This window comes from Numenius arquata, chromosome 8 (genome assembly GCF_964106895.1).
Source record: "Numenius arquata chromosome 8, bNumArq3.hap1.1, whole genome shotgun sequence".
Classification (NCBI taxonomy): domain Eukaryota; kingdom Metazoa; phylum Chordata; class Aves; order Charadriiformes; family Scolopacidae; genus Numenius; species Numenius arquata.
The window spans coordinates 38477174-38722476 of record NC_133583.1 but is presented as its reverse complement, the minus strand read 5'-3'; the positions used below and the strand labels follow the sequence as shown (position 1 = coordinate 38722476).

The following is a 245303-nucleotide window of genomic DNA, read 5'->3' as shown; positions in this document are numbered from 1 at the left end:
CAGTCCCCGAATCCTTTCCAACCTGTGCTTTAGTGAACGTTGCTCTGTAACCCTTGTTGGTTGAAAGATTTCTTTGTCTGATGTTAGTGATGCACATGTGTAACAGCCCCCCAATAAAACTCAAGCCAGTCATATCCTTGTATACCTTAGCAGCACTGCATCAGTAAGATGCTGTGTTCACCTACTGTACAAGAGTGGCTATAGGACAAAAAGTGTATTTATCCTTTTGTATTCAAATGAAGTTATTTTTCTTGAAATAATGTACAATGTAGATTTTTTGTATTATTGCCTATTTGTGTTACCAGACAATTTGTTAATGTATTTAATTCTAATCAGATAAGAGAAAAATATTACTTTTTATTTAGTCCTTTTCTTTTTCCTTTCATTTAATTGTGCAGAGATTTCTCTGTATGGGCAACGTGCTGGCATCAAAGAATCAGTTTACATATATAACGAGTGTAATAAGATTCCACCAAAGGACATTCTAAATGTTTTCTTGTTGCTTTAACACTGGAAGATTTCAAAGAATAAAAATTCCTGCATAAACAGTTCCAGGATGATGTATTGCTATTTATTAAGACCTTTTTAGAAAACAAAAAAATTCTGATCATTTTATCTCCTAGCATGTGGAAGAACAACAGATTCAACAGTGGAAGTGACATCATAACAATCTAACCTGATTTTATTTTTACTGCTCTCATTATTTTTGCAAACAATTTTAAATGTAAAGCTTATCATTTGTTTGAGGAAAATTTCATCAAATCCCAAGTTTGGAAAAGGTACAAAAAATTGAATAGTTCTCATCTTTGCTCTCTCGATTCATCACAGAAATTATTCCAAGACTAATTTACAAGGTATTACAGAAGCTAGTCTTTAATTCATACTATTTTTGTGGATTCTGGCAGTAATGAAATAGATATAGCCACAGCTTATATTGTTTCTCCAAAAGCTTCATTAAAATGATATGTTTATATATGTACTAGTCTGCCTAAGAAACTGCAAAAACAGCAGCAATCACAAAAAAAAGCACCAAGATTTAACTTTTAATAAAGTCAAATTTAATATTTAGAAGGAGTGTCAAAATATACAGCAGCGAGTAGATAAAAAGTGCTGCTCCAGCAAATAAAGTTTGTTTCAAGTATTGCCCAAGGTGTAATAAATTCTTGTTTCTGCCTTTTATTAGGCCAATTACTGAGTGTGACAGAAAAGGATAGCAGGAATAGAGAGGCAAGCCAAAACCACAGCAGTGTTTCAAAGTCCTGGGAAAAAAAAAATATCAAAAAGGTAGCAAGACTGTGTGAATTCATTTCCTGACAATTTTCATCATAATGGCTGTAAATATTTTACCAACATAATAGCCTAGTACAGAAAACAATTAATCAGCAAAAGAAAAATTCCTGGGAGAAATAAATTCTACCTGGCTGCCTCTTCCAAATGGTGAACAGAGCAGAATTTAGGGCACTGCCTTCTTGGATAAGCTCTTTCCGCTGAGGAAGCAAGTTTTGTAGGCCAGTACCCAGCCTCCAGAAACGGGTAGGTAAATCAGGTCTTCATTTCTAAAAGAATCCTATGAAGATGATGATGATGAAGACCACAAGCTGGTGCTTGGTCAGGCTGTCACCTTGGCCCTTCATGCAGAATGTTTGCTATTCACACTGGCACTCTCTTTTGGTGGGCTAAATAAGATAAGGCAAAGATAAATTCAGAGCTTGGCTGGTTGCCAGCCATAGCCTGCGTGAGATGCAGGTATATATGAGAAGGATGTTCACAACAATAAACAGAAAATCATATTGCAGACTCGATGAGGAATATAAATGCTAATACAGGTGACATGCAGAGCTGGAGATTACCTATAATTAAGTGGATTTCTGATATTAAAATGTGGAATTTAAGTTTTCTTAAAGCTTATTAGCACAGACCAAATTCAGATTGTGTAATTATTGGAAAAGATGCACCTTAATTGTCATTATAAACTCAAGGCTTTATGAGAGTGCTAAGAAAGCATGTTATGTACGTTTGGTTAGAAGGGATTCTGCCAGCTGTGCTGAACTATAATGAATATCAGGTCACAATCAATTCAGCTGCATTCCAATTTCATAAGCTTATGATCTTCAAAACCAGGGCAGAGGATATGGCTTTCCACGTATTTAGCTACCATTTCATGCATCTTATCCTCCCTTACCTATTAATAAAATTACAGTTTTATACAGGAATACATTCAGTGGAAAGTTTTCTTATCAATAATCCTTCAGCTTCATTATTTTTTCCTCTGAACTCCAGAGTACTTCACTAATTGAAAATTTTGAATATAAGTTGCTGCTACTGTACTCCAAGTATATTTGTAAAATTCTGTGTGCATCTTTTGAGAGAAGAGGAGATTTGCATCACTCAGCATTGCCTTATCTGCTTTTTTTATTAAATTCAGTGGAAAATGAAGGCAGAACCTTTTCCCCATTTCAGAACCTGTGAAGAACAATAGATTCTTTTTCTTGAAGATATGATAGGATCTTACCATGAACACGTGTAGTCACAGTATTTGCCTTATTTTTCACCTGAAAATATATACCCCTTCCAACATATTCTAGGTTTCTTGGAGTGGGTATCCTGTCCCTGTGAATGCCTGTAAAATAGCAAACACATACATGATACCAGAAAAATAACAAGAGCAACACAATCACTAACCTTGGATTTTGGTTCTGTATCAGAACGCAGCAAAAGGCACCTACTGCAGAATTATTATTTCCTGTATGACATTTCTTTCCTGGAAGGTTTAGCATCCAAGAACTGACCAGGCTTTACATTTCTTAGTTGTCCAGATTGTAGTTCAGAGTACAATGCCTTTAAACCTAACACTGATAATTAAATTTATGCAGTTATATTAGTTCTAGTTGTTTTGCTAACAGTCAGTCCTAGTCAGCGTGCAATTCCTGTGTTTCTAACTAGAGAATTGGTTCTGATCCAGGATCCACACGTGTTTAACATCCAAAAATGGGGCAGCTTAGGACAAGGTGCTTCTCCCTGAGAAGGGGGCTGCAGAAATTTCCACTTCAAGCTAGCCATCTTTCTCAAAGGGACATTAAGAGAGAGGCATCTGTCTTAGTGCTGCATAACTTTCAAAAACAAACCATCCAAAGGAAAAAAAAAAAAAAAATCTCTTCAGACACATATTGACCCCAGATACTGCCCTCAAATGATAATTGATCTAATACTTTATCATGACTGAGCCACAGATAAGAAGTTATTTCATGTAGTGAACAGAACAAAAAAATAATGTGCAAAAGACTCCTCAAATTTAGAAAGAGATCTTCCGCTTGCATATAATTTTATACATCTTTCTCATAACCCCAAGCCGCCAGGGGGATTTGTTATAGCCTCATTGGGATTCTAGGTTTATTAAACCATTGAATTAACTAGATTTATCCATGCATGCAGTTTATTCACCTGTGAGAAATTTGAGTCATATTTTTCATAGAATATGCAAGACCAGATTTTCAGCCAACCTCCAGCCCAGCCTCCATGTTTGTCCTTGCAAATATTACAGATGTAAATATTAAGACATAGTCAATCAATTCATTACTAAGAAAAACTGTAAGTTTAATTATTTATGGATGCAAACATCTATCCACCACAACACAGATCTGGCATTACAAATCAGAAATCTTATATTAACCAACTTAATACCTTTCCCACCATCATACAGTATAAGAAAGAAGAGGCTGCAAGCAGTGTACGCAAAACAAACACGCAGAACAGCACCATTTTGCACCATATGGTGCATTTCCTTTAATGAAATGAGAGTTCATCACCAGTACAGCATGTTCATCCAGACACCATTTTTGCCACAATATGCAACAGATAAAATTCCAGTACAAAGCATATGTTTCCATTCATTGTTATTCTGGCCATCATTAGCTATACAGACCCAAGCATATACATGATGAAATTCTGCTCAAGAAATTTTACAGCCTCAAAGAGCACAGAGAAGACTAACGTTACGCAATCTGTAGACCTAAAGAGATTGTAAAGCCTTTGGGGTTGAATTCTGGGATGCATTGCTAGCTGATAACCATTTCTGAGAAGGACCAGCAAAAAGATCACAGTATGGAAGTACACTGAATCAGAGTTTCATAGCAGTCAGTAGAACCAAGTGGTAGCCTAGTTATAGAAAGCACAACAGAACCGTGTCAGTCCTGCATCTGTCAGCGGGAGAAAATACATCTCACCCTCAGACATACCCAAGGCATCGCTCCCCCATCAAAACTTGTGTGTGTGTGTTTGCAGATGTGCACATTCTAGCTACGGTTGCTAAAACACCTGCAACGTACATGCTGCTGCTCAACAGAGCTACTGTACAAGTGCACTATTGTCACTGGAAATATACAATTTTTGTACTAGAAGGGAATCATTATTGAGAAATTAAAGTAGTAACAGTGTATTCTGGGAAAAGGAGGTCAGGAGTGGGTTTTGAGGCTATTGCTTATTTGTTTTGATAAAAAGAGACTGGTTTTGGATAAGCATTTTCTATTTCTCATATAGTGTAATTTTCACTCAAGTACTCTGCGCAGGTCTTTGTAACATCCGAGATAAGTTAATTCTGACACTTATATGTCTGAACAAGACCTCTCAAGAATAATGACATCAGTCCAATCCTATATACTGGCAGTCTTTACAGTTCAAGAGTACTCTTCTTCAAAGAGAAGAAATATTAGAGGCCTTGATAGGGGTGAAAGGGACATGAGAAGTCCTACATATATATTTAGCTTTTTACACTTATAAGTATACACACATCCCAACACTGAAGCCAAAATCTAACTTGGGTGCCTTTGCATTCTGAATAGAAACTGCCTATTTTTCACAAGTACTCCATGTTCAGAACTCCCAGAGATTGTCCCTTACTGTTATCACAACAAAAGTACAGTGAAGTGGACTCTTTCTTGTTTTAGTGGAAGAGGAAATGAGAGTCTTTCTACATCATACAGTAATTTGCAAGGCAATATATATGATAATCTATGAAATTAGTGCAATCTTTAACATATAGAAGAGTTATGCAAAGTTTATGGTAGAAATCTCAAGTGGAATATTCTTTAAACACTAAGTTGTTGGTGGTTTTTTTTTTAAAAAAAGGCCCATTCTATTATTTTGGAAAACGCTAAATACAATTAAAAATGAGGTTTTATTCATTACTAACCTAATCCAAGTGATGGAATTTACAGAGCACACAGCTGCAAGCTGAAGACAGAACTCAGAAAGGAGTTTAAGTTTAAATTTCTTCTCCAGAAGAAATATTGCAAATCACAAGTCACATCTAATAGAGTAGAACTGAATTCCAGTACCATCACTGCAGCCTAGAGCTAGAAATACTACGATCACTCCTCACCTTACAGGCATGTTTACTGTTAAGTTTGTAAGTATCTGTATAAATTCAACAGCTTTGAGAATTCAGATTATTGGCCAACAAATTTTGAGTGTCTGTAATGATCATAGTGAAGATTTTTTAATTCTGTCACGCTGTCTTTAGTTCTCTAGTCACATGTGTTCCAAAATACCATTTCTGGGACCACTGGTTACTCCAAAAATAATTTTTTAACCTTAAAATGGAGTCACCAATTTTACTTCATCTGTAATCAGACACTTAGGACAATGCCATAGTAGTTCCCTCTTTTTAGATTGCAGTATTAATTAGATAATGGAAGGGAAAGGTTAACATTTTCCTACACAGAGAATCATAGAGTCATTTAGGTTGGAAAAGACCCTTGAGATCATTGAGTTCAACCATTAAACTAACATTGCCAAGTCCACCATTAAACCATGTCCCTAAGTGCCATGTTTACACATCTTGCATATTTTTGTTCTTCCTCAATGCACAGGTAAATCACAACTCAAGTCACACCACCACTGATATTTTCTTTCTTTCATCCCGTCCATTTTCAGTGGTATCCAAACGTACCTCATTTATTCTACAGAAATTTTAGTATTTTCCAGTTCTTCAATGTATTGCCCAAAACAAAATCTTCTTAGCTATGTTGCAGAAAGTAACATTAGCAAATCACAAAATTAAAAAAAAAAAAATCTTTACATTAATCTCTTTGAAACAAAGTTGACAAAAATTAGTATAAAATCCCTTCAAACCATTTTGCTAAATGTATACCAGTATGGAAAATATCTTAGCAAATATTTTCCATGTAAGAAGTCTAAAAGGGGTTATTTATCGACTTGTGGTATCACAAACCACTTTACATACAGTCAATTGACAAGCCATGAACATCAAAGAGATCTCTGTGTAATCCCAACGGAAGAACAATGTTCACACATTGTTCATAAAAGTGGTTCATAGCTACTACACTAGATTCAAAGTTAATTAATATAATGCAGCAGGATACACTTGGAAGACAATATTGCCTGTAATGTAAAGATCCGTACAAATCTTTAAAAAATAAAAAATTTTGAATAATCCTGTAAGTTCTCCAATTTCTGATTTAGCTCCATAGCATGAACAGATTTTTTTAATAATTTTTTTCTGGTTGGGATATCAGTTGGTTTGAGATTAATGCATTCCCTACATTCAAAAGTGCACCACTCCTCCACAAAACTAGCAAAAACTCCACAAAAACTAGCAAAAACACATTACAAGATGTACACTCATTCAAGCCCTTACTCTGCCAGTTTGTGCAAACCATATTTTAAATTCCCTGATTTTAAGAGGCCTTGATCTAGCTGATGCTTTCACACCTCTCAATAACTGTTTTCAGTGCTACCTGAACATGTTAATGAAAACATTTCAATCCTCGTACATCTACTGTGAACATGGTTCACTTTGCACCTGAAAATAGTTGTGGATGCAAAATTAGTGGCTGCTGTCTGTAATTGTTGTTTATAATTGACAGTACCGAGATCTCCTTCAAAGACCTGGGCTCTCTTGGACTAGATTCTGTAAACACATTGAATGAAAAGATGTATTTGCTTACTGTAACTAAATAAAACACAAGGCAAAAATCATTCTTACAAGATTCTTGTGATACTCAAAATGTCAAAGCACTTCCATTTATCACAATTGAGATACTTCAAAAACCCTCAAGGAGGAGACAATAGGCTAGATTGTTATTCTCCACAACCTATAAATGCTCAGATACTTTGAACAGAAATTCTGTATCATTTATCTTTTAATAGAGATGAGGCAACTGTGATCCGGAGAGGTAAATGGAGTTGCCTGAAACAATCCAAAAAGCAACTGGCAAAGGCAGGGAACAAGTTCAACACACTCAAGCTCCACATCACATTGAAACTGAATAAAGTGTTGCACTACAAGAGTATTGAAAACTTCTTAGAAGCTTTGGTTATACTTACCACTATACATAGTATTAGTGTGTATATATATAACTTGCAATATTATTATGCATAACATATACAACTATTTACAAAATATGACTTTACACATCCTCATTTTAGAATGGGAATCAAACCAACGTGTTCTCACAAGTGATGTGCAGGACAAATCAATGTATCCCAAATGCTGTGAAATTATTCCTTGCCTGAGCAGGTAACTATGACGCTACTTTAAGGGTTATGAACACCGAGGACATTAAGAAATTAGTTTTCCTATTCAGCTTTTTTATGAGAATTAATAACACACACTGGATAATAAATTAACAATAGCAATCATGTTTTTAACTATCATGGTATCTCATAAATGATTTCCTAAAGCTTAACAGAAGTCATTGAATGACAGGAGAATTTAATGCCTTTACAAGGAATGCACTAAAAAATTTGGACCTCAAGCACTAAAATAGCTTAGTTTATTATTTACTTTTTGCTGCTTTTAATGACCTTATGGATAAGTCATCTATTAAATTCTTCCTGCAAAATAGGCCTGCTAAATACATTCCCAGCTCAAAGCTGGCACAAATGCCCAAAACCCAGTAAGCTAAAACATAATACCAATCACATTTATAAGTTGAGATTTGCTCAGCTAATAGAGCTAAAAAGCTTTCACAGGAAATGGGATTTAAATACTAAAACAAAGTCTTCAGCTTCACAGTGTAGAAACTTAAAACGTTAAACACAGAAATGAAGGCTGGAGCCCACACTGCAGGAGCAGAAGTTACTGAAAAGAAAACATAAACCAGAAAGAACAAGATGAAGTAGTATTAACAATTCGGTTCTCACTACCAGTCAGACACAAATTTTACCTCAGTCCCAAACAAAAGTGTATGTGAGAGACATTGGAATCCAAAGGGAAACAGCAAAAAATCCACTTTTCTCAAGAGTTACAATATTTGGGGGAAACCCAACACTGGGAGACTGGAAAGAAAAAGATGCCCCCAGACTAAAAATATACCAGGATCTCATGGAAAAAGCCAATCTAGATACTACATACATACTCATAAATTCATAGATGCAGCATTTGGTATTGTAGTCTCTGATTTGCAAAGCACAGGACCTGAGCCTCGCACAGACAGGACACTCTCGGCTTGAGGATTTCCCCTCCTGTCTAGGTGAAACACTACTCACTTATCTGCTGGAAGAGCCCAGGCCCATCAGCACCACCTCGGTTTTGTCTTTGGCTCCAGCTGTGAAATTAGCAGTGATGGTCTGGCCATCTACTCCAGATGCTCACGAAGCAGTTGGTTTCCAACACCTTTTGAGAAACCAAGTCACAGGCAAAGCAGAGCAAGCTCAGTGCAGGAAGAACCCCATTGCCAAGATCTGTGTAAGGCCAGTGGTTACATCTGCTCTTTGCCATGCACCTCCTAAATCATACACGTAATTCTTACAGGGAGATAGAAAACAAAGTGTGTTCAGAAGAGAACGTTTTTGCAGAATCACGGAATTGTCAGAGTTGGAAGGGACCTCTAGAGATCATCTAGTCCAACTCCCCTGCTAAAGCAGGATTGCCTAGAGCACATTACTCAGGACTGCATCAAGGCGGGTCTTGAAAATCTCCAGAGAAGGGGACTCCACAACCTCCCTGGGCAGCCTGTTCCACTGCTCTGTCACCCCCACCATAAAGAAGTTTCTCCTCATATTTAAATGGAACTTCCTATGTTCCAGCTTGTGCCCATTGCCCCTCGTCCTACCACTGGAAACCACTAACAAGAGTCCAGCTCCATCAACCTTCAACCCACCCTTTAGCTACTTGTAAACATAGATTCCCTCCAGGCCTTCTATTGGCATCTGCTGTCACCATGTTCTACACAGGACTGAACTAGGCTCTGAATGGCTACACTGACTCATTCAATGCATTTCTTGTTAACATCTCTTACCTCTAATTACTGTTGCTTGGAAAGATGGAAGAACCGGCATGTAGAGCACTCTGGTAATTACATTTATTATACTGCTTTCTTTTGCCATCCTACAGCTTTCTTTCTTCCTTTATGTCAGAGTTTTTTCTATGCCCTCATAAAATATATTTATTACTTTGCTCTAGAGATCTCCCACGGGCAAAAGTAGGTGGATTGGTACTTATGAATTAGTCTTGGCAGTGCTCTTTTGCCTCCCTAGATGTGGTAGAGAGTCACAACCACTTTTACAATTCTCTCATTGAGTAGGATGTAAGGAACGATGACTAAACTATGTAGATTTAGCAGTGAACAATTTTTTGACAGGTTTCTCATTTACTGACAATATCTAGTATCTGAGTATCTCCCAAACTTTACTGAGGTTAGCCTCATGACACTGCTGCGAAGTGGGAAGGCATGCTATTTCCATTTTATTCATGGGGACTGAAGCTTGAAGATGTTGAGAGACTTACAAAGTCAATTACAGAAAGGGAGATTAATTCTGACACCTCGTCCACTGCATTAAGTACTGAGACCTACAGTTCCCTACTCCATCCAAATTACACAAATCTGAAGTTAAATAGTCTTCCATCTGCACGTATTTGCCACCCACTTACTTCAAATTATCTCATCCAAGTCAATTTTGTATTACACCTCCCAAAACATTGTCTTTGCCTACCATGCTCAGAGTTTCAATGTTATGATATGGAACTCACACATTTGATTTTGCTGTTTTGGGTTTTTTCTCTTTTGCACTTCAGCCTAAGGCTAGAAGGAAACCTCAACTACTGTTTTTTGAAGGGATGTTATATATGAATTACAGTAACTGGAAGCATCTTAACAGTCTGAGAAATTAAAAGACACGCATACAGAAAAACCAGTAAAACACTAAAATCGTCTTCCAAAAGAAAGAGATGGCTACAGGGTTTTTTTTCCTCTCCTTGTCTGATTTCTTTCTTTATCAGATGTATTAAAGCTCATATAATAATAATAATATTATGATTTTATAAATTAATATATACTATCTTTTATAGCTTGAAATGCCTATAGCTTAGGCATTTAATTTCTTCCATAAATGTCTAGGTACTGACACAATTAGGTTTTGATACATAGATATTTCTGCTTACTGGAAATCTGGTAGCAAAAAGACTAAATTTTGAATGGGCTCATAAATATATATTGAATTTAATTTTTTAATACACAAAATCCATTTCCCTATTGTTTGGTTGGTTTGGTGGCTGCTTGAGAGAAATATTTTCTATAAATATTTTTGTTTTGTACAACTAATTAGTCCATAAATCAGTACATTGTAATATGGCAGAGATTACCCTCGAGCAAATAAAGAGCAACTAATTGAATGTACTTACCTTCTTCATAATTCATTTATCTCTAATGTCTCCGCATTTTCTTCTGCTGCTTTCAAACATTGTCCTGTCATTTTTTTCTCCCTTCCCATTCTTCAAATACATACACCAGTTTAACCAACAAGCATACTTTCTATTAAACACCAGATTTTTCCTGTGTTTTGAACGAAGTGCAGTGCGAAGTACATAAATAAACAATAACCAGATAATCATAGATTAATCAGTTTGATTCTGTAGTAGGAATTTTTACATGCTTTCCATTTTCATATTTTTTTATTAGTGCCATTTACTGATATTAAAAATGTGCCAAGTCTTAAGCAAATACTTGTCTCTAAAAGAGGGCAGACAAAAACTACAAATGTAAAATTCCTGTAATGTATGTCAAAGACTAATTTAGAAGTCAGTTCAGGATGGCAACCATAATTAAAAAAAAAAAGCATAAACACATGCTGAACTTGGAGAATGTACTTGAATAAGACTGAAGCCCCCTTTAGTGTATTTTTTTCTTCCTACTCTATAATGCCTACTCTATTTTCCTCAAATGGCTGGCAATGGCTAAGAAGAGGTTGGATTGTTCTGAGGCAGTATCACTTGTGAGTTGCATGCTATTAGTCATACGGCCCCCTACAACTTTAAAAACACAAAACAACAACAACAAAAAAACCAACCAACCAAAGACAGGCATGGCTTTGTCATTATTTCTGCTGACCTAAATTCCTGAGTGGTAATTCTTGAGTGGCAATTAGTTGGAAGTCTTAGTACAGCTGCTAATGGAGATGCACACACTGATTAACAAAAACTATCAGTTTTTTTCCCCTAGCTGTCAGTCTTAGCAAAGGAAGCCAAGTGGAATTGGAATGAAGATGAGCAAGCCTTGCATCTCTCAAAACCAGGCCTCAGAGAAGGAGCAAGCAGATTGACAAAACAGTGTTAGAAAACATAGAACTTCAGTCTACATGATGCATCTATTCTGTGGACAATTAGGGTTCATTCTCCAAGGACTGACCAGTTTGCATTCATTAATAACCTGCTCCAGAAGCCACTAAATGCAAAGGAAGGCCTTACCTTTATTTCAACAAAACAGAATCAGGTTTTAAATTCGATTGAAAAATAATTTCAGGAGAGGAAAAAGTAATCCCTTAGGCATTATCCCTTTGATCCTACTATAATCTGCAACATTTGTACAGTTCCATGTACTATTTATTGCGCATTATCCTATTGTAGCACTTAAATTATTCTCATTTGAATGTTTATACAGCAGTTCTGGTGACAAATGTCTTAATTTTAAAAGCTGGTCTGCATGGCAGGCACCATTTCTACCCAACAGAGAAAGGAACTCCCTAGCTGAAGTTGTTTGCACCAACAATTTGTTTGCCAGCAGCATGTTTTCCTGTTTAATCCGTGTTAACATTTTGTTCAGAGTTATCCTAACTGGCATGTATTCTATCTGATAAACATCTCCTCTTTTCCCTCACGGAAACATTATTTATTTATGACATTATTGTTACAGACAACTAAACAGCCAAGAGGGAAACACATTTGCTTTTCTACAAATACCTGCACATGCTGTTAAACCTGCGTCATTTTTCTTATAGAAACATCTAAAACTTGGTGAAAGGCTTCCTAGCATGTCTTTGGTATCCACTGAGAACAAGGAAGAGGGACAGACATGCAGCAGTATAAAACCAGCAAGGGTTCGGGAGAGCAGGAGGAAAATAATGACATTTCAGGTTGTTAGGCTGATACATGAAACTTTCTCCTTTCCAGCCCAATTTGTCATGACTCCATGACTAAATGATCTAAATGGACCTGATATAAAATGATGCAAATCAAGAGCTGCTTTCATTCATGTTTTCTACATCTTTGACAACGTAGGAACCAGCTACTGTATTATCAGCAAACCAGTACCTAAACATACACACAGTGAGCTGACACCAAATAATCTACGTTGGAGGTCACAGTGCCCCCTAAGACTGCTTGATGATTGAAGCTAAGAAGGAGGAAATAGTATAAATTAAAATTGCCAAAGTGCCTGAGAAGCAAACATCCTCAAATTCCCTATTACTTTACCAGTTAGTGTCACATGTTGGATCCTTGGTGACAGAAACACATATCCATTTACAAAAGGACTCAAAGACCTGTATCTATTTCATGAATGACACTGAAAGTTGTAACTGGTCATAAATTAAGTCACTACTCTGCACCAGATTGGGAGTGGCAAATCTCCCACATCTTTGAAGATCCTCTTCCATCCAGGATCTGTACTTTTATCAACATATAAAGATTTTAGTGCGTCTACCTGTAGGTTTCCCAGGATCTTTGTCTCAAAGTGCAAGTTTCTTTAGCACACACGTCTTCAAACTATGTGACAGCTCAAGACATAGCACATATCCTCAATTATTATTAACTGACATATTCTTGAGCCTTCTCACTCTGGGCTCAGAATTTTTGAGATACAAAAAGGATAGGCTCTGCAAAAAGACTCAAGTCAAAGGAGCAAAAAGACAAAAACTGGAAGAAACGGAATGCACTGACTTTCGACAGCAGGACAAAGGCAACTTTTAAAGCTGCACTCAACTATAGGTGTATTGTTTAAGTAATACATACTTAGATGCCTTGGAATTACGTAGGTGGCTATACATACATGTTCATATGCTTCAAGTATTTGCTAACCAAAGATTTTATAGGGCTTTCCAAATATTTTAATTCTGCTACATAGGAAAGTATTTGCATATTATGTGAAAATACCCTGGTAATAACTGTGTTTGAGTATCTATCCACCTGCTCATTTGCAAATTTCTAAGTAAAATCAACCTTATCCTCTGTACCTTTTCTCAGCTAAAGGACATTTTTCTGCTCATTATCTGCTTCTTAGTATAGAAGATTTAGAGACCTTCTGGAGTCCCTCATCAACAGAATCTGTGTTTCACCAATATGGCCCTTTGCAGCAAAAAAACAATGCATCCTGGGAATATCAAATACAAGAGTCACCAAATACTCTTTTCCATCCAAAATGATAGCTGCAGCATATAAAGGCACTATAGCCACAAGTGTAAGAGGAAATTCTGGGCAAAACCCAAGCACATACCCATGGTCTGTGACAGTACGAACTGATGTCTCTGTCACTCTGAGCCTGTAACTTGACTATAGTTGCCCACAGTATTTCAAAGAAAGGAAGAAGGGGGTGCTGATATGTGCAATCAAAGCTGCACTCCTCAGAGGCTGAGCCTGTATACTGCAGAGGAGCCCCTGCATCACCTCTCAGCCAGGGACCACAGGGATCTCCACCGGCAGCAAGGGGGAGGGAGGCTGGGAGAGCAAACACATGGGCAGAGGGCAGGTGAGAGGGTCAGTAACAAGGACAGCAGAAATAATGGGGTTTGGCAGGTCAAGGGGGGAAATGGGTACACTTTTCAAAAACATCACAAGCATCATTGACTAATGTAGAAAAATTTTTAGTTTATCCCCTAATTAAAATTTTTCGCTGCACACCTCTACTCCTGAGAGCAGGTCAGGTTGCTGATTAATAAGTACTGCCTGCTTCATGTTTCACTGCTAAATTAGAAGAGCCATCTCTTGTACCTGGAGCAGGTCTTACAAAAACTCAAAAAAAAACCCACCAAACCCACTCACAAAAGAACTGCTCCTGCCTCCTCATACAAACTTGAAAAACACATCTTGTTTCTCATACACTTTAGAACTTTCTAAGTGTAACACTGAGCAAGGGGGTTGTGTGAATGGGTGTGGGGGCGTGTGTGTGTGTGTGAATGGGAAGGAGCAGTGTTTATAAAGCCTTCTTAGAGCCATGTGGTGGTTACATTTTCAGTCTCATTATTTGCATACCTCCACTCCCAGCTGAAGTCACTGGGACCACTGACGCAAAAGACAGCAGGCTAAACTCAAAATCCTTGCATTCAGTGCACAGAACTCGGCACTATTGCAGGCTTTCTACCTAACTGTGTCTTAGCACAAAACAGGAAGGGCTGAGAGTTTTAAATCATTCTAAGGAAAGTGAGTATCAAAGTCTTCAGGTTTTAGAAAGAACTGATTGTCTGGCTTCTGTAGATGCCTTCAAAAATCCACGATTTAATCATGATCTTCATTATTATTTTTACTTACATATACATACACATATATATAAATCTATATGCACACATAGACACAGTACTCTAACCTCTGAGTATTGCTCCTTACTCAGATTAGCCTGACATCATGTGGCGATAAGGAACATAACACTCCGTTTAACCAAACATCTGAATACCATCCAGATGCATTTAAGCATACTAATGCCTGTATAATTAAGGCAAATACAAAACAGCTCTTGAGCAATGCAAGACAATTATTTCATTCAATTAGATGTGATGTGGTGTCAGCATCGTGTTCTGATAAGACAAGCTGCCATAGAGTTGTAAAGGCAAACCACAGTTAACAAATAATGCAAAGCTTTGGTTAAGTGGACTACAGCAGATAATTCTTATTTCAGATTAGATAGGTATATAGGTTTAAGCAAAATATTGCCAGGATATCTGCAGTTGTTCTTCTGATATTGCCATGTTAAATACTACTTTGATTTTTGTCACAGGAACCAAACCACTCCTGCTGCAAGAGCAGAACATTAGTACAGCAGATTACATGGGGAAAAAAATGTCTTCTCAGACAGGAAGATAAATGACTAACAAAGAAGAGTGGTTTTGCCTATATACACAGGCATAACATGGGTACACATGTGGCAGGGGAGAAAGGGGAAACACGCATCTTATGGAGAGTAGCTGCTTTTTCTTTTCTTAAAAAACTTGGTCTATTGATTCATTTTCAAGAAAAATAAATTGAATCTCAGGGGAAGAAAAAGATTGTTCCTTTTAGGAGGATTTGCTGCACTATATGAAGAGGTTTGACACTCACCTCCTGTTCTCCTTTTTGGCGTAGAGAAGAACAATCAAGCAATAACACAGAGAAAATAATTTGTGCAGTTTGATTAGTTTCCACACCAGATGTTCCCACATATATTCACATCTCCCCAACTCTTTCTCCAGCCAAGAGTGTGCACAGCTGGTACTTCTGTAGTCAACACCAAAGCTATTTAACAGAGCTATTAGCAGGAGGGTTTTCATTATGGATCCCACCACTCTTCTCTGGGGGCCTGCTCCTGTTCCCATTGAAGTGAAGGCATCATTACGCTCATTGTCTTCAGGGAGAGGCAGAAAAGGTTGCTGGAAAAAATTTTTACTACTCTGTTACATACCTGCACTTTCACCTCTTCCAGCCTACGATTTCCATTTCATTTTCTTGCTGGTACCATAAGGCACTGCAGCTGTTCACTGACCAGCTCTGGGTTTTCATTCTTTGTGAAGCAAATTCCAATAGCAAACAATCAAAGAATCGCAACAGATAAGAACTGTTGCTTGTTTGTTAATTAAGTTTTAATAACCATAGATTTCAAGAAATGGCAACTACAAAGTTGCGTGTCAGTAATGGTACCAGTGACTGAATAAACCTCAAAGATGGACATGAGTATTCCCAGATGAAAACAAGTCATAGTTTCAGGCAAACTCTCCCAGGGCAAGGACTGTCTGGAAAGCCAGCCCCCAGCTTTCAAATGGCAACATTGCAAGAAATTCTAGATTCCTAAATAAGCTCACCTTCCTTTTTAAAAATATTGACAGAAATGCTACTATCACCTTGGGGCTTTGGGGTTTGTTCTAATTGCTCTGGTTGCAAGTGAAAGGTTTACTGTAAGATGCAGAAAGGAAAAATTTACTACCTCTTCATATCTTATTAAGACGAAAACTACAAGGTTAGGCACATTTGAATTTCTAGGAACTCAGTATCTGTGCAAATTTTGCAGCCAGTTTGTTTTCACAACTTCTGTGTCTTTTTACAGAATACACACACACGTGGCATTCTTTCATGAGGGATTTATGCTTTCTTGATGCAAATTAAAGGTGATCTGAGGTGGAAACATGCTGGTGGAAGCATTGCAGTAACAGCTGGGAAGAAATCATCCTGTATACCCACAGTGCTGTCCATGGGGATTGTTTGCCACTAGGTTCTCAGTGTATGCATCTGAGGACCAGCCTTTCCTATGTGGATGATGACTTGGAAAATAATGTTAAAGATGACTGAAGGGCTTTGGTTATCAGCTGAAAGCTGCTACTTTCCAAAAGGGACATTTTAAACATTTAGATGCCAGGTTAGATAGATTACCATAGGTAACTAAAAGCATAAAAAAAGGAACACTGCTTTTAGAAGGCAAGGGATTGCAGGAACTGGTCAGTAAGAAGTATGTGATTTGAGAACATGGAATGGTCTGTACCTAGCCCTGAAGCCCCTGTAAAGAGAGAAGATGCATTACTGCACTACACCAACACAGTAACACTGGGTGAGTGCTGACAACAGACTGTAAAATGACAGCACGGCCTGGGCAAGTACTACTGGAAGTACGAAGGTGTATAGAAATAGGACACACTGAAAAAGTAGCCAGAGGGGTCTGGGATATGCTTCCCTCAAGCAGCACAGGGAGATGCAGAAAGGAAGATTAGCAAACCCAGTCCTCTCATGCTGAAAGGGACAAGCTGATAAGCAAAGTGGTGGTGTTCCTCAGAGCAAAGAGGATGGTGGGCACCATATGAGTCTCCTGAAGCCTTAAAGGGAAGTTATAGGTACAACTTGTTCAGATAATTAGATATAAACGATCATACTGTTAATTGCCGGTTTGGACTTGATGTGTTAGTATGTTTAAAAACTCTCCTGTGGTGACTGCTACTCCAGTATATGTCTTGCATAAAATCAGGCAGCAAATGAAAAAGACCCACAAAGTAAAGTAAAATAATCCATTGGTTTCCTTCCCCTTGTTGAATGAGGTGAAGAAGGGCAAAGCCGTGCAGAATTAAAGGCAAATTAGATAGCTAACAATGTCTGTATACTAATCAGTGAAAGTAAAATTAACACAGGCATCTGTATTTAGTGTGCAAAATCCCATTTCCTGAACTTTGCTGAATTCTGCCACTAACTTCAATGTAGCCACAATTTCATTCAGAAAATGTATCGATTCAAACTCTGTGAGAAAATGTAGGCTTGCCAGTGTGTTAAGACATGAGGAACACCGCATACCTCAGTCTTAAAATAAATAAATAAAAAAATCTTTGCCATGAGAATTTTTTTCTTCATAGGGAAATAAAATGTATTTGCATCAGCGAAGTAGCTTATTCCCCTCCCTTATGCGCAGCTGATGCAAAATCCCACTCTCCTTGTTATAACAGAGAAAACACCTGGGCCTGTTTCAGCTGTATTAGCAGAACCTGATTTTTAAAGCTCCAGAGATGCAAATATGCCATGGGATTCCCAAATGTATCAGAAAACTTTAAAATCTGGCCCCCAGGTCCACTAGCAATGAAACATGACACAGGATGTTTTATCATGTTCTGAAACACTCTTGAGAGATAACAAGTGAAAGGAAATGTAACACGAGCAGGATAGTAGGGTCTAGCAAAGCAAAGGACATCTTGAACAAGCTGAAACAGTGTAAGAAAATATCATTTAGTCCCCTCTTCCCAGTAATCAGAAAGCTTTGTCATCACAAATGCTTAAAGAGACTATATGGCAACCAAAAGTTCCCCCTTGCACACCCTTCAGCAAGCTCATTTCAGTTGCAGTTATAAAACACGAACATAAAAAAGACTTCAATGAACACAGGAGAGAGCAGATGTTAATTATAGCAAAATGGTATTAAAGCCAAACTGAAATTTGGTTTGGTTTTGTATGATTAGTTCGGCAGCGCTCCCAAATAGTGTAAACTACAGGGCATGCAAACCCCAACCATTTGACAAAGATATATGTAGACTTGCCCATCCTATGTAACTGAATGTCACCTACGTAGTTATTAGCAATTGCCCTTAAGCTAATGCATCATATGTCTTTTTGACAAGAGTAATAGCTGAGTTCCAACAAAGAATAATTGCCGTTTCAATTGAAAATGTTAAAATATAACCGAAATCAAACATGAAATTATTAGTGAAAAATGTAGAGATGACAGAAGTGTATAACTTCACTGGAATTATCAGTAGCCTGACTGACCTTAATTTAGTTCTAATAAGCATTCAGTGCAGCACAAGCCACAAAAGCAAATGGAAATGGCAGTTACAGAACTTTGAGACTAGGGTGCCTTCAGTGCCTAAGGAGCTTCAATGCTAACCAGAGAACAGCAGGGATCCTCAGGAGTTTCCGTTCCCAGAAAATCTAAGGCTTAATGGCCTAATTCTTCAATTTTAAACTAATTTTAAACTGTCAAGCCATTGAAAATCTGAAGCTATACAGTGTACCAAAATGAGGAACAAGGCCACGTCCTTCAGGGTCAGCTGCTGTGCTCCTCCAGCACACCCTTTCTGGGAATTAATGAAAAGAGCTGAACAGTAAGTACTGCAAGTGTCTCCTTCCAAACCTCAGACTTCTGCAGTATGCCATTGTCTCACTTTCAGCAATTGAAATTAAGCTCTCTAAATATTCCAATCAATTACTTTTTGATTTACTGCCTTCCATGGCATTTTCCTCTTTCATTTATTGGTGCACTTGACTTGCATTTCCTACGGGGACATTGTGTGCTAGAATTATATGTCATTCTTTTAAAATGTCTCTTTCCTTCCAGTACAAGTTTAGGCTGCACAAGTTTAGGCTGTAGGGTGCCCCTGAACTAATCTCGTCTCTCCCCAGTCCTAGCAGAGACCTCTGCCTCTCAGGCTAGCAGTTTTTCTCACCAGAGCAACGATTAGAATATTGATCAAAAGCTTCCCCTGAATCCTGTCTCTGTAGGACTGCACTAAGCATAACAAGTTAACAGACTCAAACACCTTCCAGCATGCATTTACAACATAGTACTGTCTGATTTCCTACATTCAAATGCACTGGCTGTAGTCCTTGTCTCCCTCTGAGGAATAATGAATACAAATTGTGAGTGGTCTTTGCCCACGTATCTGTAGTACTGGGCAATCCAGACTTCAGAATTCTCCTTTTTACGCTGGCCACTAATCATTGCCAAACAAGTCAGAATATCCTTGCGCCAGGTGTGGGGCAAATGGGTGACGGAAATATCATTAGAGCAGCTTGTCACAACCCACTGAGCTACGCATCACCTTACAGATCAACTGTTATTTGTTTTGCACTAGTTGGAAATAGGTGTTTGCCTAAAAGTGAACTTAAAATAACCCTTTGCATTTTACCCAGCCTTCAAAATACTCTGGCATTCAGGCCCATTGCTTTGTCATTGTTACCCACATAGATAATTATTCTTGCGCGCACACAGCCCTCACCTCACCCCTCACAAATAACTGTGCTTCAGCAATAGAATTCTCAAATTCTCTGAATCAATCCATTTCCAACATTATTATGAAGAGACCCTAAAAAAGAAAAAGCCTTTGGGAGAGGCTACTCTTCACTACAAGTATCTATTTTTCCCCATGTATAAACATTGCAGAATATATCCTTAAGTCTCAGTATGATGTTACTTGTTCTTAAAGTACTAGAAACTAATAAGGAAACCATACCTGTATTTATAATTCACAAGGCCTAAGAAAGAGACAGGATGGGGATTTTCTGAAATTTTAATTAAACCTAAGAGAATCAATAAAACCATTTGTTTAGTTCTAGCACCTGTTTTTAGGGAAAAATATCTTCATGCTGCTGCTTGCTTAGTTATACCAGAAATTACATGATCTGCTCAGCTGCAAAAAAGACTATTGATTTGTATGTAAAAGCAGGCAAAAGTAGTGGCTGTTTACAAGGGTTTCACAGTTACAGTGAATAGTGTCTGTAAACAGTCACCCGACTCCAGTGTAACATATCAGCATTCCTCAAAGGAAGCAAGCTAAACAAATCAAGAGTTCATATAGCACATAGGAACCACTAAGCCACTTTCTTTGTCAGGTAAGACACTTCCCAAGTCTGACAATATAAATAACACAAAAGAACACGTGCTTTTCAACAGCTCCTAAGAGGAAGATTAGGGAACGGGAAAATTAGAGAAGAGGAAAATAAAAGAAATTTGATAAACATGATCACTTACCATTCAGGCAGCTTTCTGCTACGTTGTCCTTTCTGTATACCTACTAGGAATTCTTAGGTACATGCAGAATTCTAAAAATACAAAAACACTTATCTAGCTAGTACTGACTAACTAGTAACCAGGGAGCACGCACTGGTCCAAGGCACACCAGGGAGCAGCACTCACTGGTTAAAAGTTTTGCTACTGAAAGAATAGTAGTCTGCCCTGGACCATGTCTGCCCATACTAGAGGAAGGAAACACAGACAACTCAAGCGCAATCTTTGTCACAGCCATTACCCTGGAGAGTTCACAACTTTTTCTCCATGGGATTTAAACAGAGTGTCTTAGAATCTTTGTTGACCATTTCTGTGACACCCATAGATTACAAATTCTCAGCAATATTTATTATGTCTTTAAAAGCAAACATAGTCTTGTCCAAGACCACAGTTAACTGCAGTATCATAAGGAAATCCTGGATCCATTCAAGTCAGCAAATTGCCTGAGCACTTGTAGATTTCAATCATCAAGTTTCATACTCCTGTTCACCTGGTTACTGTATAACATTTCTACAAATAGACCGACAGCTCTCTGGTAACCTCATGTTTTTCATTTTAGTATGTTCGGTTTGAGGTATAAGCTTAATTTGAACTTCCTGACTTTGTTACATGTAGGACAGTTGTTGATCATCTTTTATTATTAATAAAGTAGATAGATGGAGGATTGGGGTTTTTTTTGTAACACTAACATATTTATTAAGGATGACATTAGGTTCTCAGCCTCAAGAATTCAAGAACAGAGAGACAGAGCAGCTTCTTTTCAACTAACAGGGCTTTATTGTAAGTGAATCCAACAAATGTGGCAATACTTGGGTTTCCTCTGCATTTACTATTGGAATCAGAAAACCCAAGCAAGTAATACTAAACAGGCAGGAAGCAGTCACAATTAATGCTCCTCAAACTTTTTTTAGCAGATTCTTCATCCTAGAGAGTTTTGTCAAAAATATCCGTCATCTAAATTCCAAAAAGCTGTTCTCAAAACATTTCCTTTAATGGATGACAGAGCTGGGTAAAAGCAATAGATCTTGATTTTGGGTCTACTTTATTTCTGACACTCTAGGATTACTGTAGCTTTTAGGCTCAGGCTTAGGAATGTTTAGCTCCACTGCAGTAATTGAAGTTGAGGCCTCTGTGCAACTTTGGGGTTATGTCTTTAACCTCAGCTTTCATGCATGCTATACAAGGATGCTGACGTGTTCCTCCCTATGCACTGAAGATCAGCTTGCCTGAAACGCAGCTGGAATATAATTTTCTGGACAGTTATTTTATGTGATTGACAGAGAACTATGACTTAGACTAAGACGTCCTCAGGCACCATCACTGCTAAAACTCAGGCAGGTGAGTAATTCTCAAGAGCACAGATCTTGACTGATCCACATGGCTTCAGTTTGCACTAGTCTCTGTCCTTTCGACAATGAAAGGGCCACAGTTACTACTGAACTTATCAGTTCTGGTCAAGCTTAAGCTGCTCGTGAGGTTGTTGGCTATATTCTATGTCTCCCATGGTCTGTGCTTCAGATATTTTTTTCATCTTACAAGCTTAAAAGAAAATATGATTCTAGTGTTACACTAGAAAGTGTAATAGTGAAATCTGATCTTGAAAGTAACGTGACACATTTAAAGGACATTTCAGTTTAGAGTTTTCCCCCTCCTTATAACAAGCTATTTTGTTGCACAGTCATAATAGATCACTTAAGTAGACGAACTGTATAAAATATTTTGGAATAATATAAAACCTCTGGAAACTTCCATTATATGGCAGAATGGTGTTAAAATGCACGTTCAGTTCCCTCTTACAACAAATTTCCTCGCAGCCTCGCAAGAAGCCAAACCCCGTGTCCTATAACCTCTTAGGTAAGGAAATGCCACCATTAAATAGGTGATATGATGATTTTGGTTTGGATTCTGTTCAATGGAGAATGTTAATATTTTTCCAAAGAAATAAATGAAATATACAATAACTACAAGAAATGATCACTTTCAAAAAAGCAGAGGAAATGTCACTTATACTTGATTAAGTGGGTGTTTTGCCACTGAATTTGCTACTACATGTATTCCATAGGTTTTTTTTATCTTATGTGTATGCACCATGCTGCGCTACTGTGCTGGAAAGTGTTCCAAGCTGCTTTAATATGTATATCTCAACAAGTCGAAGTTAATGCTCTACTAAGCACTTTTCACACTGACTATATGAAAAAAAAACAACCCACCAATATTAAATGATTCTTGCACTGGTAAGTTTAATAAGAAACCACTGCCAAAGGCAAGCTACTGCTTGAGAAAACTTAGCACAGGCTGGCAAAAGACCTCTCCGGGTATTGCTTCCTAAACAGGGTTGAGGGGTTGACTGAAGTGTTCTGTTCATGCCGTTAAAGGAGAGGGAGTGAAAGAAAGGAAACAAAAAGGTTTAAGAAACCAGGAAAGCAATATATAGAGAAGCAAGCCACAAATGAGATTACAAGGGTGGGGTTTTTGAACAAAGTGTTCACCAGCAACCTAAATCTCTGGAAAGAAAACTGATTCTTGTTCTGGAAAATGAAAAAAAATTGTATACTTTTTGTAAATATACTGGCTGTGCAGATAAAATACATTTTTTCCCCCCAATTTCTTCTCCTAAAAGCACCAAGATTCTAAATACTGGCTAACCACACAGACCACACAGAATATTCTTTATGCACATCTGAATGCATACTATGTAACGCAATCTTATCATACAGTTATAGCTGTAACTTCAGTGTCTAGATACTATAGTTTTTAGAATTTATTAAAAAATTAATACACCAGTAGAGCAAATCCTACCATCTTGCCTAGTTTTGATGGTAGGGTGGAGCCCCACAAGGACCCATTAGTATCGGCTCCAAAACATGCAGCCGCAATGACAAGAGGTTCAGCTGCCATGTGAAGGCTCAGGCTGATGTGTAGTAAACCATGTATACGCTCCAAACACCAGTCACGTCAACAGGTTCTGGATTTTGAACCCAATTACATTTTGTGAGTGGACACAGCCCAAACTCCAATGACACACGGAAGAACAAACAGTGTCACATCTCATGCCAGCTGTTCTCCAGGCACATTCTGTTATGTCACAGGTTAATCATTGTCACTTCATGCAGCCACACATCACATGGTCTATTAATTATTAATGTCACTACACTACTAAATGGTTTGATGACTTCTATTAGTAATTAGAACTGCTCGCTCAGTGACATTCAAATAAACCTTTTCTCTTCACAGTGCATTCCTGATGAATAGCCAGAAAGAGAAAATACCTAGGTGTATTAGTCTTACTGACTAGATGCATTTTATTTGGACTAGAGCTGTTTTCTGTGCTTGTTGATTTATTTCACTGATAACTACAAAATACTCCCAACAATCTAAAAATTGAGACTAAATTCAGCTGCGTGTTAGACAAACCATTGCATTCCTTTATACACATTTAGAACAGAGAGAAAGGATGTCATGCCAAAAGCTAACACTGTTATTTGTTATCTATCTAGAAAAAGTGAAACAAGATGCATTCAGACACCAGGTAGAATTAATCTTAGCACTAATATTCAATCATTTGACATTAAAAGAAATTGCAGTCAAGCTGATAGCTTGTTTTCTACTCTCTTTTACAGACAAATTTTAGTATTATAGTACTTTTGCAAATTCTGCATGAGAACTAAACAAACTGCCTTTGTTTTATAAAAATATAGTTTCTGATTATTTGAGGGAAGGATGCTTGAAACAAAGTCATCTCTTTCTCAGATCTTTCATTTTCCATCAGTTTGGAACCAAGTAGAAAGACACGGTACCTGAGCTGCCTTCCTTCTTAAACTTCCCTGAAATCAATGCATATTTAAGAAAGTTCTGATTTTGACAGCACTGTAACCTGGTCTAGTGGAGGTGTCCCTGCCCATGGCAGGGGGGTTGGAACTCGATGATCTTTAAGGTCCCTTCCAACTCTAACCATTCTATGATTCTATGAACTCTAATAACGCTGTTTAGCTCGTGCTTCCTACTGTGAACCAACTCTTAATACTGGGTTATACACCATTTTTACACTACTGTGAGCTAAGTATGAGCCAACTGCATCCCCTGAAGAAACTCTTTTAATTAGTAAACATTCAAACTCTTTGCATATTTAGCAACCTGCTAGCTCCACGTTGGACATTCACCTTATTACCTTTTGTATATCTTTTCCTCTCTACGTTGATACAACATTTCTATGGGATTTTGGCAAACATCAGCAGTTGATTGAAGCACTGCACAGCTGAAAGGCAATTACAGAAAGGCAGTTCAGCAGGAGCTCCAAAATAACATGTGGTGTGTATCTTGGGCATCTTTAACTATATATAAACTATCCTTGACATACATTTAGCTAACCATATCTTTAAAACCTCCAGTGTTGGAGATTGCACAATTTCCCCAGAGAATTTTGAGTATAGGTAGCTTGATATTCAGAAAACTTGCCTTAAGATTAAATCTCCCTGTTCCAGTTCAAGCTTGTTTTTTCTGGTACTATTTACACTGACTATAGAAGAGTTCAGGAGAACAGCTCAGTCTCTTTAAGTTGCATAAAACCTTTCACTTATTTGGACACTATTACCACCATGCCCCTTAGCCTGTTCTTCTATAATTTGTTTCAAACAACTCCAGTTTCTTCCCACTTCTTTGTTAGTCTCTTCAGGAATATTTTCAATGAGACTATATCTTATACAAAACTTAGCGCCGAAGTTGGACAAAGTACTTCGGCAGCCTTACTGTAAATGAATGATTACTTCACATTTTACTGAGGATTTTCTCATTACTATACACCAAGATAGTATTTACCTTCTTCACAGTAAAACCCTGTTAACTTATGTTCTGCCCATGATTTGCTTTTACTTTTCTTCCTCAGTTTTTTAATACAGTACTGCTGCTTAGTCAGAAGTTACCCAGTCTTAACTGATAAAGACAATTCTTTCCACCTGTAAATATACTTCATAGATATTCTTATTTAATTGTATCCTCTTTTCTAAATTACCAATTTATCAGTATCTGGGTGAATTAAATCCTACCCTCCAGCCCATGCTTGCATGACATCACCTGAAAATATTTTAAACATTTTCTAGAGAAGAAAAAGTAGTATTTGTGAAGAATTTGTTTGTGGGGGAAGGTCCCGTTTGAAATAGACATCCCTGAGCACAGTATAAAACTTAACTCCCCATAGACAGACTGAGACCCTCAGAGGTTTGCAAGTGAAGAACATGCAAGCAGGTGATCAGAAATATTTTCTGTAGAAATCTTTTGTACACTTATGCAAGCACTTAGTAGCATGCTCCAGAAGATGTAAATAAAAAGGGTTTTGTGCATCTGGTTGTATTGTATGAATCTGAGGAATTGTAATCAGACTCTGGTGACAGGAAGACTAAGCCTGCATTCCCATGTTCAGAAGAATGTAGAAAAAAAGGTATGTTGCCCCAAAGTGTGAATCAAAGTTGCAAAGACTGAAAAGCTGTATCTAGATTTTACTTAGATTGCTGGGGCTTGGTTTTGCACAACTTACTATCTGGAAGAAGTCACAATGGCATACAGATTTGTAGAGCAATCTGCCTTTTAATCCTTTAATTCTTGTCTTTACCCAATCCAACTGGATATGCTTACATTGCCACACAATTGTAAAAACAGTAAGTCTCTCTTTTTAAAATGAAATATGAAAAGACGACCTGCTATTGCATCCACTACTTGGAATTTTTCTTGGGACTAGAACAGTTGATGTAATAGGTAATGAAAGTCCGGTCCCACCCTTCCTTTAACAATAAAAATTAATATTACCAAAACAAATATCAGGCATGATTGCTTTTATCATCTGCCTGTATTTTTCTTCTCTCCATGTTAATATTCCTGATGATTTACATACTTATGGGATTGGGCATGTTGACTTGTACCACGCTTCAGTTGAATTTTATAAGTCTTTGTGATCTTGGGGGCGGGAGGGGGAAGAGAGAAAATGAATGAAAACAAGCCTTCCTTTCCGGGTGTAGGTACATTCAAGTTTTCTTTCAGCCGAAACAGATGGCACCAGAGTGTCACACCCAAAACATTACAGAACACACAGTTCCAGGGAGTTTAATCTTTCATCCATCACAAACACAAGGCAGTCCAAGTTTAATGAAGCTATATTCAGAGATACATCAAATCTAGGGGATAAAACTGGCCTACAAACTCCTCTGAGGTAAGCGTTCCCCTCTCTTACATTAAACCAAAAACTTTTCTGTACCATCCTTACAGCCATTCTGAGTCTTACGCAGTAGGGAAGCAAAGGAGAAAAAGGTCCCAAGCCAGTGTGCTCACACTATATTTAATTAACTGGCCTTTCCGAGATACCAACTTTAAGTAGTACTTGACAAGAAGGGGAAGGGAAAACAAACTCAGGATTTAAAAAACAAAATATCTGGGAGAAGAGGTAGGAAAGGTGTACATCACCTGGTAATTTAGTAGGGTGGGGACTCCTGGCATATTCCACATTAATAGCTTACAAGCTACAGGGACACTGATTGTAAAACTAGCAGAGAAAAAGGTTCCTTCAATTATACATATTTCCGTTAGCCTTATGCATGAGTCAGAATTATAAACCCAGGAATAATATTGCATCTCCTTGAGGAAACCTTTTAATTGCTTTGGGAAAAAACACAACTAATTGAAGACAGATTTATAGAGTTACCTGGTAAGACTGGGACCAAGTCCAAGGGTCTTTCACCCCTCTACCTCATTAGCAAAGTTTTCCCATACAGAAGCATTAGAGAATTTCTTTTTCCAATCCAATGCTATCAATAGACACTTAATATTTTGGGCAATCATTTAGAAAAGCTATCACACACCAGGCTATTTCTAGCTCAAATGATATGGTATCAAGTTTTTACTTCTTGTTCTTTCATATTCTCCATTTCTGTTCTTCCTAAAGCCACATAATATCACACTATTAATATAAAAAAAAAAAAGTTTTCAAAGAAGCAAACCAGCCTTATGCCCCTTGGCAAACAGCCACCTCCAAACCTACCATTTGTTGTAACTATGAGTTTACTTAAGGTCAGATTGCAACATTTTAAAATGAACTCACATATTTTCTGAGAAGCACATTACCAGGTAAAAAAAATCATAACCCAGAAAAAGCCACCGATAACTCAAACATTTCAGGAGTCTTATTAAATAAAATCTAACTTTACAGCCATGTAAACAGCAGAGATCCTTATAATGAATGGGCAGAATATACTACAGCAGATGAGGAATTATAAAACTAAATTAGAAACCCAAATCTCATTTGCTATAAAAACAAACGGCTCTTTGTTCTTGAAAAGGAAGTTGCTACAGTAATGCAATTAATCACCCTTCTGCAGTCAATTTCTGATGCTTAACCCTTTCTATATTTCTATTACTTAATTATACATGCATCATATCCACTTTTTGACAAATTGCTGAAATGTATCAATAACATCTCATCTCACAGCTTTATGAAGTTAAAATTACTCAAAACTACCCTTTCTCCATATAGTTGACACCTAGGTAAGAGCTAAAATTCCATGGCATGTTTCAAGAAAGGCTCCTTTCTCTTAAATGAACACACTCCAAGATTCAAAGTTGTATGCCAGCAAAGACCCTACCTGAATTCGATGAGAACAGATACTACTGTGGCCTGCTAAAGCACAGTGCATTACATATACACAGAGCATCTCTGCCTGTCATTTTCCCTTTATGCCTGCTGTACTGGGTCTGGCTGAGATGGCGTTAACTTTCTTCATACCAGCTCTTACAGTGCTATGTTTTAGATCTGCGACAAAAGCAGTGCTTACTACACATTGATGTTTTAACTATTGCTAAACAGCGCTGCATATCATCAAGGCCTTCTCTCTTTCTTACTCTGTGCCTTCCCCACTAGTGAACAGAAGTTGGGAGGGGACACAACCAGGTAGATGACACAAACTAGTGAGAGATACTCCATGTCACATGACGTCATGCCCAGCAATAAAATGGAGAGGAGGGAGTGCTTCCTCTGTCGCTCAAATGGAATAACCAGCAGTCTTTGAAGAGAACAACTTGAATTTCAGATGAAACAGAAATGTAAGGCTCTCAGCAGCCCAGTTTGTAGCAAAGAGACAAAGGTTAATGTACTGCAGTGTCAATACAGTTGGTGAAACTGTATGACAGTGCCAATACATAAATTATATCTGGTGTTGCAGCTCTTTTTCCAGAGTGTTGGCAATATTGATCGTGAAACAGAAACAAAGATTTCTGCACTGAGCATCAAAGTCAATAGAATAAAACCTGGGTCTGAGGCTGGGTATTTTGTATAAAGCAGTCATTTTTTTCTAGACAGCATCTCTGTCTCACCTTTATGAACTGTTAAAACCTTAAGAATAGACCTTTTCTTCTCCTTCATAGAGCACAGAGAGTTTGGCTGTGAAGCAGAGGAGAAAGCTATCCTGGTTGGCATAATTTTCATTGTTCAAGTTAGATTTTTTCAAGCTGAGATTTTCAAATAAGTTTCCAAGCCTTACAACTGAAAAAACGATTCAGAATGGAGTCACAAGTTGTTCTCATGCCTTAATTACAGTGCTTTCTCAATTTCTCACCCATCAGAGGACATGCATCTCTTCTTGCTTATAAGGGGGAGAATGTCTGTGACTGAGTGTGATATTGTTAACAAGAGAATTTAATTCAGAAACATTTTGCATCTTGCATTAGGTGTGACTCTTAGTTATGTGATATGTTCATGGGTGACAGGAAAATTATGCCTTACATCTGTGGAGATGTGTAAATGCCTCATTAAGTTTAATAATTATCTGTTAGAAGGGCAGTTCCACAAGAAAATCTCTGCTACTCAAAAACAGAAGGGACACAATGAATTAACATTGCAATTGTATCATCACTGACCTTGCTGAATTAATTCACGAGCCCAGAAATATTTTTATAAACATATTAATAATGAATGTTGTATTGTAAGAAATGCATGAACGGGTTACACCATGAAAAGGTTATCAAGTAGCCCATGAAATTAGACACAGACTATATTTTCAGATTTGAGCTCAATTCAACCTGAATTTGTATATTAATTCACATATGACGGAGAAAGCAGAAGATGGAAGAGAAAGAACATTGCTATGAAACATGACATGTAAAAGGAAATTTTTTAAGAACAACTTCTTTTCAATCAAAAAACTTGAATCTTTGACAGACAAAAATTAATAGTATAAGACTGATTCAACAATGTTCTCTATAGCTAAAAAACAAAACAAAAAACCCCACCACCTTTCTGGACATGGTAGAAGGCAAAGCATCCCAACAATGAAAAGCTCTCAAGGAAAGCTATTCTATCCCATTTACATGGACAGCTCAGTTTTACAACTCAACAAGGATTATACAAACCTGGGAAAAACCAAAACAGAACATTATCAACTTCTGCTCACAATGAGAAGGTGGTTAGACAAACAAAGCACAACCTTCATACTAGCCAACTGAGCATTTTGACACATACCATTAAACAAAAAATTAACCATTTTATTATATTTAACATATTTACAGAATAGTACAAATTGAAGTACTGTAACTCCATTATTGCATGACAACAAAATCTCCATACAGGCAAAAGTAGCACATGAAAGAGACACTCCAGAATATTTAGGAAGTCTTTGGTACTCAAAATATAGTTTAAGATGCAGCATTAACTCAATCAATATAGGGCATTAAACACAGACAATGACATGTAGATTTATGCCACAAAAGTAAGTTTAGCTATGACTTTCATTATTCTCAAAGGCTGATGACTAGACTCAGGAATCACTTATAAGCTTTACAGCAACTTTAGGATGGAGAGACTACTCAAAATTATTCTAAAACCAAGCTCTTGGAAATGACTGATGTATTTCTCAACTCATATTGAATTAAACTGCCTCTTCTCAGAACTATATGACAGCAAAGCACTAAACACTTCACAGGCCTAGATCCTATTCCTCTACTCCTTGAGCAGGCAAAACTGTGAAAGAATCAACTTTGTCTACTTAAGGTATATAGGATCAAGCTCCCAATAGACAATAAAACTCCATGGCAAAACATGATCAAAGACAGTATACCCTAGTCTACACTGCTGTACACGTAATTTACAAAATATGTTTTATGCATCATCTACATATTTACAAATGCTTTCAATTGTTCCATCAAGTAATGCACTCAACACAATCACAGTTTATGCAATTTTGAGGTAAATCCTTGAAAAGTTAAGAGCATCAGCAAAGTTTCATCTGCAAGGCTGAATCTCGCAAGTGGAAGATTTCTAATTAGAAGATCCTCTCTTCCACCTGGTCACACAGCAGTGTACGCTAGGTGTAGCAGATGGGCAAGATGGTTGCAGAGACAATGGGGATTATCGTGAATCCTCTGTGCTGTGCTTGGTTCTTCCTGATGGCCAAAAGGAGGCCAGAAAGAAGGAAAGAACACTGGGGGTAGCCAGAAAGACTCTGAAATACGTACTAGCAGATTCTGGTCTGTGGATGAACAATGGCTATTATGTTGCTTGTAGAGTGGGAAAAACTGTGGTGTTAACTCATGCAGTGTGTATGCACACTAATCGTAAGATGCTTATGTGAAAAGAAGACAGGGAAAAGCAAGGATGTGGGACAGGATGAATTAACTTTCTTGATTGTTCATCATTAACCTAGAAAGAAAATGCAATTTATTTTCTTCAAAGTTTTTAAGTCAGGTTAGACATTATCTAAATATTCGAGACTGCACATCTGAAGGCATCACCCACATTTTTTTAGCTTATAACTGCAGCACCACTGACCCTCCATAAATATACTAAAACACTGCCTCACCAAGGGGTTGACACCATTTTACAAGGCCTGATGTTTCAAGCCAGCTAGCCTAGACAAAATTTTCCTTTGGGATGTTCACAACACTGCAACAAGACCACTCACTCATTGAACTGCCATTAACATGCCAGGGAGCAAGAGAGGAAAGGGCACAAAGAAGTCTGCAAGTTCCCTTTGCATTACCTTGTACTCTTACAAAAGGTGATAGAAACTCCTGTCTCACTAGGAAAAGACAACTTAGAGTTGGAAGCATCAAAGATCATCTGAATCAATCAAGGGGTTAAGATAAACAGTTCTGGTCTGAGAAGTGACATCATCTTGCATTAGTATATGCTCCTCCAGAATAGGCCTGGAATATTTATTTTATGACAATGATGAAAATTTTAAAACTCATCTTGCCATGACTATCCTCAGTTGCACTTTTATGGTCAGTTGCTTAAACGGAAAAACCTCACACAAAAAGACTTGGGATGACAAAGAAAGGATCCCACAACTCCACTTTGTGGACGCTTTGTCAAGCGATACCACATCACTACACCTTTTTAAAAGGTCGTTAAACTCATTGGTAGAAGCATAGGCAGGACCTCAAAGCAGTTAGTTAACTAATTACATATGCACAAATGCTACTCATGTTTACTACATTCATATTTCCTTCAGAATGTTTTTGTGAGTGTAAAACTGTTTGTAAGGTGATAAGTAAAGTAGTTAGATGTTTCAAGACAAGTCTACTGACTGTACTTTATGCTCACTGGAATGACTGAACTCTGTTTTCTGCATGCAGTGATAAGGAATAATAAGCCTTCATCTCCTTGTACCATCACAGATGTTAGCTAGAAGAAAAGAGACTTATTAAATATTCAGCCATAGCTAGTATTCATGGTGTAGTACAGGGTGAAATGAAAAGGAGCATGAAGAAATTTTTTTTCCAGAGATCTTCTGGGAAGGTGAGGGTTGGACTTTGTACTGATCCCCAGTGACTGCAAGCCAGCAGGTTGTTTCTTGCACAGCTCTGGGCAAGGTAATAATCTGTCAGCACAAACTTCTGTATAAATCCCAACATTAAGACTGGAAAGTTCAGACAGACAAAAATGCTGCTGTTTAAATACTTAACAAGAGCAATAACACTTTGAAGATATTAAATTTTTAAAATCCCTGAAACTGCTGGTCAGCAGAGGAAAGTTTTAAAGTCATTCGTCCTCTTCAACGTAAGTTGATGGAAACCAGCCCACCTAAAAATGGAAAAAGCAGAACAAAATAATACATAAGATGCACAGGGTTTTTTTTAAATGGCTGAACTAGCCAAAACAAGGATGGATCTGTTTAGTAAATACAAGATTACAAAGATAAACTTGACTGACCTGCCACAGTTAGGGTAAGTACCCCAAATAAAAGAATAACTTGCAGATACGACAATTTGAAGACTAAATCCCCTCCCCACCCCCCCAAAAAAAACACTTTTGCCCAAATTGGAAGTCTAAGCATCCAGAAAGAAAGTCTAGAAATGTCAAGAGCAGAAGCAGTTTTACTACAGGCAGAATGTTGCTATTTTTTGAATGAGCAGTTAAATATTTAACAGGTTTCAGTCAGGTTCAGGGAATCCTCTTCCAAAGGAAATAGCAACTGATTTGATTGCACTAAACAGAGTTCAATTCCATTGCCACCAAGAAGAGTTTTAAATAAGACAGAACTGGAAGGCAGAGTCCAGTGTTTTACACTTCATAAGTTACAATGCTATCTCCATTCTGAAATTAATGATGTGCCAAATAAGGATTGTGTAAGACATACAGGGAAACAATGTCATATATTTCTTATTGTCTTACCTATTTGTTTTAAGTTCTTCACTCAGATGTCTTTATGCCTAAGTCAATTTAACACTCATGAAAGACCTCAAAACCAAACCTAGAGGATGGCTGGAAGGAGCAGCTGCATACATTTTGTTTTAGACTACCTTGCCAAAATAAGTCCGGAATTGAGCTTATGATCTGAAGTCCAGGCTGTAAAAGCTATCAGAAAGAATGCTAGTATATAACAAGGCATCGCTTAGGATGTGGGTAGCTGCATTAGAATGAGATGCTCAGTTTTCTTGACATGTAAAATGTATACAGGATGACCACTATTTCTTCTGCTTCCTTATTTCTTATGTGCAATTGACCATTTCACTTTAAGATCATAACCAGGCTCATGTACATTACAAAAACAGTTCTCCAAATTGCATAAAGCACTAAATCTGGACATCTACTTCAGCTGGACTTGCAACTTTCATTTCCAGCCAATCTGCTTTCTTTCACCTTGCATTCTTTAACCCTGCATCTCAGCCCTTTAGACATGCAAACAGCAGCCTCAAATACTTCTGACTAATCTGCATTAAAAAGCAGTATACTAAGATTGAAACAATATAGCCTTTATAGATGAAAACTGAAACTTTACATCCATGCAAGTCTAAGAGTGCAGTGTAAAGTGACTGTAAAAATCCCTGCTAAATATTCCACTTCATATGAACCACATTTCCAGAGATGAAAGAAACAGCCTGCTATAAAAAAGGTGGCTGATTCCATTGCATTAGAGCCTGGCAGAAAGGTGTGGAAACCATTCTGTGTTAAACTGCTAAACAGACTTCCACAGCACCAGGAACCTGAGCTTTTGACCCTAACTACGTGTGCAACGGTTCAAGAAACTTCATCTGTAGCTGTACTATTAATCCTGGTTATTTTCCAACCGTATAATCTTGCCCAAACATTCAGCCTGGTAGGTCACATTAAATAACCAATTAATTTAGATGCTGGGAAAGCTGCCTGGCAAGAGTTCGGCCTGGCTCCTATGAAACATGTTTTATCTTGTGAATTTAAATATACAAAGAAGGTTTATGATGTAGGAACACGCCTTATTTTTTTTTTTTACAAAATCACTGTCAGTGAATGCACAAATAAGACAAAGAAAAAAATAACAACCTTACCCTTCCATTTACTTCACCTCTCCACCAGCCATTTGCACTCATCTTTGTATAAATTTTGACAACATCCCCTTTCAACAAGGACAGTTCTCTCATGTCTCTCGCACAGAAGTCATACCTGGCTATGGCAATGCCTATCACCTTCGGGCTTAGCACTGAAATGAAACAGACATTGATATTATTAGGGTTTGTTAATTGAAGGATACTAAAGTAATGTAAATAACAGTACTGTAAAACAATGATTTCACCACATACAGTGGCATTCATTTTATGCAAATGCAAAAGCATTTGCACTACACAGATCAAGAAGGTGAATAGTGTAAAAGTTGAGGGGATTTTATGTGATTTTTTTTTTTAACAGTTCTTTTTATTTTTAGAAAAAAGTCAAGCTAGATGAACCTTATAAAGTATCTCCTATCTCCAAATTGCTAAATACATTTGCAATGATTGTATTTTTGTGCTTCATAATAAAACCTGCTGCCAGTTACATGCATCAACATATTTTACAGGTCACTAGTTTCTTTCCAAAAGAATTATTAGCATTTACAGTTGATTTAACTTTAAACCTCTAATGAAGCAAAACCAACAGAATAAGGTGCTGTTCTTTCAAAAACAACCTCCAAGTTAAATATTAATGTGCTTAAAATTGGAAGCTAACACCAGCATGAACAAAAAAGTAAAGAGTTTTCACAGGAAATTTGTAAGGATCATTTGCTACAATCCACATGAACACTGGCTGATGTAAATCTACTCTTTTCAGGAGTTTATTCTCTAAATCACCAATGAATTTATTCTACGAGACTCTTCGGGAAGGAAAAAAATCTTTACAAATTTTCTTCCTAGGTTTCAGTGAAATTAATACTTAAAAATGTTAAGCTACATCAATATGTAAGCACTTTTCCAATGCAAAGCCCAGACATTTTAAGCAATAACAAGTTGTGAAATATTTTTAAAAAGCTAATGTGAAAAAAACCTCATTTCAAAACCCAACCTTCCTCTCCCAAATAATTTTATAGACAATTATGTTTTTAACCCTGATGTAGAACGTCCAAACTTGCAAAAGAAACCCTTGACTCTTCCTATTAGAGCAAAGTGGGCATAGCACCTAAGAGATAAAGACCTTTGACCTGAGAAGTTTAGAAAAAGCAGCTACTACTCTACTGCATTTTGTAGTTGGATTATTTGGCCAAAGCTTTTTTTTTTTTTCCATTAATGCCATTTCCTTTTGCTCATTTTCCTATGTGAGTCACTATAGACAGGAATTCAGGAGCACAAGCAAGCTTAATACTGAAAAGATTTCATAAGAATTCATCATATGATCATGATGGATGACTTCATATAATGTACGTATAATTATCTTTTTTCTCAGAACTCTTTCCAATTTCTTAGAAATTCCCAATCATCTTTAGGAAATACCATTAAGATTCTAGTTCTAGCAATGCCTTCAACAATGTCATACTAGAAGTTTATAGCTAGTAGCCTTTAATTTAAATCAGGAACACAAAACATGGCAAATGAGCTAGAAGAACTTGACAGTATCAGATCTGCTTGTATTTAAGATTTCTTCTGACCCCACTGGGGACACTTTATAGAAACAGAAGCTTTTGCATAACAGTATTAAATATATGAAAATCATTATATATTCAAATATTTTTAGCTTACAGAGACAATACAATTTATTTTAAAATAACTACAAATACTATGTTTACGTTATTATTTACTATAAAAATGGAATGCCTAAAAACTGTTTTGGCAAGGGATTATGCCCTTATTATATCCTACCACTAAAGTTTAGTCCAACATTTCAGACTGCTTATGTAGAGTATGCTTATTAGATACTTCATACCGGATGCAAGGATGCCATGCAAAAGAGAATCAGCATCACAATTCATTGCTTATATTTACACTATGAAGAGGATGTAAAAATCTAGGTGATATATTAAGTATATTAAAGTACAAACATACTTTTCCCCACCTCTAAGTCAGATGTAGATGCTACCTGTTTAGATTCTGACATGAGTGCTATGTCCTATACCTTATCAGGATTTCAGGAATCAATTTTAGAAGGAAAGAGGACATCATGGGCAGCAATTGTTTTGGAGAAAGAAAAAACAAAAAGAGCAGTTATTGATTGTAAGGTCAGTAACTGTTCATAGGTGTGCAGCAATATCACTGGCAGATTTGGGGAAGCGTTGCAGGATAAAAGGAGTGATTCTAGGGAGCAGGGTACCATTTCAGAACTTAGAAAGGAGATAATGGGGTAAGGAAGAAAATTACATAAGGCAAAGATGAACAAATCTGGGAAAACATGGAGGAAAAGAACTAAGGAGGGAAGAAAGGCATGGAAGAATAATAAACAGGGAAAATACCGAGGAAAATTAGACTAGAAAAAGAAAGAGGGGCAGTTCTTGGGGAAAGGAGGACTTCTCCTTTTCAAGCTGTGAAGCCAGGGAAGAAAAACAGAAAGAAGCAAGAGAAATCAAAACCATCTATCTCCAAAAGTCTTGAGGCATAAAGTAGCAGAAGTTAGATTAATTTAGAATCCAACATCCATATTTTCAAATAAAAGTGATGCTCATGATAGGAAATATATAAAAGGAAGCCAGATGAGCAATGGAATACAGGAAAATGGCAGTGCTAATTTTGGAAAAAAAATATTAGCCATATCTCTCTGGTGACATAGTCACAAAAATGACTTGAATAGACACTATCAACCCTGAATTCCCAATCAGAGCTGTCCCAGGATAAATGAAATTTGAGGGAAGACAGTCAGCATGTGGAAAGGACATCTGTACAGATGGGAGAGAGAAGAAACACTGAGTGAAGGAGAGAAAGAGGATAGCTACAGGGAGAAAGAGGAAGGAGAGGAGAATGGGATTAATAGCAGAGACTGATGGAAAGAAAGTGCCCAAAAGGAGAACGTGAACAAGAAATTAAAGAGGGGAAAAAAGAAAAAGCGAGAAAGGGAAAAAAAGAAGCTATTGAGAAAGCAGTAATAAATAAACCTTGTGCACTAGGAGGGAGATACTCAGAGGATTAACAGGAAATAGAGTGAGAAATCTGAGGGGGGTGAATAAAAGGTTCATGTGTGAATAAGAAAAACACACTTTTGCTTAACCTACCCTTTCCTTCTGCAAACAGGAGAAGAAAAGACCCGGAACTCTAGTTGGCTTTGATTCACATTAGAGTATGCTGGAAAAGGTTCTCATTGACAGCGAGACAGATGTGCTACAAATTAATTTTAATACTACTTTGGGCCACTGATGAAGGAACTGAGGTGCCAACAAAAGAGGCTCCATGTGATCACAAGCAGGCTGGTCTAGCTCACGCTTTTGCCTGTGCTTAAATTCCACAAGGCTCCATGTACCATTATAAAAGCTGTGAGTAGTTGTTTCTCTCTACTTGTGGTACAGCCTCCTCATAATTCTGCAGCCATAGCCCCTAAGGATTGCTTTTGTGTATTAGTTCCCATGCTCCTTGAAGCAATGTACATTTACTTGCACTGTTTAACCAAACCTCAGTTCTATTATACAAACATGGGCAGCACCTCCCGTAGTGCTCAGAGGACAGCTTAACCCTTCAGAAGGGTTACCAACTTCCAAATCAGCAAAACTAAGCCAGCTCTGAAGATCCTTTTGAAAAAAATACTTGTAATATCATGAAAAAAGTATTTCTTCATTTAATGTAAGCTAATTCTTTGGTTATTTTAAAAAGATGGTTTTACCAAGAACATATGACATAGCCTGTCTATCAGAATATGAAATCTCAAACAGGTAGATAAGCTTAAATTAAGAATTACTAATCAACGTTTTCCTTTAATATTTTGTACTTTTACAAAGAAGTACTTTGCACAGCATATTGTGATATGCATGACATTGAATCCTTACTTACTGTTATAGTTACTTAAGAATCTTCTGATAAAGCAGTTTTTCATAGGAAAAAAGGAATATAATTATAATTTGAAACCATATGTGGGAACACGTGATAGGATTAAAGTAATCCTGAGTCTTGATTGCTGTTCTATCACTGTAGGCCACTTCACAATTTTGTTTTCATGGAACTGATACCAGTTTCAGTAAGAATGGACTTTATCATCAAGTACTATGCAGTTGAATGAAAAAGATCATCCTCTATCCTCACCCAAAATGACAGAAGTTCACAGTATTTACCTACAACAAAGGGCCAAAACTTAACTCCTTTGTGTTCCCTGATTCAAATGAGGTGAGTGCTTCAGACATTCCAGTTGAATGTCATGACCACAGGGTAAACAGCTATACCAGAATGGCTTTCTATTCACCTTTTTCACAGATATGTATTTTATATAAGTAAATGTCAACTGGAAGAGTGCCTTAAAGCTTGGATTTTGAGCCAATGTTGTGACTACTGAAGGTGAGTAAAAGTATCTGCCTCCAAAAAAATCTATATGTAAGGAGACAGAAATGGAAGAAAGACTCCAAAACAGTGAACAACTGAGGGTTAAAACATTCAAGAGCATTACAGGACACTGAGATTGAAATCCCTGGCATGAATCTAGGTAGGGCTCATCAGAGACACTCTCAGAACAAATAAGCACACTAGCTATTCTACTACCGAGCTGCTCCCTACATCTCCTTTTCCCCTCTAGAAACTATGGAAAGCCTTAAGAATCCATCTCCAAGCACTAAGCAATTTGGATGGCCTCTGTGGGGCAGGTGTAAAACATACTGCCCAATCAGATCTTGATTATGACTACATCTGTGTTTGTGCATGCTAGACACCTCCCTTTCCCCAGTGCAAAAGCCAGCCCCAATCCTGATTTGCACAACCTAGGCCAAGTCCTACACCCCCTGTACACAGAGGTGTGTCGGTGTAATGTGGTGAATGCTGTGTTCTCAATAGTAGTAGCTCCTTCCACATGCTCCTCAAAGGCATTTACCTTCCTACTATCAAAATTCTTCTTCAATCATCCAGTGGTGCAGTTCACCTCTTTGAAGACCACATCTTAGAGACCAGAGCAAATTGTAGCCACACTGATGCACTAATAGAGACTACCACTGCTACTACTTTAAGCATTTTTTTGCAGTCTCTCAGTTGCAAACGTTTACATTTATTAAAGCCAGAGATGGTTAAATGAGAATAAAGAAAACAATATTTAGAAAACAGATGAGTAAAATTAATTAACAATGTTAATACAGAATTTTAAAAAAGCGTTTTCTACAAAAAACCTACTGTATTCTAGGATGCTGCTGCAGTATGGTTTGCTGCAGGGATGGGACGAATACATCATTTATCTACAAGCAGTGAAATTTTCAGGTTTGTGCATTTGAACGAATACATTAATATATATATAGCTCATAGATGTCAACTACATACCAAATTAATGATTAAGTGATCATTGATTGAATCTGCTGCAACTATTGAGCTTTGAAACACCTATTCAAACTTATTGTAACATGCACTTTTTCAAAAGTTTAATGGTCTTTTTTTTGTTACACTCCAAGAATAAAATGTAATAACTCAGGTTTTGGAATCAAAGAAAAGAAGTATTCGATTCGTCCCTTCCCTTTTTTGCTGCACACAGAAACAACAGAAGCAAATTTAGAAGAAATTTAAAAGCAGTAAAGCAGTACCTGACCAGAAAGGAGTGGAGGAAGGGGGAACAAAGCTGTAGTCTGGAGGAGTTACAAAAGAAAACCCACAGAACAAAGAAGGGGCTTAGAGAAAGAAAGAGAAAAAGAGAAAAGCAAAAGAACATTGAAACATTGGCACAAGATTTAAATAATAGTTTTTTAACTATATAATTCATTGATAATAAGGAAACTAAGATTCCCTACTAAGGATGTCTGGAAGGAAATTGACTATAACTACTACAAAATTTGGATCTATGATTTAATTTTTAACAATTGCATTTTTCAAAAAGTAAAGTAGAAAGACAATGCCCATTCAGGGTTTCAGAGAAGCAAATGAAAACTGCAGACTCTAGCAAATATTTTCAAATTTAACAGAAAATTTGTTTTTTCTTTAGTTTTGTGTGCATGGCACTTCTTAACATTGGAAAAAGTAGGAACTCATGCATACGTAGGAATTCCTCTTAAGCCCAGGAAGACTCATCACACACCCTTAATTAGGAATATAGTCCAAGTACCAGTTGAACTGGGGTCTCTTAATATGCATGGGAAAAAGTATGCATTTTGCCCTGATAATCATTAAAATCAATAGGAATTCCACAGCTAAACTACATCCTCCAAGGCCCAGGTAGTATTGCTCGTCTTTGCAGTTTTCCCTGACTTGAGAGAACACCCTTGAGCAAGGAAAAAAAGCTTGTTTGGCCTAGGCAGAACCAGCACATCACCCTAGCCCCTGTAACAGCTTCCTCAGGTGAAAGGTTAGAGGTGCACTTGCTCTATTGCCAACAAACCTAGGGTCGATATATTTTCAAACACAAAATTAGATTAAATGAACTAAAATTCCTTCAAACTGAACTACAGTTTTTTGCACATTTTGTCCCTCTTTTGAAGAAACAATGAAGATATATAGTGTACAGAATCTAACAAAGTTGGGATCTTTCTCCCAGCTGTGATTTGGAAAGGGAAGTCCATCTTCAACTGGAAAAATGATAATGCAGCTTCTAAATAATGCCAAATATCTATAATTACTGACCAAGAGCATTCCTTAAGATTATAGCAGGATTATATTCATCACATACAACTGTTTCCCTGAACTTATTCTTGTGACTACACATGAAACAAGATCATATTTGCTCCAGCATGGCTATTTGCAGGAACGATGACTAGAACTATTTTATGCAAGGAATTAACAAAGGATCCACAGTGGAGGTAATGATACCATTTTGTGCATCTTACCTGGATGAGTATAGATATATTTGTGACAATGAAACCACCAGCATAAATAAACTAAAAAGGACCAATACTGTATTTTAATGTTCATAAGCTGTGGGTTAGTTGTTAAAAAAAGCCTCACAATATAAACCAACAGCAGTTTAGGTTAGTATCTCGAAGTAATATATAAGAAATATACTCCAGGGCCTCATGTGCACTAGAAACTCCCTTCTGATCCTTCACAGTGATGATCCTTTCTCTGTCTCTAACACTAAATGGATTATCTGAAAATGCATGACATTACCTGAGGAACTCCTTTACACTAGAGCTTGTAACACCAGGTGACAGCTCAGTATGGAAATACGTTACACAAAGCAAAAGGGCGACTTGACTGAAGTACTGTGCCCATCCTTAGAGACAAATAACCGCCTTTATTTCTACAGAAGTACAACGACAGTGTGCAAAAGTAGCATGCAGGAGTGAAGAAGGTTAGGTGCTACATAGAGGGTGGGCTGGTCCTTTCCTGTTCAAATATTATCTTAATGTTTCGAGAATTTTCCTGTACAATATAACCGGAGGTTTGGTTTTATGTGTGCAATTCTGGACAGCTAAACCTATATGGGCAAGGAAATCCTACTAGATTTCTGTAGATAACTAGTCTATTTTTAAACATCAGTGATAAGGGTTTTGGTGTCGGCTTTTAAGGAGAAAGGCTGAGTTCTTTTGTTTCCTTAAGGGCAAGGATGATATTTATTTTATTTTACTTTATTAACAGATACTTTTACACAGTTAATGCATTAATTAGTGGAATGATGTGATATAACTAGTTAATGTGCCTACTCTTCGTCTACAGGTGACAAAAAACAGTTAGTAAAATAGTATTCAGCTTTGTGATTTAGGTTATATGAAAATCAAAAAGATCCAGGTATCTCAGTATGACTGTGCTCTGCATCAGCAGATTGCAATAAAGTGCCAAAAACACTCTGTAGAAGAACGTCAACTTTTCTTCCATTTTTGCCTTTATTTCATTAAATGGTCGATCATCCCTCTAATCTAATGTAAGAATTAGTATTATTCTGTGCAGCAAAACAAGATTTGACCATATTATGCCTAGAAAAGCCTAGGACTGAAAAATTAAGAATAAAGAATGTACCATCTCCCCAAAAATCTTCTGAATTAACTTGAATCTCTAGATTGAGAAAAGTAAATGCCTGACAGCTTTTACAACCACATTAGAAGTGTACAATAAATATCAGAAAAGTGGGTGACTTCTGCAAGACTAGGAAACTAAAAAGCAAAGTTCTAATTAAAGTGACAATTACAAACAACAATTACAAAAAATTGATATAATCACATTGTTCTAGAACGTGAAGTTAATTTGGTATTGCCATTCAATTTCACAGCAGCTCAAAGACTTTGGCAGCAGAAAGTGATACAACTCTGCCAAAGTCTACAGTGGTTCAACTCATGCTCTCTAGAAATACTTTTCGCACTTATTCTGTCAATTATATATGCTAAAGACAAGCTGTTTTGAGTAAGAAGCTGATGTCTGTTCATAAGATGGCCTCATTAAAAAAAATCCAGATACACTCATGTGAAAAGCGTAGTGCAAAATACCGAGTTGAAACCCAAAACGTCCTTAAAACCAGCTTCAGATTGCCAAAGTCCACTGCATTCACTAGCTTCAGCCCTATGCTTGTTAAAATATGGTGAGTGCGACACTGCATAGTTGCACAACTGAAAAAAAAAAAAAAAAAAGGAAAAGTGCCCCTCTCTTCTAACTCTTAGCTCTTCAAAACTAACTTATTTGGCTTCCTTTTAACAACTCTTTTTCTTGCACTCAGATACAAAGTGGAAAGAGGTCAAAAAACCAGATATGTGGCCGTTCTCACTGACAACTGTGAAGTGAACTCAGTGTCCAACCAGTGCCCCGTGACTTATTTTCATCCTCTACTAAACAAAACTGCAGCCTAAAGTTTACCAAATTCTTTCCAAATTCAGCCCAGTAGGGTTCACGCAGCCTAGACAAATAATTATTCTAACACCCATTTGGTAAAAACTAACAGGATACCTTTGAAACTGAGCAGTGTGACTCACAGATGGGCTGTTAATCATGGAAATTTTGCTTAAAAAAAAACAAAAACAAACCACCAACACACACTCATGGTGACATGCTAACACTTTAAAAGAAAACTGTCAAATCCATTAAATGAAAGCGTCATCCAGAGTCATTCTAGGTAGGACAGCAGAATTGCAGAAACCTATTTAGATTTTATATGAGGAGTCTAAGAACTGAAAGGTTTTTTTGATCAGTTTGGCCTACGACAAAACCTGCCATTTCACATCAGCATAGTTTATAACATTAAATGGCTGATATTTACTGTGGCAGAGGTGCACTTCCTCATACCCTTGACTAAAACGAGCTCTTGTTCTTCCATTTACTGCCTAAAAGGTCTTGTTAAAGGAGATGTTTTCTTTTCTATTTAGACATAAGGTAATGAGGACATACCATAAGTCTTGTAACCTGCAAAGTCTGAAATGATTAAGCTAATGTGTTTGCAGACTAGTAAATTGGTGGACAGTATAGATAGATACGTTCTAACTGGCTTAAGAAAGGAAAGAGAAGAAATTGGCTCTGGTCACAGTCAATAATAACCAAAACAAATGGAAATTAAAGCAAGCAGGGCATATCCTCTCAACAATTAAAGCCTCAATGCAGTGGGGAGGCGAGGGACGAAGAAAGCACAAGAGATGACAAGAAGAAGAGAGAAGCAAAGGGAGATCACAAACTAAAAGGAGAAGAAAGGACGGGACAGAAATTCACCAAGAACAGAGATATACTGAGATACAGCATAGCAGGGAGATAACTGACAGAAGTCCTGGGAAGCAGTGAAAGAAAAGAGAAACGGAAGGAATAAAGAGGAACTGGGAGATAGAGACAGAGTAAATGAAATGCAGAGACACACTCATTTCTTACAATCATCTGTCCTAAATGATTTTCACCTTAATTAGGAGAGAAAGAAAGTCTCCAAAGTTATAAAAATGTTATGAAGCAGAGGCAAGCAAGGAAACAAAAGCTCACAAACACAGCAAAGAGAGGTAATGCAGCCAGCTTTATCATCACAAAGACTAGACTGGACTCTATGGTCTTTCACAGCAGTCTTCATCTATTGTTAAAATGCCCATTACCTTTTATTTTCCTCTTATTATCTGTTGCAGTACAAAGATACAGCCACTGTCTGCAGAACTGTAAATCTAATATTTGTTCTTTGACAAAATCATCATATACTTTCCAGAGGCCAGCCATGTGGTAGTTTTTATCATTAATGTTGAACCTGTATTAATACGTTAAATCGAGGATACCACATGCATTGTACGTCTTCTCAGTTTGCTTCTAAACTTGAAAACTTTTTAACTGCTATTTATATTGTACAGTAGTTCATGAACTTTCAGAAGCTTAGAGGCCTGTAATAAATGTTAAGGTTAAAAGGCAGGCATAATTACGATACAGTAAATCTAACGAAGGTTTTTTTGAGAAGTTTATGTGTTATTACTGAGATGCTACTTCATATGGCTACATTACAAGGCTGATTTTTTTTTTAAATCCCTTTTTAAGGATCAGAAATTGTCACAGATATTATTAACACTTGTAGCTGTGTGTATGCAAATGTCCGATAAAACTAGGCAGGATACAGTTTAATCTCTCACCAGCATGTCTAATAGATTTTTTTGAGTATCAGGGAGATTTTAAATTTGGCAGCAAGACAAACTTGCTAGACATGTTTATAAACCTCCTGGCAGATCTGAATCTGCTTAGCTTCAAAAAATCCTAGCTAAAAGCATTACCATATTAATTGGCTATATGTCAAAAATGGAAAACGAAGATATTTGAAGTACCTTGTCCTTTTAATATTTACATGACAGAAAATAATATACAAAAGTTACAATACTCACAGTTGCCACCTGTTCTGTTACTCCTTTGTCCCACTGAGTTTTCAGATTCTTTGTATGGAAATTGAAGAGTAGTATCCAAGCTTCGAAAGCCTTCTTTGAGAGAGTGGTGCTTATAGTATTCTACAAGTTCCTTTCAGAAAGGAAAAATCTATGTCATTAGAAATTGAAAGTACATCCTTTTCAACATTCTGGCGTACAGTCAATGACAGTTTTATCATACAAGTAACCTTATTTTATAATACAACATCCCACAGTACATGTTTATTTAAAAAAAAAAATTAAGTATCCTAAATATTGACTGCTTTTATGCTGGGTTTTGGTCTTTGCTTTTGTTGAGTTTTTTTGTTGGGTTTCTTTGTTGGTGTTTTTTGTTGCATTGCATTCATTGCACAAATCACAGTAGAAAGCTTACAAACAGATAACTAAGTAGCTCCTGTCAGCACGGATGGGGCTTCTCAGGAGTCTGTCACATTACCATGATTCACACCAGCAGCAGAGCTGACCTTTCACTGCACTTTCGCCTGCTTTACACACTCAGCACACTTTAATTACTCTTGTGAAAATTTTTCAGACTTACTATGAAAACTATATACAAGAGCTGTTCTACTTTTGTTACCTCCAAAGTAGTACAGAACACTGTGTCACTGCAGATCAGTACTTTAGTTTTCCATGGCTGCTGGCTTTGTCTCTCTTCTGCTCCCAGTTCTACTTAGACTACTTTTGTTCCTCTCTTCTTCCACACACAGTTACTTTTTCTCTTGCAACTACCCAGAACAAAGCAGTTGTTCCACAGCATATACAAACAGTACTTACGCTATCACTTGTCTACTTAACTCTCAAGGGCAGACTTCATAATACCCTAAAACTGAGTTATGAAATTACTTTTTCCTAACTGAATGTTACCAAGGCTAAATAGGTAGCAATGAGGCCTCTACACCAGAAATTTCTTTTGTCCTCTCAATTCTTTGACGCAGAGCATATTCTTTTTATTTCTTTTTTTTTTCCAAGTTTGTGTCCTGTACTTACATCTCTGATGATTCAGCTCTATTTTGAAACTTGCATCAGTGCATTAAACCGCATCACTGCCATAAGAAGGTATCTGGCAGTATGTGACTCCAGCTCACGTGCTTTGTCAAGACCCTGAGTGCACTCGTATGTTCCCATCAGTTTCCAGTGAAACACTTGTAGTGTTTGCAGAATAAGTACCCACCTCCTTCACACATTTGAGGAACACCATGATTTCTGTTACTACCAATGATAAGATCTCAGTGTCCCCAGCCCTAACACTAAACACTCCACTGGTCAAATGAAGACATTTGAGTGCAGAAACAGCTTGGTGCATTCTTCATTAGGAAATTTATGTTCTTCCCATTCTAATGAGCACTTATTTCAAATAGGATCAGGCAAAGCATAGATTTCTGCTTGATTTTTTACCACGTGTAGGATGCTCTTGTTTTACAGAGTATCAGTGGTTAAATTAAATAATTTCTAAGGCTTCCTGGTTTTAAAGCTTCTCTCCCTACTCTTGTTTTGCATTGTACTTCATTTTTATTTATTGTTTTAGAGTACTTGGATATGCGTGCAAGAAGGCTGCAGCATAAGTTTTAATCCAATTGATTGCATTAAATATATTAAATGAGCTTCCTTTAACAATGCATTAGAAAATGCTTAAGCAGTAAAATTTTACAAATGCACTAAGGTAATTTATTCAGACACCTTGTGTTTATGAGTCTTGTCTGAGCAAAATGAGCTATCATGAAATTCCTTCAGAGTTCATAAAAAGGAATTTCTTCCTAGTACAAGATGACTGACATAACATTGAAAACTCACTTATTTGGACAGTTATAACACCAAACTCTTATTTCTGGAAATTAACTATGCCTATAGTTGGAGTGCAAGTTAATGACAGAGCCTATGTTTTGTGCGTTATTACTACAGATAGCTAGAGTGGTTTGCTGACACAGAGTATAAGTTCAAAGTAGCTGCTTTAATTTAGACTAGTTGATATTGACTCCAGACTATTATTATTCCAACAAAAATTTCTTAGCTATTAGCAGTTTAGACAGCCCCATTCTACAGCTGCAGGTTTTTGCCTGGTGCACCAAGACCAGGCAGACCAGCCTCTCCAAGTTTGTTTGGGCTCTCTGACAACAGCTCCACCTTATATCCTTCTCCTTCTGAACTTACACATCAACAGGCATCACTATGTTCAGCAGTACACATGTACATGTGCTGGGCTGGGAAGGAACCTTCACTTAGCTACCTTTAGGGATCATTATATATAAATATTTCCAAAGACATCAAATTCTCCTTTCAAGATTCAGCCTAACTCCATAATGGGCCAATGGATGGAATTCAAATTCCTCCTCTTTTCCACATCACTGCAAGGGACACAGACCAGCCTTGAATATAAACATGGAATTTTAAGCACATACTACCATCGCTTAGAGCATAAACCATAAATATAAAAAATTATCCTGCTAGCAGGTATGGACACAATTCAAACCTCACACTCTCACAGGCTTCTGTAATTTCACAAACCAAAGTAGCTCTCACTAACAGCAACAGCTACATAGAAAATCACACATTGTTAAAAACCTAATCAATGCTTACCATTAAATTTTTAAATTTTCTGTTTTCTGCAATGTGGAAAAAGCCATCTCTTGTTAAAATCTTGATGTGTTTCACTTCATTATTGTACCTGTGGGCAATGAATAACTTATGAATATAAATGCGCTTTTAATCAGATGCAATCAATAATTACCTGAGGCCATGCCCCAATAACACCACACAAATAAATTCTTAGGACAAAATGTATATCTGTGCCAAAACAAAGTTGACATGTAATTAACCAAATATATTTATTAAAGTACAGCTGAAGAGTTAATCTGTATTCAGAAAAAAATCACAACTAACTGCTCATTCTAATTGGGAATTTCCATATATTTCTTACTTTTATATTCACTTTGATAAACAACATGAAAACAATAATTTGCATCCACAGAATTTATGAACCCACATTTTGCTGAAGTGTCTGAGATGAAAAGGGCTTCAACAAGTTCTCACTGAAGTCCATGAAACATTCTTATTCACTTCAGAGAAGCAGATCACATTACACACCAAACACTTGGTTAATCTTACCCAATATACTAGACCATTATTTTTGTAGACCCATTTGCTACACCAGCATTATAAAACCCTTGCTACCTTCCTACTCTAAGTTCTGGGTATTTTTGTCAGCAAATACAGTTTTCCTATATTGACCCTCTTAAAGGGTATGATTATATGAATTGAAACAGGTTTTTATTTTCCTTATTTATTTCAAATACTACATAGATACAAATGAGAACAGGAAAACTTTCTGTAGGAGATCTTATTTCACTTACTTAATACTAATTGCATATTCTCCTGACTCTTTGGTCCTGTGACGCACCAGGTAAGTGCTATTTACTCTGTTAATAAGTTCACTCTCTGCTTGCAATCTTTCCATTGCTCCTGCAAACCTGTAACAGAGAACAATAAAAATTGCCAATGATTTTTTCAAAGCTACAAAGATAGGTCTATCAAATATGCAATGCAGAGTCCCAATATAGTGCATATGAAGGGGACCTAAAAATACATCCGTTGCAATTGAATACTGCTTCCAGATCTTTGAATGAAGAGAATAAAACATGAAAAGAATTCTGCACTAGGGGTAGACATTCTTAATTAGAAAAGTACTTGTGCACATATTGAATACAATGCCTGTTAAGGAAAGTACTCGAGCCTGAGTATTAGCCAAATGACTACTGGCTTGAATAGCTCATAAAACCAAATGTTTTTCTGAATTATGTGTTGCAAGTGAAACAATAAAACAGTCATCCAGAACCTTTGAACCTCCCTTACTTCTAGTGGGATTTATCTTGACAGAGTGGAGAATCAGCCACCAGCAGTATATTAGGTCAGAAAAAGACCTACACAAAAATTTTATATTTATACAAACACACTATTTTATTTGGTTTCATAATTATTCATAATGTCTAAATGCTAAAGTTTAATAGGTAGACTAAACATCCACAAGCAAAAAGGAGGAAAAAAACCAAACAACCACCACCACCAGCCTAATATGTCCAAATTTGAAAGAGCTGATGCTAAGAGTTGAAAGCTAAGAAAGCTAAGACAAATAAGTCACCGATTTCGCAACCTGACTGCACAAGCAGATTTGTGCCCTTCCTCTGCCTTGCTGGTTTGGGTGCAACTTCATGAGAGGCTCTCAGCAGGCATTTATTTGCAAAACTAGAGATTAAACTATTAATTGAGGAAAATGACCCTGCTTCCAGGGAAATTATGCTTATTTTACCATTTTAGGAAGTAGTCTAAAGGCAACCAACATCACAGAACACAACTATGTAAAATTTCATACTAATATATCACTACCAATTAGAAGGGAGTTTTAAATAAAAAGTAGTTATTTTATGAAACACATAAGGGAACATGCATTTTTAAGTTTATCACAAAATACTTGCTGTACGAAGTCATGTATCAGCCTAAAGTAATTTTTCAGTTAAGTATTACAAATCTTTAGAAAAAGACTGATGCCAATGATATGCTTTCTTCTAACAAAATTATAAATAGAGAAAATGTTAGAATTTAATTTAAAATACCAATTTAAAATATTAAACATTCTATTTGACTTGTTATGAAAAAATCAGTATTTGTTTAGATCAAATTCTGATTTCACTTTTGGCAAACTAGAGGAAATCAGAATTTATATCTAAATGACAAAGCATAAAACCAGTGAAAGAACACAAGAGATGCTTGTTCTGTTCTCTCAGAATCACCAAGTCTTTTGAGAAGCAAGCTGAATTCCGTTAAGGAGTTCACACACTACATAACCCTCAGACCAGCAGTGGTTGTAGTTTTGATACATCATCCTTTTGTATCTCTATAGTTGTTTTTAGTTTTGGTTTGTTTTTTTTTTTTTTAATGAAATGGAGAATTATTCACGAGACAAGATTTATTTAATGTTATGCCTCCTCTTTATTCACTTAACATGTAAGATCTACTTGCATGCTTCATATTTTACTCATCTCTTATTATTCTATTTCAGACCTCTGGGATGAAGGCTGCACAGCTACAAAGTTGTAAACAAAATCTCAAAATCATCAAGGACTTTATTACATCAGAAATGCTTTTAGGCAATTCATGGCGTTGCCTTCCCAAACCATTACACAATGCTTTCTTCAGAAGCCTATAAAGGTTAAACCAATATAAATTAAATTGTAATAAACACAGTTTTCTTTTTATGACTGCTTTATTCAAAGGGATTCTTCTAAGACTAGACAGGCACTCACCACAGTTGTGAAGAGTAGTCTACTGGTTTAGGAACCTAGGACATGAAAAGATACCAGAGCATAGGATCACAATTTTTTTCTAATCAACACAAAGTAGATAGCATTGATCTAATTGTCAATATCCAGGTGAAACAAGTGAAAAGAAACAGATGATCTAATTTGCTTGGAGGTCTATTTTCTTTTGAAGGAAGTTATAATACAGCACAAATATTCCATACCACTCTGAAAGCTGTACAGAATATTTTAACTCTTTGCTGCTGTGACAGATTTTTTTACTTAATAGAACTGTTTGAAGTCTTTCTGACGGTGCCTACATTCAAATTTCATACATAAAATAGCCCAATGCTACATATTGTTGAAAAGTATCTTTAAAATGTGCAACAAATTTACAGTAACATGTATAAAATTCACTTCATGTATGGCCTTAGAAAGACTGTCTACTGGGAAATATAGTATATAATCTTCTGAAAGAGTTATAGATATTCCATAGATAGTGTTGTATGATATCATTCATACCTTTGTATTTGACTTGGTTAACTCTTGTACTGGATTTTAATAAGCATGAAATTTGATTCTCAAATTCAATTTAAAAAATAAAGCAAATGACAATCAGTTTGCAAAATGAATGTTTTATGTATACATAAACATATGCATAGATAATGTTTATACACGCACAAGATGCACAGTATAGTAATCCCCATTAAAATCAGCATTTCATCTGGACCACCTCCCACTGGTGTATGATACTTTGGTATTACCCTACTCTTCTAAAACAACATGTGAAACTTGCAAAATGCTGAAAAAATTATTTTAGTGGAAGCCTAGCATACATCCTGCAGACTTATGACCTAATGCCATATATTCTTAGATAAGCAAATGATTTCTATTTTTTCTTCCAGTAGAACCACAGAATGTTTTATTATTTTCTAGAATCTAATAGGGAAAAAACTACAGTAACATTTTTCTCACATTTTTTAAATTATGAAATATGGAGTGTCTTCAACAGAGATTTCCAAACAGATCAAATGAGAAAGATATTGTTATATAGGCCTACAAATTTAAATTAATTGAAATCAAAATCAATTATAACTCCTACTAACTTGACCTCAGATATCAACCGAGATCTTTAAGTCTCTAGACCTGACCTTGAAATAAACTCCAGTGATGAGACAAAAAAAGCCTACCCCCTGCTCTCCCCCAAAAGAGACACAAACAAAAAACCAAAAACCACAACAGCACAAAAAACCCACCTCCCTGCATATTTAATCACACTATTCTGCAGTTAAAGTTGCAAGAGTCAAATAACGCAAAACTTTTATGTTAACCTCTGCAAAATGCCAAGGAATATTCTAGCAGTATTGGTGAGGTAGTAAGAGGCATCTTTTGAATGGAAAAAAGCAGAATAGAAGGCTATGAAGCGACTATTGAACGAGGATATTGTAAACTAGATGACAGCAGACGGTCTGAGTACAGAGAAATAGGAAATTTACAACCACTTGTGTTGGTAACATTATCTTGCAACTTCCTCAAAAAAGCACAGTTACTGGAATGCAAAGTTACTAAATTATTGAAACAAGTAAGAATAGTTACAATGTCACCATTTTAAGGCTCTTCTCTTCATGCTAAGAAGCCTCAAAACTGGAGTTATATAATGCACTTACTCTAAATGCTTCACTTAAAACACTGGCTAAGTATTTTCTTACATAACTTCAGAACATTTTTTTTATTGAGAAAGTTTTCAAAAAAAACTTAGATTATGAATTAAATTAGTATCTCTCCTAACTTCTCTTTCTCCACAAAAGTAAACAAAACTGCTCAAGTTTTTGTGATAGGATAGGATTTTGGCTAATTTTAAATTTACTTCAGACATAACTTCCATCCCTCCACTGATACAATTCATTTCCATGAACCAAAATTTGCAGAGTTCACAAAACTGCTTACTGCCTTTGACATAATGGTCACCCAAACTAAATACATAACCACTTACTCAGGTGCCTCCCAACCCAAGATTTTCATGATAAAATTCTGAATTTTATAGGACAGCCCAAAACTTCCATTTTTTTCTAAATAACAAAGCAGACACTAGTGTGGAAACACATTAAGTTATCTGTAATAAAACCAGGGTCACCTGTTCATCTTGTACAACAGTAAATCTCTCCAGCTGTTAAAACAGTCGTTAAGTTAGTCTAGTTCTTGAGAAAGAAAAAGGAAATGTATTACTCCCAAATAGTGTAGACAAAGGGCTCTCAAACAGCATTTGTAGTGCTGATGGGTTGCAAGCCCCTTTGAAGTACAGGGGGCCTGGCACAGCCAGGTACTAATGGACAGCAGCAGTGGCACTTCATATCCCTACAGCTACTCATGGTGTTACTTGGGTACCTCTGCTTCCAATGGTAAGACTTGGAAAAAAGTTAACAGATTATGAATATGCTGACAATTAGATCCTATGAGAAATGTTTTAGTGAAGCGATGAAATGAGACATTTCAAGGCCAACTAAGCACTTATAGAGTCTTTACATGCTGTGAGATATTTCAATAACACATTTCATCTACAGAAGGATTGCACCTTTAATGATTTGTATTATCCCCATAGGACTAAATAAATAACATGCACTCTATCAGCAGCAGGAGAAGAAAGAATAGTTAGGAGAAAAAACATTCTTAATTTGTCAAATACCCTAATATGTTGGAAAAGATATAAACATTCAAAGATGGTTTAAGTCCATCCTTCAGAGCAGTTAAACAATAGATGAGTAGTCCATTTCATTAATTTTGAATGGACAGATATACATATACACAACAAGTATTGTTCACTATTATGAAATACAGTAAAATCAAATGTTATTCCAGAAGCTCTTGGCTCATACTGTGCTATGTATCCCATGCCGCTACAGAAATGAGAAAACTGGAAGCTAGGAAGAAGCAGGTATTACTCTTATGGTGCAGAAAATGTCTGCTGACATATACTACTTATTGCAAAGATAAAAAAAATTCTTTATAGGTACATCTGTGAAAAGTCTGGAATATAGATATTCTGGAACTCAGCAGTTTTTCATTCAATATTCATTCCTAAAGTCTTTTGATGTATGTATTTTATGCTGTTTCTGGGCATTTTTATATCATCTGGTTGTAAAGCCTGTTAGACTTAATAATAACAGTAAAAGTTATAGCATGTTTAAAACCTGATTGATGTTTCAGTATCTTTAACGGCACCATTTATCATAATAAGATGTTTATATTTCATCCTTCCAAGTTAACAGTGGTGAAGCATCAATTTATCTTTTTGTTCTGATCATGACACCGGTTGGTAACATTTCATGAATAATATTTATTCATTCTGTAAAACTGTATTATTTTCAATACTCCTCTAAATAGTGTATTTCTAAATTTAGCAGAAAGCTTTATCACTAGAAAGTAATCTTCACAACACCCCATTTTTCCTAACTTTGGATATCCCACTTCCTCTGCTTTAAAGTATAGTGGTAGTACCGAAAACGTTGATACGGTTGCTGTCAATGATACTACACAATGACTGACTGGGTGGCTCCAAGAACCTAATGCCAATACATAGCAGGTATTGCCTGTGCCCAGGGCAGTGACACCATGGCATTGGAAATCACAACTTTTACAATAAGATGGGGGTGGAGGGAAGAAAGCTAAACTCCCATGAAGACAGGCTGAGACGGCTGGGGTGGTTGAACCTGAAGAGAAGGCTCTGGGGAGACCTTATAGCAGCCTTCCAGTATCTAAAGGGGGCCTACAGGAGAGATGGGGAGGGACTCTTTATCAGGGAGTGTAGTGATAGAACGAGGGGTAACGGTTTTAAACTGACAAAGGGTAGATTTAGATTAGATATTAGGAAGAAGTTCTTTACTGTGAGGGTGGTGAGGCACAGGAACAGGTTGCCCAGAGAAGCTGTGGATGCCCCATCCCTGGAAGTGTCCAAGGCCAAGTTGGATGGGGCTTTGAGCAACCTGGTCTAGTGGGAGGTGTCCCTGCCCATGGCAGGGGGGTTGGAACTAGATGATCTTTAAGGTCCCTTCTGACCCAAGCAATATTACGATTCACATAACATTTTCATCTTTATTCCAAATCTGTTCTCTTACCCAATCTAATATACCTTGTACCTACAAATATTCTGTGCATCCCTCTTCAAACAAAATTCTGAAAATATAGGGTACTAAAGATGTCTCAGGATATAATAATGTATTTATATTCTTTAGGATCACATGTATATTTGTTTTAGAAACTAAGGCACAATATAAGCCTTAGAAGCATACCAAAATGCAGCCACTCACAGCTGATTCCTCCTGCTTATAAACCATTTAAGTGGTATTTCTTGATTGCTGTAATGAAAGCAATTCTCTTAATAAGTCAAAGTGTTGTGAATCAAGCTAAGAGAAGTTAAAGCTGTCTTAAAGCAAAGGAATATGATTTATCACTTTTTATGGGTTTACATCAATCCCAAAGGGACATACTGTATTCTGATGCACAGTATTATAGAGGGCAGAGAATGAAGGAGCAAGCATACAGTATATTAACGCATCATCACACCTGTATACAAAACTCTTCAGTACATATTATAAAATAATTTTTCTTATTTGTTATCCTGAACTTTTCTAGATTGAGAACATCCTTGTGTGAAATAAAAGGCTGGTAAGAACGTACAAAGTGGAGAAAATTTATCGAGCAGTCTGAATTCAAAGTTTTATATTAGTTTTACTCTTACACATTTTTAAACTCACTGCTTACGGTGTAATCCCTCTCTCTAACCCAAAGTGACTGGGGAATAGATTAGAACCACAGCATTATGACCTTACTGCTGGGGACAGAAGAAAGTGCACTTTCACATAAAATGCGTTTGTTCTATACTCTGGAAACTCTTTAGACAGTTCAATTTATTAATATTCCCAAAAGTTAGCTCTGCTTCTCAAACATCTTTTCTTGCCATGTCCTATTTACATCCAATAACTAGAAGTATTAGAATGCTATATTTTAAGCAATATTGAACATACCATGAAAACACAAAGGAACTAAAAATAACATGATTTTCCTAAGGTAAGGTTAATAAAGCAATGATATGAACTAGGCAGTTTTTCTGTAAGATGACAAACTGAATTAAATAATTGTACTTACACACGGGCTCGGCTTTACTGCGTCACTTGGGAAGAATCCAAGTTCTCCTGTTGTTAGATTTCTGCCCTAGAAAAAAAAAACCACAAAATTTTCCATTTTTGAGACATAATGAGATTAATAGTAAATAATAATACACACATATGGATTTAGGACAACAAGAGTATATCAAAGAAAATAAAATGCTGTTCTAATAAAGCACTACTCAACAGTTGAGTGTTTTTTGTAGGTTTTTTTTGTTTGTTTTTTCATTTATATAATTAAGTAATAATTATAGCTGATACACCTAAGAGCTCTGAGAGATGAGATGCAAGAAGGGAACTCAGCCTGCGTTGTGATTCACAGTTCTGTCAATGTCTGCCAGGGTCCAATATCTTCATTAATGTTAATTGTCTCCTTCAAGTTACTTCATCCTCAGTTGGCATCACTCTAGTGAGAGCTACCACACTGCAATATTACAGACCCCAAAATGACTACACCACCATGCAGTAGCAGTTGCAGCACCTGAGAAATCACGCTAACTCCAGTGGGAACTTAGGGAACTTAATCCATCAGCAAGTTCAGATACAAAGTTCTATAGTTAAGGGTTTCCATAAGTGATGCAAATCATTGGAAATCTGGTGGGCATGAGAACACTAACACACTCTCTGTGTATGATATATTCACAACATGTTGTAGATGGGCCCACACAACATCAGAGACCAGCTACAGAAATGCATCCAGCATGGCCTAAACTGAGCCTTTTATGCAACACAACTGCTGCCCCAAAGTTGCAGGACCAGCAATTTACTCTGGGCTTCTTAGGGCCAAAAGTGACCTGATCATCACAGAGCCATGCCTCAGGAACTCACAATTCACCACAAAGCTCTTCCGAAGAATACCTCCTCAGCTAGATAAAACAGCAAAATAAAAACACCTCTCTAGTGCTAGTAAACATTTGGCTGTGACCATGCTGACCACATTTTTCAGAGCAGAACAGAGCACATAGCTAAAATTTCTAAGCATAGATATATAAAAGGAAGGCATCAAAATGTGTATTTTGGCAAACAAGTGTTTTGATTTCACAGATTTTTAAAAACACCTAGATGCCTAACCTCCAAGACGCTGACTGTAAACATAATATACTACCAGCATTTGGCAATGAGAGTAAGAATGATTACTTTACAAGCATTGCAATCTTGAAAATCATATTTCTTTTTTATTTTTGATGGCATACCTGCAACATAAAAAACTAAAAGGGGAAAAATGCTTCAGAAACAGATGTGGAATTTCTTTGGGGTTTTAGTTAATTTTGTTTCTGTAACACTAAATGTGTAATTATACCCTAATAACATCACGCAAAACAATTCAGCAATTTCAAACAGGGTGGAGCTGTCCCAGCTGTCACTGTACCATAACTCTGCCCCAGCAGAAACCAGGACAGCCATGAATGTATTAAGCACTGAGACAACCCAAGAAAGGCCTTGTTTTCTGAAGACAAGCTTCACATGAGATAACTGTAGATGGCTTTCTTAGTTAGGTAAAAGCAAATCCTCAACCAGAACAGCGTTTCATTTATTACACGTTGCTGAAAGAACAGCTCACTTCAAAATGCTCTGTCGATAACGATCTCATACAAATAATTTGATAATGTCCTTAGGAGACTAGATTATTTTGTTTACATTTAGAAATCCTAGCTAAATTCATCAAGGCTTTGTGTCGTCATACACAAAACCATCACCTGTTGTCAGATGATGATTTTAAAATTTAAGATCTATCCATCAACCCATTAACAGCAAAATTATTATGCCACCATACTTTACTTCTACTAATCATTTCTTTCTGCTTTATGTTTCCTGCTTGCTAATTGCTTGTTGTTTGATGAGTAAGCATTTCACTTGAACACTGCCCTATAATGGCTTATGGTCATTATAAAAGCAGAAGCAAAGGACTGGACAGAACTAGTTTCAAAATGTATGTTATGTATATACTATTACATTGCATTTCTAAATTATTACATTCTATATTAAAATATATTACACGTATGCATGTGTATGTGTCCATACGTATTCATGTATATAACAGCCAACGAAGCCCTTCAGCTCATTTCTTTCAATGACAGACTTAGCAAAACTAGAGGCTGATGTGACTCTTGTACCTGTTTTAATGAGAGACTTTTCTGCAGCCATTTGACACATTTGCTGTGTATTTCCAGACTGCAACCTGCTACTTAGCTATGCAATGCCCATTAACTTCATAGCACATGCACAGAACTAGAACTCCAGAATAGCTAAAATTTATAAATTATCATGTCCTTCTCCCATTTTCATTTTGTTTACTGCAAAGTGTGGTGAAGAGAGGAAGGAAAGAGATGAAAAATTACAAATTGAATTACAAACCAAAAGGCAAAAAAAGGCACTTTCAAAAGGCAGTTGTACAGTGCTGCCTCCCCAATGTTTCAATTTTATATCATACATATATTTACAATATACTTAATGCCTTTTGGCTGTTTGCAGCAGAACCACTAACTATTGAAGCATTAGAAACACATCTGTAAAAGCTATTACTTGATATGGGTTTAATCTGCATCAAATAAAAGCTGGTTTTGAAAAAGGAAAGAATCAGTCCAGGAAATATCTGTATTCTTTCGGCATACTTGAGAAACATGATTGCCTGAGGATGGCGGGTAATTGCAATGCAAACCTGTAGAACTAGAATTACATTATATCTTATGGTAGGCACTGCAGCACCCCTGAAAGCCTACCCTCAGGTTAAGCAGGTACCAATTTACTCAAACCAAACTCAGGAGAGGAGAGAAATATTCACATCTATAATAAAAATCTGACCACTTCAAAGCTGCACTTCCACAGCTGAAACAACTGGTAGTGATCCAGTTAAGGGGTCTGAAATTTCCATTTAGAACACCAAGTTTTCTACTTTCTCTCCCTCTCCCAGCCTCTCTTCCTTTTATTTCATTCTGCAAGTGATGTTAGCTGAGCACCGGCTAGGTGAGCAGCATGGCTCTTCTAGTCTTCCACCTTGACTGAGCAAAGCAAAGCAGTCGCGCATAAGGACATGCATTGGTTTCAGCACAAGACCATCTTTTTATACACATCCAGGTGGTTACTGAGGGGTGTAAAATAACTTGTGACAGTATCACCCCACCCCTGCCCATATTACACATTCTCTTTGAAGAACGCTTAGGTTTTGGATGATACCAGTGAAGAGGCAGAAAACAAATTCATGGAAATCAGAAATACTTATCCCAGCCATGTTACCATCTCTGTGATTGCTCAGTTTGCCTCCCAGAAAAGTATTTACTGTTTCATAAAGAAAAACCCCCATACTTCTCCTGTTTTCCAGACTGCATAACAGGTAGATTCATGTGTGTATATGGTCTTGAATTACTACACAACTTACCACAATAATTGCTATACAATCATCCCAGCAGTAACTTAGCAGGATTCCAATGTCTCTCAAAAGACATTTGATCACATTTAAGCTGTATTTTAAGCATTGCTTGGTAACTTGTGCTGTTTATTTGATGTACCAGAAAGAACAAAAAAATTATACGTAAGCCACACATACTTATCTATTACAAGCACTTGAATTCCTAAACTGAGTAACTGTTGACTTAAAAATTCATTCCAATAGTACTTTTGCAGGCCAGCTGTAAATTACTTTAAAACGCCTCTTGAATAAAACTTACAGGTTTTAATACGAACTGTGCTTTGTAGGGGTTTTTTCTTAATATGTATTTTAAAATGCAGATGTCATTACAAGACAGCTTGTGATAAAAAAAAATCCTGAATGATGCTAATGGAGATGACAATTTCTATTAAGATTCAAATCTATTATTAAGGCTTCTGGGGAAAAAGCCTCACGCACATTCCGGTTTCTGCTAGTTAAACACAGTGAGATTCTAGCTAAATTCTTTAGCATGATAGGTTCAAGTAATATCTAAGACAAATTCCAGTAGATTGAGTTGACAGATGTATATGAACATGGCAATAGAATCAGTCCCACAAGGTACCAATAATTCTGGCTTGTATTAAGTGTATTAGCCAGGTGATTACCTTCTAGCCAGTCCCAAACCACAAGTGTGCTTAAATGCTTCTCTAGATCAGAACTCAAGACCTTGCAGAACCCAAGCCCTACATGTAAAACTGCATATGCATATTTCACTGCATATGTGAAAATCTGCCAAGCAATGTTTAAAAACAAACATTTTTAGTGATGTGAAATATCTGTGGTCTGCTAAATAACAGGTTTGGAGGGATAAGGGGGGCTGATTTGTTGGGTTTTGGGCAGGGTTCAAGGGTGGGAGGGGGTGTTACAGCTATTTACATATTTTTAAATAGATAAAGCAATTCTATTGTTTATTACTTCCTCCAGTTAAATGTTGTTCAGGATGATGCAGTGGCATAGGAACAGAATTCAGATTCAGTCACAAAGAGTTTGGAGAAGATTCAACCCTAACTGAAGCCAGCAAAAAAAAAAAAAGTATGACCCAACTTATGCAACAGACCAAGCAATTTTTATAATTATGTTCATTAACTTATTATGGCCTCAAAGAAAAAAGAAAATCACAACGGCAAACACAGGAACAACAATTCAAGACAACAACAGATGTTTCTCAGTTGTTGTTCTATTAATATCCTGAAAGTTCTTTTGTTTAGCTCTATTTCCATTTATCCAATATCAGTTTTATGCAGGATTCTAGTATAAACGATTAAAAAAATAATAAAGAGAAATGAGACATGCTGTAATACATTTATCTTTACAGTGAATGTAAGGCAGCATTTTGAATCTGTTTATAGTTCTCAAATAAAAAGAAATGCCAGTAACACTAGTAGTGATGTGAATCACGTGATACTGAATTTTGCCACTAAAAGAATATACTTTTCCAATGTACATTAGAAGCTTTCCTTAACTGACTTGAGAGGTCATCAAGAAGTTTAGGTGTGGTTCTGTTTTCTGGAGCTATTTTTCTCCTCTACAAAACTAATATTCGTAACTGGGTTTTGCCAATATAGCTTGTAGTTCTGCTATGTTAGAGAAGCAGTGACTGAAAATTCACAGGATTTTGCTGTTTATATGCCAAACACTCTTCTTAACTCCTATAATTTCACTAGAAGGATTGCTACCAATGCCCTGTTCTTGCAGATTTATTCACTGGGACTTTCACTTTAAGGCAGCAAGAATGAAGTTTTATACAATATAGGAACTACTGTTCCTTCAAAAGTCAAAATAGTTGTATTTTTTGGGGATAAAGTGGATAAATTTGACAATTTTTTGGTAAAACACAAGGATATTCTTTAGTTCTTCAAAAAGGAAAAAAGGTATGTGAGCCGTGTCTCAATAAGAATTTAGTATCTGTGACTAACAGAATATAGCCATTTGCTAAATGATACACTACCTGCCAAAACAAGCTATGCGCATCTCCTCTAATTAGTTCAATAGTGTCTCCAATCTGGATATGCAACGGTGGACCATCTTGTGTTGCTGGCTGTGGTATTCCACTGTAGTTTCTAATTACTTGCATTTTTGGTAAACCTGAACAAACAAAAATAGAAACAAAGCAAACATAAGTCATCATATATTTTTAGTTAATGACAATTCATAAAATCTGAAGACCACAGAAGCAATGAATCAACAAAGAAACACCATGTCTTTACTAGGTACCTGACTAAGGCACCAAGGCCTCAAGCTTTATATAATAATATATAAATATATAAAATACTATATAATAAAAAAATGCTCCAATTAAGTGGGCATATCCATTTACAACCTTAACTAGAAAAGTTTTCGTTAAGTAAGATTTTGTAAAAATATATATTAATAAATAAAAATACGAGTGAAAGCATGCAAAGTCAAGGTAGCTGGGCTGCCACATTTAACCAGTTTCTTACTGAAGAGTCATTATTAACTTAATTCTAACAACAAAGGATCAGCAGGCCAACAAAAGACCTATTTCTGTTGCCAGAGCACTACTATAATTTCAGCGGCAAGACATAAAAATATCCATGATCTCCTCTAAATTGTATGAAACATGAAAGAGATAACCTTCAATAATTATTACTCTCTGTATTTAAGAATAAATACTAATTTCAAGTGCTGCTGAAACATTAAGCAAATAATACCAGCTCTTAGTTACTCAACCCAAACGACATCATAACTTTTACTCTTTCTTCAAGTTAACTGGCATACTTAAAATGAGCACCTAATTATTAGTAAGCCATTATTCCACTTAGGAAAATACTAGACTTTGCTTTATTTCTCAACTGAAGGCTTGAGATGGGGCTGTCATGTTTTCAAATACTGATTCAGCATCACCAAATTTGGCACCTATTGCGTGGCAAACAGAAGCAATACTGCATACAAGGATCTACTCAAAAGCTGACAACTTTTTCCTAATGAAAGGAAACTCCCTCATCACAATATAAATGGTGGCACTACATATGTGATAAGCAGACTGTAATCATGCACTCATCTTAGACACATACTTGGAAGTCAAAACAACTGTGCAAAAAGTTATTCACGTTATGAGACCTTGTATCAGGTGATTTAGTTTATCACATTTTTAGTGTGCAGATACAATATACTTAAAACACCACCTTTGTATTGATCTCATCAGAAGACAATCAAGAAATACTCTCACATACTTTACAGTGCAAATCCTGGGTTTTTTTAAAGATACTATATTGCTGAAACTATTAATCATAAACACGTGTAAAATGACTACTTATTTCTATTTCACTAGTAATTAAGATTATTGGCATCTCTAAAAACCAGGCCAAGAGAATGTGGGGAAAAAATCGTGCTGTGTCAACTAGCAGAATTATTCAAAAAGTAACACAGAACTAATCATATTAAAACATATCATGCCTAAAATAGTTGTGTATAATTCAATATGCTTAATTCTGTAAAAACCTACAGCAATTTTAATCATAAAATTCCCTTGGCAGATAAAATGTTTAAAGATTTGATCTAACACCTCTTGACATCATTAGAAAAAAATCCTATTCAGTTAAATAGGCTTGTGGGTTAAGGTCTTAGTCTTAACAGAGTCCATTATCTTGTTTCAGATCCCTTCTTAAAACTTCTGCTATAACGTCTACAGAAGCTGTGACAACTGCAGCATTGATGTGCTACAGCTGCTCTCTACTATAGTGACCAATGAATCTTATTCTTCTAGTGTAATTTTGCTACCTACTTTTATCCAATTGTTGTCTTTGGTCTACTTAGGAGTTATTTATACTCAGCATTGTTTTTGTTATGAATACACACTGCCTATGTATATGCACAATGTATATGCTCCATCACCAGACCTACATAAACCAGCACCTGGAACAAAAGGGATACACGGCAAGGATTCCTATACAGTGCATCATTGTGATTTCATTAATTACTGTATTACTTTCATTCACTCACTTCAGTAATGATACTGCCTGCTAACTTCAAGGCCAGTGATCGAAGATGCATGTATACACAAGGGAAATTATTATTTCCCTTGTGCTAACGTGTGATAATTATTTAAGCACACATTAGATTTAACTCAGATTCTGAAAAGTACTTTGTACCTCGAAGTACAACAACCAAAGGTAAATTAACTTTCCAACAACAGGAGTGTCTAAGTTACAGAGAAGACATTCATTTCAGTATCAGCAATACCAGACATGCATAGACACCCTGTATGTGCAACTGAATGTGTATCATGTTTTATGAGTGTTACATGAAAGTATCATCAAAAGGACCTGTCCATGTTACGTGATTTTAAGGATTTTTTTAAAAAACAGTCTTTCCAGGAACAAAACACAAAGAAATCTTTGAATTAATCCGTCAGAAAGAAGCACTATTCTGGAATAGCTATTTTTCCATGGGTAAGTGTTCTTCTCACAGAACATCCCTTATATCAGCATTAAGCACGGAAGAAATAAAAGGGGTACAGAAAAATTAATAAATTGAGGTAGAGTCAAAGAGCTCCAAACAGAACATACAACTTTGATTTCACCATATAATTATAGATTTCATTAACAGTAGCTCAGAAACAGTTTAGCAGATTAACACTAAAATGGTATAAATTTAATTGGACATAATCTGGTCAGTCTCCTAACCTATACAAAGTACAATGGCCTATGATGGATCAAGTCCCACCCATCGTCATCACAGGAAACAGCTCATACAATCTTTCAGTTGTTTAGCAAGTTTATTCTAAAACTAATTTGCTTGCTCCTACTGTTCATTCTAGAACTTTATTCTCAGAGCTTTTAGAATCTTCTACATTGCAGCGTAAATTAGCTCACGGCCAACTTATATCCATCTAGAGGCACCAGTCCGAATAGTTCTTTTCCTTGTCTGTGTTTATTCTCATAATGTAGTTATAGAGAGCAATCATACCCCTTTTAACCTTCATTTTGCTAGGCTAAACAAGCCAAGTTCTTTTAGCCTCCTCTCATAATGTACCAATTTCTCTGAGGCAGTACACCAACTGCTTTACTGAAGTTCAGGCAGATAGGATCTAGAATATTTTCCTTGTCTATCTTGACATTTCATTCTTAATTGGCACATAGATTCATCACAAATATACTCATTAAGAATCCTGAGTACTTGCTGTAATATAATACAGAAAAGAAAAAGTGGTATGTTACAGAAACCTGAAATGTTTTAAGTGTAAGTATGGATTATTTATGATAGAAACAGCATAAAAACATTATGCATTAATGACTAAAATGTGAAATATGATAAGCATTAGAGACACCACCATTGCCATGTACACAGCTGCAGTACTGAGAGTATCTGACAAGTACAGAAAACTTCTGGAAACATATCTGGCACAAAAAAAGTTATTCATCAATATCTTTAAAAGCAGATAAAATTCCAACACAAAGAGAAAGGTCAGGATATCAGCCACGTGTTATTACAATTAATGATAAAAATTCCATTGACTTCCATGAGGTCAGATTTCCACATGACTGAAAGCTTTTGTCAGGAAACTTCCTAATTTAAAGATGCAAAACCAGCCTGGCAGCTTCCAACCATGAAATCAAAAAGCAAACTGGTCCAGTTATTCCACCAATAAATAGCTGCAATTTTCTTCACTTGAAAACCAGGAAAACCCTCATATTCCTAGAAAAGTCTTCATAGCCCAGCACCAGATCACAGACATACAATTTAGATCATCTATCTGTGTCATCTCATGAGAAAAGCAGAAAGCATGCTAGAGTCAGGATTTACAAAGTACCAATTTGGCTACATTAAAGTAAAACACTTCATAAATCATACCACACATCTGAGTGTTTAATCTCATGAGTCAAGGAAGAAGGTTACATTTTAGAATTAACATAGTACATAATAAGTTATAATACCCATTATATAAGAAAATCTGAGAACATATAAACTACTTGTATTCCTTACAGTAGCTCTGCAATTATGAACAGCACTGAATGACACATAGTTTCATGCAGATTCAAAAATGTTATTTTTTGCTAACAGCAAGCATAATGCATGCCCTACGATGACCTCTATCTGTCAAAATTGATTCCAGCATCTGTTATATCCAAGCAATGCAGAACATGGTTTACGCTATGGACAGGGATCGTTTTAACATACAGAATAATGATATAGAATATAGGCGACCACAGTTCAAAGGTGAATTTGTGGATATACTATATACCATTAGCACAAAGATGTAAACCAGCTTTGTCTGCATTAAACATCCATTCCTAGTTAATACAAGTCTTAAAGGAATACTTCCCCCCCCGGCCAAGGGAAAATACAGTCACCAAGTATTTATAACCCAATCTGAAAACCAGTAACGTAATAGAAGAAAGCCTCCTGACTTCATGAGGCTTCAAATCTGAAACAGAATTTTAGACTGATAAGGCCATGTTTCCAGAACCTCAGCATAATGACATCTGCCTTTCCTACAGGAAATGATGTAAAGCCTCATTAATTCTGTTCCTCATTCACTAGCAGTGGTTTGGGTGCCTGCTTGGTCACTCTGAACTTGCTTTAAACATTTTTGGTTTATATTTTTGCAACTACAACAATTGGGAATGCAGCTCTGCTAAGCAACAGCCTTGACATTTAGCAATTGATAAGCCTTCCATAGCACAGACCAGAAGAAACACTCCATCTCAAATCTCAGTACAGGTGCATCTCCAGCCATCTTCACCCTCCAACGAGGAAATGAGGGCCGAGTAACCCACAGCAGTATCTCATTGTCTCATTGGATTAAATGTTTGAACAGTGACCCCCAGTGTCATGAATCATTTTAACAGCACGAACTACAGACACACAGGCAAAGGAGACCTTGCTTTTAAATAAAAGTGAAGAAATCCAAAATTAGTATTTACACCATGCTAAGTAAAGTTAGATTGTGAAGGTTTCAGATCAATGAGCATAACTGCAGATAATAAAGTAACAAGGAGTTATGATAAAAAAGAGAGGAAGACAGATGAGTTGATAAGAAGAGCAGCATGAAGAGGAGGTGGACAGTTATACCTGCAATCTGAGCGTCCATGACACAAGAAACATCAGCCTTGCCACCTATTTTGGCCACATCTTGGTCCAATACTAATATAACTAAAAGCTAGTTAAAGGGAAGCTCTATCCTGAGTGTGGACTATAAGAAAACAAAGTCCTTTGGCATTCTCTATATGTTCTTCAAATCAGATCTGTTTAAAATTCCTGCTCCTAATGATTTTGTTGCAGAATTAACAGTAAACTGGATTCTCATCTCTTGCATTTATTAAGAGAGCTGCTTCTTAACTCCTAATCAGTGTCATCTATCCCCATAACCAACAGAAGTCGATAGCTTTGTACAGTTCCTGCCAAAAGGCACAACTTGTCTAGAAAGAATTCTCAGCTAGTGAGGAGACACGAGAAAAGCAACACTACATAATCACTTGCAAAAACCACTTACGTTCCATTTCTCGGCCTGTCTATTAATGGCACGAAAGAAAATAGTTGGGGTTTTTGTTTTTTACTTTTAGACTGAGTACTTATAACACAAATTATAGAACTCATGTACATGGAACATGCCAGCACAGTCTTTTAAGTGCACTCGTCAGTGTGGTAATGATTTAAATAATTACTATTGGACAAAATTAATACAATGAATAACTACACAGGCATACCTCAATGAAGGTATTTAAATTGAACTTTTAATTCTCCCAGTCTTAAGTCATTATTTTTTTATATCATCATAATTAAAAGTTCTAATTTTAGATATTGCTTGTAAGCCTTACATTCAAGCAAGATGACTGAAATGCTGACAGTGCCTACGAATCGGCTTTGAATATTTCACTTGTGTTCCCTTAGCTGTTTTGTCTGAGTACTGTTCAATATAGTCTAATATTTTTCATATGACAACCACAACCCCTGAGTTTGCTGCTTGACTCAATTTTAAATCAAAAAACTTCAGAAGACTGACTATTAAAACATTTAGCAGTTACCAAGAGTCTTACTCAACTAACTGTTTAAGCTTCTGCTTATAAAGGTAAGCAAGTAGAGTAACCCTTACGGAAGAAGCAGGGCTTTCTTCCATTAACGAGGAACTCACAAGCACTGAGGGATGGGGGGTGCAAAATTCTTCACTATCTCATAATTCAGATGACAAACTCATAGTGCACTCCAAACCACATCTCAAACCACAAGTGATAAATATTTATATTTCTCTTCCACTTCCACAGAAAAAGGAGATTTTAAGACTGTCACCCTACAGGGAGATAATGAAGAAATATTTATTTTTTTTTTTAGTCCTAGCCCTGCTTTCTGTGACTCTTCTCTCTCAACCATTCCTACCATCGCACCTCCTTAAAAATCTTCTTGAAGCAGCGTTCGGGGTTCCCTCCAGTCCTTTACTAACTGTCAAATTTTCTGTAATTATTCAAAGCCTCAATTTTTCCATCATTTCTCTTTAATGTTACATATATAAACTGTATTCTTGGCAGAAACCTCTGCAAAAATGGTCAACCATCAACCAAAATGAAGATGTGTGGGAGGAAAAAAATCTGTCTGCTAACAGTCTGATCAACAACTTGTTATCAGAAACAGAAAACACCACAACTCAGGAAGTCCTTTTCCTTCTTCGCTTTTTATAGACCTGATCATTAGCAAAAAGCCCCCTGATAAGTAGCTGAATTTCCATTTTCCAGATAAGATCTACACAAAACTTGGAACTACATTGCAGATCATAGCAGGAGTTCATTACAAGGAAAATAAACAAGCCTAGCTACGTTATTTCAATTTACATGTTTACATTTTTGAAACTGTGTAATTTCTGAAATATTTCTACACAGATTTTTTTTTACATTACAGTAGTTTCTTTTGCTTAAAGAATGATGCATAGATAAACAGACATCTTCCCGTGCTCTGAACAAAGGTATTTGACTTCGCCCAAATGTTTTTTCAGCAAAAACATTTGAAGGTAACTCTCTATGCTGTAACAATATGAGTAACGTTAGTAAAATTAGCAGCATAGTAAAATTAGCAGCATGGCAAAATGACACTCACTGAGATGGACAGTCCCCTCTCAGTAGCAGCTTTAAGTTTTCAGGTCTTCTAAGTCAAAGGCCAAATAATGCTTAACTTAGGGCTCCTATAAATACAGCTAGCATTTATTTTGATCAGAAATAAGCAATATAGTTCAGAAAATTCAGAATCCAAACTGAAGTTTCAGAATGGAATTTTTTATTTAGAAAAATAACTCCAACAGAAGGCATTTTCTTACTTAACTCCTAAGCAGGGACATTTGGCACATCATGACATTCATTTTAAGGAATCTGGAAGCTTGCCTTTGTGCAAGAAAAAACAGGCACTGCATAAATGCTTCTGAACAGCCACATTTTTAAAATTAAGTAGAGAAAGCCAGAGAGCTGCCTTTTAGAAAAGGAACGAACCTATCATTATTTAGATGACCGATGATCATTGGTCTCTCATGCCCTTAAGAGTCGTTCTGCTCATAACTCTCACAGATTCACTCCTCAGGTTTAAATTTCTTTTTTGCTTCTCAAAACAGAACAGAAGAAAAAGAAACTGTGAAGATCTTGGGAAGTCAAAGGACAAAATCTTACAACAGAGCAAAAGCAATCTGAAAATTAGTTAAGTACACTGCAGAAAGAATCTACTGACATACAAATGCTACCCATTCTCATTTACACAACGAACATTTTCAGAAGCTGTCCTAGGCATCATTCAAACACTGTCTTCTCTTAAAATGCATACATTTGGTTTTGTACATCCATATGTAACTGCAGCAATAAAGGAACCCAAAGTACCAAGTACTAGAAAGACCAAGCACCACTAGCTCCAGCTGCACTTGACAAATTTTTTTAAACTATTTTTTTTTTTTTTTAAGCTTGACACAGAGACTTCAGCACATGAATTTAGAAAACCTGGGCATGGCCGAGATAGGTAACTGTGGATTACAAATGCTAGAAAGGATGTTTAAAATAATAGAAATTTTATGTGCAATTCCAACATCATGTCATCTTATTTATACTCAAAACCAAATACTTGGCATTTAAAACTGACATCTCCAGTTTGTCCTCTCAAAAAAAGAGGGCTGCACTGAAAGAAAGCAGAAGAGAGCTAGGAAAGTCACAGACTTTCTAATGGTCGTAGCCATACACAGTTTGTGATTAATTTAGAGTGAAAATTATTTTTTCTTTTGCTGACAGACCTTGGTTTCCCTTTCATAGCATGTCATCCTCCAAACAAGTGAAGGAAGTACATTTTGTACAATCATAACTTCAACTGCTTATTCAGGCAACTAGTCCTTACTTGCAGTGATATAGGCAGCTATCTTTGTGAGAGTAATGGATTTTGGAATTGTCTAGATTGAGAATAATCTCAGCTCTTTGAACAAACATTAGAAATGGCCGAGTGCTAAATCTCTGATTATTTGAATAAACAATAATCAGGTTTCAAAAAATAGAGTTTTCATTTGTTTTGACAAAATAATGAAACCTCAGCATTTCAATGCAGTCAAGTAGGTGGATTTAGGATATAAATTTTCAAAATAATGTTGCCTCAAAACTAAGAAGCTTCATTATTTTCCTTAAAGTTGAGAAAATCAGAGTTTTGGCATAAGAATTAAAAACTGTGGTACACTTTTTATAAAAGCACAAGGTATGAAAATTAACCAGTGTTAATTATCACATCTTTTAATGTGGTGCCATAGACAGGCATGGCATTCTAAAATGTGTATTTGTTCAAACAAGTACCTTGCCCTGAGGAGCTAACAACTTACATTGGGCAGATACTATAGATGAGCTATGAAGGTGTGACCAGACAGTAGTAGGTTATGTACAGCAAAAAGCTCTGAAAAACAGAGACAAATCTTGGAAGACAAAAATCCATTATTCCACAGAAGTAGTTACTTTGAGCTACATTTTTAATACTACCTTCTGCCCGCCCTAGGATGATTCTGCATCAAGCATTAAGAGGAAAAAGGCTTGAAATCAAGAACCCCTCTTCGGAAACTGAATTTAATACTGTGAAATGTCATGAATGTTGTACAGGACCTATGCATTTTTCTGTTGTTCAGCATTCAGACACTGAATCATTTTGAAAAGAACTTGGTAAATTAAGTATAAACAAACATAAATTTTTTCCTTTATAAAAAATAAACATACTGCAGTAAGAATATGATAGTCAAATCTCACCTGCAGCGTGCCTGAAAGCATGGAGGTAGCCCTACCTTTCAACAAGTCTATTCAGCACAAATGGAATTAGTCACCCTGCTGACTAAACTACACTCTTCAGTGTGTAGATATTGTACACTAAAATAATAATCATGGACAGCAAGACAGTAACTGTGGACAATATAACCCATGAAAATGCACACCTATGCCACCTAGAATCTTTCACAGGTCCCAAATAAAATTTTTCAACATGCATTGCTGACAACATGCTTTATTCATCAAGGACTGCAAAAATAAAAATTAATGTATCTTTCATACAATTTTTTTGTTTTTATTCAGTATTGACTGATAGCATCTGCATCTAAGATAAAAGACCTTACTCTCCACTTCTGCTATTTAAAAGAAATAATTTATTTGGCAAGAGAGGAATTTTAAATTATTACATAACGTGAAGGGGAAGTGGCTGATGCCTGGCAAAACAGGCAGGTTCCAGCAAATGACAGAATAATCTTGCCTGCACGCATCCTCTTTGTAATGCTACATAATCCTTCAGCTTTTCAAGTTAAACACTCTTGTGATCTTCCTCTTCGAACAGTTTTTCTCTTCCATGGCCTCTACCCTGATTATGGCAGATACCTCTTTGAGTTCTTAACTGACAGTTCTTAACCTACACACAAAAAAATTTCAGGCCAATATCGACCTCCTTTGTCTGGAAGCATCTGTAGATGAATGTTGCCAAGAATTATGTCAGTATATTAAGGAATGAAAAGACACTGTTGCTTTGGCTGAAACAAACCTGCTTTCAAAAAGTATGCCTACTGATTTCTGGTTCGTATAGGTTACAGCGAATAACTTATTTTCTTTGGGAAAAGAGAAGAAAACTTGCCTTCATTACAAAATATTTGTGTCATAAAAGTAAAAAAGGATGAGCATGTATTTCACTGTTATTGCAGTGTAATTAAAATTGTTTATCCCTAAATAATATGTACTTGTGATTTTGTTTTTATGTTGCATACTTTGCACTTTTGAAGCACTGCCAATCTGGAAATAACTTCCAGGAAATCCAAAAGGCATAGTATTTTGTGATATCCTTTTCCTCATTAAGTCGACATACCTACACGCAGACATTCAGACCATGTTTAAAGTATCCACTAAGTATAAAAACGTATATATCTTACATATTTGATCTCACTGTCTTCATTTCTTTTCTAGGAGGATTGGCATATCAAAATGTATTTACTCTGACACACTAAAGTTTCTGCAAATTCCCTCCCTTTTTATCAAAGAAAATTTCAATTTTTAGTACAAATTTTAAAAATTGTTTAAAAAATCAAATAGCTTAATTTTCTATGTTTACGTATAAATAATTCCTTCACTTGAAGATGGATCACGAGATGAATAAATAATAAGCATTAAAAGGGTGTTGTTTTAAAGATAAAAATTTAAACATACATTAAAATCATCCATGATGACTTGATCCTTGTTGCAAAATCAAGAGGTTATTGGTAAATTATCATAGGCAATAGAGATGGGAATCAAGTCCAGGCCCCTGTCAAGATGTCAGTCCTGCCACAATAATCAGGCTTCATCTTAAAATCTTTTTGTTTCTTTCCCTCCCCCCAAGAAAACCCTCGTATATTGATGTTCCCAATAGTAAAGGTTCTCCTTCTATTTTCTGTTTACAGTACGAATGTGGATTATATACTCCAGTAAACAGTGGGTAATTTGTTAGGACACAAACCATACCTGAAAGCAATAAAGGATATGGGTTAATGTTCCGTCTAACCCGGGATGAGTATATTCTATCACAGCCCCGCTAACTGCATAGCCTCAGGACTGAGCTGGTTCAGCAACCAAATCAGAAAGAAAATCACTTATTTTCCTGTCACCACCACCGCCTCCCATGACCAGTTTTCCATTTTCTCATTGAAGTGACTTAGCCCTGTGACCAGATGATCATTAAATTCAAAAGAAAGGGCAGTGAGGGAACACCTGGGTGGGAAAAAGCACCACACCTTGTGGCAACAGCCTGTAGTTACATCAAAAACTCACCAGAGATTAAACTGACACCAGCAGAACACCCAGAGTTTGTTCTTTCTCCCAAAAATACTGCCCTGACAAAGAATACCCTTTAAGCACTTAAATCCCAGCATCAGCTCTTTGAGCTTAGTTGATCATTTGATGTTTCTCAAATGCCTGAGCCATGTGCAGAGCTATGTAAAATTACAGGATTTAAATCAATACCACCAGAAATGGAAAAATAACAAAACCAGCACACAATGCACAAGAACAGTCAGAGATTTAAGTCTCCATCATTAAGTCTCATACTTTTTTCCTTTTGAACCCTTCTCCTTATTTATCCTCTCTTCTCCCCACAATCAAGCAAAAAAGGGTGAGGAGGAAAACTAAAGGGCAACCTATAAGGTCTTACATGGAAAAAAAAAAAAAAACACACAAAACCAAACAAAAAACCTCCACATTTAAATTGCAGAAGATGTAGTGCATTAAGTGAATTCCACTGTACTAAAATGATCACTGCTAGTTGCAAGATGACTGCTACTGCAAGGGGTGAGATGTTATTACGGAAGGAAAGCTGTGATCCATACATGCAGCTTTTGTTGTTGTATCATATTTCATGCGATTTGTTGCTGTCAAACCCCCAATTAAGGAAAAAAATCCAAGAAGAGTAAACGTGCCACTTTATCATCTGAACTAATAGTGCCTCGTGGTCTTCTCTCCCCACATCTCCTATTCCAAATGGGCTGGTTAAAGAATAACCTCTAATGTTACTAAAACTGAGGCATATTTTCAAGGTATCAGATAATAAAGTTGCTATTTAATTCCCTGGCTGGAGGAACCTTTGGAGGTCATTTGGTCATAACTTCATGTAAGATATAACTTAACAAATACGAAATAATGTATGGGTTAAATATTCATACATGATTATGGACTTTAAAACAGCAACAATCATACAGACAACTGATCTCAGAGTAATTGCTAATTTAAAATCAGTTCTTTAAGATCATAATCTAATTCTGCTGTGTACCAATGCTAAGAAACTTCTTGGAGCAGACCACAGAACTAGAAAGAGCAACCATCGTTTGAACTAGAATTATGCAGATAAGCAAACAGGATGGACAGATGTACAGAAAAGCTTCTGTATCAGAAGAATTAAGCAGATAATAGCTCTTGAGGCTAGAAGACAGATGATTGGAGGGGATATTGACACAACTAATTATGAAAGTAACAGTTAAAGGATGCTGTGAAGACCAAGATTTTAGACTGGCTCAAAAAGTGGTAAAGAAAATATGTGGAAGAAAAATTAACATCTAAGAAACAACACCACAAAGTACTGAGGGAAGTACCACAGCATCTCACCCCATATTCTATCCTTAAGCATCCATTTAATTGGCTACTGTTGAAGAAGGGATCCTGGGCTAGATTGGCCTGCAGCCTAACTCAGCCTCATTGTTCTCTTCTCAGGGAAGCTCAAAGAGGTGAGCAGATTAAAAACTCCTGAAAAGCAGCATCAGTTTCTCAGGCTCTTGCCTCTGGCCCCTTCTACCAAGCTGTAAGACCTTCCTCAGGCAGAAGGCAGAGGCAGCTCTGGGAGCTTCTCTTCTGTGAATTTTCAGCAGTCTTTTTTCTCCCATGGGATGGCTGCATTCAGTTTTACAACGTTTCCCAAATTCTTTGTGTGAGAATTACTTTGAAGTAGTGATCAAATACTGATTTAGTTAAATGAGTGAGCCACAAAAAAAGAAACCATATGCTTTAGAGTACTGTTAAAATTCAGTAATTTTTGACTATTTTTAATCATTCATTGCCTTATTATCTTTGTTTTGCCTTCTGAGAATGACAGTACCCTGAAGATTAAAATCAGACATGAAAATAGATAAGTAAATGCAATACTCCTTTTGAAGATGAAATTTAAGTCTCAATAAGCTTTAGCAAAATACTATGCAATTCCCTTCTACTTGCCATGGTAACTAAAGGCAACTTTGAGCTGTATGTTTTCTGCACGTGACTTTTTTTTTTTTTAAATAGTGCTGTAGTTAGTGCTATACTAATTTTTTTGAGTGTAAAATGCTAAACTTTTTTTTTATTTATTGTAAGCCCATTTTTCCCACTTTTACCTTAACCTTCTCCTTCTTTCTGCCTGCCAACTCCCCTGTAGTTATTTGTAAACAGTGATGTTTTGCTTAGAATAGTCCGCGTTGAGAGTGTTTTTATACAGAAAAAGAGAAAGATACTGTAGGATTTTTAACACATCTCACCTTAAAAATTATTCCAATAGATGCTGAGTATGTATTAAACACCATTATTTCTCTAAGAGAAAAATAAAATGTTAGTTGCTCAAGATATAGAGACAGTCCCAAAAACACATCCAATAAGACAAAAGAGCCTAAATTACTCAACTACAAACTAATCTTGCAATCCAACCAGACAAGGATGAAAGAGTTTGACAAAATAAATATATTTCACCCTTTGGCATCTGGGTCTTCTGATGTTTAATTAAAAGAAAAGGCTAAAGGCTACATTCTTCTCTGAATGTTAGCTCACTGCTGAGATGCCAAAGGGACAGGCACCTTTCAAAATACCTCTCCCCAACAGGAATGTAAAAATAATTTTAATTTAAAATATAACAACCCAAATAAAAATCATTAACCTGCATTTGAAATGCTTCATTGGAAGACAAAACTCTGCTTTGCCTTCCAGAAATGCATTAGTGGAAAATTTCTTGGTGTAAAATATTAGACATGTTCTTTCTTGTATCACAACAAAGATGAATTCATTATTTTAGGAAGCAACAATAGCTCAGAACACGGCATTAGTGCTGTAGTTAAAAATAAGCAAAGAACTTGAATGTAATACGTATTTTTAATAAATATGTGAGATCAATTTAATCTGATCTCACAAATTAGGTCACACAATTCAGTGTATCTCTGAATTCACTGTTGCTGAGGTCTACCTGAAGGAAGCTGTTCCTTTAACTGCTCCTAAGAACGTGGTGACCATAAAGAAATTCACTAACTCTGGTCTCAAACCCTAACACTGTCCCAGCCACGTGACGTAAAACAAGTCCTTGAAGGACTCCAGAACATTCAGAATTATACAGTACATCAGCAAGCAGTATTGCCTCTACCCTGCTTCCTTCTGCAGCAAGCGTGCCCCTAGCTGCCTGGTTAAACCTGTTCTTACCTGCGATTCACCTGGTTCACACAGAATCCTAGAGACATGCGCTGTATACTTTATATGCACCTTGAACAAAGTGTTTAGATGCTGTATAGGGAAGGAAAAAGCATCCATAAACCAATAACACACACCCTCCAGAAGTTAAGCATGTATGTCATATGTATAATCAAAGCTCATTTTCAGCCCTGTAGCTTAATACATTACCATGTAGAGAAGTGTTTAGCTACTTAGCAAATGTAATGCTCCACAAATGTTACAAAATTATCTCTAGGGAAAACATGCAAAACTGTATATACTTCATTATGGTCGTTAATTATTAGACACACTTTACTTCCAAGAGAAGTAGATGTTTGAGAGATGTAGAGACTTCCTTCAAGTCTCTAATAATTTCTCTCTCTTTTTTTTTTTTTTTTAATCTTTTAGAAAAAAAGCCATATAGGCTGCATTTTTTTAAGCCATAGGCTGCATTTTTATCTCTGATAGGAAACTGCAAAAATGAAATCAAAAGGACATAAACAAGCAGGTCATTCTGGTTAGTGTGCATGCAGCAAGTCTCCAAGTCTCCTCATCAGTTATAGGATGCAATGGATGTTTACTACTATGAACCTTACCAGGTTATCCCATACCAGTAAGCAGTGGAAAAGACCTCAAACTTGTCAAACAACAAACTCTTCGCTAGAGGAAGTTTCGTGAAACATTTCTCTTTCCTCCAGTATTCCTTCAGGGATTCCCCTATTTAATTTACAGTCAGCTGCTCCTTCATGTACACGTTCATTTTGCCCAGCCATTAAAAACCATGGTTATGTTCAATGTAAACAGAATCTAAAGCTGAAAAGAATCTTACATATACTCTAGTACTTCAGTCCATGCTGTCACATTAGCTCCCCCAGAAGCTTTTCACAGATATTTAACCCAGAAATAAATCATCCTGTGGGACTCTGAGTAAGGTCCTGAGGGAAGATGCAGAAATAAATGGCCTGTAATGGTATGGTCTACTCAGCCTGAAAGGAAAGACAGGAACTATTAAAAGGGGATTGCTATTCACTCCTACATTTTATTGACAGGAAAAATAATTAACACTACTGAATGTCTCAGAAAATGTATCTATGTATTTCTTGATTCTGTACACAGAAACTCCTTTACTAAAGGAAAAAATGCTACTTTGATCTAATCCATCTTGATGAAGATAGTCATAACAAGGAGATACTACTAAGGATATCAGTAAGCTCCTCACTTCTCATGAGAAAACTAAATAGGTTATCTTTTCTTATCCAAGAATATGGGTATTTCTATACTGGAATGAATGAGAAAAACTGTTGATCAGGACTACCAAGGACTTGCCTGGATAGTTCATAAGATGAAAAAATGAAAGACATTTCAAATTCTCACTTAAAGAGAGTAGTGTTATGTATAACAACTACATGTTTGGCAAAGAATTATCTGCAGGTTGGGATATCCCAGCATTTGAATTTGAGCCAGACTTTGCTTTTGGCTGGGCATATGATTGGAGTGGCACTGAAATGGAAATCAGAGTTAGACTTGCATATCACAGAGTACACTGTGTCAGAATTTGTTGAAATATCTCACAGTCACATACCTCTTAACTGAAGGAAATATAAACTGCTAATATTATGCTATCCCTTAATTTTTACTGTGAAGACGAGATGCAGTCATTACCACAAAACACAAACATCTGAATATTATTTCACTACTTAGTAATCAAACACATACAACAATGACACAACCTAGTTAAAAGACTTCACAATCCAATTTCAACAAAATATGAAGCACACAGTGGCTCATTTCCCACTATGTCTAATTAAATAAATAATCTCCAATGCTGTACTTCTCCCTGCACATTTTTAAAACGTGTATACTTCAGGCCATAAACCAAGTTATTCTCTTCAGATCCTTTTCTTTATAATCTGTGTAAAGTCAGTATTACAGGATTGTTTCACAAAACAAGTATGGACCAGGCACCAGTCAGAAATACAAATATCTCTTCTTAAAATTAATGTTTGAACTTTGACTCCCAGACTGAAAAATAGCTTTGCCCAAGTTACTGCACTGCATACATTAACTGTTAATATTGTGTTCCCCTCCAAAAAAAAAAAAGTCAGTATTTTACTTTCTTTGAAGGGAAAGACCTGTTGGTTCTGTCTCTCAGTTCAGAACTAACGTTTTCTAAGATTTAATCCATGCTTATAGAGAAATCAGCTATTTAAGAAGTCAGAACATGCTCAAAGACCTTCTTTCACAGATCAGATTTTAAGCTTAATCTGCACCGAATCTTTAATATAAGGCTTCTAGTGTTCTATTTTTACCAAGTTTATCCTTCTGATATGAAATATACTTTCACACTTTGAGAGATTAAAGTTCCAATGTTTATATTAGCAAAAGTGTTTAGGGTAAAACTTGTTTTAAAAACATCAAGCTGTGAATCTATCACATTTAGACTCTTCATACCGTTTAAAAAAAAAAAAAGATAGCAAACATACACTGTATTATTCCAAAGGTGAGAAAGGGAAGGAAAATAATTTTTACTCTTATTAAAATACATACAAAATTATTTCTATTTAAAATATTGGTCAGATTATATCATCCTTCTCAAGAAAACATACAAAGCCTTAATTTATGCTTATGAATATACATATGAATGGTCCATTTGCCATTTAAGTCAGTAGTGCATATCACATGCTAAAAATTAAACATATGCATAAACGTTTGCATGACATTCCTTATACAAGAAAAAAAAGTTATATAATTACCACTTCTAAGCAAAAACTGACATGAATCTAATCACTTCTCTAACACATTTAAACAGAATCATATTATTCTACAGTAAAATGCAAACTGACCAAGTTTTTCTGAGCTTTTTAGGTGCAGATGCATTTACAGCTTCATTCTCTCAATAGCTTCTATTATCTGCTGACTAATCTAAAGAAAGGTTATCTAAAACCTGTCTCCCCTAAAACTTAGTAGATGGACCCATTCAGGAGACTATCTGCAAATAGACCACAGGCTGAAGTCATAGTGCACAGCATAAAGAAAAGACAAAGTCATATTTTGTTTTGTTTTCCAATTTGTTCTTCACTTGTACAGTTTCTCCACACATTTTTTTTCTCATTACTATTTCCCAGGAATTTCTCTGTCTTATCATCCATTAATCTTTTCTCCCTCTTCAGCATAAAGCAAATCTCAAAAAGGAAACTGTCGCTGTCAAAACTTTTAACCAAATTTCAAAGAAAAACAAAGAAAACAGACATGAACAACTTATTGCTTTTAGGGTACTTCAGTTATATAGGTTCCTCCATCAATGAGCTTTACCAGCAGAAGACAAGATATTTTAATCCACTATCCTCACATTTCTAGAATCATAGAATGGTTTGGGTTGGAAGGGACCTTAATGATCATCTAGTTCCAGCCCCCCTGCCATGGGCAGGGACACCTCCCACTAGACCAGGTTCTCAAAGCCCCATTCAGCCTGGTCTTGAACACCTCCAGGGATGAGGGATCCACAACTGCTCTGGGCAACCTGAGGGTGCCTCACCACCCTTACAGTAAAGAATTTCTTCCTAATATCTAATCTAAATCTACTCTCTTTCAGTTTAAAAGCGCTAGCCCTTGTCCTATCGCTACCATCCCTGGTAACGAGTCCCTCCCCATCTTTCCTGTAGGCCCACTTTAGGTACTGAAAGGCTGCTAATAAGGTCTCCCCAGAGCCTTCTCTTCTCCAGGCTGAACAACCCCAACTCTCTGAGCCTGTCTTCACAGGAGAGGTGCTCCTTTCTGCCGCTCCTCTGGACATGCTCCAACAGGTCCATGTCCTTCTTATGATGGGGACCGCAGAGCTGGATGCAGTACTCCAAGTGGGGTCTCACCAGAGCTGAGTGGAAGGGCAGAATCACCTCCCTGGACCTGCTGGCCACGCTTCTTTTGATGCGGCCCAGGATGTGGTTGGCTTCCTGGGCTGCAAGCACACATTACCGGCTCATATTGAACTTCTCATCAATCAACACCCCAAGTCCATCTCAGGGCTACTCTCAAAAAATAAGCTTTTAATTTATTATTCTTTTTCCTGCGTTCTGCCCCGACAGTGTCACCAGCCTCCAAGGAACAAAAAAATCGGGGCTGGCAAAAACACTTCATTGGAAGATGGCAACTTCTCTCTCTCTCTCTACTCGCAGTACTCCTCATCAAACTTAAATTATTTTTCATTCAGGGCTAAGTTGTGTCAGTAAAAGTTGAATTTGGCTCTAACAAGCACAAAAAGAGAAGCACAATGTATCAACTGGACTATGCTATGCCTCCCACATTCATTATTATTTATTAAAATAGCCAGAGACAAGAGAAAGAGACAAGACAGAACATGATGTTGAAAAGTTTGTGCTTAAATACTTGCAGCACAAAATAATTGTTTTTACTGCTATTATCAAACTCCATCAATATTTAGACATTGTAGGTGCCTGTTACTGATTCACAGCAAATGCCTGCTTTTCTAAACTAGTACCCATGCTTCAGCACCATAACATGCAACACAGGTAGCAGCAGCATATTAAACCTCATAAAGACAAACCAGTCTCAGCAGCAAACTCTTTTTTTAAAAAAAAAAAAAACAAACAACAAACCAAACAAAAAACACCCCACCATATTAAGATCTATGTGTTATCTCTGACCTTGACTACCTCTCGAGCACCATGTTTCTCGGATTTCCAGAGATTCATACGCCAGTGTTCTTGAAAAGCTCTTAGGATCAATGCAGTAATGTATGCCTAAAATAACTGATCTCTTAAAAGTGCTGCTCTCTGGATAGCATCTTCTGTCTCTCAAGGCAATGTGCAATCTGACGAGCAATATTACTTAGAATATGCAAAAGAGATGCTAAGAGTTTACCAAAGACATTCATGTCTTAGAAGTTGTCTCTGCCACATTACAGCAGGACTCAGAATGCATACACTAACAAAAAGCAAATAAAAAGCTCACTTCATTTGAAAACTAACAAAGGATGCATACAGAGCGTGCTAGTATACACTATCTTTCTTATAATTATTTATTTATTAAAAAAAAATTATGTCAGAAGCAATTCTGTAAGACAGTCTTCTGCAAAAATATCTCTAATAAAGGGACCCAAACATAATGCAAATGTTCTGCATTTCTACTGGCTTTCAAAAATATAATGGAGACCAAGAACTTTACTCAATAAGAATACCCAACAACTTAAAGAACTGTTCTGTGTAGGTAAATGGAGAGGAGCGGGGAGGGGGCATGCAGAACCATATTTTAGGCATTGGTTTCATACAGCTTTTAAACATGTAATTCAATGACTCCAGTGATTTGAATGGTGCTTAATCTCAATAAAAACTAATTTTAAAGTACCCTTGTATACAAAAAAATCACGTAAATATTTCTATCAGACTTCAACAGCAAGTAAAACCACCAGTACACTCAAAAGGTTCTCAAAGCTAAACTACTTCACCTTTTAGAAGTCTACATGAGACAGCTATGCTTAAAGATTTGAACCTGTAAGAACTATTCTGCAAGTGCATGTTACACTTCACTGCAACACATACCTACATAATACTGAACAGGAAGAACTCAAACAGTCCCAACTTGGAAGAAGTATTCTTACCTTCTGCGCTATTTAAGTAATATTCTTGATGTTTCCCCCTCTGACTGTATTAACTTTTCAGAGTTACGGGGTGTTCATTTTATTCTTTTTAATTTAATGACTTCAGTCAACAATACAGAACAATTTAGGAATACCATGAAGCAATTTTTTTTGCTAGAGGGAACAAAGTGACAGTACGTGTTCCAAAACATGTCAAAGGTACGTGAGTAAGAAAGGTGTGGTCTGCTTCAGCTAGTTACAAGGTTTAGACTTTCAGAGCCAAGGCAGCTGCAAAGCTAGTGGCACAACCAGCATTCCGGCTTTTTGAAAAGTGCTTAGCTCTGCCAGGCTGTTATGTGGTGTATGGAGTTTCCATCCTGTTAATGTTTGACTCAACTATTCTCAGGTATCCACATCCAGAAATATTTAGTGATCTACAGCTTAGTTTTATTCCAAATAATATCTGCATAACAAATCTCCAGTAATTAAACTATACAAGAAACATAAAGGACAGAAATGTAATTACTGTAAAAAATGACACTAAAAATATCACACAGTTACACTGAAAACCATTGAGAATTTTATATGGATACATAATGGGTCTCCAGAGGAAATGTTCACCCAGTTGAGTGCACAGTCTACAAGCAAGGATTTAATTTTCTTAAGGGCTGCTGCTGCCATGATTCCACAAAAGCAGCTACTATAAACCAATAGGAAGAACTAAATCACTTTGAAATACTACATAAAACTGCAATTGATTTATGACTTTCAGAAGAGCATCTCATATTCAATACAGCCAAGCACCAAGCACCACTACAGTTAAGAGTTGAGAATACCCACAACTTTGCAGATCAGAACATAAGGTCTACAAGCAGCTGTTTGCTTTTCATCACTCAGTTATTTCTTTTAAAACTACAGAGTGCAGTAGGGTGGGTCATGTTAACCAAAAGCCCAGAGGCATTTTGTTGTTCAGGCAGAACTAAAGCAGTGTTTAAAAAAAAAACAAAACAAAAAAAAAAAAAAAAAAAAAACAAAAAACACACACACACAAGGGAAAAAAAATAGAGTTCAATCAGCTGACCTTATCTTTAAAATCACAAACAGAGCAATCACTTTAGACCTTTACAACTTTAGCAATAAAGAAAGTTCTCAACATTGCAATAGCATTCATAATGCAACTTGATAAGGCAAGCTACAGCTTTTCACTCTTTGTATTTAATGTTTAACTATTAAATAGTCATGACAAACCTGGGTCCACGTGTCTAGAGTTTCTTCTAATTCCATTCGTTCGTTTCTGCATAGCAAAAAAAAAAAAAAACAAATCAAGGATATGAATAAACAAGTTTTCATGTAGGCACACTGCACTCCTTTCATTCCCACAATCTACTATGCAAAGCTGGTTTTCTTAAGTTATTTCTCCCAACCACCACCACAATTATCTTTATCTTGTAGAAAGATCATACTTTGAAAAATACTCCTAGTAAGTAGATAGCTTTTTCATATGTCCCATTTTTTCTGACACTAGGCTCAAAAGATTCCAGTCCATAGAAGGTTTATTCATATATCAACATCTTTTGATACCAAGAAAAAATTTATTTTTAATTATATATTAATAGGATAGTGGAAAAAAATGCATTTTGGCATTATCTGCCCCAGACAATGTCCACAAACACAAAAGTATCAAGCTGCTTGCATTGCGTTAATAACGTAGAAACTTTCACTATTCCTACCTTGCACTTAAGGTAGACAGAATTTCCTAGGCAATTCTTAATTTCCTTATTTTATGGGCAAATACTTGAATATATTGAGTAACTCACCCCCTCTTTCTTTTAAATGTGGATGAACCAGAGCTGTGTGAAATCAGAAATTCTCTGACTTCTGACACGACCGAGACAGTTTTTTTCCCCAATTTTTTTTAATGTATTTTATATTCCAAGACACTTAATACAGATCCCTGAAAATATCAATGTGAAATAACACGTCTGTGAACTACTGATCTGCTTTTGCAAACTTGTTTTAACTGGTAGCTTGCATGAAGGCCCATGCATTTATTTATTTTTAATCAAACCAAGCAGAGAAAAGCACGTTGCATAACAAAGGGAACAATTAGGTTGCTCCGATTTACTTGCCGTTGATATAAGCTGATGCAGGACACACACCGAGGCAAGCCAGAAAGCAGTACCCTGAGGCACAACCAAATTACTAAGCCCTCTAGCAAGCTGGCAAAATGAAAAGCTTGGTTTAAAAACAGCTTTTGAACTCTTGAGTCTTCGGACATACTCTCTCTCTCTGTACCCCACAATTCTAATTAAAGAAAGGATGCAAGTTTTGTTTCATCTGCAGTGGAAAGAAGAGAAATTTAAAACTGCTGCTACAATGAAGGTAATATTACTGAATAAAAACAAAAGGCTCCATTATATCCTAGTTATTTTTTTAAATGGAGGCTGTATTGCTGATAAGGATTGATGCAGAGTGGTGAGTAACCGCAGATTTGCACAAGAGAAGGAAAAGGGCAAGAGTGGGAAAAGCAAGCACGAAGGCAGAAATAATTCTTGAGCTGTATGAAAACATGCACAATACTACTAGATATATTGCAGTACCAGTAGATTTTATTACATTACTGGTATGAAATCTAAATCAATGTTTTCCACAATGACAGGTCCTCATCTACGCTCGAGTTTCCTTCTGCACAGAGAGAAATAAAGCAAGCCCTTAAACAAGAGTCTTGGTAAAAATGAAAGCAATCCTGATATTTTTAGTCAACTCAATAGTCAATAGCAAATCAATAGTTCCAGAAAGGAAGCCATTTTTTCCTCACAAAAAAGATTTACGAATCAAGCTAGGGGGTGAGAAGCTGAGGGGCAGGAGGGATCAGGTACAACCGCTTATACATATTTTCTTCATCCAGCCACAGTATGTTCAACACACTTAGCTTCACTGGGTCTGGCAACGTTGTCCACGAGGCCCAGTAAGCGACTTGATGGCTCCCCAGCACTGCAGTACTGGCAAACAGACCATACTGTAGTTTCCATATTTTAGGATGCCCTTGTACTTAGTGGGAATTTCTAGGCAGAGACGTGAAAAGCCAAGCAGCACACAGCAGGAGGCACGGCTGAGGGAGCAGTGAGGAGAGTGGGCAGGCAGCAGAGTCTTGGGCACTGGTCTCTGGTAGTACAGCCCTCTCTCTCCTCACCCAGAGCTCCTCCCAGGACACCTCACCCTTCCCTGGCCAGACCCCCAGGAAGCTGGTCCCCACTGCCGCCTGGGGCCCACAGCCAAGGAGCTGGCCAGAGGGTGCCAAGGGCTCCCTGCACCTGGCCACCACCGCTGTCTGGGATGACAGCAACGCTAAAAAGTGCTCAAACATCAGCGAGCACAGATGTGGTCAGCCCTGAGCACAACTCAACCCTGCATCAGCCACAACATCCCTCCAATTCCATTACCCATTTTAGGGACAGCATCAAACACAAACGTAGGTTGTTCATGAACAGCATGTCATTTAAGCAGTTAAATTACCATAAACTTCTGATCTAAAATAGACACGAGAAACAAGTATACTCTACATTTAAAGTGCCGCCTCTCTTTTGTCAGAAGGGGCAGACAAAACCCAAACACCATGTCCTTCTGTCCTTCAGAGGAAAGGCACCAGGAGCGGGTGAGAAAATAACCCAGGGTAGTTTGCAGCCTTCTTGGGCTCCCTGCAAGATACAGTACGTGCACCAGGGCTGCTTCTCTGTACAGGGCCCATTTTACCATTCTCCCCAGATTATATAAACTCCATAGCCACTAGATAGCTCTGCAACTAAAGTCTTTTTACGTGAAGCGGCAAACACTGCCCTGCCAATCCTTCATCACCTAGCAGCCTGGCATGGCTGAGACTGGTACACTAGCATGTTACTCCAGCAGGACTCGCTAGCATTAAAAAAAATTACTTGTAACTCTACTGGTAGGAACAGTAAGGATTTAGACATCAGTTGTGAAGCAATGTATGTTTTTACCTGTATCATAAAAATACATCTCCACCCCTTCTACTTCTCTCGCCACTAAGCCATATCAACTGAAAAATTAGTCACACTTTGAACAGAATACATTTATATTTAATTATGAATACCTTGTTTCTTAGACAACTTTTTTCCACCACTCTAAAGAAAACTGTTGTTAAATGCAGAAGAAAAACATACCTGCTCCAACAGCACATGCACAAAGTAAATAAGGAGTTCTTATGTCACTGACAAAACAAACATCACATGCAAAGGAAAACGAATCCTTACCTCGTGTTTCAGGTTCCCGTGTTCTGAAACATAAGTAAAAATTGGCATTATTGGCGATTGCAATCTGTACAATAATTTTTATATATCAATGTCAGCCTGTGCTGCGTTGCATTACAGAAAACCCTGCTGCCTTCTCTCGCTACCTGATACCTGCGGCCGCTCCTGTTGTGCAAACCCTGCTGCTGCGCTCTCTCCTCCCCGCCCACCGGTCCCAGCCAGGAACGGCTCCCTCCTGCGAGTCATGCGGCACTTTCCAACAGTGGCACGGCAATCTGGTCCACTGAACTTTATAGGCTTTTTAGAACATTTCAAAAATATCTTATAAGTATTACATTCTATGATTCTATGATTGACTCATTGGTAATTCAAAAGCTACGGTTCCTCTTTGCAAGTCAAGTCTACACCTTTTCTCGCCTCTGTCTTTTCATAGCATGCCAACGTATGCCAAGATAAGATGTATACCTTTAGCTTCAAAATTTTCTATATTTCATGTCTTTAAGGTCAATTCCACATTGCATTAGTATACCACAGACTCTGGAGCCATTGGTATTTTACTTGCCTCTTTTGCTATGAATTTTCTTGTACAATTTAAAAATGAGGAAAAAAAAATAAAGTCCTGTGGGTGATCAGAAGAACTGCATCAAGACAGTAACACTTTTGCACGCACACACCACCACACATCACAGGAGACACAAAAAGGGGTAATTTATTTTTTTTTTTTTACAATTTTCTTTGAATGTCTCATCTGATAACAGGTATTTGGGTGTACTCTAGATTTTGGTTCATTGCCTTATCAAAGCACACGCAGCTGTATTTACCCATGTGAACTCTCTAGGACGGCACACGCTGTTGAGGCAGAGCACAAATTGCACATGCCTGGTCTGTGCTCTGTCACATTTGAAAACTTTTACTGTGATACCTTGTAAACAGTAAGCCATATATTCACAGTAAATCAACTAAGAAGCTTTAACTGCAAGTAGATTTTGTTCTGCTAAAAAAAAAATAAAATTACACTAAATAGTAAAGTGTGGGAAAAAAACATCTTTGGCTTTCTAACATTTTATGCAAAGCTGATAAGACATGCCGAGACCTAGCACGCCAGCGGAGGGCTCTGGGCTGGGCCGGGGAGGCGCAGACTGTTTGCCACTGGCAGAGCTCTCTTCTCACGTACGCTTTCAGTCACCATTCCCTCTCTTACACCATGCACCAAAGACGCATCATCTTGTCACCCACAGAAAACACTTTTATGATTATAATCTTTCCAAAAGTATTAATTTGCATTTGTATAGTGAGCAAAGAGAAGAAAAATAAGCCCGCCCCAAAGGAGGAGAGGCAGGTAAACTACCGAGGTTTTCTAAGGAGCCTAAGGGAATTAGTTGCCTAAGTGCTACTGAAATTCAATATAATTTTGGTATTTACTTTCGCAATTTGACACACCTTTCAGAATTTTTGCCAAAATCCAAATAAAATCACCTTTTTAGAAAGTTTCACCTCAGAATTATAAATTACTTCAAATGAAGGGAAGTCATTTAGGTAAGTACTTGCAGGGAGGGCCAAAACTTCAAATCCAGACTTAGGGTTTGGGTTTGTTTTTTGTTTTTGTTTTTTAATAGCCTTTTTAATTCTGCAGATCTCTTACCAAAAATATGAAATGGAAATTTCATTCTATCCTCCAATGGGAATTAATGAATCTGATTTTTAATGGTTGCAGTTGAATATTATTTTTAGCTCTAGGAAATATCTTAAATCCAACTAGTGAATGAGTTCCATTTGGTGACTGCAGCATCCCAACACTTTTCAAAATAAATAATTAAGAAACTCATTGATTAAGTCTCAATAACTGGATTCAAGAAATCACTACACAGGAAGGTAATAAATACTCCTGATAAACTGCATGAAATAAATTTCATGAAAACGGAGGTGGATTGATTAGATTAAAAAGAAAGCCCAAAACTTTGCCAAGACTAATGGACTGAAACGCCATTTGTAACTTCACTATTAACACTTCAGGAATAGAAAAATATCCAGTACCTGTATTTCCACATAAAAGCCTATTCAAAAAATAATACTTATACTTGTCTTTTTATTTCATTACAGTTTAAATGTTCCTGTATTTCAGAATATTCTGTATTATGTGAATTGTTTCCTCATGAGATCTTTTTTCCAACTGTTAAACAAGACAAAAAAAAACCATTTCTATTTATTTCTATTTTTAGAAAAACTGAATGTCTGAGGATATCCACCAGCAGATATTTTACACATGACAATTTTAATTCAAGTTCCTGCTCATCACCAACGTGCCAATGAAATTATCAAGTGAGTGAGTTCTCAGTTCTGACATCAAGGTGCTTTAACTGCCATAGTTCAGCAAAATTTTTAGGTTTTTTGTTTATTTCCTGAGGCCATGATACCACTGGGTCAAATTTTGATAATTATATTTTACTACAAAAGCAACAGGAGCAGCAGCTGGCCTCGGTAAGTGAGGGAGCACAGATCGGAAAATGGGAATAAGCTGCTCTTCAGGGATGCAACAGAGCGGCTGGATTTACATGCTAACTAAATGGAGAGTAACTAAAAGGGACACGTAGTAAACTACTTGCCTTCAAAATATTCAAAATATTTAAAATGCAGGAACTGTACAGTAAGCTACTTTGAAGGAGCTGTGGGACTGCCTGCTCCTTTCCAGTCATGTAGCCAGTCACTGCATAATCAGAAGAAAGGCAAATCATGACCTAGACGTACCACAGTGTAGGACTCTGCACAAAATATTAAGTCCCCTAAGTGACTTTTGTTCAGGTTGAGCAAGGATGGTTAGTTAAACAATACGGCTCAGCCTTTGTTGCAGTTAAATGAAACGTGGCATAAGTCGAACGGACATTGTGGGATTTGAGCACTTACTTGTCAATTCTGTTGACATGGTAGGTTTGGAGGAGAGCCAGCAATTTTGCAACTATTGATCAAGCCAGCAAAAAGGTAAACAGTGAAAGCTGCTGGTTTCTTTTCAGATGTCAAAAACACACGCTTTTTATGAATAATGTCTAATGAGCTGTAGCAAGCAATTATTACAAAAACAGCATGGACTATATTATTGGACATACACATTACCATATGAAAGCAACCCTAAACTTAACCCATTCATATGGTAACACTGTCTTTCAAATTTATCACACACTTGAAGAAACTTCCATCTAAAGAAATGTAGTACTTTTTCAAACGGCATTATCTGAAAGAGAAAGGATCATGCATGTTAACTAAAAATTACTATAAAAATGCCCAGTTAATGTTTTTCTAATCCATTTATGCCCTGATGAGAGATGCTTCTAATATTCCCTGGGAACAGTGATATAAAGAAGAAAATTTTGTGGGTTTGGCACCATATTAAAAATATTCAAAACATTTTCAGATTCTAGAACCATTATTGGAGGTTCATCTAATTGAAATATTCAATAGTCTGTTGAACCAGCAACCGTTTCCCTGAAAATACTTAATTCAGTATAATTGGACAGACTTGGAAAAATTCCAGTCTGGAAATAGAAATGGATTGTTAATTCTGCTGGTTTAGACTAGGAAACAGACTGGAGTTCCGGAGTATGTTCTGGGCAGAGTGATACTGTTTTATCAGTCCTGAGGACCTCTGCATAAATCGCAGGGGCCACAGAACAACCTGTACAATGAAAGTAGGAATAATGAGGGAGACGTTTTCTCCCTTCGTCTAGTAAAGGTGTGTCTTACTCATGCTCGCTTACCAAAGGTTCCAGTCTTAACCATTCACAAATATAAACCCTTCTGACTAGTAGGAGAGCACCACAGATAAGTAAAATTGTCCTGTACCTTGAAATAAGGCATACGAGTGCAGTTGAGAACCCAGAAGAGTAGAAAGGGAAGGTTGAGACCTCCACATCAGACAACGGAGAAAAGACCACCACATGCATCCTTATAAATGGCCCCGTCAGAGAAACATGCACATCCGTTTTGTAATACTGGTGTTTAAGGATTTTGTAAGGCCTTGTGTTTAAGACTGCACAATCAGACTTGAAAGAGTTCATTCAAACATTAGCAAAAAAAGAGGGAGTATGGAGGATTTCAAGCCACAGAAAACTTAAGTAATGGGACATAAAAGTAAAATACATGAAAATGCAGAGTACTACTTGAGCATTATACAGGGCAGCATTTCAGGGGGAAAAAAAAGTTGAATCAATGACAGAAATGAGCACAGAAGACTTCAACCAGCACTGCCTACTTAAGGCAACAAGGGCAGGAACAATAACATACAAAACCAATGGCTAAATGCAGACATTTTGGTTTACTTATTAATTCAGCTGATTAACTCTGCATCTTTTATTGCTGCAACTTCTACAGTCTGTTGAACGGGTCTTCTCTGAAGCAAAACATCAGAAGAGCTGCATATGTTTGTGTATAAGGCCTAGCATGACAACACAGCAATTTATCGTCACATTTTGTCAGTGTTTCTCAGAAGTTTATCTTCTAACTCTGACACTTATTAAAATTGTCATTCTAAAGGTTTCATCTGTCTCTGGATGTCTGTCTTCTAAATTTTCACAAACTGTGACTTGGAATGAAATACGAAATCATTTGATCCACTCAGGGAGCTTCTAAGCATCATTCCAGAAAGGCTAGCAAAAACTTCTGCTCAATAGTCTAAAAAGAAAACTAGATCTTTAACTGTACAAAACCAGAAAATGCTGAGGTAAATTTAAATGGCATTAAGAAACCTAATGGTATATTCTCATAGCAGTGTTTTGAATTCTGATCACCTCTTTTAAAATAGACCTCTAGAAATAGAAGAGGTCTACAGAATGGTAATGAAAATTATTTAACACAGAGAAAAAGTTCCACTTATGAAGAGATAATAAAAAAAAAATTAAGACTATTTAGTTCACAGAGTATACTAATAAGAGCTCAGGAGAAGTTACAAGATGATTTATCGTATAGAAGCAGTCAGTCAAGGCTTCCATTGACTCTTCTCACAAAAATCCACAAAGTTGCATGTTAAATTGAAAAGGTAAAAAGGTCAAACATAGCCAGATAAGATATACAACCTACAAAAAAACCAACAAGACTTAAAAAACAAACAAAAACATAACAAACAAAACTCACTGTTCCACAACGTCTGAAATGCAGTTAGATATTTCTATCAGCAAAAATAGGGAAGCTATGCAAAAGCATTAACAAGATGTAAAACTCTTAGGACACCAAAAAGATAAAAAGAAAATTTCACAGGATTAAGAAAGTAGCATTATTCCTGGGCATCGCTGACCACACAGAGGATTTGTGCTTTCCTGTGAAGCACCTCGAATCAGCCATCAGCAGAATAACAGAACACGAAATTAAACAGACCACACACGTGGGGGAGATATATATATATATTCCATCTCTGTGGCCGTAACTAATACCACATGACAGGGGAATAATATTGTCCAGTTTCCTAAAAGGATGATTGTGTTTCACACAATCCGTTACACCCATTACAGCCTTCTAGGGGCTGTAATAGTTCCCTAGAAACAAAAGAAATATATGGCAGTACAATAAATGTTCCAGGCATCTTGCTACTATTGAAGCATCCCGGCTATGTTCCACAATTTCTTATCTAACAGCACTCTCAGGCCACCTTTGCTAATTTCCCACAGGAGCAGCAAATATCATCACTAGAAAAATTAAATTTATCATAAATTAATTTCTCTAAAGATTTCAAAAAGAGAAGCTTCAAAATTAAAACTATGTTAGAATTTTGTGCATGCAGAGCATACTTTTTCCACAAAATGGAAATGTTGACTTTTACATGATATCTTTGTGTCTGCATTCCTTTAATAACATTTCATAACTTAGCAGGCATGGCAGATAACTTATGGGAGACCTAATTTCTCAGTACAGCTCTGGGAAAGTGAAAACATAGCTCTAGAAAATCATTCATACTCAAGTTGCACAAACCTGTATTTAAAATAGTCTGGATTGTCCCATCCCTTTGTGGACCATATAGGAAAGCAGGAACCAGTAAAGCTCCTCCTTAAACTTTTCCTTTCTCTGTGCACATTAGGAGTGGGCAGTGCTGCTCAATCAACATTTCTTTCTTTAAACAGGCAAATAAAGGGTAAAAATGAAAAACTGGAGAAAAATCTCAGTATTTTCCTTCCTGCTCATTGTCCAAAGTCCCTCGTCCGGTGGAGAGTGGACATACTTTCAGCAAAGCAGGCAAAATCATTTGTCCTTTCCATACTCATTCATTCCTAGAGCAAGGGGCAGCATGGCAAGAACTGTAATATAGAGTTTGTTTTTGCAGCTATGATCTCAGAGGAAGCTGTAAGAAAGCAACTGCCCAGCACCTCCTGTCACTCTGCCTCACGAACAGGTGGAAGGTACACAACAAATCTTTTAGCTTGTACTAGACCTACAGAAATCTGTGAGCCTTTGCATAGAAGAAAAATAGACTGAAAAGAGAAAAAGAAGTTTGAAGAGAGGACAGAGAGCAGAACACGTGGATGTAAGCAAAACACATAACACAAAACAGTATCTTAACAATACAGTTGCTTCCAACTTCACTAAAGAAAGACTCAGTACAGTATCATTTTACAAAAATCAGGGCAATGATTTAAAGTAAAATCCAAAATAACATTCTGCTCCTTTGAATTTGCAAAATGATAATTTATTCCACTTACAAAGAAGTAGAAATGTGATTTTTTTTTTTTTTTTCTTTATTTTGTTCCCTCTAGGAAGCACACAGCATTACTAAAGTATATATGCAGGAAAACCACAAGAAATCAGACCTTGTGTTATCTAGGAATTTATGGTCATTCTTACTAATACACGTTGCACCATATGTGTCCACAGATCTGTACAGAGGAACAGAAAGACAAGCTCCTGCCTCCTGGGGTGCCAGCTATCCAATTAAAATAAAAACTACAAAAGCGATTAAAACAGAAGGTGCAAAAGAAAGAAAAAAGTAGAAGGGGGAGGGGAGGTATACCACAGAAAATAGCTCTCTTGTGAAGTACAGTATGTGTTTGGTTTTCCACTATATTAATTTAAATTTAATTGCTTTAAAATATTCAATTGTTAATACAATTTTAAATATTTATTTTCTTTAGAATATCCATAGAAGGTTCTATGAAAAAAATCTGTGTTCCAAAAAGCATTTCACTGAAAAGAACTGTTGTTGCTTGTATGGTTTTCAGATCTACAAAAGGTTATTTTTTACAAGTCCAGAATTGGACAACAGCATGGAAGACCTCCAATACAGGAAAGCAACTGAGGAAACAAAGTTTATTGACTGCAGCAGAAGTCAGCTGAGCTCTCAGCACAGGAAAGACATGGACCTGTTGGAGCAAGGCCAGAGGAGGACCACAAAAATGACCAGAGGGCTGGAGCACCTCTCCTGTGAGGACAGGCTGAGAGAGTTGGGGTTGTTCAGCCTGGAAACGAGAAAGCTCCTTCTCTTATTGTGGCCTTTCAGTACTTAAAGGGGGCCTACAGGAAAGATGAGGACAAACCTTTTAGCAGAGCCGGTTGCAATAGGACAAGGGGTAATGGCTTTAAACTAAAAGAGGGAAGATTTAGACTAGATATAAGGAAGAAATTTTTTACAATGAGGGTAGTGAAGCAGTGGAACAGGTTACCCAGAGAGGTGGTAGATGCTCCATCTCTGGAAACATTTGAGATCAGGTTGTACGGGGCTCTGAGCAACCTGATCTAGTTGAAGATGTCCCTGCTCATTGCAGCAGAGGTTGACCTTTAAATGTCCCTTCCAACCCAAACTATTCTATGATTCTGATGATTATGAAAGAATGAAGCAGGCAAACAGAACAGTGAGCCAAAAGCCAACTAGAAGTCAGGAAGTTACACAAACAGGGACAGAGACAGAAACAAGCTTATACAATTTTGAAAGGAAGAAAAAGCTAGAACTGTAATCTTGAAGCAGCAGCTTAGTGAAGAGCAGTGGACGATGTCATGATGTAATTAAAGCAGTGGGAGGCAGATTATCACTGCAACAGCATTTTGCAAAGATTTTAGATAGTAAAGTCAAAAAGAATATAAACGATGGAGGAGGTTGCAGTAGCTTATGTGAGATATAAGAGACAAGAGAATCTTCACAAACTGTAATGAAATCATTCTGGAAAGGAATGTGGAGGTTTTAGAGAAGCAAGAAGAACAATTAATTAGAAACTTCCCCAACGTATACAACTGCACTTTATCGAAATCATCAGGTGTTCCAACGGCTTTTCTCTTTCAAACACATTCAAGCAACAGGAACTCAAACATACTAATGGCGAGGGAAATTTGGGAGTGGCAAGGTGTGTGTTTGTCAGTTATCCCCACACCACCAGCACCAAATCATCTCTAGAAAGAAGAAAGAATAGCAAAGAACCTGGACAGAAGGAAGAGTCAAAAATGGCACTATGGTTACATGACTGGCTGGCTGGAGTGTAACAAAATCACTGCCACCAATTGAATAGCTACAGGGAAGGGGGGCAAGTGATGAGAGCTAACGTTTGGCATTAACAGTGGGAGATCTGGAAGATGTCAGAAAGAGAATTACAGATACAATACCGAGCAGAAATGGAAGAGGTCAAATTTGGAGTCATCTGAGGGAGACCAAATGGTAGCTGAAGTCAAAAGAGTCCTTAAGGTCCCCAGAAGCATAAGAAGAATAGGGGAAGCACAAAGTGAAAACGCCCAGGGAAGAAACTCACAGAGTACAGTAATCGATTAAAAGAAGAGGAAAAAAACAGTCCTTAGATGTGGGAAGTGGAGAGCCATCAATCACCTTTTTGTGAATATTGTGAGTGGACAGAAACCATGGAAACCAAAGAGATGAAAGAGGCAACACAAACAAACAGCTTTAGGAGCTCAGAGAAAAATATGGAAATTGATATAGACAAAAAGGGAGAACCACAAGGATGATAGATGATATGCTGTACAGTAGGTGTTACATATGAGCAGTCTACGATTAAAACTGGAGCAATTCCTTGTTGTATATGACATTGACGGAGAAATTGGGTTTGACCTGTAACAGTTCTCTCCTGCTTTCAAACATTTCAATTTAGTAGCAATAAAAATCCCTATGAATTCTAAATGCAATTCTAATTGTGCTTATAAATGGTAGTTTCACAAGTATGTATGTTACAATAAACACAAATTAGAGTTAAATTAAACCTTAATTATATCTAGCAAGTTTTATGTCCTAATTAAAAATGGTATTCTAACAATAAAAATGACTTACCACCTGAATTAGCTCTGCCACAATTGTCTAATCTTCCTAAACATTCTTTGTGTGCTCCCGCTCCACACTTAGAACATAAATAGCCTTGATAAAATGTTCCCCTGTAAAATAAAATTAGGTAGTGATACATTAGAGGTGATAAATTCCATGCATAAAGGAAATAAGAGACATGGCAGAAGGTATTAGAAGTCATTTGCTGCTCTGCATAATAATAGTCTTTAAAGGATCAAGAAAAAGTAACAGTTGACAAGCAGCTCATCTGCTTTTTGTCACTACTAGCCATTTAAAAGTCACAACCAGATAGTTCTTCTGGACTACTAGTAGAATAATAATCTCCATTTCAATTTAGCCCAAAGCAACTTTGGCAGAGTACACTTGAAATTGTACCACTATGTATCTATCCTACTACAGATCTACAGTTCATTTCATTTCAGTGGGAATTTGCCTGGACACCAAGAAGAGTAAGATCCATTCCAAAAGAGTTGCATTAAGGAGTTTATAGGCTATATTGCAAATATTCTTGAATGGAAATTTGTTCATTCACACACACACACACAAAAAGAGATAGATATCCGTGTACACTTTAATTAATATTCAGAGCTGCTAAATAAGGAGACTTTCCATACTCTCAAAGTTCTCCAATTTCCCTTAATGAATTGAAATCTGAATTTGAGTCTGAGAAAACTGATTTATTTCAGATTTTGTATGGCTTTTCTCTTAAGTACGATTCACTGAATGGCTAACAGGGACCCAGTTTTTTACATGTACCTCTGAGCAATTATATGAGTTCCATCTACTGATGGATCTGCTTACTCTTCACACTCAACTTCTCTCTCTCCAAGATTATCCTGACCAGTTTGGAGTGATTATGCATCCTAGTCTAACATGACACCTTCAGCTTCAAAGGAAAATCAGGTGTCTCATATGGAACACAAGATTGACCAAGTTAAGCCTTAATGAAATGTACAGCAACTGCTATTTACTACAGCAATTTCTAGATCATTGGTGATGAAATATATTTTTAATTCAATTCAGAAGCTCAGTATTTTTAAGTATCGGAATACACAAACCTAAAGACAAATAAGTAGAAAGTATAAAAATATTTTAATGCAGTCTTCCATTTTTATTTCTTTCCTTATTGCTACACAGGAATGAAAGATTCTCTAGAAAAAATATAGGACATAACATTATCCTTCACTACAGGTGCTTCTAAGACTAGAATTTTTATCCCTGCTTAAAGATTAGGCACTAAAGTCGGGATTTATTTTTTTTTCCAAATATTTACAAGTTAGCTTATATTTGAAACTTAAAATGAGAATCCATTTTAAAAAGTGATTTAGGCACTTCATGAAGCTAAGTCCACTAGGCTTTCAATACAACTTAGAGATCTAGGGACATGTCTGTATACCACAAGGTAGCACTTGGGAATACCCAAGTTGGTCTGCCTATGCAGCACGACGCAGCATCACACGGGCTGTGTCCTGAAAGCAAGACAGCCATTTCTCAGCAACAGCAGTTAATGCAGTAACAGACACACAGTGACTCAACTATACTGCTTCAAATTCAGCAATTAGCCCTGCCATCTCGAAGTTCAGGACATCTGCACCACTCTTCATAGCCACTTAGACCTTATTGCATTGAGAAAAAAAATCATCTAAAAAAGTCTCTGAAAATCCAAGTCAATCTAACTGTTCAGGAAAAAGGCTGCTAAAAGAAAAAATATATGACAGGGAAGAATATACCGTAAGTTATTTTATTCTACGCTTGCGCTTAGCAAATGCACTACCCATACTTCAAATGTCCTTTCTAAAATGCTGTGGCCACATTTTTCAAAACATCAACAATATGCAACATGAGCACCTGAACTGGCCGAAGTTTACAAAGCTTTTGCACCTCCAACTTAGACTATGAAGTTTAGGTTCAATACATACCTCTATACCATCAGACATTCCATATTTACAAAAAAAAGAAGGTAGCTCTTAAAAGATAGCTGAAATAATGAATGAGAAACTAGAGATGTGCAAGCACGTGTGTGTTTCAGAAGAAAGAGGCACAAAACATGGAATTCCTTAGCTTAATTTAGCCCTACAAATCCTTGTTCATGAAAACATTAGCTGTTTGCTAGCATTTCTTATCTAGCTTTGCAACATCTATCTTCAATTTGTCTACATATCACTGGTTCAGAAATGCCTGTTAATGCCTCACAGTTATATTCTGTCTCACAAAACAAGCTCCCCCTATCAAACATTTATGAGCGTTGTCATCATCTGATATTCGGAAAAAAATATTCCATCTGTTCTAGTGACTGATGGTCTAAAGCAACAGGACCTGTGGAACAGCCGTGGCAGTAAGAACTGTACAAAATGCTTGTCATTTACTCTCACATAACTTCTGCATTAAATAAAGCAATTCTCATAAAGACTCATGATAAAGCAGCCTTCTGATAAACAAGGAGCATCTGGAGGTTTTGAGCTTTTACCAGCACTCCTGGTAATATTTATAAACTTGAGTATAAAAACTTGCTAATACAATGAGAAATACTATGTATGACTTCATGGCTTGTCTCACTTGGGCAGGTAACCAGCTAGCCATGTATTTCCACACACTCCTTTGACTCAGATATTTCACCCAGGGAAAAAGCGCCTTAAAAAAATCTTACCTCAGAAGCATCTGACAGACTTTGCAAGAAGTCACACGACTGAAGGTGTGCATTTTGAACTCATGAAAGCTTGTATCCGCATAGTCTGGCCGTATGTTTGACCTAAATAAATAATTGAAAAATCTGCTTTAAACCGATGAAAACTAAAACATAATGCAGCATTCACAGCAAGAAATCTGAATCCACAAACAAGTAGTTTTATTTACACTTTACTGTTTTTCACTGAGGTGAACAAGAAATATGGATTTTACCACACACCTTGAAATGAAATCTGAATTATGATATTATGCAAACCTGGTCCTTAAAATACACCCTTTAACTACCTTAGCTGTCACAATAAATAGAAAAACCATACATCAAAACAAACATCATCTGGTTTTTATTCCTGTTCAAGTATCTAGGATCATTTCATGGACCTAAAGAAGGCTCACTTTTTCATTCTCAAATATTTTGTTATGTGGATGTACAAGGAAGAGCACTCACACTGAGAACCACCACATTTGTAAACATGAGCAGCAAACATGGGACAGCTAGGTCACAATTACGCAGCAATACACTGGGCAACATGAGCGATTTCAAAAGCAGTTAGAAAATATTTACTGGGGTTTGGCTAGTCTTTCTTAAATGTGTTGCCCAATGCCTACAGCTGTCGCTACACACACTTGATTTAACAAATAAAATAGATCACTATTCATACTGCTAAAATACCAAACATTATTAGCACACTTATTTCCAAAGATCAAATTTATGTACAAAGGCCCATTACTGTACATGTGTTTTGTTTATCCTCCCTACTGATCTCTTTTAAAAGCAGAAGTATAATTTAAAAATGACCCATTTTCTTGCAATGGTGCTGTTTGCAGGTTTATTTAAATTTTATTAAGTAACCCTTTCAATTTTTCCTGTTATCTTCCCAATTTCCAAGACTGAGGGAGAACAGGAATTTTCAGTTGATTTATCTTTTTTTATTCAATAACATTCCCAAACTAGATTAACACTGTCAAAAACAGTAACACTGAAATGTTAGGTACATAATTTAATACTAAGCTAGATCGTATCAGACAAGATATATATATATAAAGAATTAATGTATTTTTAAGTATTCCTTATATTGGAATGCTTAGAATTCCATAGATTTCTGGTGGTTTTCTTGCAAAAACATAGGAATGCGTGATGCATAGGAATTAAAACAGGAAAAAAAACCCAAGGGTTTTTTGCAAGAATCTACAACACTCAAAGAGAAGACCAGACGCTCTTCCAACACACAGAATTACAACTTCATGCATTAAAGTTGGAGGCACTCGTTAGAGAAGTTTCATTTTTATCTATTATAAATAACTTCTAGACTAAAACATAGACCAACCACAAATTGCAAGGAAACCTAAATATAGGTAAATTGCAAGGAAACCTAAATATAGGTAACCATGCAAGCATCGATCTCTCCAGGACTGAATGAAAAGTCTTATGAAAAAAAAATATTCAAAGAATCTGTTTAAGTATCTAGGGTCAGAAAGGTCAGACTTCTAATCCACCTGCTGAAAAATGAATGTGCTGAAAATGAAACTGTACTCAAAAAGCAAATGGGATTTTGCTTTTATGCTTGAAAATAACCTTATACTCAGTACTGTTTTAACTAGCTCAACTAGTGTCTCTCTCTGCTATGATATGCAAGATGTCAATACCACAACTCCTGCTAACTAAAACAGGCATGGATACTACCCATTCACAGCAGGAAGGTACAGCTATCAGGACAGAATTAATCTCAAAAAAGTAAAGAACTTTTTAAACCAGGAGAACAATGTATTATTTTGGGGTTTTTAACTCTGCAGAGCAAGGCCTGTATTTCACAACATGTTTGCCAAGGAGCTGCTAAAACCTCTCAGGCTACAGATTTAACTATGGACAGTCCTGAAAACTCCCTAGAACAAGTTACAGGACTTACACTCCCAACAAAAGCTGCTGTTTGTTGACCATTTGGTTCGGGCCAGAATAGCTTGCAAAACCATGTCAGAAGTATCAGCCTGATGTGCAGAGACCCATCAGATTTGGAAGCACACCAAATCAATCCTAACAACAGGACCATTTTTCAAGAACAAACCAAAGAAAAAATTCCATTCACTTAATTAGAACAGGATCAATCTTCAAAAATAATAAGCATAGTGGATGAAAAGAAAAAAAAAGAAGGCAACCTCACCCAGAGAGTTGTTTAATACAAGCATATTACTGTATAACTTCCTTTCGTATGTAAAAATTCTCTTTTATTTTTCTCTCGGGCTATCTTCCACAATGATTGAAATACATGTACTACTGAAAACATACCTCCTATTAACAGAGCAAAGATGATACACTGTGCTCATTCTTCTTTATATTAAAAGTAATATTTGATTTTCTTTATATTTTATAAAGCCATTCAGTTTCATTTTACAGTCCAAATAGAAAAAGTTACTATTGAGAAGAAAGAAAGCATAGTGCTAAGATGGCAAAGAATGAAGCTGTTGCCTCACAGAAGAGCTATGACAAGGCCCTCCACCTTCTTTCAACATAAGTTGTTTTATTGCACCTATGGGCTAAACTGTCAGATTATAATGTCCTAAACAAGACAGAACATATATCCAGATAAACAGACTTAAGACTTCAGCTCTCTATGCTAAAATTTGGATACACTTGACCTACTTGCATAAGTGAAAACATACAATACAACAAACTTTGAAACACAATGCAAACTTCAGTTTATCTTGTCCACTATTACCTACAGAAGGACCTAGTTTAATTCCAGGTACTACTCTGTTCTTAAAGATCATAAAAATGTATCAAAAAGAGTGAAGCCCTCACTTTAAACGTCACCAGGTTTTACTTTAGTGATTGTAAGATTCTAATGATTACTTCAATAAATTCTCTATCTAAAAACCTGTTCTTTCTTCACCATATACACATCTTTCGCACTCCCTATCAATTTACTGCCATCTACCTTCATGTATTTCCTTATTGGCTAAGGCCAAGCTAGCACAAAGATCTTCTAAAAAAAAGCTTTTTTTAAAAGACACAAGCCAGAGTAGCTCTTTTTGGGGCACACAGCAACTATTCATAAACCGAAAGGACCTTTTAAATTTTGTTAGCCCTTCCTTCCACCACTCAAAAGATACCGTTTTTCTCCCTTTTTTCCCCAAAGCCACATCACTCAGAAGGAAAAGCCTGAAAATCGCTAACGACAAAAGTTTAGTGAATCAAAGGAGATGCCACTGAAGTACATCACCAGATTAAAGGAATCTGGAAGGGACTAGAGCCTCAGCATTAACACAGAGGATCCTGTGCAGAAAGAGCAGGAATCAACAAGAGAAGAAACCTAACCTGCTGCTCAGTCTTTCTTTTTGCACAGACTTAGAAGATACTTCCAAGCAGTTGTCTCAAACTGAACAATGCCATTGCATTCACTAAAAAGAACAACATTCAAGTTTTCTTTTGTCTCCTCCTTTCTATTTCTAATCATTCATCCTAATTGTGTCGGATTTGAGGTCAAACAGGAATGGGAAAATGTCATTTGTTTTATTTCAGTTTACACATCAGCAAAATATATTCTCAAATTTGAGAGCTTTTCACATTTCAAAAAGATCAGGATTTCACCCATTGTCTCATAATTCTCTTCATAAAGAAATAGTCTATTAAAAATATTAATATTTAGATACATTGTTATCAGTTGGTTCACGTTAGACAAGAAGGCATTTGCAAAGGGCTCAAAAAAAAAGAGGCATTCACATTTACACAAAAGCAAAGTTTCCAGTCATCGACATTCTGATAAAGGAATTAGAAAAAAACCATGCAAATTAAGAAATAACGTGCTTACTCTGAAGACAGAGTAAAGTGAAGCACAATATAGAAAGATAATTAATGATAGAAAAAAACAGAAAAAAATACAGCAAAAATAAAAATATTATGTGTATTATCTATTGTAAATGTAGAGTTAGAATAAGAAAAGCTTTATAAGAAAATACATATTGCAGTGCTAACTGTGGACAGGAAAACCCTTGCACATTCTAGTACCTGATCAGTCATGCTGCATTATGTCAAATCCAGTTTTGCAGTCACATTACACATCACATCAGACAAGACTGGGATAATCTGAGATGATGCACTGTAGCAGTATGTATCAAGTAGCAAGTCTTTTAATGTAGTCTGAAACTTAATGAATCTAGGGGTTTGATATTTTAGTTTTCAATATAGTGCTTTTCAACAAATAATGCAAAAATAACGCAACCCGATACCACATGAAAGTTTCCAACTAGAGATTAAGCAAAACTCACTGTGACTGTCCAAGCCCAAATACCACAAGGACCATAGGAATTTTCTTTCCACAAAACTTTTCCCACTGAACAGCATATACTGTTTTTTGAGTTTTTAAACATAGTAAATAAAGCTGATAACATCAATGAAAAAACAGCAGTCACAGCACAGCATGCAGCTTTTCATAGTCATGTCTAACTATAAGGAAGCTCTTTTGGTTACAACATTCAAGCCTTACACTGAAACCCTGGGAAAAAAGACCAGAGCTGCCACAACACTGTAAAGAGAACACTTCAGCCTTCTCAAATCTTCTTTTCCATTCTACTTCCCAACCTGTGGGCATTTTCCAAGACACAGAAAAAACTGAACAAAGGAGGATTTCTTGCGAGTGGGGGAGGCGGAGTGGATAGAAAAGAGAAGGGGGATGGAACCCACACACGATTGTAATAAAAGATGAAACACAGTGAAGCAACTTCTGTGGCTAGCATTAGGAAAATCTAATTTGGGACTTAAAACTGAGTTCCTTCCCCATCACAGTGGAACAGTCACCAGGGAAGCCCTCTCACAGGCTCCTCAGTCCTCCTTCCACAACGGCTTCTACTATGGGATGCCCTAGGCTCACAGAAAATGAAATGTTTTATCCATTTCTGCTGTCAAACAATCTTGATGAGTGGCCAGATCAGAAAGTCACCCATATACCAGGAATACTTAATCTGAGGTAAATAATGACAGAGAACATGTTCCTCGTTTTATGGTAAAACTACGTCTTATTTTCACAAGCAATGTGGTGAGTCAAAAGTAGTTTCCCTTCCTCTCTTCTACTTTTTCCCCAGGCTCTTTTAACTCCTACACTCTAGCAGAGACAAAGTGTCAGGATACAAAAACAGAGTGAATCTGTAATTAGAAAAATTTTTCCAATTCTCTCTTCCATTCAGCAGCAGAGTTTTTGTAAGGGACAAGCACAAGTGCCCTCTCCTGCATAGTGCTGGATCCCCATAACCAGATATACTCCAGTCACTACAGCAACGTCCTTGGGCTGCCCCTGAGCCTTCCAAGTACACTTTCTCTTTCCAAGCTACGTGCAGAATATTAGTCCCGCTGGGACCAATTCTCTGCTACATCACCAACCCAGAGACCTGTAGATCCTTGTCTTGCTAGTCTCGTTCGTTATTTGGACACGCAATTCTTATCTCTGCATCAGCCATCAGAGACACCGTTCAAGAAGCAGAATGACCATCATCTTCAGCCAATCCTGCATTTTGGAACAGATCTTTAGTCTGTGAAGTTTGCAGAGTTCAGTGTAGAAAAGTTACCCAGGTATCTTATTTGATTTCCCTCAGTATCGTCAGACTTTGGAGCACACCATTTTTTATGACTTTGTGCATATGAAATATTCCCCTTTTAAAAATAAACATTTCCAACAAGAAAAACTATGCAAAGTATCTTCCACATCAGGTTGGACTAAGCAAATGAGCTGTAATTTCTTCAGTGGGCTAGGCACAAATATTTCTTTTACTGTCAGTTTAACTTCCTCTACACAATTAAGGCTTACAAAATAAAATGCACCAGGAAAACTACTAAACTTTGAGCCCCAAACCCCCATCTTATCTCTCTATTAAATATCTAATTACTACAGATAATGTGTCTCAAGAGAAGAAATAAAAGGCTAAGAGACAGTTTACTATAGCTCCTTCCTTCTACTTTCCCATGTGCAGAATAAGCACATTAAAATTCCAGTCTTCATTTCCAGAAAGGCTGTATTTCTAAATATATAAACAAGGAAAAAAAAAATCCTTACTTCACAAATTCTAACATACTGAGTACATCTTCCCCTGGACGTTTTGCCCTTCAGATGTTTCAGTATTAGCCTTACAGACTTTAAGAACGATTGTCTCAAGTTTGTTTTGCTACAGGCTGCCAACAAATCTAACAAAAATATAATAAAGGGATAATAAAGTATTACGTTGATTAGATTAATTAAATTCTTATAGCAAGTTTAAATTTTAAATAGGAAATTAATGAAATGCAAATAACACTGCCTCTACTGAAAAAGAGCACACAAAGGAAAAACATAAAGAGTAGAAGCAACTAGAATCTGCAGTCTTTGACTCCTGGTTATGGGTGTCAATCTCATAGCTCAGCACTAGCAACATGAAGGTACCCAGCAGCAGAGAGCACTGGAACCATCTTGTGGCTTCATATTCTACAAGGAGTTAAAGGAAGAAACTTCAGAACACAGAACAAAGGAAAATTCTCCTCTTTTATTCTAAATCTATTTACTACTAACTTTACTGCTACCGGTTAGAAACCGCGGTTTAAGCAATCTGCCTGGAAAGTCTGCTGCTGTCCACTAGTGACCAGTTCCGCTGTCTTTCTGTATTTTGAGGGCTATTTCTTCTAATTGCTTCCTTGGCAGCTTTTCAATACTAGCTCAACTTCAGCAATTAAGACCTGTACAGATCCCCCCTCTCTGGGTCAAGACCACTGAGAATGTGTTATACCCATTACAAACATTTCAATTAATGTTGAAAAATTACTTCTCTGGAGTACTTAACAACTAAACATCTCCTTCCCAGACTTCAAGTATTTTTAAACTAAACTTATTTTTTTCCTTAAACAGGAAGGAAAAATGCATTACGCAGGGCAGTGGGGAAGGGATGAGGGGTGTTTAGCCTGAAAAAACATTTGCTATTCCTTATATATAAGCACATCATTTTTCCACCACAAAAAGCACATAGATACTTCATTGCAGGAATCGCAGCACATATATGGAAATAAAGAAATACATCACACAGAGAAATGCAAAAGTAACTCTGCCATCGGATCAAGAAAGCTCCTTTCAAAAGTGAATTAGCTGCAAAATAAGACAGTGTATCAACAAGAGCAGGTGCTGACCTAGACACCGTTAAGTAGATCACTCCTTCTGTTAAACACAAAGAAAGTAAAGGCACTGTAAATACTAACTTAATCGAGCCATTCTGCCCAGGGGACTGATGATAAACCTCACAGGTATCATTTAAACCCAGAGATTTTCCTCCAGATTGTCATAACTCAGTAGGACTGTCAGCCCGGAGAGAAGAGGAACCTTCTCTTCCCCTAGAAGCAATCCCACAAGCGTGTTTTTCTGAGTGACCTGGAACAGCAGCAAGTGCCCAGATACAGATGCTCTTGGGTTGGGCACAGGCTGTCCAGCAGTCACGTGTTCTGCAGAACAGTACAGTGAGAGAGCTACCCTTTCTTTGAGGTTGACACTTTTCCCACAAAAGGGAAAAGCATATTAGAAAGTTCTAATGGTACTTCTTGGTTTTGATTTTGACTCATTTTTGCAGAAATGCCATTTAGGTCAGGTTTTGAAGATCTTTTTCCCATACCAGTCTCTTCAAGAAAGGCAATTATATCAGAAGAAATTACACAGGGTTTGATTATAAGTAGATGTTTGCAAAATATCCCATAATTTTTAAAGTGCATTGTATTTGAAACTGAGTAGCCATTTCACTTGATTAAAACTTGGCTTTAGAGAATAGTTAATGGATGCATGCCCACCTGTGAGCCCAGAGGCGTAACAAATAAGCAGATGCATGAAGTATCAGATAAGGAGTCTGCAGTGAATTGCAACTGTTTTAAGTATTAAAAGAAGAAATACTACAGGGAGCCCAGATAAAACTCAATACCTTGAACTCTCTTCAACTCTCAACCCCGAGTTAGACCTCTGCATTTTAGAGCTGTTATTATTCTGCACTCCATGCTATGCTTGTAATAATTTAAAATGCTCCATACAGAACTGTTCAGAATTATGGACACCCTGAGCACAAACTGCTGAAGAAAATTTTAAAGCGTATGTGACATGAAATCTGATGCTGTATTCATGCAGTATAGGCTATAAAGAAAATGGCACAGGTGAATACCTGAGGACACCGAAAATTTTCATTCCAGTTTTACTTATTGTACTAAAATGTGACACCACTGCAGAAAATGCATCAATAAACCTAGCTCTGCCATAAGTATTAATTGATAACAGAAATTAATTATGAGACATTCTAAGTTAAAATACCTGGTTTATGCCAAAGTTACCTCCTTTCAAAACTGTAAGCACCTTAGAAGTTTGCCACGACAACTGGTACTAAGCATCTCAGAAAATTTTGGAAAAATTTAACTAGACAATAAAATATAGCAAACATGTGTCACATATTCAAATGTTTTAAATAATAACATGGACAGTAGAAGTTAAGAAACAGGAAACCATATACGTTACTGTTAAACAAGACAAAAAACTTTCATCCAAACCTCATATAAAGAATTTCATGCAAAGTTGGTCCCAAGAGATGTTCAACCTCACTCCCTGGTCTGATATGCAGCAGACTTCCCTAAGAATCCTGTTCCCCACAAACGGCAGAGCCAGCCTTACCTTTGCACTACCCTTTCTTTCCACATGAAACATTTCAGCTCTGTGCAACCATCACCACTTCAACTGATCACTTCATACAACATGCTGTCATCTAATTGAAAGGCATTTGTGTAATAAACAAAATAAGAGTGCAGAGACAAAATCACAAATAAATAACAATTTTTCGATCTTTACTAAGATTTTGTTATTTACTGTGAAAAGGTGAAGAGAGAAAATTAGATTCTAAGGGGTGTTCTCACTAAAGGTAGGCAATGCCATTTCACAAAGGATGATTTTCAGCTTCTTTTCTACCTTCTCAGAAGCAATACTGATTATTTACAGCTAATTCATTTCCTCTGTTCCAGCTAGGCTGTCATATTTCAGAATCATCTTTGAAGATGCTATTTACTGAATTAATCAATCAATCAATTCTCCATATGCTAATACTCAAACATTCTGGTTTGTCACATCAAAGAGTCTCCATCAAGAAGACATGTTATATAATTAAATTAACCATATCACAAGTAAATTGTGCTTTTGATCAAGAACACACAACTTCTAAGACTTTGCTAGGAAATTTGCTTATTTGATCATATGATGAGTGGCTTTTTTGAGATCAAGGAAATTATCTTGTTAACTTTTTGGAAACATACTGCATTGTTTCAAACAAGATAATGGCTTTCCTTTTTCCTTATCAGCCTACTTCACTGACAAGCATGGGAGACCGACTGCTTTGAGCTAATCTATTCCGGTATAACATTTTTAACCACCACCTGATAGGAACAAAGCTCTGTCACACATCAGTATTTGTAAATCAAAAGCATCAATGCTTTATATACTTTAATATTCACTAGCCGAGTCTGATTTGTGAAAGTTCTAAATCTTAAAAATTCAAATTTACAAAGTTGCTTGTCTTGATAAGCTTTAAATATTTTATCATCTATTTATAGTTAACTGAAGACAAATGTTTATGTTTTGGAGTAAAAAAACATAAAAATATAGGATGTATACAGCCATAAACTTGTAAATTACCAGGCAAACTCCTAAATCTGCTAAGAAAAAAGATAGCCTGGGTTTGCAGGGAGAAACTAGGACATCTGTTCATATAGCCAACATATGAGGACAAACATGTAATACAGAACTCCATGTTTAAAGGCTGAAAAAAGCTAACACCTTGCGCAAAAAAACCAATTTTTATTTTTATGATGTAGTGTCATTACAAATTGATTTCACTGAATTTTAAGAAAAAATTATTAATTTTCATAGTAATATACCTCACATGTGGTAAGGTAAGTTGTAAGAACATAAGGACTGGAAAATCTTTGATTTTTGTGAACCAGAAGACATAATATCAAAGTATATTTATCATCTCCAAGTGTTCACATACTGTTTTTGTAAATTCTGTTTGGCTTTCACATTCTACCCTGTGCTCTTAATCATAAACAGAAACATCACACAATTCTCGCTGTGTCTGGCATAACCTAAAGAAATTGCATACCTATAAATACTTTGTGAATGGTTGCTTATAACTGAAAAATATTTGATCGAAAACAACTGGAGTCATAGCAAAAAACAAGCAACTATTCTTCTTTGCAGACATGAACTTGTCATTCATTTTCACAGTATTAAAATATTTATAATGATAGAGAAGCCCAGGCAGACATGTTTGTTTATTGCTTTGGTAACCTACGTGAGGTTGGTATAAGTGAAACACCTTTGCAGGTATTTGAAAAATGCAGGAGATATCTAAGGCTTTTAAAGTGCTCTGATAAGAAAGCCTTAATTTAATATGTCAGTGTTCAATATGTCAGAGCTCAAATATTCTCTCAGAAGAAGTCTTAACGCATATGCATTATTAATGCACTATCTGAGGGAACAGATCTATTTGAGCTGAATCTGACCAATGTCATTAGTCACAGAATGCAAACCAAATTTGGAAATAGGTATGATAATAGGTAAGAGAACACTTTTCACCTACCTTGCTTCTTGCACTAGTTTTCTTTAAAATTTAGAAAACCAATGAGCTGTATCTACAATTTATGTAGCTTGCCTAATCTAAAATGTTGTGCACACATCTATCAGGTTTGAGAATCAATGAATCTCGGGATTATTTCCTTAAAATCAGATGATGAGTTCTGCGTCCCTTGAGTCGCAGGATGTGAATTTATGTCTAACTGAAATGGTAGTTTTTTTAAAACCATATTAGACTGTACCTGAGCTGCTGCACAAACTCTGTAATGACCTAAAACTTAAATACAGTGTAATTAAAACTAAAACCACTAATTTTTTGAGGGCTGTACAGCTCTCATGTCTGAAATCTCTTCTATTTGGATATTAAAAAAAAAAACCATTCATTAACTTCATGCAATTAAGGCATACCCTAATCACTGTAGTGATCATGTGTTTCCCAGTGATTTTTCAGGGATTACTAATTAGACATGATGTTAATATTGCACTTTCAGTAGGTATGTCAAAGCAGAAACTACAATAATAGTACTTCTGAAGGTGAAATTTTAACTAAGTACATTAAAAAAGAGGCCTGTTCCTCTGCCTGGAAGATATTTTCATGTACTTCTCAGTTTGTGAAAGAGAGATGTTGACTAAAGCCTAATTAAAAGGCGTGTTACAACAGTGTTGTATGAGACTTAACAATATTGGCTCTGTGCATCTTGAAATCCAGCAGTACTAAGCTCAAGATGACAAGGCCCTGATCAACCTAAGCCCTGCAGGAGACTGAAGTAGACAATCTCCACACACCTCTTCCAACCTAAATTCTTCTGTGATTAAATTTTAAATCGCCTTTCTGTGTAAAATGTTCCTATCTAGGTATGAATACTGAAGACAAGTTTGCTGATGGCCATTTTTAGAGTGGATTACAAAGCACAATTGAGCAACCAGAGAAAGACTTAATTAAATTAGTAAACTGGACACCATGATGACAAAATAAACTCAGCACAAGCCAGCATAAGATATTGCATGCCGTATTAGACTAATACATTCAAATATTAAGTCAGTGGGAAAACATAACATGGCCTTTCATGGAAGAGGTCTCTGCCATTGTGAGGAAGGCAACACTCACCTGCTCCATGCTCTACTGTGATCAAGAAACAAACTACACACAAAGAAATATTTAGTGGATGGAAGCAAATGTTTAGTGTCAACATGAGCCAGCTGTAGTAATAACATTTTCTTTCAGTATTTATTCTATCATCTTATGATGAAATAAAAGAGAATTAAATTCATCACAGCAATGAGGAGAACAGCAGTTGCCACATAATAAGAAATTAAGCCTGATAATTACTCAGCTAAGTAATTCCAAAGTAATATAACTGAGGTATATACACACATACAATAGAGGACAATTTCAATGAGTTCAACCATTTCAAGAAGTTTTTTTCTTTTAATAAAGAATAGTTAGCATAAATTCATTGACACATTAGTCAACTATTTTTTAGAAAGACCATTTTTAAAATACAAAAGCGTCTGTAGGAGAGCTTTATGGGGGGAAAAAAACACCAATCAGTGCTCCTACATTTTAGTTTAAGCCGAATAACAGAAAAATATCAAATATTTTATGTAATTTGCAGGTATATTATGAGACATTACATATTTGTTCTGATTATTCTGTGTTTTTTTTAATACAGAAGCAAAGAGATTAGAGAGGATATACTACTAGGAAACCTAACAAAACTGTCTCACACTCGCAATCAGATTTTGAGGTTTTTAATGGCTTAGTTACAGCAAATAAGCCATACACTTTAATCACATTGCTGACAAACTTTCACTTGATACATGACCTCTCTAATTTGGTTGAGCAATTTGGTGCAGTAATTTGGCTGTACACCTCTATTATTATTATCTTGGATATCACTTGGAATGCCTTTGCATTTAAACCAATGCTATTTGACATGCTAGATTAAATTCAAATATTCCACATTTGGTAAAGTCTTTGTAGTACTATCTTTTAAAAGGTGCTTATTTACCCATACAGCTATAGGCTCATCCATTACTATGAACAGAGTTCCAAGACCAAAATAGTAACTACTCAAATTAACCACTATCGCTATTAAGCAGTGCATCTCTTCTGGGGCAAGAAGTGGTTATGCTTCCCCTACACATGCAAAACTTCCATTCACATCAGTGAGGGAACAGGCACACCAAGAGAGAACTCCACCATTTGTGATATGATGGCTCCTGTTAAAACATCCTCCAGTGGTCTCTGCCTACTAGCTTTGCAAAAATCTCTCAAATTCATCAGATTTATGAGTCCAACCAAACTTTCAGCTTCAAGAGCTTGACTGCAATGTTAACTGTGCCGCCCCAGTGTCCTACTTCATTTTATTGTCATCTAGAAAATCCAGTGCTCCCAAATAACCAGCAATTTTGAAGGCTGTACACAAACTTATAAAAAAACAAAATTTAAAAAAAAAAAGGGGGGGGGAAGGAGAGAAAGAGGGGAGCTGACCTAGTCTCAACTGTGGAGATTACTGTGAATAGGTCAATAGCATCAAACTGAGTGCAGCTGTGCCACAGTATCATTGCTGCTGAGAATGTAGTGTATGAACAGGCTTCATCAATAACCCTTATGAAATTCTTAGGAAAAATAAGAATTGAGGTGCATTGGCATTATATATTTTCTAAATAAAGTTATAGTCTCAGGAAAACAGCAAATACATACTGTAGCAACAGAACTGTCATAAGAATAAAAACAATTTACTCAGTCTCTTATGACCAGTAACCCATTGTTCCCAACGTCCCTCATGACAAAACAACTTGCCATAACCACAGTAACAACAGAGCTGGCTAAGAGATAGAATATTTTCACAGGTTTGTGAAACTAGTTTTCTAACAGACACTTACTAGTCTGAAAAGTAACACACTGGAAATTGCACTGGGATTTCATCCTTCCTTCCTTTAAAGATTTTCCATATCAAGTGCGCCTAATGTATTCCTACCCTCCAAACCTAAATCAAGTCCAGCCAGCAAAGCAATGCTCTCCTCTATTTCATACTTCATCAATAAGACAAGCTTCTGGAGACAAATTTTCACCTCAGTGACACCAGCGTCTCAACAGTAAGTGCCTTTTCAGCAATATAACTATTATCACTGTTGTTCATACATTGGTATAAATACCTAAGCTGCTAAAAAATAAAAAATTACAGCCTAGCTAACATAGTTATGCCAATAAAACTGTTATAGTGGCATCAAGGTTAATTCTTAATTTAAAAATAATAAGAGGGATTCTAATTTGTTCTCGTTATGTTCTTAGATTAACATTTGCACAGTGTTGTGACTTCATACAGAATGCTATCCGCTATCCTGAAGGCAACAAAACTCTATTGAAATTTCTGTCTGGAACTCGGTAAACAACATCATTTCTGATAATCAAAAAATAATGTAATTCACCCATTCAACTGTGCTGCTTTTGCAGGCTCAGTAAAAATTTTAAATAATGAGTATTTTGCCCATAAAAGCAGCAATTATAACTGAGTATGATGAATAGCAGCATAATTTCAATCACAGCTACTTTTCAGAGTAGAATCACACTAGAACAGACAACCTACACAGTAGGCAATGAGACCCCTGAAAACAACAAATCAAACCAACCAACAATTGCTCAAAACACTTGGCTTAGTTTATTCACAAATGCAAACTCTTGTGCCTCAGCATGAATTAGAATATAATTATCACTACATACACCAAAGTATGTTTTGGGAGAGCTGCTGAGGGAAATATGCTATGGAGTCAAACCCATGTAACGGAGTTGGGGAAAAGGTATAAAAACTTCAGAAAGCATAAATGCCCCTCATTGTTTTCAAACCTAGTGATTATAAACACAAGGGAGCAAAAAAGCAATGCAAATGCCCCTATATCATGTTGTACCTCACCCCTGACTTGCAGTAACCCTGCAGCCCCAGTTCCTGTGCCTCTTTTAATCACACAGAAAGAGGTTAAACTACAGGTATGGGTTTATGAGAAGGGCAAGCATCGATGCAAGGCAAGGCTGACACCACCACTCATTTTCATCTGCCCAAGAGAAAAGAGTAGCACATTAACCTGTCAACCCTTCAGGTCCTGTTTGACTGCTCACGTGGAGCAACCAGCAGCAGTAAACCATTGTTCGCAAAGGCATGCTCATGAACAGCTCATGAGGACGGGCTGATGCCTAGCACTGTGTAAGGATATGCACTCACCACACACACGGCAGTGGGGGGGTCCTGCACAGAACCCTAAAAATGTTTTGGAAGAACAGAGGATACTCTCCTGGGAAAAAAACATCGCTCTCTTACTGCTCTCCTTAGCTCCTTGGCAGACTTTTGTTTTGTTTGGTTGGGGTTTTTTTGTACACTGGACCAGGATGCCTGAAGAGCGATCAATAGTTGCAATGCTAAAGCTGATAAATCTGAGTTCTTCATGCTTTTCATACCCATTATATCTATGTTTAAGTAAATATCAATAATGACACTACAGGAAGTGGAACAGGGAGAGCACAGGGACAGAAAGAAGCAAAGTACTCAGCTTTCTGTACACATACAAATAAACACCTCTTCCCATCCCCCACTATGCTAGCCAGAAATTTTTGCCAAAACACACACCATTTCTGCCTCCAATAAAAATGAGCAAGGTGGGAACCCTAGTAAGCAGGCCTTATATTATTGTCCAGCCCAAGATCTCCTCCCTTATGTTTTTATTTAAATCATTAGCACTCATCATACTAAATTTTTTAAATAGATATATAAAGAGTTTATGAGCAAATTTCACTCCTATCAGCTTATAATAGCCTTTTTCCGATTTTATATACCTTTACAATCACATCTAAACCAATCTTTATTAATGCTGTCTCTCTGTTTCACTTGGAGTATCTCACTCCCCCTCACACTTTTTTTTTTTTTACCATAAAGCAAGCATCGCCCTGTCATCCAATTTCCTTGTTCACATTTTAAATTTAATCAGAATACCTGAGGTGTCAATAATCATGTTTGTCTTTCTGACAAGAATCAGAAATGGAAATAAAGCTCATGCTGCATAACAATGTAATGTAATCTGCAGTGCTGTATCTGAACAACTTTTCAAGAAGTCTAAAGCAACCTTTTCTTTTAGTTGAAAACATATAAAGGAAGTCAGTCTTTTGACACTGAATTTAATAAGCCAAGCACCTTGATTCAAGTACTAAACAATAAATTAGTTAAAAGCCCCTAGGAAAGATGCCAGGATCCCCTCTCAAATCATCAGCATCATCTTTCAAAAAATATATTTCAATTAATCACAAAAAAGGGGGGAGGGGGAATAAGGAGGGAGAATGTCATTATTGCGTTAGATATTTATTGCTAGAACAATTAATATTTCCCCCTCGTTGCTTTAGACAGTATTACTAAAACAGTCTTAGCAGCAAAGTTGGAAAGCAATGCACAGCCTACAGCGCCCTCTTTCTTTTCCAAGAGGAGTTTCAGGGAAGAATTCTGTTCATGAAGTTGTCAGTCAGTTGTCAGAAAGTCAAACAAAATAGATAACCAGTATTAAAAAAATCTAAACATGAAAGCAGTTCAGCCTAATTTGATATTCTTATACTGGTGATGAACATGATTCTACCTTAATAAAAATATACTTACAGGGCCATCTGAAACTGTTCAAGCCATTTTTTCTTCAAGTCTTTAGTTTTGCAATAAACTTCTAAACCATTTTGACCTTGGATATGAATGAGGTAGAAACCATAAGACCACTGCGTAAAAAGACGGGCAATACAAAGGTCATCAGTTATAAAGGAAGGAAAAGGAAAAAAAAAACCACAAACATTTTTATGTTCTTTAATTCCCTGATTTTGGGAACAGCAAGACCATGTTATTGTGTTCACTTAGGAACAACATACTCAAATGTTTTACTTACATGAGAATAAACAGAGTTGATATCCCTAAACACTCACTTCAGCTTACATTTAGAACATAAAACTTTGTAAAGAAATTGTATATACATTCTGAACTACTGCAAAATGTTTCAAATTGCTGGTAAAAATATGCATTTTTATGAACTAGCTACAAATATTTACCTTCTTATTTTCTTTATCCGTAGTGGGATTATTTGTAATTTTGTATTTCTGAAGATCTATTATTTCCTTCATTTCATAATTATCACCTCTCCGTTTGCAAACAATTACGGCGAGATCAAATAAGAAGATATGCCTATGGAAATGCAACATAAAGATGGTTAAAAACACTCCAGAAAGCCAACATCCAAAGTATTATTTTTACACACCTTTGCCTGTGGCACTTAAAATTTTTGAAGTTGAACAACTAAACTACTGAAAAACGGAACAAAAATCACTAGAAGAACTTTTGGTAGAGACTTACTAATTGCAAGGGTCTTAGGTGATCTTAGATGATAACATAATAGCTAACTTTCCATGAATCGCTTTGCAAATCCACTTGGTAAACAGTGCATAGCCTCTGTAAATGCACAGTGAAATGGAAAGCAGTCTCAAGAATCATTGAGCTGACCTCAAATCTAAAAAGAGTGTTACTTTATAGGCTTTTTAATAGCAAACACCAGAAGTTATGTCATCACCTGTCTTGCCTAGCACGTTTGTCTAAAGTAGTTATCCTTATTTCCCCATCACCTTGAGGTCTTCCATACTGTAGAAGGGAATGATTCTGAAACAGAAGTAATACATATGATTCAATACAGCAAAAGTGTCAAGATGATGCATTCAAATGTTAGACCACTCACTCCTTTTACCCCAAAAAAGGGCTTTTCATGCCACAGTCATCTGAACTAAATACAATAAAGAATCAGTCCTTTCCATTTTAGTCTTCAAATGGAAAAAATACTAAAACACCTGAGTCACTGTACAAATACAAACCTTTAGCTATGCATATATACTTAACTACAGACAGACCCTCAAAATAGAAGAGATTTCTGTAGTTAAATAATTTATGTCATTCTAAACCAAGCAAAGTATACTTATACTTAAATATTCCAGAGTACTATAATCTCATATGAAATGGGGAAAAAATACATCTATCAATATATTTGATCAAAAGTTACTTTAAAATTGTATCAATGAAAAGTATCACATACCAAATTCTCTATTGATAGTTGAAACTGTCTAATTTCACGGAGCGTTTCATTATCTCTCTTTACTTCATTTACATATTGAGCCAAGTCCTAGAGCATCAACAGAAAAAGGGAGGGGAAAAAAACCTTTTCCATAACAGACCACTTTAATACATTATTTTGGCAAATTTATTTCTAATTTTGTCTTTGACTTATGTGCATATTTAGTGTATTAAAAAAAAACTTTAATGTTCAATAATAACCAATACATATGCCTAAATAAAGAAAAAAGCTTCTGCACATCTTCAATCATATTTACAACTTTCTTCATCATATCCACTGAAACAAATTTAGTAGCAAGAAATAGGAAAAAACATAATAAATTGTAAAACAGCGCTGATTTTTTCTGAATTTCATTAATGTCTTATTTTCAAGATTAAAGATGGAAATGTAATTTATGCAGCACACTGCTGAAAAAGCAGTCAACACCATCCAATATCTAAGAATAAGGCAAAAGGTAAATAGTGCATATAGTAGAAAACATATGTAAGGCAGCTCAAAAGCAGCACATAAGTTGTAAACTTATGATAAGCCTGGGTGCTTATTAGGAGAGAAGAAGCTGCTGCCCCAGTAGTAGGATCTTGCTCTTACTGTTGCACAGCTTAGAGAAGCCATTACACAGCGTATTTTAAAAGGGCTTTTTAATTGGATATACTACCTGAAGTCGCAGGTTGAGATCAATATTGTCCCCTTTACCAGAACATGTACTGTGCACATTTCACTAAAGCCTTCAAAATGCTCTGAACATGCTTGAGTAATAGTGATAATTTGCTGGGGCTTCTCTGTTTATCGCTAGAGATGACGAGTGAGCAGGAGTGGTAATTGGTAAGGTCAGGGATGCTGAGAGCAGCAGTTGCAAAAGGCATTCTGATGTTCACAACTTACTTTTACAGTATCCTTTCAATATGGTCACAAATTTGGAGGGTGGAAGAAAGATACATCTTCTTCCTAAGACATTTTTAATCAGAATCTAAGAATAGCTCCAATGATTATGCTAGCTTCTCAAATAAATCTGTTCAGGATACATTCACATCAGTCTTAAAGGAGTTAGCGTAGAAATTAAGTAACCTCTTTTCTTGCTGCTGAAAGAAATCTGACAGCATAATCCTTCCTAGAATTTTCTTCCTTGGGGGGCAGTACCATTTTGCTGGCAGTTTTTCCAAAGACTTTTCATTTTTGAGCAGACACACCAGGGTTTTTAGAAGCAACATACCAACCAATGCTGCAGTTACTTCTACTACACCGGGAGGCACTATTTTAAGAGGACATAGTAAATCAGCAGGGGAAAAACACTGCAACCTAAAGGTCATAGCTGGGGTTTTTTAGTGGAGTGGGGGTGGGTTTTTTCGCTTTTTTAATTGACTGGTTATGTCCTGCCAGCCAGCAAGCCACAGCCACTCTGGCTAGAGATTTCTTAATTGTTTTTTTTCATTTTCACCAAAACCAATGAAGTAAGCCAGCAAACTGGAAATAAAAGGGGACGGGGGAGGGAGAATAAAAACCAGGGTTATTTTCTTAGCCAGTTAGCAGCAGCCAGGATGCAAGGCTTGCCGCTAGATGGAAGCAACACTGTACCATCCCATTTCAGGCATCTTTCCATGGGAAATTATCATGGTGGCTCTCTGCATTCACTGCCCAAAACCAGAGCCAAAAATCTCATTAGCGAGCTGGTCTGTATTCCAGGCATTCAAGGCAGACAGTCACATAATTTGAGACAGCTGTGTGACCCAAAACTAACTTAGTCTGACTTCAGCATCTTCTGTAGACCATATAGATTACAGTAGGAGATACAGCCTATGTCGTGTTGGCTTCTTTCCCCCTTTTGCCACAAAGGATAGAAAAAAATTCACAATTCCAGCACATGAATGTCACATTTCATGCTGTGAAGCCAACTGAAGCAGAACTGTACTTCATTTCTGAAGCTGTTCAGAGGAGCACATAATATATTACCTTACACATAAGGCAGTACAGCTATTCTATAAAACATTTGTTTGTACCACTTGCAGGTGAATGTAGTGTGACAGATACTCTACCTCCAGAAAGATACTACTGCTTTCAACGGTAAAGCCACAGAGATCATATTAAGATGACAGTAAACAAGTCTTGTAAAGAAAGATGACTGTCTTCAACTCACTAGGAAACTACTGACCTTGATTAGAATTGACGTGCAGTGGTAGAAATATTCCTAAATTCTGGAAGTGAGACCATCATTATTGAAATACCTGTTTCATCTCATCTCATTATATGTCAGCAAAGTGATGTAGGAGTAAACTGAAATAAGGAAGTTGCATTTCATAAATCCTCCACTTGAGAAAACTACTGAACTTGTTTCCCAGACTTGAGCAAAGCACTCAACTATATGCTTGCCCTGACATACTCAACGAAGCTCACAGTGACCTGTGAAAACATGTTTGACCTGCTGTGAAGAACATTATTCTCTTCCAGGAAATACAGTTCCGACCTACCATTTTAACTGCCAACCAAGACATAAATAGTTCATTCCCATGAATACTTACCTTCATTGCATCAAGTGCCAGTTTAAGATTTGCCTTCTCGATGGGATCAGTAGTGTGCTTTACCAGCTCCTGTGGACAGAGCAGTTAAAACTTTTCACCTACTGTCTGTCAATTTATAAATGCAAGTTGTCATTGCTCATACCCACCTCACCTACACACACACACACACACCAAAAAAGAAAAAAGCCAAAACCGGAAAACAGAGCCCAAGAATTCACATTTTCATCCCCATAGTGAGCAGCCTGTAATCCAGAGGTGACTAGTGCAAACAGCTAATTGGCAAGTGTTTAAGAATAACTGCTGTAGAGCCTAAACACTGACTTTAGCTGATAACAAACCATCATTAGAAACTAATTTTGTCTGTCTAGCACTTAATACTTGCCAATCAGATCATTACTGTATGTGCATGCTGAAAGCACAGGAAAACACTTGAGTTCATTTGCACATTACTATACAGTATATCATCCCATTCCAAAGCATGTACTTGTCTGCAGAGAGGGATGTATGCTGGCAATAAAATCTCAGCCAAACTGTGCAACTGCTTAAAAGAAGTCACTGTCTCATTATGCCTAAGATAAAGCTGACTCAGAAGACGTATTTAAATCAAATGGAAATGTTTAAAGAATTTTTTTAGCCACTTCCCATATGGAAAATAATAGGGTGGTTTTGGTTTTTATGAAGTGAAAAAGTAACCTCTTGGGGAAACAGGCTATTTCTTCTTTATAATTTGAGAAGAGAATTACACATTTCAGCTAACATAATAACTTGCTAAAATCCTAGGAAATGAAGAAATAAGTATTTATGCTTCACATTACAATGCTAACAATTTATTGGATTTTTTTTTTCTTTCAAAGTCTATAAAAATTTCCTTCTTGTACGATGTACACTAGTATCACACGTTAGAGCATAGTGACATATTGTATGCCATCTTTTCATAATATACAAGTTGATTATAAAATCATGACGCAGATATCATCAGCTTTTTTAAAAACCACTTGTACCATTCATTTTGCTCTTTCCAATTTTCCATTGATCAAAATATTGATGACTCATTTATAGAAATATTTTTAAAAATTTAATATTGCAGAATGTGCATTGCTCCGCTGAGTCAAAATTATGCTTCACACACAAGTAGTATATCTTTTTAAAATGACATTTTACAAGCATCAGCAGGGTTGACAGTCTAATATAGTAATATATTTCTTTGCAGCTGAACTAATGAGTCTCCTGGCACAGCTATCAAATTAAATTTATAAGACTCTCCACCCTTATTACAGGACTAACTGCAAAAGCAAACGCTTTGTGTGTTATAACAAGAAGCATTTCAAAATAAATATGGCTTTATTGTAATTTATGACAGCAAAGCAGCATCTTAAAAGTATACTGTAAGTACAGTCCAGCTTCCTCTTTTGGGTGGTAATGGTTCACATTTCAAACTACCAGATTATAGTTTGGTATTACTAACCGTTTTAAACAAACCAAGAATGAAAGATTCAGATACCGAGGAAACAATTTTGTTTTATTCTTTTTTCCCCAGATATGCTTCAGCTCTGAGGAACGATCTCTGTAAGAAAACTTGCACTTGACTGGATTTTATTTCATAACAAATCAGCCACAAATCTATGGAAATGTCAACCACCTCCCTTTGATAAAGACCTTTACCTCTCATTCTTACAATCCACTGATGATAAACAATCATACTTTTGCTCTCCACCCCCTTAAATTTCAAAAATAAAATACCTGGAGCAGTAGGTGATATTTTAGTACTCTTTGCATTGGAACCACTAAAAGATCCCGCAGTGTAAATTTCCCATTATTGGCCCTCTTGGAACATTCCTAGTTCAAATCAGAAGAAAGAATAAGACAAGAAAGTTAGAAAATAATATAATTCAAGTGATACATGTGAAAATTCAGTGATATACAGGCCAAGCAACTATATTAAATATCTCAGATATTTTAACAGCATGAGAAAGAGTAGGATAAACGTCACAGAGGCAACAAAAATTAGGCATTCCATTGAACTTAGAAAAAAAAAAATACCAAAAAAACCCAAGACATTGCTTATAAGCGTAGCACAGATGGCAAATATTATACTTATCTTCAAAAAAGCAAAAAATAATCTTGAAAACTACAGGCCCAGTAGTCTCACTTTAGCTCCTGCAAAAATTATGGAGAAAGTCCTCTTGGAAGCAATTTCTGAGCACATAAAGGAAAGAGACTGGGAACATCCACCATTGATTTACCACAGGTAAATCAATGCCTGACCTACTTGACTGCTTTCCACAATGAAATGGCCAGATCTGTGAATGGGTGGGGAGAATCAACTCTTCCAAGGCTTTCAACATCATCTCCCACAGCATCCTGATATCCAAGTTGGGATGTTATGCTCCAGATGAATGAACTACTAGACGTATGAAAAACTGGCTAGATGATGAGGCTCAAAAAAAGCGGTGACTAATGTTTCCTATACTACCTGAGGGACAGTTGCAAGTAGAGCTCCTCAGGAGTCTGTCCAGGGAACCCTCCCATTTAATATTTTTAGCAATGATCTGCAGGAAAAGACAGAGGACACCCACAGCAAGTCTGCAGACAACACCAAATTGGAGGTGCAGGTGACACTCTTCTGGCCACATCCAAGAGAGCCTCACATGAAGGCAATGAGGTGAAAGCTCTGCTGGAAAGTACCCGGGGATCATGGCACAGCAAGCCCTGTGAGGCTGTGGGACCAGGGCTTGTTCAGAACAGAGGTCTCTCCCAACCTGAGTGATTCTGCAATTCTGTGTTCTCACCTGAGATGCCACAATAAGCAGAAGGGTATCGCTGATGATCACTTCCCCAAAAAAATAATACCTAACCAACTGATGTCAATGGCAAAATTCCATTCACTTCAGTGCCAGGATGTGTACCACACCAGCTCACATATTCATTTGATCAGAAGCTCCAAAAAAAATTAAAAGATAAACACATTCACATATCAGTCCAGCTAGTTTTTCATCATTAAGTTTTTGACTTGTATGAAAGCAGGGCATACTCACAGAAAAACAGTTTTTTAAATACATATACACACGTTAAAAAATACTGATACCTCTAACTTCAATTTAACATCTTCTTTTGTCTTAGAGATGTTGTCTAAGCACGATATCGCTATCTCCACTTGACTGCAGTATTGTCCATAAATAACCAATCTAAAGCAAGAGATAAAGAATAAAAGAAAAAATTGTTTATTTAAGAACAATCTTTGATCATTTTTCACAAATACATGGTTTACGATCCTCCTTTCAAAAGGAGCAGTACCTAAATCAGCAAGGGTAGGATTTAGTGACAGACTTGAATGGGCAGCATGAATACAAGGAAGAATATTCAGAGTACGATTTTGATCTACCTTCAAAATTCTGTAAAATCACTGCAATTTCCTTTAACACTCACATCTATATGTTCTGATAAATACAGTACTCATTAAAAAGCAGCGCAACTGCTGTTAAACATAACAACAGCATGTAGTATTTACAAGACTGTAGATTTCCAAGGTTGTAATGAATACATTCTGTAACACAGGCTTAACAGGATTAATTACAGCTATTCTTCAAAGAACTTGCAGGTCACTCATCTCCAACAGTTTCTACCAGGTTATATCCTGTGAGTTCTCAGATCAAAATAACAGTGTATGAAAACTCGAGATATTTTCAGTAGTTGTCAAGGGCAGCAATGCTTCCTGAAGAAGCCTGGTTTTATGACAGGAGTTTCTTGCCCCTGCTGGAAGTGCTTCTTTTTGCTAGTGCCATTGCAAAGAGTGCTGTTTCCTTTCACCTTTTCGTATATTTCTTGAGGTGATTCTTTCTATACGCTTCAAATCCCTTTTTGGAGGTTCCCATTGGGGTCTCCTACATTTCTTTTTCTCTTGCCTAATCTTTACCTGTTTTGTGGTTTTTTTTCCCCAAATTCTTTTTTCACATTAAAGTGATTATATTGATTTAACACCACTTCTGATTATGTTTAATCACTACATGGTTAAGACACTGAGTCTATCTCCATCCGTTTCTTTTTTGTATAATATAAACTTGAGGTTTCTTCTCAATGTCCTGTTTTCCCTTCTTAGCACATATTTCAGAACTACTTTGGAAAGATAAGCATGTTCCAGAAATATTTTTTGTCCCTTTTCCATCTACAGCAGCAGAAAGTCTCACAGCCTGGGAAATAACTATGTCCTGCTCCAACATAAAAGCTGAGACAGAGGGTCTCAGAAGGCAAGACTGTTTATGGGCAGCCTGGGACACCCTCCTTCCTCAGAAAACAACTCTCCTGTCTAACGTTTGCCCGATGCTGGTGTCCAATTTCTCACAGGGCTGTTGTTACTGCAACAGTGCTCCTTCCCCATCACCCTTAACCAAATCCAATTAGCTCCCACAGGTCTTTCCTGCTCCAGTCCCAAAAGGAACTAATTTTTAACCACAACTGAAGGGTTACTTCAGGGTAGGTCAGCACTGTAGCCCACGGTACAAGTGTTTTTCAGCTAAGTACCACAGGCATATAAGTTCATCTATACAGTCCAACTGCTGTTCACTGCTGGTAGAAAAAACAATCTGAAAAGGTGGGTAAAAAAATTGACAATTAGCCTACAGGGTCTGGCATGCTGCCACAGCTATCCTGTTATCAGCTTGGCTGTTTTTCACAGTTTGAAGGTAGAGTGTGTTTGCTTTACTGTCACACCTCTGACTGCAGGGTAGGGTAAGACACTAGTCTCTTCTCTCTTCTCTTTTGCACCTGCTTTCTCTCTTTCAAGTTATGACTGCGTCTGTTTTCTTTAACCTGGAATAGCCTTAATATATATCCTTGCCTTATTTTGCCCTTTCTTCCCCTTTTATAACATTTTATCTGTTAAACAGCATAGGTACATGCTATAAAATATCTGGGATTATTTGCATGAAAAAATGCTGTGCAAAATAAGCTATTTAAGTTTGGTTCAAAATATAGATGCTTCCTGTCTATGTAACAATACTGCCAAATCTGGGGGTAAGAAGAGGGAGGGCTCAAATAGCAATAAGTTACATTTTGACTTCCAGGCTCAAAATACCAAATACTAGCTTATTAAGTATATTGACATCAAATTCAATCCTGTTTCAGAAATATTCATCAAATAAAAATATGGTAAAATACTTCACCAAATTGAGCATATGTTATCACAATTAGTAAGAGTCCATAAATCTTACCTTTCCTTGTAGTTAATAAAAATTTGATATAGGTTCTGGTCATTTTTGTTAACAATGGAATCATTGATGTCCTGTGTTAGATTCCTGTGAATTTTCACCAAATCCTTTAAAAGAGGAATGAGGATGGGGAAAGATTTAAGAAAAAAAAAAAAAGAAAAAAATAACTTTAAAGCTTTGAATGCAAAAATAAATTCTTTCATGTTTGATCCATTAATTTCAATAAAATGGAAAACAGATCATTTGAGAATAGAACCTAATTTCAAGGTTTGACACATCTTCCACGTGTAGTGCAACAAGAAAAACTAAACTCCAAGAACTACCTATTAGAGACTAATTTATTCTAGCTTGGAACGTGCACTGTTAATTCATCTTCATTTTATAATGATAATTTTAAAATTAAGCAAGTCAAGTAAATGCTTTAGTGACAAGATAAAGTAATGATTCATGTCCCTGAGCTGTGAAAAATTAGTTTTGTACATTACATTAGTCAATTAGTGATGTTCTAGTGCTAAGTTAACTGCAATCATAATGAGTTTCCCAATACAGCAGGCCACTAATGGCTGAAAGGCAAGAATATTGTGGAAGGATTTGCTCCCTGAGTATAGTAGCAACTCACCTTACTTTTTCCACTATTATGCAAAAATCTGTAATCAACTACAGGAGATTACATCAGCCTTAATACTGTATAGATACTATCAGAGAATTCACAAGAAATTAAGTCAAAACAGATTTAAAAGTTTTCAAATCAGGATAACTGACCACAAGCGGTATACAGACCACTGCAATGAAAAATATAGGACTGTTTAAAAAAAAGCCATTGAAGATGGTTTGACGTAGTAAACGATACTACGATACTACAAAAATAATACGCAATATTGAGTAGTGAAATAAGCGAAAACATTTCACCTCACACTGAAGAAAACCAGGAATACACACAAGGTCAATCACATCACAGGTGAGGGAGCAAAAACAGATCAAATTCAGTTGCTAGCAATGGTATGGCCACGTCCTCAGAATCTTAAGTTGCAGCAGACAAAAATATTATTATAGAAACACTCTCGATTAATAATTAATACAGGAGCACATTTTCTCAGGAGTGCACAGGGACTCAACTAAACAACACCCCTGAAAAAACAGCTTACAACGTCTCTTTGAGTTTCTACCTGCAATTCAAAGTCAAGTTTTAAATTAAACTGATGGTAACCTGCTCTAGTGGAGGTGTCCCTGCCCATGGCAGGGGGGTTGGAACTAGATGATCTTTAAGGTCCCTTCCAACTCTAACCATTCTATGATTCTATAATTATTAGAAGTTAACGAAAGTTCCATCACTTCAGTATCTATTAGACACACTTCCATCTCTCTTTCCCTCTGTATGTCCATATATACATCTCAATTCAAATGTGTGCATAGGTGTATACACAAATGCATCTATATACGCATGCACAAGTATATACATAGACAAATGTACATACAAATGCCTATATATGTACATATATAGACATATATGTACACGGACACACACACAAATATAGAGCCATACATATATTTTATATGGCAGAACTTTGAAATCTGACCCCTAATGAAAGTCACTCTCTTTAGACTGGAGAGTAGTCACTGGGGTGGTTGGTTTTGTGGGTGTTTTTTTTTTCTTAAAAGTAAAATATATTTTGACATCAGCAGATGATTTTGTCCAGCAAGCACCTTGCAGAGTCTGTATGAGGAATATAGCATCATCCTAAAGCAGCAATCCTTCACCACAACCCTTTAACAGAGGCAAATCCTGTTCTGAGAGGACCGTACTTGCTCTCCACATTGCAGCTTGCTGTAGAGCTCTGCATAACAGCTATTTTTAGTTTAAAACAAGCTTCCACTGCCCTCCAGCCTTCCTGCTGAGGAACTGCCGCAGAGATAAGGTCTGAGCAGACAAAGTATTTGCACATATTTTTGGCTTAGACAAGCCCTATATTTCATTTAATGTTTTTGCATGCCTGTGAAGTGCTACTGGCACCAGAAATAAGCAGAGTCTTGCAAGAGCAGAATACTCAATGCTGATAATGAAAAGCAAAAAACAACCTAAGTGTAAAAGTTTACTACATGACTTCCTAGTTACAAGTAAACAGGCTTTGTTCTTTTTACTGCTCTTATCTGATCCCCTTACCTATCTTTAACAAGTACTAAGTAAGCTGACCTCTCAGTTTGTGGCATGTAAGCCCTTTTTATACCCTCACTAGCGTTTCACATTTGCTGGCTTTAGATCCTTCAATGCACATAAGTCAATATGCCCAGGCAAATAGAGCCTTAGGGAAGAGGTTTACAGTAACTTGGGTAGGGCACATCAGGGCCTTATTTGCAGTGAATTAGAAACATTAATGTAGGATTAAATACAAATTTGTTTTCAAAAGCAAAGGGATCTCTATAGGCAGCTGACATACTTCAAGAACACAAGTAGGTTATGGATATCTGTGGCATTATTTTAGACCAATATTCAAAAAGACGGAAATTACAGCAATTGAGATTCAGGGTGATAACTTTAATAGCAGAATAAACATGGCAAGGTGTCAGGTATCATTATCAGTTTAGTATCTGTCACAATTTCGCTTCTGTCGGGATGGTGCTGGAACAGCAACTAAAATATTCTTACAGACCAGGTTCCCACAGAACAAAAAAAAAAAATCCCCAACACCACCTCCTACAGCCCTGAGAACCTGTCGGACATGCCAGAGATGGCCAAAACAGAGGTGATCTTTTACAGGCAATAAAGGTTTGATGTGGCCCTTGGGTCACCCTCTGGGGATCAATTTCTTTACAGTGTGCCTCATGAAAGAACATTCCTTTCATTTGTCTGTGTTGAGAGAGGCTTCAGACCACGTCTGATGTCTTCCTTTAAAGTCAGATAAAGACATTTGCTGAATACTTACATCAACTAAAATATATGTAAATTGTCATACTATTACGATTTGGCCAAAAAATAAATGGAACAAAGTAATAATCACAGAAATCTTAAAGATTTCAGTCAAATAAAGAGGTCTTCTAGACACTTCACAGAGGAGCTCCTTATCCTTTCCGGTACCAGATTCTGAATCCAAAACTGTGAGTTATCTTAAGTTTAAAATGTATTCAGTGATGACAGAGCCAGAGTAGATACAAGGATTTGCAGAGTAGCTATAGAAATCCTTATGAAAGCACCACTCAGCATACAGTGGTAGGCAACCTAACAGTCACAACTTTGTACCATCACTAAAATACCAGCACATATTAAAAGAAAACCGATCTTCTATAAATTATTAGCTAAGGGTCAAAAAAACTCCAGTTTATAACCATTCACTGTCTGACACAATAATACTATTTCTCTTATCCTATTCCCTCAAGCAGAAAAAAAAAAATGAAATAGCATGCACATCTTTTTTTTATCAACTGCTCTAATATCTGCATAAATGCACCATATTTCAAATAATCATTTTGTGCAGTAACATACAACACAAATATGTTATAACCAGCTATGAACCTTGTATCTGTTCATTAAATATGCAATTACTTACAGGAATGTTGATGAAAACAGTATCAAACTCTGATGCTGACAGAAACCTTTTCAATGGCACCATGAAAAACTGCAAGGAAAAAAATAATGTAAATATACATCGACTATGTCATTATATTTTCTAGACTGTTATAATAATGCATAAGTTACAATTCTTTATGTAGTATCTTACCTTCTCTATCGATTCCAGAGTTTCAGTGTATTTTTCTTCAGTTTGCTTTATTTCGGCGAGACAACAGCTTCTTATGTCATTTTCAGTATACTTCTGCAATTACAATGGAGTCAAATTTAAGTCATTAACAGGCACCTAATGGATAACAAATGCATTTATTTGTTTAGAATTAAGCAATTAGGATAACTGCTTCCTGAAATTTTCTGAGTACTGCAGCCTCCAAAGATGATAGCAATAGCCAAGAATATTTTAATGTTCAATTAGCTGATGACTTTAAGAGTTTTACTAAAATTCAGCATCAAAGGAATATTATGAAAAGTTAATGTTTAGACATAAACCACTGAAATATCTGCATGTACTTCGGAAGCTGAAATACAAGGTCACATTTAATTTACATCCAGACTGAGAAATCTTATTTAAAATACTCAGCAGTTAATAATTCCATTAAACTTAATGGGGCTAAATCATGTAAGTAACTTGCATTGCCATAAATATTGAATTCAGTCTAATCCCTGCACTTATTTACAGTTTTCTGCTTTAGTTCTCAAGGGGAGCTTTCTCTTCAGACACAATACGAATACGTCCTCAAATTACGAAGTGCAATGACCTCTAAGTTCAATTCTTGCATATGAATGCATGTGTCTTCAATGAGACTCTGGGATTTTTGCATGTAAACTACCAGACTCAAAGGAAATTGAAGTAATTATCAGCACAGGACTCTATAAAAATAGTTTACAAGCCCTCTTACTGAAGATCAGATTTACATTGTTCCAGCTTCAATAACTTGCAAATCTGATTTCAAATAAAAGATTAAGTACCTGCAAGAAGGTATGGAAAGCATTCATGTCAAGCAAGACCTAAAACATCTGGAGACATACAGGTTAGCTTGAAGACCTGACACAGTAACGAGATAGGCTCTTGCTATTAAAAGCAAGAATTGATCCAAAATGTTTTCTCCAAAACAAACAATGTCATGGTTTAATCCCACATCCCCTGCTAGGACCACGCAGATGCTCACTCACTCCCCCTGGTTGGGATGGCGAAGAGAATCAGAAGAGTAAAAGTGAGAAAACTCATGGGTTGAGACAGACAGTTTAATAGGTAGAGCAAAAGCCATGCCTGCAAACAAAGCAAAACAAGGAATTCATTCACCTCCCATTGCCAGGGAGGTGTTCAGCCATGTCCAGGAAAGCAGGGCTCCATCACATATAACAGTTCCTTGGGAAGACAAATGCCATAACTCTGAATATCCCCCCCTTCCTTCTTCTTCCTCTGCTTTATATACTAAGCATGACGTCATATTGCATGGAATATTCCTTTGGTCAGCTGGAGTCAACTGTCCCGTCTGTGTCTCCTCCCAACTTCTTGTGCCCTGCCCAGCCTACTTGCTAGCGGGTCAGTGTGAGGAGCAGAAAAGGCCTTGAGTGCTTCGCAACAACCAAAAACATCAGTGTGCTATCAAAACCACTTCCATTCCAAATCCAAAACACAGCACCACACCAGCTGCTAGTAGGAAAGTTAACTCTATCCCAACTGACACCATGACAGCAGTAGCCTAATAAACAAGAATACTATCACATCCTTTCTGAAGCCTATTTATCAATTTGTAACAAGGCATCCTTCAGCATATCCCTGACTGTATCTTACCCTTTTTTGCCCAGTGTAGGGAATCCACGTACTGCACGTAATAGACCTACTGACTAGATGTTACTCAAATACAGGGGCTAGAAGTCCTAGTCAGGACTAGAAATTTAGTACTGCAGTTCTTTCCATTAAAAAAAAGATGTTTAGCTTTTCAACAAAAGACTTTTCTCCTCCAGGAATAGCAAAACTTCTAGACTGAAATTTTAACAATTAGCTCTTAGTATGCCCAAGAGCTAGACTTCTTCCACTCCCTCTCTCTGCTATCAGACTACTTGATGCACCTGCTAAGCACACCACAGTAAATAACAAGCCGCACTTTAACTGTTCATGAGCCACATACAGTTCCTATGACACTGCTTGGCCACCAAGAGTGGGAAATGTATTCCTACCACCTAAACTAGATGCCAGGTTGCAAATCATACAGACAGAATAATGCTTCACACTTCTATTTGCTGTTCTGACACATCTCCTTTACCCTTCTGTCTCCATGTGACTCTACAAGCAGCTCCTGCAACTGGAACATGGCTTCTCACTCTCATCTACCAGGTGCTGAGTTATCTCAGAAATTACTCTTTAAAATCCAGTTGGTACAGTTTAATGTTTCTTGTGGGGAAATTAATAAGTGCCATCCTTATCAGCTGCAGACAGAAGTAACCATTTTCCAAAAATACAGTCTGTCACAAGTAGAAACGTACTTTGTGAGCATCATCTGATGATCAGCCTCATCTCAAAATCTATCCTTTACTCCCAAATTCTTTGGCAGGGGGAAGTGGGCACTGTCACAGTTACCCATAGTTAATTAACCAAATAAAGTAATAGAATTAGACATTATTCAGGCTTTTAGTTATTTTTTCACCTTTACCTTTGTGAGCTCAATACTGCTCAAATTGTTTGCAGTATTTGCACCAATACAGAAGTTGTTGGACCCAACAGGAGTTTATATCCATTTGCAAAAAGTGTGGGGGAGTTGTTGTTCACCAACTCTCCTATGAGCAATGCAAATAAAATCCTGGGATTCCGCTTAAAACCATTCACTTCAGATATATGCTCACCTAACCTAAACAGGTCATTCACATAGGCACTTTTGGCAGAAATTAACATCATCGATTTTCTATCTGTACCACAAACTTTTAGAATTTGAGTGCAATAAACAAAAGGAGAGAAGAAATATTAAATAATGTGTGAATACCAGTAAAAGTAAAAAAAATTACCTTTGAAAGTCAGCTACTGCTAGAGAAAATTTAATGGAACAGTTTACTCCACAAGATAATGACAATAAATGAAGGATGAGGGAGATGCAAAGCATTTTGGCTGCTATAGGAGACTCTGAAGTATTGGGTTCTTCTAAAAATCTACTTGAAGATTGTCCTGTGCTAGTGTTTTCACATGCAAGGAATTCTCACATAGGATTCAAATGAAAGAACTGCACAAACTCGTCACATTAGCATGCAGTGTATTTATAAACCTGAGAGGAAATCATCACAACCCAGAAATAATTACCACGTTCAAGAATGCTGTCACAGCAAAACAATTATAATGTCTCCATTCGGTACATGTTGTGGAAAAAATATTTTGCTGTACCATGTTTTCAATTTTCATTTACTGTTTGTAAGAAAGAAATACAAGTCTGTTCAATCTGAAGTATCTAGGCTAAGATGCAACTAAAATTAGAACGTGAGAGTTTCTGATCGCTGTATTAATCATTTGCTAGAAACACGAATATGCAGGAGTGACATTTGTGACAGGAAAAAAGAATCAGAGAAAGTTTACACACTACCAACTGCCAGAGATTACCAACTCTTACGGTTGAAGAACAAAAAAAAAAGCCACCCACACTCATTATGTGAAACCCAGGACTTAACGCATTTTGAGTTTCAATATGAAATGAAAACTCAAAACAAGATCACAGTAAAGATTTCCTATGATTCAAACACTGTTCTAAAACATTCTGCCTGCAAGTGAAAGCAACTTCATTAGATATAAAACACTTTTCTCAACTTAATTGTTATTCAGCTTTCATTGAGTAACCTAAACTTTGGGAAGTAAATAAAATTAAGCAAAATGTGAAAAACTAACATAACTTTCCGCTTATCTCATCTTTGATTTACATGCATTACCTGCAGGATTTTGTATTAACAGAAAAACAGGCTTGAAAACAATATTGTTATATTCAAAACAATAGAGATTAACAACAGGCAGTAATCTTCACAAAGAAAAGATAATGGTAACTTTGGAGAATCACTATAAAAGCAGAGAACACAAATCACATCAGCCATCTCCTATACTTGTATTGAAAAGATACACAAGGCTAAAAAAAAAAAAAATTAATAACAACATCACAAAAGATTAAGACCTTTAAAATTTCTCGCTGCTTCATGTTACTACATGTACTGGTTTCAGCCAAGATAAAAGTTAATTTTCTTTCTAGTGGTTGCTGTGTTTTCAGATTTGGTAAGAAGGTAATGTCAATAATGCATACTGATTTAGTTGTTGCTAAGTGATGTTTATACTAGTCAAGGACTTTTTTCAGCTTCCCATAGAAGATGGGAAGTAGTGTAGACAGAACAATAGAATGACCAATGGAATACTCCATACCATTTTGTATTACTAAAAAGCAATATGGAAAAGTAGAGACAAGTTTCTAATTTAAGACAACAAGAAGCATAACATAGCTTCACGTCAATACAGAGGAATAAAACAACTGTCCTAAAAAACATATCCTGTCATGGCCACAGACTAACATTTTCCAGCTCAGAAAGCACAGCTCTGAGGAAGGGCAGACAAGTACGTTAGGGTTTCTCACAATTAGCAAGTAAATTTTGTTTCCCAAGTTTAGATTTTTAAGACAGTTTTGGAAACTGAACACAGTACCTTTATATGACAAAGTAAATAAGCTACTTATCCCATTCTCAGTAAGACCAACCTAATAATCAATAAAACCTACATGGTCAAATGAACAGGAACTTCATTGGTATGAAACAATTATTAGTTGTCCCTGTAAGATTAGTTATCCAAATTATGGCTGAAACAACAGCATTTCACACTTCTCTAACTTAAATTTGGAAATGGAACACTTTGAAGTAAGCAGTTAATTTAATTGCTCTTAAAATAGCCTGTAACTCTTATTATTCATAACTGGCAAACTTAAACAAATAAGTAATTATTGTATTTCATTCAAAAGCTACATTTCTTTCAAAAAATTACCATAGTTAATTGTCCTCGCTTCAGCTGGGATAGAGTTGTTTGTTTTTGTTTTTTTTTTTTTTTTTCTAGTGGTTGCTGTGTTTCAGATTTGGTGTGAAAGGAATGTTAATAATGCATATTGTTTTACTTGTTGCCAGGTAACATTTATATTTTTCAAGGACTTCTTTCAGTTTTCCCATAGAAGCTCATGGAATGGCCAATAGAATATTCTGTACCATAGGTGTCATGCTCAGTATATAAATGGGGTTAGCAGCAGGGAAGAAGGTTGGGGGAAGCAGTACTCAAGATCACTGCTCAAGACAGTGCCAGTTCAACAATTTACTGGGTGGTGACAGTGACTTGGGTCTTCTTTATTGTTATTTTTCCTTTCTGTTAGTGTTCTATTAAACTGCCTTTATCTCAGCCCACGAGTCTTTTTTCCTTTCCCTTTCCCCTCCTTTTCTCCCTCTTCTCCCTGCCCTTCTGGGGGAAGGTGGAGAACTGCGCAAACAGCTGTCCTAAGCTGACAGCTGGGGTTAAATCACAACATTAACATTCAACCATTTGCCAAAACAGCCCACAAAGTCTTACACCGGAGACAATGCACTGCACATGACAGCTCTGGATGCAACTGAGCATGAGTGAAGTTTCAGTACAACTAGCTATAAAGAGATAATTTCACAAATATTAACTTTCAAAAACATAACTACTATTGCTCAAAAAAAACTAGAAATTGGAAAACATACAGGTTGCTGTGCTGCTTCATCTTTCATTAGGTCTTCATAAACCTCCCCACCTTCATCTTCTCCATAGACGCAATCATACAACTCCTCATCTTCATCAACACCAGTTTCACTGAAAGGAAGAGACAATAAATAAAAGCTGTGCAGCACAGGTAAATTACCACCAGCTCTGCAAGGGACCACTCCTCATAGGAAAAGATTTCTACAGTAAAAAAACAGATTAATAGAACTATCTAATGAAAGGAACTAATTAAGGGAAATTAAGTCCATTAATGTTCTTTCCTCAATGCATTTAAAATACAATTGTACAAAATCAACACAACACTGAAGACAGGAACTAAACCAGGCCCCAAAAGCAGCTTGTCAGGACAGTTTTGTCACAAGGTACTGTCCAGCTGCTCCCTTCGTCCCTTTTCCCACCACATTCAGAGAAGAGGAGCTTACTGACTGATACAGGTCTCCTTCCTGCCTAGGAAGGAGGACCACCACCAACCAAAAAAAATATGCACAAGAAGTGTCCTCATATAACTCAGCCTACAGAAATACTTCAGCATAAAGTCAATGCTCAACATGGCTCAACCCTACACTCAGCTAATTCAGCTTCATTAGAGTCAGTCCTGCTGGAGTTTTGCCTAGTTTGCATTAGGACTGTATCAAGCCCATAATATCTTTCACCCACATTTTTAGGGTATGTCTACAAAAGAACTCTAAAAGATATTGAAAATAGTCCAGTCATAATAATACAGAGACTCAATCAGATATACTGATAATTTTGAGATTTTTACTGTTGGAAGACAACACTGAAATCTTTCAAAGTAAAAAGAAACGGTTGAGGATCAGTCCACTAGAACTAGGAAGGAGAACCATTTCTGTAAGTGCATCATCAGTACTTAAGAAGAGGAAATCAGAAGTTCTACTGGCAGACACCAATGATTTCAAAGAAATCAAAATAAATGAGAATTGCTACCAACACAGCTGCCACATGGACTACTTGGAAATGCCAAACAAAATCACTATGTCTGTAGTCGGGACTATATAGAGAAACCAAGTGAATTTTTTATTTCTCATTCAATATGTTTTGTTTTGGTTGGTTGGTTTGGCTTTGGTGTTTGGGTTTTTTTTTTTTTTTAATTGACGACATCAGAAGGATAAAGTCAGCAAGCGTTAGAAGACAGAAATTGCTCACATTAATTCCTTTCCAACAGATACCATGCCCCAGGAGAGCTAGAAAGCTCATGCGCTCCAGGTTAGTCTAACATTTCAGCTTGCACCAGTGGGGATGCTGTGCTAGCATTTCACATTAAACACCAGCAGCTGTGTCAGATGCAGCACAAACACACTCCATTTTACCACCTACGCTCCAGGGAACAAAAGCTGGCAAAAGGTAGACTAAGGATCAAAACATTTAACTACTACAGCTCTTTCCAACAGAAAGCCTTAAATTCATTCTAAATTCTTTAGACACCATTTAGAAGTCAGGGATAATTAAATTAATTTCAGTCAAATACACTTACTAATTTGAGAGAAACTAAAAAACGTGAACCATTTGCATCATTCACTGGTATTTTTGTTTCTTATGAAGACAGAAGACTACAAAAGTAGTTCTTTACTTGCTCCACAATTGAGACAGCATGTAACTATCAAATTTCAGTGAGTAATATTTGTAATCTGATGCAAAAGAAGAGCTACGAATCTCTATTTCTTTTGTAAGATTTGTTAACCTTTTTTTTTAAATGAAGACTGTCTCCCAGTACTGAATTTGTATACCTATTGAAGAACTGATAGAAATATTATTTTCAAACAGTGCTAATGCCACCACATCTAAGAGATAAGGACAACACCTCTAGCCCACTTAGGTCTCAGAGGAGTCTGCAACTCCTACCTTCTGCACATTCAGCTACACAGAGTGAAAAGCAGCTATCTATGCGACAGCCACGCAGCTGCAGGAGACAAGGATGGGCTTTGCAGGGATGGTGATAAATTGAGCGATGTCAACTGTGGTGGGGTTTCCCTTCTTTATAGGCAATAAAGAAACAAATCCACTGTGTGAACAGCAGCTACTTCACCACATTGCAGTAAGTGACATATAACGTGGCCAGAGCCAAGATAGAGCCAGATGAGCACTAGTGAGGTGAACACTGATGAACTTTGAGCTTTGGCAGAGTGAGCTCCAATCCTAGCTCTTGTCCAACATGATTCCTAATGGATCTTGAGAAATCCTCGCAATAGGTTACAAGAGTAGTTGTTCTTGACAATTTTTTATGCCCAGATGTATTTATCTCACCAGACTGCAAAATAAAGCAGCAGTCTACCATTCAATACTCTGCAGTATGCTCATGTCTATCTTACTTATACCTCAAAGCCAATGTGAAAATTGGCAATAATTAATGATCCTGCAAACACTTACCCAGAGAGGTAAATACACTCACACAACGAGTTTCACTGACCTTTGGGAAATGACCCACTTGAATTATGATCCAAACACACATCTTCTTTGCAAGTTCAAGACCATTTCCTTGGATCCCTTACAACTGGTACTGTAATTCTACTAAAGCATTCTCATATTACAGACAGAAAATTTAAGCCACATTCATTATTAACTGTGCTACCAATGCCCTCTATGAAACAAGCTTCTTTACATATATAAATGTGTTACAATCATTCAGATAAGCTTTCATAATTAATCGTTCTTGGTCAGCATAATGGCTTACCAAATAAATATCCCATTCTTATTAAAGCTATGTGTTCTATAGCATTATAAATAATAGCATGCAACTGAAAGCCGAAATCTTTAATTTAACTAAAGATTTACAACATACTCTATTAAATCAGGAAGACCTTTGTAGACATCTTCATCATCAACACTTTCTTCTGTAGGGAAGGGCCTATAGAAAGAAAAATAACATGAATTATAGACACCACTAGTCTTATCACATAGTGGGGGCTTTTTTTGGTTTTAAAATTTTCACAAAGATTACCATACGTTAGCATGTTTGTACCTTTCCCTCTTTTTCTGAAGAACAGTATACATGTATTTAGACTTGTATATATGAATTGATATTTAATATAATAAAAAACCCTACTGGACTGGGTTGTTATAAATCACTACTAATACACACCATTGTCAGTTTTTCAACTGAGAATATTAACTACTTTTTAACACAGGACATGGACTACAGGACTGGCTACGGAAATTTGTCTGTGTTTTAAAAACATCATCCATTTATATATGATAAGACTGCTGAATCAAACCATTCAAGAAGATAGAGAACACTAAAGCACAAAGTTTTTCACTTACTCTCACAGCCCACAATTATAGTTCATGAAGTGAGATTTGGTTGGGGTTTTTTGGTTTCTTTTTGAAAATGAGAATCTCACAAACTCAGCAGTTTTGCTGATTTTTAGAAGGGAGAAAGAAGATTTGTCTTTTGTCTTTACATAGATCAGCACTGCATCAGCCTGACTTACAATTTATGTGTCACAATTATCATACAAGTTGTGTAATACTAACTGGACATTTTTTCACACAAGGTGAAAATCATAGAATGATGATTTTGCAAATGTAGTTCAGACACTTCAGTAAGGGTAACCAGAGGTAGAAGATACCCTTCAGAGTTCCTCAGAGGTCCAGGGCCTTGGTTAGCTCTCCACTGGGCAATTCGGTTTACAACCAGGGAAGTTCTTACTGGGAGACATTGCCTATACTGCCTCTAACAACTTTTCCAAAGAACATCATGCAAGAGGCATTATTCCCACCATTCAGTAGGACAATAACATACCTTATTCCTGTGCCTAATGCGATAGGAGTGCGAGAAAGTTTTGAAAGTGTTTCTATCACCTGGAGAAGAAGGAAACAGAAACCATGATTAGTTGTAGAACAGAAGCAACAAAACATTTTGTTCTCCATTTTTTAACTACCAGTAACACCATTTCACTGATATAAACACCATTTTACTGATATAAACAGAATCTGGCTGTGCCAAATACTGAACTTCCACAGCTGGTATTGTGCACAGAGGAATGTGATGGGAGCACAAAGAGAAGAAAAGATAAATCTCTTCATTTAAAAGTTTTAGCACAAGTAAAAGCCAATTTAAGTGGATTTAAAACTAGGTCGTATATGTCACAAACTAGACATTCAATTTTCAATTGGGCTTGAATGCAATTGTAATCAATTGTAATCAAATTTTATCTTACGGACAAGATTTTTTTCTATTGTAGCTCCAGATAGAAAAGCTGAATTAATTTGAGCTTTTCCAAACACTGGCCAGAAGAGGGAGCCAAATGCCAAATCAGCAGAAAGCCACCTCTTCAGGACTGGCTTACAAAGGAAAGGTAATCTTTTATTAGCCAAACAGTAAAGAAGCTGCACATTTGAGCCCATAAGCTTTGTTTATTTTTAGAAGATGGCAGCAGTCTAGAAGATCTCATTCTGAGAAAATACCTCCTGTAAGTGCTCACGGTTATACAATAAGAGAGGGAGAACATCAGGGAGGGTAGAATACACGTACATATAGTCAAGTACATGGAGTTATTTTGCTGTCAGCTGTAATAATACAAGACCAACTTGTACTCTGCCTCACATGGCCTCTCTGTCACAAATATTTTCTCTTATTTTGAGCACTATCAGATTGGCAAGTCTGATTTGCTAAAGAGAGAAAAAGAGCCAAAATGACACTCTGAAATTCCATACTTCAAATGACAAGATTCCCCTGAACTTCCCAGAAGTTTCAAGTTGGGTCTTTACAATTTGAAATCCTTATCAGGCTGAAGTGAAATCTCCAAAGAAGGTTTTTACCAGTAGTATAAAAATTCAGTATAGCAATTCTAAGTTCCATGGGCATTTGGGAATCATCTCTACAATTAAAATTGTTTATTTTTGAAGTTCTAATTACAAGACTATCCTGACCATAAAACACAGAGTTAAAAGTACGTCTCTCAAAGGAAGGACAATGACATGTTTATGCAGGAGAATGACAAAGTAAAAACCACAGAGAAAAATCACCAACCACAGAGCCTAGACTGAAGTTACAAAGCCTCCAGAGTGAATCATGTCTCATACACAGATCAGTAAAATTCAGAATCAACTAAGTTATACTACTTCTGTGAAAGGAACACTTCGGGTTAATTTAAGCTGCTGTGAAAATTCATGTCACAGAAAATCTGGCTTTGCCTTACAGAAAAGTCAAAGAATAATAAAAACAAATCAATATGCTATGAACATAATCAAAGGTGCTGACACATTAATACCCCTATGAGTAGAAGAACTACAATACAGCCTAGAATAAGTTTTGGAAATTGTGAATAAAAGTTGATTGAAGTTAATTTAAAACTACGTCACATTAGTCAGGAGGTCAAAAAGGAAAAAAGACCCCTTTGAAAAGTCTTGCTGTTGCAGGGAAGTTCTGGTTTCTGTACCAGACAAGAACCTGCCTCTGCACACCTGCGAGAATCCCAGTGCAGGACTGCAAGGACTGCTAAGCTGCATGAGACAAGACACTATGGAAACTTAACTGAAAATTCAACAGCTGGCAAAATCATCTGTCCTGACAGATGGGTGAACATTGATTGGCAAAATCACAGGAAAACAGGTTTAATGATTATCAAAACAGAGGGGGGCAAGTCTGGTGAACTAAATATCCCTTTCTTGTTTCAACGTGTTATTTCCCAGCACACAGAAAATCTTTTGCAAACTATTCCACCCACACAAACCCTTTTCCTTAGAGGAATTCTCACTTATCTAGCATAATCAAACCCAGTAGAATTATGGCTTACTCTTCACAGCTAATTATGGTTGCTTCAAGATAACACAAAAAAGATCTGTACAAAACAAAATTATTAATTTTACGAAGATAACTAAAAAATGTTATTCCCAAAATGTACCACCAAATTACATTTTACAGATATCAATATGTACACAAAGAAAAGCAAGGCTTATAAATTAAGAAGAATAGAAAAACTTTTCCAGGAACTGATGTGAAACCATCATTTAAGGAAGAAAAAAGAAAAAACAGCAGGGGTGAGAAGGGGTGAGAACCACCACACACTGAGGAAGCCAGAAAAGTGTTTATGAGAACATGCACACATAGGAAAGAAGACAGAAAGGAACTATATGACTAGAGACAACAGAAGACAACTAATAATTTTCACTGCTCTTAGAATGGAAAAGGTCTGGCACTTCAGGGAAGAGCAAACTAACATGCTAGGAAGCCAGCGGGCAGACTTCTATCCAAAACTGATCACTGGATAATCCGCTCAGAAAATGGTAATCATCACAACAGCTGTCAGTATCTCAGAGAAACACTTCATTCTCCAGAAGCATGCAATAAAGCATGGCCACGCTGGCATCACAAAAGAGGAAAAGTAATGGGCAGAACTATAGAACTATTCTTCTATTTCAAAACAAAACAATTAAGAACTTAAGACCATCAACCACCCCAGTGTGTATTTAAGATTAAAATAGGTAACTGTAAACAGACAAAACTTCCACAAAATAAAAGGTAATGCTTGCCCACTGATGGCTCCTATTAAAGCACACTCTGTCAAGAAACAGAAAAGCTTCTACTGAGAGGTCTTTTTCTTGCTGTTGTGGTTTCCTTAAAGAATTCTGAGAAAATGTTGGGATTTTTATTACACATTATATTTTACATTACGTTTATTACATTACATTTTATAGTTACACAAGTAATCATATATGAAACTAACTCTTCTGGTCAACACACTATTTCAACATCACATACACGTAAATGTATTTGCTCCAACATGAAGTGGGGCAACGAAAGATTCTCCTTCCACATGAAATTTCCGTTCTTTCATTCTGAGACACTGCAGGAGCTTCATTAGGAGTTCCTGAATTTCTAGGTCCGCAGGAAAAGTCACAGTTATGTATGGGCTGAGTTGTCAGAAAAACAATCGAGTTTCAAAAGACATTCATCAAAACAATCAAACTAAACCCAGCAAAATGTCCAATTTCCAACAACTGATGAAGAAAGACTCAGGAGTTTTTCAGAACAGTCCTAGTTTGAAGCCCTATACAGCTGATGTGAGGGAAGCTATAATACAGTGCAATTCTGAAATCCAAAATTACAGTGTACCATACACATGAAAGTCCATAACATTCAATTTAATGCTTTTCATGTGCTTTTTTTGCCTTGCTCTCATCCTTTCAGTAAAGCTTTAATCTGTTTTACCCGTTTAACTCTAAATGATTGCCCAGTTCTCTTCCACAGCAAGGACTCAGACAGATGCTCCTGTACCGTTGAACTAGGCTACACTGGATCTTAGCTTAAGTGCAGAAGTAGCACTCCTTGCTTGTACAAAGTCCAGAACAACAGGGCTTCCATGGCTGGCTCTGGTCTGCAACAAACAAACATTCAAAGGGCTGCAGGGCCTTTGCACACATGCTATTACCAGGAACAGGCAGCAAAAACTAGATAGTGAGTGAAGATTCATATTTATGTTCTGGCCAACAAACACAGATGAAAAAAGAAATATTTATATTCCAAAACATCCTGTAACAACTACACCCCTTCACACTGGAAAACTCAATAACTCTCCTGCAGTGAACCCGAAATTGAGAGATGTTAGCAAGAGATTTTCAGGCATAAAAGGGAGCCCCACCTGCACCCGCCTCAATATAGCTCCTTTGCACTGACTAATGCTGTCAGACAGAGGTTAAGCAAGTCTTTAGAAGTCACATCAAAGCTACACTCACTTCAAGAAGATGCGAACATTCAAGTTTGTTTTTCAGTATATAGCCAGTTTATGCAAAATACGCCATGATATTCAAATCTATGGCCCTGCAAGAGGAAGCGTACCTCAGCCTACACCCCAGCGAGTGGCTCTGCTCCTCATTCACGTTTACGGCACAGCTGGCAAGAGCAACGGTCTCACGCTACACATTAACTTTATACTTCATTAATTACTCTTAAAGCAGATTTTTTTTGGCTTGGTACTTATTGTTTCACTTGACTTACTGTTGTAGGTCAGACTCTCCAATTCATGTAAGCACTTTCATATTCCTTGCTGAAACATTATTTTGTAACTTCCTGCAGCCATGCTCTTCAGTAAATCACATCAGATCTCCCTATGCATACTTACAGCAACAGTACACTAGAGGGACTGTTTTACTTCTTTCCATAGCAGTGGTGTGTCTGAGTTTAAAATGTGCCTCATTAAGTATTTTGGTGGGGGTCATTTTCTTTTATTCTTTCTTAAAAGAGAACTTACAAACCATGCAGTTCAAGAACAAAGTATGTTTTGAAAGTATTTTTCCACTTTTAGAAGAAACAGAAGTAAATAATTTTGCAATTCACTGTCTCATCAAACAAGCAACATTTCCTTGCTATTAACAGCTGCTGTCAGGACTAGGGCCATATTTATGTTTCTGATGTTTACCTAAACTGAAAACACGAAGTAATGAACAAACATTGATGGCAACAGTTTCATAGTTTACACCAATAAAAACCTAGGAAAACACAGTTGTGGGTTACATCTTCAAAGCAGTTGTTTCCACGTATGTAGTTAAATCAGAATATGTTTTCCTAAGACACAGTAAAAGTCACCAAGAATTTATAAGCATATTATATATCAAGTCTTTTTTGCAAAATCTAGGCATCTAGCTTAGTATTTGAGTGTCGTATTTTGTTGAAAACTTAGCTTTACTCCCTTCCCTTGAAGTGAATTTCTTTAGCAGATAAGTAGAAACAGATTAGTATAACATAAAACAGTTATTTCCCAATGAAAAATATTTCCAATACCAACCTACTTTTTTATACGCTACTTTTAGATACATGCACATGGGTTTCTTCCCAAACAGGTCTTATTTTACTTTGTCAAATTTTGGGGGGGGGGGGAAATCTTCAATTATAAAGGAAAATTAATCCTTCGGAGAGTTGATAAGCTCCTTGGCTATGCTCTGTCTCCATTCCAGTCTCTAGGCTGGAGGAGTCATCTCGAGCACTCTTATGTTCAAGTAAACTTTAGAGCTTTAATTACGTGTCTAACTAACATGTCCCCTTATCAATTGACTTTGAAATAGTACTGTTTGAGTGGTTGATTTTCAGGCATATAAAAAGTACAGCAGTGTAAATAGTATATAAATAGTATATAAAAATAATACCTGTTAACAATACTACTCTCAAGCTAAGGTCTATTCACAAAGAGAGTCTGATGACTGCATAAGACTGGTTTAGGTACCACCATCTCAGAGGAAACTACCAGAGCTGCAATTTGCTTTCTCAGAGAAGCAAGCATACCTGTATTTTATTATTCAGAACTAAGGATGCTTTTCTGTCCATGCTTGACAAAATCTTAGCATCCTTCACTTTTGCAGTATAATTAACAGTTGTAATTCAAGAATCAATTCCTTCAAAAGCCTATCTCAAGGACACTCAAATTTCAATTGGCAAAGAAGGCATTTGCTCATTTAATATGGTATATGTTATACAAGAGAAATATTACACTCCGTTCTACATAAGCTTCCAACTGGTTTCCAAGTAAAATTTATCAGCAAGAAAACCATGAATAGAAAATGGTTACACATACTTTAGACTATTACATTACACTTTCTGTGGTTTTCCTCATTTCATAACTTGAAAACTTTGATTGAAAGAAGAGCATACTGCTTTTGATATGACAGATATCAAAGGGTTTAATTTAGTAGGAGAAATTCACCCTAGAAGCTTTTAGAGACTCAAATTTAGAGTACAGAAAGGTAGGGAGTCTCGAGATACGTATGTGCACATATTCATTATCTGGATATATACACACACTGCCCAGAGCTCTGAGCAGACTATGAAAAACAAAAAGCTAATCCAAGTGGAAATCCAATGTTCCTAGAGAAAGCAAAGACACATACAATCTGCATCACTAGGGTATGGCTCTTACAAGGCCAATTCCAAATGTCTTATTATCCACAATACTTCAAAGCCAAAACTGCTACTCATGCCCACAATGCTTTTAGTTAAGCTGTTTTGACTCATACATCAGATTGAAGGGGGGGGGAGAAATCATCATTTTACATCCCTGTTATTCAAAGATAAGATGAAATTGTTATACACAAATATATTCTCAAATTACTCATAATAAGGAAAGGTTTATTATCTGCTACTTTGCAGTTTAGCAGGCCCTGGACAACCATGGATCAGTACTTCATTTGGTACAGAAGAGGGGGAGGGGTAAACATATCTTAATATTTTACTGCAATCCATCATTAACTTTTGAACCAAAAGACCACTAAGGAACTGTTACATTTACATTTGCATTTAACTTGGCTGACAGATGCAAAAAAGGACACATAGCTAGACAACTCCAGGGAGATTACACAGCTGCTGATCTAATGAGCATATTATTCTAAGTAAAGGGTGTTCCTAAGTTAAATTGAACATTTTAGAATCATAGAATGGTTAGCGTTGGAAGGGACCTTAAAGATCATCGAGTTCCAACCCCCCTGCCATGGGCAGGGACAACTCCCACCAGAGCAGGTTGCTCAAAGCCCCATCCAGCCTGGCCTTAAACACTTCCAGGGATGGGGCAGCCACAGCTTCCCTGGGCAACCTGTTCCAGTGCCTCAGCACCCTCACAGTAAAGAATTTCTTTCTGGTATCTAATCTAAATCTCCCCTCTTCCAATTTAAAACCATTACCCCTTGTCCTGTCACTAGATCTCCTGACAAAGAGTCCCCCTCTGGCTCTCCTGTAGGCTCCCTTCAGATATTGGAAAGCTGCTATGAGGTCTCCCCGGAGCCTTCTCTTCTCCAGGCTGAACAACCCCAGCTCTCTCAGCCTGTCTTCATAGGAGAGGTGCTCCAGCCCTCTGATCATCTTCGTGGCCCTCTGCTGGACCCATTCCAACAGGTCCATGTCCTTCCTGTGTTGAGGACTCCAAAGCTGGACACAATACTCCAGTTGGGGTCTCACAAGCATTTTGTCTCCAACTGCCTTGTTCTAGTATTGTGTTGGTACTCTGTGTTGGTTCAGGTTAGCTTTAATCAAACCACAAGCCTCTAGGGAAGGAGAAAGGATAAGGGCTCTTCAAAAACAGCAGAATGAATGAAAATCCATTAAAAAGAAAAGAAAAAGAGAGAGAGAGATGGCCTAAAAGCAAACCCTTTGTTTCACATAATGGCACCTCTAACAGGCCCTTAAAAACTAACAGCAAATTTCAAATACCAGCTATAGAAATATACCTCTACTAAATACTGCTACGACATACATTTAAGTGTCGAAGTCATACAGACACAAACCTGTGAAAGCCAATTTATAACCTTGGCACCCACACCAACATTTCCTTAGGAACACAAAAGTCTGCAGACCTCCAGCAGGTAGAAATGTAATAGCCTGGTTTTGTTACACAAAGCTTTACGTATAGCTGAATACTGATTTTCATGTCATTCAACTAATGAAATCCAGGCTTTAGGTGTAGAGCACTGACAGCTGCAATCCAAAGGAAAGTCATAAATTTACTTTCCACGGGAGTGAGTAATCACCAGCTGTGGGATGCTGCCTTTTTCCTCACAGACATTGCCTTCAGCTACCCCAATTCTGACATCTCTTGTCATCTATGTCCATTCTTCCACTTCCACTGAGCTATATCCTCAGGAAATACACCTGATGACTACTCCATCCTTCTTTCCCATCAAGGCTTAGTACTGGCGTAGCAGCAGATAAGGAAAATAGCCCAACTGTCCCAGGGAACCATCGCAGGGAAATGCACAACCCTGAGCCAAGTTTTTTTGTGACTGACATGAGCCTGCCAGCAACTCCGAAAAACAGTTTGAACCCAGGTGCCAAATGCTTTTATGCAGAGGCAGCAAGGGTAAAGTGACTGCTGTAAAAGCTGGTTTTGGCAGTCATGCGCGTTTCCTCTGAGCACAGAGCCCCAGCTCCTAGCTGCGAGAGGAGACCTGAGAGGTGCTGCTGGCTGGCTCCAGGCAAACCTCTGCTCTTTCCCATGCAGGGGGTACCATGCATGCATTGCCCGAGAGAAGACTCATCTTGCATCCATTTTCTCCAGTGTCTCCACAGTGTCTTCACCTATAAAGTGGCAGAAAAGTCCTTCTCCAGACTTAAAAAAAAAAAACATCCAAGACAAAAAACCTCCTGGGTGTTGCCTGTTTCTGTTTGTAGATAAGCTAACTAGAGAGATGCAAACTACTGGGACTCCAAAAGCCCTGGGGAATCAACAACTATAAAAGCTGTAAGATTTGCTCCAAATCCTTGTAAGGAGAGGGGAGGTTGGGAGGAGGGTAGTTTGGCACCAGGAAGGCAAGCAGAGCCAGAGACACAGAAGAAAATAATTTAAAAAGAAAAAAAAAAAAAAAAAACACACACTCTGGGAGATATAAGAGCACAGATGACCAGATGTCCAAAAGGATGGGTTAAGGCTGGGTATATTTTCCCCTTTTAGTAAAAATAAAACATCTGACATAGAAATATCCAAAACTGAAGAGTTCTGTTGGTGTTTTCTTTTCACATCTCTAAATTATACCAAGCAACACTTGATGTCATATGTTTAGATTACACATATAAACAATCTATAGCATTTTTCTCTAGAACAGTAGTTAAAATAAAAGCATAACTGCAGTTTCCAACAATAGCAAAGGGCAGGTTGGACCCCTCCCTAACCAAACTCCTCCTTCCCCCTTTTCACACACTGAACATTTTTAACATTTCCTTCCTTTTATAGGGAGTGATAGGGCTGATCACACAAACTCCTGAACTGGAACAGTGGGACAGGCAGATGTAACTATGTGGGACTGCACGCACAACTCCTAAACATTACTTACCCAAAAATAAAAGAGAGAGAGAGAGAGAGGGAGGCAAAACTGAATGCTGTCCAGGAACCCGTAAGACTCAATGCCGTATTATTAGGACTGTAACGAGCAAGTTTTTCATAATTGGTATCCAATTATGGTCAGAAATGTATACATATTATACAGAAGTTGTGCTTAAAAACCCATTTTTCCAAACTTCAGGTCAGTAATGAGCCTAGTCCAAAAGCATGAAAGCTTCCCTAGACAGTTCTGCTCTTACAAGGAACTGAGAAAGTCCAAATTGCACAAGCGGCACAGTCCTGTTCATCTCTTGGTTCATTTTGTCCAAAAGGCTGAGACACCAAAGGAATCACAGGGGGAGGGAGTTTTAGCAGCCGTTTCCTGTCTGTAGCTTGTGGTTTTGGTTCTATGAATACCTCCCAGCCCTCACCATGCCTTCAGGGAGGTTAGGTTTGGGTTTGCTTTGGGTTTCCGGTTTAAGCTGTTGCTTAAAGAATGACAACCTTACTTCAGGCACTGCTGTGATAGAAACAGAGCACTTGCACACTGCAGCTAATAGCATTAGTGCAGACTGCCTTCAAGCATACTATCCTTGTGAAAGACAGAATAAAATAGGATTTTGTCCTTTCTGATGCATTATTACATTACAGGTTTTGCATGAAGGGCAAAGAAATATAAAAGGATAAGCTTAGGCCACTACCGCAAACTTAGCTGCTATTAAATCATTCCAGTTCCCTTCCTAATAAACTTGAGAAGGAAAACTTATACTTACAAACATCATTTTAAACTGTATTCAACTTTGATCAAGCGCTCACTTTCTATGCTTTGTAAACACTCTTACTGATGATACCACAATTTTTTACCATATTTTATATGGGTCATAACACAAAATAATCAAGGACAAAATAGCTTTTTTTCCTTGCATTTTAAACAGCACATTTTACTGTAATCTTGATTTTTTTCTTAAATGTAAGCATCCATTTTAAAAGCCTAATGGCCTAACAGTGAGATTATCAAAGGTGTTCAAACTTTGAACAGAATGTATTTTTTTTTAATAGGAATGGACATAAATCAGTGGTGTGTGTTTTGCAAAGTTACATTTCTTTTGCCATTTTCTTTTAACAGACTTCAAAAGACTATTTTCACACGTTGGAAAAGAACAAGCAAGAAAACCTCTCTTGAGGGGAGACCTTATCAATGCTTATAAGTATCTGAAGGGTGGGTTGAAGGAGGAGGGAGCCAGGCTCTTTTCAGTGGTTCCCAGTGACAGGACAAGGGGCAATGGGCACAAGCTGGAACATAGGAGGTTCCACTCAAATATGAGAAGAAACTTCTTTACGGTGAGGGTGACAGAGCACTGGAACAGGCTGCCCAGGGGGGTTGTGGAGTCCCCTTCTTTGGAGATTTTCAAGACCCGCCTGGATGCAATCCTGAGTAACATGCTCTGGGCAATCCTGCTTCGGCAGGGGAGTTGGACTAGATGATCTTTGTTATGGTCCCTTCCAACTCTAAAAAATTCAGTGAAATTCAGTGAAATTCAGTGAAATTCAGTGAAATTCAGTGAAATTCAGTGAAATTCAGTGAAATTCAGTGAAATTCAGTGAAATTCAGTGAAATTCAGTGAAATTCAGTGAAATTCAGTGAAATTCAGTGAAATTCAGTGAAATTCAGTGAAATTCAGTGAAATTCAGTGAAATTCAGTGAAATTCAGTGAAATTCAGTGAAATTCAGTGAAATTCAGTGAAATTCAGTGAAATTCAGTGAAATTCAGTGAAATTCAGTGAAATTCAGTGAAATTCAGTGAAATTCAGTGAAATTCAGTGAAATTCAGTGAACAGCAACCACCAGTCTGTACACTATGTATACGTTTTGGATGTTCATGACCTTAGATGTTTAAAATTAGCATACAAATGTTTTAGAAGGAGAAAAGTGCTTTCATATTCATTATTGATTACACCTCAAATATCATTTTAGGTATTCATCCCGGAGTTTAAGTGACATGTGATTTCTTCGCTCCCACTGCATTATTTCACTTTAATATTTACACTTATACCTTGTCAATTTTTACATTAGCAAGAAGGATATTTGGAGGAGACTGCGCAAAGGAGCTTTTCTTCCTCTCTTCTTCTAAAAACAGAGGAAGATCTTTCTCTTCCTGTTTGAGTTAACCGGTCACTACCACACCTCCCCCTTTACTGGATTTACTTTAACCATTGACTATAAATTCAACCACAGTGTGGCTTTGCTGAACGGTACCAAGTCACACTTGAACCATGAAATTAATTTAGGGCAGTACACAACCACCGAAGATAAGGATATTTGTTAGAGGTAAACACATACCATATGTCCCCTCATTCTCTGCAAGAAAAAAAAATTTCCCCTGCTACAGTGGGCAGTGCAAAGGGAATTGACCTCTTTGATGCAATTACCCGCCAACTCGCTCACAGTGGCTTAGAAAAGCCCAAGGCTATCTTCAAGCCTCATGCTCTAGAGATCTCTCTTTTGTACCAGAAGAGACAAGGGATTGGATCAGTCCATTGGAAAACTCACCTTGCAGACTACAAAAAGGTACACAGTACGGCATAACTGACTTTTACTCTCACTGTCTTCCACTATTATTTTAAAAATCATCATCTTTGATACAGGATAAAAAATTATACTTAAGAAGACATCCTGCAACGGGAATGGCAATACTATTAACTTCTACTCTAGAAACCTGAGAAGAGAAGTAGTTTGGTTTTCTCTGTAATCATCTGTTCATTTAGATTAAAAAAACCCACATAAATACACTACTGTAGTGAAAGAAAATACAAAGTGAGATTTATGTTCTCATTATGTTTGACCTAATTCACCTTGAGCTGGAGCCTTACACTGAAAATTACAAAATGAATGAGAGAAACTAACTTGCTAATTTTATTTGCTACTGTTTCATTATTCTCTTGCTTTGTTCCCTTCAACATGCAGGAGCTTGCATGTTGTAATATTATCTATGTATATATCTTTCCCCTCAGAGAGAGTACTGCACTTCCAAAATGCCACTGCAGAACCAAGGGAAAGTGGGATTCCTCTCTTTTTTTTATGTTTATAGTATATTTGTACGAAATTATGATAACCTACAAAATACAACCTCCGTGCTAGTCAGTGTCTGACTGACATCACATCCTTCTTTGCGCACTGACACTGATGCTGTCCTTATGCTGCCTATGACAAAATTAAGCCAGCCAGGCCTCAGAGAGCTTACCATCTATAAGATCAGTTAGAAGACAGAAAACAGACAAATAGACACTTCATTTAAAATTAATACTTTTTTTGAATTTTGATTTTTATCTGAAACACACACCTATTTAGGTCAATGTTTTTTTCCCAAGCCATGCACCTATTAGCATTATAAAACACTGAAGTATATGAATACAAGCAAAACAAATAAAAAAGTATTTGAACACGAGTGTAGAAGACCAAAAATTCCTCGCCTCAGTACCAGGCATAACATCATATTAGATGTTATGCTCATACTTTTAAAAAACAGAGCCAGATCTCATAACAACTTTACATCCCTGATCCATTCCATCCCAAGTCCTCCCCCCCCACACCAGGTATAAAATAGAGGTACTTCTTAGCCACTGTACGCTCAATGACTTGCCATCTCTAGTTAAGGAAAACAATATTTGCTTTAACTATTCCTGTCATGATGAGGGGGGGAGGCTTTATTCATGGAGGCTCCAATACAACTGTGGAGTTTCGTGCACTCAATTTCTCTTACAGGAATAAAAAGCTTTGAGTACTATTTTGAAGAATGCTTTATTCTTCTGTTGTATCAATATCTGAAGACGCACAGCTGCCAACATATCCATAACTCATCTAAGAATTACAGCACCAGACTTCAGCTGCAGAGAGGAATCAAATTTCTTTATAATATATCTAATAATGTTAAGTGGCTTATAAGAGACATCCTTCCTAGAGACTTGTTCTTCAGTTTTCACTTGTCTGCAGGTTTAAAAGTAGATTTTGAGTTCTTCAAGTACGTGATAGGGATCATACTATGTACTGTAGACGTAGATATGTGATAAATAAGTGCATACCACAGATACCTAACAAGCCATTTAGTAATATTTAATATTAAGATGTCTCTTGAAATTTCATGAGCACCGTTGACTTCAGAAATTTCTCTCCTCTGCCTTGTGCTCTTCATCCATTTGTTTCTGCCCTACAATTCAGCTTGCTGCTGTCTTAGCTGTGCTAACCCAAATTGTTAGCATGGTCGTGTCATAAATTACATCAGAGAATTAATATGCAGAGAGAAAGGGAGGGACAGATTTCTTAAAATGTTATTCTGAAGGGCAGATAGCTCCTCTGCTTGTTTCCCAGCTCAGCCACACCAACAGGTATGCTGGCATGACAAAGGGAGAAGAGCAAAGGAGAGGCAGTAACTTTTGACATTAATATTGCCTCTTAGAGTACATAGGACTATACCTCACTTTTACCCAATAGGGTTTATAGGCATTTCCAAATATTTTGTCTGAAATTGTACTTAAAAGCATTTGTGAAAGGGTACAGGACTGAACACATCCCAGATTGGTAACAGGTTATGAAACGTCATCTATGGCCAACTTCAGCCCTAATTATTCATGACAAAAACATCAGTAGCACACAAGTTCAATGAAGCTCTTCACATGAACCGAGTTGGGCATTTCAGTCAAAGACGGTGTGACAAAACCAAACACAATATCCACCTCTTTTGCAGTCAAAGCACAAAGTGCTTATGGAGATAAAATTGGAGGGAAAAAATATATTGCAATCAACCAACCATACAATATGAAAGATAAACCTTATGTGATACCGATATCGTCCTAGCAGTTTGTCATGGATATTATGGTCTCATTGAAAGGCAATGCTTGTGGTAAAGAATGTTAAATTTTCATGGGTCAGCTGCCCTGGGAGAAAAAAATAAAAATAAAAAAATAAAGATTTTCAAATATCTAAACCTTTCTTCAGGTCAGCTGCAAAATTCACAAGCTTCACTATAAGCACAGGTTGGGAGCAAATGTTTTGAAGTTGTAGTCCATGTCCAGCAGCAACCTAACTTGAGTTACACCTCTACTTTATCCATTTTTTATCTCAAATTTCAAGTCTAAACCAGAGATCTCTTAAAACAAACACAAGTTGATGAATGCTAAACAAAGCGACTGAAATAGCCTCAATGCCAAAATTACAAAGCTGTTAAACATTAGTGCTCCCACACTAACTGCAATGTTTCTTAAAATTGTGTCCCTCAATATATCTCCCTTTTACTTGGCAAGCCCTAATTTTACTGCTCACAGATATTTCTAACAGCACAGAAACTCCCTTGCTGCACTCATACCAAAAATAGTAGCTTCAAGGATGAGACAGCATCGAAAACAGTGAAATAAAGCAAAGCTTAACTGAGGCAGGTGTATGAAATGTAATCTTCAGACTTCAGTGAAGTTGGAGGGTTTGGAAAGAGAGGAGTTTTGGGAAAGATGAAAATGCCAACAGGAGAAAGATGTGAGAAAGGAAGTTGAAAGAGGGAGGGTGAGGCAATGGAGGAAGAGGAGCAATCTCATTCTAGGAAAGTAATGTTGTCAGCTTCTGAAGAGGTTTGAGATGACAAAACATCTCAAAAACTAGAAAACAAAATAAGAAAACTGAAACCAAACCTGAAAAGCAAATGAAATATACAAGAAAGTCACAGTTCCCTCAATGGTAATTTGTTTCCAAAAAAGATGCTTCATGTTTTCCAGAAAAAGCAACAAAAATATCAATGTATCAATATTCTTCATTAGCTATATTAACACTGCTAGTCTGTTGCTGTAGCTGAGGTACCTAAAACGTGCACAGAACACACAACATAGATTTTGTGAGTTAGTGGATCAGCTTCGTACAAGGTACAGCGTTTGTTCTAAAGTTAGATTTCACTTTTGAGAAGTTTTAATTACTGCTGTTCAAAAATAACACAACCATTTAAACCACTCATACAATGCTTTTTGGTATCACTTGTACTGTAGACTATGGAGGAAAGCTTTTATGACCTGCGTTACAACAAATGATAACTACTTATTTTCTATTAAGATGAAGGTCTGGTTCTTGGTCAAAATTTAGTGATACATATGTAGCAAAGAGGCCAGGCTACTGCAATACAAGTTTTATTTTTTGGTGAATTTTTGATTACAGATGTACTTACTAACATGCACAACACTGCCTCCAGCTTCAGAAGCCTACTACAACTTATTAACATCCAACAGAGCAGGCAAGGAAAAAGGGCTTCTGACAGGATTCACTGCCTTGCTAACTCAAGGTTCCTCTGGCTGTGAGAAGCTTCAGAGCAAGGGGATTTTTCCCTTAAGAATTTAGTCTGTCAAGTCAACTAATGTGGATCAATTTAAAACCATCGTGAGGCCTGATGGACTCTGTCAGACACATTCTTTTCTACCAGCCAAGCAGCTTTGATACAATGGTACCAAGTCACAACACTGATTTGAGAATGCTGGCCTTCCTTTTAACATATTACCTAACATTATGAAACAAGTTTATAGTTGAATTCGCGTCCATACCCAGAGCTCTGCACTTGCAAACATGCAAGGAAACACAAGTGACTTTGACACGATACCTACATGAATGACCAATTCAACTGTGTCCGAGCAAATTGTTTTCAACGTGCACACAAATGGCAGAACAAGATCTAATATTAGTAAGTTTAGTTGAGTAGCTTCATCTACTAGCTACTACCTATTAATAAGTATATTTTTCATTATATTAGGGGACTGAAAAAGTTTTCAAAATACTGTCATGACTTGGCATAAAAAAAAAAATCTCAACTATGTGAGCTTATGTTATTTTTACTTGGCAAAAGCCATGCTTTCTCTCTAATGCTTGTGGAAACAGCTGCCTCTAAAACAGCACCGGGATTCATCTTCACTTCCCATTTCTGGGAAACGACTTGGAAAATAACATTTTGGATTTTCTTTCCCAACAGAGTAATGCGGTAAGGCATCTTTCATGCCTCCCAGAAAAATATCTCTAAGAAGAAGAAAGCTTATACTCACTGTTACTCACACTCCTAAATAAGGCACATCTTTTCTCTTAGCCATAACCAAGAACATCCAGACTACATTCCTAGGTGCCTTACTTCCACATAATCCGCCTACTCCAACAGTAGGAGCTGAAGACCTGTCTTTTAGCATCAAACTGTACCCATGTTTTAGGCGCAGATGCCCAGCTTAAACAAACCAATACATCAGCATCCAAATTCTTTGTCCCCCCTGAACTAGGCAGAGATTTGAAAGTGTATTAGCCCTGAAGAGTGGCACACATAAACTTGATGAGACCCTCCTGAGCGCCTCCTGTCTCGCAGCGCTGCCCAGACACTTGCTAGTGGACAAAACAGCAGTAAGAGTGGCACAGAGAATGACAGCCCTTGCTGTGGGGAGCAGCCGCAGCAGAACGCACTCATACCAGCAGCGCGAGTGAAAAAAGCCAGGGTCTTCTTTCCATCGTAACTTGGGGAACTTGGCCCCAAAGCTCAAGCTGTGGCCTTCTCCATGCAAACGGAGAATGCAAGTTAACTCGAGTCACTGCAATGGCCTTGCAGCTCAACTCCACATCCAAGTTTTACACTTAAAAAGTTAGTACATCATTAACAATGTCTCAGATTTCCCCTCCTCTGCCTTTATATGCCTTTTTTCCTTTATATGTCTCAGACAACTCAGACTGCCAGCACTACATGGAGTCTCTGCTTCTGCAAACACACACACAAGCAAAAATGCACCATAAAAGCAGGAACACACCATAGAGCAGGCTGTACTTCCCCGCCTTGCGCTGTACTCTCTGTTCAACCCAGAGGTGTGCACTGGCAGAAAACTCTCTTCCTATTTCTATGTAGCATTTCCTCTGGAAAGATCTTGATGGGCTTCTGGAGTTCACAACCTAGGCTTCTTAAAAGTGTCATCAATCAGGTGTTTTTTATTGCCTTATTTTCTATGACACAAGCCTTGTTTTCTGTATTCAAACACCAGTAGTAGTTTTCACAGTCACATTTGTGAGTACTGATTTGATTAGAAATAGAAAGCTAAACCCTCCTCTCAGATTCAATGTTTTCTAATTCAATTTTAAATGAGGAATCTGTTACTGCATCTTAGAGTTTGACAGATTAACTCTGAGAAACTCGGGAAAACTAAATCTGGTATAAGTCCAAGTTTCTGACCTCTTGAGAGATCACAGCAGTTCATATATGCATGCATTGATCAATATTTGTTACAGACACCAGTACATGAATGATCTCTTCTAAACACCCCTCTATTGCATACCACACTGACTATTTTTTAATGATAACTTTTTTTAAAATTAAGAGAGGAAAACATGGCTCTAAGAAAAATTTACAGCTTAGAGTTTAAACATCATTTTGAGTCATTCCAAGTAAATGAAAACATATTTTGTGGCTTGCAAATTCTAAAATTTTATAATAATTTTATTGAACAATTTGTGTTGAAATTGCAAGTTCCTTCTTTGCAGTTTCATTTGAAGAGTTTTGGGGATTTTTCAGTTTAGACAGAGGAAATAAAACTTTATCAGAACATCAGTGCTAAGAATTCTTTTTCCTTTCTAGGGGGTTGCTGGTGCCAGACAACACTGAAAAATGGTCTCAGTGTGTGCTATTCAACATATAAGAATATAGTCTGATTCAGATGCAAGAGGAAGTAAACAAAACCACACTTGAAAATTTCTTCTTTACATGACCAAACGAGAGCAGAGACCCTCATATTCAACTTGTAACAAACGTATAAAAGGAAAAGAAGTTGAATTGCAGGATTTCCAATAAGCTATAGTTCTCTTCTTGCAAGTAGCGAGCACTTGCCTAGCAGGCAGAAAAATTTGGAGGTGTATTTAAATACACACAGGAATAACAAGACCGGTCTCCTGGCAAAAAAACAAGGGACAAAACAAAACTACAGAAACAAACCTGAAATGCAGAAATGGAAAAGGCCCAAGAAGCACTGTAGGGAGAGGGACATACACCTGACTGCAAAGCAAAGTGATGAGAGAGGCAAAGGATGAAGGCAGCAAAAGAGACAAGGCAGCAAGGAAGAGCAAACAGTAACTAACCAGGGAAAACGAGTTTAAGCATTATCTGATGAGAGCATAATTAAGTAGAAATGATCATACAGATTATGTTCTTTAGGTGTAAATCTCGATAGAGCAAGGGAGAACACAGGCCAGCACCAAAAGCCAAGCATGGAGGAAGGAACTGACAGCTCTGCAGTCCAGAGCCTGCGGCGAGTGAGTGGTCAGAGCAGTCTGCTGTCTGTACTTTACCACTTCACCACCTTCTTGTATCTCATCGCTCATCTCTCTTCCTTTTCACTTTAACATGGACCAATAAAATGAGGTCTATATAACTTCAAAACCAACTAATTTTAAGAAATCCCAGCGAAGCTATAAACATTAAAGCATGAAAACATATTCTCCTGTACATACCCCATACTTCTGAACTTGTACCATGGGGGAGACATGCACTGCTACTTGGTATCATTATTGCTTTGTTATGTGAAGTTTCTAAGTAGCACCTTTTCCTAGTGTTTAGGAGTCTACTCAAGCCATAGGTGGACTACTCGCTTCCACAAGGGAAACAGACATAAAGAAATATCTAAAAGTTCTACAATTTGAATAGAAATTTTCTCATGCACTCCTATTTAACTCCTCATCCAGCATCAGAATGCTTAGCACAGCTGAACCAATGGTTAATCTAATTAATAATACATACAAAGGCAAGATTTAAAATCAGTTTGGTTTGTGGCTCCTACTGATTCCAAATTTATGCCGCCCATCTGTGGGTGGCAAATCTCCATCAAAAAAACAAAATGCAAATGTAAATTACTCTGTAAAAGTTGAAAACTGAAGACATGTTACGCTTAAATTTCTAGTATTTCAGCTCTTTCACTAAGTTTTGGATCCTATTATCTAACGCTTGATAAATATAGGAAAATTACTTTGTCTTTCCTATGTTCTGAAAAAAAATATAATTCTTACTCCATTTTGTTTAATTTTATCAGGAAATGTCTGTAGAAAGTGAGACAGTATTGGGACTTTTATTTATTTAAAATCAGATGCCTGGTCTAGAATCCACTTTTTCCAATCACAAACCACATGCTAAAGTATTTTAATAATATTAATCTAAATAAAAAATATTTATCCTAATTTAAAGCAGCCTTGTACTAAATTGGCCAGAAAAAACCTGTTTGTTTTCTAATTAAGGTACAATCATGCTTTAAACAAGCATTTTTTTGCCACAAAATATGCAACTGAGAAAAACCATCTTATATCTAGTCTACATCCAGCCTTCAAGTTAGCATACACAAAAATGTAGACCTCACCACTTTGAAAACAGTACAACAACATTTCTAATTCAGTGGTTTGAGAACTTTCATTAATGTCTCTGAGCTAATACTTCAAGTCTCATAACAAAGCTTGTTTGCAACACTCTGATCATTTCTCACAGAACACACAGACGGTCTCTGTCCATCCACTATGTAGAGTACTCAAGTTGTCTAACCTTTCTCTTTAGATAGTTGAAAAACTCTAAGGGAGGCTCTCCCTCTCCCCAAATAAAAGACATTAAAACTCAGTCTCAAAATAAATCCAGAAATACATAACTCAACAATATTTAGTATACCAGAATAAGTTGTAAGAGAGGCTGCCATATACTCAAGTGCTTAAATCTCAAGAGATGTATATATATTGTACTTTTCAAATAAATCTATGGCGACCAAGAGATAAGATAAAATTATCAGAAATCGCAACAGCCAAGTAAGTATCTTTAATGCAAAAAAAGTGATCTCAAGAAAAACATGCACAGCTATTCCTAGCTGGCCAATTGTTTCAAACAGCTATGAATTTTCCAATTCCTTACCTATGCAAGTAAGGAAAGTGTTTAAAAGAAAACTTGAAGGTTAAAAAAAAAATATATATATATATATATAAAGAAATTTAGTCTCACTCTTTGTTCTGCTGCTTTTGAAGGGACAGCTTTTGAAGACAAGAATATATTGTATGGCATCATTACACCACATGCAAACTACAACCTCTTATCAGGACTTTGATAGGAATAATATTTAGACAAGTAGAGCCATCTCTTTAGACAATGGCTGCCACAAGCTTGGCATTGTTTCCTTTCCAAATGCCATGTTTTACTTTGCAAATCTTCATGGGTCACATCCTGCAAGGTGCTGGGTGATGTTACTCCTAGTCATCTCCCCAAGCAACACTGAAGGTATATTCAGGCACGTCAGCCAGAGGGCCTACAGCTACTGCTATGCTTTATTCCACTCAGGAAAATTACTCTCTTTTTACCTAGCACTGGGGGAGGAAAAAGCTACATAATGTAGCACTGAATCACTATGAAATCAACAGCCTCTCCGCTTGACACTTTAAACCACACTGTGAGTTTTGAACAGCAGCTTACCCCAGTGAAGGCTGTGAAGGCTGAATAGGAAATTATGGAAAACTCCCCACCAGTGACCTACATTCAGTTTTTTGCTCCACTCCCCAGCAAGGGCACAGACAGTAAATCCTCCCTCAAGTCATTTACATATTTTGGTAAAAGCTGGATTATATAGTATACTGAATTACTCAGCTAGTATCAATTAGCCGCTGCAGGAAACACATATTATGTGGTCGCACAATGTCACTGATGTATTTGTGCTCAAAACCATTCTACTTTAGAAACACTTGAAACATTTCAGCATCTTAGTCCATTTTTGGGAATGAAATATATTTATGAGAACTAGCCCTCAACTGGTTTCCTTAATTAATTCTGCCAAGTGTCCCTTACACATTCACAGAACAAAACGGTTTTCAGTTGAAGATATATTTGGACCTATACACAACTATTTAATTTGGGAATTTTATTCATTTAAGATTAAAAGTTGGGTATAAAATATGCTCAGACTAGCACCTTCCAAAAACTCAACAATATTATTTTGTCAGCTTCTTCAGCATCACACTACATCGTGCAGCGTACCTATGTTGCTACTTCATATCAAAGGCTCTTCACAGGCAGGTCTTGAGACCTATGCTGGCATATTACAGTTTTCAACTGTAACTGGGTGAAATCTAAAAACTGATTTACTTTTAGAGATTAGCAGTAGCTGAAGTGCGTCATTTAATTTCACTTTCATTAATCACCTTTTTTGACAACACTTTTAAATTCTTCTGTAATATTAGTTTCTACTTAGCAACTGTCATTATTCAAACTGTTTTTAAACAGGTTCCCAAGTTTATCTGGTAATACATTCATAATAAAATTTTACACTGAATGACTTAATTATTGAATGGTTATTTCGGAAATTAAATCCTCAGTTTTCAACCACCAACATTTAAACTTCAAAATCTCATCAAGAAAAACATGAAAATGTAAACAATCTATTTAACAGAACTTCTCCAAATAAATCTCATCTCATGCTTCACAGTTAAAAACATTTAAGATCCAAAACCTAAGATCCAGCATTTTGCTGTAACATATTTTGATCAAAAGACATCTCCCTAAATACACTTAGTGTTTGCACAGAAAGACCCAAAAACAGCAGAACACAGTTCTTTATTAGCAAACACCTCTCTAGCCCTGTCACCAACAAGTAAAAGCCTCTTAACACATTTTGTAAACATTTCTCATCAACTCATACCTATTTCCTTTTTATGAAATACTCAAAGATTGTTTCCTGCTGCAAACCATTCTCTGTAAGTTTCACTTTCTATTGAAAATGGACAGAAAAAGCAGTGAATGAAATTACAACCAATCTAACTACCAGAGCATACTTCAGGCTGAGCAAACCCTGAAAGAAACAAGCAGCAACTACTGTCTTTGAAAACACATAATTATTTAGAACTTTTCACTCAAGCACACTTCTACTTTACGTAGAACTACCAACCGTAGACAGCTGGTAGGTGGTCTCCCCCTTGCTTGCACAGAGGCAGACTCCACAGACTGAGAAGAAAAAAAAAAAAAAAAAAAAAAAAAATCACAATCCAGCCTCCCACCAGCACACTAGCATCTCCCAGGTTTGGTCCCAGGATATTGATAGCAGCTAATTTTGGAGAACGCTTATACCTGCTTAACTAACTCTTCACAGAAAATCCCACCATCTCCCTAGCTTGCAATTTGTGCCTCTTGGGTAGAGTTCAAGAGTGGCCCAAATCTCTCTGGTGGAGGTTGAGCACAGATATCCTTCAATAATGTTTAAACTCATACATGCATATAAATATATATATATAAATATATATATATATGAACTAGGAGACATCTTTCAGAAAAAGAGAAGTCTAGCTATTTCAAATCATTCCAAGGAAAAAATACAAGGAAAAAACCAAACTTAATAATTATTCTTCCTCTAACTTTTTTATATTGGAATGGAGCAAAGAAAGTCATCAAATTTATTATTTTAAAACTACACATAGATGATGTATCAGAGTCGATTCAATGGCTGTTGTCATCATTAATGCATACAACAAAAAGACATTTGCCTCCTAATCTTTGATTTTTACCAAGATGCCGTCAGCTAAGATTCAAAGTGAGCTGCAGGAAACAATAAGAAAAGCAGGTAACTGCAAAAATGCAGTCTAGCCAATTCATAGTGTTGCTTGTGTCAGTCTCTTGCTCAGACAAAAGGCCAGGCACTGAGGAAGGACACCAAACATTAGGAAGAATACAGTTTACCAGTATCATAGTAATTAAGCTAAGTTTGTTGTAATCAAAACTCTTCAAGGACAGACCAATAAGAAACTGAATGCTTTCCTATGAAGATCCTACACAAAATCATTTCACATTTTAAACAGAGTGCCCAGTTTAGTATTACTTTTGAAAAAGCATCCTACTTTATCTTAAACACAACCTACTCAAGCTCCAACTGTCCTCTTCCTCCAAACTTCTTCCACCTCAAAGAGAAATGCACACTATCAGAATTCAATGCTATGAGTTCAGCGTCTCCAGGATACGTCAATCAGATACACCTAACATTTGGACAAGATCATCTTAACAACAGAGAAACATGCTCAGAAACTCAGTTTTATTCTCTCATATTAGCAGTTTCCATTAACTTTGACTTTCCAAACCTGGTCACATTTGCTGATAAACTGAACAGAAGCCTACATTATGCAAGGACTGAAAGTTTTCTGATACTTCCGAAACATCCCAAGCGCTCCCTGGATAAGAATTTTCATTAACGATCGAATACTTGTGGTATGTTCAACGCTGTGTGATGTGGTCAAAAATGAAGATTATCAGTAGCGTTTTCATGAACTGGAAGCAAACACTAGAACTTGAAAAGTTATGACAAACCTTTAAGAAATTAATGAAGATTCATTTGGAAAGACCAGCAAGGTGACAGTCGACTAGCATTCTGTCACAAGAACATTCAAGTCCATAATCTTGAAATATTCAGGCCTAAATATATATGCTCAAGTAGAAGGTATAAGCTCACGCTAATGGTTTTAGATTTATTGAAGTTATATGCCTAGCAATTTGTATGGACTCTTTGGTGATGATTGCTGCAACAAATTATTATAGGTAAGTACACTAAATTTATCTAGTGTTTGTAATAGTTTCCACTGTCACACTATGGCAATCTATTTCTATAAATTTCCAAGGACTTTTCAAAAAGGTGGTTGATGAGCTAATACAATTATTCATCCCTCTCGTTTACCCAGCTCATCACTTTGCCCAAAACTACGATTTATGTTCTTCGGGGCTGGAAGTCATTTGTTGGTGTGATTTAAGGGAAGCTTTTAGGAAGGTTACTGAGTGTTTGACCTTTATGGAACTCCATACAAACAGAAATAATATCTAACAAATAAGGTCTTCCATGCATGCCAAGCATTTTAGCAATTTTGGTACAGGTTAGTGTTTTCTTGCTCATTTTGTCCATAGCATTTCCATGGAGAAGGAAGCTGAAAATTGTCCATATCTACCGTTTCTTTATTCTCCCACATTCACAAGTACACCTCAAGGGAGTTCAAGTGTCATTCATCCCAAACCAGTCCCTCTCACTGACACACATGAAAACATTAAAATGCTAGTCCTAGGAGCAATTGTACAGCTAGTTTCTTGAGCAAACCACTAAGCGTTTTTGTTGGGGTTTTTTTTGTTTTTTTTTTTATTCTACTACTAAAAGATCTCAGAGGATGAAGATACAGAGCTCTGTTTTTAATGATAGAGAAATGAACTGGTGAGAAAAAGACTTTCTCCATTTTAATATCTTTACAAAAATACCCCATGTCTTGGCATGTTCCCCAATGTTCTGAAGTTTTAATATGACTTTATTAGTGAAAGTGCTCATATTTTTCTCTATTACCTCACTCATTAAATTCACCAAATAAAACATAAAACAACTGAGGTTAATCTCAACTGCTTCAGTTTTATTGAAGATTTCTTAAACATTTTTCCTCCTCTCTCTTCCTGGAAATGTATATAACTTATTATAATAACTGTTGCTCTTTGTTGTGTTGATTTTGGTGTATCTCATGCACATCTGCCTGATCTTCCTGGAATCTGTTAAACCTGAGGGAATACTAACACACCAGGATCCTCAACTTCAGCATGACTTTCTGCTGCATCATAGCCCAGATTTCCTTTGCACTGAGTGACTAAAATGATCACAAACTACATGACCTTAGTATACACACTCAATGTTTTCACAGCGGTTGCTTGCTTTTACATAACTTAGCCTTTAAAGTGTCACTTGAGAATTGTCTACACTAGACATTATGTTATATGCTTTTAAACAATTAGGCACTTGTTTGATTGGTAGTAGTTGATATTGGATCCACTTGTTCGTTTTTCAAAATCATGACTGGATATTGTATATTATTTCTAGACATCTGTTGCAGGATTGAACTACTGGAAAGAGTCCAGTGAAGGGCAACGAAGATCGCTACTAAGGGGGTCTATGGCTATGTTCATATTAAATCAGTTACATCATAAAAAACACTCTGTGCTCAGTTATACATTGCTTAGACCATTTAGAAGCAGAGCACACAAAAGTTCTTTTTCTGACAATATCTGGACACCATTTTCCCTCCACAGGACCTCAAACACAACTCTCTGAGGCCAGGGAGCGTCTATTGACATCAATGGGCACTGGAACTAATCCGCAGATTCCCATTTCTGCAACACATTAGTTGCAAACTTCCTTCGGAGAATAGGGATAGCAACAATTTGTTGCAGCATACCAAACAGCAACGACTGCTGTTCAAGGAGTGTGCAGGCTCACAGAGCTGAAGGAACAAGTATCAACAGTATTTGTTGATTCTGGCACACAGGTAGAAAGGAAGAACCTGACAACCCTGTGCTAGTGAAAAATGACTCTCCAGCATGGAATTCATAATGAAAACACTGTCTGGCACCCCACACGCGTGGGAGGGCATTTCATGCTCCGTCAGGAACTTAATGCAACAGCAATAAAATTTACTGATAGAAAGGTGAGTGAGTAGGAATGAGTGAATACTGTAGAACTCAAGGAAAACCAAGTTTTATGTAGTTTTAGAAAGCATGATTAAAGAACCTTCCTATTTCTGCGTAATGTAACCCCTCTTTTTTCAAGCACCATCATTCTAAAAATAAGAAAACCTGTGCTATTATACCTGAAACAGAAACAAAACCTTCATCTTGTAACAGCTGACATCAATATTCATACAGAATGTAAGCATTAAAAAAATACTCATGGGTTTACCTGCTCCCCTATTTCTTTACCTATTCTCTAACTATTTATATGCTGCTATTTCAGCTTCACCTCCGATTCCCATCCACACCACATACACCCTTCTTTTTCTCTAATCACCAAGAGATCCAAGTCTTTGCAAAGTGGAGGACAAAGTTCAAGTCAAATTTTCATACATTACGTCAAAGCACCTGAAAACAGCTCATTTACCCCAGCTATTAAATGCAAGTTTCACCATTACATCAAACATTTTGTAATCAGTATTTCACAAGGCTATTAAAAGTCTCATGACTATATAGGCAGTTTACAGCTGCTACTTCTACCATGCAAAGGGGTTTGCTGCCATTTTCTTTGGAGTTGAAAAACACCAGAGTACTTTTTAAAAAAATGACAGTTTCCATCACCAGGTCTCTCATCTGATTTTTTTCCCTTCAATCTTATTTCCTTGAAGGCACACTGTTCGTTTACAGTTGACACATTTCTCCTGTTCCCTCCACTAGCATGCTTAAACAGCCATCGAAATCTGTCATACTAAACAGAATATTCCATTGTAAGACAACAAATTCAGTAATTTATTTATAAATTCAATTGAAGCATTTAGAAGTACTGGATATATAAGGCTTATGGAGTCACCTCACCTACATTTTATTTATATCTCACCACTAATAAGTACTTGCCAGCTTCTGACATCTCAAGGCACCTTCCAGTACACTCTGTGTTAGAGGCTGTAGATACTCCACATGCTCATTCCATCATTTATTTGTGCAACAGTTTGGAAAACAGAATGTTTCTAAACCTTGTTGTCCTTTTTGTTTGTGCCTGTAGTAATTTTAAGATCATCCATATTTTGTACGCATTTAGGGAGAGGAGTTCAAAGAATTCTTTTAGAAACAGTAGAATAACTTAGTTGCAGTAGCAGGAAAAATCTGCCGCACTGGTTTTTTGGTCTTTTGCATGTATACAACTTAAAGAAGGCTGGAGATTTAGGACTATGTTGGAGCTGTTATTCATAGGAAATAAAAAAAATGAAGGGGAAAGTTGAGAAGCAAAGAACAAATTGAAAAATATAAGCTTTCTTATTCTCACCGCTGCTACCAGCAATCAGAATTTCCAAAGTAATAAATACAATATCAGATATGCAATTGAAATCCCATGCCACTTTACAGATATTCTCAACTAACTGTACAAACAATACACTTAAAACCACAGAAATAATTCAGCATAAGGCTAGCTGTATATTTTAATAAAGTTGTAATTTTCCTCTCCACTTCCTTAATGGCCTCAAGTTCACCAACTGCCTTAGGAAGCTGACTACATACTCCTTTGCAGAAGCTAGCAAAAATATACAGATTAGCCTAAATATAGCATACTGCAACCTCCACTTGTGTGTGGCAAGCTTCCACACAAGCACACAATTGAAACAGCTGAACAGCTGAGCCATTATGCACCTAAAAGCATGCCCGACACAGCTATCGCAAGGACTGCTCAGGCTTGTTCAGTTTAACATCTCCACCTCTGCACAAGCAGCTGTTACCATGTACATAGTTAGCCTCATAAAAGAATCCCACACACCAGTGTCTTTCAAAGTTGTCACTGCATTTGTACCTGGTAGCTTTCCAAGAAAGGTGACAAAGGCCACTAAAGAGGCCGAGACTAGAGAAACCGTTGCTTGTAAGCACTATCACCATCACTAGAACTGAAATACCAGTACCAGGAATAATTAGTCTATTTGTTCTATACTGTGGCAACAAACATGGTAAAAAATGCATGTCACTGCATCCACTTTAAGAGGAGAAATAAAATTCTAAAGATCGTGGATGTTAGACAGTTTTAGTTTTTTTAATAAATTATTCCACCTATATATATTCATATTCTAAAATAAACTGTTAAAATAACAATCAAAGAGTGCCACAAACATATTTGTTGGGTTACATTCAGCCTTAATTCAGAACTTATCTACTGAATATTCAGTGATGCAGCAATAATATTTTGCACTGCAAAATACTTCAATACTAGACTGTATTGAAAAAAAAGCTGGTTATGTTGATGTGGCATGAAATGTGAAACTCAGCAATTAATTAGAACATACAATAATAAAAAATTTCTGTGCATTAGGCATAGGTATCAAAGATTTAAAGCAAACATTAAGATACCTGACTTAATAAATACCTTAAATAAGATATTGCTAGCACACCAAAAAAAAAAAAAAAAAATCCAATTTTAATTCCTCTGTACAAACAAAACAAAAATAAATCTAATTTTTAATAAGCAATACACTAAATTTGTAAAAAAGATCACATTTTAACAAAAGCTTTGGCTTACCTATGATTTATGAGGACAAAAGATATTCAGCATAACTAAAGAACAAGTGGAATTACCAGGTTTATCTTATTATACTCAAAGGACTAAAACAAGACAAACAATTCAGAAAAATAATTAGAGATTTTCGTTAACACTAATCACTGAACCGTTTCAAATTCATATTGGAGCCCTGATTCACACTTGCACTCTTACGTCACCTTTACCTCTGTGTCTATTTATAAAAAAAGCAGTGCATAAAAATTAGTTAATGAAATTATGATCTCTTAAGAAAAGGAATAGTGCTTCAAATCCACTAAATTTGAATAAATAACTATTTTTGGTGCTACTTCAGGTAATTTTTAGACCTTTTCCTGTGAATTAGGGTAATGATACCCTATGACTCAAAAGCAGAAACCGAAGTTGAAATGAACAGATGCTGGCAATGACAGATCAAACAAATACGTAGGAGGTTATGAACAATAGACTGGAAAAAGCTTTTACATATAGAATAACTAATCATAGGCTTACAGAATATACTTCAGGCTGTGTAAATTAGAATAGTCACATTAACCCACCATAGGTGTGTTTGAGTTTTACAGCAGGTTAGAAAAAACAACAGATTTTAAAACCAATTGTCAAAAAATATTTACAAGGGCAGACACATGCGTTAATTGCAAGCACTTGAGAATAAAGAAACATGTGCTCTGTGCCACATGGTCTTATAACGTATAGGCCCAGGGTTTCTGATTCCACCAGACAGCACGCACCCACTGTTTGCTACCTTCACACATTTCATATACCTTTAACTCAGCATCTTTCAATCTGAATTTTTAATTTATCTAATGCTTTTCATACCTTCAGAACTTTCCTACCAGGGATTTTTCTCTGCCCTTTACTAGCCCCTCCAATGTAAATCTAATTCTTCAGCTTTCTTAATTCTTCCCCACTGTTTTTTACTAATGAATGCTCATCCATTAGTCACAACTTGTGCACCACATCTACCATGAAAGTCTTCTATACTCAAGCATCAGAACACAGGTTTTACTCAGGATGTAACTGAAAGGATCCTTACCTTTCCAAAATCTCTCACGTCAAACAAATCGAATGCTTCAAAAAGTTCACTTTTCTTCATCCCAAATATTTCACAACATGCCGAAAGAAAAGTCCTTATATTCTTCAAGCAAAGAAACTAGGGAAAGAAAACAAAAATACTAAGCATCACGTGGGTCAATTAGCAACTTGTGTGCTCACTTTGGCCACAACTATAAATAATTCTATCAGTGAATTTTGTAGTTTAAGTCAGCACTTCCACTATGCTGGGATCTTCCACTGATTTTAATTCAGCCACAAAAGTTCCCTTCAGACTCAAAAGCTTTAACCAAAATCTGAACAGACACTTTGTGAACAGAAACTATTTTCTCTTTTTACGTAAACAAAGAGAAATGACAATATGCTACTAGATACAAATTAGTCTATAGACAGCATAGAACAAGTTACCCTAGAAGCAAGAACAAAGTTACCTTAATAAAATTATATTGATATAAGAAAGTTATTCTTCATGTATACATCAAGTGTCTTCAGCTGTTAAGATAAAAGTCTAGTTTGAATGTTTAATGAACCCACATGCACTGTTATAACACACTACAGATATTATGAATACATATTCTCCATTTGGAACCCAGGAGAGGATGAAATATGCAACTGAGAAGTCATTTACAATTTATCTAGTGGAGATTTAAGATCCTCAAACCACCTTGATTTCTGTACTGAATCAAAGCCTATTTCACTTGAAGTTATCCACATGCATCTATGATCATCTCCACCTGGATAAGAATAAAGCTTCTACCGCAATGCCCTCCTTATAAGGTCTTTAAAGCATTTTCCTGTAGACTACTTTTTGAAAGACCTTACCAGTACGAAAGACAATAACTATTAATAGCATTGCAATAACTAAAAAGAGATAGCTAAGTGCAATATCCATTTCCTGATGATGAGCACCACAAGGTACTAGTACTCCATAAAGACGCTGTTGTAGTTTTACTCTATGCAGTACAGTTCAAAAGCAAATACGATATTTATAAGCAACAGTATTTCAAATGACCCAGTGCTGTACTTTGAATATGCACTTTAAAAATACTGATACAGCAACTCAGTGTTAAAACTGAGTTCCTAGAATTCTCGTGTTATAGTGGATTCATAAGAATGAGGATCATTTACATGAGGACAGATTATAGAATTGCTATACATTACAACTTAATGTTGTTTATAAAAGCAGCGTTTTTGATATTATTCATAGAATCATAGAATGGTTCAGTTTGGAAGGGACCTTAAAGATCATCGAGTTCCAACCCCCCCTGCCATGGGCAGGGACACCTCCCACTAGACTACGTTGCTCAAAGCCCCATCCAGCCTGGTCTTGAACACCTCCAGGGAAGGGGCATCCACAACTTCTCTGGGCAACCTGTTCCAGTGTCTCACCACCCTCACCATAAAGAATTTCTTCCTGATATCTAATCTAATCTCCCCTCTTTCAGTTTAAAATCATTACCCCTCATCCTATCACTCCACTGCCTGATAAGGAGTCCCTCCCCATCTCTCCTGTAGGACCCCTTTAGGTACTGGAAGGCCGCTATAAGGTCTCCCAGGAGCCATCTCTTCTCCAGGTTTAACAACCCCAACTCTCTCAGCCTGTCCTCATAGTAGAGGTGCTCCAGCCCTCTGGTCATCTTCGTGGCCCTCCTCTGGACCTGTTCCAACTGGTCCATGTCCTTCTTGTGCTGAGGACTCCAAAGCTGAATGCAGTACTCCAGGTGGGGTCTCACCAGAGCGGAGTAGAAGGGCAGAATCACTTCCCTGGACCTGCTGGCCACACTGCTTTTGATTCAGCCCAGGATGCAGTTATTGCAGAGTGTCACAGCTATACCATTCCTAGGTGCAGAGTAATAAGTACTCAAACTGCTCACTCCAACAAAATATGTCACTTCCTTACTTTCAGCATGAGAAAACAAAATACCAATTCAACAGGGATCCCTACTTCATGTCTTACATAGAACTAACCAGTCAGACACAGAAAAAGCAGAGCACCTGATAGATTAGATTTCACACATGTGAAAGCACCAATTCAACTAGAGAAGCTTCAAGAGTAGACAACTCTATTACAAGGTTGTGGACATCAAGACAACCGCTGACAAACTCATCGCAGAGCATCACAAAAGCAATCCCTGCACAAGCTGAAGCTCCCAGTAAAGTATCTGTGACTGCCACCTGCCACACCAAGTATAAGGGGCCACAGATGTACCACGTGGAGCTGTAGCCTCCACCCTTCCCTCCACTCCAAACAGCCTCATCTGCACGTGCTCCCAGCTCACATGGGGCAGCCAGTGCTGGGCTACATAGTGGGCTGCTCAAGGACAATACTGCATTTATGCCAGGCTGTTTTTATACCTAGTGAAATTTCAACAACAAATCTAGCTTGCTTAGTCAATATCACAAGCTTCTCTGGTTTTGCAAAGATTTCAATTTTTAAGTCAGAATTACAAGATTAGAAGTCTAGGAGATGTAAAAATGTGTGTGCTTCTTCCACCATGACACTGGCAGAAAGAACAAGAAGATAAGCTCGTTTGGGAGTCCACAGTTCTAAAAACAACATGACACATACAAAAAGATTATTGGGTTTTTATATATTTTTTTCCCCCAGGTTTTTTATTATTTTTCTTAAAAGCCATCAAGGGCCACTAGGTTTGTTCAATGCAGAATACTGATTCAACTTGAATACCAAGTTACTTTCTTACATTGGCATTCTCACAACCACTGACAAATTTTTCCTCACTGGAAAACTCAGCTGCCTTTTTAAAACCTAAGTTTCGACTTTCAATTAGTTACTGCTGAAATCTGCCAGCGCAAAGAAAGCTTACAGCTGCAGTAAGTTGTTTACCTCTAAAAAGAGCAAGAAATTAAGGGAGAGACAAGAGCTGTCACGGGCCTAAAATCTGGCCTAGATTTGCTAAAGAGCATTTTAGTGAGTTGCATTTAGCTTCTTAATATAGCTAAAAGAACTGCTTCATGTATCAGCAGTTACACATAAACAAAATGCCCTTCCCATTCTGCTAATTTTCTCCTATTACTCTTAACAGAGGTCTCCTACAATAACAGATAAAGATGGCAGCATTTTTTCAACAAGATTTATTGGTTACTTTAAATTTGGAGGGAATTTTGTGACATCAGCCTTTTGTGTTTAAATTATCATTACTATGAATTATATGCAAATAGATGGGAAAGCATATTACAAGAAATTAAGTTTCCCTTAGCCCACGTTTTAAAGGAAATGTTAAAGTACCTACACTGCAAGTAATAAATTAAATGCTTTGGAATATTCCAAGAGAGACACCAAAGAAGAATCTAATTCCCCATATCCTCCCTCCTTTTTTTTTTTTTAAATACTAATTCATTAAGTGGTAAAGTGACATTCATCATATGTTAAACAGATGACATAATTATAATCTAATATTCAATAACTATATGACAACGCAGTGGTCACATTTCTTGTAGGCTCTAGAAACCACAGACTAAGCATTTGTCAAATCTACCTGCACCTGAGATAGGACCACATCATCAAGTGTGCACCAAACAGTGCCTTTAGCAGAACAGGCCTCCTGACAAAACAGTCTAACCGCTCTGCTAGTTCAAAGACTGCTTAGTGAGTTTAGTTGGGCATCTAATGATTCGATATCCATCAATTTTCTCTTGTAAAATGAAGTGAAAGGCTTATTACTAAACTATTAAGCTAACCACAGTAGCTACAAGAATAAACTGTGAGGCTACTAAAGTGAAAAATGTGTTCATATTTATATGCACTAATTTTGCAATAAAATAGGGGGGGGGGGGGGGGGGGGGGGGAGGGGGGAGGGCGTGGAAATCTTTAAAAAGAACTTGTTATATGCTACTCATGTTTTGGAAGTTTTTTGATTCTATTACCCAGGAAACTTTCAGAATGATTTCCAAAACTTTGTATTGAAGTTCTAAAGAAACAATTTTCCACAATGAAAACAAAAATTTTTATCGCTGTGGTTGTTGTACGAAGAAGTACAAATTAGTAAAAGAAACCTCCAAATTAAAAAGAGCATACACCTAAAACCTAGGAAGTTCTATAAAAGACAACCCTTCTCACTGGCAATAAGAAAAAGGCACCATCAGTCTGCAGTTTCTCATTAGTAAGTACAGTCCTCAGGATATTTGGAAACCTACTACATTACTGTGTTTCTTTTTCAAAGAGAAAGATTATACTTCGGCACACCACAAGGGAGATCATTAAAGGCATAAAGAGCAATTGGGTACCCAGTTCTCTTAGAGATGCAAGGAGAGCTAGGCATCTCTCATTTGGTCTAATCTTCAAAAGCCTCCTCCATAGGAAACGTTGTCTTTCAGTACAAGAACTGGTTTCTCTTCATTAAAAGATGGCATAACTGAAAAAAATTCTCTTGAAAAAGGTAATGCTGCCTTTTTTCCTTTTTTTTTTTTTTTAATTACATGGCTATATTAGGAGATGGCAATCCAGAATTCTTAATAGGTGGATCAGTAAAAATATTGCAGTAGGGTAGTATATACCATGAGCCAAAAAAGTTCACACTAGTGAAAAATACAGCTTTTATCTGGCTCATTTCCAGGCATACCATGAGAGAAAAGCGCACCCAGACACATCAACAAAATCACAACCTGTTGGAGTTCAGGACCCTGACAACAATTTTCAATATTTCAATCTGTAGATTATCAAGGCATTTCTAAAGCACCCTAGTATTTCACAGCATAAGTAGTTACACTACTACAAACCAATAATGTCTTCGTCAGGGCTGCTGAAAGGGGACACCACTTGTGATAAACCACTATGTTTTTATGGAACAGCTGAGAGTTTTAGTGGCCTCTGGTCCATCCTGCACTGAATTTAATTTTGTGAGAGGCATTAACACAACATTTATTTAAATGAAAAGCAAGTTTTCAGGGGAAAAAAAAAAAAGTGTCTACCACCTAAAAAAAAGGTATGGTTTATACAGTTGGGACTGTTATTTGTCTGAACTTAAAGCGGAAGAGAGTAGGCAAACCAAATTATACTAAGTTCCACAGAAAAAGCATGCTGTTTTCTATCATAACATTTGCCACTTCACAAAAAAGAGAAACTTCTATTTGGGGCTTTTTCAACACAGTACCTGGTTATGTGTGCTGACAAATGCAGAGAAATATTTTACAAAGGGTAGTGAATAGAAATGACTAATTAGACACAAAAAACACAGGCAGGACTATAGCTGCCCACAGGGAAGAGGACCTCTCTAACCAGGCCTCTAATGAAGTGAAAGATGAAATGCAAAAGAAAAAAGAAAAAAAAAAAAATCAATTTTATGTATTCTCTATTCATTGCATTATTTCTCAGAAAATACATTTTAGCACTGAAGTACTTCAATGGAATAAAGGTCTGTTTAGTGCAGACCATAATATTCAGTATCTACATGTATCTTTTCTACTAAAAGCACTCCTAAGGGTGTTCAGAGACCAACACAAAGAGCTCTGAAGATCAAATTCTGCCGTGAGACATTTATATGAAATTCCAACAGAGCAACACCAGTCAGGCGAGTAAAAACTGAAAGGCCAAGAAACGACAAGCATTCACGAAAGACAGAGCTCTAATCCACTTTCAACGACTTTTTTTTTTTTTTTAATTACCAATAGTAAAAAAAAACAGCTATTTATATTTACATCAACTTCCACCTCCTTTTTATTATGGTGATTTAGTCACAAGCAAGGAAGAAAGCTTGGGTAGTTGGCAGTTTCTTTATATTTGTATCTGGATCAACAGACATTCGTACTGCATCTAGGACAAACGAGAGAACATACTGAGCATCCAAGACATTCCAAATAGATGCTAGGCTATAAAGGGGTATTAAAAACAAAATCGATCTCTATCACTCTATGTCAGAGAAGGTAGGTTTTTTCCACTGTGATTCACTTTTGCTGACATTGTATACCCATCCCTTTGTCACCGCAGTTCCCAGGCTTTTTTGTATATTGCAGGGCCCCTGCAAACTTCAGGAGGTTCCCAATAACTGCATGAAAGCCGAGGCCAGTCGCTCCTAGCCACCATCACATTGAAGCTATGATGAAAGAGTAAAAACAAAGAAAAGGAAGGACTCTGCTTAGCCAACTGTCTACTAAATCCACTTCGTCTCCTGTGGGAGAAATAAGGCTTGTCAATCAGGGAAAGTGGAAATCTTCCCCTCCTATTCCTCCTCTAAATGGCACCACTTTATAAAGTATACAGCTGCAGCTATTCGCCTTAGCCTAGTCTTTAAACAGCCTTATAGGCATAAACAACACATGGTGGGGTTTTATGTAACAGCAAGCATTTTATGACAAAAATAGTTGAGGAAAGGCCAGACATTCAAAGCAAGTATATAAAAGGGAAGTGATCAGATGAGCAAATTTGGCTTCAAATCACACATCTCAGAAGAAACAATCACTTTCTTTTTTTAATTTCTGAAATACTGATGTTACATGCAAGGAGGCACATACAGACTTGTGAAGATTGGAGATTTTTCTATTAGTCATTTATGGTCCTAGAAAAGAAGAATTACACAAGAATAGAAGGAAGAAGAGGAACAGATCATTGTCATAACACTTACATGTTCTTTCTACACCGCAGCGGTTACTGCAAAACATGGGCTTCTGACCTTTCCTGTCCATTTCTGGGATGCTGATGAGAACAAGATTAGCTAGGAATAGGAATATCTCATTTTCATTTCCACTCTGTTCCCGAGAACATACGCAAAAAGGAAAATAATGAAGTTATACCTCTTGAACACAAGGAGAAATGTGAAAATTGCCATAATGGATTTCACTGGAAGAATTGCTTTTCTATATTCTGTCATCATGATTGATATGCGCAAGTTGTTTCAGTGAAAGAAAGCACTGAAACAGAAGAACTCGTCTCCTTAAAGTTTCCTTCAAAGAAGTTGGTTAATGCCCTGAGGGTTGCAGATATTTCTCGTCACTTGTTTCAATAACTGTGTTGATAGGAGTAACAAATTCCATACTATCGCTGTTTTAATCCTGCTAAGTCCAAATCTAAGAGAGACATTCTGGAACTTCCTACCGTGACCAAACAGCACCATCACCTCTTCTATCCACAAAGGGAAGATACTGTGACCATAGCAAACCTACATAGGAGGAAGACCAAAATTATACCATGAACCTATACACATAAAAAAGCAACAGTAACTAGAGATACAGACCCAAGAGTTTCATCAGCTACTAAATAATGTGTACGCACAGGAAATGTCTAGCTTCCTGTAAATTCTTTCAGCCACATCCAATACAGGAAGAAAATTAGGTACTTACAGATACAGCTGCTCATATATCAAGAGCTCCATTCCATAAACTAGGCTGGATGGTTCCTCAACACGTCAACAACACATCAATCCCAAAAGCAGGGTTACCAAAATAGGAGCACGTTATACCTCTATTAGATAACACAATTTCTTAATTTTTTTTAATATCTGCATGTTCATTAGCACCAGATTACTAGGTACTCAGATAAAGCAGTGGCCCCACTGTGGTACTGATGGAATTGTACATCCAGGGTTAACAATTCAACACAGAAATCATTCCTGGCTCCTTCACAGCTTTCAGCAGCCAAAGCAGATTAGATTAGTTCTGCTCTGCCAACAGGAGTAATTATCACTATATGAAGTAAAAAATAGCTGTAAGGATTTCTAAATGAATGAAGCACGAACCCACTGATGAAGTCTTAATTCAACATCTATTAATGTCTTCTCCTAAGCCAGCAAGAGGGAAAGGAGCAATAACAGAGTCCGGAATGGAAGTTTTAACATTTCTATTGTTCCTATGGGTGTCACTTTTCTTGTAAAGATCTTTAAATCCTGACTCTTACTGAGGGTAGGCAATGCAAAAATGGCCATAAGGAATTTAAAGACCAAGTCAATGCAAGAGGATGAGTGATCCTATTTTCAGTAAACAAATGAAAGCTACAAGGCTGTCCCCAGAGATTATTTTTTTTGGTTTTAAGTGTCACAACACCACATTATTCTTTTTCTCACTCTCAGATAAAACATATTAACTTGCAAATTACATTTAAAAAAAAAAAAAAGTAACACACACAGGAAGAACACATCACTCAGAGTAAAGAAATTGAGTTTTAGGTTCTACATTTCACCTCTTGTTCTGCAAACCATCTCCATCATTCAGATGATCAATATTTTTAAAGCTCTGAGCACAAGTGAACATGCCAAATATTAAATACCTCCTAAACTTTGCTCTCTAAAAGAGTATAAAGCATATACAGTAATAAAGATGGAAGAGACAGCACAATGAGTTCTGCAAAAGGCAGGCTCATTATGAGTATCTCAGCAGCTTGCAGCCTATACACCTTCGCTCTTTGTGTAGTTGCTTAACCATTTTTAAGTAACAAAACATGCAAGACTGGTACCATTACACAAATGAAGAATTTTGCTAAGAAATGTTCTGTGCAAAGAACAGCAACAGACATTCCTTAATTCAGAGAATTAAGGAAGAACTAGGAAAAACTGTAGTGCTATTAGCTTCCTAGGTGTGGGCATTCTTTGAAGGCCTACACAACACATAGGATGCTGTATGAACTATAAAACATATTAAATTCCTTTGAACCACTGCTAACACAGTATGAATATTAATAACATGTTCTTTATTTGCTCAGTTAATGTAGTAATGAAATATTCATAGAAATGCTCTTCTTAAAATTCTTAACTGACTACTATTCAATTGTGTCTATTGCATTTTGGCTTGAGTATGAAGTTTTGTTTATGTACATTTGCTCTTCTCCATGCTTCAGAGAAAGAAAATGGAAATTGAAACTTGAAAAAAAGCTGAGGATGCACAAAGGATGCTCAGCTTTTATTATTACTAATGATACAGAGTGAATAGAGGGTGGCAGGGGGGCCAGGGAGCTCAGGACATGTCACGCATTCCTGACTCTCTCCTTGGCTATGCTGCCACTATAGCATTGATCAAGCAAGTGAAAGCAAAAAAGCATTTCAGTTCTCTCTGTCCCTTAAGTCAAGTACTCCTATAAGCCATGAAACTGGAAACTCGTCACCAAAACATTCAGCAAACACCCTTCATGTCCTACCATGCACATCAGAAAAGGAGACACTAGGCTGCGTGAAGAAGCAAGAAAACTTTTCTACTTTACCTGTTTTGCAATATGAAAAATAAGAGAGCTTCAGGAAAGCACACAGTCGCTAAACAGATGGGAATTTTAGACCACAGCACCTCAACTACAGGAACTCCCCAAGTGAAACTGGCAAGAAGCACGGGTGGGAAATCAGGACAGCATCCTGTTGCAAAGGGCAAATTTTATTCGTATCCCTTTGTTCCCCGCTAGCAAGACTTAATTTTACTCTGCAGTATCTTGTCAAAAAGAACAGCAACTGGACACAGTATTAAGCACACAGAGAATAGCTAGGGGGTTCCTGTGCTTAGTTACCTTTTCAAATCACTAGCCCTACCTGGCTTACATCCCAAAGTTGCATCCCTAAAATGTTTTTCACAAAGGATCTCAGTGTCTTATAAACAAATGCAAAAATAAGGAAGACAAAGGGAACACAGAAAACAGTCCTGAGGAGAACAAGAATAGGAGGAAGACAGCAGCAAGGAAATGAAAAGAGGACCACAGGAAAAAGAACAGGAAAGGAACAGACACACAGTGAAACAAAAGTTTAAAAAGAAAAACAAAATAGACCAATAGAGAGAAATATGCAATGGGAAAGACCACTGAAGTAAAAAGAGACTTGACTTGCTAATTATTAAATTGTGGAAAAACATGAAGTAAAAGCCAGACACAAAAAAAATTATGTGCTAAACTTTTGGTGTTAAAATGCTTCAAACAAAACTATTTATGAAACTGCCATTTAAAGAAAGACAGTAGTCACTGTCCGCTAAATTGTATTTACAATTTTAACATGGAAAACTGCTTCTGTAAGAGGTAGAATTGTAAAGGACACTAATTTTCTACTCCAACATCTTGTCATTGGTCCCAATATAGGATTTCTAATCATTCACATTTCAACTTAGTTGATGAAATATTAGCAGTTGTATGAAATTGTTTTATAGACACAGAAACCTCAAAACCTACACCTACCTAATGTATTTAAACTTATTGGGGGGGAAAAAAACACCCTGAATACCACAGCCTAGCTGACACTTTCAAACAGCAAAATGAATGCTCAAGCAAATTAGCACTCAGTGTTTTCATGATCAGAGAGAAAAAAAAAAAAATCCTATCCACACTCAAATCATGAAAAAACTTACAGCTACAGTGTGAAATACAGATCTTCACATCAGCGCTGGAGAAAACACCCAACACATTTCTTTCATACTGTTAGCTTGATGCACACTAAGATGCTGCTTCCAGTGTATCCTAGTATCTTTTATTCACGACTGTGCTTGGTTTTTCCAAGTCTCTAATGTTAATGTAATAATAAGAGAAGACATCTTACTTTGCCTATACCTGTGCAAGGGAATTAATTTTGGGGTGTAAGGAGCCCTATGAAGGTGTGGCTAAAGACTTTCATATATATAGGCTAAAGGCACAGAACTCACCTGAAAGGATCCACACTTGACTTCAGTTCCATTACAGAAACACAATCGCTTTAACTATTTCTGCCTCACCTCTAAAAAATAAGAACCATTGAAGACCTACAGTGTGGATTTTTTAAGGTCATTTTTTAAGTTAGCATGTACTGGCTTGTTCTGTTCTAAGCACTTTAAAAAAAAGTCTCCAAAACTGTCACCACTGAATCCTGCATGAAAATTCAACACAACGGGGGGGGAGGGAACAACATGACTTTACAGGGTTAAAGGTGAACCTAACGCAAATAACTCCTATGCTCTTCTATTTCTTACCAGCAGATCACATCGATCACGTACTAGGTCTATGATTTCAAACAGGAAGGAACAATATTCTTATTAACATTCATGAGTATTAACATTAAATACTTTAAATGTTTTCTTGAATTGCATATGACTAGTCTTTTCCAAGCTCTTACGATCATGGAATAAATTCCTAGCAAGGCCTTAAGGATGCAAGTATAGCTCTACAAATATGAATACGTTGTCCTCGAGTTACCTATTTTAAAAATCCACTGTTCTATTTTTGCTGGTGTGTCACTTCAGGTTTGCAGTTTATTAGATCATGCTTTCTGTGGCAAGGACAGGGGTTTCTGATATATTCAGAGAACACTCCTCAAGGATTCCAAGTCAAGTAAGTAGAACAGCTAAGTCCAGAAGCCGAAACCAAAAACCAGTGTAAATAGCCAAGAATTAAGAACAAACACCAACAATAAATTTGCAGGATTGGAAGTGAAAACTCAGTGGTCAGAGAATGTACTGACTACATTTTTACACTTGTGATATTCTCTGGAACTTCAACATACTGACCCGGCATCAAATGTCATCTTCCATGCACTGAGTGCCATACAGTTCAGATCTCAAAAGCTGAGGAAGAAGTCACTTAGCTGCCCAAAGTTATCATACACTTGCATGGAGCTCCATCTTACTTATCTGGCTGAGAAAGTTAAATGCTTCTGCTATCTTGATTACCACATATACTGCATTTGAGCATTTCCCAGTAACAATAATAGAGTTATTAAAAGCAAATCCAGAGTTTGCTTTAATGGTCCCAGATTCTCATGCAATTTGAAGTAGAACAATGGGTACCAAATACAGCATCTTTTTCTGCTCAAAAGTAAAATAAAAATTACCCAGGCTAAGGTGACCTAGGTTCACCTTCATTCATCGAGCAAGCAAATGCAAGGTGTTCCACCCTCATTTCTGTCCTCAGTGAAGCCAAAGCTCAGACCAAGTGCTGAGCCTTTCTAACAGCCAAATAATCAAACCGCAGCAGAAAGCTAAACAGCTTGACCCCCTTAACTATTTAACAGGGGGGTTCGTCCCACTCTGTAAGAGGGGCTTTCTGCCCCACTGCCTCATATGAAAGAAAACAAAGAGGAAGGTGGCCCTAAAATGTGTATTGCTCTCCATCATGACAGTGAGGAAAAAAAGTCATACAAGTTTATAGTACAAATATTTTAAGTATACAAACTATAGTAAATGAATAGAAAAAGCAGCAGCTCCCCTCACATGCCATTCCACTGTTTAAAGAAAAAATCATTTGTAATCTGAAGGAGTTTTTTTAATATATGTATTGAGGTGATTTCACCTCTGAAATGTCTTAAACTATAAGCTTTCAGCACATACATAAAGATTAAAGCAAGGGAAATTCTAAGTATGATTAAAAATAGGCAATAATGATTTCACTACATTATAAATAATTATTACTGTTTAAGTAATCTAATTACATGACTTACATCAAAATTTATTTATAATCCAAATATAAACCTGCAGAAAAACCACTCCTCTTCCCAACACATCAAAACCCTGGACAGGGCAGGGAGGCGGGGAACAGGGCCTCCATCTTTTTCAGCCATTAGGCCACTGCATTGACATGTCAACAGGCAGGACGCCCTCAGCATGCTGACCGCCATGGCCTGCGTTGCTCTGCCTGCTTTCCCAGCAGCTTCCCAGAGGCCCTACTGGACTAGGGAGGACAGCCCCAAGACAGCCAGCATCCACCAGGAGGGAGGAAGGCCTCCGCCATGGCTGCTCACCTCTGCCTGCCACTGGAACCCTTCAGCCACACACCGCCCTTCCCACAGCCACCCACCCTGCCAAACCTCTCCGACTACTTCCTGGCAAGCCCGTCAGGACCCATGCAACACAGGCAGGCTCAACACTAGCCAGAATACAGATAAAAGACCACACTGGATGCAAAATCCTCCAGTGCCCCAAGCAGGCCTCATACTTCAGAGGTTTATGAAGCAACTTCTCAGCAGCTGATAAGATTGGCCAGGATGACACAGGCTGTCCCAAACATCCACAAACCATAATCTTCCAAAATACGTGGCTCAGCGAAGGGAATCACAGGGACATTCGTTCCCCCTCATTACGAGAGGCCTCAGCCCAGACACTCAGGGAAGTTGAGGAGACCTTGCTGCCAGGCCACCTACACCTTAGAGACTTTGTTGATCACACCAGAAGAATGGGAAGCCTAAGGCGATACAGCTCCACGAACGTTTGATGTTTCCAGATAACACAGACCAGGTAAAGCAGTATTAAAAGCAGATGGGTACTATACTACAACTCGTTTTGTCAATAAGATTTAAATACACAATTCCACACAGACCGTGTTTTTACCCAGCACACACCTCGTCTCTGCGAACACGTTCTCAAACAGATGGTGTCACCACAGGACCTGTAGGATCTGCACTAAGTATAGAAACATAGATATTTCAAGTAAAATATTTATTTCAACCTACAGTCAGGGAAAATGTTTAATACCATTTATTCCATAAATAATTACAATGTTCTAAGACTCTAATGCTTTATCTCATACATTACAGCAAGACTTTCAGAGCAAAGATGTATTTGGATGATTTCTAAGACTAATTTTTATTTCGTCGAATCATTTCTAATACTGCATTACCTCAAGTGAGAGTTAAAAGCACTTCCAGTGTTAATGACACGGCTTTTTGGAAATACTTAAAAGCTACTACATTGACCACACAAAATTTGAGGGATTTTTTTGTTTTGTATTGGTTTTTTGTTCATTTTTTTAAGTCTAGCAGAACACACTTTCTAGGTCAGTTTGATGAAGAAGTATCCCCTCTTGCTTGCTTTGAATATGCTGCCTACCACCCCCATTGGATACCTTCCTGTTTCTGTACTTGAAAGGACAGCAAATAATTTTCTCTTTCCTCAGGCCTCTCGTATTCTCCCGCTATGTTGCCTCTTTTCAAAGCTGAAAAATCCCCCTTTTTCTATTAAGCTGTTCCTTATTATTTCATACGTTTGAAAACCTATACTGCCCTTCCCTGCACCTTTCTCATTTTGTTATATTCTTTTTAAACAGGAGACCACAGCTACGTAATACAAGAACACTGTGGCTTATGCAGTAGACTGCAATGGCATAACGAGCCCTAACGCAAAATAGCATAATGAATGTTTTGGGCACAAAACAAGCCTTTGCAAATGCACCTTGCAAAAACCCTTGGGTGCTACATCCTCCACAGATATCTACCAGAACAGATTACTGTTCTGAAGAATCTGGCCCAGATGATGATGAGATACTGAAGTAGGTGAAACAGTGGTTCGATCCACAACTGCAATTCCTGTGACAAACAGGACACAAAAACACTAATAGTTCCCAACTTCCTAAAATTCTCTGAGGGAAAATTCACTTAAAATGCAACTCTAAAAACATAGAGACTAATGCGTTTGTACCCACAACTGTTTTCCACACAGAGTCACTCTGAAATCCAGCCAGCGCTAGGCAAACTGCACTGCATTTCTTCAGTGACATGTAACCTTCCTAATTAAAGAATTCAAAGTGAAATATTGATATAATGCAAGAATCAGTGAGCTTTAGAACAAATTCTATCAACAGTAACATTAATTTACATCAACTTAAAATCAGGTGACTCCTCATGAACCTGCAGTAGGTTTCCTTCCTTAAGAAGGCTGACAAACAAAGGTAAACCTGACATAAAATGTTTCAGCTGTACATCGTCATAGGTCCTTGCTGTCTAAAAGACTGCATTCACTCAGCCCAACTGTCTGCCAAAATGAAACACATCATTAAAGGCAGCCCACATTTGTGTGGGAGAAGTGCCAAAATCACATAAACACCTACTTCCACTAGTATGAATTAACAGCTGTGATCATCTCAGCAGAGGCAAATGAGTGAACAGTCATGGAAATTCAACTGTCACCTCTATATGTGGCCCATTTGATGTCACGGATGAATCATATTGATGCCTTACCACATAGTAATATTTGAAGTACACCAAAACTTTATTTCAAAGGATATCAATTTGGCATCTCACAAAATAAAATATAACCACGAGCGTGATCTCATTAGAAGGAAGGGTATTTATGAAAAGAAGAAAAAAATTTTAAATTAGAATCCTAAAGTACAATTCAGTGTATTTTAGTTAGCCTAAAACAATCAAACAGCGAAAACAGAATGCTATGAAAGCTCTGCAGCAGAATGTAATTTAGAATTATCTGGACTCTCAGTCTACTGAGCAATTTGCTACAGTACAATCAGGGTTTTAAATGGAGTACATGGGCGCCAGTGAAAAGTCTGCATTACTGAACCATACTGCGTGCTGAGTCTTAAGATACTAGCATCACATTTTTCTACAATTCAATTAAGAAAATTATTCTTTAGTTACTGTAATATAGATGGCTGTTTCAAACAGCTCATTATCACCAACATGAAGGCAGGTTCAGTAAAGACCCCAACATAATTGTTAAACGATCTGGTCCTCAGTCTTCAGCAGATAAAGTCCATGGGAGATCATATAAAACCACACATCAAAGTTGCCTTTTCAACAAGAGAGCAGCATGGACCCCAAGATGCAGGGCAAGCTTAACACCTCCATGCAGCCTTCAGTGCGCCATCTCAGATCCCATAATAATTATAGCCTTCAGCAGTGCAAAAGGCAACCAGCATAAGCAGTTCCTGCAATACAGATTACAGAAATCAAGGGGTGCTGATAAAGCCCAGGAGAGGGACAGGGGGACAGAACAAGATGTCACACACAAGAGAGCACCACTTAAATAACCACCTGGGGGACTCTACCACCAACGCCTTGTCATGCACAATTATCTTGCCACAAGATATTTTCGCTCTCTTGCTACGAAATCACCTTGGGAAAAGAACTACAGAATGTTCTACCAAAATAGTAATTCTGATTATAAAAGTACAATGTGCTTTGAGTTCTGCCACATTATTCCAAGTGTCCACAGATAACAAATTGTGTTAAGGATCATTTTAAAGTAGTTTAAAGAACTCATTCCAGCTACTGACTACCAGGTGAACAACTTCAGAAAAACAGCGCATGTATATTGGTGACATCACGAAAAGCAAACTTCCCAAACCATTGTTAAAAACACTTGTAAAAGGTATTCCCCATTCTGGAAAAAAAGGGCTGCATAAATGGTTCCCATTAGTTTCAAGCTCATATTTTTGTCTCTCTCAAACTCACAAATAATATAAACATCAGTGCCAGAAGTGTTCTACCACAGAGGGGAACTGAGAACCACTAACGTAGGAAGTCCTCACACAGTGTTCTGCTGGTCTTCTGAACCTAGTGAAGAGGACTGGATCCTACCTAATCTATTCATAAAATTCTCATACACATAGAACAAATTAATTAAATATTTGCTATTTTAGGAACAGTGTATGCTAGCAGAACACAGAATTTAACTTGGTTTTATAACTACATCCCTATCAAATTTAATATCATCCACAAAATTAAGTTAAAAAAGGCACACTGAAATCCTAGCAAGATAGGGTTGTTTGCACAAATCTACATAAAAAGCAACAGTCACTCGTGTCATGGCTAAAAAAATTTCTGCATGAGCAGTAACCTATTACTGGTTTTGGCACTGATGCATACATAGAGGAAAACATAGCAACATAATGTAGGGACAGTGAAAGCATCTGCCTGCCTGCAAGTTGTAGGCAAATATTTTTTTAAACCTATTATAAAAAGAACACATACAAAAGCAATACAAACAGCTGCTATAACATACTTTCAGACCTCTGAACAGGCATCAGCTTACTAAATTGCCTAACAGAACATCACTTCAACACAAATGATTCCTTAAGTTTTTTTTTAAATAACATTGAATGCAAACATCGGAGCTAAACTGTAAGAACGTCTAGGAAGCCTAGTTTTACATTTGATTTTGTTCCGTATTATTTTGTTCTACAGACTATTCAGCTAAACACAATGAATTCTAAATAAAATATCGTATAATTCTGAACCTGTTATTGTCTTCTAAAAGACATAATAGCTTGGTGAGACAACAAAGCAAGTGGAGATTAGACAGAACAACAAATCAATATATATGCAATTTGTAACTGGGAATTTATAACAACGACAGAGCTTCCTCTGCCTCTGTATGAAGGTGGTTCTCGGCACAGGAGAAGCAATAAGAGTGATTTTCAAACAACTGGACACAATAATACCACAAGGCTGATTCTTGCCTTTAAGTCAGATAAGCAGAATAGCAGCACAAAGTCCCTGTAGCGAGAGACAAACTTGTTCGATTTGTTGAAAGAAGATAATATAGTGTGAACAACCAGACAGAAAAATTATTCAGCAACATCCTTTTGAATGGATCAGAATAAGTGAGGTTATGTGAAACAAGGGCAGGACAGTAAATAGGCAAAACAATTAAAATAGACACTTGCAACTAGTGTTGTGGCTATATTATTCAGGAAATATTTGTATTAAGATCCTGTTTGCTTTTTTCAGAAACTAGCATTTCTGCATTTGTGACAATAATATGCTAGTTCTTAATATGTGTTTTTTTAAAAAAGACTAAAAGTCAGTATTCAGTAGGGATCTGAAGTATACAGCCTTCAACTTTTGCACTGCTCATTCATTTCTAAATGAAACCACGAGTGCAGCTATCTGGGTATTTTCTATACCAAGGACTGGAAACTCACAAGTTTGTGACTCATTATTCCCTGGCTGAGAACGACTGTGCCACACACAACCGACTGAACTGACTGATCCTCTGAACATGACTCATGGGTCTACCAAAACCTGTGTTGAGATCCGCTACCAGCCAGAGGCTGCCCCACTGGGAGGCGAGAACCTCTGTACATATTCTTGGCAAAATCTTCCCACAGCCACTCTGCTCAAGCCTTCCCACCTGCTTCAGAAGTCTCCTCATGGCAGAAAGGAGCAGCAATTTAAATCTTGGAGACACAAGTTATCCAAGCATCTGCTAAAGCCTGTTAAATATATACACTGCCAGCAATAAGCAATGCAAACTAAAGTTTGTACAAGTCTGTTCTCTGTAATTCACAGAGAAAATTACTCTGAGGATGGCAACAGAGAGGATGATAAACTGCCCACCCTCCGTATTATTTTTTACTACGTCCACCCTATCTTCTTATGACAGCAACACCACAGTTAAGAGATGCAACTTCTCTACACAGAATTTATATTTAAAGTAAGAAACAAGTAAAAACATCAGCTGGATATCAGGGTAATATTTATCAGTCTATGTAAGCAATAAATGATAAATGTAACAATAGATGATTTTACTTCATTTTCGTAAATGACTAGATCTACCCAGCATGAAATAGTTTCAAACTCAACAGAGTTTAAACTTCTAAAACCTTTGAGACATGTTCAAAGCACATTTTAGTAAAAAGTGGACTAAAAATAATAGAGTTGAGGTCAATCCTGTAATGCCATCAGAGAGCTAGAGTAGGAAAAAAAAGTCTTAGATCCTCCAGTTCAAATGAAATTCCCTTTTTAATACCAGTATGCCTTGCTACTGGAGGGTATTTCTGATTTTTTTTTTTTTTTTTGACAGCTGCAGAGAACTAGTGAATAATAAGTTGTCCTACCTCCACTTCCATCAAAGCAAGTCAAGTTACTGTCCAGTCTGTCTGCTAAATGTGGTCATTTCTTGAATGCCATAGAGGACATTGAAGAACATGCAAAGGAAATCCAAGGACCTCCTAACACAACAACATGGAAATCACTTCTCCTTTTTGTCAGTGGCTGCTGTTTTGAAAACTTTAAGTTTGATGATTAAAAAAAAATCATACCCATTTCAAAGCCAGCTGTTTAAAAAAAAAAAAAATGGAAACATCTGCCATTCGTTTATTTGTTCCTTCTAATTCTTGGAAGACTTCTACCTCCAAAGAAGGTTTTAAACATCCTATGGCAACCAACAATGTGTTATCATAAATACCAAGGGAGTAGTCAGAAGGAAAATAGTGTTTCTAACATTGACAGAAAAACCCACAAAGTATTTGGTCATCATCTGTCCTTCCATTGAATCTGTAGCCACTCAAGATCTCTCGCTTACTTTCCCCTTGGGATGCTAACAAACTTTCAGGCAATAATAATTTAAAAAAAAATAAAAAAAATCTCAGGCACAGACTAGGGTACAGCATTACTTCCCAAAATTCAGAAATACCTTCACAATGGCATAGCCCACACCTAACATGTTTGTTTCCAGGAAGAGAGAATCATACTGAAAATGAGAAAACTCCAGAGAAGCAAGCACCTGGAATTCAGTGAAACAGGCCAGAGATATATGTGATACAGGAGGGGCATCATTCCCATAAAGGAAGGAAAACAGCACAGTCACTCCTGTCCTGCATAGACTAAGCACATCGATAAGTGACTACAGAGGCATGATAATGGTTGGAAAAGAATATGACTAAATTAGAGTACAGGAAATTTTTAAAGGAATTTCCCTAGTTAAAAACCACTCTCACAACTGCAAAAAGGGAATAAAGTTGAAGGAAACATAAGAGAGTGGACCAGACTTCACAATGGAAAACTTTAATGATGGAAAGCACTGATGCAACTAGAAAACTAAGCAAAAGCCACCTCCTTTCCAGCAGCATACTTCACTTCTGAAGGGGCATGTGAGGAAAATGATTCTGAAGTTAAGAAGGATCCAATACTGAAGTAAAAAAAAAAAAAAAAAAAAAAAAAAAATCACTGACCTGGATTAAGTTCTCATCAGCATCTCATCATGAAACAAATAGTTCAAAGCTGCTCTTGTACTTCAAATGATATGAAACCATAAAATCAGCCAGCATAATAGGATCAATGTCACAATAATTATTCTTCAAATACATGTTCTCCATTAAACCAGGAACTGCATGACAAAATTTTCATTTAGTCTCATGAGAACCTTTAAAAAAATAACTCTCAAATGTTAATATTGAACTGCTTCACCCTCACAAGGGTAGAAATGATGTGAACAAATCAAGATAAGGTGGTTACTTACAGGACAGTTACTGACCATTTATGCCTTGACCCTACTGAGCTTTTAATTACAGCACGTCCACAGACTTCAAGTGGACTAACCAGCTGGGCGTCACCACCTCCTCTGCCTGCCATGCCTATGAATTATACCAAGCCTATAAAGACTGTGTCCATCCACAGAAAGGAAGCAAGTAAAACTCTGGAAACCTGTAGAAACAAATTGTAGTTCTAATAAATTAAAGAATAGTTTTAAGTAATCTCTGATAAAGTTATTCTTAAATGTCCATCTAACCTGATTTATATTTGCCGTTAGCTGTCAAGGTAATCCCTCAGGGACACCATGGTGTTGCAAATGCTTTTATCTCACAATATGGATACTTATAGTGGTTGTTTCACCTTGAGTATAAATAGTCCTCTCACCTCCAGCCTAGGAAGGAGAAATAAAATTATCATGTCTGTCAGCCTCTGAAAAGTGACTGGAGCTCACTGGAAAAAGACAGAAAGAAACCATGAAGACTGATTCCCAACATGAGGGAGCAACAGGATGAGCATGCTGGCTAGCAGGGCTGGCTATTTCTGCCTTGCAAGCAACATAGATAATCAATCTGAAAAGCAGTTAAAAATAACCACCATTCCCATCTCCACCTGCTCCCTCAGGACATAACCCCAGAAAAAGATTCCTCAAGCACTGCCATGGTGGCACAAACCTCCAGAGGTTGGTGGGAAGGGCAGGAATCAATTGATGCTGCCCTGAGAAGGACACGTTTCCAGCATCAGTGGCCAATTCCTCCTGCAGACTCCCAGCACTAGCTTTCATCCTTATTGCTCCCACCCAGAGTGGTCTGCCCCATCACCAAAACAATTTTGGGGACACGCTCACATATGTTGGAAACCTCTGACTGCAACAGGAAGGAGGCAGAAATTTTTAAAATAATGGGTAAAAGCAAAGCAATCACCATTTACAAAAAGTAGTCACTGAAAAGCAGCTTAAAACAGCCCAACATGCAATTGCTGTTCAAGCACTATCTGGTCCCTTGAAACCACTGCGTTCGCTGGCCCTAAAACCATAACTTCCACTTGAACCTTCCTGCCCAGCACTCTCACCTATGCAGGAAGCAGCTTCCAGAGGAGACACACTCTCATCCATGTAGGAAACAGATTTCAGAGGATCTGCAGAGGGATGAGGCCAACAGGAACAGTGAAGACAACAGGGCAGGGAAAACAGCTGAAAGGAAGAATGAGCATCAGGAAAGAAGTGAAAGAGGAAACAGATGCACTGGAGGGAGAAGAAGATACCAGGGGGAGGGGGAAGGCAAATGGAGAAGGTGAAAGTAATATAGCCCAGATTGAGAGAAGACAGCATAAGCACAGAATGAGCTGCAGAACTGAGATGAGTCAAAATGAGGGAGAAGGAGAAGGAGAAGGAGAAGGAGAAGGAGAAGGAGAAGGAGAAGGAGAAGGAGAAGGAGAAGGAGAAGGAGAAGGAGAAGGAGAAGGAGAAGGAGAAGGAGAAGGAGAAGGAGAAGGAGAAGGAGAAGGAGAAGGAGAAGGAGAAGGAGAAGGAGAAGGAGAAGGAGAAGGAGAAGGAGAAGGAGAAGGAGAAGGAGAAGGAGAAGGAGAAGGAGAAGGAGAAGGAGAAGGAGAAGGAGAAGGAGATCCTAATCCAAACCTGTCAGAGCAATTCCTCTTACTAATCACAGAGCAGTCTGGGTTTCTACGCACCTGAGTCAAGGCAGAAAAATCTGAGAAGCAGGGAAAATTGAAAAGAGGTTGTCACTAGCGAGCTGACAGGAAAATGAAATAACCCACAGAAATCCTAACATTTCAAAATCTGCTCTCTCAAATCAAGATGAAAGGCATTTTAAGTTCATTCAACTTTAACATGACTTTACTGAAACACTGGATTTCGAGGTCAAACTCTAATGATATTCAGCACAAAACAGGAAAAGCTAAATACTACTGCATTTCTTTTCCAAATAGTTTAAAGAGTATCTCCCAAGAAAGGCATTCCTGCAAAACTTTTTGAGGACTAATGTTCTTGTAGAACTACTCCACCACAAATTTTATAAACAACATTAGATGAAATCACTGTTCCTCACCAGAAAGAAAAAAAATACATCACTCAGGAATCATATTTCCAAACATAAATGGTTTTACAAAATGTATTTGTGGTCCAGCATGTTGAGCCACAAATTTCGAAAACGGTTTTTAAGCCTTAGAGAGCCATTCCCCAGACCCACCCTCCTATAGGTCAAGGAAATGGCAATGAGTTCTGAGCCAGAAAGACCAAGTCCTTAATTAGTATGACAATCACCATCAGTAGACCTATGCAGAGAAACCCCACCTTAACATCAGTTCTGCCCCAAAGGAGAATATCTCAGCTTTTGTTCATTGCTAATCAGAGGCCACATGAATTCATGGCCACTGTTATACACTAACAGAAGAAGGATCTACTCCTCAAGCCTGTTCCTAGCAAGGTGTGCTAAGAGACAGCAATACAAAATACACTCCCTCTTCTTTCAGAAGTTTTTTTTATTAGCAGTTGTTTTCTTACTTTTATCCCTTTGGCCATGGCAAACAACTTATAATTTCTTAAAAAAAAAAAACAAACCACAAAACCACACTGCAAGAATACTATGTCATTGTAACTGGGAATCCCACACACAAGTGCAAGAGATTATTTTTTTTAGTTCATAATAGGTATTTCTAACACTAGAGAATAATTCACATTACATTTATTATTGCTAGAGCTTTCTGCTCTTGAAATAACATGATGCACTATGGGGCTTACAAGCTACAAAAACCTAAATTCTCAAAAAAGAGAATGCAGATAGTTTAAATTAAGCAGATTCCCCAGGGGTCCACGAATCTTAGCAATTATAGCTGAGAAGACACACAAATTTGAAATATGCTCCAGTCTGCTGCTCAGGAGCTTCTCATGAAGAGTAGCTCCCCTGTTCCCAGCATGGCTCAGCCATTCCTACATCCGAACCCTCTCCCATCACCATGTCTATATTTGCATGCAAATCGCAGGGGTCCCAGTCAGCAAAGGCTTTCATCTCAACTAATCAATTTACCAGGGTCTTCCACAGGAAGGGAAATCTATAGGACTCTGATACAACTATAGAGACATTCCAGTAGGATTACTGGAGTCATTTCCATAATGCTTCATAAAACCTGCAACAGCAGAGACAGTAGCTACAAGGCACAGTCCTTCTAACCAACAGTTTCACTTAAAGGCATCACATAACAGATGTGGAGTTAAACCTCAGCTTTTACAAAGATTGCCATCTGTTCAGCATACTTTACAGTGAAGTCAGTGGCCTCAGCACAATCCAAGAGAAGACACATCACCGTATTCAGCGGTGCCAGCCACAACTCCAAACTGAATGAACACAGACCCTGAATAACTTTCTCATGACTACTTGTAGCGATTCACATCAAGGCACAGCGGTGGGTAAATTCACACTGCCCTCTTTGTGATGGGTAAAAAGAAGATTAGGACATAACAGGGAGAGTCAGAACACAAAACAAAATGTCTCAGGTGACCCCATTTAGGATTCCCATAAAACCTCATGTACACTTAATCAGTACACTTATATACCTGTTAAAGACTACTTGAAGTTTCACCATATTCTCCACTTTTAAAAATGCTCTAGGAATTCCCTAGAGCCAAAAAGCCCTAAGAGGACACAACTCGCATCCCAAATGAGCCCTCTGGATAAGGCCCAAAAACTATTATTTCATATCAGGCATCCCAAAACCTAAGCAAGATCCACACAAAAATACATGGCCTTTCATCAGCTGATATAGGGCATCACTGCTACATGGAGTAGTAGTTGGTGGGAATTTGAAGTCAGTCACTGGAGCGTGTAAGTATAATTTAAATCTTGACAGCCAACATGCAACCAAAACACAAGGAATTATACAGGCTATGATGATGTTGTCATTATTACACTATTAGAGTGTAGGCAGACAAAATAATGTATTAATTTTTTTTTTTCAGCATCAAATTTCCTACACAAAAGTGAAGTGAGGCTGCTTTGACAATCAAAATTTCCAAGGGACAAGCTTCAATCATTCTGCTTTAGTTGACTGTAAGGCTTCTTTTCATGTAGAAACAATGTGAATATAGAACAAGCAATGGTACAAAATATCCTCAGTATAGATTATACCATGCATACCCTTATATAACTGAAAAACAAATAGGTAAATTTGATGGTATCAAGGATTAAAGGGCGTATCTAAGGATTTTGGAAATACAAATCATCTTGTCCTGCAAAGCTTTACCAGTTAAAAATATGATTTAAAAAATGCTATATGTTTTGTTTTTTTCAGAAAACATTTGATTCTAGCAACAACTTCAAATATACATTTTGTTTGCTTCTGCAAAGCAATCATACCATATTCTCTATATCATTTAAAATAACTTTCAAGTGATTTTTAGAGAGATAAAACTAGTGAAAAATAGGTCATGACAGATTAGCTGAATCCCTAATAACCAATTATAAAATAAAAGTCTGATTGAAAGTAAAGGCAATTTACAGGCCAAAAATATTTGGGATTGTAATACAAGACAGCTGAATGTAATTTTCCCCAATTACATTAGTTCATATCTGTAGGTCTGCAAGAGTGTTTTAAATAGTATGAGTGGCTTCTACACAAATTGCTACAATATCACTATATTACACTATTTGTGACTAAGGTGTCATGTTCTGAATATACAAAGAATCAAATATCCTATTAATAGTCCTTCAGCGTTTCATGTTACCAAGACATTCGCTATTGTCATTTAATACAGAATGAAAGAAAGGGTCATTGACTGATATTTTTCTAAAAGATACGTTCTCACTTGAGATTGTGTTGAACTGGAGCCAATAGCATTCCCTGAGCTTTGAGGGAACATCTTTCTCCTAAACATAAGAATTCAAAACCTTACTATAAAGATGTCAGTTCAGATTGCATTTTACATATCACAAGTCTTAGCAAACAGCTGGTATTTCACAATGCCTGAAGTCTTAAACTTGGCTTGTCAAAGCAACATAAGAGAAAAGGTAGCTCCAGATGACGCTGAGTAAACTGGAAAGTGCAGGGAAAAAAATTAATAGCTGATTTGACAAAGTACACACCAATTCATACTTCTCTGTGAAACAAAATTTATGAAATACTGAAATAATACAGTGTAAATAGTACAAAACATTACTGTAGAGTATTATGGAATAATACGGGAGTACTGCAATGCTGTTTTGGAGCAATAGAAAGGAGAATAAAAATAAAGGGTTTTTGATATGGTGGTTTTGTTTGTGTTTATTTTTTAAAGAACTACAGATACAATCCAATTATTGAGGGAATGGGTTCAGAAACTGACACCTTGATATCAAGCAAAACTTAAAAGAAGATAAAACTGTCAGTGACCTAATAAAACAATACATCTTCCTCTGTACTCAGAGATAGCCAGGCAAGGCAGGGCACAAGCCAGGACTTCCATGCACGTGACAGGGATGCACTCGGGTCTGGAGGCGAGGTCCCCTCTCCCCCGGCACACAGCAAGTGTAGAGGGGACTGCACTCCAGCGGGTTTCCTTTGCAGCCACAAGCACCTGTCCCATTCCCACCTGGGTCAGCCGCTGGTCAGGGAGACAACATCACTTCAGCAGAAAACCGTTTCTTTCCCCAACTACCTCTATTTTACCAATATCAAACTGTGTTGTGAAAGTCCTTCCTGCCCATGCCTCTGACCAGGCTGCTAGCTGCTGCTCCCAGCTAACCCTCGTACCCAACAACCACACCAGTCAAGTCCAGGCTCAGCTATGCCAGGGCCAGGAGCTGCCAGGTCCCCACTGGCACGGCCACAACGGACAAGCACCATGCTCCCTGCAGGGTTCTCTCCCTCACACCTTGCCCACCAGCAGCTGCCTTACTTTGTAGCCCTTTCCCTCTGTATTTCCTTCTTTATACCTACAATTTGATCAACTCTTTTGACCTTCAAAGGAGAGGGGAAAAAGGATGTGGGCAAGAAATCCAAGAACCTCTATCTCACCAGTGCACAAATTGTACCAAGGTATTGTACTAACCCACCCTGACATGCAGTGCTGCAGCCTGGGAAATAACCTCCTGGACCTTACAGTCCTAAGGCAGTAAGTTACAACAGAGACCAGCACGCCACCATTAAATGATAATGCCATTACCATTAAAGAATAGCACAGCATATCCAAGACTGGTTTTCTATGTTTACCTTGTGATAAGTCTTAGAAGAGTTTTCCTGTCCTCTCTCAAAATCCTTAAGTGTCTTTCTTGCTGACACCACCTTCAATCCAGCTTCCCAACTTTTCCTGACCATTCTTTCTAGTTCATATTTGCTTCTTTTGATTGTTTCCTCCTACTCCTTATATATTCTTCTTTTATATTCTTTTATATATATATATTCTTTTATATATATATATTCTTTTATATATATATATTCTTTTTTATATATATATATATATATATATATCCTTCTCTCTCCTTTTGAGCCCTTCTGATTTATTAGTTTCTTTTCAGAAGCAGTCCTTCAACTTGCTTACAGGTCTCCCACCTTTGTCAGACAAGGCTCAGAAAATAACGGCTTCTCCCACACAGCACAGCAGCATGCCATACACAGACATCAATTTAAATTATCCACTGCTGGCACACACTATAGCCTCTGTGAGAAACCAGTACGAATATTTTTCCTGTTAATGCATCAGACATCTTCCAGCACACCAAAATTCTGTACAGGAGGGGATATTTGAGACAATTCTTGGCAAGATGCATTTGCTGCATTTAATAACTGTATGATAAAGATAGCTTGTAAAATAATCTTTACAATACAGTACAACTGCAGTTTTCCCTTCCCCCCTCAACCAAAAAGAATCAATATGAATCAATTAAAAAAAAAAAATCATTACATCAGTTTTTAAATATTATTTTCCTCCATCATCTTAAGATAAGAAGAATTACCTCAAAAAACTGGGTCACTACTTTTTTTGTCAGTTGCTTTTCTTAGCACAAAGCATAGAGGTCATATTGAGGTTTTGCTCTGAATAAATATTTGTTCAAAATATTTTTCAAGTACAATATGTGTAAGATATGTATACATATGCATAACATACATAGAGATTAATATATCTTTTAGGGGTAATACATCTTATGGATATAACTTATGCCCAATACAGCTTTCATTTAGATAAATCATGGAAATAAAGTAAAACAAAGTAAAGACATTTAGTGGATCAAAGTAGCAACCAGTAAGCAAAAAAACTGAAAAAATCTGAAAACTTCAAAAAATTTTTAAAACAATTACATTGAATATACATTTTGAATGTACATAATTCAAAAAGATGAGGGGTTTTTGATCTCTTTTTACACACTTACAAAAATTGAACCAGTTCCCAAACTCTTGTTCAAGCCTGAAAAATTTTGCAGTTTCAGAAAAACTGTATTAATCTAAATGTATCTTTGTCATACTTTCTTAACTCAATAATGTAGCACCTAACCTGACAAGCAAACACAGAATAAGAGTTATTTTGCACACCAGTTCTCTCAAAGATCTCTCTGCCCAAGGAAAATTGATAACTGATATCCCTCGACTCCTGGGAAGGGCCATAAGCATTACTCTGAATCCCTTTTATTTTCTCATTTAGCTCATCTGGTCCCTCCTAAGATCCCAGACCTAAATCACAAACATCCTCATGCACAGAGGTCAGCACCTCCACTCACATCCCACTTTTTCTCTTTTAGATAACATAGAGTCAAGAGACAATTCCCATGTCCTCCTTTGCGGAGCCTCATGGCACACAAAGTTTGATACCCTGACATTCAGCATGCTCTCCTACGATAAAGTTTGGAAGGAAAAAAAAAAAAATAAATAAATTAAGTGTCACGGCTGCAGGGAGGCACGGATGGGGCAAAGCAAGGGGGAGCATACCCACCTGTGAGAAACTTACAGAGGTGGGACGCACACTCTCTGAGTTAGCGGCAGGAGACCACGGTTATCATTTGTTGGGGATGGGAAAGGTCCAAACCAAGGGTAGGATCAGAGGAAACAGAGAGATCTGTCTCAGCACATCCACATCCTGAGGCTACCCGATACCACTGTAACCAAGAAAAATAAACTCCTGCCCAAAAGCTCAGTTGCCACACCAAAATATAATGCGGATGACAAAGATAATGAACTTCCTTTGGACTACATGGTCACACCAAAAAAAGTAACTCCCTAAAATCAGAAAACATTTGAACTTTTAATACAAAGTGAGGGATATTTTGTTTATTTTTATTAGAATAATAGGAAATAGTTATTTTTAATATTTAATCTATGTCAACATCCCCTTTAGTAAACTCCCATGCTGGTATTGCATTAAGTGCAGTTTTCCTGTTTAGCAATCTCTCACAAGTTAACTAAATGCCTTGCAAAACCATTTCAAAACTAGTTTGCAAAGTATTAGGGATAAAAGATGAGTATTAAACAGATGTCATCTTCTGCAAATCCACTGTAATCCGTTGGTTTAGGTTTTATATTTCTGGTGATAAATTATTTAAGTTCTTGTATGATTACGATTAAACACTAGGATTAGTACTCTCTGTTATGGATCACTTCTATTTTTATTACTTGAGGAAAGTGAATTGCTACAGTGAACGGCGCCCGTGGAAGATGCAGATGCTGAGGTGCAGAGCACCATCCTCCATCTCACTGGCACCGATGCTACACTTCAGGGGAAACCCTGCACCGTGCGGGCACGCCAGCCACATCTCCGCAATTCATTTAGCACACTCCCTCTTCCAGCTCCGCTCCCAGCAGCTGCAAGGATTAGCACTTCTTCAAATGGTGCCTGCAATAAGACGACTTTCACAACACCAATCTCAAGTCTGAATGAGGCGGTCTCCCTCCCTGAGAGTTAAAGGCCAAAAGACATTATTTGATCCATCTTCCAAATTTCCTTTCCTGATGGCACGTGCATTGGTTGAAAATAACAACTTATATTGCTAGCTCGTGGGAGTTCAAACAGCGAAGTGGTTTTGAGCCTTGACAGAGGAATGCTTAAAAAAGCCAACACTCTCCTGTTCTGTTCGGCCACTGTGAAAAAAACCCAGACACGACTGTCCATGAACCCGAGAGTTTCCAATCTCATACAAAGCCCATATGTGATTTTTCACAGTGGACCCAGCACTGAGGCACGGCAGCTTCTCAGACACGAGCTAGGCAGTGCTCAGCTTGCAACCCGGAGGCGGAAGATTCACTGGCAAAACACCACCACTGCTCGTCGTTTATATACGCGAGGTTTATACTTTCACATCCGAGACTGACTTTCTGGAAAGCGTAGCTGACTGAATCAGCTTCTGTTCTTCAAAGGACAACTTCCACTAACCAAATACAAACATTTTCATAAACATACAGAAATGCAGATGAAAACAGCCAACATTCAAATAGCTTCTAAACCCAATACTTTGCAATCTAAAACCACCGAGACATTTCTCTTACACGGGCATTGTTGTCTCCAATAAGGTAGGGGAGCTGAATCCACGGATTTCCAATGTATAAAACAGCCCACCCACGAGAACAGCTGTGACACAAGGTGCGTGGCTGGTGGGACAAAGGCATGCGATTCCCCCTGCTAGCCAGGCCATAAAAGAGAACATACCCGCTGCCATTTGGTCAAGCATGTGTTTGTGTTGCAATGCTAAGCGTCGCCAGTCTCCGTTTCTATTCCTGCCCCGCGAGCGGGCAGCAGTCGGGTGCTTACAGAGCAAAGCAACGGTGCTCCTGTTTGACTGAACGAGGCTCCACCAAAAAGCGGCATCTGAAGCAACAGCATCAGTCACAATCTCTCTACACTTTTGATGTAGCTTTTAAGGGGTTACCAAGGTCTACTAAGAAAAGCTGATGAGCATCACTGACATCTGATCTGCCACATTTGTTTCAAAAAAATAAATATGTAACGAAATGAAAGAGACTTGACTCTCAAGTCAGAGGCCTGACATCTACTCCCAGGTCTGCCTGAGGCACCATCTCTCACTTTACTGTTCTTTGGCACTGCTGCATTTACAACCAGCCCCCAAGACATGAAAACTTGGTTTGTAGAGAAAGGCCTGACAAATGTCAACAGCAGTAAGAGACAAGGCTAAAATCACGCAGTCTGCCTCCCATAAGGCCCATTCGTGAAGCCTTCATCCATCCTTCTCATTCTCTGTTTGTATTGTTCAAAACTGTGCAGTAACAATACCCTGAGCCATTCTAAGATTTTCCGGCAGAAAACAACATCAGATCAGGGAGTACAGGAGCTGCAGCTCGATTCTACAAGATGACAGATACAGGCCACATGAGGTACAAACGGTTCATCTGAACGGTACAGACACAGCAGCACATTGAGGCGGACTGCACAGTCAGCAGCCGAGACAATTTCCATCCCAATGCAGGCAGCAGCCAAGACGATTTTCATCCTAATGCCAACTCTGCTCTGGCACCTTATGCCTCCGATGTCTATAAACCACTACCCCACAAGGAACAGGAGAGTTAGCTAGTGTTTCTACAAGACCCTGAGATCCTATGATGCAGCGAATGTATCAGTTTACTGACAAGTATTTTTCTGACAAAACTCACACTGTAAGGCTCAACTCCACAGAGTAGATCTCACCAAATTAATAAACTTCAAGCCTCTGAGACTTCACCATAAGACACTGCGAAGTGCTCTTTACAGTCTTAGCAACAAACTATAAGAAACTTATACCTAAGAAATATAAGAAACAACCTACTAAATTTTAAATTACAATTTCTGAAATTTTCACCGAGTGACCCTTTCCAGCAGAAAGTATCTCTTTCAAGAGGCTTTTCATTAAACCCCACAGAACCTCACTAACAGGGCCAAATCTTGGTCTCACAAAAAGCAAAGGTAACATTCCCAGTAAATATAATGCTGCGTAGAGTTATCCAGTATAGGTTTTGATCCAGCAACAGTTCCTCCTATTTCAACGGTGAAATCAGTGTAGGGCAGAAATGCACCACTGGAGCGCAGGTTCCTCGGGCATACAGCAGACATATAGGTAAGGGGGCAATTGTCCTATCTGTGACACAATACCAGTAGCTACATTATACGTATATAAAGCTCAAGCTCAAAATATGCATTATAAATAATCCAAGATCTACAATTATAATCCATAGTTCAAACACACTTAGAGAAATAAATATTAATCTTGATTCCCGAATCTGCTCTAAGAAAGAAGACAGCAGAGCATTTTGATACTTATTTTTAGTAGACAGAAGGAGACCACCTTGGTTTTAATTCATCAAAAATAAAAATAATAATATTGGTCCTGACAAGCAGCATTATTCTCTAATTGAAGTTGATTCAATGTGTTAGCTATCCAGAAAATACTGTGTAATGTCATGAGGACACCCTTCCAGTCCATTAAAAAAACGAGAATCTGTTTTCATACTTTCTATCCATTATAAGAAGGGCAAGAAACCATTTCCAACAGTTCATATGCAAAGTATTTCTAGTTCTGCAAGCTAAACTGAAAAAGGGTCAGTTTGGAAGCAACCAATTTAACTATAATAAAAACACAAACTAGGGCTCCGGTACAGTTTAGCAAGTCCTGAAACTCTCACAGAGTTTGAACAGTGCAGAGAGAGAACTTCTCTGGATTTCTTCCAGAGGAGCACACTCTCTGTGTGTCTCCGTTGCTCAGATAAAGTATTGCCTCTGCACACGCGATTCAAGCAGGCACTTGAGCCCTGAAGTAGGTGGGAATAGCCTTTATACTATTCCCAGCTACTACAAAGGTCTGGGAATTTTTATTCTGACTAGCTGAAATATACCCGGTACTTTTTTCCCTTTTTGCACTGTGGGCTTACAGAAAAAGCCCCCTTGGTAGTAAACATAGCTGCTAAAACAAACAAACAAAAAAAAAAACCACCCAAGGAATTAACAATAAAGAAAATAACTGGCATAAACATGGACAAAGAACGTTCCTCTCAAAAGTGTAATTAACTACTGCTTTTTGCCAATGTCTTAAACGTGGATGGCTATTATTGCTATAAATCTAAAGCACTGAAATGTTACAGGGTACCTATTTCTCAATGTTTTAAAACACATGAAAGGCTCAGAAGTTTAGTTTCCTTTCAGACAACATCTGCTCAGCTGCCATAGTCTCTGCGGAGGCATAGGTGTACACGCAGCAGTGACAGGAAGTCATGTATATATACAGCCTCTTCTCATTGAATTATTAATATAATCTTATCTCGATATCTGAAACCAGCTTTATGAGGCGCAGTAACAAAACATCAGTCCCAACTAAAAAATGCACTTAAAAGGAAATTAATTTGGAATTACATTACATTATTATTTAACCAAAATACCAATTAAAAAAGCTAAACATAAAAGGGTCTGAAGGGAAAAAAAGATACTAAAACCAGCAATCAGCTGGTTCTATACAGGCAGCCAGCTATCAAGAAGACGATGTCTCACTACTAATCACTCTTTAACGTTCAGCTTCATCGGGGGCATAGACGCGAAGGCCAGCTGACAAGTGTCACCACTGCCTCTCTCGCCCACTTCCCTGCAGGCCCCCCGGTCCCCCCAGCCCCTGCCGGTCCGGGCAGGCTCTGCTCCACTGGTCCCAACGCCACCGTCCCCGCTCCTTCCCTCCGTCTTCGCTTCCCCACCTCCCTGTCCCTTCGCCCTCCCTCCCCCCCTCACCTGTCTAAGTAAATCCAGAAAAACTAGAAGCAAGAGGTCCATTTGTGCTGTAAACTGTCCGTATTAAACATTAACGTAGACAGAAACGTTAAACCGCTGACTCTGGGAACTTCTCCTCAGCGCAGCCACCCCTATGTGACCGTGTGACCCCTGGGGCTCCCGGAGGAATGGGGGCTCGGGCAGGCTCCCACCCAAACCGCCTCCCCCGGCGGGCAACGAGCCCTCACGGAGGTTTTGGGAGCCGCCAGCCCGCAGCTTCGGTCGCGCCCTCTCCCGCCGCCCGGGACGCGCCGAGCGGCCGCACGGCGGAGAACAGGAGCCCGGCGGGGGCTGCCCCGGCTGGAGCCGACGCTCACCGCCCGGCGGGAACGGGGCCACCGGCTCCGGGCTGGGGACAGGCAGCAGCCGCGGCCGCATCCAACTCCCCGCGTCCCGCCGTTCCCGCTCCGCGCCCGCCGGAACCCGCGGAAGACCCCCCGCGCGGCGCGGTGCGTGGTCAGAGAGGGGCGCGGGTGGGGCGGCGGCCCCGCGGTCTCACCTGGGACATCTGCGGGCGCAGGTTGATCTCCTTGAGGTTGATGGAGTGGCTGCGCAGGTTGTTGAGGAGCTGGCAGAGCAGGACGCCGTCGCGCAGCGTCTGCGCCAGGTCGAAGACCTGGGCCGTGTCCCAGGTCACCCGGTGGTTGGGCGGCAGCACCTTGCAGCTGATCAGCCACTGCCCGCACTGCTTCCAGGGCTCCATCCCTGCCACCGCGCCGCGACGCTGCGGCCGCGGCGGCCCCCGCTGCGCCCTCCCGCCGCCGCCGGCCCCGCCCGCTCCGCCCCCGGCTCCGCGCCCGCTCCGCCCCGCGAGGCGGCACCCGCCCGCCCCCCGCCGCCGCCCCCCCGGCCTCCGTCCGCGGTGGGTACCTGTCCCCCGGCAGCCGGGGGCGGCCTCGCCTGAGGGGCGAGCGCGGGGTGCGGCCCCCCGGCCCTCCGCGGGCAGCTCCGGAACCTGAAGTCGCTCCTCGCGTTTGCTCTCGCAGCGCACCCCGAGCGGCATAAAGAGAGCACCCGTGGGGTACCAGGGGCGGCTGCAGCAGGCGTATGTGAAACGGCACAGCGTCGTGTTCCGGTTTGATTTCAGTCTTTTATCCATTCGCTAAGAAAACAGCTACGTGCTTAGAAGGGGTCACAGGAGCGAGCTGGCAGGCACTGTGGGAGATGCTGCCACAGCTATGTCTAGAAATGACAGAGAACATCTCATGGCATAGCATCGTTTTCCCCAAAAGTATTTTCCACTGACTGACTTGAACTTTATTTGCACTTTAGATAATGTTGAAAAAGAATTAACGTAATCGCTTCCAGCATGCATTCAGGCAACTTCAAATAAAATATACAAGCAATTTTAAGTTACTGAAGGCGACAAACTCCAAAAATAGACAATACAAACACCAGAGTTCACCATATCATCTGCATCTCAAAAGCTATTATTTCCTTTGGATTTCTGAAGCAGTGCTGGAAGCTTACTTAAAAGAATACAAAAACTGTTTTTCTCCTCTATTAAAGTGTTCATTAAAAAAAAAACCAACAACAACAAAAAACCAAAACAGGAAACACTTTTAAAGTAATCTTAATGGGTAATTTCTGGGGGAAGAAAAACTGCACAGTCCAGGGTGAGAAAGCCTTCTAACATTCTCACAGCAGGCAACTAACATGACTGTTCAAGATGGCCTGCTACTATCCCTGGTTTTCACATCTCCTCTGTTAAAAGCCTGACACTTACTGCTTTCTGAGCTCAGAATAATCCCACAAATGCTTTTAATAATTTCTGAAAGAATTAATGCAGAAGTTCTGAGAATTTATTTTAAAAGCATGCAAGTGATTTGCATGTTTCAGTAAGCATAAACGCTGCTTCACGTTTTTATTTTTTTAAACAGGTGATATGTCTGCTATTCCAGGCATTTTCCTGAGCAGACAGTGGTATTAACTTTGGATCCCGAGTGCAGGGCTGCAGAACATGCCACAGGACACCTCACTGCTTCGCATTGCAGTCAGCCAAAAAGAAAAACGTGGCCTTCCGAAAATGAGAAGGATCGAGCTCCACCATCCGTAACACCTGTGCCATCACCCAGCAGATGATGGGATGAGATAGGTGTGACTTACTACCTAATTAGAGGCACAAATGTTGCTCAAGGACATCTGGGAACAGCATCTCCAAAAGATGCATGAAGTCACAAGCAGCCAGCTTGCTCTTCAGACCTCTGCTTGTCTTAGCCGGGCTCGCAAGTTGAAGAGGCTTCCAGCTTTGACCGAGCACAGAGAAAGCTCACAAAGCCCTCTGTGCGGGCCCGGCCTGTCCGAGCAGAGACACGTTTTAACAGAATAGAAACTCCAACTAGCAGTAAGTGGTTTTGCGTGAATAAAAATCCTAATTTCAAAGGATTAGTGGCAGTGCAGCTGAACTCAAACTCTTCAAAATAACTCTTAGATGGGAGAGCATGCCTTTGGGTTGAGCTGCCTCAGCAAAGCTTCCTTCCCTGCCCTCAGCAGGTCCTTCCTGCTCCCTGCCTACCTGCAGCCGCAGCCCACACGACTCCCATTTCTCAGGGGAGATGGGAGTTCTCTATTTAACCACCTTAGCCCAAACACTTGGCCACCGGTAACAGGTGCCTCTGACTAATCAGGGCAACAGCTCAATTGTTATATGCCTGAGCAGCTGGAGGAGATGGAAGTTCACAACATAAACTTGCTATCAAAGTACCAGACTGCCTACAACCAGGCGGAATTGGAGAGAATTTAATTCCTAACTTAAACAAAAAGGGACTGAAATTAACAGCCTGCACTGTGATCATTTGGATATCATCATCCATCAACATGAACATCAGAGCAGTTTGATCAAGAATATAATAAAACACTGTCTCATAGTAACATATTTTTTATCTGTGACAAGTTAAACACGAAGTGATAAGTGAGTAAGAATTCGGTCGTGCCCACAAGCTATCCACTGTCAGACTGACAACAACCGTAACACTGAAGCAAATGCAGAAGGCAGGGGGAAAAAAAAAAAAAAAACAAACAACAGATAAAAGAAACAGAAAAACAACTGCACTACGTTATCTACATCCCCACTTCGGCTGCCTTCAGCCAGGATCAGCGAGTGGTACAGCACCCTGAAAGAAACATAAACTGTTGGGATGCCTTTGCAGAAATAAAGGAAAACAAGCACTGTTCTGATTCGTAAACAGCAACACAAGCACTTCAGGCTACTTGCTCAAATGGATCTAATCTTTTTACATGGTTTAATAGGAGCAATCCAACACTCCTTAATCCAAACTTTACATCCAAAGAATATGTATGCTTTAAAAGTGGTGGTTGGAATTCTAAATATCTTCAAAACCTACACTGCAGTTTTAAATTATTTATAAGTCATAGGCTGTTATACTGCAATATGAGCTAAATTTCATGCAAAATACGTGGGTTTGTTCCTCTACTGTATCTCATGTGATCAACTGTGACATCCCTCCAAATGGAGAAGAATCCATATATCCACAAAAATTCCAGAAAACTAACTCTCTACCAAGAGCTACATGGTTGAGAGGAAGGAAGGGGCAAATGGATCCAGAGCCAAAACTGGTGGTCAGCACAGCCTTGCGAGAGCAGCAGGCTGACTGCTGCCGAGGTTCAGGAATATCTGCACATTCACTTTCCTCCTCTCTCGCAGTACTCTTCACAACCTTCTTCAGCTTCCTACGTTGTCCACAGTCATTTATTGGAAGGGGTTCCATTTTTCTCTTAGTCCTAAATTTGTTTGTGTTCAAGAGCTACTTTTACATTGACTTATTTTTTGCTGTTAATAGAATCAAAAAAACCAAAACCCTACAGTTCAAATATCAAGTACTTTAAATGAACCATCTGCTAGAATTCCAACCTACTGGAATTTTGAGCTCTTTCCATCCAATTCTTTTCCTCATACTCCTGAAATTGCTTAAAAATCTGTCTGGTTGGAAGATTTAACCTAAATTCAGTCCATCTCCAGTTTCACTAGCACAGGCTGGTATTCATGAACTCAACAGTTAGATCTCAGTTTAGATTACCCAAAAGGTTCCATGTATATCACATACTTTTTTTCTTAACGCATCAATAAGCTGTTCACTGAAGCAGTTTTATTTTCAGATTTTTATAGAGAAACCACTAACATTTCGGACATACATTCCCACTTTCAAAATGCTGCAAAGCAGCAACATAAATACAAAAAAAGAAACCTCTATTAAAAGAACAGCAAGTCCAAAGGAAAATTGTACACTGAAAGGCACCCAAAAATAGCTTTTGTGTGGTTTTTTTCTCCTTCCAGGAGACAACTGTCTCCTTACTGGAGACATCATCATAAATTTGTTTTCTTTACTCTTACTCTGTGCTGCATCCTATGAAGGTGGCAACTTTGCAGCTCTTTTCTTGTTTCTTTATTTCAAAAAAAGAAACTCAGTTTGTTTTATAAAGGCATATTTACAAGCTTTCTGAAATAATTATTTCCCACCATCAGCATACTTGCTGTGTTTAAATTATTTACTTAGGTTGGGGGAAAATAAATAAATAAATAAATAAATAACCCACCACAAATATATATACATTGCCTGTTTTTCAATTACTGTTACAGATACCATAGTGCCCCTGAGCCCCTTTGTACAAGGTGCTGAACAAGGATAACACAATGGTGGATCTCTTCCCAAAGAGCATCGCCCTGCACTTCCTTTTCCTACTTTTTTCCTTCCTCACCGACGGGTTCATCAGTTCTGGTGCTTAAAGTTTTCCGGCCTTCTGACAATTGTGCTTGAGCACATATATTAATGCTACTAGGAGAAAGCAGTGCAAGCCTAAGTGAAGAACTGCCCTCGTTCATGGGTACTAAAGACCCGTGTGTTGGCTGAGCCAGCCCTGAACTCACGCTCAGCGTGTCTCAATTAGACCCACTTAATTATATCAGTAAGAAAATTCAGCTACACACAGTCTGCAGGCGAGCAGCAACATGCCATCTTGTGTCTCGGCTATTTGTATCTTCCTCCCGGTTGGAAATGCATTGGGCTACTGTGGCTCCTGGCCAGAAGCCTCCCTCGAGCCGCTCTCTTTTCGGCTGGATGGGAATAATAGGGAGGTGGCCAGAGTCCAGCATTTCTTAAGTAGCCTGCTTATCTTGCAGTAAAAGTAAATGAGGGGAAGATCACCGACCAGAATTCTTCAGTAGTTTCTGTCTGCCGCTGAAAATGAGTATCAACGTGGATCGAGCTCGCCCCAGATGCATCTGGGTGTATCCCATAGCTATAGGCTCCAGTTTCAGAACTACTTCAGGAACTTTGTGGCAGAAAGTGAAAAAGAAGTGCTATTTTTAATTGATTGCTTATTAATTATTTGTTAGTGTTATTGTGCAAAGTCTTATACTACAAATCAGGTAGACTTTTAAAAAAAGAAACATTCTAAAATAACAATCCTATCTGAATTTCAGTAAGGCGATATATTTTACTTTAAAAAAACTATTTCAAGTTTGCACAGAAGACGTCATAGACAAGTGACCTGAAATCTAAATGAAGCACTGAAAACAAAAGAAAAATGATAAAAAGCAAAATAATAAGCTGGGAGGACGTATGGAACTGAGTGGAAAAGGAATCTGCATTGAATTTACTTTTCAAGAGACCTGAATGATGCAGAGAACATGATATATAAATGTATAGATAATTATAAATTGAGAGCAATTCTAAATGCTAACACACCAAAAGAACACCAAGATACTGGTTTTAGTGGAAAATTGCCTGAATGAATAAAATACATTTGAACGTTTGAGAAGCCTATTCAGTGATGCTGCAAGGGAAGATCCATCTAGACCAGTCAATGTCAAAATAAGTCATTAAAGCAGTCAAACAGGCTTCCTAGCCCTAACAGCTGCCTACCAAATAATTATCCTAAGACTTGAAGGCGTTGGCTTACCTCCCCTGCCAGAAATCTCCTTTTCAACAGAAAATTGTCCCGTTTTACTGGGGCCAGAATCCTATGCTGAATTTCTAAAATAGGATATTTGCTTTACAGAAGCCCAAGTTTTCAGCTTTCTAAAAACCATTCATACAAAAGCAGTAAGCTGATGATGCGCCACCTGTTTGTGCTGAACAAAAAGGGAAGGAAGACTCTGCCAGCCGGCCTCTCGCCTCCTGCCAGCGGGCAGCCATGGCATTTATGATAAGGAAAACATTTAAGGTCAGAAAAAAGAAAGGAAGTTGTCATGTCCTACTTTACATATTTTAACTAAAATATCAAAAAGGCTGGTTTCCTAAGAATCCAAGTGACTTGAAACAGTAAGTAAAATCATAACCTTCCTCCTGACTTCGTAGGTCTTGTTCAATTTTCTTTGCTTTTTTTCACACCTCTAAGCAATATACCTGTTTCTTATCCCCTTCCCACAGTCAATCTCCATTTCTTGTCTTCCATTGGTTGTTCTCAAGCCAAATGATTTTTTTTAATGCAAAACCAGATCAGATGACAGGGTTACAGGGTAGTAAAAACTCCCCTCTTGACTCAAGACAGAAGGAAAGGAGACAATGACAAAAATTGGATTTGTGGTCCTAGCTGACAAGAAAGTGATATTTTTATGAAGAGTCAAGGCATTCAAGCGCATATAAGTGATATATGAATGGGAAAAGCTAGAAATTGGCACAAGTAAGCCCTAGAGCAAAGAAAAGCTGTTTTTATGTTTTCCTAGTCTATTTGGGACCCAGAACAGAGAATCCAGAAAGATTTTCCTGCATTGTTGGAAGAAGGGATCAATCACTGGAAGGGTGACACTTGCAGGAAACACTGTGCTGGATGAGGTCTCAATATACAGAAATCCAGGGAAAAAACCTTCACATTAAAATAAAAAAATCTTCACTCTACCTAAAGTTTGGAAAAACTGAAAAGCTCCATGCATGAAATATCTACTCAAACTGTGAAAGACTATCTGGAGTAATGTTTATAACTCTGTTACTAATAGAATATTTATTTCAAAATTAATAGTGTTAGGCAATTCATATCCTACAGGCAAAATTTACTATCAGTCTCTAGTCTCGTGCTGGGGTAACTGTTATAATAAATAAGGCAGTCACATAGAATCTCTGAGACGCTGTTCCAGTTTTCCACTTAGAATGTTAGATCTGTATTTACATACTAATCTAAGTCTGGTAAATAAAAGATTCCTTTTATGCTTACAAGTCAAAAATATTAATGATTTTTAAGAACAAAACATTCAAATTTATTTTCAGAGAACTCAGCAGGCAAAATATTTCTAAACACCTCAGCAGGCAGTGCAGCTTCATCTCTAATGTTACCCATGCTTGTCTCTCCTCAAGAATAAAGAATATAAATATTTCAGAACATTCTGCTACCTACTTTTTTTTTTCAGCCTTTCATAAGTGAGTGTACTTGGGGATTGCCGGTCTAATGAGGCCGGGCCAAGGCTAGACTGCAGATCAGCGGAGGCTGGAGAGTTAGGTGGCTCTTTATTCATATTTCCATAGTCCGTTGGGATCGAAACACCTGCGTGCCGTACTACAGCGCTGCCCTTAGCCTCTGTAGAGGATCACTTTATAAAACAGCCTGAAAATGCAAATACCCTAGGCACAATTTTAATGGCAATAAATTCTTATATGATATCAAAAAGCTTTGTATCCAAATTAGCTAAACTGATGCAAAGAATGTTTTTTTTTTAAGGAGTAAAAACACACCAGTAAGTAACAACAGAAAGACACAAGTATGACCAGCACAAATTGCTCCCCAGCAAAGCCAGTCTGTCAGCACCAACTGCAGCAGAACCTGACGCTGTAATCTCAAACAAGATATTTTCACCCGCTCCAAGGAAAAGTCGTTCCTACTAATTCCTTTCTCAAATAGCTGCAGTTATATTGCCTCCTTCATTGGATTGACAAGCAGGACGTACAGACGAACACAGGCTGGATTACAGGGTTTGATTTGTTGGCTTTTACTTCCCTTTTCCCAGGGAGGTACCGAAGGGCAGCCAGAGCGTGGGCAGGGGCCAGGCAAAGGCCTGGCAGCAGAGAAGCTTTGCTGGGATCCAGGACCTGGAGCAGGAGCCAAGTCTGAACAGGCAGGAGTACTAAGCACCAGGCTGACCACCGAGAAGCCCCCCAAGGCATACAGCACACTTCCCAAGGTGATGCAAAGCAAACCATCAACCATCCCCAGAAGCCAGTCTTTAGTCTCCTGGGAGACTAATGGTGGCCAGGTGGCCCAGCCAGAGCTTAACTGCTCAGGAAGCCCTAACAGCCAGTTATGCTAAACCACACCTTCTCAAACAGGATTCATGCGGGCTTGCAGATGTCCCTGTTGAGAGTCTGAGTGAATACAGATTAGGTTAAACTTGTCTGAAGGCTGTTCTTGGAGTGTTTTGGGCTGCATAAGACGTTAAAATAATGTAAACAAAAGCAAAGCATGTATATATATATAGGGAGACTTCACTGATCTCACACAAAGTTATTAGTTGCATTAATCAAGGTGATTGGCAAGTCTTCTGCAAATTTTTCTGCCCTGCTAGTTTGCCAGCATCATCTTCATATGGAAGTAAAGGGGTTTGGGTTTTTTCTTCAAATACTTTTTATGTTATAAATGGAAGCATTTGCACTGATCCAGTACTATTCAGAACGATGGGTACTACACTGGTAATCCGTGCCTTTAACTTTACCAGCTGGGACATTCCCTGCAGCAGGAGACAGCAGAAACAAGGACAGCAATCACTCAGGAGCTGGTGTCTGCAGGTGCTGCATATGCAAAGAGTCTGCCATGAATCTGAAAAGACAAAACCAAGTTCCAACCACCTGGGTGGTGAAATGTGCTGTGTTTTAGCACAGCTGATAAGGTGCTATTCAGCTGCAGCTAAGCTGGCTAAACCCTGCCCTAGTGGCAATTTCTGATTGAGATCCAATCCGGAGCTCAGAAACCCAGCCAGTTGTGCAAGGGTGAGAAAGAGAACCTACAAATTCATTAATCTGAGAGGAAGGGATACAAATAAATGGACATGTACAATGATATGCTTGCAATGTCATTCTCCTCTGCAATTAAAAATTAAATTAATACCTTCAACAGTATGACCAGTCTACCACCATTTTCTCCAAAATCAGAGTGTGGAAATTGTTGAGCTGTATAGATCTAAGTGATCAACCTCCCTTTCTGGATAGGAACAGCACTACTAATGTTTGGCATGGCCTTTTGCCCCTTCTTTAAAACATCTCCTTTGCCACTCCTGGATGGAAGCTCTGTGGCAGGGCCCGCAGCCAGCTGGACCCACAGCCCCACAGGGGCATTGGCTCCTGGCCACCCACTTTCTGCCAGCACCAGGTCACCACTGCACACTGCAGGGTTGTGGTTGGAGGGATGAAAGATTAGCCAACTGCAGAGCCATACTCACCTTCTGGATGTCACATTTCTCAACAGCGAACAATCAAAAAATGCATGACTGGAGAGGCAGGCAGCGCTCTGCTGCAAGAGTCACCATGCAAGAGGCCCAAATTTCTGTTCCATTTACAATTAAGTAGACTTTAAAATATTTCTTGGCTGTCCTGGTTTCAGCTGGGTTAGTTTTCTTTCTCGTAGCTTTTGTGTTTTGGGTTTGGCAGGAGAATGATGCTGATAATGCATATTGCTTTAGCTGTTGCCAGGTGATGTTTTACATGGGTCAAGGATGTAAAGGACTTTCCAGGTCAAGGACTTTTCAGCTTTCCACAGAAGCTGAGAGGGAGCATAGACAGGACAAGCTGGCCAACGGCATATTCCATATCATAGATGTCATGCTCAGTATATAAAGGGGGGCTGGCCAGGGGACAAGGATCCACAGTCACTGCTGGGGACAGGTTGAGCAACCAATCACTGAGTGGTGAAGGCGACTTGTGTTGTATTACTTTATTTTGTGTATTCTTTTACTATTATTGTTATTTTCCTTTTCCATTATTGGTCTATTAGACTGTCTTTGTCTCAACCCACAAGTGTTTTTTTTCCCCTTTCCCTCCTTTTTCTCCCCCTTCTCCCTGCCCTACTGGGGCGGGGGCATGGTGGTGGTGGTGATAAGCAAGCGGCTGCACGGTCCTAGTTGCTGGCTGGGGTTAAACCATGACATTGGCATACAAGAGGTGTCTGTTTAAATTTGTGTTGGAATTTCAGTGCCCATGAAAGCAAGTGTCTGAATTTTCTTCCCATTTTCAGGATAAGCTGCTCATGGAGTTTAGCATAAATCTCAGTTCCCCCTCAACAACTTCACCCAGCACTTGTGATTTTTTTTGGGTTTGGTTTGGGGTTTTTTGCCTAGGAAGGGGGTGGGAAGCCTTGGGGGGGAACATCCTGAAAAACTCATTTAAGTGACACCTTCTAAGGCAGGCAGTTAGGTGGCTGGCTGCTCAGCCATGTAATTGTGTTACGTTCAGGGCCCATTGCTAACGAGCCCTCTGTGTGCTTTAAGGGCACTTCTAGACACTTAGATAAATTCATCCCCGGTGAAAAGCGCTAATTTCAATAGAGTTATACTAGGCATGAATTTGAGTCACTATGTCCTTTTAAAATGAGCCTACTGGGATTAGTTAAGGAATGCAGTTAAGCTCAGATATAACAGTTAGCAAGATCAAGGCCACTGCTGGATCACAATTACAACTGAGAAAAACAAATGTACTAACCAACTGCCAATCAAACATATGAAAATGAATAGCAATTATAAGTATTAGCTATTTGTAACAGCATGCTTATACTTGGACCTTAGACACCTTAAACAATCTGGAAGCTCAGCATAATGATTACTCTAAAAGGGGGAAAAAAACCATATTGATAAAAGCTGTTTTGAGACAGTAAGGTTTTAAGCAGATGGTAAAAAGTGTCAGTCTAAGGCAAAATGTAGATTTCCCTACTGTTGAATAATTAATGAAACACTCCTTCCCCATTATAGCCATTGTAACAGTGTGACTGGTTGAATAGTCTCTATTTAATAAGGCCTCAGTCACCTCTTACAATCAGATTTTTTTTCCAGGGCTGATTTCTGTTGTGCTCTCTCCTGATCCCCTTCCACAGTACAAATTCCGTTGTGCCTAATCAAGCAGAGCTTCCAGTGAAAGCAATCAAGGCAGTTTGATTTAGCAGCGCAGCCTTTATTAGAGAAATCCAGACCCCACTGAAGTCACTTGGAGCCCTGACATTGCCTTCAGCCATGCAGATGTGCCATATCCTGAGCTCTTCCTTTTAATTGGATTGTATCCTTCTGCTGGTTTACATCAAGACAAATGGGAGTTTTCTCAGAAAGAATTTTATTTTTAGGTATTGGAATACATTAATTGGAAATATTCAAACACGTCTGAATAAAAAAAATAAATCATGCAACCAGTTCTGATTTCAGGCATATTATTCTAGCATTTAGATTTTCTTATACCAACTGCCATGAACTATTGTTATTATGTTCTTGCATTTCATAAAAGAAGGAGGATCTGCGAGCCTACAAAGCCAGAAAAACAGAAGAAAGTGGGATAAAACAGGGCTTTCCAAAAAATGAGAAGGAAAAGGAGGTGGTCAGAGATAGACACAAGAGATTATGCCCTAATTTATCACAAGCTGAAAGACACCGATGTGGACAAAGTGATGGGGCAGGTCATGAAAGGACATTTGAAAGCAGCAGGTCAATGCCTGGCCGCAGTGCAGGCGGTGAGCAGAGTGTGAGCAGAGTGTGAGCAGAGCACCAGAGGGCAATGGGAAAGGATCGCTCCATCACCTCTGAGGGCAAAGCTGCTACTTCATACTTTCTCTTAACGAGCTCACTTAGCTATGGTAGTGAGTTGGGCTGGGACAACTGGGGTCGTCCAACCCCAGTGCTAATAGAAACTCAGAGCACTTGTTGAATTCTCCGTGTACTTGGAGATTTAAGAGCCAAAAGTCACTTCTGTCTCCACAGGCAGGAAGGCAGAGCCACACTCTGCACATGGAGCAGGGAGCTGCCAGCTTGGCACAGCCTCTCCAATGCCTTTAGCCTGTGCTTCCTGGTCTCCATCACTGCCAGGGCTTGCGTCCCCAGCAGCTACAGCCTCAGGATCTCAGGGAATCTAGCTGTTTTCTGGGAAAAGATCATATTGACCATGGGCGAGGACTGAGTGCTCACATTTCTTACCACAGCTGAGGTCACAACTAAGGGGTTTTTAATGCAAAGTTACTGTTTTTTCAAACAGGGTACTATTGTTTTTCATCCCCAGCAAGGGATGGCTGTGGTAGCCGGAGGGAACACATCATTTACAGTGTCAGAACAATGCAAAAACGGAAAAGAAGGCAGCAGCCATTATCATTCACTTCTTGTGACTGGACTACGTGAACTTAGCAGTGTGGCCCAGGATACTACATTAAGCTCATGTTCTTGTTACATTAAAGGCTTGTAACCAGAGAAATAGAAGTGAATTTATCACTCATATTCACACAGGGTCGGAAGATGGAAACCAAACCTCTCCTCTGCTGACTCTCAGCTCCGGGGCAAGACCCCAGAGTCCAGGGGCAGCACAGCCATAGAAGAGAGGCCACTTCACTGGAGCTCACCAGCAGAACCTGCTTTATGGCAATAAACACTGGTGGGTGAGATGAAGCTTCCACGGTCCCTCTTACGTTCTCCTTAGCTTCTGCAACTAATGACAAAAAATCATTTGACATCGGTGGGCATCTCATTCAGCCCATGCACGCAAACGCCCTTCACCATAGCAGAAACGTAACATGGAAATATAAGCATTAAACACACTAAATTTTCAGTATGGCTGTCATAGTGTAACAGTTCTTCCTATTAGCTGCTGCGAGCCAGATCCTGCCTGAAATTAAATCTTAAATCTTCTCTTGGAGATTGCATGCTAGCAGATTTCTTTGCATAATACTCACAGCCTGCCTTCAAACGTGTGCTGCATAAATAGCTCAGGGAAAAGAAATAAACTTAAAGTCACAGTTGTAAATTATTTGATTGTGCTATTTGGTGTTTGCCAAATTCCCTCATCTCAGTGGTTTCCTGATGCCCTGCAATCACGGTGAATTCTTTCCAGAGAAATCCCAAAGCTGACAATCCGCATTTCCTTGCAACATACAGCCAGGCAGACAAAGGACATCTGATACAGGTGACTCTGAACAATGCAGCACAAAACATGTAGCTGTATCAGTCTTGGGGAAATACTGGGGTATTTCTTATAGTTTGACTGCCTTCAACTTTCCAAGAAGGAAAAGCATCTGATGTAATGATGCCACAAGTTTACAGAAGTAAGACACGTTATTTAAAGACGTTATTTCTAAGTGTAAGGTTTTCCTTGACAGGATCTGCTGCACCTCGCCTGGAGTCTCCCGTGCCATTCCTGGGATGGGCATGGGCAGCCAGGCCCTACATCCCAGGGATAAACAAACTTGCTGAATACAAGGTCAAGATGAGTGTTGCTCAGGACCAAGCTGTGGAGGCAGAAATTACACCAGGAACTAACCTGGTCCCTGTGTACAGCACTTTGGGTATGAGTCTCCAATAATCCCAGTTTTCATCACATGAGCTTGCAGAAAGGCTTTACAGGATTGTCACAGGAAAGAGCTTCGCATGGGAAATAAAGTCCATGTTCAACATAAAGAAAAGATTATTAGAATCCTTGCAGCAATCACACTTTATGTCTAAGAACACTCTTAGTATGAGGTGCTACCTAACTCCCACTAGCGAAGCGTGCGCTGTCTTGAAGTCAATCAATGTTCAATGATCCATGATCTCACTTCAGCAGTATTGACCTTGAGTCCTAAACATAACGAATGGATGACAACCACCAGGTACTTATTTAAACATGAAAGAGCAAAGACCAACCCAGGACTTTTCAAAAATCAAAAAGCACAGAAACCTCTGGAAATGGCTGCAGAGGAGGAAGCTTTTTAAGTGCCATGTGAGTGTACTCCATTCAAGGAAAATGCCATTTGGAGAGTCAAAAACTAAAATAATTATTCTAACAAAAAGTAAATAAATGAAAATGGAAAATATTTAAATGCAAGGCCAGGCAATGAGATCAGAGATAAGGGTCTGACCATTATCTGTTACGGTATAGGAAGTTTTTACTGGTGTGTGACGGCATCTTTCCTCAGCTGAACGTGCAGGGGATCCAGGGATGCTTTTGTCCTTTTGCATGCGAGCCGACTGCATCTCTGACACATGATCTGCCCAAAGCACGAGTGACAACCTGTTTCTGTCCCTTGCTCATTGTGTGTATTCTGTATGTTCCTTGCACTGTTCAGCCCTGCCAAGAATAATGTTGGATACAAAACAGGGACAAAACTTTCCCTTTTCTTGGTGCTACCTTCAGCTCTAAAAGTCCATTGATTCAGTAGGAACAATAATAGAAAACTCGGGTAATAACCTGCAACCAAATATTGCAGAAAACAACAACAACAAACTTCTCATGAAATTTTCAGCTACAGTGCTAGGGATTGCTCAAGGAGACCACAGCTAAAAGCTGCCTTTTCTCCATGTTGACCACACATAGTTTTAAAGTGCTCTTCAAAAAACCAATTGGGTGGGGTCTTTTTTGTCCACTCTTCTTTACCAAAGTTAAATAAAGTTTCAAAGCAAGAGCTGCAAGATCTCATGGTAATTTAATTCCTGCCCCTCCTGACCCTAATAGCTCATCCCTCTGGGTACCACAGGACACCTCTCGGGCTGCTGAAGCAGCAGGGGTGCGCACAGCCTCCGCACCAGCACAGGCAGATACACAAAATGCACATCGGCAGAGAATCAGCTTCTTTGATAAAGGAGTCCTCAAAACATTAGAAATAAAAGGTTCTTGTTTTGAATTTAGTGAGAAAATTATTTTTACTGTCATTGTGAGCATTTTCAGATATTTAAATGAATATCTTGATGAAGACAAAGGAAGTGCTTCTTGGCTGATACCAGCTCTTACTTATGTTAGTTATCATCAGAAACTGTAAGAATAAGGGGTGGCAAGTATGACTATAAGGGAAATGAGTGTTACATTTGTATATTTTCCACAGAGAAATAAACTAGGAGCCTGCAGAGAACAGAGGAGAGAGGGATGATGCTTCTTTATAAGACATTGTGATGATTTTTCTAGCTAAAACTTTCCCAGACCCAGTATATTATGGTAGATAAGCATATAAATGTGCAACTTATCATTATACTTTTAATCTCTTGGGGTAGATGTAGAGGATGAAGAAGTGACAACTTGGAAACGTGTTTATTAAGCAATGTGAAACATCTGCTTCTGTCTTTCAACACACACTTTACCTATTCACAGGCACAAGTTTATATTTACTTCACAGTTACACCCACCAAGCTATTACAACTATTAATGCAAATATTATATAAACTGTAGTGCAGGGATGGAGTGTTTCCTTAACCACCGAGGTATTTGGTGTCTGTAAAACCCCCTATGTCTGATGTCTCCAGAGCATGTCCGCAAGCCTCGCCGCCTCAGCCAGCAGATCCTTGGATAGTGATTTTTTCTTTCTACCACAAAGAAATTCTGCTGTTATCAAAAAATTATTTTCCCTTCTATGTCTGGAAATTCTGATTGTTTATAACATGCTATAAAAGATAGGGTGCTTTTCACAAGTTGGTGCCATCCCTGTACTAATGTGCTGGCAAACACAAAGAGCGTATATGAGTGCTTAACTTCAAGGGGAGCAGCAACCCTGCTGCAGTGACTTCAGCACAACTCTCTTAAACATTATTATTAGACTTTAAGCTCTGAGGGTTCCTTTCACTCATCTGCTCAGTTACTGCACACAGATGTTTACCTTTTTTATGGCTGAACCGGCTTGCAGAGGTCTGCCTTTATCACTGAAAAGAATGGAAGCTTAATATTATTAATACCAGTTCAATACAAGACAGTGCATGGAAGGTAGGAGAATTAGTTGCCTGAATTATTTTCATTGATCATCACGTTACGTTCCACAGCAATGATATAATGTCATGATGCTATAACATAGCAACAATTCTGCTTTCAATACCTTCTTTGATTCCCAATGCTCAGTTCCACTATGGATGCCAGTACAGCAATTCCTTCACTCCTGGTATTAGATACAATAGAAACGAGAAACGTCCACCATAGAAATGCCACTCACGCATCTTTCACACATGGAACAACAGAGTTGTGCATGGCTGTGGCAGTTCTCATGCACACAGCCCAGGGTTAACAGCAAGCGAGGGCAGCGCTGCACCTCTGCATCACCTCCTGTTACCTTACAGGCGTGGGAACTGCTGTCCTGCTCCTGTCCTGGTGCAATTCTAAGGAGTGGTTATACAGCAATACCTGCCTGTGGTCTAGCTGTACTTCTCCCTTTGGAGAACAAAATAAACACAAAACCCCCACGTTTTTTCAGACATGAACTCTGACAGAGAGCTAGGGTTAAAGGGTGTCTGGAGTTCCACAGTAGGTAAACCAAAGCAACAAAACAAAAGGTAGCATGTGTGAAGCTAATAAAAAGGCAAGCTAAAAGCACATATACTAATGATTTTTTACAGTAAAGAAACTCTTTCTTTTCATTCATGAAATAACATGAATTTAAATTATTTGGGGAAGCGACCATCTTCTAATAGACAGATTGCATATTTAGGACTTAAAATAGATTGAAAGTGAAAATTATGCTAAAGTCATTGGAGAATGTAAATCCTTGTTTAATTGACACTGCATGAGCTGCCAGGAATAATTAATAAGGCTAAATATAACTGCCCTGGCAGTATTTCCCTTTCAGATACAGATCATTTTGGCCAAAGCCCAGGTGACCTAAGGCATGTCCATCTTTCCAGCACTGCCAGGGAGTACCAGAGCTGGGGGAGAGGTGAGCTGGGTTTCTTTCTTCGGAAGAGCTGCAACCATTTTGCGTACATTTTGCATACAACCACCCCTGCGTACAAGGGTGCTGAAAAGTAATTCCTCTGCTATAAGGTGCTATTTCAGGCTGAAAACCCTTTTCAGCCCGGCTGTAAACCGGTGAAACCAGCTGAAACCAAACAGGCAGGTTTACCCTTCTCTATTGTGCTTTGGTGTGTGAGCTCTCGGTGAGCTCACGTGTTGAGCTCAGGAAGGAAAGCAAACCCAGACACCGGGGAGGCGAGTGATGGAGGGTAAGCAGCGCTACCCTGCCTCGGGTGTGAGGGAACCTGGTTTTGTGAGATGCAAAGAGGCGAGTGACCTTTTTAGCCGAGCCCAGAGGTCTGTCTCGCTCAATTTCCTGTCTCTTACAGCCGCACGGGGGGAAAGAGCAGAAGAAACGAGTATGAACTTGTTATCCCCTAATTTCATTTTAACACCCTCCTCCCAGTGCTTTTCGGGTGAGAAGTTCAGGTATCCAGAATAATACTGTTGTATTAAGAAATAAGAAACAAATTACTGAAAAGGCACTGGGATCCAGGCAATCTAACCCATCACCTTCTGCTGTAATGGCTGGTAAAAATAGCTGCCCCTACCAAAATCTGCCCGAGATGCTGCCTTCAGCTCTTCAGGTACAATTAGTACATTCCTAAATTTGAAGGCAAATTAGGCTTCCAGCGGGACATGAGCACGGCAATCCAGATGGCTCAGCAGCAGCTTCAGCATGGCAGCATCTCAGAAAAACCTCAGCTCCTGCAGCAACTCAGAGGAGAAAACTGAGCTGCCAGTCATGTCAGCAGGACCTAACCTGGGTGTGTTAGATCATCGACTCGTTTTGTGTTCCACAACAGGAAAAGATGACTCCAAAGCTGGCAACCGCCAGCCCAGTCCCATGCACAACCTCAGCTTCTTCCTTACCTACCGTGTAATTAAGGAGAAATAGAAAGAGCACAGGAATGACCCATAAAAGCCAATGGAGTGGCAGTTGATGAATAACTGCAGCCATGTTAATTACCACGGTGTTTGTCTGCAGGAGAGTAAGCCGGGTGGTTTATTTATTGCTGTTTTACCACCAGAAATAGTGCAAAGCTCATATTTGGAAGATATATGCTACTGTTCTTCAAGGTACAATGAAGAAAAGAAGTACTCATAGCAAAGACAGTCTTGTACAAGGTAAGACATTTTCTATTTTGATCCACAGTGGGAGAAGAAAAGATTGCAGCCATAAAGCTAGTTATCCGAGCATCTAGAGAGCAACCATAACACAGCAAGAGTTTTAAATTATTTCAGCACTCCATTTAAGAAATCTTTTAAAATCCGGAACGAACCATCTCTACTCAGAGCGAAAATTTGGTTTTGTGGTTAAGATGAAACTGGAAATTCAAGACACATGTTAATTCCTAGTCTGCATGACATGGGAGTAATTTGATTCTCTGTGTCTCAGTTCCTCACCTATAAAATAAAGCTGAAAATATCACCCTTTTTTTTTTTTTTAAAGTCACTGCCTTTTAGATTATCAACTCACAGAGCAGGTATTACATCTTACTTTGTATTAGGTACAGCATTCAGAATAAAGATGCTATAATCTCAGATGGGCAAGTCTATAATAAAAACTTTTACATGGTAGGATTTTAATTTTAACCTAATTTCATGTCTTGTCATGTCTTACTTAGGATGTACTGACTTAAAGGAAAGACAATACTAGCATCATACCTATGTTTCACACACCTTAATAACCCTTGAAAGAAAAATTTACCAAGAATACTAGCTGTGAAAGTGAAAAAGAACGAGAGCTGAAATATGATTGTAAACCTTGCACTGGCAGCAGCAACAGTTTCAGATCACCTCTACAAGCTGTAATTTGGCAGAGCTGAGCCTTTTACTTCAAGCTGCTCCATCAGCGACTGCCACTGCCATTGTATCTCCTTTCTCAGCACCCTGCTGTCATGTCCTCGCCCTCTTCTCACCCCTCACCTTTTGTACCCAACAGCTCTAATGGGAGCTTACTCTGCTCCACTCCACACCATCCTTCCAGTGTGGACATACCTCCCGAGATGAGGATGTCTGACCCCTTTGAACAGCTGCTCTAAACCCTATAGCCTACAACACCTCGGACCTCCATGCCTGGGAACTCAGCTGTCAGCCTGAACATCCGGGGTTTCCATGCACTTGCGTGTTACTTTGCGTATATCAACCCAAGGTCCCTCCAAAGCAGCACTCTCCAGGCCCTACTGCTCAGCTTGCAGCAACCACCCTCAGCTCCACGGGCAGCTCCGTACGCCATCCTGGGGCTGGTTCCCACCCAGGGCACGCTCTGCCGCACCCCGTGTTCTCTTCAGGAACACTTTTATTCTTCAGGCAAATGTAGGCAAAACCTCCGCCCGACAGAGCCCATCACCTCTTCCCATCACTCCAGACTGGCTTTAGGTCACTCCTTCCTCAGAGGGAACGTGTGGCTCCTCTCCAGTGGGTTTCACTGGCTAACCTGGGTTTAATGCAGTTGCCAGTGGCATCCTACGCCATATAATGGCCAGGATCTTTGCATCCCTCCAAAAGAGTCACTCCTTGTGGGCTGAGTTTGAATGGATTCCCTGAAGTACAGGCAATGGTTCTTGTTCCCACCCAGATAAATAGAGAGACTGCAAGTGTTTCCACACTGGTTTCAATAGCTGACTACCGAACCAGCCTGGCATCTCGAGCTGTTAAAGTCCCCATCAGCGACTTCTACGGACAGTCCTGCTTCCACCTTCAAATTAATTTGTCCATTCAGAGCCCCAAACTGGATCTCAAACCCAAATTTCATATGTATGCAAAACAGGCTAGTCAGTTAATTTTTAAGAGGCAGTCCACGCTAAATAATAATTCAGACAAACACTGCCTGCCTATGATGATAAAGGACAATTGCACGGCACGGGCAAACACATCCCAAATAGATTGCAGTGCAATCCGTCTCCATAGAGCCCCATGAGTCATGCTGAGTTGGAAAACACTTTATAAATGCTAGTAATGGCAGGCAATCATTTTAATTAGATATGGCCTAATTAAAAAAGAATAGAGGCTTTTATAGTTCATGCCTCCCCAGTGTGCACTAGGGATCCCCACTGTTTGGCAAACAGGAAAAATGTTTGTATTATTTAATAAGCATAATGTTATCAGCAGAGCTTTAATGCAGGATTTAATGCATACACTTTGGCTCACCATACACCGGTCAGTGCGCAGGCTAGATGGAGGAAGGTCGCAGGCACTTCACATCTCTACATGAGATCTCAAAATGTCTCAAAACAATAAAGTACGCACAAGGAATCGGCTAAAGCTCCTGGGTGTTTATCAAGCTGCATGTGGGCGTTGGGCAGATTCATTCACGTACAGTAAGAATTGGCCTAAAATGCAAAGCGACTCCTGAGGCTGACCAGCATCTCTGCAGGCGTCAAGCAACGACCGGAGAGAAGAACTGATGCCAGTCCCCTCCTGCCAGCCCCGTGCCCGCCCGTGGCCCACCCTCCTGCTCCCCTGACACCCTCCCCATGGGGGACCAGGCATTCCCAGCTCCTGAGAGCAGAACCTCTTCTCTGCCACCATACTGGCCCTCAGCCCTCACCCCTCCACTGCTGAGCCGGGAATGGCTACAGAAAGCAGAAATCCAGCATTCCCATGACCCAGCCCAACAGCGGCGTGGGTCCCTCTCTCATTTTCACGTGCTGTTGTGTAATACTTCCACTCTGCTGGGGGAGGAAGCAAAAATACCACAAGAAAAAGCACTTCCTGCAGTATTTCTGAGTCAAACCCAGGAAATAATGGAAATTACAGTGATGCAGAGGCTATCGAGTTCCTTGAGTTTATTTTGCATTTCTGTTATTTCCTGTGCCTTTCACATAAGTCATAAAGAAGTTAAGCCTGCATATATGATCATGATAGCATTAAAATAGTAAAAGCTTCTCTTCTCCCTGTGCATATTTAAAATAACAGAGAGCAATAACCTTTAGTGAGCAATGGCTGTGCACCTTGTTCGATGCACCGCCCCAGCCTGCCTGCTCAGCCTGCCATCCCCTGGATCCCGGTGATGCTACAGACTAATCGAAGACCATTATTCCTGCTCAGGGGGCCCAGTGAGCCCATCTCACAAAACAGCCTGGTGAGCTGAAGACCTGCAGCATCTCCCTGAAAGCCTGCTGCTTTGGTAAAACCAAAGGACCTCCATGGGTTCAAATCACCCTCCACATTACTTACTTGCATGTGAGGGTGCCGGCGGCTCCCCAGGGCCAGGACGAGCAGCCAGGGTCGGGAGCGGGCAGAGCTGCCATGGGGCTGGGGCTGCCAGACTCCGGCGTCGGTATTTCTGCTGAGAGTGAGTGCTGCTTTCAGCAGTCCTGTATTGATTTGCCTCACCCGAGGTCACCTTAGAAGATGATTTACATTAAGAAAATCAATTTTTTAAGAAGTCATTGCTGGGAGCAATGCTTGATTTCTAAATTCAAAGCACAACCAGGCACATGTCTGAGTTCAAAGAGTTACCCAATTCTTATTAAAGGCAGCAGGAAATCTGCCTGCTTTACACTGGAAATGTGCACAATAAAATTTCTATCGCTATCTCACTATCCTAATTCCAAAAGACTGCTTTCTTATCATTTTGGCTTTTTCCAACCCCACCTGAAGTTGTTAGCAGTGACTCCTTTGCCTTGAAAAGGAAAAAGGGGTTTTGAAATGGATATCTTTCCAAGTATGTCACCCCAATTTCATCATTTCCTTCCTCAGTGAAACATGCACATTCACCTACTTTTTAATAAGAGAGAATCAGATGATACTTAGTCATTTGTTGCTCAAGGCTCTGCACGGATGTCATGCAATGTGCACGGTAACTCATCAGTGTAATGTCGGGAATATTGCCCTGCCACCAAACTTCATTCATGTTTTTTTCCCTAATGGATAGCTAGATGCTGTACACACATAGATGTTCCACATCACTCCCTAGGAGGTACCAAGCTCTTTCCAGCTCTGAGGGTCATTCTTTGTGATCTCTGTGAGGACCCCCCCAGGTGCCAGAATCCTCGTGCCACCCAGGGCAGTGAGCTGGCTGCTGCCCCAGCTTGCTCCTACCTGCAGGCAGGGTGAAAACACTGACTATAACACAAATGTCACAGGAAGAGGCAAAACTGGAAGAGAACTCAGTGGGGCAGAGGCCCCAGCTCGCTCCAGCCCGCCTGCGGCTACGTTAGACCACCCAGGGCAAGTTTCCAAGGAGGGTGTAGAGGGTGGGATGATGGTTAAAGCATCTTGATGTGGGATTTTCTTCTCGTTGCATAGTGGAGCAATGTGGAGAATGGCTGAAGGACATGGGAAGAAGAGCGAGAGTTGAGTCACGAGCAGAAGAGCAGAGGCAGGAGCTGATGTCTCTCTAAATCCAATGCTCCGCATTCTCCTAATGCTCCTGAAGGGACCAATTTACACAAAGATTTTTCTCAAACTCCGTTTTGGAAATCAGCCCTCTCAAGCAGAGCTGTGTTTATATCGGCTTGCTGCGTGCTTGCCTCTCCTCGGAACCAGACCAGGTGCTTTGCCACCACCTGTGTCACCGGCTGACCTGGCTCCTTTGCCTCATGGGTGGCTGCAGGACAGGCTGTGCTGGGGAACCACAGCCTCCACCAGTATTTTCACTGCAGCTTGGCATTTGTGCAAGCGCAGCCTGGTTCTGACAGCAAAGGGTCTGCACATCCTGTCTATGCATCCACACTTAAGCTGGATAAGGCTAAGCTTGCCCTGTTACATGACTATTCCTAGCACCTCCCTCCAAGACTTCATTTGCCATCAGTCTGTCTCCTTAGACGGCCGTGAATCACCAGCCCCTTCCCTCCTTTACTCTCTCGCCTCACCCCGCCTCTCCAAGGAGTCACGTAACATGTCCAGGGGTCTCTTTCTGCTCCAGTTTGCCAAAATGCCCCTCTGTTTGTGGGCAGAGGACACCATGATGGTCTCCTGTTACAAAGGGCATAGCAGTTGCAAGAGCAGTAACTTGCCAGTCAGCCTGCACAGCTCCTCTGCCCCACCATGGGTACCTTCAAAGTCTGAACTATCATCCTAAAAAATACTGTATTCTTAAAGTAGTTCAAAATTTATTTACACCTCAAGAAGTTGCTTAAATAATGCATTAGTCTGTGGTAGATGGTAATTTTTTTGAAGTCTTCACTAATGTGCATATTTATGCACATAAAAATGTAATTACATGCTTTTTATAGTCGTTTATCCTCTTTTCAGTCCACTACGACTATCTGTCAGGATGCTGTCAGCACTCCAAAGTGCTGACTGCGGGCGATGCCTGGGAGCTGCATCCACTCACTTACAAAACGCACGCATCAAGTGGTGCACATTTCCTGGTGTCAGCACCATTTGCTCAACACATGACAGACAAACGGAGGGATTTGGGCTTTCCTGCTCATCGCTTTTTCCAGAGAATGGAGGCGTCTGTTCCTGATCTATTAAGTGAAATATGGATAAAGTGTTAAGATTACTGATAAAAATAAAAGGTGATACTGCAAACTTACAGTGGGTTACCTTTGGAATTACAAGAGGATAATAAATGGTTCTCCAAGCCTACAGTAACTGGGAAGTGTCACTGAGATGATACTACCAACACATTTGGGCCTGGAGGAAACATTTATTAAAGCTCATTAATCTGGGCTACTTCACCATCCTTAACTAGGCTGAGTATTATTGTACTTTGCATTAAAACCAGTGGGATGAGCTATGTACACACCAGCTGAAGGAAAGACAGCAGATTATGAATCCCAACACTTGTGAGAATAATCAGACAAATACATCCCCACTCATTTGGCATCACAGTAAACTTGGCAACTACTTGCCAGGGTTATTCAGTGCATTAGCAGCTTCCTTGTCACAGAAGTCTCCTTTGGCTCAGAAGGATCTTCAGCTTTGAGCTTTGCATTAACCGGTCCTGACTGGCCACGGATGTGTTGTAGTAGTTTTCTGGAGCCATTGGCATCCAGGTATTTTTATCTTATATTTTCAGCCATCTCTGAGCAGACTAATACAGCAGTGTGGTCAGGCTTTTCTGCCTCCATGACTGAACTACATTAATTCAATTACACGCTCCAGACAATTTTTTCTTAAGCATTTGCTTTACACCCCCATCCTGCGCATTTTCTGTCCTTATCTGTAAAACAGTGCTATGTACTAACTTCATGTTTTGCTTTTTCCTTCACACATTTAATTGCTTCATTTTAAAAATGTATGCAGACATTAGGCCCAATTTGCCTCTAATTGAAAATGGGAATGTCGAAGTTTATGGATTATCCCATTTTAAAATGGGTAAAATGAGAGAATTAGGTAATTACAAGGGAGGACGGTGGGAAGGAATGAGATACATCCATGTATTAAAATAAAAATGCAGGGTAGTGTTTCCTACCCTGTTTTAAGTTGGATGAAGTTAACCCTTCTTTTCTTGTCATACATTAATATTCTACAGAAGTCTATTGTATTTTATGTCCGACTGGATGCTTTTTTTCACCCTGCTGCTAAGAGAGGAGAAGTGGATCCTGATACCAGATTCAAAATTGAATTTATGAGTGCTGCCATTCAAAAGCAATGACCAAGCACTGGTGGAAAGATATAATGTTATGCAAAAATCAGAACAACTCAGCTAAAACTGTAGGCAACTCTAGGAAAGGAAAACAGCACCTCTTTACAAACACCGAAAGGTCTTCAGCCCCTTCTGCCTCTTTTACTGGCATTTCAGGCTTTTCTGCCCCTTTAATGGTGGTGTAAATCCTTCCCACCAAAAGGATTTTTCCCTTCCATGATTTGAAATGCTGGAGATCTGTGAACACAACAGAACAGGAGGAATTTAACCAATGTTTAGTAGAATCAGATGGGACAAAGAGTGAGTTTTCCCAGTCCTGTAGGTTTCATAGAGATATTAATGTTCCTAAGACTTTTGCTTTGTAAATCAGCCAAAACCAAAATTGTTCCAGGAAGTGCACTGCTATCACTGGGAAAATAGATCACTGCACAGCCGGGTACAGGCTCACCAAATCCTCCTCCAAAAGCCAGTTCCAGCCCATGGATGCTGAACCACCTGCACGTTGTGGCTGCCAGACATGGCCCAATAACTCAAGGGGGACAGTTATGTCAAAATTATCATAATTCTCCTAAAAAACGGGGGGGGGACAGCAATTCAGTTAATAAATGTTTAAGGTCCTCAGAAGACAAACTACTGAAAGAGGTCTGTGGCTTTCATAGCAGGGCCTGAGATTACCTCCAAAAAAGAAATCAGCCAGTTCCTCCATGATAAAAATCTATTTGCCTGAAGTAAATGGACAAGGAATCATACTGATATAAAGGGAAAATAGGTCAGTTTTATCACAGCTATTTTATGCAGCTACTTTCTATGATAAATAAAGATTTCCAGTGAGGCAATCTCAATTCCTGTATGGTACATTATATATTCCTACTCACTCATTTACTAAGATGAAAGACCTGAGTGACTACACTGGATTTGATATAATATTAATTAATGCGTAACACTCCAATACCGAATTTAGCAATGGTCTAACCACATGATATTCATAAGTACTAAATGATTATGCCTAAGCATGCAAGTAATAATGTTCTTTCTAAGGAAGCCCAAGAAAGCATGGCATCAAAGATTTAAATGTATGAGCCCATAGGACGAATGAAGAGCAAGAGGGAAAAGAATTCAAAATACATACTTTTTTTTTAAAACTGAGAAACCTCAAAATTGTGTTGCTGTCTACCACTTAGTATGTAAAGGCTGGGAGAGCTGCGGACAGCAAACGCTTTATCCAGAGTGAGCAGGGTTTCCCTTCCTTCTTAGCAGCTGGCTGGGAGGAACTAAACTTAGCAGGGCTGAGGTGTAGGAAACCAGATAGCACAGTGTATGGCTGGGTAGGAAATACAGGGCTCAATGTGTTTGAGGTTAAGATTAAGCCCTGACTTCCTTTGGGTCTATTTTAAACGGTGGCAAATGATGGCGTGCTTTCTTACAACAAAATGACAGATGATCAAAGGTCGAATATGATCTGTATGTCAAGCATTTGTACAAGGACCTTTCTTTGAGGGACTGGGCAGGAAACGTTTTAACGTGGTGTCTCATACTTCCCCTCATCTGTGTTTGTTCAAAACATACCAGTAACCGGGGAAAGCTGGATGACTGGCCACGGATCATCAGCCAAACAGCCTGCGAATGGAGAGCAGTTGGTTTTGGAGGGACTAGAAGAAAGATTACCACGGCCCCAGCCACGGCTCGTGTGAGCCAAACAATAAGGCAGCATTCGCCACGCTCATACTTTCAGGTGCTACAGCTGGGAAACAAAGACAAAACATGTCGAGGGCATCTTTACACATTCCCCTTTCCAGAGGTAGTCAGGGATCAAAGTAGAAAAAGTGAAAAAACATTTCGGAAACTCTGCAGTTTCCAACTACGGTTTTAAGCACAGTTTTGCAACACCTGCGGCAAATCGGATGCAAGACTCACTGTGTCATGGTGTCTACAGATTGCACACTTGCTAAATTTGCTGTTATTATGTATTACCCATGATTGGTGCTGAGGCAGCCAAAGGAGGACATTACCTTCACGTGAGAGAGAAAAATACATACAAAAAAAGATAGCCTTTGTCCCAGAAAACAAGGGGGTACCCAAACACCACAGCCACACCACCTATCATAAGGCTCACTTCCCTTCCATCCTCCTCCTCATACCTAGAAATCTGCAGAACAAAAAGTGTTTGAAAATTCCTTTTAATCAAATTTTTTGTCTTGCTTCAGGCACTGCTGCAACCAGCCACAGCTTTGACCTGGAGCCACCTGGCAGCTCCGTAGCTGCCCCTGCCAAATACTTGTCCTACTTCGCTACGGCAAAGGAAGAGCTTGCTAAGAAAGATAACTGGGATCACTTTGCTCCGCTGCAAAAATCCACAAAACCCAATTTATTAGCTATAGCAAGAGTTTTATTAAGCTGAAAATACAGCGATCTGTTCAGCCCACAATTTCTGAGGATCCTGCTGACAGCACCTACTCTCATGAAAAACGATGTAATTTATAAGTGCAGCTGTGCAGCATAAAGCCTGCTTCCATTGAGATGTGACACAGGCTTAACAGAGCAGGGAGAATTTTTAAATATAGAATATTAAATATGTATTTGAATCAGAAAAGCATTTTCTGATGTTAGGTGGGTGGGAAATCAGGAGAGCCTTTCAGGTAGTTGTAGAGAATGATACGGTCTCCCCTCAGCCTCCTTTTCTCCAGGCTAAACAACCCCAGTTTCCTCAGCTGCTCCTCATAAGACTTGTGCTCAAGACCCCTCACCAGCTTTGTTGACCTTCTTTGGACACGCTCCAGCACCTCAATGTCCTTCTTGTAGTGAGGGGCCAAAACTGAACACAGTACTCGAGGTGCAGCCTCATCAGTGCCCAGTACAAGGGGAAAGTGTTTAAAGTGCCTAGAAAACACTAAAACATTTTCCAAAAACCTTGATTCCGCCTCATGTCTCTGGCTGAAAGCTTTTGCTAAATTCAATACCATTTATGCTTTCAGTCTCTGTAACCTATTTTCTGGCAGATCACCCAGCTCTAATGGGCAATTAACAAGTGCCAAATAGGGATAATATCTCAACAAAATATTGAGCTCAGTTCTGTCCTATTCCTCTCACAGATGTCAAAACAACAAGCAGGACCAATTTGGATAAAGGCAGGCTGTGGTGACAAGGATAAGCTGACACGGGATGATACAAGAATCCTCTACCTGGCACCTCCTCATCCCACAGCTTGGGGTCTTCCTACATCGTGGCAGCTATTAACATTTCAGCACATACGCTACAGACCAGTACGAGCAGCGAGGCCACAGGGAATAAAAGACACAAATATCTCTGCCTTCAGGTTTAAAAGCTCAGCAGAATTAAGGTATTAATTCTCTCAGCTGTGAAAGAGCCCCCAGGATGTCTCTCAGAGCAGACAGAAAGATCAAATGCTGTCTCAGTGAAAGGTGTGAAGGTCGACAGAGCCACATTTCCTCATTCATTGTACCCATGTTAGACCAACTGTTTTCTTGCACTCCAGTTTTCCCCCAGGAGGGTGCCCCTGGGCAGCAGAGAACTGCCATCGCCGAGCTGTCACCACCCTCACAGTGTAGAGACACAGAGAAGGATGTCTCAGGGTAGGAAGGGCTACGACTGAGCCACGCAGGCTCCTTGCAGCTGCTGGAGTGGAACCTGGAGCACACCCTCATGTTCCACCTGACGCTGTGCGGCCAAAGCTATTGCCAAGGCATTTCATCCTTACTGTGTCCCCCGTTCTGGTAAAAGGATGGAAATGATTCTTCCAGCAGATGAGGCTGACAGGGCAGAAGCTGAGCTTTGAGCTATTTATCCATTAAAAATGGCATTCTTTATGTTCACTAACATAAATATTTTTTAGTATTTAGACTGCATTTTTGTTTGTAGGCTTTGTCAATGTAAAAACTTACCCAAAGCCTTCTGGAGTCATCTCCAGATCTCCTTGCAGAATGTAGAGCTGATCTCCTTTTAGAACACAAAAGCTTCAAGGAAAGTATAGGGCCTTGGTTAAAGGAAAAATAATTTGTGCTGCTTAAAATAATTTACAACATTTTAAAATATTCACTATATTTAAGCAAATCAGAGGAATTTCCATAGTTTCACAGATGTTCCTTGAAGACTCTGAGTGTGAGTGACAGAATTGTCTCCACAGCACGAATTACCATTTTCAGGTGCTCCAGCTTTGATTTAGCATCAAGAGAAATAGCAGTATAAATAATTAATATTGTTCTGTAAAAGCAATGGCCAGTTATTACATATATGTTAATCAGGCCCGGTGAGAAGACTCGGGAACTTCCTTCTGAACAGTCCCATTCTAAACATAGGCCTGGCATGGATTTACTGGGGGAAGTACAAGGGAGTTGTAGTCTCCCCTCCTGGTATTGCCCACGTTTTGTGTGATGGGACGTGGGAAGGTCTGCACCACTGGGCAGCAGCCATCCTTGATAGTTATGCAGCAGCCAGTATGATAGTTATGGCCACAGATATGACAAAAACTTTATATCTAAAAGGTACTAAAGTAATTGCAAAGGCTACACAAGATAATTGCGAAGGCTTTAATTTGCACTGAGCCAGTGTGGCTGGAAGGATAAGCACAAGCACTAAAGCACAGAAATTCTCTTGCCAGCTCTGCCACTAAGTCCATGCAAATCACTTAATCTTCCTATTTGGTTCCCCCTTTGCTAAAAGGGGAATGTTAATATTTATTTACCTTCCAACTCACAGGCATGTTGTGAGGATTAATTAGTTAATAACTGTTAAGTGCTTTGAAGATACAAGTGACTGTGCAAAATACTAAGTATTATTAACTCCCATTAGGCTAATGATGCAGATAGGAGTGGCAATTTTCATTAGCTGTATCAAAGCAGAGCCCAGGATTCAGCCCTGAGATGCATGCTAGCTAGTGAAAAATTAACAAAGTTATGAGAAAGATTAAAAGAATAAAGTAAATTTATTTCCGCTGGAACACAAGGAAACATACACAGCTGCACCATTCCTGATCTAGCAAAACCACAGCTCTATTAATAACTCAAGACCACATTCTGAAAGCTGTTGCTTTGCACCTTGATTAGTCATTTCCACCAATGTGCAAAGTGTTACGGGTTTGAGTTAGTGGCAATTTCCACTCCTACGTCTTGCTCTGCACCTGTGAGCACGACAGCATGCAGTTTAAGGCAAGCAAGAATCAAGCACAGCATGCTTGCATTACGTACTACAATTTTGCAGTGCACTTGCTTGGCATTAATTTCTATGAAACTTCCGTGAAAAAATCTGGACAGTTACGGTACATCTTTTGAGAAGGCTAGTTTTGCATTTAGGTAGCTCTCCTGATACAAAGGGAGGTACAATACAGGCGGCCAGCCTGACGTTTGTGAGGGTCAGCTGCACGGGAACAGCATGCACCTCTGCCTTACACCACTATTATAATTCTAGGAGAGATAGATGGTAAAGACACAGCCTGGAAAGTTGAGACAGCAACTAAAATAACTTTGGAAGATGCTTCCTCAGAGCAGCTGTCCACATAGCTCTGCTGAGGAAGCCAGGTGCAGTCCCTAAGAGCCATCAGCAACTTCCACCTGTGAACCTAAATCACTTGTTGCTTATACAAAAAGACCAGGAATTCCCCATTTTCAATTGCAATCAAGTCTTTTGTTAACACCTGCAAATAATTTGCAATTCATGTATATAGCAATATGTATTTCTATCTTAGTACCTGCAGGATTCTCAGTCCTGTAGTTCCAGGTGCATAAGGCAACATTTTCTCAACTCTCTTTTATCCCTTCTCCACCTGAGCTGGCAAACTTAGTTTTGGTTCTTTCTTTTTTAAATTACTTCAGTGGTGGCAGAGATGGGTAAACATACTATGATTTTAGGAGGGAAAGAAGATAACACTATATAGGCCTTTATATAACCCTTCATACAACTGTTCTGGTCCTGGCAAAAAGTTTTAATTTCTATAATCTCACAACATCGTTGTGTGAAATAAAGATTAAAACAAGCCTTAAGAGAGAAAAACACAAAAGTGGAAAAAGCCGAGGAGAGAGAAGGCTTTCAGTTACCTCCAAAAATTTGCAAAACCCTTTTTTTTTTCCTTTGGCCATATACAAATACCTTAAGCACTGATGCAGTGAACGTCTGTTGGCAGATACAGGACTTACTGTGAGGCAAAGATGACCTAAGATACCCCACAGACTCCTTTAGACTGAAGATCATAGAATCATTCAGGTTGGAAAAGACCCTTGGGATCATCGAGTCCAACCATCTTCCCTACTCTACAAAGTTTTTCCCTACACCATATCCCCCAACACATCTAAGCGACTCTTAAACTCATCCAAGGATGGTGACTCAACCACCTCCCTGGGCAGCTTGCTCCAGTGTCTGATCACTCTTACTGTGAAGAATTTCTTCCTAATGTCTAGTCTAAACCTACCTTGTTGCAGCTTGAAGCCATTCCCTCTTGGTCTATCACTATTTGCTTGTGAGAAGAGACCAGCACCAACCTCTCTACAATGTCCTTTCAAGTAGTTATAGAGAGTGATGAGGTCTCCCCTCAGTCTCCTCTTCCTCAAACTAAACAGTCCCAGCTCCCTCAATCGTTCTTCATATGACTTATGCTCCAGGCCCTTCACCAGCTTCGTTGCCCTCCTCTGTACCCGCTCCAGCACCTCGATATCTCTCTTGTATTGAGGTGCCCAAAACTGGACACAATACTCCAGGTGTGGCCTCACCATGCAGGCTCTCAGGCAGATGGATGATTAGGGAAGCAAGGCAGCCAGCCTCTGCTGCACTCGTTTGACACAGTTGTGAGGAAGGAGGCAATTCCTCTACTCTCACTTCCAGATTACAAAGCTCAGAGGCACAACGCAATTCTCAGAGGTATAGGTTTCTCACCAGCACAGGAGCTCTCATTTTTCTCTGCATTACAATGTGCTAAGCCCTTTGGGGATCCCTACCCTGTGCTTGGAGTCTCCCACGTACTTTCCTCCTGGGGAGGGTGAGAGAAACTCCTTTGTGAAGCCATCTACCTCCTCAAAAACACTTTTGTCAGAAGAGAGGCGGCTTCTGCAATTAAAATAGGTTGAAAGAACAGTTCCTGCTGAGCCCAGTGAAAACTCCTTAAGCCTGATGTTCAGTTACAAGGCCTTGTACACTGTTACAGCAGGGTGGCAAAACGTAATTAACAATTAGGCACATGAAGTTCATGTTGTAAAATTTAAATACAGTAAATATCTTCAACAATGGCATCTCAACAAAGGAAACGGGAGAGGTTGAATGTCACACTTTAGCATAAGGCTCAGAGTAGTGGCTACTGTTAAGGATGCTTGACATTTTAACAGTCTTCTGATTATCAAGCTCTGTTTTCAGGTACTTATAACTAAACTGTAATGATATGAAGTTAGTCTTGTGTAACAACACTGACTTTAGACTGATCGATTTATCTCGACAACATGTGGGGTTTTTTCCTTCTAAAGTACAACGCACAAAATCTATTTTTTGTGTTAAAAATATATCCATTGTGATATATCTCTTCCTACATCTTATTTAATAAGCTCTAACATTAGCTCAAGATTTCTGTTCGACTGCAAATACTAATGCACATTATAAATATATCTACCATCCTCTTATAATATTGTAAAGGTTAAACACATTTAAGCAATCAATCACAAAGGCCAACTACTTACTCAAAATATCTTGCCCCATGGATATATTACTGCTTAATCATTTTTTACATGGGTTTTACTTTTGCTGCTGAAATTACTGGCTCTCGTTTGACACATAGCATTGGACTAGAAATAGTATAAACCTGAAATGCTAATGTGCTTCCCACTGCGTGTGATTCCTACCAATCGAATACATCATCCACAGTTACTTTTATCTCAAGCCAAGACTAGCAAGGGCAAAACACAGTCTTTTATTGACTTTAGAGCTTAGTCCATTAAATTTCATGCTTTTTCAACCTCCAAAGCCAATCACAGGCTGATGGCACCATCCCGGATTTTATTTTCCAATATTATGAGCCCAGCTTCCATAAACAAGGAGCATCGCGGGGGCTGGGAACCTTCTCTGAGGCAAGGATGCACATTACTTGCCGGCTGCCTGACAACAGGGGTAATTGCTTTTTATTTTTTAAACATATGGTGAAGGGCAGGCTTAGCCACTGCAGAAGTTTCCTCACAGCCTCCGGGGAAGAAGAGGAAAAACACTTCATGCTCTTTGCCAAGGCTTTTTAGATGCAAAGTGGGGCACCAGCAAACCCGAACCAAGCGAGGAAAGCTCTCGCAAGCCAGGCATGCAAACAAGGAAAACAACCTTTCAGTATCAGATTTTTTTTAAACAACCCATAGAAAAGCAAGAAAATGCACGTGGTTACAAATAGCATCGCTTCTTACCATACATGAATCAGAGATGCTGTTGTTTAAAGGACGGAAAAAAACCCAGAGGCTCTTGTGAGTGCAGTGTTCAGTGCTTCAGAACCTGCTAAATTACCAAGGCATCTTCCAGACATTGTGGGAAAGGCACATGCTTAGCTGTATCTGTTGTTCACACACAGCACAAGTGAGCAAATCCAGCACACTTTAAATTATTTTGAGCAGATCTGGCACAATTTTTCGCTGTTCAAAAGAAGCTGCCACAGCATCCATAGAAGGTCTGTAACCATTCACTCCACAGTGTACTGGGCACAGAGAGGCCATGGACACAGTACAAAGTCAACGCAAGCATCTCATAACTCTTGCTGACATTATAGCAGCTCCCAAGGCCAAAAGACAAACACCACAATTCCTATTCGTGTTGCTCAGTCTAAAGAAAGACAGTCTCACCCTGAGGGCAAAGGGATTTTTCAATTTTCTTGCATAACTGATCTTACATATAAAAGTTAACATTAAACAACTGACTAGAACTGGTCAGAAAACACCATCTTTTCTCGGGAGTTATAGCATCCAGCATGGCTGCAATCCAAAGTAACGTCAAAGCGCTGTTGTATTCAGGGCAATGGAAAAAGTTCCAGCAGAATTCAAGGCACGGGACAAAGAACGGCAGCCCGCTGGATCTCCTGCCCACCAATTCCTACACAGAAAGTTTGTCGTTTGGTGCGTAAGCCCCATGCAAGCCCTCGTCTCCGTAACTCTGAAGAATGGAGAGGGCAGTGAGGAATGAGGGTGCTGGTACACCTAATGAATCACAGGCCAAGAATTATAATGCTACTCTTGTTGTCCCATAAACAGTGGCCTACCTTGAGCCTAATTTCTGCGTGCATTAAGTATATGTGATATCATGAGGAAGGCAGGATTAAAAACTGCTAGAAAGACAGTGCTAAAAGTTTAGTAAGGAAATCCTCACCCAAGTTCGTTTTCTCTCCGATTCGTTGAGAAATTGTGCTTAGACTACATGCATCTTTCTTACCATTTTCTGAGTTTTGCTAACTCTCTACTGGCACAAAATACAGTCTTGGGTTTGCTAGAAATCAGTTCAATCATGTAGCAGCTACGCGCTTGGATAATGAGACAGAAGTGGATCTGCGATGCTAAAGTGATAGCTGTTTACAGCAGGGTCACTAGGTAAATACAAACATTGCTGTAACAGCTGTATTCAATTTTGTAGGTACCGAAGTCATTAATAAGGAAGATCAAAACATGTTAATCATCATTAAAAACAAATTGACTGGATTTTTTTTTATTACTGAGCCTACATATTTCTCATTTGTTCTGGCTGGCAGCACTGCAACCTATTAGTTAAGAGTGTCTTGTCTCCTTTGTCAGAGCTATTGTCCAGATGTCCAAATATATACATCATTATATAAATTGTTAGTTTAAAATCAAAGTGTTTCTTGATGGCATAGCATAAATTCTATAGCATACAAGGATTTTTTTAAACTAGACTTCAAATAAGACGTTATGTAAATGAGAAAGACATTCAAATGCTGAAAATCCACATCAACATGCTGAGTTTATTACAGAACAGCTCACTGGAAATTAACTGGGTACTAATCTTTTAATGCTGCAGCTGATCCTTGGTCAACCTGTTACAAGAGTAAATTGCCATTCCCAGCTGTGCCGTACTATAAGAGGATAACCATCAGAGTGGCCCTTAGGAACAACCTATTTCAAGAGTATCTGCTCAATCTTTTACAGCTAATCAGAGCAACGTTAACAGAAGAAAAGCTGCCAGAAGGGAATGTATGCGAGGATGAATCCAATTTGATGCTGCAGTAAGGCACAGATTTTTATTTTTTTTTTTAATGTAGTAAGATGCTGAAAACTTAGTATTAAAGTGCTGAAGAACTGAGAAATTAATTCAGCCCAAGAATACATTTCAATAAGATTCAGGGATCTAACACTCAAAAAATCTGAGCCTAAGTACTTAGGAGAGTCTCATTGCAATAAAGCCACAGCGAAGCTTGGGGGCAGTTATGTGCCTGAGCAATCAGGCTGTTTCGGAGAAGACTTTTTGGACTCGCACATCAGAAGTTGCAGTGCCAACCAGAGCATGACATGCGTTTGGGAACCCAAATGTCTCTGGCTCTTACCAGCAGCTACAGAAGCTAAATTTCCACGGAAACAAGTCGTGCTCAGCATTTCTCACACCCATCGACTTTTTATTCCACAAATGCATCTTCTCTTTCAGTTTCTCCAACTTTCATTTTCATTTGCACTTACTCTACCTTTTGTTTCCCTCAGAATTTCAAGATGACTGCTCTTAAGTCACAGTGAGCAAGAGCCCTCTCTGCACTCACAGAAAGTCTTGTCTAGACTGCCAGCGTTTGTAAGCTTTTTAAGGCAGAAATAGTTATTTACTGTTTGCACAACACCTAAAGCTATGGGACCTCCAGCCTAGCTAAGGCCTTTGGTCAATATTGCAATATTGATGTTACATAATGATTTAAAATTTAATTTTATTTTTTTTTTACTTCTGTTGTGTATGCCAGAAAAGCGCATCCATGTTAATTGACAGTGGTGTGTTAAACGCCACTTCTTTTTATCATTCCTATCTTATTGCAAATTTGGCAATATTGAATAATTGCAGAATCACACTGTTTATTTAATATACTATAATATAGCCAATAACCTCCATTGCCTGGCAAAACATTTCTGTGGATAAATAATGACTCCTAAAGAAAGCTATTTTACTTTTTACTTTTGTCTTTCCATCACTTACGGAAATGTGGACCAGGAAATTTTTAATATTGATAAAACTAGTATATGGCTGTGACCTGGCTCTGCAGAAGCCACCCTGTTGCTTCTACAATCCAGCCCCCAGTTCTGGAGAAATTATCAGAGGCAGGAAAAGCTGTTCCTCCACAATTGCCACCACCCAAGGCAGCACCCGTCCCATGCTATGGGGCAGGAGGGCTGTGCTCCCTGCCTTTCCCTCCCTGTCCCAAATGGTTCGGCTGCAGCCACCCGGTGTTACTCAGGCCAGAGGACACACGGCTCTCTTGAACTACTGCCGTGAAGTGTTAATTGCTATTTCTCCAGTCTTGCTTACATGGTGTTATTACTTTTGCTGTCAGCTGCTGCTGGAATTACGATCAGTGCAGAATGAAGGGAGAGTGTGGGGACACAAGATGGCCTAAAATTGGGAAGTGGTGTTAACTATGGAAAAAATGAGTGTATTTGAGAATTGCTAATAAAACAGAAAGCTGAACATACTGATTCTTTCCATGACTTACACCAGAGCTAGATTTGAAAGCTGGCACTAAGGAACATTTCTTCTTACCAGTTTTATAAGCTCTTTCTTTGCCCATGTACTCTGCTCAAGACTGCCTGGTACTGCAAGGGATTTTTTAATTTATTTTTTCTTACCAGCCCCTTCAATAATTACTATCTCTCAAAAAATGGTAGATTCATCTTTGGCCTTATTCCTTCCTCCTGCGTGGGGAATATTTGGCCGATCCTCAATCCTCAGAAAAGGAGTCCAGTTTGAGAGAAGCCAAAAATACAAAATAATTACAGCAAGAGCCTTGCAGCCCGCCCTCCATGTAAGAGTAGAGTATCTTGTGTCCTTCTGCTGATAATGTCAGAATCACCGGAACAGCCTCTCCAAAACCACAGAAAGCACTTCCCTTTCGTGCCAATGCTTCTCTGTGTGCAGGAGGAAGGAGGGTCTTGTGGCTCACGCAAACTTGGCTGTCAGCATGTGGGGCTTCTATTCCTGGTGGTCACCGACTTCTCTTGTGACTTTGGGAGAGTTACCTAACTTCTCCATCCACCAAAATGTCAGTCTGCTCTACAGCATAATTCAATTTTGCCCTTCAATGTAAATACCATTGGAAAACTTAATGGCTCAGGACAGATGGGAAGCAGTGTAAGAGTTCAAAATGTTATTTTCATAGCATTATTATTTAGTGGCATTTTAGTTCTCCACACCAAGCAAAATTTTCATCAGATGCATAGTGCCTTTATCTCTGAACATCACCTACAGTGTCAAGCCACAGACACAACTATTTAAATACACCAATTTTACATCACCCGAGGGAGGAATGTGGCAAACACAACCAAAGGAAGCACACCTCGACCTCACTCCCGTTTCACCTTCACAGTTAAGATAATCTTCAAGAAGAGAGATAGCAACGTCACTCATACTTGTTTCTTGTAAATCCCTCTCCAGGCAATTGCTACCAGATGAATAGGCCACACCTAACAATTACTGAAAGTTTTCAATGTCCAGATCATGTAGTTCTAACAGACTTATCTCAAGACACCACCAGCACTGTGCAGTGAACTCGGTGTCTGGCTAAATGACATGAGTTACGTGGCCCAAGCGAAGCAGCCACGATGGTGGTACACATACCTTCACTCCTAACCCCCAGTGATGACATCGGCTTTGACAAAAAGCCAACCGATGTGCGGGACCTTTGTGATGGTGCTCACCTAGAAAGTTGGCTGGAAAGATGACGCACAAAGAGTTGGCACACTGGCCATATTTTAAAATATTTTCTGCAGGCTAGAAACATTGTTTTTTGAAAAGCTTGAGTTCCACAGATTGACAGAGGCTTCCACCGATAGTCTTCAATGCCCATGTATTTGATATAAAGCTGATGGCAGCTGCTACATGAATCAGGAGTAAATAAATTTCTTCAATCTTGACATTAAAAAAAAAATAATTTACTTTAAGTAAACAAGCAGGCAACCTTGAATTGTAACTTGCAATTAAATTCAGAGCTCCTGTTCACATCCTAACTCAACAGAACAGACCTCAGGTGTCTCACCTGAACCTATAGAGAGAAACAAACTCAGTCTGAACCATAGAGGTTTTGGGTTTTTTTTTTTAAATAAAGTTAGAGGATAATTCCTTTTCCTTACATCATGCCTTTTTTCTCTTTAACTCTGATGCTGTCTAGCTTAAGGACTGCTATAGCAATGCAAGAAGTGATGTCATCCCAGTGAATTGCAGAGATTATTTTTTTTCCCCGTCAAAAGTGCTCTATTGATCATCATTATCTATGACTTGCCATCCAGTTTCAAAAATAGTTCATATTAAATTAAGCTATTGAGCACTGGATTACGGGTTTCTTTTCACATTTTAATTCCTCAGACAGAAGCAAGGTGGAATTGTCATCTAAAACATTCTGCCGCCTTGCATTATTCAGAACTTTCTAGTGAAAAGATTCCAGATCTGTTGCAGAAATAGTAATTCTGATTTTGTTCATGGAGCTACCGTGCAAAGCTTTTGGTTCTGCAAGCCCACTGTGCACAAAGTTACCCGAAAATCCCATGTGCGCTGCTTGCATGAGCACGCTGGGTGTCCAGAAGGTTAATAGGTTTTGTGATCGATACCACCACCACTAAATATTGATGCGATTAGGGTAAACCTCCAAATACGAACATGCTACTCAGGTCTGCTTCTCTGAAATTTTAAGACACAACACTATTTTGTTATTTAGCATTTCCTAAGTAATAGAAGGTGTCCACACAGTTTTGTATTTTCCCTTCATGCTAAGACAGGAAAGGCAAGTCGAATTGTCATGTTGCTTGACTGAAAATACAGACTACGTAAAAATTAAGTTCTTTCTCACCCAGACTGGTACTAGCAGCATTGCTTCCAAGCTAGTCACTCCCTCCAGTGAAAACTGTTTTGTTCAGCGTTTGACCATTTTCCTGCAGCATCCATGTCAAAAGAGTCAGCTCTGTGCAGAAAAATTATGGAAGTTTTTAACAGGATCAGCCTGTTGATTTCCACTGTCTGAGCTCCCAGAAGCTCCAAGGGCAACCATGGACACTATAAGAGAAAATTAGATTTCAGAAACTATTTCAACACAATAATATGACTATTGTTACTAACAAAGGTTTTCATGACATGACTTGAGATGTTAGGGTGGCCTTCCTTTTGCCTGAAAATCAAAACCAGAAGCAATTAATCTATTTTTTCCCCGCACGTGCATTAAATTCCTATTAATTGACACTTGTTTTTCTCAGATCCTCATTCCAGAACATCACATATTCTATGTAGAACATGAACACACAAAGCTCCTGCATGTATCTTTATCCCACCCAATCTGTAGGCTCGTTAGTACTGTCCTGAGGGAAACACTTCGTTCTAACTCTTCACTCTCCAATTTTATCATTTGACAAACTTCCCAGTAAATGTCATAGACTCCTGCTGTTTACTGATGAAATGAATTATCAAAGAAAGTACTTGAAGTGTGATCAAATGGGGGTTGTTCAAGCTCTTCTTTACCTCACCACTATAGCTAGAAAGCCCTACAAATTAGAAATGAGAAAATTATTGTGAACAGAAATGGACAAAAATATTTCCCCTACTTTACATCCAGCCAAGCAAAACTAAAAGCAAAAAGTTCCCCCTATTACAAAGGTACAGTACAGTCACAGGCATACAGCAAAGAAGGAGAAAGGGTTTTTGGCCAGACACGTATAAGGAGTGTGACTGAATAATTAGGAGTACATTTGAATACTGTCTGAGAACCTTCTGATTTTTTGCTTGAAGTTCTCAATAACTAGGAATTGCATTAATTAACACCTGAGGGAATATTCATGCATTTCTCATACACAGAAAAAATCTGCATGCAGAAGCCATCCAGACTCTCCCAAAGTGACTCAATCCGAGGACAGCTAGTCTGGGAAGAAAGGACTTTTCAGCCCATGGACTTGTCCCCAGAGAGAGCACACCGTAGGCACTGGGGAAAAGGAGTTCTAGTTGGCTTAGGTAAGCAGCTTCATAAGGCCAGTGCCTACTGGAGGACAAATAAGGTGCTGAACATGTTCTGCTTTAGTGCTTGAAATCTTTTCCAAAGGTCCTTAGTAAGTTTTAAAACACAGTAAATGAAAATTGCCTTTTTTGCCAGAAGGGGAAAACACCTGACTTGCTCTCAGAAAGTAAGCTGTTAGAAATTAACAGGAAATAAGCAGACTAAAGGCAAATATTGAAAAGTTCGTATGTACACAGATACAAGAGACAGGCTGCTTCAGTCTCTCAGCTTTGACGTCTGCTGGCAGATGTTCATTTTTTATCTCTCAAAATGAGCACTTTTTAAAGGAGATTGCCTACAGAACCATATAGAACATAAGCATAAGATCTTATTCAAAATCCCCCTGATTTTTACATCTTTTCTTTACATCTCTATTGCAGGATTTTTTTCCACTAGGAGTTTAAGACCTTAAACTTTATCATTTATATTTAGGTACCGATGCATAACTGCACACTGAGGTTCAACAACATCAGCTACAAGTTTGGTCTTGAACACTGTAAATTTTCTCGCTTTGCTACTTTAAGACAATTTAATTAAATATTTATTACTGATTTAAACTCTTGAAACCTCTCTGAAGCTGAACTATGGTTATGTCTTAATTCTATAATCAGATGGTGATGCATCAAAATGTGCAATCCCTAAAAGCATCACCCCCACCCTCTGGCAGATCAATAGCTTTAAAAGTATAACTGACAAAAAATAAAATCCCTTTACAAACTGCTTCTCTTCTTTTTGACTGGGTTGATCACTGTAGATATACAATACACACCGACCGCTGCTGTTAAGTACCAAATACAAGCAGAACACCTCAATCCCATAAAAGCAACTTCACATACGGCTCAAGGAACCGGGAGAGCGGGCAGCTGCCCAACGGAGCAGCATGCAACGGGGGACAAACTGCTCTGAGAATACAGGTTAATAATCCTTATTCCCATGCTGGCTACTGATGCTGTAAGTCTTCCTGACTCCTCTAAGCAGGTTCTTGATCTTCAGCCTAGAGAAAACAGCATTAACAGCGAAGCAGCAGGTCACGGCCCAGCCCTGCTCCCACCCTGGTGTCCTGCTGTGGCTCTGGGACAGCACTCCTGTGGATAGTTTGGAGCGTGGAAGAACGCTTTTCACATGACATCCTCTCCCTAAGGAAGCACTTGAATGGATTTCATTCAAGCAGTTGAAAGCCATCAAGACACTAAGAATTTCAAAACTGAAGCTTACTTAAGAGAGGACACGAGAGGTAACTTTCTCCCTTCTGTAAAGCAACTTCCAGAGAGAACCACTGGGGTAAAGCCCTTGCCTGCGCAAGCCCATGAGCACCACTTCATGAAAGGCTTTTGTTGAGTTTTGGTCATTTCTTTAAGTAAGGCCCACGGCAACAGTTGCATTATAAATCCCTTGAGTGTTTATATTTCAAGTATTAATAAGATATACTTGAAAGTTAAATAAAAAGCCTGTAATTACAAGTCTCAAATAGTTCCACAGAGCAACAGCTTCTGGGGCTAGAGATGCCTAGAGCATTGGCTTCTTACCGCGCAGCTTTCATGGCAAACTCCAACCCTTCTATCTTTACGTGGAGCAAACCACATGAAAGTCAACTTCTAGCATCTGGGAAGCTTCCAGAACTTTGGGGATCTTAGTTGATATTTGACTTATTTCTTATAGCACAATGGGAAATTAAAGGGGATGAATGTACAGATTTACTAAAAAATAATTTACATAGGTTTGGGGGTTTTTTAATGTTAACATTTAACTAACAAGAATGAAATACCAAATTATTCACTGAAACTTTCTCATGAGAAGTTATCGTCGTTGGCCATGAACATCCGATTTCAGCCTGGAATGCTTATTTGAGCCTTTCCATTTGCTTACACTTTTCATTTAGGCTCTAGCCCATGTAGTTCAGGTATCCCAGGTGCTCAAACTCCAGCAGAAAATTGAAATAGAATCAATATTCTGGTGATGAAATATGCTGTTCTGCTGACTGCTAAAGGACAATTAAAAATCTTTTGCCTTTGTGCTTATTTCAGTCCTAAGTGACCTACAGCAGTAAGAGACTGTCTGTGAAACACGTTGCAATAGATTTGATTTATTCTATTTTTAAATAGCGTCTCAAGCAACAGAAATCCCTCGGGGCGATTTCCGCACCGTCAGGAAAAAATTCCTGACCTTCAGCCTCAGATTTCATTTGCTCACTTCGATCCCGTCTTCCCCCCACTCTTGTCCACTTCCCATCTGGGCCGTACAGCTCCGCAGCGGCCGGTGCCTCCGCACCTCCCCACTCGGAGCTTTTCTTCAAACCCTTTACAGGCAGCAGCCTCCTGAATTATTTTTATTTTCTTTTAATCCTTTCCTCGAGGTCCTTCCGACTTCCTGGCTTCCCCCCGCCAGCGGGAAGGAACCTGGCTCCGACGGCAGGACATGGCTCCCAGCCCTCCCCGGGCCGCAGAGGTCACCCCGTGACGCGGGCTCTCCCCGCGTGACGTAGGGGCACCTCCGCAAGAACAGCGCCATCCGTTGGCGCCCGCGCGTCTGACGGAGGCGGGGGAGGCGGGGGCGGGGGCGCCCTCTGCTGGGCCGCCCGGGGAGCACAAAATAAAACTCGCCCAAAACCCCCCAAAACCAAGCCAAAGCAAGGCGAGGAGCGGCGGGTGGTGCCTCAGCGCCGGGAGGCTCCTGCATGGAAGGTCCCGTGTGGAAAAAAAAACCGGAATATTGTTATTTGCCATTCACAGGGTGCAACAAGACCCCTCGACCCAGGGGTGTTTCTCCAAGGGCAGAGAGTGCCCACAGTGAGGGAAGACAGAAGTCCAAGTAACCAAAATGTTCTAAATAATTAGGCTCTTGTGTGTCTAAATAATCAGTTTTGTGCGTCTCTTCTCCTTTAAAAGCAGAATTCACTGGTGCAGCTCAGCGGCCCGCAGCGTGCTCCGAGAGAGAGACGTGCGTACTCTTCACCTGCGGTGTCAGGCAGCGCTATAGAAGGTGACCAGTGACAAACACTGCTGCCAATTAAAAATAAACTAGGAAAAATGGCTAAAGCCAGTAATCGACTACGAAGCCTAATTTATTTTCAGAGCTGAAAGACTATCTTTAAGATTAATATGAATTCATCCCAGCAGGCAACTTTGGCAAAAATGGCTAAAGCCAGTAATCGACTACGAAGCCTAATTTATTTTCAGAGCTGAAAGACTATCTTTAAAATTAGTATGAATTTATCCCAGCAGGCAACTTTGGCAATCAGCTGTTTTTAGAATCTGATTGCTCTCCTGCTTCCGCCAGGTTTCTTTTCCCATTGTTGTGCCACCTTAAGCACTGAACTACCAGAAAATCTCTGCAGATAAAGTTTGCGTTACTTAAACAAGCGCTGTTGTAGGCCTTTATTTTTAATCAGAATACTATTTGTATCGTAGCACAACCCCAGACTCCACACTGACCCATCACAGCATGGTGGCAGTCCCAGAAAGCTCACCACCTACCAGACAAGAAAGTGCAAGGACCAGAGATGCTGAGAAAGGACAGACGTAAGATCAGTGACAGGACCGGGATGAAAATCCCCATCTGCCAGACTCTATCTACAGCATCGCACTGATTCCTATCAAAATGTCACACTGTGGACGTGATGAGTGCCATCAGATGACAGCCCAGCAAATGCCTCACAGCAAGGGATGGACATTAAGTACGAGCCTGCAGGAACAAGTGAGAATACGGAATAAATCTTCTCCTTTATCCCTTTTTTCTCTAGGATAGAGACAGCACAGAAGACTGGAGAAGCAAACTAAAACCAGATACTCCTTGAGGGACTAGTGAGCAATATTTGATGTCTAAGCCAAAATAACTCAAAAGGGGTGGCAGCGTCGTGACTGATTCAGAAGTGCTCCTACTCCAGCTCCAATTCCCTGTGGAGAAATGCAACACCGCACTTGCATCTTTTTCTCTACTGCACAGAAACCAATCTTCTGCCAAACTCTGGCTGACTGGTAAAAGCAAAATCAAACATTTATGCATCAGAAGGATCAGATGTGTGCACTGTCAGTCATTGGTTAGTACGGACACTGGATGGGTTACAATCAGAGGGCCCTTTATTGCTTCTATCCCAGAGGCAGAAGGCTTTGTGTGAGCAAGTCAAGGAGTTTTGGGGAACCCAGGAGTTTTCTACCCACATAGCACAACCTCTTCCTAAACCCATAAAGAGTAATTTCATCTTGTTTATAACAGAAGTAGCTAACTGTGGCCACAGATGAGTCAGAATTTTATATCCTTCCTCATTACCATCAAAATTTGCAACCTCATTCTTTCTTCCCTAGTGAAACCTTTGTAAAATCTGCCCAGCTTGGGAGAAATAAGACGTTACAAACGTGGGAAAGGGATTCTAAAATGTAGCTCTTCCCTATATAGTGCAAGCAACCTTTGAGCTGACAGTAGAAGCCTTTACATGAGATCCAATCAAAATGTGAACTGCCAGCTTTAGTATTTATTTAGAGACAAAGGTGACACTTTTTATATGCATCTATTTTCAGAAGCACAGCTTCAGAGACACTGTCAGGACGGAGACAGTAATCTGTACCACCAAGTTTACTAAGAAATCCTGTTTGCAAACCAAGTCCTATTAAACCATCCCCACAGTAACCCGGCCTCTGAACTTCTCCTCCTTTAGTCAATTATTGCCAGGCTTAAACTATTTGAAAGGTACTTAGCGTTTTTACACTGGAAGAAGGGTGACAGAGACAGACGCACACCCCAGTAAGCCGATGAAGCTATTTGGCCTGCAATTATCAGAGGGGGTCATGAAAGATGAGCTAAGAGTGCTGACTTAAAAATCCATGAAGCTAAATGCTACGTTAACCTAGTAGGCGCCCAGCTAGAGTCACACAGACACAAATCCGCAGTAAAAGAAGTATCAAGGCAATGAACGGAGCAGCTGGAAGAGGCAGAAGCTGTTGTATCTCCACAGCAAGCCAGCTACAGGTAAGGAATTTCTTTAAGTAGGGAAAGCAAACTGGCCCCATTGCCAGCCTGCATCAAGACACAGTACTGAAGCGGGGGGAAGGCTGCAGGAACACGCCATCGCAGACTCTTTGCCAGTAGTAACAGCAATTCAATAGTTCCCACAGCAAAGGGTTATTTAAACCAAGCACATTTCTACTTGCCCAAAATACCTGAAGTAAGATACTGAAAAGAACAAAGAAATAATCCAAGGATTGAATGTAGGAAGTCAAGGTGTGAGGCACAGATGTGTACAAAATTTGAGGTGTTCAGAGAAAGCTGGGCCTGTGCAAACTGGCCACCTGCCATTGACAAAAACTTTTAGTAAGCAACCACGAGAAACGTTCTACCTGCGCTCAGATGGTGTTTTAATGTTGTAAAATGTAAATACGGCGCTCTCAGTGCAGACCTTGATACCATCATAATTAGGAAATATTAAAATACAGAATAGCGTTTTTATTCCTCAAAAAGAATCAATTAAGTTTCATACCAACCATTTTTTAGTAATACACCGGTAAGAAAGTTTAAAGAACTTTTATCCTCCATGCTGGCATATCTTACTGAGAAACTAATGGATGTTGACACACATCAATCATGTTATGAAAGCAAAAAGAAAATAACATCATAGAGACTCTATCTTCTATTTCAAATGGTTTTCATTAAATGTAAAAATAGCTACATCAATTGATATGCAGTACAAATTCTTTCAACACCTTATCCAAAGCAGAGATGATGATTCTTGCTTTTTGTAATTCACACCTGAGTGCATTGCTCCCACACATTGCCTTAGGTCACACTAAAAACATAGCTCAGATGGGTTTATCCTGCACTCTTATAAACTGTTTTTCCTTTGCTGTAAAGAGAACTCCAAGAAATGAACTCCAAGTGTTCAGTCTGAAGAAGCCATTCCCCGCACAAATCAGTATTACCACATGACAGTAGATGGCACTGCTCGAATTCAATCAGAATCCGCACATTTCCTCCAAACACAGCCAAGACAGAGGAGCTGTTCAGGCTCCAGGGAGAGACTGGTTCAATGCACGACACAAGCTAATTTAAGAACATATGGCATTTGCTTTGGAGAGCGAGCGAGCTTCCACATCAGTGCTTTAGCAAGAGCTAAACTACAAGTCAAATATGTTAGCAAAAGGCTCAGTTTAAGATGGCAGGAGTACCCATTCAAAAGTTCATCTGCCATACCCCCACCTTTCACCTCAATGGTTTTTGCCCACACCTACTTCAATGGGAAGGATACTAGATATTCTGCTTTACATGAGCCTAGAGGGGACAAAAACGTTCTGGATTTTAGCTTGAGTACTACTGACACGTTATTTAAGAGAACCTACAGGCTACTTCTCCATCTTACACTTTCAGCTTGCAGAGGAAAGGTCTGCAGGGACAGCAGTTCCACTGCTTCAGGAGTGTTCAATTAAAAGGTTGTGCTGGAAGCTGCTCCAGCTACTGCACAAAGGAGATGCACAAACTTGGTGCAGAGAAGAAAAGGTTTTATACGCATATAGATATCTATATATATGCAAATTTGTATGTATGTGTACTGCAAGTTTTTTTCATACACCTATATAGTATATACTAGACTTCTTTGTTAATCCTTTAGCAAAACAGACTCAAAGTCTAGGAGCTGAGGTGCCCAACACTCACGTGTTTAGTTAGTTCCCAGAACACAAATAATTTTTACCCCAAATTGCACAAATATTGACAAAAAACAAAGTAATTTTTCTACAAATTTTCAGACACGAGGAAGGCTTAGAAGCTACATCTAATACACACAGCAAGACTGCCAATATTCCAAAATCACTCTTTGTGTTGAATATCCAGTTATCACCAATTATGTTCTCCACAACACACCATTTAGATCAGTATCTTGTTTTAGCATAAACCTTAAAAGCCACCCCCAAGACCACTCAGACATCAGAAGGGGAAGCATTTAAAAACCACACTTCCTTACCTGGCAAATGGCCTGCACGTTAAGACATCCTTGAGATTTTAGTAGTTTATGTGTAGCAACATCACATACTGCAATGCACTTCTTGCCTTATCTAACCTTCAAATATTAAAAGAGAAGAGATGCCAATACGTTCTGCTACACACCAAGTGCAGTTAGCTCACAGGTTTGAAATGAAACAGTAAAGAACAGAAGTCATCTCAACCCAGGCCTCAAAAGGCTAATTTGGGCCTCAGGCAGGTCCCTATCCAGCCTCACCTGCAGCAGCACCCGGTGTTCTTTTGCAGAAAGGAAAGCTGCCAAGTGGGTTTCAGAACACTGTGACGTTTCCTCTAGCAGGTGTGCAGGAGACCTCGGTGCCGTGGTGGGGAATGGCACTGCTACAGCAGGGACAGCCTCCCAGGCAGCCCACCACAGTCAAGAGGGGAAGACACACGTTGACAGCTCTATTTTAAATTCCAAGCCATTTCTGCAGTGTTTCCTAGCACTATTGCTACTGAATAGCATCCACACCACATGTATATCTTAAAGGGAAAGGAAATAAAGCTTTCCCTTCTGTGCCTCTTATGTATAGGCCTAGGCACCGGAAGAATCATTTGCTCAAGGAATACCCCAGAAAAGTTAAGCGTTGTTAGGGATCAGTTTGGATGGGGTTGCACGATTCCTGAACCTCTTACTAACTTGCTGATGACACTACATGATTTGCACCATCTTCATGTCTCAGTTTCTTTAACTAAAGAGGCAGTAGCAAGTTGTACAGCAATATTTTTCATATGATCTACAGGCACTATCTTTGCATACATTTTGAATGTATGAGATCATGAGAGAGATTATTCACAGCCGTCTTTCCAATTGCAGAGAATTTCCAGTTAAAAGCATCCTTGTCTCAAGTAGAATTGAATGTCAGATTATTCATTTAGACAGGAATCGCACACTGAGTGCCTATCTCTTCTGTTATTTAAAAGAAAACTTCTAAATCTTATGTTAGAAGAACTGTATTTGCAGAAAATCAGAGACAAGAAAAGGCTCCCTGATTTGTTTATAATTATGTTCAAGATTTGGAAGATTGGTGTGAAAAACTCATAAAGAGTTGTCAAAGCTGGCTACTGAGCATGCTTTTAGTAGGATAGCCATGCTACACATGCAGAGTAAATTAAACCATTTACCCTGAAAAGATTTTA

At 38.4% G+C, this 245303-nt stretch overlaps 1 protein-coding gene across 1 annotated transcript; it reads right to left on the bottom strand.

Annotated features, from left to right (window-relative positions):
- Window positions 1-32745: 32745 nt before the first annotated feature.
- VAV3 (vav guanine nucleotide exchange factor 3) lies at window positions 32746-198300 on the bottom strand. Its single transcript, XM_074152877.1, has 27 exons — window positions 198078-198300; window positions 164988-165104; window positions 135898-135956; window positions 134938-135003; window positions 132122-132230; window positions 126549-126641; window positions 126378-126446; window positions 122839-122942; window positions 120717-120816; window positions 119372-119467; window positions 117632-117700; window positions 115080-115166; window positions 114567-114652; window positions 114052-114184; window positions 113618-113727; window positions 97346-97447; window positions 94687-94787; window positions 85452-85474; window positions 82429-82474; window positions 61145-61281; window positions 55750-55815; window positions 50614-50648; window positions 48667-48783; window positions 47894-47981; window positions 45281-45410; window positions 34512-34663; window positions 32746-32787 (listed from the first exon to the last, which is right to left on the bottom strand). The coding sequence occupies exons 1-27, from the start codon at window positions 198279-198281 to the stop codon at window positions 32746-32748; spliced, it is 2541 nt and encodes an 846-aa protein (XP_074008978.1). The 5' UTR covers window positions 198282-198300.
- Between the last annotated feature and the right edge of the window lie 47003 nt (window positions 198301-245303).

Excerpts from the sequence above, each read along its gene's own strand:
- VAV3 (XM_074152877.1), bottom strand. The coding sequence starts at position 198,281 with ATGGAGCCCTGGAAGCAGTGCGGGCAGTGGCTGATCAGCTGCAAGGTG. Across the intron at positions 114,653-115,079 it reads AACTATCAATAGAGAATTTG|AATCATTCCCTTCTACAGTA; the intron begins GTATGTGATACT and ends CTTCTGTTTCAG. Across the intron at positions 113,728-114,051 it reads CGGATAAAGAAAATAAGAAG|TGGTCTTATGGTTTCTACCT; the intron begins GTAAATATTTGT and ends CTTTTTACGCAG.